General features: G+C 68.3%; 15 protein-coding genes and 1 long non-coding RNA gene across 29 annotated transcripts; 10 read left to right on the plus strand and 6 right to left on the minus strand.

Annotated features, from left to right (window-relative positions):
* Positions 1–11588: 11588 nt before the first annotated feature.
* On the minus strand, positions 11589–22465 carry DCAF11 (DDB1 and CUL4 associated factor 11). Its single transcript, XM_087735001.1, has 15 exons — positions 22453–22465; positions 22170–22359; positions 21097–21200; positions 20541–20665; positions 19751–19815; positions 19542–19642; positions 19285–19431; positions 18302–18356; positions 17854–17980; positions 16906–17091; positions 15448–15601; positions 14457–14609; positions 13572–13678; positions 12039–12168; positions 11589–11755 (listed from the first exon to the last, which is right to left on the minus strand). The coding sequence occupies exons 1-15, from the start codon at positions 22463–22465 to the stop codon at positions 11589–11591; spliced, it is 1824 nt and encodes a 607-aa protein (XP_087591127.1).
* Positions 22466–23051: 586 nt separating this feature from the next.
* On the minus strand, positions 23052–40751 carry PCK2 (phosphoenolpyruvate carboxykinase 2, mitochondrial). The gene is made up of 10 exons (XM_087734965.1): positions 40567–40751; positions 39295–39534; positions 38171–38358; positions 36303–36506; positions 36030–36217; positions 32960–33122; positions 31127–31345; positions 30923–31060; positions 30740–30835; positions 23052–25491 (listed from the first exon to the last, which is right to left on the minus strand). Exons 1-10 carry the CDS (start codon positions 40593–40595, stop codon positions 25034–25036), a joined length of 1923 nt encoding a protein of 640 aa, XP_087591091.1. The 5' UTR covers positions 40596–40751; the 3' UTR covers positions 23052–25033.
* Positions 40752–48207: 7456 nt separating this feature from the next.
* Positions 48208–67931, plus strand: LOC104021694 (myosin-6). Its single transcript, XM_087734959.1, has 41 exons — positions 48208–48217; positions 48787–48823; positions 49438–49630; positions 50588–50731; positions 51629–51785; positions 51923–51950; positions 52207–52318; positions 53208–53300; positions 53376–53439; positions 53559–53657; positions 53801–53904; positions 54460–54598; positions 54679–54797; positions 54887–55036; positions 56448–56618; positions 56749–57058; positions 57153–57226; positions 57333–57420; positions 57493–57610; positions 57692–57815; positions 57927–58063; positions 58149–58275; positions 58354–58482; positions 58573–58815; positions 60058–60234; positions 60329–60474; positions 60557–60647; positions 61414–61803; positions 61881–62007; positions 62090–62208; positions 62663–62859; positions 63165–63348; positions 63427–63592; positions 63677–63801; positions 63882–64190; positions 64312–64515; positions 64637–64762; positions 64834–65109; positions 66608–66703; positions 67593–67727; positions 67812–67931. The coding sequence occupies exons 3-41, from the start codon at positions 49439–49441 to the stop codon at positions 67830–67832; spliced, it is 5811 nt and encodes a 1936-aa protein (XP_087591085.1). The 5' UTR covers positions 48208–48217; positions 48787–48823; position 49438; the 3' UTR covers positions 67833–67931.
* Positions 67932–68306: 375 nt separating this feature from the next.
* On the minus strand, positions 68307–73721 carry LOC148051912 (CKLF-like MARVEL transmembrane domain-containing protein 5). Its single transcript, XM_087734989.1, has 6 exons — positions 72550–73721; positions 71508–71599; positions 69415–69567; positions 68676–68771; positions 68510–68594; positions 68307–68431 (listed from the first exon to the last, which is right to left on the minus strand). Exons 1-6 carry the CDS (start codon positions 72593–72595, stop codon positions 68409–68411), a joined length of 495 nt encoding a protein of 164 aa, XP_087591115.1. The 5' UTR covers positions 72596–73721; the 3' UTR covers positions 68307–68408.
* A 141-nt stretch (positions 73722–73862) lies between these two features.
* PABPN1 (poly(A) binding protein nuclear 1) lies at positions 73863–77279 on the minus strand. 2 transcript variants are annotated; one of them, XM_087734988.1, is made up of 7 exons: positions 77123–77278; positions 75729–75843; positions 75552–75619; positions 75311–75417; positions 75140–75227; positions 74914–75062; positions 73863–74134 (listed from the first exon to the last, which is right to left on the minus strand). In XM_087734988.1, the coding sequence occupies exons 2-7, from the start codon at positions 75808–75810 to the stop codon at positions 74095–74097; spliced, it is 534 nt and encodes a 177-aa protein (XP_087591114.1). In that variant the 5' UTR covers positions 75811–75843; positions 77123–77278; the 3' UTR covers positions 73863–74094. The 2 variants fall into 2 exon arrangements, with proteins under 2 accessions (XP_087591114.1, XP_087591113.1); XM_087734987.1 differs by lacking the exon at positions 73863–74134 and adding an exon at positions 74154–74454 and having other exon boundaries at positions 77123–77279.
* A 2383-nt stretch (positions 77280–79662) lies between these two features.
* On the plus strand, positions 79663–86609 carry LOC148051913 (large neutral amino acids transporter small subunit 2-like). Of its 2 annotated transcripts, none has more exons than XM_087734973.1 (12): positions 79663–79895; positions 79987–80315; positions 80733–80937; positions 81032–81183; positions 81883–82008; positions 83610–83763; positions 83854–83977; positions 84057–84160; positions 84689–84785; positions 84880–85029; positions 85805–85982; positions 86064–86609. In XM_087734973.1, the coding sequence occupies exons 2-12, from the start codon at positions 80162–80164 to the stop codon at positions 86216–86218; spliced, it is 1599 nt and encodes a 532-aa protein (XP_087591099.1). In that variant the 5' UTR covers positions 79663–79895; positions 79987–80161; the 3' UTR covers positions 86219–86609. The 2 variants fall into 2 exon arrangements, with proteins under 2 accessions (XP_087591099.1, XP_087591098.1); XM_087734972.1 differs by having other exon boundaries at positions 79664–79895; positions 80156–80315; positions 86064–86608.
* A 1703-nt stretch (positions 86610–88312) lies between these two features.
* LOC148051914 (uncharacterized) lies at positions 88313–108542 on the plus strand. The gene is made up of 14 exons (XM_087735002.1): positions 88313–88445; positions 90333–90427; positions 90548–90642; positions 92506–92540; positions 100911–100956; positions 101611–101735; positions 101940–102157; positions 102859–103070; positions 103677–103813; positions 104161–104268; positions 105357–105464; positions 106397–106780; positions 107172–107272; positions 108109–108542. The coding sequence occupies exons 1-14, from the start codon at positions 88313–88315 to the stop codon at positions 108427–108429; spliced, it is 2118 nt and encodes a 705-aa protein (XP_087591128.1). The 3' UTR covers positions 108430–108542.
* Positions 108543–109925: 1383 nt separating this feature from the next.
* NGDN (neuroguidin) lies at positions 109926–113002 on the plus strand. Of its 3 annotated transcripts, none has more exons than XM_087734984.1 (10): positions 109926–110114; positions 110194–110265; positions 110864–110950; positions 111038–111122; positions 111214–111269; positions 111362–111464; positions 111549–111705; positions 112371–112518; positions 112608–112671; positions 112756–113002. In XM_087734984.1, the coding sequence occupies exons 1-10, from the start codon at positions 110064–110066 to the stop codon at positions 112773–112775; spliced, it is 843 nt and encodes a 280-aa protein (XP_087591110.1). In that variant the 5' UTR covers positions 109926–110063; the 3' UTR covers positions 112776–113002. The 3 variants fall into 3 exon arrangements, with proteins under 3 accessions (XP_087591110.1, XP_087591111.1, XP_087591109.1); XM_087734983.1 differs by having other exon boundaries at positions 109933–110114; positions 110813–110950; XM_087734985.1 differs by lacking the exon at positions 110864–110950.
* A 3756-nt stretch (positions 113003–116758) lies between these two features.
* Positions 116759–118305, plus strand: LOC148051916 (uncharacterized). Its single transcript, XR_015699430.1, has 2 exons — positions 116759–117473; positions 118152–118305. It is a non-coding gene; the product is annotated as an uncharacterized LOC148051916 (long non-coding RNA).
* Positions 118306–119164: 859 nt separating this feature from the next.
* On the minus strand, positions 119165–122295 carry LOC148051917 (dehydrogenase/reductase SDR family member 4-like). Of its 2 annotated transcripts, XM_087735024.1 has the most exons (8): positions 122128–122295; positions 121385–121562; positions 120668–120769; positions 120518–120588; positions 120345–120396; positions 119860–119994; positions 119434–119489; positions 119165–119327 (listed from the first exon to the last, which is right to left on the minus strand). In XM_087735024.1, the coding sequence occupies exons 1-8, from the start codon at positions 122244–122246 to the stop codon at positions 119213–119215; spliced, it is 828 nt and encodes a 275-aa protein (XP_087591150.1). In that variant the 5' UTR covers positions 122247–122295; the 3' UTR covers positions 119165–119212. The 2 variants fall into 2 exon arrangements, with proteins under 2 accessions (XP_087591150.1, XP_087591151.1); XM_087735025.1 differs by lacking the exon at positions 119860–119994.
* A 1080-nt stretch (positions 122296–123375) lies between these two features.
* On the plus strand, positions 123376–149548 carry CARMIL3 (capping protein regulator and myosin 1 linker 3). Its single transcript, XM_087735003.1, has 33 exons — positions 123376–123528; positions 123732–123826; positions 125308–125358; positions 126192–126251; positions 127243–127364; positions 128909–128988; positions 129352–129422; positions 130197–130270; positions 130713–130788; positions 131604–131692; positions 131920–132011; positions 132705–132791; positions 133805–133914; positions 134573–134650; positions 134738–134814; positions 135852–135956; positions 136056–136125; positions 136230–136311; positions 136425–136521; positions 138324–138378; positions 138476–138648; positions 138736–138804; positions 139687–139780; positions 139892–139990; positions 140688–140810; positions 141729–141842; positions 144253–144437; positions 145944–146031; positions 146779–146880; positions 147909–147972; positions 148057–148159; positions 148454–148509; positions 149511–149548. Exons 1-33 carry the CDS (start codon positions 123489–123491, stop codon positions 149546–149548), a joined length of 2919 nt encoding a protein of 972 aa, XP_087591129.1. The 5' UTR covers positions 123376–123488.
* A 173-nt stretch (positions 149549–149721) lies between these two features.
* PSMB5 (proteasome 20S subunit beta 5) lies at positions 149722–160569 on the plus strand. 2 transcript variants are annotated; one of them, XM_087734976.1, is made up of 10 exons: positions 151337–151451; positions 152448–152500; positions 152627–152701; positions 152769–152884; positions 153296–153344; positions 153423–153451; positions 153542–153588; positions 154774–155099; positions 157066–157372; positions 160261–160569. In XM_087734976.1, the coding sequence occupies exons 1-10, from the start codon at positions 151352–151354 to the stop codon at positions 160551–160553; spliced, it is 1395 nt and encodes a 464-aa protein (XP_087591102.1). In that variant the 5' UTR covers positions 151337–151351; the 3' UTR covers positions 160554–160569. The 2 variants fall into 2 exon arrangements, with proteins under 2 accessions (XP_087591103.1, XP_087591102.1); XM_087734977.1 differs by lacking the exons at positions 151337–151451; positions 160261–160569 and adding exons at positions 149722–149788; positions 149903–150310 and having other exon boundaries at positions 152448–152701; positions 153423–153588; positions 157066–157217.
* Positions 160570–160825: 256 nt separating this feature from the next.
* PRMT5 (protein arginine methyltransferase 5) lies at positions 160826–183712 on the plus strand. Of its 2 annotated transcripts, XM_087734967.1 has the most exons (24): positions 160826–160847; positions 161902–161957; positions 162055–162197; positions 163236–163340; positions 163447–163533; positions 165873–166100; positions 166187–166317; positions 166977–167045; positions 168593–168711; positions 170105–170190; positions 170591–170725; positions 173973–174082; positions 174841–174890; positions 174988–175151; positions 175857–176018; positions 176225–176302; positions 176387–176445; positions 177237–177359; positions 179180–179355; positions 180401–180510; positions 181840–181933; positions 182154–182270; positions 182710–182774; positions 183528–183712. In XM_087734967.1, exons 2-24 carry the CDS (start codon positions 161912–161914, stop codon positions 183678–183680), a joined length of 2610 nt encoding a protein of 869 aa, XP_087591093.1. In that variant the 5' UTR covers positions 160826–160847; positions 161902–161911; the 3' UTR covers positions 183681–183712. The 2 variants fall into 2 exon arrangements, with proteins under 2 accessions (XP_087591093.1, XP_087591092.1); XM_087734966.1 differs by lacking the exons at positions 160826–160847; positions 161902–161957; positions 162055–162197; ... (3 more) ...; positions 166187–166317; positions 166977–167045 and adding an exon at positions 168376–168520.
* Positions 183713–184720: 1008 nt separating this feature from the next.
* RBM23 (RNA binding motif protein 23) lies at positions 184721–193956 on the plus strand. Of its 6 annotated transcripts, none has more exons than XM_087735026.1 (15): positions 184721–184874; positions 185102–185176; positions 185854–185901; positions 186005–186066; positions 186199–186252; positions 186355–186495; positions 187807–187860; positions 187990–188107; positions 189528–189680; positions 190613–190750; positions 191880–191945; positions 192048–192243; positions 192680–192772; positions 193319–193403; positions 193824–193956. In XM_087735026.1, the coding sequence occupies exons 1-15, from the start codon at positions 184839–184841 to the stop codon at positions 193825–193827; spliced, it is 1323 nt and encodes a 440-aa protein (XP_087591152.1). In that variant the 5' UTR covers positions 184721–184838; the 3' UTR covers positions 193828–193956. The 6 variants fall into 6 exon arrangements, with proteins under 6 accessions (XP_087591152.1, XP_087591155.1, XP_087591154.1 ...); XM_087735029.1 differs by having other exon boundaries at positions 186202–186252; XM_087735028.1 differs by having other exon boundaries at positions 186008–186066.
* A 126-nt stretch (positions 193957–194082) lies between these two features.
* Positions 194083–196761, minus strand: LOC148051922 (GTP-binding protein REM 2-like). 2 transcript variants are annotated; one of them, XR_015699427.1, is made up of 3 exons: positions 196691–196761; positions 195816–195987; positions 194083–195016 (listed from the first exon to the last, which is right to left on the minus strand). XR_015699427.1 is itself a non-coding variant. In XM_087735032.1 (2 exons), exons 1-2 carry the CDS (start codon positions 196012–196014, stop codon positions 194718–194720), a joined length of 498 nt encoding a protein of 165 aa, XP_087591158.1. In that variant the 5' UTR covers positions 196015–196100; the 3' UTR covers positions 194083–194717. The 2 variants fall into 2 exon arrangements, 1 of the variants encoding a protein (XP_087591158.1); XM_087735032.1 differs by lacking the exon at positions 196691–196761 and having other exon boundaries at positions 195816–196100.
* A 2797-nt stretch (positions 196762–199558) lies between these two features.
* Positions 199559–208967, plus strand: MMP14 (matrix metallopeptidase 14). The gene is made up of 10 exons (XM_087735009.1): positions 199559–199684; positions 201698–201846; positions 203329–203451; positions 203574–203881; positions 204802–204963; positions 205043–205200; positions 205374–205512; positions 206427–206577; positions 207599–207714; positions 208587–208967. Exons 1-10 carry the CDS (start codon positions 199601–199603, stop codon positions 208937–208939), a joined length of 1743 nt encoding a protein of 580 aa, XP_087591135.1. The 5' UTR covers positions 199559–199600; the 3' UTR covers positions 208940–208967.
* The last annotated feature ends 1030 nt before the right edge of the window (positions 208968–209997 follow it).

Here is a 209997-nt window from a genome sequence, read left to right on the forward strand (position 1 = left end):
GCGTGGACGGACGGAGAGGAGGGGGAGGTTCCTCCTCATCCTTGGGGGCAGCACCCATGGGACACGGAGGGCGAGCCAGAGGGGTGGGGCCGGGGACTCATGGGTGGGCGGGCGGACGGAGGGGCGTGGCCGGGTGGCGGGAACCCCCGGGAGCTGAGTGGCTGGAGGGGGCGGATGGTGGACCCCCATCCTGAGGCCACCCCCCCCTCCCCCTTCCACCCCCCCCCCCTCCGGGGTGGGGGAGGGGGTCCTATGGGTGGGGAGCAGGGGGGGGTGGTGATGGTTGGGGGGTGGGGGGTGGTTGAGGGGGTGGTTGGATGGTTGTTGGGTGGTTGGATGGTTGGTTAGGTGGTTGGTTAGGTGGGTGGTTGGGTGGTTGGTTAGGTGGTTGTTTGGGTGGTTGGTTAGGTGGTTGGTTGGGTGGTTGGATGGTTGGTTGGGTGGTTGGTTAGGTGGTTGGTTGGGTGGTTGGTTAGGTGGTTGTTTGGGTGGTTGGGTGGTTGGGTGGTTGGATGGTTGGTTGGGTGGTTGGTTAGGTGGTTGGTTGGGTGGTTGGTTCCATGGTTGCTTGGTTGGTTAGGTGGTTGGTTGGGTGGTTGGATGGTTGTTTGGTTGGGGGGGTGGGTAGGTGGTTCGGTGGTTGATTGGTTAGTTGGGTGGTTGGTTAGGTGGTTGGTTGGGTGGTTCAGTAGTTGCTTGGTTGGTTGTGTGGTTGGTTGGATGGTTGGGTGGTTGGGTGGGTGGTTGGTTGGATGGTTGGTTGGATGGTTGGATGGCTGGTTGGTTGGTTGGTTCGGTGGTTGGATGGGTGGTTAGGTGGTTGGGTGGTTGGTTAGGTGGTTGTTTGGGTGGTTGGATGGTTGCTTGGGTGGTTCAGTGGTTGGCTGGGTCTTTGTGTGGTTGGTTGGATGGTTGGTTGGATGGTTGTTCAGTTGAGTGGTTGGTTGGTTGGGTGGTTGTTTGATTGGTTCGGTGGTTGGATGGTTGATTGGTTGGGTGGTTGGTTGGGTGGTTGATTGGTCGGAAGGTTGGTTGGGTGGTTGGATGGTTGGGTGGGTGGGTGGTTGATTGGCGGGTGGAAGCCCCGGCCGGCCCAAGGGCGGGGCAGCAGAGGGCAGCGAGGCAGCGGGCAGAGGCGCAGGCAGCTGCCGGCCGCTGACCCTCTCCCTCCTCCCCCCAGAGGTCAGCCTGCCCGAGGACTTCTGCCACGCCGACCCCGAGAAGTCCAACGGGCCCTGGGACACCATCGCCGTCTTCATCACCCTCTTCCTCCTCAGCGTCTGCTACAGCGCCACCGTCACCCTCTTCAAGGTGGGGGGGGCGGGGGGGGAGGACCCATGGCGGGGTTGGGTGGACGGATGGATGGACAGGTAGATGGACAACCAGATGGATGGGTGGTGGGATGGATGGCCAACCGGCCGGACAACCAGATGGATGGAGAACTAGAGGGAGGGGTCGATGGACACCTAGATGGACAGGTAGATGGACAACTTGACGGACAACCAGACGGACAGGTAGACGGACGGATGGATGGACACCTAGATGGACAACCAGATGGATGGAGGGGTAGATGGACACCAAGATGGACAGGTCGATGGACGGATGGTGGGACGGATGGATGGACAGACAACCAGATGGACAGGTAGATGGACAACCAGACGGACAGGTAGATGGACAACTTGACGGACAACCAGACGGACAGGTAGACGGACAACCAGATGGACGGAGAAGTAGATGGAGGGGTAGACGGACACTGAGATGGACAGGTAGATGGACGGATGGTGGGACGGACGGACGGATGGATGGACAGATGGATGGATGGACGGACGGATGGACAACCAGACGGAGGGGTAGATGGACAACTTGACGGACAACCAGACGGACAGGTAGACGGACGGATGGATGGACACCTAGATGGACAACCAGATGGATGGAGGGGTAGATGGACACCAAGGTGGACAGGTAGACGGACGGATGGTGGGACGGATGGATGGACGGACGGACGGATGGATGGATGGACGGATGGACGGACGGACAACCAGACGGAGGGGCGGATGGCCGGATGGCCACCTAGCTGGCCAAGCAGACGGGTGGGCGGTGGGCCGGCCGGCCGGACAGATGGCCACCTCGAGGGGCAGGCAGACGGACAGCTGCCTGGCTGGGGGGGGGGGGGAGGGGCTGGGCCACCGCACCCGACCGCGTCCCCTCCCCCCCGCAGGTGAAGTGGCTCCTCTCCACCGTCATCCAGCTCAAGCAGGGCCCCGCCCCCGGCTACAAGAACGTCATCCAGGGCGTGGTCTAGGGGGGGGGAGGGGCGTGTGCCCACCCACCCCCCCCCCCTCAATCCCCGAGGTGACGCGGGGCCACCTCCCCCATCGGCTGCTTGCACTGAGCGATAGGGAACCCCCCCCCGGGGGTGGGGGAGGGGGCGGGGGGGGGGAGGGGCGCGGGGGGGGCGCGCACGGGGAGGAGAACGGGGTGCACGGAGAGGGCGTTGCATGGGTGCACGGGTGCACGGAGAGGAAGACGGGGTGCAGGCGTGCACGGAGAGGGCGTTGCATGGGTGCACGGGTGCACAGCAAGGAAGACGGGGTGCAGGCGTGCACGGAGAGGGCGTTGCATGGGTGCACGGGTGCACGGAGAGGAAAATGGGGTGCAGGCGTGCACGGAGAGGGTGTTGCATGGGTGCACGGGTGCACGGAGAAGAAAGCGGGGTGCACGGAGAGGGCGTTGCATGGGTGCACGGGTGCACAGCAAGGAAAATGGGGTGCAGGCGTGCACGGAGAGGGCGTTGCATGGGTGCACGGGTGCACAGAGAAGAAAGCGGGGTGCACGGAGAGGGCGTTGCACGGGTGCACGGGTGCACAGCGAGGAAGACGGGGTGCAGGCGTGCACGGAGAGGGCGTTGCATGGGTGCACGGGTGCTCAGTGAGGAAGACGGGGTGCAGGCGTGCACGGAGAGGGCGTTGCATGGGTGCAAGGGTGCATAGAGAAGAAAGCGGGGTGCACGGAGAGGGCGTTGCATGGGTGCACAGAGAAGAAAGCGGGGTGCACGGGTGCACGGAGAGGGCGTTGCATGGGTGCACGGGTGCACAGCGAGGAAGACGGGGTGCAGGCGTGCACGGAGAGGGCGTTGCATGGGTGCACGGGTGCTCAGTGAGGAAGACGGGGTGCAGGCGTGCACGGAGAGGGCGTTGCATGGGTGCACGGGTGCACGGAGAGGAAAATGGGGTGCAGGCGTGCACGGAGAGGGTGTTGCATGGGTGCAAGGGTGCACGGCGAGGAAAATGGGGTGCAGGCGTGCACGGAGAGAAAACCCGGGTGCCCGACGCGGCCGCCGCCTGGGTGCTCCCCTCCCCCGCGCCGGCAGATGTTTCCTGCCCCTCCCCCCACCCCACCCCCCCACCCCAGGGGACGCGGAGGCGGGTGTCGCGCCTTAAGATAGCACCCAGGGGTGGGTGGCACCCCCAGCTGGGGGGGGGGGGGGAGGGGTGGGAATTGGGGGGTGCCCACGACGCCCGGGGTAGCGGCTGCCAGGAGGGGAGGGGCCACCAGGGCAACCGGGGGGGATGGGAGGAGAGGGGGAGGGGACAAGTCTGCAGGACAACCTGGGGGGGGAGGGGGACTGGCCACCGGGTCTACCCAGGGGAGGGGACGGCCACCAGGTCTACCCAGGGCAACTGGCCACCAGGTCTACAGGGCAACTGGCCACCAGGTCTACCCAAGGGGAGGGGGGCACCCAAGGGGAGGGGACGGCCACCAGGTCTACCCAGGGCAACCGGCCACCAGGTCTACCCAAGGGTAGGGGGGCACCCAAGGGGATAAAATGGCCACCAGGTCTACCCAAGGGGAGGGGGGCACCCAAGGGGAGGGGACGGCCACCAGGTCTACCCAGGGCAACTGGCCACCAGGTCTACAGGGCAACTGGCCACCAGGGCTACCCAAGGGGAGGGGGGGGCACCCAAGGGGAGGGGACAGCCACCAGGTCTACCCAGGGCAACCGGCCACCAGGTCTACCCAAGGGTAGGGGGGCACCCAAGGGGATAAAATGGCCACCAGGTCTACCCGGGGCAACTGGCCACCAGGTCTACCCAAGGGGAGGGGGGCACCCAAGGGGAGGGGACGGCCACCAGGTCTACAGGGCAACTGGCCACCAGGTCTACAGGGCAACTGGCCACCAGGTCTACCCAAGGGGAGGGGGGCACCCAAGGGGAGGGGACGGCCACCAGGTCTACAGGGCAACTGGCCACCAGGTCTACCCGGGGGCGGAGAGGGAGGGGCTGTCACCTTTTTTTCTTTCCCCCCCCCCCGAAACCCCACAGATTCAGAGCAAAAACCCCCGCCGTCCGACCAACGTTTGCATCCGCGCAACCGCCCTTGGCCTTTGCCTTGGCCCAGTTATAGGCCCCAAAATCCCCTTTTTCCGCCCCATTTCCGTCACCCAACCCCTCCGCTTCCCGCCGCCCCGCTGTGAAAAAACACCACCCCCACCCCCCCCAAAAAAAAAAAAATAATCGCTATTTTCGCTTCGTTTACCCCAAAGTTTTCGAGTTTCTGCGTCCTCGAAGGCCGCCGGGACGAAAATCGCCGGTTTACGGCAAAAAGGGAAGGCGGTTTTGGTTGTTTTCTTTTTTTTTTGTTTTTGTGGCGAGCGCTGCTGCTTTTGAGGGGGAAAAGCTCCATTTTACGGCAAAACCACCTCGGTTTGTGGCAACAACAAAAAAAAAATCCCACCCCAAGAGCCACCCGTTTGGGTTAAAAATGCTCGTTTTAAGGCAAAATAAATGTTCGGTTCGAGGCAAAAGCTCCCTCGTTTTGCGGCAAAAAAAAAAAAAAAAAAAAGCGTCGTTGGTTTGAGGTAAAAAAACCGCATTTTGTGGTTGAAAAGCCCTCGGTTTAGGGCAAAAAAAAAGGGGGGGAGCTTCGTTTTATGGGGGGAAAAAACCCGCATTTGGGGGGAAAATCCCCTCAGTTTACGCGGGGGAAAAAAAAACCACGTTTTATGGCCCCCAAAACACCCAAATTTATGGCAAAAAATAAAAAATTAGGGGAAAAAAACTCATTTAAGGGGAAAAAAAACCCTTATTTAAGGGGAAAAAATCCCTAATTTTATGGAGCGGGGGGATTTGTGGCAAAAAAAATCCAATTTTATGGCAAAAAAGCCCTCATTTAGGGAAAAAAGCGACCAACCAAACCAAAAAGCGACAAAAAAAAACCCATTTTAAGGTAAAAAACCCTTCATTTTCGGGCAAAAAAAATCCCGTTTTATGAGGAAAAAACCCTTCATTTTAGGGGGAAAAAAAAGAACTTTTTAGCGCAAAAAAAATACCCAATTGTGTGGCAAAAAAAATCCTCATTTTAAGGCAAAAAAAATTCCTCATTTTAAGGCAAAAAAAATTCCTCATTTTAAGGCAAAAAAAATTCCTCATTTTAAGGCAAAAAAAAAATCCTCATTTTAAGGCCAAAGAAAATCCACATTTTAGGGGGGAAAAAAGTCATTTTGCGGCAAAAAAAGCCCTCATTTTAAGGTAAAAAACCCCTCATTTTATGGTTAAAAAAACCTTATTTTAAGGTTAAAAAACCCCTTCGTTTTATGGCCAAAAAAACTGATTTTAGGGGGGGAAAAAAAAAGGTCATTTAAGGGAAAAAAAAACCTCTTATTTTATGGAAAAAATTCAATTTATGGCAAAAAACCACCCAATTTTATGGCAAAACCCCCTCATTTTATGGGAAAAAAAGCCCCAAACATGGGTAAAAGAAGCATTTGGGGGGCAAAAAAAAGGATTTGGGGGGGCAAAAAAAGCATTTTATGACACCTCCCCCCCATTTTAAGGCAGTAAAAGTCCCACATTTTATAGGGGAAAAAAACCACCTTATTTTATGGCGAAATAAACCCTTTTTATGGGGAAAATCCCTCATTTTCTGGCCAAAAAAACCCCCTCGTTTTAAGGTAAAAAATCCCTCATTTTCTGGCCAAAAAAAAAGGGCAAAAGAAGGATTTTATGGCAGGAAAAGGAGCGTTTTACGGCAAAAAAACACCCCCATTTTATGGTAAAAACCCGTAATTTTATGGTTAAAACCCCTCATTTTAAGGCAAAAGAAAAAAACCATTTTCAGGTTAAAAAACCTGATTTTTACGGTAAAAAAGCCCTCGTTTTAAGACAAAAAAAACACCCTGATTTTATGAACAAAAAAGGCCTCATTTTAAGGCAAACCCCCTCATTTTATAGCAAAAAAATTCCTCATTTTACGGCCAAAAAAATCCTCGTTTTAAGGCAAAACCCCTCATTTTATAGCAAAAAAAATCCTCATTTTACGGCCAAAAAAATCCTCATTTTACGGCCAAAAAAATCCTCATTTTCACAGCCCTTCCCCCCCCCATTTTATGGGGGAAAATCCCCCATTTTCAGGCAAAAGAAGCGGTTTAGGTGCAAAAAAAAGAGCATTTTACGGCACGAAAAGAAGCATTTTATGGCCAAACCACACATTTTAGCCCCAAATCCACGCATTTTACGGCAAAAATAGACATTTTTACGGCAAAAATACGCATTTTACAGCAAAAATGCACATTTTTTACAGCAAAAATACAAATTTTACGGCAAAAATACACATTTTACAGCAAACCCACACATTTTATGGGGAAAAACCCCCACGGTTTCTTCCTTTATCATCATTTTAACCCCCCAAAAATCCCTTTTTTCCCCCAAATCCGGCGTTTTCCCGCACAAAAAAAAAACATTTCCACCCCAAACTCCCTTTTTTTCATGATTTTTGCCCAAAATCTCGAAATTCAGCACAAAATCTCCCCTTGTCACCGCAAAAACTTGCCTTTTTTGGAGAAATCCGACCAGAATTCACAAATTGTGACTTTTTTACCCCCAAATCCTCGCATTTTCGCCCCCAAAATCTTTAAATTTTGGTCCAGAAAAAGAAAGTCTTGGCTTTTGTGCCCCCAAAATCTTGACTTTTGCACCCAAAAACCTTTATTTTCCGGCTCCAAAATCCTGAAATCTGGGCTCAAAAATCTTCACTTTGCTGCTCCAAAAAATCTGGAATTTTGCGCTCAAAAAATCTTGATTTTTCCGTCCCCAAAATCCTGGCTTTTGCAGGCAAAAAAAATCTTCAATTTCGCGCTCCAAAATCTGCACTTTTCTGCCCCAAAAAAACCCGCGATTTTTGCGCTCCAAAAATCTTCGCTTTTTCACCCCCGAAATCTTGGGGTTTGCGTTCAAAACTCTGGAATTTCGCGCGCCAAAACCTGGAATTTCGCGCGCCAAAACCTGGAATTTCGCGCGCCAAAACCTGGAATTTCGCGCGCCAAAATCTGGAATTTCGCGCTCCAAAAAAATCTTGATTTTCGCGGCCCCCCCAAACTGTCGCTTTTGCACCCAAAAAAGCTTCGCTTTCCCCTCCAAACCCCTTCGTTTCCAGGCTCAAAAATCCTCGTTTCGGGGCAAAAATCGCCTCTTTTCCAAAAAATCGCCGTTTCCACCTATTAAAAATCCCCGATTTTGGGGCGAAAATCCCCGATTTGCCGCTTTTCGCCCCGAAACGGCCGGTTCTCGCGCTATTTTTACGCGACCCCCCCCCCCTTTCCGCCCCGTTCCGCGCCGCCGCTCGAGCGCGGCCCCAAAACTTGCGGTTTTCGCCCCAATTTGACCCCCAACGGGCGGATTTGACCCCAAAATCGGCCGGGGGGGGGGAGGTCAACGGGGTCGCCCACCCTCCTCAGCCCGCCCCCCCCCCCCTACATCTCTCACCTGATTGGCCACCGCCCTCAGCGCCGGGACCTCCCCTTTGCCTTCCCCTGATTGGCCGGGACTTCAATGACTTCAAATCACCCCAAAAAAAGGGGGAGGGGAAACCCCGTTTCCAGCCCGATTTGCCCCAAAATGGCGCCTCCTGGAGGTTCTTGAGGTTCCTGGAGGACACTTGAGGTTCTCCTGGAGGTCTAGAACCTCCCCCGCCGCCTGGGCCCCGCCCCCAAACCCCATCATGACCCCTCCCCCCATGGACGCATGGACCTTCTGGCCACTTGAGGTTCTCCTGGATTTGGGGTTCTCCTGGATTTTGGGTTCTCCTGGATTCTTGGGTTCTCCTGGACTTTGGGGTTCTCCTGGAGGTCTAGAACCTCCCCCACCGCCTGGGCCCCGCCCCCAAACCCCATCATGACCCCTCCCCCCATGGACGCATGGACCTTCTGGCCACTTGAGGTTCTCCAGGACACTTGAGGTTCTCCTGGACTTTGGGGTTCTCCTGGATTCTTGGGTTCTCCTGGACTTTGGGGTTCTCCTGGAGGTCTAGAACCTCCCCCGCCGCCTGGGTCCCCCCCCCCCCCCAGACCCCATCATGACCCCTCCCCCCATGGACGCATGGACCTTCTGGCCACTTGAGGTTCTCCTGGATTTGGGGTTCTCCTGGACTTTGGGGTTCTCCTGGACTTTGGGGTTCTCCTGGAGGTCTAGAACCTCCCCCGCCGCCTGGGTCCCCTCCCGGCCACCTTCAAGGCGCTGGAAGTCCCAACCCCGGTGGCCCAGGAGACCACGGGTAGCGATACCAGAAGCGATAGGTGATGACCCAAGCGGCCCAACCCAAGGCGGCACCGGCGGCGTTGCGCGGCCAATCGTGGCGGTAGGCCAAGGTGACGGCCAATAGGATCTGCCAGGCCACCACCAAGGCCACGTTGAGGAGGAAGAGGAGGGAGAGGGCGGTGCCGGGGCGCCGGGCGCCTTCCTCCAGGCCGTCGTCATCCTCCTTCCACCCGGGTTGGGACCACTGAGGGGGGTGGGTTCCAGCGGGGGACGGTGACCTCATGGGGGACGGTGACCTCACGGGGGACGATGACCTCATGGGGGATGGTGACCTCATGGGGGACGATGACCTCATGGGGGACGGTGACCTCATGGGGGATGGTGGCTCCATGGACGGTGGTGACCTCATGGGGGATGATGACCTCATGGGTGGCGGCGGCTCCATGGACGGTGGTGACCTCATGGGGGACGATGACCTCATGGGGGATGGTGGCTCCATGGACGGTGATGACCTCATGGGGGACGATGACCTCATGGGTGGCGGCGGCTCCATGGACGGTGGTGACCTCATGGGGGACGGTGGCCACCTGGACCAGGACGGCGGCCACCTGGAGCCCTGGGGCCGCCCAGCGGCCGGGCTCTCCCCGAAGACCAATGAGAGGCCTCGTAACACCCAACGCCAAATCGCCTGGGTCCTCCCGGGGGCGGGGACCTCCCACCCCCCCCGGCCGGGACCTTCGGAGGTCGCCCACCCAGGGCGCCAAGGGCCTTCGGGGCTCTCCCAGCCGGGTCCCTCGTGGCCCCACCCCATTGGCTGAGCTCCTCCGTGGCCCCACCCCATTGGCTGAGCTCCTCCGTGGCTCTCCCACCCCATTGGCTGAGCTCCTCCGTGGCTCTCCCACCCCATCCGTTGAGGTTCCTCATGGCCCCACCTCGGCCCTTGAGGGTCCTCATGGCCCCACCCCATTGGCTGGCCTCCTCCGTGGCCCCACCCCATTGGCTGACCTCCTCCGTGGCCCCACCCCATTGGCTGACCTCCTCCATGGCTCCCCCACCCTGGATGGCCGGTTCCTTCATGGCCCCACCCCATCCGTTGAGGTTCTCCATGGCCCCACCCCGTTGGTTGACGTTCTCCGCGGCCCCACCCCATTGGTGGAGCTCCTCCACGGCCCTCCCCCCCCAACCATTGAGCTCCTTCCCCCTTCCAGCCCATTCGCTGAGCTCCTTCTCGGCTCCACCCCCTCCGCCGAGCTCCTTCCCGCCCCCTTCTCCTCCTCCCGGGCAGGTAGAGGATCCGCCCCAAGGCCCCGGCTTCTTCGGCCAATCCCAAGCCGCAATGAACCAAGGCGAAGGCCTGGGGGGAGGCCCCGAACCCCTCCCACCGGTGCCCCTCGGCCCGGCAGCTCCGTGGGTCGCCGTGGGGCAGGAGGAGGAGCCCCCCGGCCGCCGGCCTGCTGCAACGCCCGGTGGCGGCTTCCACGGCGGCGAAGAAGCGGGGGGCGGAGCGAGCCAGGGCCACGCCCACCAGCCAACGCCCCACGGCGCGGAGAAGGGCGCCGCCCCCCGGCCGGGCCAGGGGCCAGGAGGCCACCGAGAGGGCGGCCAGCAGCAAGGTGGTCCAACCGCCGGCCGAGGCCACCAGGCGCCGGGGGGGGAGGGGGGGGGGGCGGGGAGGGAGGGGTGTGGGGCAGGGCGGGTGCCTGCCCCATAGCCACCCCCATCCCCCCCCAGCCCCACAACCATCCCCAGCCCCATAAGCCCCCAGCCCCACAGCTCCCCCCAGCCCCATAGATTCCCCCAGCCCCGCAACCCCCCCAGCCCCACAGCCACCCCCCAGCCCTATAACCATGCCCCAGCCCCATAACCCTCCCAGCCCCATAGCCACCCCCAGCCCCATAGATTGCCCCAGCCCCATAGATTCCCCCAGCCCCATAACCCTCCCAGCCCCACAACCACCCCCAGCCCCACAGCTCCCCCCAGCCCCATAGATTCCCCCAGCCCCACAACCACCCCCAGCCCCACAGCTGCCCCACAGCCCCCCCAGCCCCATAGATTCCCCCAGCCCCACAGCTCCCCCCAGCCCCATAGATCCCCCCAGCCCCACAACCGCCCCCAGCCCCACAGCTCCCCCCCAGCCCCATAGATCCCCCCCAGCCCCACAGCTCCCCCCAGCCCCATAGATCCCCCCCAGCCCCACAGCCCCCCCAGCCCCATAGATCCCCCCAGCCCCACAGCTCCTCCCCAGCCCCACAGCCACCCCCAGCCCCACAGCTCCCCCCAGCCCCATAGATTCCCCCAGCCCCACAGCTCCCCCCAGCCCCATAGATCCCCCCAGCCCCACAGCCCCCCCAGCCCCATAGATCCCCCCGCCCCACAGCTCCTCCCCAGCCCCACAGCTCCCCCCAGCCCCATAGATCCCCCCCAGCCCCACAGCTCCCCCCAGCCCCATAGATTCCCCCAGCCCCACAGCTCGCCCCCAGCCCCATAGATCCCCCCAGCCCCACAACCCCCCCAGCCCCACAGCTGCCCCCCAGCCCCGTAGATCCCCCCAGCCCCACAGCTCCCCCCAGCCCCACAGCTCCCCCCAGCCCCATAGATTCCCCCAGCCCCACAGCTCCCCCCAGCCCCACAGCTCCCCCCCAGCCCCACAGCCCCCCAGCCCCACAAACCCCCCAGCCCCACAGCTCCCCCCAGCCCCACAGCTCGCCCACAGCCCCACAGCCCCCCCAGCCCCATAGATTCCCCCAGCCCCACAGCTCCCCCCAGCCCCATAGATTCCCCCAGCCCCACAGCTCCCCCCAGCCCCATAGATTCCCCCAGCCCCACAGCTCCCCCCCAGCCCCATAGATCCCCCCCAGCCCCACAGCTCCTCCCCAGCCCCACAGCTCCCCCCAGCCCCATAGATCTCCCCCAGCCCCACAACCCCCCCAGCCCCACAGATCCCCCCAGCCCCACAACCCCCCAGCCCCACAGCTGCCCCCCAGCCCCATAGATCCCCCCCAGCCCCACAACCCCCCCCAGCCCCACAGCTGCCCCCCAGCTGCCCCCCAGCCCCACTCACGCCTCCAGCAGGTTGTGGGGCGAGGCCAGCAGGCTGTGGGGGTCGGCCCGGGCCCTCAGGAGGGGTCCCAGCCCCACAAGTACGGCCAAGGTCAAGGCGTGGGCCCGGGGAAAGGCCGGCGAGGCCAGGACGGCGGCCGCCCCACGGCTGAGGGCCTGGACGGCTGCCCCACACCACCCCATGGCCGCCCCACAGCGGCCGCCCCACGGCCTGCTGGGATGGGCGGCCTGGTCCGGGGTGGGGGGTGGGGGGGGGGGGGGGGTGGGGGACGGACACAAGGACACGGAGAGGACGTTGGGGGGGGGGGGGGAATGAGGGGGGACGCGGACGGACGGACGGACACGGCAGATGTGGGGCTGGGAGCTGTGGGGCAGGGAGGAGGCCTCTCCCCCCCCCCCCCCCCCCCAAAAACAGCCCCGGGGCGGCACTTGTGGGCCTCGGTTTACTGGGGGCAGCGGCGGAGACGCCGGGGGGCTCCGGCCCCGGGGGCGGGGGGAGGGGGGCCCCCCCCGCCTCCCCTCCCCCATCCTCCTCCTGCGGCTCCCGGTAATCCCAGAGGCAGACGCTGCCGTCCCACTGCGGGGGAGGGGAGGGGGGGGGGGGGAGGGGTCAGGCGGCCCCATAGCGGCGTCCGGCCCCATAGGGACCCCCCCCCGGCCCCATAGGGAACCCCCAGCCCCATAGGGACCCATAGGGACCCCCCGGCCCCATAGAGACCCCCCAGCCCCATAGGGAACCCCCGGCCCCATAGGGACCCATAGGGACCCCCCGGCCCCATAGGGACCCCCCCAGCCCCATAGGGAACCCCCGGCCCCATAGGGACCCATAGGGACCCCCCGGCCCCATAGGGACCCCCCAGCCCCATAGGGAACCCCCAGCCCCATAGGGACCCATAGGGACCCCCCGGCCCCATAGAGACCTCCCAGCCCCATAGAGACCTCCCAGCCCCATAGGGACCCCCTGGCCCCATAGGGACCCCCAGCCCCATAGGGAACCCCCGGCCCCATAGGGACCCATAGGGACCCCCCCAGCCCCATAGGGAACCCCCAGCCCCATAGGGACCCATAGAGACCCCCCAGCCCCATAGGGACCCCCCTGGACCCATAGGGAACCCCCAGCCCCATAGGGAACCCCCAGCCCCATAGGGACCCATAGGGACCCCCCGGCCCCATAGGGACCCCCCAGCCCCATAGGGAACCCCCGGCCCCATAGGGACCCATAGGGACCCCCCGGCCCCATAGGGACCCCCCAGCCCCATAGAGACCTCCCAGCCCCATAGGGACCCCCCTGGCCCCATAGGGACCCCCCAGCCCCATAGGGAACCCCCGGCCCCATAGGGACCCATAGGGACCCCCCAGCCCCATAGGGAACCCCCAGCCCCATAGGGACCCATAGAGACCCCCCAGCCCCATAGGGACCCCCTGGACCCATAGGGAACCCCCAGCCCCATAGGGAACCCCCAGCCCCATAGGGACCCATAGGGACCCCCCGGCCCCATAGGGACCCCCCAGCCCCATAGGGAACCCCCGGCCCCATAGGGACCCATAGGGACCCCCCGGCCCCATAGGGACCCCCCCAGCCCCATAGGGAACCCCCAGCCCCATAGGGACCCATAGGGACCCCCCGGCCCCATAGAGACCCCCCTGGCCCCATAGAGACCTCCCAGCCCCATAGGGACCCCCCTGGCCCCATAGGGACCCCCCAGCCCCATAGGGAACCCCCGGCCCCATAGGGACCCATAGGGACCCCCCTGGCCCCATAGGGACCCCCCAGCCCCATAGGGAACCCCCGGCCCCATAGGGACCCATAGGGACCCCCCTGGCCCCATAGGGACCCCCCCAGCCCCATAGGGACCCCCCAGCCCCATAGGGACCCATAGGGACCCGCCGGCCCCACAGCAACACCCCCAGCCCCATAGCGACCCCCCCTCGGCCCCGCCCCGCCCCCCCAGGCCCCGCCCCGCCCCAAGCCCCGCCCACCGAGGCGCTGGCCAGCCTCCCGCCGTGGGGGTGCCAGCTGACGTCGCGCACGCAGGCCCCGTGATTGGTCAGCCGCCGCACCGCCCGCCCAGTCAGCACCTCGTACACTGCCGGGGGGGGGGGGGGGGCTCAGGCCACGCCCACACGCCCCCTCAAGCCACGCCCACCGCCGAAAACCCAGCCCCCAAGCCCCGCCTCCACACACGGCCTCGCCCCCACGCCCGTAGCCACGCCCCCCTTTCAAGCAACGGCCCCACCGACCACACCCCCCCGACCGCAGGCCACGCCCACAACCATGCCCCCACCCCCAAATCACGCCCCATCTCTCCAGCCACGCCCCCAACCGTGCCCCATCCACACGCCACGCCCACCACCACGCCCTCACATCTCTAGCCACGCCCCCAACCACGCCCCCAACCACACCCCAACCCCCAACCACGCCCCCAACCACGCCCCCCACCCTCCAGCCACGCCCTCAACCACACGTCACGTCCCCAACCACACCCCCACCCTGCAGCCACGCCCCCAACCACACGCCACGCCCACAACCGCGCCCTCACGTCTCTAGCCACGCCCCCAACCACTCCCCAACCACGCCCCCAACCCAAACACGCCCCCAGCCACGCCCCCACCCTCCAGCCACACCCCCAACCACACATCACGCCCCCAACCCCGCCCCCCACCCTCCAGCTACACCCCTAACCACACGCCACGCCCACAGCCACGCCCTCACGTCTCTAGCCACGCCCCCTCGTCGCATGCCGCGCCCCCCACGCCCCCGACCCCCCCCTCCCCAGACCACACCCCCGCCCCCCCAGGCCGCTCCCTCCCCAGGCCCCTCCCGCCCCCAGGCCCCGCCCCCAGCCCCAGGCCCCGCCCCCTGACCTATCAGGGCTCCCGAGGCGCACCCCGCCCCCAGGAAGAGGCCGCCGCCCCCGCGGGGCGGGGAGAGGCGGGCGCGGAGGAGGGAGCGCAGCACCGCGTGGCCCCGGAAGGTGACCAATGAGCTGTCGCCGGGCAGCGGTGACGTCACCGTGGCTGCGATTGGGGGGGGGGAGGGGGGGGAGGGAGGACACGCCCACCGTCACCGTGGCGACCGCGGGGGGGCGACCCCTTCCCCCCAGACCCCACCCCCGTCCCCACGGACACACCCCGTTCCTCAAGCCCCTCCCCTTCCCCATAGCCCCACGCCCTCCCCAAGCCGCACCCCCTTCCCCAAGCCCCACCCCCTCCCCATAGCCCCGCCCCTTTCCTTAGAACCCCACCCCTTCCCCAGCCCCCACCCCCTCCCCATAGCCCCGCCCCTTTCCTTAGAACCCCACCCCTTCCCCAAGCCCCACCCCCTTCCCCATAGCCCCACCCCTTCCCCAAGCCCCACCCCCTTCCCCATAGCCCCACGCCCTTCCCCAAGCCCCACCCCCCTTCCCCACCCCTTCCCCAAGCCCCGCCCCTTTCCTTAGACCCCCACCCCTTCCCCAACCCCCACCCCCTTCCCCATAGCCCCACCCCTTCCCCAAGCCCCACCCCCTTCCCCATAGCCCCGCCCCTTTCCTTAGACCCCCACCCCTTCCCCAACCCCCACCCCCTTCCCCATAGCCACGCCCCTTTCCTTAGACCCCCACCCCCTTCCCCAAGCCCCACCCCCTTCCCCATAGCCCCGCCCCTTTCCTTAGACCCCCACCCCTTCCCCAACCCCCACCCCCTTCCCCATAGCCCCACGCCCTCCCCAAGCCCCACCCCCCATCCCCATAGCCCCGCCCCTTTCCTTAGACCCCCACCCCTTCCCCAACCCCCACCCCCTTCCCCAACCCCCACCCCCCCATAACCCCCCCCCGCCCTGACCCCGCCCTCCCCCCCCGAGGCCCCGCCCCCTCACCGCGCCGCGGCGCCCGCTGCCAGCGATAGTCCCAGCTCTGGCGGGCGACGGCGCGGCGCGCAGCCGCCAGCCCCCCCGCCCCCGCCGGGCGCCGCAGGTCCCAGAGCTTGGCCGTCTGGTCCTTGGAGTTGGTCACCAGGTAGCGCCCGTCCCCCTGGGGGCAAAGGGCAAGGGGCGGGGCCTGAGGCCACGCCCCCGGCGGCGCCGGGGCTTCCGGAGAGCAGCCCAGTTCCACCCGGCCCGCCGTGACCCCAGCCCGGTCGACCTCAGGGCCTTCCCAGTTGACCCTGCGTCCATCCCAGTTCATCCCAGTTGACCCTACGTCCATCCCAGTTCATCCCAGTTGACCCCAGTTGACCCTACGTCCATCCCAGTTCATCCCAGTTGACCCTACGTCCATCCCAGTTGACCCTACGTCCATCCCAGTTGATCCCAGTTGACCCTGCGTCCATCCCAGTGGCTCCCAGTTGACCCTGCGTCCATCCCAGTTGACCCTACATCCATCCCAGTTGATCCCAGTTGACCCTGCATCCATCCCAGTGGCTCCCAGTTGACCCTACGTCCATCCCAGTTCATCCCAGTTGACCCTACGTCCATCCCAGTGGCTCCCAGTTGCTCCCAGTTGACCCTATGTCCATCCCAGTCCCTCCCAGTCCCTCCCCAGTGCCCCATAGCCCCTCCCAACCCCTCCCAGTCCCCTCCCAGTGCCCCCCAGCCCCTCCCAGTCCCTCCCTAGTGCCCCATAGCCCCCCCGCCCCTCCCAGTCCCCCCAGTACCCCCCAACCCCTCCCAGTGCCCTCCAGTCCCCTCCCAGTGCCCCCCAGTCCCATCCAGTGCCCCTCAGTCCCCTCCCAGTGCCGCCCAGTCCCTCCCAGTCCCCTCCCAGTCCCCCAGTCCCCTCCCAGTCCCCCCCAGTCCCCTCCCAGTGCCCCCAGTCCCTCCCAGTGCCCTCCCAGTGCCCCCCAGTCCCCTCCCAGTGACCCCCAGTCCCTCCCAGTCCCTCCCAGTGCCCCCCAGTGCCTCCTAGTCCCCTCCCAGTCCCTCCCAGTCCCCCCCAGTCCCCTCCCAGTCCCCTCCCAGTGCCCCCCAGTCCCCTCCCAGTGCCCCCAGTGCCTCCTAGTCCCTCCCAGTGCCCCTCAGTCCCTCCCAGTCCCTCCCAGTGCCCCCCAGTGCCTCCCAGTCCCCTCCCAGTCCCTCCCCCGTGCCCCACATCCCCTCCCCCCCCCCTCCCAGTCCCTCCCAGTCCCCCCCAGTCCCCTCCCAGTCCCCTCCCAGTGCCCCCCAGTCCCTCCCAGTCCCTCCCAGTGCCCCCCAGTGCCTCCCAGTCCCCTCCCAGTCCCTCCCCAGTGCCCCATATCCCCTCCCAGCCCCCTCCCAGTCCCCCCCAGCGCCCTCCAGTCCCCTCCCAGGCTCTCCCAGTGCCCCCCAGTCCCCTCCCAGTGCCCCCCAGCGCCCCACCCTGGGGTGCAGGAAGGTGATGCCGTCGCGGTGGCCGGCCAGCAGGCTGACGGGGCGGGGCCGCCCCTCCCCCAGGCACCGGCGGTCCCAGGCGCGGCAGACGCCGTCGTCGCCCCCCGACAGCAGCAGCTGCCCCGCCCCCTCCCCCAGCGCCACCGCGTTGACGTCGTCCTCGTGGGCCTCCACCTGGGGGGGGGGGGGGCAAGGTCAAGGTCAAGGTCAAGGTCACGCCGGGGCACGGGGGGGGGGGTGCTCGGACCCATAGGGTGACCTTGGCACCCATGGGGTGACCTTGACCCCATAGGGTGACCTTGACCTCTACAGGGCGACCTTGAGCCCCATAGGTTGACCTTGACCTCTATAGGGTGGCCTTGAGCCCCATAGGGTGACCTTGACCTCTATAGGGTGGCCTTGACCTCTATAGGGTGACCTTGACCCCCATAGAATGGCCTTGACCTCTATAGGGTGACCTTGACCTCTATAGGGCGCCCTTGACCCCCGATAGCTTGACCTTGATCTCTATAGGGTGGCCTTGACCTCTATAGGGTGACCTTGACCTCTATAGGGTGACCTTTACCTCCATAGGGTGACCTTGACCCCGCATAGGTTGACCTTGACCTCTATAGGGTGGCCTTGACCTCTATAGGGTGACCTTGAGCCCCATAGGTTGACCTTGACCTTTACAGGGTGGCCTTGACCTCTAGAGGGTGACCTTGACCTCTATAGGGTGACCTTGACCTCTAGAGGGTGACCTTGACCTCTATAGGTTGGCCTCGACCTCCATAGGGTGACCTTGACCCCCCCCAGTGTGACCTTGACCTCTCTCGGGTGCCCTTGACCCCCATAGGTTGACCTTGACCCCCACAGGTTGACCTTAACCCCGCCCCCCCCGCCCCCATAGGCCCGCCCCCGCCCCAGGCCACGCCCCCCGGGGTGGGCGGGGCTGACCCGTAGGACGCGCCGTTGGACCTCCCGGTCGTAGAGGTAGAGGCAGCCGTCGTTGGCCCCGCCCACCACCTCCCGCCCGTCCGGCCCCACGGCCAATGAGAAGACGGCGAAGCGACGCTCTTCCGGCCTGGGGGGGGGGGGGAGGGGAATCAGTGACCCCGCCCCATCGCCCCGCCCCATCGCCCCGCCCATGACCCCCTGAGCCCCATTGCCCCGCCCAACCCAACTCATAGCCCCGCCCATGACCCCCTGAGCCCCATAGCCCCGCCCACCCTGCTCATAGCCCCGCCTCCCTGTCCCATAGCCCCGCCCATGACTCCTTGAGCCCATTAGCCCCGCCCACCCCGCCCCATAGACCCGCCCATGACCCCATAGACCCCCCCATGACCCCCACCCTGCCCCATAGCCCCGCCCCACAGCCCCGCCCACCCCCGGCCCCACCCCCTACCGCAGGTCGAGGGCGGTGTGGTTGTCCCCGTCCCCGTAGATGTCATAGACGTGGACTGGGCGGGGCCGGAAGGGGAGGGGCATCGTTAGACCACGCCCTCCTTTTCTCGGCCACGCCCCCGGCCCCTTCCCTATACCTAAATGATGCCCAATAGAGGCGCTGGGAGGGGCACAGGCTCTGCCCGAACCCCTTAGGCTCCACCCCTACGGCGTGACCACGCCCCCAAGGGTATTGCCACGCCCCCAGGGCCTGGACACGCCCCCAGCCCTTAAGCCACACCCCCTGGCCCCCTCCCTATGCCTAAATGCCACAGAATAGGGGCAACGGAGGCGCTATGCTCTGCCCCCACCCCCTTAGGCTCCACCCCAATTGCGTGACCACGCCCCCCAGGGCCTGGCCACGCCCCCCAGGACCCCGCCCTATACCTAAGCGATGCAGAATAGGGGCAACGGAGGGGCTATGCTCCGCCCCCACTCCCTCAGGCTCCACTCCTACGGTAGGGACACGCCCCCAAGGGTATTGCCACGCCCCCCAGGGCCTGGCCACGCCCCCAGGACCCCTCTCCCTACCTAAATGCTGCAGAATAGGGGCAACGGAGGGGCTATGCTCCGCCCCCACTCCCTCAGGCTCCACTCCTACGGTAGGGACACGCCCCCAAGGGTATTGCCACGCCCCCCAGGGCCTGGCCACGCCCCCAGGACCCCTCTCCCTACCTAAATGCTGCAGAATAGAGGCAATGGAGGGGCTATGCCCTGCCCCCACCCCCTCAGGCTCCACCCCAATAGCGTGACCACGCCCCCCAGGGCCTGGCCACGCCCCCAGGACCCCTCCCCATACCTAAATGCTGCAGAATAGAGGCAATGGAGGGGCTATGCCCTGCCCCCACCCCCTCAGGCTCCACCCCAATAGCGTGACCACGCCCCGCAGGGGGTCTGACCACGCCCCTCCCCCGGGTCCAGGCCACGCCCCTCCCCCCCACTCACTGTAGTCGGACCAGCTGCAATAGAGGCACTGGGCGGCGTCGGGGGTGAAGACGAGGTCGAGGATGCTCCAGCCGACGTCGCGGGCGCGGGAGGCGCGGAAGAGGCGCAGCCCCTCCCCCCGGCACTCGTAGAGCCGCAGGGTCTGGTCTGTGGGGGGGGGGGGGGGGGGAGGGGGAGGGGTGAATCCGCATCCCCTCCCCCCCAACCCCCAGCCCCATAGATATGGGGGGGGGGGGGCCGTGCCCCATAGCGCGCACCTTGGCAGGCGGAGGCGAAGAGGGAGCCGTCGTCGGAGAAGACGCCGCAGAAGGCTTTCTGGGGGTAGGCGTCGGTGAAGGCGACGTGATTGGGCAGGAAACTGGGGAAGGGGGCGGAGACAGCAAAGTAGGAGGGGCTGAGCCCCCTAGAGTTTTCCCGCCCCCCCCCCCCCCCGCCGGTAGCTCCCAGGAAGGTTACTGGTACTTACTGGGAGCCCAGGCGGGTTTTTTCGCCCGGGGAGAAGCTGCCGTGGCGGCACCGGCCCCACTCGCGCTGGGGGGGGGGGGGGGGGGAGAGGGGACCCGCGGGGGTCGGGACCCATAGGGGGCCCCCCCCCGCCCCATAGGGACCCCTCGGCCCCATAGGGGCCCTCCCGGACCCATAGCGGCCCCCTGGCCCCATAAGGGTCCCCCCAGCCCCATAGGGACCCCTCGGCCCCATAGGGGCCCTCCCGGACCCATAGCGGCACCCCAGCCCCATAGCAACCCCCCAGCCCCATAGGGACCCCCTGGCCCCATAGGAGCCCCCCAGCCCCATAGGGACCCCCTGGCCCCATAGGAGCCCCCCAGCCCCATAGGGACCCCCTGGCCCCATAGGAGCCCTCCCGGACCCATAGGAGCCCTCCCGGACCCATAGCAACACCCCAGCCCCATAGGAGCCCTCCCGGACCCATAGCGGCCCCCTGGCCCCATAGGGGTCCCCCCAGCCCCATAGCAACCCCCCAGCCCCATAGGGACCCCCCGGCCCCATAGGAGCCCTCCCGGACCCATAGGAGCCCTCCCGGACCCATAGCAACACCCCAGCCCCATAGCGGCCCCCTGGCCCCATAGGAGCCCCCCAGCCCCATAGGGACCCCCCCAGCCCCATAGGGGGCCCCCAGCCCCATAGGAGCCCTCCCGGACCCATAGCGACCTCCCCAGCCCCATAGCGGCCCCCTGGCCCCATAGACACCTCCTCCAGCCCCATAGCGGCCCCCCAGCCCCACGCCTGCCCCACACCTGCCGCAGGAGGCGGGGCAAATTCTCCTCGGTGGGGCAGGGCCCCGCCCCCCGCCCCCCCACCCATTCCAGCTGCGACCGCAACTCGTGGCTGTCCAGGACCCGCGTGTCCGGAGGGGGCGGGGCTTGGCGGGGGGGGGGGGTCACATGGTCAGTGGGGGAGGGGCCAACCCACCCCCTCCCCCCCCCCGGCAGCTGGGACCCCCAAATCCCCCCCGTTTCCCCCCAAAAAGGGGTCCCCCTCCCCCACCCAAAGGTGCCCCTCCCCCACACAAGATGCCCCTCCCCCTCCCAGATGCCCCTCCCCCAAAGGTGCTGCTCCCCCACCCAAGATGCCCCTCCCCCACCCAAAGATGCCCCTCCCCGATGCCCCTCCCCCACCCAAAGGTGCCCCTCCCCCACCCAAAGGTGCCCCTCCCCGATGCCCCTCCCCCACCCAAAGGTGCCCCTCCCCCTCCCAAATGCCCCTCCCTCCCCCGATGCCCCTCCCCCACCCAAGATGCCCCTCCCCCACCCAAAGGTGCCCCGCCTCCCCGGCCCCCCTCCCCCACCCTACCGGGGGGGGGGCCCGGGCCCCCCCCTCCCCCATCCCAAGGTTCCTCATCCGAATCGGGGGGGGCCCCCCGGCCCCTCCCCCCCCGCGCCGGCCCCGATTGGTTCCTGGGGGGGGGAGGGGGGGGAGGGGAACAGCAGGGGGCGCCCTTGGGGTTGGGGGAGGGGCGGCCACACCCTAAAACCCCCCCCCTCCCCCCTAGAGGGGCCCCTGGCCCCACAGGGCGCCCCACAGCCCCCCCAAGGGACCCCCCGTCGCCCCCTATAGGGCCCCCCCTCCCCTATAGGGTCCCCCCTCCCCTATAGGGCCCCCCCAAACCCCCATAGGGCCCCCCCCAACCCCCTATAGGCCCCCCCTCCCCTATAGGGCCCCCCAATCCCCCATAAGGCCCCCCATCCCCCATAGGGCCCCCCAATCCCCTATAGGGCCCCCCCTCCCCTATAGGGCCCCCCAATCCCCCATAAGGCCCCCCAATCTCCTATAGGACCCCCCAAACCCCTATAGGGACCCCCCATCCCCCATAGGGCCCCCATCCCCTATAGGGCCCCCCAATCCCCCATAGGGCCCCCCCTCCTCTATAGGGCCCCCAATCTCCTATAGGACCCCCCAAACCCCTATAGGGACCCCCATCCCCTATAGGGCCCCCATCCCCTATAGGGCCCCCCAATCCCCCATAGGGCCCCCCCTCCTCTATAGGACCCCCCAATCTCCTATAGGGCCCCCAAACCCCTATAGGCCCCCCCATCCCCTATAGGGCCCCCCTCCCCTATAGGGCCCCCCAAAGCCCTATAGGAACCCCCAATCCCCCATAGGGCCCCCCCAATCCCCTATAGGGCCCCCCCATAGCCCCCCCCCATCCCTTATAGGGCCCCCCAGTTCCCCATAGGGGACCCCCCCCCAGGGCCCCCCACCCCCTATAGGCACCCCTATAGACCCCCCAGACCCTATAGAGCCCCTCCAAAACCCCCAGCCCCCCCAGCCCCATAGGGGGGCCCCTCCCCCCCATAGCCCCACCCCCTATAGGGCCCCCTATAGCCCCGCCCCCCCCCCGCCCCGCCCCCGCCGGCCCCCGTTACCTGCGCAGGAGGAAGGCCAGGACCTGGGCCAGGTCGACGTCTTCCTCCCCCTCCCCCTCCTCCTCCTCCTCCTCCTCCTCCTCCTCCTCCTCCTCCTCCTCGGGGCCCCCCCGGGGCGGGGGGCGCCCCCTCCCCCTCCCCCCGCCCCTCCCCCGCGCTGCTGCTGTGGGAGCCCATCCCCCCCCCACACCTGCGGGGGGGGGGGGGGGGGGGGGGGGAGGCGTCAGGGAGCCCCCTGTTGCCATGGCAACCGCCCTGGGACGCCCCCCCCCCCCCCCCCCACCCCCCGTAGCCATAGCAACGGGCTGGGGACCCCTCCCCCCCACCCCACCCCCCGTCCCCATGGCAACGGGCCCGGGACCCCCCTGTCCCCCGCCCCGCCGCGCTCCAGCCAATCAGAGGCCGAGGAGCGACGCGACCCCCCCCCCCCCCCTCCCCAGCCCCCACCAATCCGGAGCCCCCTCCTTACCCCCCTGCCCGGCGCTGGCCAATCAGGAGCGGCGCGCGGCGGCGCTGCGCCCCCCCCCTCCCCCTCCCGGCGGCCGCTTGTTTACGTCCGCCGCGCGCCGGAAGGGGCGGGGCCCCGCGGGGGGGGGGAGGGGCGGGGCGAGCACTGATTGGACGTGGCGCCTGCCGCTGGGGGAGGGGCAATAAACGGCGTCTCTGATTGGCTGGTGAGAGCGGTGGGGGGTGGCGGGCGCCTGCTGATTGGCTGGAGGGGGTGGCCACGCCCACGCGGCCTTGAAGCCGGCGCGGGCGGCCAATGAGCGCCCGAAGAGCCTCGGGGCGGGGCCCGGGCCCTCCCCCGTGACCTTTGACCCCCGCCCCGCCCCCCCCGCCGTGACCCCTGACCCCCCCCAATGACGACACGTGACCCCCACGTCCCATCCGAGCCCCCCCCAAGGGGCTCTTTTATTGGTCCATCCTGGTCCCGCCCCCCGCAAGGCACGTGGGCAAGGCCCCACCCACCGGGGGGCGGGAGCCAATAGGAGCAGAGGGCATGAGGTCAGCAGCCAATGAGGACGTCGGAAGGCAGCCGCCGGCGTCGGCCAATGGGAGGCGTCGGTCACCAGTCAATGAGGGGATTGGCCAAGGGGGGGGGGGGGGCGGGTGGGCAATGGGGGAAGGGGTGGGGCAAGGGGCGTGGCCACGGGCCAAGGGGCGTGGCCGTTGGTCAACGGGGCGTGGCCAACTGGAAGAGGTCGCTCAAGTGGAAGAGGTTGGCCAAGGAGGGCGGGGTCCCGTGGTCAAGGGGGCGGGGCCATTGGCCAAGAGGCCACCAATGGGAGGCGTCGGCCCCGGGCTCCCGGTGGCCCAATCGGGGGAGACGGTGGCCACGGGGCGTCGACAAAGACCACGGTGGCCACCAGAGAAGATGGTGGCCACCAGGCCGTGGTGGTGGCTACCAGGTGGTGGTGGTGGCCACCAGGTTGCAATGGTGGCCACCAGGTCGCGGTGGTGGCCACCAGGTCCTGAGGGAGGTGGCCACGAGGTTGGGATGGTGGCCACTGACGGGTGAGGGAGGTGGCCACCAGGTCGTGCTGGTGGCCACCAGGTGCCGATAGTGATGGCGGCCACTGGCTCGCGAGGGAGGTGGCCACTCCGCTGCGATGGCCAACCAGCGAAGGCGGTGGCCACCAGCCCGCGGTGGCTGGTGGACGCAGCTGATGGCCACCAGGTGCCGGTGGTCAAAATGGCCACCAAAGGCCCCAAAATGGCCACCAAAGAGCCCGAGACAGCCACCAAGGCCCCAAGATGGCCACCAAAGGGCTAGAGATGGCCACCAAAGGCCTCGAGACGGCTATCAAAGGCCTGAGACGGCCACCAAAGGCCCCAAGGTGGCCACCAAAGGCCTCAAGACGGGCAACAAAGGGCTGAGATGGCCACGAAGGCCCTGAGATGGCCACCAAAGCCCCGAGATGGCCACCAAGCGCCTGAGATGGCCACCAAAGCCACAAGAAGGCCACCAAAACCCCAGGATGGCCACCAAAGGCCCCGAGACAGGCAACAAAGGGCTGAGATAGCCACCAAAGGGCCTGAGGTGGCCAACAAAGGGCTGAGATGGCCACCAAAGGCCCCGAGACGGCCACCAAAGCACTGAGAAGGCCACCAAAGGCCTCAAGATGGGCAACAAAGGGCTGAGATGGCCACCAAAGGCCCTGAGATGGCCACCAAAGAGCCCGAGACGGCCACCAAAGGCCTCAAGATGGGCAACAAAGGCCTGAGATGGCCACCAAAGCCCCGAGATGGGCAACAAAGGGCTGAGATGGCCACCAAAGGCCCCGAGACGGCCACCAAAGAGCCCGAGATGGCCGCCAAAGGCCCCGAGACGGCCACCAAGGCGCCAAGATGGCCACCAAAGGCCCTGAGACGGCCACCAAAGGCCTCAAGATGGGCAACAAAGGCCTGAGATGGCCACCAAAGCCCCGAGAAGCCCAGCAAAGTCCCCGAGATGGCCACCAAAGTCCCCGAGACGGCCACCAAAGAGCCCGAGATGGCCACCAAAGAGCCCGAGACGGCCACCAAAGGCCTCAAGATGGGCAACAAAGGCCTGAGATGGCCACCAAAGGCCCCGAGATGGCCACCAAAGGCCCCGAGATGGGCAATAAAGGGCTGAGATGGCCACCAAAGGCCCCGAGACGGCCACCAAGGCGCCAAGATGGCCACCAAAGGCCCTGAGACGGCCACCAAAGGCCCCGAGACGGCCACCAAGGCGCCAAGATGGCCACCAAAGGCCCTGAGACGGCCACCAAAGAGCCCGAGACGGCCACCAAAGGCCCCGAGATGGCCACCAAAGGCCCCGAGATGGGCAATAAAGGGCTGAGATGGCCACCAAAGGCCCCGAGACGGCCACCGGAAGGCCCTCACATCTTCTTGACCCGTTCCTCCAAGGCCTCCAGCTCCCCCATCACCTCCTTGGGCAAGTCGCGGCCGAAATTCTCCTCGTAGTAGCCCCGCAGCTCCCGGACCTCCTCCTCCCAGAAGGCTTTGCGGAGGGGGAAGAGGGCGGAGTAGGCCACGCCCGGCAACCCCCGCAGATCCAGGGCCTCCTCCCGCGGCACCAAGCCCACCGGGGTGGGGACGGCGGTCTCCTCCCCGGCCACCCGGCCGCAGATCCAGGCCAGGACGCGGGCGTTGTGGCCGAAGCCCGGCCAGAGGAAGGCGCCGGTGACGGGGTGGCGGAGGAACCAATTGACGTGGAAGATGCGGGGGAGGCGGGCCCCCCGCCGCTCGCCGATGGCCAACCAGTGGGCCAGGTACTGGCCGGCGTTGTAGCCGAAGAAGGGGCGCATGGCGAAGGGGTCGTGCATCAGGCGGCGGCCTGCGGGGGGGGGGGGGGGCGGGGCGGGACGGGGTTATGGGGGACTGGGGGGTGGTGGGAGGTGGTTATGGGGCACTGGGAGGTGGTGGAAGGTGGTTATGGGGCACTGGGGGCACTGGGAGGTGGTTATGGGGCACTGGGAGGTGGTGGGAGGTGGTTATGGGGCACTGGGGGCACTGGGAGGTGGTTATGGGGCACTGGGAGATGGTTATGGGGCACTGGGAGGTGGTGGGAGGTGGTTATGGGGCGGTGGGAGGTGGTGGGAGGTGGTTATGGGGTGGTGGGACATGGTTATAGGGCACTGGGAGGTGGTGGGAGGTGGTTATGGGGCACTGGGGGCACTGGGAGGTGGTTATGGGGCACTGGGAGGTGGTTATGGGGCACTGGGAGGTGGTGGAAGGTGGTTATGGGGCACTGGGGGCACTGGGAGGTGGTTATGGGGCACTGGGAGGTGGTGGGAGGTGGTTATGGGGCACTGGGAGGTGGTGGGAGGTGGTTATGGGGCACTGGGGGCACTGGGAGGTGGTTATGGGGCACTGGGAGGTGGTGGGAGGTGGTTATGGGGCACTGGGGGCACTGGGAGGTGGTTATGGGGCACTGGGAGATGGTTATGGGGCACTGGGAGGTGGTGGGAGGTGGTTATGGGGCGGTGGGAGGTGGTGGGAGGTGGTTATGGGGTGGTGGGACATGGTTATGGGGCACTGGGAGGTGGTTATGGGGCACTGGGAGGTGGTGGGAGGTGGTTATGGGGCACTGGGAGGTGGTGGGAGGTGGTTATGGGGCACTGGGGGCACTGGGAGGTGGTTATGGGGCACTGGGAGGTGGTGGGAGGTGGTTATGGGGTGGTGGGAGGTGGTGGGAGGTGGTTATGGGGTGGTGGGACATGGTTATGGGGCACTGGGAGGTGGTTATGGGGCACTGGGAGGTGGTGGGAGGTGGTTATGGGGCACTGGGGGCACTGGGAGGTGGTTATGGGGCACTGGGAGGTGGTTATGGGGCACTGGGAGGTGGTGGGAGGTGGTTATGGGGCACTGGGGGCACTGGGAGGTGGTTATGGGGCACTGGGAGATGGTTATGGGGCACTGGGAGGTGGTGGGAGGTGGTTATGGGGCGGTGGGAGGTGGTGGGAGGTGGTTATGGGGTGGTGGGACATGGTTATGGGGCACTGGGAGGTGGTTATGGGGCACTGGGAGGTGGTGGGAGGTGGTTATGGGGGCACTGGGGGCATTGGGAGGTGGTTATGGGGCACTGGGGGCACTGGGAGGTGGTTATGGGGCACTGGGAGATGGTTATGGGGCACTGGGAAGTGGTGGGAGGTGGTTATGGGGCACTGGGAGATGGTTATGGGGCACTGGGAGGTGGTGGGAGGTGGTTATGGGGCACTGGGGGCACTGGGAGGTGGTTATGGGGCACTGGGAGGTGATTATGGGGCACTGGGAGGTGGTGGGAGGTGGTTATGGGGTGGTGGGACATGGTTATGGGGCACTGGGGAGGTGGTTATGGGCCACTGGCAGGTGGTGGGAGGTGGTTATGGGGCACTGGGAGGTGGTGGGAGGTGGTTATGGGGCACTGGGGGCACTGGGAGGTGGTTATGGGGCACTGGGAAGTGGTTATGGGGCACTGGGAAGTGGTGGGAGGTGGTTATGGGGCGCTGGGAGATGGTTATGGGGCACAGGGAGGTGGTGGGAGGTGGTTATGGGGCACTGGGAGGTGGTGGGAGGTGGTTATGGGGCACTGGGAGGTGGTGGGAGGTGGTTATGGGGTGGTGGGACATGGTTATGGGGCACTGGGAGGTGGTTATGGGCCACTGGGAGGTGGTGGAGGTGGTTATGGGGCACTGGGAGGTGGTGGGAGGTGGTTATGGGGCACTGGGGGCACTGGGAGGTGGTTATGGGGCACTGGGACGTGGTAGGACGTGGTTACGGGGTGGTGGGAAGTGGTGGGAGGTGGTTATGGGGTGGTGGGACATGGTTATGGGGCACTGGGAGGTGGTTATGGGGCACTGGGGGCACTGGGAGGTGGTTATGGGGCACTGGGAGGTGGTGGGAGGTGGTTATGGGGCACTGGGAGGTGGTGGGAGGTGGTTATGGGGCACTGGGAGGTGGTGGGAGGTGGTTATGGGGTGGTGGGAGGTGGTGGGGAGGTGGTTATGGGGTGGTGGGACATGGTTATGGGGCACTGGGAGGTGGTTATGGGGCACTGGGAGGTGGTGGGAGGTGGTTATGGGGCACTGGGGGCATTGGGAGGTGGTTATGGGGCACTGGGGGCACTGGGAGGTGGTTATGGGGCACTGGGAGATGGTTATGGGGCACTGGGAAGTGGTGGGAGGTGGTTATGGGGCACTGGGAGATGGTTATGGGGCACTGGGAGGTGGTGGGAGGTGGTTATGGGGCACTGGGGCAACTGGGAGGTGGTTATGGGGCACTGGGAGGTGATTATGGGGCACTGGGAGGTGGTGGGAGGTGGTTATGGGGTGGTGGGACATGGTTATGGGGCACTGGGAGGTGGTTATGGGGCACTGGGAGGTGGTGGGAGGTGGTTATGGGGCACTGGGGGCATTGGGAGGTGGTTATGGGGCACTGGGGGCACTGGGAGGTGGTTATGGGGCACTGGGAAGTGGTTATGGGGCACTGGGAAGTGGTGGGAGGTGGTTATGGGGCACTGGGAGATGGTTATGGGGCACTGGGAGGTGGTGGGAGGTGGTTATGGGGCACTGGGAGGTGGTGGGAGGTGGTTATGGGGCACTGGGAGGTGGTGGGAGGTGGTTATGGGGTGGTGGGACATGGTTATGGGGCACTGGGAGGTGGTTATGGGCCACTGGGAGGTGGTGGGAGGTGGTTATGGGGCACTGGGAGGTGGTGGGAGGTGGTTAGGGGGCCGTGGGGGCATTGGGAGGTGGTTATGGGGCACTGGGGGCACTGGGAGGTGGTTATGGGGCACTGGGAAGTGGTTATGGGGCACTGGGAAGTGGTGGGAGGTGGTTATGGGGCACTGGGAGATGGTTATGGGGCACTGGGAGGTGGTGGGAGGTGGTTATGGGGCACTGGGACGTGGTAGGACGTGGTTACGGGGTGGTGGGAAGTGGTGGGAGGTGGTTATGGGGTGGTGGGACATGGTTATGGGGCACTGGGAGGTGGTTATGGGGCACTGGGGGCACTGGGAGGTGGTTATGGGGCACTGGGAGGTGGTGGGAGGAGGTTATGGGGCACTGGGAGGTGGTGGGAGGTGGTTATGGGGTGGTGGGACATGGTTATGGGGCACTGGGAGGTGGTTATGGGGCACTGGGAGGTGGTGGGAGGTGGTTATGGGGCACTGGGAGGTGGTTATGGGGCACTGGGAGGTGGTGGGAGGTGGTTATGGGGCACTGGGGGCACTGGGAGGTGGTTATGGGGCACTGGGAGGTGGTGGGACGTGGTTACGGGGTGGTTGGACGCGGTTATGGGGCACTGGGGGCGGTGGGACGCGGTTACGGGGCACCGGGACGTGGTTGTGGGTGGTGGGACGTGGTAGGACGTGGTTACGGGGTGGTGGGACGCGGTTATGGGGCACTGGGAGGTGGTGGGAGGTGGTTATGGGACACTGGGACGCGGTTATGGGGCACTGGGGGCGGTGGGACGCGGTTACGGGGCACCGGGACGTGGTTGTGGGTGGTGGGACGTGGTAGGACGCGGTTATGGGGTGGTGGGACGCGGTTACGGGGTGGTGGGATGCGGTTATGGGGCACTGGGGGCGGTGGGACGCGGTTATGGGGCACTGGGACGTGGTTGTGGGTGGTGGGACGTGGTAGGACGTGGTTACGGGGTGGTGGGACGCGGTTATGGGGCACTGGGGGCGGTGGGGCGTGGTTACGGGGCACCGGGACGTGGTTGTGGGTGGTGGGACGTGGTAGGACGCGGTTAGGGGGTGGTGGGACGCGGTTATGGGGCACTGGGAGGTGGTGGGAGGTGGTTATGGGACACTGGGATGCGGTTATGGGGCACTGGGGGCGGTGGGACGCGGTTACGGGGCACCGGGACGTGGTTGTGGGTGGTGGGACGTGGTAGGACGCGGTTACGGGGTGGTGGGACGTGGTTACGGGGCACCGGGACGTGGTTGTGGGTGGTGGGACGTGGTAGGACGTGGTTACGGGGTGGTGGGACGCGGTTATGGGGCACTGGGAGGTGGTGGGAGGTGGTTATGGGACACTGGGACGCGGTTATGGGGCACTGGGGGCGGTGGGACGCGGTTACGGGGCACCGGGACGTGGTTGTGGGTGGTGGGACGTGGTAGGACGCGGTTATGGGGTGGTGGGACGCGGTTACGGGGTGGTGGGATGCGGTTATGGGGCACTGGGGGCGGTGGGACGCGGTTATGGGGCACTGGGACGTGGTTGTGGGTGGTGGGACGTGGTAGGACGTGGTTACGGGGTGGTGGGACGCGGTTATGGGGCACTGGGGGCGGTGGGGCGTGGTTACGGGGCACCGGGACGTGGTTGTGGGTGGTGGGACGTGGTAGGACGCGGTTAGGGGGTGGTGGGACGCGGTTATGGGGCACTGGGAGGTGGTGGGAGGTGGTTATGGGACACTGGGATGCGGTTATGGGGCACTGGGGGCGGTGGGACGCGGTTACGGGGCACCGGGACGTGGTTGTGGGTGGTGGGACGTGGTAGGACGCGGTTAGGGGGTGGTGGGACGCGGTTAGGGGGCACTGGGAGGTGGTGGGAGGTGGTTATGGGACACTGGGATGCGGTTATGGGGCACTGGGAGGTGGTGGGAGGTGGTTATGGGACACTGGGACGCGGTTATGGGGCACTGGGGGCGGTGGGACGCGGTTACGGGGCACCGGGACGTGGTTGTGGGTGGTGGGACGTGGTAGGACGCGGTTACGGGGTGGTGGGACGTGGTTACGGGGCACCGGGACGTGGTTGTGGGTGGTGGGACGTGGTAGGACGCGGTTAGGGGGTGGTGGGACGCGGTTATGGGGCACTGGGAGGTGGTGGGAGGTGGTTATGGGACACTGGGACGCGGTTATGGGGCACTGGGGGCGGTGGGACGCGGTTACGGGGCACCGGGACGTGGTTGGACGCGGTTACGGGGTGGTGGGACGTGGTTACGGGGCACCGGGACGTGGTTGTGGGTGGTGGGACGTGGTAGGACGCGGTTAGGGGGTGGTGGGACGCGGTTACGGGGCGGGGTGTGGTTAGGGGGCGGCGGGGCGCGGTTAGGGGGCGGTTGGGGGGCGGCGGGGCGCGGCGGTAGGCGGGGCTGACCGGTGTGCTCGGCGGCGGCGGTGGCCTCGCTCCTCATGGCGCTCCCCACGAAGACGCCGTGGCGCCAGTTGAAGGCCTCGTAGACCAAGGGCACCCCTACGGCGAGACCCCGCCCCCCCGCTGTGGGAGCCGGCCCGATCCCCCCGGGCGAGGGGGCGGGGCGGGGCAGGGGCGCGGCCTCACCTTCGGGTCTCCGCCCTCCGAAGACGATGGCGTCGATGGGCACGCCCTCGGGGTCCTCCCACGCCGGGTCGATGATGGGGCATTGGCTCGCGGGGGCGCAGAAGCGGGAGTTGGGGTGGGCGCAAGGCCGAGGGTCACCTGGGAGGGGGAGGGGGGTGAGGGGAGGAGCGGGCGGGGCGGGGGGGGGGGGGGGGCGGGGCTTACCGGGCGCCCAGGGTTGGCCCAACCAGGAGGTGAGGGCGGTGCCGGGGGGCAGGGGTTGGTCGATGCCCTCCCAGTAGACGCCGCCGTCGCTGGTCTGGCCGACGTTGGTGAAGATGGTGTTGCGGCGGATGGTCAGCATGGCGTTGGGGTTGGTGCGCGCCGAGGTGCCCGGGGCCACCCCGAAGAAGCCGCACTCGGGGTTGATGGCGCGGAGGCGGCCTGGGGGAGGAGGGAGGGGGGACAGCGGGGCGGTCACGGGGCCACCGGGGCCAGCAGAACCCGAGGGTCATGGGGCCACCAGGGCCAGGAGAACCCAAGGGTCACGGGGCCACCAGGGACATGGGATATGGGGCCACCATGGCCAGGAGAACCCAAGAGTCATGAGGCCACCAGGGACATGGGACATGGGGCCACCATGGCCAGGAGAACCCAAGAGACCTGGGGCCACCATGGCCAGGAGAACCCAAGAGTCATGGGGCCACCAAGACCAGAAGAACCCAAGGGTCCTGGGGCCACCATGGCCAGGAGAACCCAAGAGACCTGGGGCCACCATGGCCAGGAGAACCCAAGAGACCTGGGGCCACCATGGCCAGGAGAACCCAAGAGTCATGGGGCCACCAAGACCAGAAGAACCCAAGGGTCCTGGGGCCACCAGGGCCAGGAGAACCCAAGGGTCCTGTGGCCACCAAGACCAGGAGAACCCAAGAGTCACAGGGCCACCGCAGCCAGGAGAACCCAAGAGACCTGGGGCCACCAAGACCAGGAGAACCCAAGGGTCCTGGGGCCACCAGGGCCGTGGGACATGGGGCCACCATGGCCAGGAGAACCCAAGGGTCCTGTGGCCACCAAGACCAGAAGAACCCAAGGGTCCTGGGGCCACCATGGCCAGGAGAACCCAAGAGTCATGGGGCCACCAGGGCCAGCAGAACCCAAGGGTCCTGGGGCCACCAGGACATGGGGCCACCATGGCCAGGAGAACCCAAGAGACCTGGGGCCACCAGGGCCAGGAGAACCCAAAGGTCACGGGGCCACCAAGACCAGGAGAACCCAAGGGTCCTGGGGCCACCAGGGCCATGGGACATGGGGCCACCATGGCCAGGAGAACCCAAGGGTCCTGTGGCCACCAAGACCAGGAGAACCCAAGGGTCCTGGGGCCACCAGGACATGGGGCCACCATGGCCAGGAGAACCCAAGAGACCTGGGGCCACCAGGGCCGGGAGAACCCAAGGGTCCTGGGGCCACCAGGGCCATGGGACATGGGGCCACCATGGCCAGGAGAACCCAAGAGTCTTGGGGCCACCAGGGACATGGGACATGGGGCCACCAGGGCCAGGAGAACCCAAGGGTCCTGTGGCCACCAAGACCAGGAGAACCCAAGGGTCCTGGGGCCACCAGGACATGGGGCCACCATGGCCAGGAGAACCCAAGAGACCTGGGGCCACCAGGGCCGGGAGAACCCAAGGGTCCTGGGGCCACCAGGGCCATGGGACATGGGGCCACCATGGCCAGGAGAACCCAAGAGTCTTGGGGCCACCAGGGACATGGGACATGGGGCCACCAGGGCCAGGAGAACCCAAGGGTCCTGTGGCCACCAAGACCAGGAGAACCCAAGGGTCCTGGGGCCACCAGGGCCATGGGACATGGGGCCACCATGGCCAGGAGAACCCAAGAGTCATGGGGCCACCGAGACCAGAAGAACCCAAGAGTCACAAGGCCACCGTGGCCAGGAGAACCCAACCAACCAGGCGAAGCCACCTCGGACGCACCCATTCAAAAGCCACCCCCCCCCCCCAAAAAAACGTAAAAGCAACCCGGCGGCCGGGGCGGGGTCACCTTCGGCGTCGAACTTCATCCAGGCGATGTCATCGCCGACGCAGTGGACGCGCCAGCCGGGCAGCGCCGGCGTCATCATGGCCAGGTTGGTTTTGCCGCAGGCGCTGGGGAAGGCGGCCGCCAGGTAGCGCTTCCGGCCCGCCGGGTCCGTCACCCCCAGGATCTGGGGCGGGGGGCGGGGTTAGGGGGGCACCCCGAAACCCCCCCAGCCCCCCCAAAGCCTCCGAGGGCCCCCAAGACCCCTCGAGACCCCCCCCCCAAACCCCCCAAGACCCCCCCAAGACCCCTCGAGACCCCCCAAAACTCCCTCTATAGCCCCTCCAGGACCCCCAAAACCCTTCCAGACCCCCCCCCCCCCCAGACCCCCAAAAACCCTTTGAGAGCCCCCCAAAACCCTTCGAGGGCCCCCAAAGCCCTTCAAGACCCCTCAAGACCCCCCCCCCCCAGACCCCTCGAGACCCCCCCAAAACCCCCCCAGACCCCTCAAGACCCCCCAAAACCCTTCAAGACCCCTCGAGACCCCCCCAGACCCTTCAAGACCCCCCCAAAAACCCTCAAGACCCCTCAAAACCCTTCGAGACCCCCCAAAACCCTTCGAGACCCCTCGAGACCCCCCAGACCCCTCAAGACCCTTCAAGACCCCCCCAAGACCCCTTGAGACCCCTCAAGACCCCCCAAGACCCCCCAAGACCCCTTGAGACCCCCCAAAACCCTTCAAGACCCTCCAAAACCCCCCAAGACCCCTCAAGACCCCCCCAAGACCCCTCGAGACCCCCCAAGACCCCTTGAGACCCCTTGAGACCCCCCAAAACCCTTCAAGACCCTCCAAAACCCCCCAAAACCCCTCGAGACCCCCCAAGACCCCTCAAGACCCCCCCCAAGACCCCCGAGACCCCTCAAGACCCCTTGAGACCCCCCAAGACCCCTCGAGACCCCCCAAGACCCCTCGAGACCCCCCAAAACCCTTCAAGACCCCCCAAAACCCCCCAAAACCCCTCGAGACCCCCCAAGACCCCTCAAGACCCCCCCAAGACCCCCGAGACCCCTTAAAGACCCCTTGAGACCCCTTGAGACCTCCCCAAGACCCCCCCAAGACTCCCCAAAACCCTTCAAGACCCCTCAAGTCCCCCCAAGACCCCTCAAGACCCCCCCCAAGACCCCTCGAGACCCCTCAAGACCCCTTGAGACCCCCCCAAGACCCCTTGAGACCCGTTGAGACCCCTCAAGACCCCCCCCAAGACCCCCCGAGACCCCTCAAGACCCCTTGAGACCCCCCAAGACCCCTTGAGACCCGTTGAGACCCCTCAAGACCCCCCAAGACCCCTTGAGACCCCCCCAAGACCCCTCGAGACCCCCCAAGACCCCTCAAGACCCCCCCAAGACCCCCGAGACCCCTCAAGACCCCTTGAGACCCCCCCAAGACCCCCTGAGACCCGTTGAGACCCCTCAAGACCCCCCCCCCAGACCCCTCGAGACCCCCCCAAAACCCCCCAGACCCCTCAAGACCCCCCAAAACCCTTCAAGACCCCTCGAGACCCCCCCAGACCCTTCAAGACCCCCCAAAAACCCTCAAGACCCCCCAAAACCCTTCGAGACCCCCCAAAACCCTTCGAGACCCCTCGAGACCCCCCAGACCCCTCAAGACCCTTCAAGACCCCCCCAAGACCCCTTGAGACCCCTCAAGACCCCCCAAGACCCCCCAAGACCCCTTGAGACCCCCCCAAAACCCTTCAAGACCCTCCAAAACCCCCCCAAGACCCCTTGAGACCCCCCCAAGACCCCTCGAGACCCCCCAAGACCCCTTGAGACCCCTTGAGACCCCCCAAAACCCTTCAAGACCCTCCAAAACCCCCCCAAAACCCCTCGAGACCCCCCAAGACCCCTCAAGACCCCCCCCAAGACCCCCCGAGACCCCTCAAGACCCCTTGAGACCCCCCAAGACCCCTCGAGACCCCCCAAGACCCCTCGAGACCCCTTGAGACCCCCCCAAAACCCTTCAAGACCCCCCAAAACCCCCCAAAACCCCTCGAGACCCCCCAAGACCCCTCAAGACCCCCCCCCCAAGACCCCCCGAGACCCCTTAAAGACCCCTTGAGACCCCTTGAGACCTCCCCAAGACCCCCCCAAGACTCCCCAAAACCCTTCAAGACCCCTCAAGTCCCCCCCAAGACCCCTCAAGACCCCCCCCAAGACCCCTCGAGACCCCTCAAGACCCCTTGAGACCCCCCAAGACCCCTTGAGACCCGTTGAGACCCCTCAAGACCCCCCCAAGACCCCCCGAGACCCCTCAAGACCCCTTGAGACCCCCCCAAGACCCCTTGAGACCCGTTGAGACCCCTCAAGACCCCCCAAGACCCCTTGAGACCCCCCAAGACCCCTCGAGACCCCCCCAAGACCCCTCAAGACCCCCCCCCAAGACCCCCGAGACCCCTCAAGACCCCTTGAGACCCCCCCAAGACCCCCTGAGACCCGTTGAGACCCCTCAAGACCCCCCCAAGACCCCTCGAGACCCCCCAAGACCCCTCGAGACCCCCCCAAGACCCCCCAAGACCCCTCGAGACCCCCCCCAGACCCTTCAAGACCCCTTGAGACCCCTCAAGACCTCCCCAAGACCCCCCAAGACCCTCCAAAACCCTTCAAGACCCCTCAAGACCCCCCCAAGACCCCTCGAGACCCCCCAAGACCCCTCAAGACCCCCCAAGACCCCCCCAAGACCCCTCGAGACCCCCCAAAGACCCCTCGAGACCCCCCCCAAGACCCCTCGAGACCCCCCCAAGACCCCCGAGACCCCTTAAAGACCCCTTGAGACCCCTTGAGACCTCCCCAAGACCCCCCCAAGACTCCCCAAAACCCTTCAAGACCCCTCAAGTCCCCCCCAAGACCCCTCAAGACCCCCCCAAGACCCCCCGAGACCCCTCAAGACCCCTTGAGACCCCCCCAAGACCCCTTGAGACCCGTTGAGACCCCTCGAGACCCCCCCAAGACCCCTCGAGACCCCCCCCCAAAGACCCCTCGAGACCCCCCCCCCCAAGCCCCCTTCGGACGCCCCCAGGCCCCCCCCGTGGCCCACCAGCATGTGCTCGGCCAGCCAGCCCTCGTCGCGCGCCAGGCGGGAGGCGATGCGCAGGGCGAAGCACTTCTTGCCCAGGAGGGAGTTGCCGCCGTAGCCGCTGCCGAAGGAGACGATGCGGCGCCGGTCGGGGAGGTGGGCGACCAGGGTGCGGTCGGGGTCGCAAGGCCATTGGTTGACCAGGGGCTCTGCGGGGGAGAAAGGGGTTAAAAGGGTGGGGAGGGGGCGGGGTTTTGTGGGGTTTTTTTTTTGGGGGGGGGGGGCGGGGCTTACCGCGGAGGGGGAGGGGTCGGCCGACGGAGTGGAGGCAGCGGACGAAGTCGTCGCGGGCGAGGGCGGGGAGGACGGGGGCGCCCACCCGCGTCATCAGGCGCATGGAGGCGGCGACGTAGGCGGAGTCGGTCAGCTGGAGGCCGGCCTTGGCCAGCGGGGAGCCCAGCGGGCCCATGCTGAAGGGGATGGCGTACATCGTCCGGCCTGCGGGGGCGGGGAAGGCGTGGGGGGAGGGGGGGTCGGTGGGGGGTAGCGAGTGGGGGGTACCGACCTGGGGGGTACCGACCTGGGGGGGGGATGAACAGGGTATCGATTGGGGGGTATTGACCTGGGGGGTATTAACGGGGTATCGATTTGGGGGGTATCGATTTGGGGGGTATTGACCTGGGGGGTATCGACCTGGGGGTATTAACGGGGGTATCGATTTGGGGGGTATCGACCTGGGGGTATTAATGGGGTATCGATTTGGGGGGTATCGATTTGGGGGGTATTGACCTGGGGGGTATTAACGGGGTATCGATTTGGGGGGTACTAACGGGGTATCAATTTGGGGGGTATCGACCTGGGGGTATTAACGGGGTATCGATTTGGGGGGTACTAACGGGGTATCGATTTGGGGGGTATCGATTTGGGGGGTATTGACCTGGGGGGTATTAACGGGGTATCGATTTGGGGGTATCGATTTGGGGGTATTGACCTGGGGGTATTAATGGGGTATCGATTTGGGGGGTATCGATTTGGGGGTATTGACCTGGGGGGTATTAACGGGGTATCGATTTGGGGGGTATCGATTTGGGGGGTATTGACCTGGGGGTATTAACGGGGTATCAATTTGGGGGGTATCGACCTGGGGGTATTAACGGGGTATCGATTTGGGGGTACTAACGGGGTATCGATTTGGGGGGTATCGATTTGGGGGGTATTGACCTGGGGGGTATTAACGGGGTATCGATTTGGGGGGTACCGATTTGGGGGGTACTAACGGGGTATCGATTTGGGGGGTATTGACTGGGGTACTGATTTGGGGGTATTGATTTGGGGGTATTAACAGGGTATCGATTTGGGGGGTATCGATTTGGGGGGTATCAATTTGGGGGGTACTGATTTGGGGGTATTACTGGGGTACCGATTTGGGGTATTGATTTGGGGTATTGATTTGGGGGTATTAACAGGGTATCGATTTGGGGGGTACCGATTTGGGGGGTACTAACGGGGTATCGATTTGGGGGGTATCGACCTGGGGGGTATTAACGGGGTATCAATTTGGGGGGTATCGATTTGGGGGGGACCAAAGTGGGGGTATTAATGGGGTATTGATTTGGGGGGTATCAATTGGGGGTATTAATGGGGTACTGGTTTGGGGGTATTAATGGGGTATCAATTTGGGGTATCAATGGGGTATCAATTCAGGGGGTATCGATTCGGGGTGTCGATTCGGGGGTATTAACGGGGTATCGATTGGGGGGTATCAATGGGGTATCAATTCAGGGGGTATCGATTCGGGGGGTATCGATTCGGGGGGGGGGTGTTACCGGGGGTATCGATTCGGGGGGTATCGATTCGGGGGGGGGTGTTACCGGGGGTATCGATTCGGGGGTATCGATTCGGAGGGGGTGTTACCGGGGGTATCGATTCGGGGGTATCGATTCGGGGGGGGTGTTACCGGGGGTATCGATTCGGGGGGTATCGATTCGGAGGGGGTGTTACCGGGGGTATCGATTTGGGGGGGGTGTTACCGGGGGTATCGATTCGGGGGTACGAATGGGGGTGTCAACTTGGGGGTATCGACGGGGGGGTATTCCCGAGGGTATCGATTTGGGGGTGTTAATTTTTGGGGGGTTGGACGTTGTGGTTCGGGGGCCCCTCACCCTCCATGCAGCCGGGGAAGCGCTCCTGCACCGCCCGCTCCAGCGCGGCGGGGCTCATCCAGTTGCCCAACTGTCGGGGTCCCCCCCCGGGGGGTGGGGGGGGGACGGCGTCCCGCTCCCGCTCCGTCACCAGCACCGTCCGGCTCTCCACCCGCGCCACGTCCCGCGGGTCCGTCCGCGCCAGCCAGCTGCGAACGGGGGGGGGGGCCATCACCTCCGGGGACCCCCGAAAGGACCGGGGACCCCCCCATCAGCCCAGGACCCCCCCAAAAGGGACCCAGGACCCCCCCAAAAGGGATCAGGTGCCCGGGGTGGGACCCCCCATCACCCCAGGACCCCCCAAAAAGGGACCGGGGACCCCCAAGGACCCCCCCAAAAGGACCCAGGTGCCCGGGGGGGGACCCCCCATCACCCCAGGACCCCCCAAAAGGGACCGGGGACCCCCAAGGACCCCCCAAAAGGACCCAGGTGCCCGGGGGGCCCCCCATCCCCCCGGGACCCCCCCAAACGGGACCGGGACCCCCCAGGACCCCCCCAAAAGGGACCCGGGACCCCCCCCCCCCAAAAGGACCAGGGACCCCCCCCCCCCAAAAGGACCCAGGTGCCTGGGGGGGACCCCCATCACCCCAGGACCCCCCCAAAAGGACCAGGGACCCCCAAGGACCCCCCAAAAGGACCAGGGACCCCCCGGACCCCCCCAAAAGGACCCAGGATCCCCCCAAAGGGACCCAGGTGCCTGGGTGGGGACCCCCCATCACCCCAGGACCCCCCAAAGGGACCCGGGACCCCCCCCAAAAGGACCAGGAGCCCCCCAAAAGGACCCAGGTGCCCGGGGGGACCCCCATCACCCCAGGACCCCCACCCCCAATATCACCCCTACCCCCCAAAACTGGGCCCAACCCCCCCCCCTTAAAAATAAAGAGTGGGGGCACTTCGGGGGGGGGGGGGGGCTTTTGGGGACCCCCCTCACCCCAGAGGGGACGCAGGCGTCGGCGTAACCCCCCCACCCCAAATCGCCCCGTCCCGGTGTTGGCCACCAACTTGCCCCCCCCCCCCCCCCCAAAAAGCCACGGGAAGAAGGGGGGGGAGGGGTAAATGGGGGGGGGGGGGGGGTCCCCGCTTACCAGTTGTCGTATTTGGGGAGGGGGTGGAGGACCCCCTCGGCCTGCAGGCGCGCCAGGAGGGCGGCCCCCTCCTCGGGGGAGCCGTCGCAGAGGTGGAGGGCGCGGGGGCGGCAGAGGCGGACCCCCTCCTCCACGAAAGGGGGGGGGGGGGGGGGGAGGGCCCCCAGCCCCTCCCCCAGCTCCGGGCTCAGCCCCCCCCCGCTCAGGCCCCGCCGGGGGGAGGGGAGGCGGGGGGCCCACCTGGGGGGGGGGGAGAAGGAGGAGGAGGGGGGGGGGGGTTGCACAATGCCCCCCCCCCCCCCCAACCTGGACCTTGGCCTGCCCCAGGGCATGCTGGGAAGGTGCCCCCCCCCCCCCCCAGGGTGATGCAGGGGGCAAAGGGCGCCGTGGCTGGCCCAACCCCCCCCCCCAGGGGACCCAGGCATCCGGGTGCCCCACAGCCCCCCCAAGTAGCCCCAGGTTGCCCCATAGTAGCCCCACAGCCCCCCAGGTAGCCTCAGGCTGACCCACAGTAGCCCCACAGCCCCCCCAAGTAGCCCCAGGTTGCCCCATAGTAGCCCCACAGCCCCCCAAGTAGCCCCAGGTTGCCCCATAGTAGCCCCAGACTGCCCCATAGTAGCCCCACAGCCCTCCCAAGTAGCCCCATAACCCCCCCACAGCCCCCCCAATAGCCCCACAGCCCCCCCAAGTAGCCCCAGGTTGCCCCACAGCCCCCCCAAGTAGCCCCAGGTTGCCCCATAGTAGCCCCAGACTGCCCCATAGTAGCCCCACAGCCCCCCAGGTAGCCTCAGGCTGACCCACAGTAGCCCCACAGCCCCCCCAAGTAGCCCCAGGTTGCCCCATAGTAGCCCCACAGCCCCCCAAGTAGCCTCAGGCTGACCCACAGTAGCCCCATAGCCCCCCAAGTAGCCCCAGGCTGCCCCACAGCTCCCCCCAAGTAGCCCTACAGCCCTCCCAAGTAGCCCCATAACCCCCCCACAGCCCCCCAAGTAGCCCCATAGCCCCCCCAAGTAGCCCCACAGCCCCCCCAAGTAGCCCCAGGCTGCCCCACAGCCCCCCCAAGTAGCCCTACAGCCCCCCCAAGTAGCCCCATAGCCCCAGGCTGCCCCACAGCCCCCCACAGCCCCCCAAGTAGCCCCATAGCCCCCCCAAGTAGCCCCAGGCTGCCCCACAGCCCCCCCCCAAGTAGCCCCACAGCCCCCCCAAGTAGCCCCACAGCCCCCCCAGGTAGCCCCAGGCTGCCCCACAGCCCCCCCCAGTACCCCCACTCACCCCCCCAGTCCCCCAATGGCCTTCTGCATCCCCGCCGCCGCTCGCCGTCACCCTGGGGTCCCCCCCGCCAGGGGACGCCCCTTATACCCCCAACTTGGGGGGGGGGAGGGGGGGGCAAACAGGTCCCTGCGTCCGGGGGGGGCGTGGTTGGGGGGGGGCAAAGCCCCGCCCCCTCCCCCCCCCCCCCCCCCCCCCCGCCGGGGGGGGGATGATGTAACACGCCGCCGGCCTTGCTCCGCTTGGCCCCGCCCCTTTGTTTGTGTAGGGTCGCCGGGAAGGGGGGGGGGGGGGAGGGGGGGGGTCACCCAAATCCCCCCCCCCCCGTGGGAATTTGGGGGGGGTCCCTGAGGGCTGGGACAACCCCCCCCCCCCGGTATTTGGGGGGGCTTATGGGACCCCCCCCCAATAATTAGGGGGTCCCTAAGGGCTGGGACCCCCCCAAATACTTGAGGGGGGGGGGGCCATGGCTTATGGGACCCCCCCAAATATTGGGGTGGGGGTCCCTAAGGGCTGGGGCCCCCCCAGGGGTATTTGGGGGGGGGGGGGGGGCCCCATGGCTTAGGGGACCCCCCAAATTTGGGGGTGGGGGCCCCTAAGGGCTGGGACCCCCCCAAATACTTGAGGGGGGGGGGACCATGGCTTATGGGACCCCCCCCAATAATTAGGGGGTCCCTAAGGGCTGGGACCCCCCCCCAAATACCCCTGGGGGGGTCCCCATGGCTTATGGGACCCCCCCCAATAATTAGGGGGTCCCTAAGGGCTGGGACCCCCCCCCCAAATACCCCTGGGGGGGTCCCCATGGCTTATGGGACCCCCACCCTAATAATTAGGGGGTCCCTAAGGGTTGGGACCCCCCCAAATACTTGAGGGGGGGGGGGCCATGGCTTATGGGACCCCCCCAAATATTGGGGTGGGGGTCCCTAAGGGCTGGGACCCCCCCCCAAATACCCCTGGGGGGGTCCCCATGGCTTATGGGACCCCCCAAATATTGGGGTGGGGGTCCCTAAGGGCTGAGACCCCCCCCCTATAAATGCCTTTGGGGGGGGTCCCCATGGCTTATGGCCCCCCCCCCGAAGATGAATGGGGATCCCCCCCCCCAAAACCGGGGCGCACCCTGAGGTAAAACCCCCCCCCCCCCCCCCCCCTTTAAAAATAAAGGAAATAAATGGTAAGAAAACCCCGTTTCGAGGCGTTTTTACCTCATCCCGCCGCCGCCCCCCGCCGTCCCGGGCCCGGGCGCCGCAGCTCCGCCGGCGGCCGCCGCCATTTTCCTTCCGGCTCCCAGGGGGCGCAAACCTCCCCCCCCCCCCCCGCAGCGGGGCCGGTTAATTACCGGGAAGCGGAGGTAATTAACGGCACAGGGCCTTCATTAATTAATTGGGGGGTTAATTAATTGGGGGGGGTTAATTAGGAGCGGGAAACGGTGCTTCCCCCCCCCCCCCCCCCCCCCCCCACACACACTCTATGGCGGCGGCGGCGCGGTAATGGCGGCCGCCCCCTCAGGGCGACAAAATGGCGGGCAGGCGGCGCGCCTGCGCGGGCCGCCCTTAATTAGCGGCGATTAATATTAATTAGCGCCACAAAAAGTCACTTTCTGTGTGGATATTAACGAAAAATCGGCGAATGTTAATGAGGACCGGCGAATATTAATGAGGACCGGCGAATATTAATGAGCCTCGCTGACCCTATGTGGGCGCTGCGGGCCGTTAATGCCCCCTTCTTCATTAATAATTAATAATAATTCAATAATATTAACGAAGTTTGGGTATGAAGTGGGTTAACGCCATTAATATTAATGAGCTAAGGGCTTGACAGGCGTTAACGAGCACTGACTGCTGTCTACTCAACCCTATTAACGATTATTAATGGCTATCAGCTATTAAGGCATATTAATGATCATTAATGGTTATCGCTAGCGCCTGTTGGCTCTTAATTAATGGCGTGGCGCCTAATTAGCATTGTAATTAGGCATCATTAATAGTAACGAGGCCCGGGGAACTCCGGCGAGCGGCGTCGGCGCGACTGAGTCGCAACGGCCCATAGCGAGGGCGATAAAATTAATTAACGTAGGAGTAATTAATACTCACAGTAACAAATAATTATCTTTGTTAACGACGCTAATAGTTGCCGCCTTTGGGGGATTTCTCTTAATGATTTAATTGTGATAATTAGGGGTTGCTCGTTTGGGAATTTCGGCCCTTTCGGGGGCGATTTGGGGCTTTAATGGGGATATTAATAATATTAATAATAATAATTTCTCTGGGTTTAGGGGTTTTTCACAATTTCCCTCATTTGGAGGGGGGTTTGACCCCTTTTGGGGGGGGAAATTTGGGAAAATCCGGGGAAAAGAGAGGGAATTTGGGGCGAAGTCAAGAGAATCGGGGGGAAATAGGAAATTTGGGGGGGAAATTTGGGGAAAACTAGGGAAATTTGGGGGAAATCAGGGAAATTTGGGGGAAATCAGGGAAATTTGGGGGAAATCGGGGGGAAACAGGAAAAGTTGGGGGAAATTAGGGGAAACTGGGGGAAATTAGTAAAATTTGGGGAAGAGCAGGAAAATTGAGGGAAAAACTAGTAAAATTTGGGGGAAATGAGGGAAATTTGGGGGAAATAAGACAAGTAAGGGGAAAATTTGGGGGAATAAAGGGAAAATTAGGGGGAATTCAGGAAAAAATCAGGATAATTGGGGAACTAAGGGGAAGAGAGAGGAAATCGGGGCGAATTCGGGAGAATTTGGGGGAAATAAGAGAAGTTGGGGGAAATGGGGGGAAATTGGGGGGAATTAAGGGGAAAATTTGGGGAAATAAGGGGAAACGCAGAGAAAATTTGGGGGGAATCAGGAAAATTTTGAGAAATCGGGGGAAAACGGGAGGAGTTGGGGGAAAACTAGGGGAGAGAGCGGGGGAAATGGAGGGGAAAAGCAGGAAAATAAGGGGGAAACAGAGGCAATTTGGGGGGAAATCAGGAAAAACTGGGGAAAATAAAAAGAGGAAGGCAAAAATTAGGGCAAATATGGGGGAAATTAAGGGGGAAAGCAGGAAAATCTGGGGGAAATAGGGGAAATAAGGGGAAAACAGAAGAAATTCGGGGGAAATTGGGAAAAATCAGGAGAAATCGGGGGAAAATAGGAAAAAGTAGGGGGAAACTAGGGGAAATTGAGGGAAAATTAGCAAAAATTAGTAGAATTTGGGGAAGTTAGGGGAAAACCAGAGGAAATTTGGGGGAAATCAGGAAAACTTGGGGAAAACAAGAAATGTTGGGGGGGGAATTAGGGGAAATATGGGGGGAAATTAGGAGGGATTAAGGGAAAAATCAGGAAAATTGGGGGAAATAAGGAGAAACCTGAGGAAATTTCCAGAAAATTTGGGGAAATCAGGGGAAAACAGGGGAAATTTGGGGCAAAACCAGGAAAACTTGGGGGAAATAAGGCGAGTTATGGGAAAATTAGGGGAAATGGGGGGGGGGGGGGGGAAATTAGGGGAAAGCAGAGGAAATTTGGGGGAAATCAGGAAAATTTGGGGGAAACAAGAAAATTTGGGGGAAATTAGGGGAAATGGGGGGGATTTAAGGGGAAATGCAGGAAAAATTGGGGAAATAAGGGGGAAAACAGAGGAAATTTGGGACAAAACCAGGAAAACTTGGGGGAAATAAGAAAAGTTACGGGAAAATTAGGGGAAATAGGGGGAAACAGAGGAAATTTGGGGGAAATCAGGAAAATTTGGGGAAAACAAGAACATTGAGGGGGACATAATGGGAAACGGGGGGAAATTTGGGGGAAATCAGGAAAATTTGGGGGAAACAAGAAAACTGAGGGGGAAATTGGGGAAATAGGGGGAAAATTTGAGGGAAATCGGGAAAATTGGGGGAAAACAAGAAGATTTCGGGGGAAATTAGGGGAAATAGGGGGGAAATGAGGGGGATTTAAGGGGAAATGCAGGAAAATTGGGGGAAACACGGGGGCGAAGAGGGGACTGGGGGGGAACTGGGGGCCGAAGCAGGGGAATTGGGGGGCACCCCCACCCAGGGGGGGGGGCCACGGTGCCCCCGGCCCCACGGGCGTCACGAGCCGATCGGGTGTCGGGGGGGGGGAGGGGGGATCCCAAAAATATCCCGGGGGGGGGGGGGTGGGGGTGGGGGTCCCCACCTGTCCTTTGTCTGTCCGGCCCCTCCCCCGCCCCGGGCGCGCCTGTCGGCTTGCCTCATCCATCCCATAATAGACCCGGGGGGGGGGGCTATAGGGGGCCCCTATAGGGCAGGGGTGGGTGTCCTATGGGGCTGGGGGTGTCCTATAGGGGTTCTATAGGGGGAGATGGGGGGCCCTATGGGGCTGGGGGGGTCCTATAGGGCTGGGAGGGGGTCCTATAGGGGGTCTATAGGGCTGGGGGGTCCTATAGGGCTGAGGGGAGCTATAGGGGTCCTACGGGGGGAAATATGGGGGCCCTATGGGGCTGGGGGGGTCCTATAGGGCTGGGAGTGGGTCCTATAGGGATTCTATAGGGCTGGGGGGAGCTATAGGGGGAAATAGGGGGGCCTATGGGGCTGGGAGTGGGTCCTATAGGGGTTCTATAGGGCTCAGGGGGGTCCTATGGGGCTGGGGGGAGGTATAGGGGTCCTATGGAGGAAGATACAGGGGTTCTATAGGGCAGGGGGTTCCTATTGGGCTGGGGGGGCTATAGGGGTTCTATAGGGATTCTATAGGGCTCAGGGGGTCCTATGGGGCTGGGGGGGTCCTATTGGGCTGGGGGGCTATAGGGGTCCTATAGGGGTTCTATAGGGCTCAGGGGGTCCTATGGGGCTGGGGGGCTATAGGGGTCCTATAGGGGTTCTATAGGGCTCAGGGGGGTCCTATGGCGCTGGGGGGTCCTATGGGGCGGGGGGGCCCTATAGGTCCATAGGGGATCACCAGGACCCTATGGGACGGGGGGGGGGGGAGGGCCCTATAGATCCATAGGGGCCCGTCCGTCCGTCCGTCCGTCTGTCCGCACCCCCACCCCACCCCCCCCCGCGGTGACGTGAATGGGGGGGGGAATGGGGGGGATATAATGGGGGACCCCCGGACGGCGCCCGCAGACCCAGGGGCAGGTGGGGCAGGGGGCACTGGGAGCACTGGGAGGGACTGGGAGGGTCTAGGGGGGAACTGGGAGGGACTGGGAGGGACTGGGAGGGTCTACGGGGTCCCATAGGGGCTCTATCAGCATCCATAGGGGCTCTATGGGGCCCCATAGGGTCTCCATCGGCATCTATAGGGGCTCTATGGGGATCTATGGGGCTCCATAGGGGCTCTGTGGGGTCTCTATAGGCCTCCATAGGGGCTCTATGGGGATCTATGGGGCTCTATGGGATCTATGGGGACCTAAGGGATCTCTATGGGCCTCCATAGGGGCTCTATGGGGCTCTATGGGGCCCCGTAGGGTCTCCATGGGGCTCTATGGGGCCCCATAGGGGCTCAATCGGCATCTATAGGGGATCTATGGGGCCCCGTAGGGGCTCTATGGGGCTCTACGGGGATCTATGGGGCCCCAGAGGGGCTCAATCAGCATCCATAGGGGATCTATGGGGCCCCGTAGGGGCTCTATGGGGTCTCTATAGGCCTCCATAGGGGCTCTACGGGGCTCTATGGGGCTCCATAGGGGTTCTATGGGGATCTATGGGGCTCTATGGGATCTATGGGGCCTCAGAGGGGCTCTATGGGGATCTATGGGGCCCTATGGGGATCTATGGGGCTCCATAGGGGCTCTATGGGGATCTATGGGGCCCTATGGGATCTATGGGGCTCCATAGGGGCTCTATGGGGATCTATGGGGCCCTATGGGATCTATGGGGCTCCATAGGGGCTCTATGGGGATCTATGGGGCTCTATGGAATCTATGGGGCCCCATAGGGGCTCCGGGCTCCGTGGGGCTCCATGGGGGCTCGAGGGGGCCCTATAGGGCAGAGGAGGGGGATCCGTGGGGCACAATGGGGGGGGGGCGCGCCTCCACACCCCACCCCCCCCACCCCCGCCCGCGGGAATCTGTCACCTGGCGGGGACACTTGTCACCTCCCCGCGGACAAAGTGGACGCCGTGTTCGGGGACGGCCGCCAGCTCCCCCCTCCCCCCCCCCCCGCCCCACAGCCGGCCCCACGGCGCCGAGACAACGACCCCCGCCCGCCCCCCGCGTCCCGATATAGAGCTGGCAGGGACGGGCTGTCACCAGCCGCCGGTGACGGGGACGCTGGCCAGGGGCCGGCCCCATAGATCCCCCCCACGGAGGGACCGGCCCCATAGATCCCCCCACGGAGGGACCGGGCCCCATAGATCCCCCCACGGAGGGACCGGCCCCATAGATCCCCCATGGAGGGACCGGGCCCCATAGATCCCCCATGGAGGGACTGGGCCCCATAGATCCCCCCCATGGAGGGGCCGGGCCCCATAGATCCCCCATGGAGGGACTGGGCCCCATAGATCCCCCCCACGGAGGGACCGGGCCCCATAGATCCCCCATGGAGGGACCGGGCCCCATAGATCCCCCCACGGAGGGACCGGGCCCCATAGATCCCCCATGGAGGGACTGGGCCCCATAGATCCCCCCACGGAGGGACCGGGCCCCATAGATCCCCCATGGAGGGACCGGGCCCCATAGATCCCCCCACGGAGGGACCGGGCCCCATAGATCCCCCATGGAGGGACCGGGCCCCATAGATCCCCCCACGGAGGGACCGGGCCCCATAGATCCCCCATGGAGGGACTGGGCCCCATAGATCCCCCCCACGGAGGGACCGGGCCCCATAGATCCCCCATGGAGGGACTGGGCCCCATAGATCCCCCCCATGGAGGGGCCGGGCCCCATAGATCCCCCATGGAGGGACCGGCCCCATAGATCCCCCCATGGAGGGACCGGGCCCCATAGATCCCCCCACGGAGGGACCGGGCCCCATAGATCCCCCATGGAGGGACCGGGCCCCATAGATCCCCCCACGGAGGGACCGGGCCCCATAGATCCCCCCCACGGAGGGACCGGGCCCCATAGATCCCCCATGGAGGGACCGGGCCCCATAGATCCCCCCCACGGAGGGACCGGGCCCCATAGATCCCCCATGGAGGGACCGGGCCCCATAGATCCCCCCCATGGAGGGACCGGGCCCCATAGATCCCCCCACGGAGGGACCGGCCCCATAGATCCCCCACGGAGGGACCGGGCCCCATAGATCCCCCCCACGGAGGGACCGGCCCCATAGATCCCCCCCATGGAGGGGCCGGGCCCCATAGATCCCCCATGGAGGGGCCGGGCCCCATAGATCCCCCCCATGGAGGGACCGGCCCCATAGATCCCCCCACGGAGGGACCGGCCCCATAGATCCCCCCCACGGAGGGGCCGGGCCCCATAGATCCCCCACGGGGTCCGGGCATCCCTTGCTCTGCCCCACAGCTCTGCCCCACAGCTCTGCCCCACAGACCCCGCTGGGGGGTGGGTGTGTGGGGCCCGGACCCCTGGGTCCCCGGAGAGACGCCGTGGGGCTGGGGAAGGGGGGGCTGCCCCCTCCCCCTCCCTTATCAGCCGCCCCCTCCCCAGGAATGCTCCTCCCCCCCCCGCCCCACGGCGCCCTATAAAGGCCGTGGGGCTGCGGGGCCGCTGTAGGTGCCGGCGTGGGGCAGAGAGAGAGAGAGAGGGTGGGGGGCACGGGGGGGATGTGGGGGGCAGAGGGGGGCTATGGGGCGCACAGGGGGGCTATGGGGGCTATGGGGCACAGGGGGGTCTATAGGGTGCACAGGGGGGCTATAGGGTGCACAGGGGGGCTATGGGGGCTATGGGGCGCACGGGGGGCTATGGGGCACGGGGGGGGCTATGGGGTGTACAAGGGGGTCTATAGGGTGCACAGGGGGCTATGGGGGCTATGGGGTGCACGGGGGGGCTATGGGGCACGGGGGGGCTATGGGGTGTACAAGGGGGTCTATAGGGTGCACAGGGGGGCTATGGGGGCTATGGGGTGCACGGGGGGCTATGGGGCACGGGGGGGCTATGGGGCACAGGGGGGTCTATAGGGTGTACAGGGGGGCTATGGGGGCTATGGGGCGCACGGGGGGGCTATGGGGCACGGGGGGGGCTATGGGGTGTACAAGGGGGTCTATAGGGTGCACAGGGGGCTATAGGGTCTATAGGGCGCACGGGGGGGCTATGGGGGCTATGGGGCACAGGGATCTATGGGGCGCAGCCTCACCCTCCCCGCCGCCCCCCCCAGCTCCCTCCATCTTACCTGCCAGACCCACGGACTCCAGGTGAGGGGGGGCGGCGCCGTGGGGCAGCCGTGGGGCTGGGCGCTTCGGGGGGAGCCCTATAGGGGCCGCGCGGCGCTGGGGGGGGAGGGGGGGGGCCCTGCACGGCCATAGGGGGCCCTGAGGCGCTATGGGGGGCCCTGCGTGGGGGTATACGTTGCTATGGGGGGCCCTGCGGCGCTATAGGGCCCCACCCACGGCTATGGGGTCCCACAGACACCTATAGGACCCACAGATGGCTCTAGGGCCCACCCACAGCTATAGGGCCCCACCCACGGCTATAGGGCGCTATGCATGCCTATAGGGCCCCACCCACGGCTATAGGGCCCCACCCACAGCTATAGGGCCCCACCCACGGCTATAGGCCCCACCCACAGCTCTAGGGCCCCACCCACGGCTATAGGGCCCTATGCATGCCTATAGGGCCCCACCCACGGCTCTAGGCCCCACCCACAGCTATAGGGCCCCACCCACGGCTATAGGGCCCCACCCACAGCTCTAGGCCCCACCCACGGCTCTAGGCCCCACCCACGGCTCTGGGGCCCCAGGCCGGGCCATGGGGGCCCCCGCGGGCCCCTCGTGCCCCAGAGGTGACGGGGGGCCCTGCCGTGGGGCAGGATGGCGGAGGCGGCGCTGGGGGCGGCGGCCCCGTACCTGCGGCAGGGGGAGCGGGAGCGGCTGGCGGCGCAGACCCGGCCCTTCGACCCCCGCAGCGAGTGCTTCGTCCCCCACCCCCGGCAGGAGTTCGTCCGGGGGCGGGTGGTGGGGCGCCAGGGGGGGGAGGTCACCGTCCAGACCGAGCTCGGAGAGGTGGGGGGCGGGGCGGGGCGGGGCGGGGGGGGAGGGTCGATGGGGGAAGGGGGGGGAAGTTGGGGGGGGGGGGCAAGGGGGGAGGGGGCAACCCGGCCCATAGAGGGTGGCCCCCGACCCATGGGGAGACCTCCCGACCCACAGGGGGCGCCCTTCGGGGCGCTGGAGAAGCCCCAGACCCGTGGGAGACCCCCCCCCCAACCCATGGGAGACCCCCACCCATGGGAGACCCCGCCCAACCCATGGGAGACGCCCCCAACCCACGAGGAACCCCCAACCCATTGAAGACCCCCAACCCATGGGAGACCCCGCCCAACCCATGGGAGACCCCACCCAACCCATGGGAGACCCCGCCCAACCCATTGAAGACCCCCAACCCATGGGAGACCCCCCCAACCCACGAGGAACCCCCCACCCATTGAAGACCCCCACCCATGGGAGACCCCCCCCACCCATGGGAGACACCCCCACCCATGGGAGACCCCCAACCCATGGGAGACACCCCCACCCATGGGAGACCCCCAACCCATTGAAGACCCCCACCCATGGGAGACCCCCCCACCCATGGGAGACCCCCCCAACCCACCGAAGACCCCCCACCCATGGGAGACCCCCAACCCACTGAAGACCCCCAACCCATTGAAGACCCCAACCCATGGGAGACGCCCCCACCCATGGGAGACACCCCCACCCATGGGAGACCCCCAACCCATTGAAGACCCCCACCCATGGGAGACCCCCCCACCCATGGGAGACCCCCCCCAACCCACCGAAGACCCCCCCACCCATGGGAGACCCCCAACCCACTGAAGACCCCCAACCCATTGAAGACCCCCAACCCATTGAAGACCCCCACCCATGGGAGACCCCCCCACCCATGGGAGACCCCCACCCCACTGAAGACCCCCAACCCGTGGGGCGCCCCCAACGCCCCCCTCTGTCCCCTCCCCCCCCCAGACCGTGACAGTGAAGGAGGCCGACGTCCACCAGCAGAACCCCCCCAAGTTCGACAAGATCGAGGACATGGCCATGCTGACCTTCCTCCACGAGCCCGCCGTCCTCTACAACCTCAAGGAGCGCTACGCCGCCTGGATGATCTACGTGAGCCTTCCCATGAGCCCCTGGGGCAGCCTGGAACTGGGCGGGGCCTGCCCCACGGCCTGTGGGCTGCAGGGAAGCTGGTGACCCTTCCCGAAAGCCCTTGGGCTACCGAGAACGGGATGGGCCTTCCAGAGAGTCTAGGGGGCACCTAGAACCTGGTGGGGCTTCCCCAGGGACACTGGGGCCACCGAGAACCTGGGGTCCCTCCTCCAGGCCCCTGGGCCACCCAGAGCCAGGATGTCCCAGCCCTGGACCCCGCGGGCCACCAGGACCCAAGATGTCCCCTCCCCAGCCCCCTTGGGCCACCCACACCCAAGATGGCCCCTCCCCAGCCCCCTTGGGCCACCCAGAGCCAGGATGTCCCAGCCCTGGACCCCGCGGGCCACCCACACCCAAGATGTCCCAGCCCCGGACCCCTTGGGCCACCCACACCCAAGATGGCCCAGCCCTGGACCCCTTGGGCCACCAGGACCCAAGATGGCCCCTCCCCAGCCCCCTTGGGCCACCCAGAGCCAGGATGTCCCAGCCCCAGCCCCCTTGGGCCACCCACACCCAAGATGGCCCAGCCCCGGACCCCTTGGGCCACCCACACCCAAGATGGCCCCTCCCCAGCCCCCTTGGGCCACCCACACCCAAGATGGCCCCTCCCCAGCCCCCTTGGGCCACCCAGAGCCAGGATGTCCCAGCCCTGGACCCCTCGGGCCACCCACACCCAAGATGTCCCAGCCCCGGACCCCTTGGGCCACCCACACCCAAGATGTCCCCTCCCCAGCCCCCTTGGGCCACCCACACCCAAGATGTCCCAGCCCTGGACCCCTCGGGCCACCCACACCCAAGATGGCCCCTCCGGTGGGGCGGGGCCTGACGCTCCTGCCCCCGCCCCCCCCCCCCCCCCAGACCTACTCGGGGCTCTTCTGCGTGACGGTCAACCCCTACAAGTGGTTGCCCGTCTACGACGCCGAGGTGGTGGCCGCCTACCGGGGCAAGAAGCGGAGCGAAGCCCCGCCCCACATCTTCTCCATCTCCGACAACGCCTACCAGAACATGCTGACGGGTAGGGACCTCCTTCGGTGACCTCATAACCGCGGCCCCGCCCCTTTTTTGGGTGCCGGGGTGGGTGACGTGGGGCAGGCGTGGGGCGCGGCCGCGGTGGGCTTCGGAACCTCACGCCTGTCCTCCTCGCCCCACCAGATCGGGAGAACCAGTCCATCCTCATCACGTGAGTGACCTCATCCCTAAACAGCACCGTAGCCCCGCCCGCCGCCAAAGCCCTCCCACTTTTTTTTGCATAGCCCCTCCCCTCCGTAAAGCCACGCCCACCGGCACGACCAACCCCTTTCTCACCACCCGGACTGGTCTGTGGAGGCCCATAGCCCATCTCCTGCAAGCCCCACCCCCTTCCCAGCGAGGCCCCGCCCCTAGCACCACAGCCCCACCCCCAGCACCCAAGCCTCGCTCTCATTGGCTGCCCCCAGCGGAGAATCCGGGGCGGGGAAGACGGTGAACACCAAGCGGGTCATCCAGTACTTCGCCAGCATCGCCGCCATCGGCGACCGCGGCAAGAAGGAGACGGGGACCCCGGGCAAGGTGAGGGCACGGGGCGGGGACAGCGGGGTGTCCACCCACCCGCCCGCCCACCCAAACACCCACCCAAACACCCAAACGCCCAACCACCCAACCACCCAAACGCCCAACCACCCACCCACCCAACCACCCACCCAACCACCCACCCACCCAACCACCCAACCACCCACCCAACCACCCAACCACCCAAACACCCAAACACCCAAACGCCCAACCACCCACCCACCCAACCACCCACCCAAACACCCAACCACCCAACCACCCAAACGCCCAACCAACCACCCAACCGCCCACCCACCCACCCATCCAGTCACCCAACCAACCAACAACCACCCAACCACCCAAACACCCACCCAAACACCCAAACACCCAACCACCCAACCACCCAAACGCCCACCCAACCACCCACCCAACCACCCACCCAACCACCCACCCAACCACCCAACCACCCAAACACCCAAACACCCAACCAACCACCCACCCAACCACCCACCCAAACACCCACCCAACCACCCACCCAAACACCCACCTAACCAACCACCCACCCACCCAACCACCCACCCAACCACCCACCTAACCAACCACCCAACCGCCCACCCACCCACCCACCCACCCATCCAGTCACCCAACCAACAACCACCCAACCACCCAACCGCCCAACCACCCACCCAACCGCCCAAGGAACCACCCTAACACCCACCCACCCACCCAGTCACCCAACCAACCAACAACCACCCAACCATCCAACCACCGAACCACCTAACCACCCACCCACTTTAACCCTCCCCCCACCCCCGCAGCCCCTCCGGGACCTCTGTGACCACTCCCCCCGGCCCCGCCCCCCCCGCCCTCCCCCACCCCTCCCCCCGTGACAGCCCCTCCCCCCCCCCAGGGCACCCTGGAGGACCAAATCATCCAGGCCAACCCCGCCTTGGAGGCCTTCGGCAACGCCAAGACCGTCCGCAACGACAACTCCTCCCGCTTCGTGAGCGCCGGGGGGGGCGGGGCCGGGGGCGGGGCCGGTGAGGTCACCCCTACCTCACGCCGCTGCTCTTCCCAGGGGAAGTTCATCCGCATCCACTTCGGGGCCACCGGGAAGCTGGCGTCGGCCGACATCGAGACCTGTGAGCGGAGGGAGGGAGGGAGGACGGGCCCTTGGCCGTCACCCATTGGCCCTCGCCCGGCCGTCCGTCAGCCCCTCCGTCCCCGCCCCCCCCCCAACCTCCCCTCCCCCTCCTCCCAGACCTCCTGGAGAAGTCCCGCGTCATCTTCCAGCTGAAGGCCGAGAGGAACTACCACATCTTCTACCAGATCCTCTCCCACAAGAAGCCGGAGCTGCTGGGTGAGCCGGGCCCCGCGCTTGGGCCTCGCGTCTTCTCCTCCCTCCCCTCCCCCCCCCCTCCCCTCCCCCCTCCTCCTCCTCCTCCCCCTTCGGCCGCCGGCAAGGCTCAGGTTTTGTCTCCGCCCTCGGCCCCCGCGGCGCAGAGATGCTCCTCGTCACCAACAACCCCTACGACTACGGCTACGTCTCCCAAGGAGAGGTGACCGTGGCCTCCATCGACGACGCGGAAGAGCTGCTGGCAACCGACGTAAGCGGTGGGGCGGGGGCGGAGGAGGCCCGGGAGGGGCGGAGGGAGGAGTCCATGGGGGGAGGGAGGAGACCATGGGGGGAGGGAGGAGACCACGGGGGGATGGAGAAGTCCTCAGAAGGATGGAGGAGACCATGAGGGGATGGAGGAGACCATGGGGGGAGGGAGGAGACCATGGGGGGAGGGAGGAGACCACGGGGGGATGGAGAAGTCCTCAGAAGGATGAAGGAGACCTCAGAAGGATGGAGGAGACCATGAGGGGATGGAGGAGACCATGGGGGGAGGGAGGAGACCATGGGGGGATGGAGAAGTCCTCAGAAGGATGGAAGAGACCATGGGGGGATGGAGGAGACCATGGGGGGATGGAGGAGCCCTCAGAAGGGTGGCTGGATGAGTCCACGGGTGGACGACAAGTCCTCCAATGGACGGATGAAGGCATGGATGGAGGAGGCCCCAGACGGACGGACAGCCTGAAGATCGGGAAGGGCAGGGGGAGACGCAGGCGGGGGCCGGCCACGCCCTCAGCTCGGTCCTCTCCAACCCCCCCTCCCCCAGCGCGCTTTCGACGTCCTGGGCTTCACCGGCGAGGAGAAGGCCGGCGTCTACAAGCTGACGGGCGCCATCATGCACTTCGGCAACATGAAGTTCAAGCAGAAGCAGCGGGAGGAGCAGGCGGAGCCGGACGGCACCGAAGGCGGGTGGGGGAGGGGCGGGGGGCGGGGACTAGGCCCTGGTGGGACCTGACCGCCCGTCTCTCTCCTCGGCGCGTTGCAGATGCCGACAAGTCGGCCTACCTGATGGGGCTGAACTCGGCCGATCTCCTCAAGGGGCTGTGCCACCCCCGGGTGAAGGTGGGCAACGAGTACGTCACCAAGGGGCAGAACGTCCAGCAGGTGAGGAGGAACGGCCCCGCCCCCGCCCCGAGGAGGGCGCCGACAGCCCCCCCCCCCACCGGCGGGCCCTCCCCTCCCCCCCCCTCCAGGTGTACTACTCCATCGGGGCCCTGGCCAAGGCCGTCTACGAGAAGATGTTCAACTGGATGGTGGTGAGGATCAACAACTCGCTGGAGACCAAGCAGCCGCGGCAGTACTTCATCGGCGTGCTGGACATCGCCGGCTTCGAGATCTTCGACGTGAGGCCTGCTCGACCCCGTTGTGTTGACCCCGTCGGGTGTTGAGTTGACCCCGTCGAGTGTTGAGTCGACCCCGTTGTGTCGACGCCCTGAGTGTTGAGTTGACCCTGTCGAGTGCTGAGTCGACCCCGTTGAGTGTTGAGTTGACCCCATTCTGTTGACGCCCGAGTGTTGAGTTGACCCTGTTGTGTTGACGCCCGAGTGTTGAGTTGACCCTGTCGAGTGCTGAGTCGACCCCGTTGAGTGTTGAGTTGACCCCATCGAGTGTTAAATTGACCCCGTTCTGTTGACACCCGAGTGTTGAGTCGACCCCGTTGAGTGTTGAGTTGACCCCATCGAGTGTTGAGTCGACCCCGTTGAGTTGACCCCATCGAGTGCTGAGTTGACCCCATCAAGTCTTGAGTTGACCCCGTCGAGTGTTGAGTTGACCCCGTTCTGTTGACGCCCAAGTGTTGAGTTGACCCTGTTGTGTTGACGCCCGAGTGTTGAGTTGACCCCGTCGAGTTGACCCTGTCGAGTGTTGAGTCGACCCCGTTGTGTTGACGCCCGAGTGCTGAGTTGACCCTGTCGAGTGTTGAGTTGACCCCATTGAGTCGACCCCGTTGAGTGTTGAGTCGACCCCGTTGTGTTGACGCCCGAGTGTTGAGTTGACCCCGTCGAGTTGACCCCCGAGTGCTGAGTTGACCCTGTCGAGTGTTGAGTCGACCCTGTTGTGTTGACGCCCGAGTGTTAAGTTGACCCTGTCGAGTGTTAAGTTGACCCCGTTCTGTTGACGCCCGAGTGTTGAGTTGACCCCGTTGAGTGTTGAGTCGACCCCGTTGTGTTGACGCCCGAGTGTTGAGTTGACCCTGTCGAGTGCTGAGTCGACCCCGTCGTGTGTTGAGTTGACCCCATCGAGTGTTAAGTTGACCCCGTTCTGTTGACGCCCGAGTGTTGAGTCGACCCCGTCGAGTTGACCCTGTCAAGTGCTGGGTTGACCCTGTTGCGTTGACCCCGTCGAGTGTTGAGTCAACCCCGTTCTGTTGACGCCCGAGTGTTGAGTTGACCCTGTCGAGTTGACCCCGTCGAGTTGACCCCGTCGATACCATTGGATGTTGAGTTGACCCCATGGGGTGCTCAGTTGACCCCGTTGACCCCAGGGGGTGTCGTGTTGACCCCGTTGCCTGTTCGGTTGACCCGGTTGATCACACCGAGCACCGCGTTGACCCCGTTGGGTGTTCCGTTGACCCCCTTGATGCCATTGGACGTTACGTTGACCCCGTTGGGTCTCAGGTTGACCCCGTCGGGTGCTCAGTTGACCCCGTCGGGTGCTCAGTTGACCCCGTTGACCCCATTGGCCGTTACCTCGACCCCACCGGGTGCTGAGATGACTCCCTTGACCCCATTGGCCGTCCCCTCTCGCCCCGCCCAGTTCAACAGCTTCGAGCAGCTCTGCATCAACTTCACCAACGAGAAGCTGCAGCAGTTCTTCAACCACCACATGTTCGTGCTGGAGCAGGAGGAGTACAAGAAGGAGGGCATCGAGTGGGAGTTCATCGACTTCGGCATGGACCTGCAGGCCTGCATCGACCTCATCGAGAAGGTACCGCCTCCCCCGGGGCCTGCGGGGGCCTGCGGGGGCTCCTGGAGGAGGAGCCGCCCCAGCGGGAGGGCCCCAAAGGCGACCGCTTGCCGGGTGTCCTCCCCGGCCAACGCGGGCTCCTCCTCCCCAGCCCATGGGGATCATGTCCATCCTGGAGGAGGAGTGCATGTTCCCCAAGGCCTCGGACATGACCTTCAAGGCCAAGCTCTACGACAACCACCTGGGCAAGTCGGCCAACTTTGGGAAGCCGCGCAACGTCAAGGGCAAGCCGGAGGCCCACTTCGCCCTCGTCCACTACGCCGGCACGGTGGACTACAACATCCTGGGGTGGCTGGAGAAGAACAAGGACCCCCTCAACGAGACGGTGGTGGGGCTCTACCAGAAATCGGCCCTCAAGCTCTTGGCCAACCTCTTCGCCAGCTACGCCGGGGCAGACGCCGGTGGGCGGGCGGGCGCTTGGCCGAGGGAGGGGGGGGTGGGCGGGGAAGGCCCTCGCCCGCAGGAGGCCTCACCCCCCCCCCCCCTCCTCCCCAGGCGCTGACGGAGGCAAGGGGAAAGGAGGCAAGAAGAAAGGCTCCTCCTTCCAGACCGTCTCGGCCCTGCACCGGGTGAGGCACCTACGGAGCGGACCCGCCCTGGGGCAGAGGGAGGACACCCCCGGCTCCGCCCCTGCTGGCCCATTGGTCAGCCTCTTCTCCCCTCCCTCCTCCCCAGGAGAACCTCAACAAGCTGATGGCCAACCTCAAGACCACCCACCCCCACTTCGTCCGCTGCCTCATCCCCAACGAGCGGAAGGCGCCGGGTGAGGAAAGGGCGGGGACGGGGGCTGGGGCTGGTGGGCGTGGCTCGTGGCTGACCCCACCCCCCCCCCCAGGCGTGATGGACAACCCCCTGGTGATGCACCAGCTCCGCTGCAACGGGGTGCTGGAGGGCATCCGCATCTGCCGCAAGGGCTTCCCCAACCGCGTCCTCTACGGGGACTTCCGCCAGCGGTAGGGACGCGGGGCGGGGGGCGCGGGGCGGGGCGGGACCACCCCCCACCGGGGCTGACCTTGGGGTGGCCCGGCCCCCAGGTACCGCCTCCTGAACCCCGCCGCCATCCCCGAGGGACAGTTCATCGACAGCCGCAAGGGCGCCGAGAAGCTCCTGGGCTCCCTCGACATCGACCGCAACCAGTACAAGTTCGGGCACACCAAGGCGAGGGCGCGCGGGCTCCCAGCATCCCCGCGGGCCCACCGTCCCCCCCCCCGTCTCTGCAGCCCCGCCCCTCCCTCCCATCTCTCCTCACCCGCCTCCTTCCTCCCCCAGGTCTTCTTCAAGGCGGGGCTGCTGGGGCTGCTGGAGGAGATGCGGGACGAGCGCCTCTCCCGCATCATCACCCGCATCCAGGCGCAGGCCCGGGGTCAGCTGATGCGCATCGAGTTCAAGAAGATCCTGGAGCGGCGGTGAGGAGGGGGCGGGGTCTTGCTCCCCGGGGGGAGGGGCCTCCGGCGGCGAGGCGGGGTGGCAGCGTCCCTGTCCCCGCGGTAGGGACGCGCTGCTGGTCATCCAGTGGAACGTCCGGGCCTTCATGGGGGTGAAGAACTGGCCCTGGATGAAGCTCTACTTCAAGATCAAGCCCCTGCTGAAGAGCGCCGAGACGGAGAAGGAGATGCAGGTGGGCGGGGGCGACGACCGAGGCCGGGGGCGGGCGGGGCGGCGAGGATCGGCCGCCGCTATTGGTCTCCTGGCGCAGACGATGAAGGAGGAGTTTGGGCGGCTGAAGGAGGCCCTGGAGAAGTCGGAGGCCCGGCGGAAGGAGCTGGAGGAGAAGATGGTCTCGCTGCTGCAGGAGAAGAACGACCTTCAGCTCCAAGTGCAGGCCGTGAGTGAGAGCGGCCCCCCGGAACCGCGGCGCGGGGGAGGCCGCCGCCCGCCCCGGGGACGCCCCGCCTCACCCGCCGCCCCGCCGCAGGAGCAGGACAACCTCACCGACGCCGAGGAGCGCTGCGACCAGCTGATCAAGAACAAGATCCAGCTGGAGGCCAAGGTGAAGGAGCTGACGGAGCGGCTGGAGGAGGAGGAGGAGATGAACGCCGAGCTGACGGCCAAGAAGAGGAAGCTGGAGGACGAGGGCTCGGAGCTGAAGAAGGACATCGACGACCTGGAGCTGACCCTGGCCAAGGTGGAGAAGGAGAAACACGCCACCGAGAACAAGGTGAGGGCGGGGAGAGGCCTTGACCCCAAGCCGATTGACTCAAGCCAACGTGGACAGGTTCTGAGGAGACCCGGGATTGGTTGGGTTGGGTTGGGTCACCAAGACCCAAGGTTGGTTGGGCTGGGTGGAGGAGAGCCAGGGTTGGTTGGTCTGAGGAGACCCAAGGTTGGTTGGGGTGGGTGGAGGAGACCCAAGGTTGGTTGGGGTGGGTCACCAAGACCCAAGGTTGGTTGGGCTGGGTGGAGGAGACCCAGGGTTGGTTGGTCTGAGGAGACCCAAGGTTGGTTGGGGTGGGTGGAGGAGACCCAAGGTTGGTTGGGTTGAGGAGACCCGGGGTTGGTTGGGTCGGGTCACCAAGACCCAAGGTTGGTTGGGGTGGGTGGAGGAGACCCAGGGTTGGTTGGTCTGAGGAGACCCAAGGTTGGTTGGGTTGGGTCACCAAGACCCAAGGTTGGTTGGGTTGGGTCACCAAGACCCAAGGTTGGTTGGGGTGGGTGGAGGAGACCCAAGGTTGGTTGGGTGGAGGAGACCCAAGGTTGGTTGGGTTGGGTCACCAAGACCCAAGGTTGGTTGGGCTGGGTGGAGGAGAGCCAGGGTTGGTTGGTCTGAGGAGACCCAAGGTTGGTTGGGGTGGGTGGAGGAGACCCAAGGTTGGTTGGGTTGAGGAGACCCGGGGTTGGTTGGGTCGGGTCACCAAGACCTTATGCTGGTTGGGTTGGGTCTCCCAGACCCAAGGTTGGTTGGGTTGGGTCACCAAGACCCAAGGTTGGTTGGGGTGGGTGGAGGAGACCCAAGGTTGGTTGGGTGGAGGAGACCCAAGGTTGGTTGGGTTGGGTCACCAAGACCCAAGGTTGGTTGGGCTGGGTGGAGGAGAGCCAGGGTTGGTTGGTCTGAGGAGACCCAAGGTTGGTTGGGGTGGGTGGAGGAGACCCAAGGTTGGTTGGGTTGGGTCACCAAGACCCAAGGTTGGTTGGGTTGGGTCACCAAGACCCAAGGTTGGTTGGGTTGGGTCACCAAGACCCAAGGTTGGTTGGGGTGGGTGGAGGAGACCCAAGGTTGGTTGGGTCTCCAAGACCTTATGCTGGTTGGGTTGGGTCTCCCAGACCCAAGGTTGGTTGCGTCACCAAGACCCGAGGCTGCTTGGGTTCTCCTGCATCTCCTGACCCAGGCCCAGCTCAACCTAGAGCAAGAACAACCTCCTCTCTCTCACTGGCAGCCGGCCTGATGCTTCTCCTCCCGCAGGTGAAGAACCTGACGGAGGAGATGGCCGGGCTGGACGAGACCATCGCCAAGCTGACGAAGGAGAAGAAGGCCCTGCAAGAAGCTCACCAGCAAACGCTGGACGACCTGCAGGCGGAGGAAGACAAGGTCAACGCCTTGAGCAAGGCCAAAGTCAAGCTGGAACAGCAGGCGGACGACGTGAGTCCTGGAGCGGGTCCCGCGGGGGTGACGGTCCTGCCGGGGCGGGCGTTCGGGGGGCTGACTGACGGGGGCGTCTCCGCCTCGCTGCCAGCTGGAGAGCTCGCTGGAGCAGGAGAAGAAGATCCGGATGGACCTGGAACGGGCCAAGAGGAAGCTGGAAGGCGACCTGAAGCTGACCCAGGAGAACATCATGGACCTGGAGAACGACAAGCAGCAGCTGGAGGAGAAGCTCAAGAAGTGAGGCTGGACCTCCCTCCCCGCCCCGAGCCGGGCCGGGGGCGCGGGCAGGGCCCTCAGCGCTCTCCGCCTTCCTCTGCAGGAAGGAGTTTGAGATCCACCAGCAGACCAGCAAGATGGAGGACGAGCAGGCGCTGGCTCTGCAGCTCCAGAAGAAGCTGAAGGAGCTGCAGGTGAGGGAGCTCGGCTCCACCTGGCTGGGTTGGGTTGAAGAGTCTCCCGTCGGTTGGGTTGGGTTGAAGAGTCTCCAGTCGGTTGGGTTGGGTTGAGTTGGGTTGAAGAGTCTCCAGTCGGTTGGGTTGGGTTGAGTTGGGTTGAAGAGTCTCCAGTCGGTTGGGTTGGGTTGAGTTGGGTTGAAGAGTCTCCAGTCGGTTGGGTTGGGTTGAGTTGGGTTGAAGAGTCTCCAGTCGGTTGGGTTGAGTTGAGTTGAAGAGTCTCCAGTCGGTTGGGTTGGGTTGAGTTGGGTTGAAGAGTCTCCAGCTGGTTGGGTTGAGTTGAGTTGAAGAGTCTCCAGTCGGTTGGGTTGGGTTGAGTTGAGTTGAAGAGTCTCCAGCTGGTTGGGTTGGGTCAAAGAGTCTCCAGTTGGTTGGGTTGGGTTGCGTTGAGTTGAAGAGTCTCCAGCTGGTTGGGTTGGGTTGAGTTGAAGAGTCTCCAGTCAGTTGGGTTGCGTTGAGTTGAAGAGTCTCCAGCTGGTTGGGTTGGGTCGAAGAGTCTCCAGTTGGTTGAGTTGTTGAAGAGTCTCCAGTTGGTTGAGTTGAGTTGAAGAGTCTCCAGTCGGTTGAGTTGAGTTGAAGAGTCTCCAGTCGGTTGGGTTGACTTGAGTTGGGTTGAAGAGTCTCCAGTCAGTTGGGTTGAAGAGTCTCCAGTCGGTTGGGTCGGGTCGAGCGGATGGGTGGGCGGAGCCAAGCCCGCCGACGGCGCCCCGCCCCCGGCGCACAGGCGCGGATCGAGGAGCTGGAGGAGGAGCTGGAGGCGGAGCGGACGGGCAGGGCCAAGGTGGAGAAGCTGCGCTCGGAGCTGTCGCGGGAGCTGGAGGAGATCAGCGAGCGGCTGGAGGAGGCGGGCGGCGCCACCTCGGTGCAGATCGAGCTCAACAAGAAGCGGGAGGCGGAGTTCCAGAAGATGCGGCGGGACCTGGAGGAGGCCACGCTGCAGCACGAGGCCACGGCCGCCGCGCTGCGCAAGAAGCACGCCGACAGCGTGGCCGAGCTCGGCGAGCAGATCGACAGCCTGCAGCGCGTCAGGCAGAAGCTGGAGAAGGAGAAGAGCGAGCTCAAGCTGGAGCTGGACGACCTCGGCTCCAACATGGAGCAGCTGCTCAAGGCCAAGGTAGGAGGAGGCCGAGGCGGCCATCTTGGCTCCGCCGCGGCCGTCGGCCTCCTCCTTCATCCCTTCCCTCCTCCAAGGTGGGCGTGGAGAAGGTCTCCCGCAGCCTGGAGGACCAGGCGGCCGAGCAGCGGGCGAAGCTGGAGGAGACCCAACGAGTCCTCACTGACACCAGCACCCAGCGGGCCAAGCTCCAGGCCGAGAACGGTGGGAGCCCTGACCCACGGCAGCCCCCGCCCCACCCCTTCAGCCCCCGCCCCACCCCTGAAGCCCTCCCCTCCCCCTGCAGGAGAGCTGTCCCGCCAGCTGGAGGAGAAGGAGGCCCTCATCTCCCAGCTCACCAGGGGCAAGCAGTCGTACACCCAGCAGCTGGAGGACCTCAAGAGGCAGCTGGAGGAGGAGATGAAGGTGAAGTCCGTGGGGCGGCCGGGAAGATCACGGAGGTCGGGGGTCTCCAGGAGGGCCACAAGACGAGGTCTCCTTCGCCCTCGTGGTGGTAGCACCAAAGGGGAGTCAGGTGCAGGCTGGTTGGGTTGGGTGGTCCCATCTCACGGCGGTCCCGTCTCACGGTGGTCCCGTCTCACGGCGGTCCCATCTCACGGCGGTCCCGTCTCACGGCGGTCCCGTCTCACGGCGGTCCCAGCCCAAGGGCGGTCGAGCTGGGTTGCGTTGGCCCAACGGGTTGGGCTGAGCGGGTCAGGTGGGGGCGGCTGGGTCGGTCCGCGGGCGGTTGGGCGGCGTCGAGAGGTTGGGTTGGTCTACAGGAGGCTGGGAGGAGAAACACCGCCGCTTCCGGGGTGGGAGGACCTCGGTAGAGCTCAAGGTGCCGCGGTCGCCACGGTCCCACCTTCTCCTCGCCCAGGCCAAGAACGCGCTGGCCCACGCCCTCCAGTCGGCCCAGCACGACTGCGACCTGCTGCGGGAGCAGTACGAGGAGGAGACGGAGGCCAAGGCCGAGCTCCAGCGGTCGCTCTCCAAGGCCAACTCCGAGGTGGCGCAGTGGAGGACCAAGTACGAGACGGACGCCATCCAGCGCACCGAGGAGCTGGAGGAGGCCAAGTGAGTCGTCTCCCCGCGGGGGAAGGTCCACGCCCTGCCCGAGGGCAACCTCGACGGGGTCCGGGACCGGAGAAGCTCTGGGCCGGTGAGGGCGGACCTCGGAGGAGGCCCACCCCGCGGGCGATCCCTATGGGGCAGGGGAGAGCGGACAAGCTGTAGAAGGCTCCGGAGCAGGGAGAGGGACCTGGAGGCGGCCGAGGAGATGCAGAGCCGAGCCGTGGCCTGCCTCGGGGTGGAGAAGCTGGCGTTGGCCCTCTTGGTCCGCGGGCCACCACGTTGGGCGGCTTGGTTGTCTCCCGGGGCAGGAAGAAGCTGGCCCAGCGGCTGCAGGAGGCCGAGGAGGCGGTGGAGGCGGTCAACGCCAAGTGCTCCTCCCTGGAGAAGAGCAAGCACCGGCTGCAGAACGAGATCGAGGACCTGATGGCGGACGTGGAGCGGTCGAACGCCGCCGCCGCCGCCCTGGACAAGAAGCAGAGGAACTTCGACAAGGTGGGGGGACGCGGCGGGCGGCGGGGCGGCGGGAGACGGGGACAGGCGGAGACGCGGTGACGGCTCGCCCGGCCCCAGGTGGTGGCGGAGTGGAAGCAGAAGTTCGAGGAGGCGCAGACGGAGCTGGAGGCGTCGCAGAAGGAGGCCAGGTCCCTCAGCACCGAGCTCTTCAAGCTGAAGAACGCCTACGAGGAGTCGCTCGAGCACCTGGAGACCCTCAAGAGGGAGAACAAGAACCTCCGAGGTGAGACCGCCGCCGCCCCCCCCCCGCCCCCCGCGTGGCTCTCCGCCACCTCCCGCGTGACGCGAGGGGATCTCGCCCGCGCAGAGGAGATCTCGGAGCTCACGGAGCAGCTGGGCGCCAGCCACAAGACCATCCACGAGCTGGAGAAGGTCCGCAAGCAGCTGGACGCCGAGAAGCTGGAGCTCCAGGCCGCGCTGGAGGAGGCGGAGGTGAGGCGAGGCGCGGCCCCGCCTTCTCCCGCTCCCCTCCGCGGCCCCCAACGTCCCCGCTCTCCCCCCCCCCCCCCCAGGCCTCGCTGGAGCACGAGGAGGGGAAGATCTTGAGGGCCCAGCTGGAGTTCAGCCAGCTGAAGGCGGACCACGAGCGCAAGCTGGCCGAGAAGGAGGAGGAGCTGGAGCAGGCCAAGCGCAACCACCTGCGGGCGGCGGACTCGCTGCAGACCTCGCTGGACGCCGAGACCCGCAGCCGCAACGAGGCCCTGAGGCTGAAGAAGAAGATGGAGGGCGACCTCAACGAGATGGAGATCCAGCTGGGCCACGCCAACCGCCTCGCCGCCGAGGCCCAGAAGCAAGTCAAGACCCTGCAGGGCTGCCTCAAGGTACCCCTGGGAGGCGGGGCCCGGGAGGAGCCGAGGGGCGGCCGGGCCCAGCGCCCCGCGCCGGCGCTCGGGCGGACTCCGCCCCGCCGGCCCCGCTCACCGCCGCCGCCGCGCCTCGCAGGACACCCAGCTGCAGCTGGACGACGCCCTGCGGGCCAGCGAGGACCTGAAGGAGAACGTCGCCCTCGCGGAGAGGAGGAGCGGCCTCCTGCAGGCGGAGCTGGAGGAGCTCCGGGCGGCGGCGGAGCAGACGGAGAGGGCGCGGAAGGTGGCCGAGCAGGAGCTGATCGAGGCCAGCGAGAGGGTCCAGCTCCTCCACTCCCAGGTGAGAGCTCGGCTCCTCTCCTCCGCCAGGAGGCCCTGGACGCCTCCGGAGAGGCGGGGCTGAAGGAGGAGGGGGCGGCGGCCCCGCGGCCACCTCCCCACCGCCCCTCCTCCGCCTCCAGAACACCAGCCTCATCAACCAGAAGAAGAAGCTGGAGGGCGACATGGCCCAGCTGCAGGCGGAGGTGGAGGAGGCCGCCCAGGAGTGCGGGAACGCCGAGGAGAAGGCCAAGAAGGCCATCGCCGACGTGAGTGCCGCGGCGGGACCGGCCCCCGGGAGGCGGCGGCCCGCACCCTGAGGGCTTCTCTCCTCGGGCAGGCGGCCATGATGGCGGAGGAGCTGAAGAAGGAGCAGGACACCAGCGCCCACCTGGAGCGGATGAAGAAGAACATGGAGCAGACCATCAAGGACCTGCAGCTGCGGCTGGACGAGGCCGAGCAGTTGGCCCTCAAGGGGGGCAAGAAGCAGCTGCAGAAGCTGGAGGCCCGCGGGAGGGAGCTGGAGAACGAGCTGGAGGCCGAGCAGAAGCGCAACGCCGAGAGCGTCAAGGGCCTCCGCAAGTCCGAGCGGCGCGTCAAGGAGCTCGTCTACCAGGTGGGGCCACCCCAGCCCGGCCGCTCGTCCTCCAGAGCCGTGGCGTCCCCTAGAAGTCGGCGGAGTCGGTGGCCGCAGGGGCAGGGATGACCTAGAACATCGCCCGCTGCCGCCTCTGTAGCCGTGGCGCTGGAACAGGGTTGATCTGGTGGCCACAGGGGCAAGAGCGACCCACAGGGTTGACCTGGTGGCCATAGGGACGTGGGTCACCGAGAAGGTTGACCTGGTGGCCATAGGAACATGGTTGACCCAGAAGGTTGATCTGATGGTTGTAGGGACACAGGTGACCCAGAAGGTTGACCTGGTGGCCACAGGGACACGGATGACCGAGAAGGTTGACCTGGTGGCCACAGGGGCAAGAGCGACCCACAGGGTTGACCTGATGGCCATAGGGACGTGGGTCACCAAGAAGGTTGACCCGGTGGCCACAGGGACACAGGTGACCCAGAAGGTTGACCTGATGGCCATAGGGACATGGATGACCGAGAAAGTTGACCTGGTGGCCATAGGGACACAGGTGACCCAGAAGGCTGACCTGGTGGCCACAGGGGCAAGAGTGACCCACAGGGTTGACCTGATGGCCATAGGGACGTGTGGGTCACCAAGAAGGTTGAGCTGGTGGCCACAGGGACACGGATGACCGAGAAGGTTGACCTGGTGGCCACAGGGGCAAAGCGACCCACAGGGTTGACCTGATGGCCATAGGGACGTGGGTCACCAAGAAGGTTGACCTGGTGGCCACAGGGACACAGGTGACCCAGAAGGTTGAGCTGGTGGCCACAGGGACACGGTTCACCGAGAAGGTTGACCTGGTGGCCACAGGGACATGGGTGACCGAGAAAGTTGACCTGGTGGCCATAGGGCACAGGTGACCCAGAAGGCTGACCTGGTGGCCACAGGGGCAAGAGTGACCCACAGGGTTGACCTGATGGCCATAGAGACGTGGGTCACCAAGAAGGTTGACCTGGTGGCCACAGGGACACAGGTGACCCAGAAGGTTGACCTGGTGGCCACAGGAACATGGATGACCGAGAAAGTTGACCTGGTGGCCATAGGAACACAGGTGACCCAGAAGGCTGACCTGGTGGCCACAGGGGCAAGAGTGACCCACAGGGTTGACCTGATGGCCATAGGGACGTGTGGGTCACCAAGAAGGTTGACCTGGTGGCCACAGGTGACCCAGAAGGTTGAGCTGGTGGCCACAGGGACACGGTTCACCAAGGCTGACCTGGTGGCCACAGGGACACGGATGACCCAGAGCGTCACCCGTTGCTTCCATACCCGCAGAGAGACAGGGCACAGGAGACCTAGGTCTCACCCACTGCCATAGGGTGACCTAGAACGCGATCGACCCGGTGGCCATGGGAGAAGCTAGACCACAGCTCAGCCTCCGCGCCCAGGAGGTCTCCAGGCAGGGAAACTGAGGCGCAGCGAGGGCCCAGGAGAGCTGCTCGTGCCCCGGGGCCAGTCTCCAGCCCCGTCTCTCTCCTCCCCGCAGACGGAGGAGGACAAGAAGAACCTGCTGAGGCTGCAGGAGCTGGTGGACAAGCTGCAGCTGAAGGTCAAGGCCTACAAGCGGCAGGCGGAGGAGGCGGTGGGTGCCCGGAGAGGGTGGGCGGAGCAACGGGAGGGAGGGGGGGTGGGACGGACGGAGGGGGGGTGGGACACGTGGGAGAGAAGATGGACGGGCGGATGGTGGACACGTGGGAGAGAAGATGGACGGATGGGTGGTGGGACGGATGTAAGAGAAGATGGACGGACGGGTGGTGGGACGGACGTAAGAGAAGATGGACGGACGGGTGGTGGGACGGATGGAAGAGAAGATGGACGGACGGATGGTGGACACGTGGGAGAGAAGATGGACGGACGGGTGGTGGACATGTGGGAGAGAAGATGGACGGACGGGTGGTGGGACAGACGTGAGAGAAGATGGACGGACGGGTGGTGGGACAGACGTAAGAGAAGATGGACGGACGGGTGGTGGACACGTGGGAGAGAAGATGGACGGATGGGTGGTGGGACGGACGTAAGAGAAGATGGACGGACGGGTGGTGGGACGGACGTAAGAGAAGATGGACGGACGGGTGGTGGGACGGATGGAAGAGAAGATGGACGGACGGATGGTGGACACGTGGGAGAGAAGATGGACGGACGGGTGGTGGGACAGACGTAAGAGAAGATGGACGGACGGGTGGTGGGACAGACGTAAGAGAAGATGGACGGACGGGTGGTGGGACAGACGTGAGAGAAGATGGACGGACGGGTGGTGGGACAGACGTGAGAGAAGATGGACAGACGGGTGGTGGGACGGACGTAAGAGAAGATGGACGGACGGATGGTGGACACGTGGGAGAGAAGATGGACGGGCGGGTGGGAGGGCTGGAAGAGGACGGATGGGCGGATGGACGGACAGACGGCGGGGTGGGAGGCGGGCCATCTGCCTGTGGGGCAGCCCCACGGACGCCCCCCCCCGCCCCCCCCAGGAGGAACAGGCCAGCACCAACCTGGCCAAGTTCCGCAAGGCGCAGCACGAGCTGGAGGAGGCGGAGGAGCGCGCCGACATCGCCGAGTCCCAGGTCAACAAGCTGCGGGCCAAGAGCCGCGACATCGGGGCCAAGGTGGGACCTCCCCCCGCCCCACGGCCGCCCCACGGCCGCCCCACGGCCGCCCCCTCGCCCCCTCCATCTTGTCTCCCACCCCAGAAGCTGCACGACGAGGAGTGACCCCGCCGCCGCCACGAGCGACCCCGCCGCCACCACGAGCGACCCCGCCACCGCCACGAGCGACCCCGCCGCCGCCACGAGTGACACCACCACCACCACCACGAGCGACCCCACCGCCACCACGAGTGACACCGCCGCCGCCACGAGCGACCCCGCCGCCGCCACGAGTGACACCACCGCCGCCACGAGCGACCCCACCACCACCACGAGCGACACCGCCGCCACCACGAGCGACCCCGCCGCCGCCACGAGCGACACCACCGCCGCCACGAGCGACCCCGCCGCCGCCCTCCCCCGCCCCGGACGGGCCCCTAACGACCTACAAGTGGTTTCATTAATTAACGAAGACGGGAAGAAGCCGGGCGTCCGGGAGCGGGGGTGGGGGACGCAGCGTCTCCTCGCCCACCCCACCCCACCCCACCCCACCCCACCCCACCCCACCAAAACACGACCGCAGAGAAGCATCAGAAGTTGTTTAAATGGCGCCCAAACCTGGGGGGGGGGGGTTATGGGGCGGGGCTCTGGGACCAGGGAATTATGGGACATGAGTTTGGGGCGGGGGGGAGGGGGATCCAATCAGGTGGAGTCCATGTCGGGGTCTGGAAGAGAAGGAGAAGGGGGTTGGAGAAGGTGGCGGAGGAGGGGCCGCCCCCCACCCCAGGGACCCCGGAACTCACCCCGTCCCACCGCCGGGGCCGCCGCGGCGCGGTAGGCGACGAAGGCGTCGAAGGCGAAGAGGAAGGCGAGGATGAGGCTGAAGGTCTGGGGAGGAGTGGGCGGGGCTTGGTCAGGCAGGGGGTGGGGCATGGGGTGGGGGCGGGGCTTGGGGGGGGTGTTACTCACAAAGGTGGTGGCGGCCAAGGCGTCCCGGGAGGTGGCCAGGGCCACCAGGGCCACGACGAGGAAGATGATGGTCCCGCTGACGGCCCGGAGGAGGTCCTGGAGGGGGGACACCATGGGGGACGCTATGGTGGGACAACACCGTGGAGGGGACACCACGGGGACGTGAGGGGGGACACCGTGGTGGCCACCAAGGGAACAACACCGTGGGGGAACACCAGGAGATACCGAGGTGGACGTGGAGGGGACAACACCGGGGGGGGGGACACCAGGAGACGCTGAGGTGGTCACCGGGGGGACACCACCATGGAGGAACACCAGGAGATACCAAGGTGGCCACCAAGGGGCCGACGCTATGGTGGGCCACCAGGAGATACCAAGGTGGCCACCAAGGGGACAGCACCATGAGGGGGCCACCAGGAGATACCAAGGTGGCCACCAAGGGGCCAGCGCTATGGCGGGCCACCAGCAGACACCAAGGTGGCCATCAAGGGGACAGCGCCATGAGGGGGCCACCAGGAGATACCAAGGTGGCCACCAAGGGGCCAGCGCCATGAGGGGGCCACCAGGAGATACCAAGGTGGCCACCAAGGGGCCAGCGCTATGGCGGGCCACCAGGAGATACCAAGGTGGCCACCAAGGGGACAGCGCCACGAGGGGGCCACCAGCAGACGCCAAGGCGGACACGGAGGGGACGCCGGGGGGGGGGGACAACGCGTGGGGCGGCCGCGGGGCCACCTACCAGGCAGGGCCCGTAGCCGTGGGGCAGGCGGGGGGGGTCCCGCAGCAGCCGCCCCCCCAGGGCGGCCGCCCCGCCCAGGGCCTGCAGCAGCGCCGGGGCCAGCGTGGGGGGCGCGGGGGGAGCCAGCAGCGCCACAACCGCCCCACACAGCACCTGGGGGGCACGGGAGGGGGGACGTGGGGGGCACGGCAGCCCCACAGCGCCCCGTGGAGCCTCTATAGAGCCCCACGGCGCCCCATAGCGCCCCTATAGAGCCCCACAGCGCCCCATAGCACCCCATGGAGCCCCATAGCACTCCTATAGAGCCCCACAGTGCCCCATAGCACCCACAGCACCCCTACAGAGCCCCACAGCGCCCCATGGAGCCCCATAGTGCCCCTATAGAGCCCCACAGCACCCCATAGTGCCCCATAGTGCCCCTATAGAGCCCCACAGCACCCCTACAGAGCCCCACAGCACCCCATAGCACCCCTATGGAGCCCCATAGCGCCCCTATAGAGCCCCACAGCACCCCATGGAGCCCCATAGCGCCCCTATAGAGCCCCACAGCACCCACAGCACCCCTATAGAGCCCCACAGCGCCCCATAGCACCCCTATAGAGCCCTGTAGCGCCCCATAGCACCCCTATAGAGCCCCACAGCGCCCCATAGTGCCCCTATAGAGCCCCACAGCACCCCTACAGAGCCCCACAGCACCCCATAGCAACCCTATGGAGCCCCATAGCGCCCCTATAGAGCCCCACAGCGCCCCATAGTGCCCCATAGTGCCCCTATAGAGCCCCACAGCACCCCTACAGAGCCCCACAGCACCCCATAGCACCCCTATGGAGCCCCATAGCGCCCCTATAGAGCCCCACAGCGCCCCATAGTGCCCCATAGTGCCCCTATAGAGCCCCACAGCACCCCTACAGAGCCCCACAGCACCCCATAGCACCCCTATGGAGCCCCATAGCGCCCCTATAGAGCCCCACAGCGCCCCATAGCGCCCCTATAGAGCCCCACAGCACCCCATGGAGCCCCATAGCGCCCCTATAGAGCCCCACAGCACCCACAGCACCCCTATAGAGCCCCACAGCGCCCCATAGCACCCCTATAGAGCCCTGTAGCGCCCCATAGCACCCCTATAGAGCCCCACAGCGCCCCATAGTGCCCCATAGTGCCCCTATAGAGCCCCACAGCACCCCTACAGAGCCCCACAGCACCCCATAGCACCCCTATGGAGCCCCATAGCGCCCCTATAGAGCCCCACAGCGCCCCATAGCGCCCCTATAGAGCCCCACAGCACCCCATGGAGCCCCATAGCGCCCCTATAGAGCCCCACAGCACCCACAGCACCCCTATAGAGCCCCACAGCGCCCCATAGCACCCCTATAGAGCCCTGTAGCGCCCCATAGCACCCCTATAGAGCCCCACAGCGCCCCATAGTGCCCCTATAGAGCCCCACAGCACCCCTACAGAGCCCCACAGCACCCCATAGCAACCCTATGGAGCCCCATAGTGCCCCTATAGAGCCCCACAGCACCCCTATGGAGCCCCATAGCGCCCCTATAGAGCCCCACAGCGCCCCATAGTGCACCTATAGAGCCCCACAGCACCCCATAGCACCCCTATGGAGCCCCATAGCGCCCCTATAGAGCCCCACAGCACCCCTATAGAGCCCCACAGCGCCCCATAGCACCCCTATAGAGCCCTGTAGCGCCCCATAGCACACCTATAGAGCCCTACAGCGCTGCGTAGGGGCCTATGGCACCCCATAGAGCCCCACAGCACACCTATAGAGACCCATAGAGCCCCACAGCGCCCCATAGCACCCACAGCACCCCTATAGAGCCCCACAGCGCCCCATAGCACACCCATAGAGCCCCACAGTGCCCCTATAGAGCCCCACAGCGCCCCATAGCACACCCATAGAGCCCCACAGGGGCCTATGGCACCCCTATAGAGCCCCACAGTGCCCCATAGGACCCACAGCGCCCCATGGGGGCCTATGGCACCCCTATAGAGCCCAACGGTGCCCCATCGCACCCCTATAGAGCCCCCCAGCGCCCCTACAGCGCCCCACAGCCCCCCAGTTCCTCCCAGTTCCCCCCTACCAGCTGGGCCGCCAGCAGCAGCCCCTTTGGGGTGCGCAGGACCCCCAAGTCGAAGGCCCCGGGTGGCTCCTGCTGCCCCATAGCGGGGGGACCTGGGGGGCGGGGACCCACGTGGGTGTTGTGCCCCCCACCCCCACCGTGACAGGCGGCGCCGGGACAGGGGACAAAGGGACATTGTGCAGGGACTGGGGGGGGAGCGGGAGGGGCGGGGGGGTACTGGGAGCTGCTGGGGGGGGTACTGGGAGGCACTGGGGGGTGACTGTGGTATACTGGGAATGACTGGGGAGCACTGGGAGTGATTGGGATTGACCGGGAGGCACTGGGGGGGTGACTGGGGAGCACTGGGAGTGATTGGGATTGACCGGGAGGCACTGGGGGGGTGACTGGGGCACACTGGGAGTGACTGGGGAGCACTGGGAGTGATTGGGATTGACCGGGAGGCACTTGGGGGGTGACTGGGGCACACTGGGAATGACTGGGGAGCACTGGGAGTGATTGGGATTGACTGGGAGGCACTGGGGGGTGACTGTAGCACACCGGGAGTGACTGGGATTGACTGGGAGAGTGACTGTGACACACTGGGAGCAACTGGGGAGCACTGGGAGCTACTAGAAGGCACTGGGGGCAACTGGGATTGACTGGGAGGCACTGGGGGGGGGGGGGTGACTGGGGGGCACTGGGAAGTGCCTGGGGGCAACTGGGATTGACTGGGGAGCATCTGGGAGATGGTGGGAGGCACTGGGGAGTGACTGGGAGGTGATTGGGAAGCACTGCGGGCAACTGGGATGGACTGGGGAGCACTGGGAGACAGTAGGAGGCACTGGGGAGCAACTGGGACACACTGGGGGGGTGACTGGGGAGCACTGGGAGGCAACTAGGACACACTGGGAAGTGTCTGGGGAGGGTGACAGAGAGCGACTGGGAACCACCCGGGAGGTGCTGGGAGTGACTGGGGGGGGGTTACTGGGAGCAACTGGGAGGTGCTGGGACCACCACCACCACCCACAACACCCCCCCCCACCCGCCCTGGAGGCCGCGGTACCACAGGGAGGGCGGCTGCTGCCGGGAGGACCTCGGCTTCTCCTCATCTCCGCTTGGAGGACCAAGGTGTCGTCCGCCTGTCCTGGAGGACCATCACCTTCTGCCTGCCCTGGAGGACCTCAGGTCTGCCTGTCCTGGAGGACCGTCACCTTCTGCCTGCCCTGGAGGACCTCGGGTGTGCCTGTCCTGGAGGACTGTCACCTTCTGCCTGCCCTGGAGGACCTCCTTGGAGGACTACTCTCCACCCGAGGACTCACGAACCTTCTGCCTGTCCTGGAGGACCTTCTCTCCACCGTGGAGGACTGAGTCACCTTCTGCCTGTGCTGGACAACCTCATCTCCACCTTCTGCCTGCCCTGGAAGACTGGTCCAGGCTTGAACTGTTTGCCTTCTGCCTGGCCTGGAGGACCTCAGCCTGCCTTCAATGACTTCTGCCTGTCCTGGAGGACTTTCTCTCCGCCTCAGAGAACCAAGTCACCTTCTGCCTGTCTTGGAGGACCGAGTCACCTCCTGCCTGTCCTGGAGGACCGAATCACCTTCTGCCTGGCCTGGAGGACCTCAGCCTGCCTTCAATGACTTCTGCCTGTCCTGGAGGACTTTCTCTCTACCTCAGAGAACCAAGTCACCTCCTGCCTGTCCTGGAGGACCGAGTCACCTTCTGCCTGTCTTGGAGGACCACGGTGGAGGACCGAGTCACCTTCTGCCTGTCTTGGAGGACCACCGTGGAGGACCGAGTCATCTTCTGCCTGGCCTGAAGGACCTCAGCCTGCCTTTAACGAGTCCTGCCTGTCCTGGAGGACTTTCTCTCCACCTCAGAGAACCAAGTCACCTTCTGCCTGTCTTGGAGGACTGAGTTATCTCCTGCCTGGCCTGGAGGACCAAGTCACCTTCTGCCTGTCTTGTCTGCCTGTCCTGGAGGACTTTCTCTCCACCTCAGAGGACCAAGTCACCTTCTGCCTGTCCTGGAGATCCTCACTCCCGCCTTGGAGCACCGCGACCTTCTGCCTGTCCCGGAGAACCTCACCTCCACCTGTTCTTCTGCCTGTCCTGGAGGACCAGGTTATCTTCTACCTGTCCTGAAGGACCACCGTGGAGGACCGAGTCACCTCTTGCCTCTCCTGGAGGACCTCGGTCCCACCGCGGGAGGACTGAGCCACCGCCGTGAACCCCGTGTCCCCCCGCCCCCGCCGTGGGTCCCACCCCCCCCACCCCCGCCGTGGGTCACAGCACAGACACACCTCGTCCCCCCGGGGCCACTTTATTACCCCCCTCCCCAAAAAAAAACACCACCCCACAGCGCAGGGGCCCCCCCCCAGACCCCGCCCTCCCCCCGGCGACGTCCGGCCCTGCCCGGCCCCTCCGGCTCCGCCACCTGCAACGATAAACACACTCAAATCTTATGGGGAGGGGGGGAAAGAAAGGGGGAGGAGGGGAAAGAAAGGGGGCGTGCGGGGGAGGGGCCACGCGGGGCGGCACCCCCCCTCCCCCCCACGGCCCCCGCCCCACGGCGGCGGCGTCCGGCTGCGGCGGTTCGGGGGAGCCCCGGACTAATAGGGGGAGTACCATGAGGTGGCTCTGGCCCGGCCCCTGTGGAAACGGGGGGGAAGGGGTTAGGGGGGGGGGGAAGAGCGTGGCCGTTCTGGAGGACCTCGGGTGGCTTGGGGGACCGAGGGACCCTCGGACCACCAGGGACGCACCAAGGTACCCCCTTCTTCAGCCCACCCCGGAGGACCAAAGCGCCATCAGCCCACCTTGGAGGATCTCGGGTACCTCGGAGGACCAAGGCATCCCCAGCTCAGACCACCCTGGAGGACCCGAGTCTTCCTCGGAGGACCAAGGTACCCTCAGACCACCTCGGAGGACCAAGGTACCCCCCTCTCAGACTGTTCTGGATGACCTCAGACTTCCTTGGAGAGCCAAAGTACCCTCAGCCCACCCTGGAAGACCTTGGGTGCCTTGGAGGACCAAAGTACCCCCAGCTCAAACCACGCCGGAGAACTTTGAGTCTTCCTCGGAGGACCAAAGCACCATCAACGCACCCTGGAGAACCAACAACCTGTCCCGGAGGACCCCTCAACCAATGGCAAAGGACCTTGGTAAAACACCCAACAACCCTCCGTTCACCCTGGAGGACCTCACTCCACCTTGGAGGACTCAGGTAACCACCAGCCCACCCTGGAGAACCCCACCATGTCCTGGAGGACCCAGGAACCCTCAACCTGTCTTGAACAACCCCAACCCCAACCCAGGTACCTTCGTCCTACCTTGGAGAACCCTCATCCCACCTTGGACGACCCCCAGATACCCCCAACCACCTCCTGGAGGACCCCAACCCCCCTCAGCCCACCTTGGGAGGCCCCACCCACCTGTAGGCACGCCCGCGAGGCCGACTGTAGCCGCTGTAGAAGCGGGCACGGGTCGCGCTGTAACCGCCGCCGCGGCCCCGGTAACGGGTGCGGGGAAAACCCCGGTCCGTCGTGCTGATGCCGGGTCGGTTGGTTCGTTTGGGGATCACCTTGATGAAGCGAAGAGGGGTGTGAATGGCACAGGCGAGGTGTCACCGCGCCGGTAACAGCCGCCCCGCGGCCTCACCTTAATTTGCCGCCCGCGGAAGAGAGACTCGTCAAGCGCCATCGACGTCCGCACCGACTCCTTGTCGGAGAACTCGATGTAGGCGAACCTGGGGAGCGGGGACAGGGTGGGTGTGGCGGGACGCGGGGGTGACACGGGGGCGTCCCGTCACGCTGTTGTCACCCGACTCACCCCTTGGGGTGGCCGCTGTACTTGTCGCAGAGGATGGTGACGCGGTTGACGGAGCCGCAGCCGTGGAAATGGGCCTCCAGCTCTTCCGCCGTGGCCCCGTAGTCCACCTGGGGGGGATACAAGCATTTGGGGGGGGGGGCTGGAGGGGGCGGGGCCCGGACGCCTGTGTCCCCCACACCCCCTGGGTGTCCCCTACACCCGCCTCGTGTCACCCACACCCCTCAGCGTCCCCGTCACTCACGTTGCCCACGTAGATGGAGCGAGCGTCCGCCTCCATTTTCTCCTCCAGGGACATGATGACCGGGCCGGCTGCGGGTGACGGGTGTTGGGGTGACAGGAAAGGTCAGGGGGGGACCCCGACCCCCGGGGGTGACGACCCCGACACCGCGAGGGACCCCGGCGCCCGGGGGGGCCTCACCGTTGCCCGGCGGGGGGCTCATGTTCATCTGTTTCTCCACTTCGTTCTGCAGCTCTTTGAGTTTTTCCGCCTCTTCCTCCATCTCCCGCACCCGGGCCTTGATGGCCTCCAGCTCCTGGGGGGGGGGTCAAAGGTCAGGGGTCAAGGGGTGGACCCCACCCCCTCCCCGTGACCCCGAACTCCCCCCGTCACCCCACATGACCAAGGACCCCCGCCATCGCCCCCAAATCCATTGTCCCACGTGACCCTAAACCCCCGCAGACACCCCCGAATCCACTGCTCCACGTGACCAAGCCCCCCCACATGACCAAAGCCCCCCCCACGTGACCAAGAACCCCCCCACTTATCACCTCTAGATCCCCTACCCCACGTGACCCTGAAACCCCCCATCACCCCCACACCCACCCCCCACATGACCAAGGACCCCCCAAATCCACCCCCCACGTGACCAGGGACCCCCCACGCGACCAAAGACCCCCTCAACCCCCCCCAAATCCACCCCCCACATGACCAAGGACCCCTCACGTGACCAAGGACCCCCCAAATCCACCCCCACATGACCAAGCACCCCCCATGTGACCAAGGACCCCCAAATCCACCACCCACGTGACCAAGGACCCCCCCCATCACCCCCAGGCCCCCTCAACCCCCCCCCCAAATCCACCCCCCACGTGACCAAAGACCCCCCCATCCACCCCCCACGTGACCAAAGACCCCCCCAATCCACCCCCCACGTGACCAAAGACCCCCCACGTGACCAAAGATCCCCTCAACCCCCCCCCACATAACCAAGGACCCCCCACGTGACCAAGGACCCCCCCAAATCCAACCCCCACGTGACCAAGGACCCCCCACGTGACCAAAGACCCCCGAATCCATCCCTCATGTGACCAAAGACCCCCCATCACCCCCCAAATCCACCCCCACGTGACCAAGGACCCCCCAAATCCACCCCCCACGTGACCAAGAACCCCCCAGGTGACCAAAGACCCCCAAATCCATCCCTCACGTGACCAAAGACCCCCCATCACCCCCAGGCCCCCTCACCCCCCCAATCCACCCCCCACGTGACCAAAGACCCCCCCAAATCCACCCCCCACGTGACCAAGGGCCCCCCAAATCCACCCCCCACGTGACCAAGGGCCCCCCACGTGACCAAAGACCCCCCAACCCCCCCACATAACCAAGGACCCCCCAAATCCACCCCCCACGTGACCAAGGGCCCCCCACGTGACCAAAGACCCCCAAATCCATCCCTCACGTGACCAAAGACTCCCCCATCACGCCCTCACCCCCCCAAGTGACCAAAGACCCCCCCCATCCACCCCCCACGTGACCAAGGGCCCCTCCACGTGACCAAGGACCCCCTCCCCCCACATCCCCCCACCCCTCACCGGGTCCTCGATGGCGGAATCCCCCGGGTCTCCGTCCCCCAACCCCGCTTCCTCCTCCAACTCCTCGGCGGCTTCGTGAGGCGGATGCGGAGCGGCGGCAGCGGCGGCGGCGGCGGCGGCAACACCCGAAGCTCCCCCGGCCCCGCTACCCCCCGGGCCGCCACCCCCCAACGCTGCTGCCGCCCCCCCCCCCCCCTCCTCCTCCTCCTCCTCCCCGGCCTCCCCCGCTCCTCCCGCGGGTCCCCGCTTCGCCTAACCCCGCCACCGCCGTCTCCTCCTGCCCCGCCGCCGTTCCCAACCCGTTCCCGTAAGTCGTTCCCCCTTCTCCGGAACCGCTACCGGAGGATCCGGACCCGCTGCCGGTTCCTCCGCTCGCTGCCGTTGTTGCCGTTGTTGTCGTTGTTGCCGCCGCCGCCGCCGCCGCCTCAGCCCCGCGTTGCCCCGCGCCGCCGCCCCGCAGAGCCGCCATGGCCGCCCCGGAGCCCGCCCGCCCGCTCTGAGGGAACGCGCATGCGTCAGGCGCCGCCGGGAGGGGAGAGAGCGGGCGCCGGCCAATGGGAGCGCCGCGGGGGGGCGGGGATAAGGGGGCGGCGGCCAATGGCGGGGCGAGGGGCGGGGCTTGCCCTTAAAGGCGCCGCCGTCCCCCTCCCTTCCCCCTCCGGCGGCCGCTTTAAAAAAACAAAAAACAAAAAACAAAAAAAAAAAAAACCACCAAACAAAAAACCCGTTTTCCCCTTTTTTTCACCCATTCCCAACCCCGCTTTTCCTCGTCAGCTCCCCCGCTTGCCCCGTTCCCGCCCATCCGAACGCGCTCGCGACCCCCCTGCCTCCCGTTTATAACGGGAGCCCCCGCCGCTGAACCGCCGCGCTTCTCCCCCCCCCCCCCCCCCGCCCCCGTCAATCACCTCCACAGGGCCGCTCCCTCCCTTAATTAAGTTAATTAAGGCGTTAATTAGCTAATTAACCCCACCCCCAGCGCGCGGGGGGGGGTGGGAAGGCTCCCTATTGATTAAGGGGCGGGGGGATTAATTAGGGGGGTTCATTAGCGCGGGGGGGGTTCATTAGCGGGGGGGGGGGGTTAATGAGGGACGCGCCGCTTCACCAACCGCGAGGTGGAAGTCGCCGGGTTAATTAATAACGCGTTATTAATCGCGCCGGGTTAATTAATAACGCGTTAATAGGCACGCGGGGGGGTTAATTAGTGAGCTATTAGCGGGGGGGGTAATTAATGGGGCGTTAATTAAGGGCGGGAAGCGGCGGCGCGCGTGCGCGGGGCGGGAAAAGGGCGGGAAGCGGCGTCGCGCGGCGGGGGAGGCGGCTGAGGAGAAAATGGCGGGAAGGGAGGTGGAAACGGGGGGGGGGGGGATTGGGGAAAAATGAGGGAAATTGGGAAAAATGAGGGAAATTGGGAAAAAGTGGGGGAAGCGAAGGATAAAGGAGGGGTTTGGGGGGTTTTGAGGGGATTTGGGGGGGTTGAGGGGGGAAAAGGGGGATTTGAGGGGGAAAATGAGGGGAAATGGGGGGGTTTGAGGGGAGTTTTGAGGAGAAATGGGGGCTTTTGCGGGGGGATTTGAGGAGAGATGGGGGTTTGAGGGGGAATATGAGGAGAAATGGGGGTGTTTGAGGGGTGATAGAGGGGAAAAATGGGGGAATATGAGGAGAAATGGGGGTTTTGAGGGGTGACAGAGAGGAAAAATGGGGGAATATGAGGAGAAATGGGGGTTTTGAGGGGTGACAGAGAGGAAAAATGGGGGAATATGAGGGGAAAAATGGGGGAATATGAGGAGAAATGGGGGTTTTGAGGGGTGATAGAGGGGAAAAATGTGGGAATATGAGGGGAAATGGGGGTTTTGAGGGGTGATAGAGGGAAAAATGGGGGAATATGAGGAGAAATGGGGGTTTTGAGGGGTGATAGAGGGGAAAAATGGGGGAATATGAGGAGAAATGGGGGTTTTGAGGGGTGATAGAGGGAAAAATGGGGGAATATGAGGGGAAAAATGGGGGAATATGAGGAGAAATGGGGGTTTTGAGGGGTGATAGAGGGAAAAATGGGGGAATATGAGGAGAAATGGGGGTTTTGAGGGGTGACAGAGAGGAAAAATGTGGGAATATGAGGAGAAATGGGGGTTTTGAGGGGTGATAGAGAGGAAAAATGGGGGAATATGAGGGGAAAAATGGGGGAATATGAGGAGAAATGGGGGTTTTGAGGGGTGATAGAGGGGAAAAATGGGGGAATATGAGGGGAAATGGGGGTTTTGAGGGGTGACAGAGGGAATGGAGGGGGAAATGAGGGTAAATAGGGGTGTTTAAGGGGGCATATGGGGGAATTTGAGGGGAAATTGGGGGGTTTGAGGGGTGCTGGAGGGGGAATTTGAGGGGAAACGGGGGAGTTCAAGGGGGAATTTGAGGGAAAAGGGGGGAATTCGGGGGGTGAGGGGAAATCGGGACGTTTGAGGGGAAATATGGGGGGAAATGGAGGGGCGCGAGGGGGGATTGGGGGACACGAGGGGTCTCGGGGGGGGGGGGGGGAATGGGGCGAATCTGGGGCATTTTGGGGCTCCCCATGGGCGCAGGCAGCTTTGGGAGGGGGGGGGGTGCAGGCAGGAGAGAGCTCCTCACGTGACTGAGCCCCCCCCTCTTCCTTCCTCCTCCTCCTCCTCCTTCACCTGGGGGGGAAAGTCCGCTCCCCGTTATCAGCGTCTCGGCCGGAGAGGGGAGACCGAAGGTCGTCGGCAAGGAGAAAGGGGGGAGACACGCTTCGCTCGCCCGCCAGGTATTTTTAGGGGGGTCCCACCCCAATAACCCCCTTTTTTAGCCATCAGCCCCCCCTAAATCCCTTCTTTTCCCTCCAAAAAAACCCCCAGGAGACCCCCACCCCCCCCATTCCACGAGGGAGCGGCGCCGCTGAGGGAGAACCGCCCCCCTGCGCCGCCGTCAGGAAGAGGGGAGCCAATAAACAACACCCCCCCTCCCCCCAACACCACCACCACCACCCCCCCCCAAAAAAAACAAACAACCAAACAACACCCCCAGGCCGCCATGACGGAGGGTACCCGGCAACGGGGTCCCCCCTCGGAGAAAGGGGACCCCCCCGAGAAAGAAGATGGAGGAGGAGGAGGGGACGATGGCGGCGGCGGCGGCGTGGCCTTGAAGAAGGAGATCGGGCTGCTCAGCGCCTGCGGCATCATCGTGGGTGAGTTTGGGGGGGGGCCCGCACCCCCCTGACGTCCCCCGTGTCCCCCGAATCCACACCCCCCCCCCCCCCAGGCTGCGAACAGCCGCTGATGTCCCCCCGATGTCCCCCGGGGCAGGATTTCCCCCCAAAACACCCATCCGGGGGGGGGGGGGGGATTCCCCCCCCCTCGACACCCGTAAGGGGGCTGTTTGGGGGTCCCCCCTTCGCCTTTTGGGGTGGGGCAACAGTCGGCGGGGTCACAGCCCCGCGGGACCCCCCGAACGCCCCCCGCCCCGAGAGGCGCGGGGCGCCCCCACGCCCGTGCGGGAACTCCGACCGGCCGTTGGGTGCGTGGGGGGGGGGGGGGGGGGGAGTGACGCCCCGCGACGTCACCGGCTGACGTCGTTGGGGGGGCGTGATGATGTCACCCGGCAGGCAACATCATCGGCTCGGGGATCTTCGTCTCCCCCAAGGGGGTGTTGGAGAACTCGGGCTGCGTGGGGTTGGCCCTGCTGGTGTGGGGGGCGACGGGGGCGGTGACGGCGGTGGGGGCCCTCTGCTACGCCGAGCTGGGCGTCACCATCCCGCGCTCCGGCGGTGACTACGCCTACGTCAAGGAGATCTTCGGGGGGCTGGCGGGGTGAGTCCGCGGCGGGGGAGGGGGGGCCGGATCCGCGGGGCGGGGGGCCGGCGGGGCAGGGAGCGGTGACGGTTCGCACCCCCCCCCGGGGCAGGTTTCTGCGGCTGTGGATCGCGGTGTTGGTCATCTACCCCACCAACCAGGCCGTCATCGCCCTCACCTTCGCCAACTACGTCCTTCACCCGCTCTTCCCCACCTGCCAAGCTCCCGAGCCCGGGCTGCGCCTCCTGGCCGCCGCCTGTCTGCGTGAGTAACCCCTGACGATGCCTGTACCTCCGCCTGTATGTCGGGGGGTGGGGGGGAGCGCCTGCCTACAGGCGGATGGGCATGTGGTGAGCGCCCACCTACAGGTAGACGGGCCGAGGGCGAGCTCCTGCCTACAGGCAGATGAGCTCCCGCCTACAGGCGGACGGGCACGTGGTGAGCTCCTGCCTACAGGCAGACTGGCACAGAGCGAGCTCCTGCCTGTTGCCTGTACACGGTGAGCTCCCGCTTACAGGCGGACGGGCACGTGGTGAGCTCCCGCCTACAGGCGGACAAGGGCCCGCCTGTTGCCTATGTGTGGTCACTGCCTGCCTACAGGCAGACAGGCACAGGGCGAGGTCCTGCCTACAGGCGGACGAGCTCCTGCCTACAGGCAGACTGGCACAGAGCGAGCTCCTGCCTGTTGCCTGTACACGGTGAGCTCCTGCTTACAGGCGGACAAGCGCCCGCCTGTTGCCTATACGTGGTCGCCGCCTGCCTACAGGCAGACGGGCACAGAGTGAGCGCCCAACTACAGGCGGACAGAGCGAGCTCCTGCCCGCCGCCGGCTGACACCGGGGGGGGGGGGTTGTTCCCCGCCGCCGCCTGTTGTTTGGGGGCTCCAGGGGGTGCCCCCCGCCGCCATTTTGTGTCCCCCCCGCCGCCATTTTGTGTGTGTGTGTGTGTCCCCCCCGTCCCCAGTGCTGCTGACATGGGTGAACTGCGCCAGCGTCCGCTGGGCCACCCGGGTGCAGGACGTCTTCACCGCCGGCAAGCTCCTGGCCCTCGCCCTCATCATCGGCACCGGCCTCTTCCAGATCTGCAAGGGTCAGCGCAACACCCCCCGCAACACCCCCCGCAACACCCCCCCCAACCCCCCGTGTCACCCCTTCCCCCCCCCAACCGCGGTCCGCCTGCCCCTCCGCACCCCCTCTAATTACCCCTACGGCCCCTCCCGCCTGCTCTAATTACCCCTAAGCCCCCCCCCCCCCTTATTGCCCCCCTAATTGCCCCCAGCCCTAATTACCCCCAGGGCCCCTCTAATTGCCCCCAGCTGCCCCATGTTCCTCCTAATTGCCCCTAGGGCCCCTCTAATTACCCCTAACACCCCTCCCACCCCCTAATTACCCCCAGGGCCCCCTAATTACCCCTCAGCCCCCCTCTGTTTACCCCTAAGCCCCCCCCACCCCCCCCTAATTACCCCCAGCTCCCCCCTAATTACCCCCAGGGCCCCTTTAATTACCCCTCTGCCCCCCCTATTTACCCTTAACCGCCCCCAATCACCCCCAACCCCCTTTTAATTACCCCCAGCTGCCCCACACTCCTCCTAATTACCCCTATGGCCCCTCCCACCCCCCTAATTACCCCCAGCCCCCCCCCCAACTGCCTAATTACCCCTAGTGCCCCCCTAATTGCCCCCAGCCCTAATTACCCCCAGGGCCCCTCTAATTACCCCCAGCTGCCCCACACTCCTCCTAATTGCCCCTAGGGCCCCTCTAATTACCCCAAGACCCCTCCCACCCCCCTAATTACTCCCAGCCCCCCTTAATTACCCCCCACACCCCCTCTATTTACCCCTAAGCCACCCCACCCCCCTCTAATTACCCCCAGCCCCCCCTTAATTACCCCTCAGCCCCCCAACTCCCCCCACCCCCCCCTAATTACCCCCAGGGCCCCCTAATTACCCCAACCCCCTCTAATCACCCCCAACCCCCCTCTAATTACCCCCAGCCCCCCTTAATTACCCCTCAGCCCCCCAACTCCCCCCACCCCCCTCTAATTACCCCCAGGGCCCCTCTAATTACCCCCAGGGCCCCCTTAATTATCCTCAGCCCCTGTAATCACCCCCAGCTCCCCCCTAATCACCCCCAGCTCCCCCCTAATCACCCCCACCCCCCTTAATTACCCCCCAGCCCCCCCAACTCCCCCCGACCCCCCTTAATTACCCCTCAGCCCCCCTTAATTGCCCCTCAGCCCCCCTAATTACCTCCAGGGCCCCCCTAATTACCCCACCCCCCTCTAATTACCCCTCAGCCCCCCTAATTACCTCCAGGGCCCCCCTAATTACCCCACCCCCCTCTAATTACCCCTCAGCCCCCCTAATTACCTCCAGGGCCCCCTCTAATCACCCCCAGCCCCCCTCTAATCACCCCCAGCCCCCCTTAATTACCCCTCAGCCCCCCCAACTCCCCCCAGGGCCCCCCTAATTACCCCTCAGCCCCCCAACTCCCCCCCACCCCCCTCTAATTACCCCCAGCCCCCCTTAATTACCCCTCAGCCCCCCAACTCCCCCCCACCCCCCTCTAATCACCCCCAGCCCCCCTTAATTACCCCTCAGCCCCTCTCATCACCCCCACCCCCCTCTAATCACCCCCAGCCCCCCTCCCGCCCCCCCCCGTGCCCCCCTGACCCCCCCTTGCCCCCCCCAGGCGAGTACTTCTGGCTGACCCCCTCCCAGTCCTTCTCCTTCTGGCAGCCGCCGACGGTGGGGGGGGTGGCGCTGGCCTTCCTCCAGGGCTCCTTCGCCTACGGCGGCTGGAACTTCCTCAACTACGTCACCGAGGAGCTGGTGGATCCCTACCGGTGAGGTTTGGGGGGGGACGGACGGGACTGGGGGGGTTGGGGGGGTTCCTCACCCCTCTGTGCGTCGTCCCGTCCACCCCTCCCCCGCAGGAACCTGCCCCGGGCCATCTTCATCTCCATCCCCCTCGTCACCTTCGTCTACGTCTTCGCTAACGTGGCGTACGTCACCGCCATGTCGCCCCAGGAGCTGCTGGACTCCAACGCCGTCGCCGTGGTGAGTGGCGGGGCGGCGCCCCACCCCCACCCCCCCCGGGGCCGCGCCCTATTTAGCCCCGCCCCTTCCTCCCCCGCAGACCTTCGGGGAGAAGGTGCTGGGCGTCATGGCCTGGGTGATGCCGCTCGCCGTCGCCCTCTCCACCTTCGGCGGGGTCAACGGGTCCCTCTTCACCTGCTCGCGGTGAGTGGACACGCCCCCCCCCCGGGGCGTGATGTCACGGCCACGCCCCCGGGTGATGTCACGTGGCCACACCCCCTCGGGGTGTTGTTGTCCCCTCCCCCCCCCCCCCCACCATCCCCTTACTTACCCCTGGGGACCCTGCTCCTGGCTCCGCCCCCTTTGTGACCACGCCCACTGGGAGGGGTTGCGTGGTCAGGCCACGCCCCCCGGGAATAATGGAGTGGCCACACCCCAGGGGCTCCACCCCCCCTCTGGGCGTGGCCTGTAGCTGGCCCTGCCCCTTTAAAGAACCACAGCCCTGGGGTGGTGGGTGGCCACGCCCCATTCTTGAGGCCACTCCCCCTTCTTGGCCCCGCCCCTTCATGGAGCCACACCCACCCGGGCATGACAGGGCCTGGTCCTGCCCCCTCCCAAAGCCCCACCCCTCCCTGAAGCCACGCCCCCCCACCTCCTGGGGCTCACCCCCCTCCCCAGCCCCGCCCCTTCTAGCCCCACCCCCCTCTGACGTCACCGCCCCGCCCCTCGCAGGCTGTTCTACGCGGGGGCGCGCGAGGGGCACCTGCCGGCGCTGCTGGCCATGATCCACGTGGAGCGGCTCACGCCCATCCCCGCCCTCCTCGTCACCGTGAGTGGGCGGGGCTCGGGTGGGGTGGGGCCCTGGGGTGGGGCGGGGCCAGCCCGGGAGCCCCCGCCCACCCCTCCTGGCCGCGCCCCTTCAGTGCATCTCCACCCTGCTGATGCTGGTGACGGGGGACATCTACACCCTCATCAACTACGTCGGCTTCGTCAACTACCTGTGGTACGGCGTCACCGTCGCCGGGCTGGTGGTGCTGCGGTGGCGGCAGCCGCACCGGCCACGCCCCATCCGGGTGAGCCACGCCCCCGCCGGCACCCGCGCCCCGGGGGGGCCCCGTGTCACCCCTCAGTCCTCGTCAGTCCTCCCGGGGCGGAGTTCCGTCACCCCAACTCCTCCCAGCGTGTCCTCTTGTCACTCGGAGTCGCCTTGGGTCCTCCTGGGGTGTCCCCTTGTCACCTTGACTCCTCCTCGGGGTGTCCCCTTGTCACCCTGAGCCCTCCCGGGGGTGTCCCCTTGTCACCTTGACTCCTCCTGGGGTGTCCCTCTGTCCTCCCGGGGTGTCCCCTTGTCACCTTGACTCCTCCCGGGGTGTCCCCTTGTCACCCTGAGCCCTCCCGGGGTGTCCCCTTGTCACCTTGACTCCTCCTGGGGGTTTCCCTTGTCACCCTGAGCCCTCCTGTGTCCTCTTCGGGTGTCCCCTTGTCACCCTGAGCCCTCCCAGGGTGTCCCCTTGTCACCTTGACTCCTCCTGGGGGTTTCCCTTGTCACCCTGAGCCCTCCTGTGTCCTCCTCGGGTGTTCCCTTGTCCCCCTGACTCCTCCCGGGGTGTCCCCTTGTCACCCTGAGCCCTCCCGGGGTGTCCCCTTGTCACCCCAAGTCCTCCTGTGTCCTCTTTGGGTGTTCCCTTGTCACCCTGACTCCTCCTGGGGTGTCCCTCTGTCCTCCCGGGGTGTCCCCTTGTCCCCTTGACTCCTCCCGGGGTGTCCCCTTGTCACCCTGAGCCCTCCCGGGATCTCCCCCCCCCCCCGCCCCCGTCGTCACCCGCATCCCCGCCCTGTCACCCGCAGGTCAGCCTGTTGTTCCCGGTGTTGTACCTCCTCTTCTGGGCCGCCCTCCTCCTCTTCTCCCTCTGGTCGGAGCCCCTGGTCTGCGGCATCGGGCTGGGCATCATGGCCACCGGCGCCCCCCTCTACTTCCTGGGGGTGCGGGGGGGGCCCCGCCCCCCGGCCCTGCGCCGCGCCGTGGGTCAGTGGGGGGCGGCGGCGGTACGGGTGTTACGCTGCGGGGGTTGGGGGGCGGCCGTGGGTCACCGCCCGTCTCCCGCAGACGCCCTGACGCGCTTCGGGCAGCGCCTGTGCGTGGTGGTCTACCCCCTCTCCGGCGACGAGGCCGCCGCGACCCACGGCGACGCCGCGACCCACGGCGACGCCGCGACCCACGGCGAGCAGCAGCGGCCCCTCACCTCCCGGCCCCACGACTGAGCCCCGGGGGGGGGGGGGAGGGGCCCGCCTCCCCTCCCCCGACACGCGGTGCCTTAACCCCCATCCCCCCCCTCCCCCCAGCCCCACGGGCGCGCGGCCGCCCCACGGGCGGAGGAGGGGCGGGGCCGGGCCTGGTTGGGGGCGGGGCTTCCCCGGGAGCCACGCCCCCGCCGCCCCCCAAGCTCAGGTCTCCCCAGGTAAGACCCTGCCCATCTCCCCACAGATCCCCGCCCCCTCGGGGGGGGGGGTGTCACGTGATGTGGCCCCCCCCCCCCTTTGTTTTGTTGGTTGTTGTAGGTCCTACGTAAACGCGGGGGCGGGGGGAGGGGGAGGGGCGGCGGTTGTTGTAGGTCCGATGTAAATAAAGGCCCCTGCAGCGAAGGCGTGGGGCTGAGTTCGTCCGGGGGCGGGGCAACGTGGGTTGGGGGGAGGGGTGGGGTGTTTCTGTAGGCCCTACAGAAACGGGGGGGGGGGGGGGGGGGTCTGACGTCCGCGAAGCCGTTTGTGTAGGTCCTACGTAAACAACGACGGAGCTCGGGTGTAAACAAAGGCATTTGTGTAGGTCCTACGTAAACAACCACCAAGAGCTGATGTAAACAAAGCCGTTTGTGTAGGTCCTACGTAAACAAACGCGTTTTGGGGGAGATTTTACCTAAACAAACCCGTTTTGGGGGGTCCCGGGTGCTCTGATTCCTGTAGGTCCTACCAAAACGGAGCCGTTTGTGTAGGTCCTACGTAAACAACCACCGAGAGCTGATGTAAACAAAGCCGTTTGTGTAGGTCCTACGTAAACAAACGCGTTCTGGGGGGAGTTTGGGGCAATAAAGCCCGTTTTTGGGGTCCCGTGCACGCTAATTCCTGTAGGTCCTACCGAAACGAAGCCGTTTGTGTAGGTCCTACGTAAACAACGACGGAGCTCGGGTGTAAACAAAGGCATTTCTGTAGGTCCTACGTAAACAAACGCGTTCTGGGGGAGATTTTACCTAAACAAACCCGTTTTGGGGGGTCCCGGGTGCTCTGATTCCTGTAGGTCCTACCAAAACGGAGCCATTTTTGTAGGTCCTACGTAAACAACCACCGAGAGCTGATGTAAACAAAGCCGTTTACTGTAGGTCCTACGTAAACAAACGCGTTCTGGGGGGAGTTTGGGGCAATAAAGCCCGTTTTTGGGGTCCCGTGTACGCTAATTCCTGTAGGTCCTACCGAAACGGAGCCGTTTGTGTAGGTCCTACGTAAACAACGACGGAGCTCGGGTGTAAACAAAGGCATTTCTGTAGGTCCTACGTAAACAAACGCGTTCTGGGGGAGATTTTACCTAAACAAACCCGTTTTGGGGGGTCCCGGGTGCTCTGATTCCTGTAGGTCCTACCAAAACGGAGCCGTTTGTGTAGGTCCTACGTAAACAACGACGGAGCTCAGGTGTAAACAAAGCCGTTTGTGTAGGTCCTACGTAAACAAACGCGTTCTGGGGGGAGTTTGGGGCAATAAAGCCCGTTTCTGGGGTCCCGTGCACGCTAATTCCTGTAGGTCCTACCAAAACGGAGCCGTTTGTGTAGGTCCTACGTAAACAAATGCGTTTTGGGGCAATAAAGCCCATTTTTGGGGGTCCCGTGCACGCTAATTCCTGTAGGTCCTACCGAAACGACGCCATTTTGGGGGGGGGGTGTTACGTCACCAAGCCCAATCCCGTGGCTCTTACGTCAACAAACGCCTTTCCGGGGTGGGGGGTGGTGTGTCTTACGTCAACAAAGAGGTTTGAGGACGTCCTACGTCATCAAAACAGACACCTCCCCCTTCCCCCCCCCCCCCCTCCCAGTCCTCACCGCGGTCCGCGCGTTCCCCTCCTCCGGAGAGAGCCGAACGCCTCCGGGTCGGGGAGGCGGGAAGAGCCGAAGGGGAGGCGGGAAGAGCCGAAGCGCTTCCGGAAAGAGCCGAAGGGAGGCGGAAGGAGCCGAAGCGTCACGGAAAGAGCCGAAGCGGCGGCGGAGGGAGCCGAAGCGTTTCCGGAAGTTGCCGAAGCGTTCGGCGGAAGGAGCCGAAGCGCCAGGGACGGGGCGGGCGCTGTTGAGGAGCGGTTGAGCGGCGCCACACAAGATGGCGGACGGGGAGGAGGTGACTCTGGACGGGCGGCCGCTCCATCTGCTCCGCGTCGCCGACCTGAAGGCGGCCCTGGAGCAACGCGGCCTGGCCAAGAGCGGACAGAAAAGCGCCCTCATCAAGCGGCTACGCGGGGTGAGGGCGGCCGGGCGGCGGCGGGGAGGGAGCCGAGGAGACGGGGGAAGATTGGGGGGGGGGAAGGCGGTTACCGGCGGCGCATGCGCCATCGCCCCGTTTCCCCCCTTCCCCCCCGCCCCCCCCCCGCCCCGGTTTCCCGCCAACGGCTGAGGGGAGGCGGGCGCATGCGCGGAGCGCGATCGCGGCGGAGGGGGGGGGAGCGAGGGGGGGGGGAGACCCCCGGAGCTGAGGGGTTTGAGGTAAAAGTGGGGGGGTTTGGGGGGGGTGGGGAAAAATCCGGTTTTGGGGGGAGTTTGTGAGGGGATTTGGGGTGAAAATCCGTTTTCTGAGCAGTTTGTGGGGGGATTTGAGGTAAAAGTTGGGGTTTGGGGGCGTTTGTGAGGGGATTTGGGGTAAAAATCCATTTTTTGGGGAGTTTGTGAGGGGATTTGGGGTGAAAGTTGGGGTTTTGGAGAGTTTGTGAGGGGATTTGGGGTAAAAATCCATTTTTGTGGAGTTTCGGGGGGATTTGAGGTAAAAAATCGTGGTTTGGGGGAGTTTGAGGGGGGTGTGAGGGGATTTGGGGAAAAAGTCACGTTTTGGGAGTGTTTGTGAGGGGATTTGGGGTAAAAATTGGGGGTTTGGGGTGTTTGTGAGGGGATTTGGGGTCAAAAACTGCATTTTGGGGGCGCTCGTGAGGGGATTTGGGGTGAAAATCCATTTTTTGGGGAGTTTGTGAGGGGATTTGAGGTAAAAGCCGGGGTTTTGGAGAGTTTGTGAGAGGATTTTGGGTAAAAATCTGTTTTCTGGGGAGTTTGTGGGAGGAGTGGGGGTAAAAATTGCGGTTTAGGAGAGTTTGGGGGGGATTGAGGTAAAAGTCGGGGTTTGGGGGCATTTGTGAGGGGATTTGGGGTGAAAATCCATTTTTCGGGGAGTTTGTGAGGGGATTTGAGGTAAAAGTTGGGGTTTTAGAGAGTTTGGGGGGGGATTTGAGGTAAAAATCCGTTTTCTGGGGAGTTTGTGAGGGGGTTTGTGGTGAAAATCGCGGGTTTGGAGAGTTTGTGAGGGGATTTGAGGTAAAAATCCATTTTCTGAGCAGTTTGTGGGGGGATTTGAGGTAAAAGTTGGGGTTTGGGGGCATTTGTGAGGGGATTTGGGGTGAAAATCCATTTTTCGGGGAGTTTGTGAGGGGATTTGGGGTGAAAGTTGGGGTTTTGGAGAGTTTGTGGGGGGATTTGAGGTAAAAATCCGTTTTCTGGGGAGTTTGTGAGGGGGTTTGGGGTGAAAAAGCGCATTTTGGGGGCGCTCGTGGGGGGATTTGGGGTGAAAAATGGCTTTTTGGGGGCCTTTGTGAGGGGATTTGGGGTGAAAAAGCGCATTTTGGGGGCGCTCGTGAGGGGGTTTTGGGTTTTTTTGGGGGGGGGTCTGAGGGGATTTGGGGTTTTTTGGGGGGGGTCTGAGGGGATTTGGGGTTTTTTGGGGGGGGGGTCTGAGGGGATTTTGGGTTTTTTGGGGGGGTCTGAGGGGATTTGGGGGGTTTTTGGGGGGATTTGCGAGGTTTTGGGGGCTCTGAGGGAGTTTGTTTTTTGGGGGGGGGTTGGGGGGTTCTGGGGGGGGGGGGGGGTTGGGGTGACTCGGAGGGTTTGGGGGGGTGTTTTTTTTGGGGGGGGGGGGGCTTTGGGGGTGACGGCGCTGCCCCCGCAGGCGCTGATGCTGGAGAACCTCCAGAAGCACTCGACCCCCACGCCACCTTCCAGCCCAACTCCCAGGTGAGGGAGACCCCCCCCCCCCCTTCCTCCTCCTCCTCCTCCTCCTCCTCCTCCCCTCCCCCCTCCCCTCCCCCCAGAGCACCCCAAAACCGCCCCGATTCCCCCCAAACCCAGATGGGGGAGGAGATGAGCCAGAACAGCTTCATCAAGCAGTACCTGGAGAAGCAGCAGGAGCTGCTGCAGCAGCGGCTGGAGCGGGAGGCGCGGGAGGCGGCCGAGCTGGAAGGTGAGGTCGCGGGGAGCCCCCCCCCCCCCCCCAACCCCCAAATCCGCCGGGTTTCACCCCAAAACCTTTGTTTGTGCGTGTGTGTGTGTGTGTGTGTGTGTGCGCATCCCCCCTCCGCAGCCTCGGGGAGGAGCGGCCCCGCGCCCCAGCGCCCCGAGGACTCGGACGAAGAAGGGGGTCGGAGGCCGGAGCGTCGCGGCGGCCGCCTCCGCCAGGTAAAGGACGCGGGGGGGCGGGGGGGGGTGGTCGCCCGAAGCCCCGCCCCTCCCCCACATTTCGGACCCCCCCCCACCCCCCACCCCCATTTTAAAGCCCGTTTTGGGGTCCGTTGGCGCCGTTTTCGGGGCGTTTTATGATGGGGGGGGGGGAGGTTTTGGGGTCCCCTCCCCCATTTTGGGGTCCCCTCCCCCATTTTGGGGCGGTTCCCCCCCATTTTGGGGCGGTTCCCCCCCATTTCGGGGGGGCCCTTTCATTCCCGGGGGGGGGGGGGGGGGCCCTCCCCGTTTTGGGGCCGTTTCCCCCATTTTTGGGGTTCCCCCCCCCTCTCTCTTTGGGGCCCCCTCCCCCTTTTCGGGGGGGGCGGGCCCCGCCCCTGACCCCGCCCCTCCCCGCAGGCCACGCCCCCCGAGGGCGGTGCGGAGGGGCCCCCCCGCGGGCGCCGGGGGGGGGGGCGGCCCCCCCTGAAGCCGGGGGAGGAGGAGGAAGAGGAGGGGGAGGAAGAGGAGGAGGAGGAGGAAGAGGAGGAGGAGGAAGAGGAGGAGGAGGAGGAGGGGGAGGAGCCCCCCAAGCCGCAGGAGGGGGAGCCCCCGGCCCCCCCCCCGCCCGAGGAGGGCGGGGCTAAGGGGGGGGGCCCCGCCCCGCCGGCCCCGCCCGCCCCCCCCCCCCCCCCCCCCCCCCTGCCGGGGGGGGCCCCGCCCCCGCCCCCCGCGGGAGGGGGAGCCCCCCCGCCCCTGCTGACCAAGGAGACGCCCCCCCCCTCCCCCGGGGGGCGGGGCCGCCCCTCCCCCCGCTCCTCCTCCCCCGCCTCCTCCTCCTCCTCCTCGCCGCCGCCCTCCCCCTCCTCCCGCCGCAGCTCCCCCTCCCCCTCCCCGCCGGCCTCGCCCGCCAGCAGCGCCGGCAGCAGGAAGGTGAGCGCCCCCCGGGGGCACTGGGGGCACTGGGGCGGACTGGGGGCGCCTGCACCCAACTGGGAGCCAACGGGGGGGATACTGGGAGCGCCTAGACCCAACTGGGGGCGCCTAGACCCAACTGGGACCCAACTGGGAGCACCTAGACCCAACTGGGACCCAACTGGGAGCACCTAGACCCAACTGGGACCCAACTGGGGGCACCTAGACCCAACTGGGACCCAACTGGGAGCACCTAGACCCAACTGGGGGCACCTAGACCCAACTGGGACCCAACTGGGAGCACCTAGACCCAACTGGGGGGGTACTGGGAGCGCCTAGAGCCAACTGGGAGCCAACTGGGGGTGCCTAGACCCAACTGGGGGCACCTAGACCCAACTGGGAGCGCCTAGACCCAACTGGGACCCAACTGGGAGCACCTAGACCCAACTGGGACCCAACTGGGAGCACCTAGACCCAACTGGGACCCAACTGGGAGCACCTAGACTCAACTGGGGGGATACTGGGAGCACCTAGACCCAACTGGGACCCAACTGGGAGCACCTAGACCCAACTGGGGGGGTACTGGGGGCGCCTAGACCCAACTGGGACCCAACTGGGAGCACCTAGACCCAACTGGGACCCAACTGGGGGGATACTGGGAGCACCTAGACCCAACTGGGAGCGCCTAGAGCCAACTGGGACCCAACTGGGGGGATACTGGGAGCACCTAGACCCAACTGGGAGCGCCTAGAGCCAACTGGGAGCCAACTGGGAGACCCCAAACCCAACTGGGAGGTTCCGAAACCCAACTGGGAGACCTCGGAGCCAACTGGGAGACCCCAAACCCAACTGGGACCCAACTGGGAGACCCCTTTTGGTCCCCCGGTCCGAACTGGGAAGCTCCCAGTCCAAACTGGGAGGCTCCCAGTGCCAACTGGGCGCCCCCCCGACCGCTGCCTCCCCCCGCAGGGCGGCGCCGAGGGTCCCCCGAGCCAGCCCCCGCGGTGAGTGGGGCTATAGGGGGCTATAGGGGGGCTATAGGGGGCGGGGGGGGCCCTATGGGGGACATAGGGTGTCTATAGGGGATGGGGGGGCCCTATGGGGGGCTATAGGGTGTCTATAGGGGATGGGGGGGGCTATAGGGTGTCTGTAGGGAACGGGGGGCCTATGGGGGACATAGGGTGTCTATAGGGGATGGCGGGTCCCTCGGCGTGCTCTGTAGGGGATGGGGGGGCCCTATGGGGGGACATAGGGTGTCTATAGGGGTTCGGGGGGGCTATAGGGTGTCTGTAGGGAACGGGGGGGCCTATGACGGACATAGGGTGTCTATAGGGGATGGAGGGCTATGGGGTGTCTATAGGGAACAGGGGGGCCCTATGGGGGGCTATAGGGTGTCTATAGGGGATGGGGGGTCCCTCGGCGCACTCTATAGGTGATGGGGGGGGGCTCTATGGGGGGCATAGGGTGTCTATAGGGAATGGGGGGGCTATAGGGTGTCTGTAGGGAACGGGGGGCCTATGGGGGACATAGGGTGTCTATAGGGAACAGGGGGGGCCTATGGCAGACATAGGGTGTCTATAGGGGATGGCGGGGCCCTCGGCGTGCTCTATAGGGGATGGAGGGGCCCTATGGGGGGACATAGGGTGTCTATAGGGGATGGGGGGGGGCTGTAGGGTGTCTATAGGGGATGGGGGGCCCTATGGGGGATATAGGGTGTCTGTAGGGGACGGGGGGGCGTATGGGGGATATAGGGTGTCTATAGGGGATGGGGGGGCTATGGGGGAGCTATAGGGTGTCTATAGGGGACGGGGGGCCCTATGGGGGACATAGGGTGTCTATAGGTGATGGGGGGCCCTATGGGGGGCTATAGGGTGTCTATAGGGGACAGGGGGGCCCTATGGGGGACATAGGGTGTCTATAGGTGATGGGGGGCCCTATGGGGGGCTATAGGGTGTCTATAGGGGATGGGGGGGCTATAGGGTGTCTGTAGGGATCGGGGGGCCTATGGGGGACATAGGGTGTCTATAGGGGATGGCGGGTCCCTCGGCGTGCTCTGTAGGGGATGGGGGGCCCTATGGGGGGATATAGGGTGTCTATAGGGGTTCGGGGGGGCTATAGGGTGTCTGTAGGTGACGGGGGGCCCTATGGGGGACATAGGGTGTCTATAGGGGATAGGGGGGCTGTGGGGGAGGCTATAGGGTGTCTGTAGGGGATGGGGGCCCCTATGGGGGACATAGAATGTCTATAGGTGCCAGGGGGGCCCTATGGCTTCTATAGGGGATGGGGGTCCCTGGGTGTGCTCTATAGGGGATGGGGGGCCTATGGGGGACATAGGGTGTCTATAGGGGATGGGGGAGTCCTGGGTGTGCTCTGTAGGTGTTGGGGGGGCTCTATAGGGGATATAGGGGGCTCCGTAGGTGATGGGGGGCCCTGGGGGGTGGTGTATGGGGGTCTATAGGGGACGGGGGGGGTCCTGGGGGACTCTGTGGGAGGATGTATGGGGTCTGTAGGTGAGGGGGGGCCCTATGGGTGGATATATGGTGTCTATAGGTGTCGGGGGGTCCCTGGGGGGGTCTGTGGGTGAACGTATGGTGCCTATAGGTGATGGGGGATGGGATGTATGGCATCTATAGGTGATGGGGGTCTCGGGGGGGATGTACAGTACCTATAGGCGATGGGGGATGTCTGGGGGGGATGTATGGTGTCTGTAAGTGAACGGGGGGGTCTCTGTGGGGGGATGTACGGTATCTATAGGTGATGGGGTCGCTGTGTGGGGATGTATGGTGTCTATAGGTGGTGGGGGGGTCTCGGGGGGATGTGTGGTATCTATAGGGGATGGGGGGGTCGCTGTGGGGGGACATACGGTGTCTATAGGCGATGGAGGGTCTCTGTGGTAACTATAGGTGATGGGCCTCGGGGGGGATGTACGGCGTCTATAGGGGACGGGGGTCGCTGTAGGGGATGTACGGTATCTATAAGTGAGCGGGGGGGATGGATGGCATCTATGGGGGACGGGGGATTACTGTGGGGGGATATATGGTATCTATAGGGGACGGGGGTTGCTGTGGGGGGATGTATGGCATCTATAGGTGATGGGGTGTTGCTGTGGGGGATGTACGGCGTCTATAGGTGACGGGGGGTGTCTGTGGGGGGATGTACGGCGTCTATAAGTGAATGGGGGGGATGGATGGCATCTATAGGGGACGGGGTGTTGCTGTGGGGGGATGTACGGTATCTATAGGTGATGGGGGTCTCTGTGGGGGGATGTATGGTGTCTATAGGTGACGGGGGGTCTCTGTGGGGGGATGTACGGTGTCTATAGGTGACGGGGGTCTCTGTGGGGGGATGTACGGCGTCTATAGGGGACGGGGTGTTGCTGTGTGGGGATATATGGTATCTATAGGTGATGGGGGGGTCTCTGGGGGGATGTACGGTGTCTATAGGTGACGGGGGGTCTCTGTGGGGGGATGCATGGTGTCTATAGGGGATGGGGTGTCACTGGGGGGGGATGTATGGCGTCTATAGGTGAGGTGGTGTTGCTGTGCGGGGATATATGGTATCTATAGGTGATGGGGGGGTCTCTGTGGGGATGTACGGCGTCTATAAGTGACGGGGGTCGCTGTGGGGATGTATGGTGTCTATAGGGGAGGGGGGTCTCTGGGGGGGATGTACGGTGTCTATAGGGGACGGGGGGTCTCTGGGGGGGGATGTACAGTGTCTATAGGGGATGGGGTGTTGCTGTGGGGGGATGTATGGTATCTATAGGGGACGGGGTGTTGCTGTGGGGGGATGTATGGTGTCTATAGGTGACGGGGGGTCTCTGTGGGGGGATGTACAGTGTCTATAGGGGACGGGGGGGTCTCTGTGGGGGGATGTACGGTGTCTATAGGGGACGGGGTGTTGCTGTGGGGGGATGTACGGTATCTATAGGTGACGGGGGGTCTCTGTGGGGGGATGTATGGTATCTATAGGGGATGGGGGGGTCTCTGGGGGGGGATGTATGGTATCTATAGGTGACGGGGGGTCTCTGTGGGGGGATGTATGGTATCTATAGGTGACGGGGGGTCTCTGGGGGGGGATGTATGGTATCTATAGGGGATGGGGGGGTCTCTGGGGCGGGATGCATGGCGTCTATAGGTGATGGGGGTCTCTGTGGGGGGATGTACGGTATCTATAGGTGACGGGGGGTCTCGGGGGCTCTGTGCGGTGCCCATAGGGGGTGCCTATAGGGGAGGGGGTGGCGGGGCCGCGGCCCCTCCCCCCCCCCCGCCCCTCCCCCCGCCGCGGGGGCTGCCGGGTAAGCGGCAAGATGGCCGCCCCGCCCGCCCGCGGCTGCCCCGCACAATAGAGAGGGGGGGGACGCCCCCGGCCGCCCGCCAGGAGGGGTGAGGGGGGGGGATCTATGGGGCGGGGGGGGATCTATGGGGCTGGGGGGGAGCTGTGGGGCGGGGGGGATCTATGGGGCTGGGGGGGTTGTGGGGCTGGGGGGGATCTATGGGGCTGGGGGGGAGCTGTGGGGCGGGGGGGATCTGTGGGGCTGGGGGGAGCTGTGGGGCTGGGGGGAGCTGTGGGGCTGGGGGGAGCTGTGGGGCTGGGGGTGGTTGTGGGGCTGGGGGAGGTTGTGGGGCGGGGGGGCTGTGGGGCTGGGGGGCTTCTATAGGGCTTAGATCTGTGGGGCTGGGGGGGCTGTATGGGGGGCTCTATGGGGCGGGGGGATCTATAGGGCTGGGGGGGCTGTATAGAGGGGTTCTATGGGGCTGGGGGGATCTGTGGGGCTGGGGGGGCTCTATGGGGCTGGGGAGGTTCTATAGGGCTGGGAGCTATGGGGCTGGGGGGGCTCTATGGGGCTGGGGGGGCTGTGTAGGGGGAGTCTATGGGGCAGGGGGGATCTATGGGGCTGGGGGGTGTCTGCGTGTCTGTATAGGGGGGCTCTGTGGGGCTGGGGGGATCTATAGGGGGAGCCTATGGGGCTGGGGGGGCTGGGGGGTCTCGTGTGGGGCTGGGGGCTCTAGGGCGGGGGGCAGCTATAGGGGGAATCTATGGGGCTGTATAGGGGGCGGCTGTGGGGCTGGGGGCTCTGTGGGGCCAGGACCCTTCTGGGGGGGACCCCCCCAAGTGTGGGGCAGCCGGGGGGGCGTCTGTGGGGCAGGGCCCCCCCTGTTCAGAGCTGCCATGGGGCAGGGCCCCCCCCCTGCTGTGGGGCCCAGCCCCCGCTGTGGGGCCGGCCCCACTGATCCCCTCCCCCCCGCCCCTCCCCCAGCGAGGAGCCCATGGAGCCGGGACCCCCCCCGCGGCGGGGGGCTCCCCCCAGCGCCCCCCGAGCGCCCCCGGGCCCCTGGGGTACCCGGGGGGGGGGGGGGCCCGCCCCCCAAGGGGGGGGCGGGGTGGGGGGGGGTGGGGGTGGGGCCCCTTCCCTCCTGCGCCCCCCCGCAGCCTCTGCCCCACGGCGGCCGCGGGCGACCCCCAGGCTCACTTGGGGGGCGCCCCCCCCCCCCCCTTCCATCCGCTTGGGGGGCGCCCCATAGCGGCAGGGCCCCTCTCCCCCTCCCCCCCTTCACTTGGGGGGCACCCGGCGGCGGGGGCGGGGGTGGTTAACGAGGCCGTCAGGGGGCCGCCCCTCCCCCCCCCCCCCCCGCCCCCCCCCGCCACACTCACTTGGGGGCGCCCCACGGCGGCACCTCCGGGACCCACATCTCACTTGGGGGGCGCCCCACGCCGCCGTCAGCCCCCATCCCCCCCCCCCCCCCACACACCCCCTTGGGGGGCGCCCCACGCCGCCGTGGGTCCCCCAGCCCCCCCGCCTCCACTTGGGGGGCGCCCCACGCCGCCGTGGGTCCCCCAGCCCCCCCGCCTCCACTTGGGGGGCGCCCCACGCCGCCGTGGGTCCCCCAGCCCCCCCGCCTCCACTTGGGGGGCGCCCCGGGCCCCCCGGACCCCCCAAACGTCTCTCTTTTGGGCACCCAGCGCTGGCCTAAAGGACCCCCGGGACCCCCACCTCCCCCGCGGGGGGGGCACCCAGCGCCACCCCACGGAGCTCCCGGACCCCCAACGTCTCACTTGGGGGGCGCCCACCACCCCACGGATCTCCCGGACCCCCAACACCTCACTTGGGGGGCGCCCGAACCCGCTTGAAGGAGCCTGCGGGACCCCCAGCGGCCCACTTATGGGGCACCCGACACCCCACTTATGGGGCACCCGACACCCCACTTATGGGGCGCCCCACGGCCGGAGAACATCTGAGACCCCCAAGATCCCACTTATGGGGCACCCAGCGTCCCGCTTATGGGGCGCCCCACGGCCAGAGGAGCTCGGGGACCCCCAACACCCCACTTATGGGGCGCCCCACGGCCGAAGAACCTCTGGGACCCCCAAGATCCCACTTATGGGGCACCCGACACCCCACTTATGGGGCGCCCCACGGCCGGAGAACATCTGAGACCCCCAAGTTCCCACTTATGGGGCGCCCCACGGCCGAAGAACCTCTGGGACCCCCAAGATCCCACTTATGGGGCACCCAACACCCCACTTATGGGGCGCCCCACGGCTGAAGAACCTCTGGGACCCCCAAGATCCCACTTATGGGGCGCCCCACGGCTGGAGAACATCTGGGACCCCCAAGATCCCACTTATGGGGCACCCAACACCCCACTTGTGGGGCGCCCCACGGCTGAAGAACCTCTGGGACCCCCCGACGTCCAACTTGGGGGGCGCCCCACGGCTGGAGAACATCTGGGACCCCCAAGATCCCACTTATGGGGCACCCGACACCCCACTTAGGGGGCGCCCCACGGCTGAAGAACGTCTGAGACCCCCAACACCCCACTTGTGGGGCGCCCCACGGCCGGAGGAGCTCGGGGACCCCCCCCACCTCACTTAGGGGGCGCCTGGCGTCCGCAGGACTTTGAGGCCCCCCCACTTGGGGGGCGCCCCACACCTCGAGGACCCCCGTGACCCCCAAGTCCCCTCTGGGGGCAACCAAGAGCTGCTCAAGGACCCCTGGGGCCACCGAGTTTCCCCCGGGGGCAACCAACATCGGCTCAGGGACCCCCAAGCGTCGCCGGGGGGCAACCACCATCTCAAGGACCCCTGGGGCCACCGAGTCTCCTCTGGGGCCACCAAGTTTCTCCTGGGGGCAACCGGTATCAGCTGAAGGACCCCCAAGTCTCCCCTGGGGGCTACCAACATCATCTCGAGGACCCTCTGAGGCCACCAAGTCTCCCCCAGGGACAACCAACATCGGCTCAGGGACCCCCAAGCGTCACCGGGGGGCAACCAACGTCTCAAGGACCCCTGGGGCCACCGAGTCTCCCCCGGGGGCAACCGATATTGGCTGAAGGACCCCCAAGTCTCCCCTGGGGGCTACCAACATCATCTCGAGGACCCTCTGAGGCCACCAAGTCTCCCCTGGGGGCAACCAAGAGCTGCTCAAAGAGCCCCGCGACCCGCAAGTCTCCCCTGGGGGCTACCAACGTCTGCTCGAGGACCCTCTGGGGCCACCAAGTCTCCCCCAGGGGCAACCAACATCGGCTCAGGGACCCCCAAGCGTCACCGGGGGGCAACCAACGTCTCAAGGACCCTCTGGGGCCACCAAGTCTCCCCCAGGGGCAACCAACATCGGCTCAGGGACCCCCAAGCGTCACCGGGGGGCAACCAACGTCTCAAGGACCCTCTGGGGCCACCAAGTCTCCCCCGGGGGCAACCAAGATCTTCTCCAGGACCCCCAAGTCTCCCCTGGGGGCTACCAGCGTCTGCTCGAGGACCCCTGGGGCCACCGAGTCTCCCCTGGGGGCAACCAATGTCGGCTCAGGGACCCCCAAGTCTCCCCTGGGGGCTACCAACATCATCTCGAGGACCCTCTGGGGCCACCAAGTCTCCCCTGGGGGCAACCGATATTGGCTGAAGGACCCCCAAGTCTCCCCTGGGGGCTACCAACATCATCTCGAGGACCCTCTGAGGCCACCAAGTCTCCCCTGGGGGCAACCAACATTGGCTCAGGGACCCCCAAGTGTCGCCAGGGGGCAACCAACGTCTCAAGGACCCCTGGGGCCACCGAGTCTCCCCTGGGGCCACCAAGTTTCTGCTGGGGGCAACCAACATCAGCTCAGGGACCCCCGGGACCCCCAAGTGTCGCCAGGGGGCAACCAACTCCAGCCGGGGACCTGCGGGACCCCCAAAAGCTCACTTATGGGGCAGCCCCACGGACTGCAGGGACCCCCAAAACCCCATGTGGGCCACCCCACGGACCGCCGCGACCCCCACCCCCACTTAGGGGGCAGCCCCACGGATCGCCAGGACCCCCCGCATCACTTGGGGGGCAGCCCCACGGACTGCAGGGACCCTCACCCCCACTTGGGGGGCAGCCCCACGGATCTCCGGGACCCCCCAGAACCTCACTTATGGGGCAGCCCCACGGACCGCCGCGACCCCCGCATCACTTGGGGGGCAGCCCCACGGACCTTTGGGACCCCCACCTCCACTTAGGGGGCAGCCCCATGGAACTCCAGGACTCCCACATCACTTGGGGGGCAGCCCCACGGACCTCTGGGACCCCCCGAATCACTTGGGGGGCAGCCCCACGGACTGCAGGGACCCCCACCTCCACTTATGGGGCAGCCCCACGGACTGCAGGAACCCCCACCTCCACTTAGGGGGCAGCCCCATGGAACTCCGGGACCCCCACCTCCACTTAGGGGGCAGCCCCATGGAACTCCGGGACCCCCACCTCCACTTAGGGGGCAGCCCCACGGATCTCCGGGACCCCCCAGAACCTCACTTATGGGGCAGCCCCACGGACCGCCGCGACCCCCGCATCACTTGGGGGGCAGCCCCACGGAGCTCCGGGACCCCCCGAATCACTTGGGGGGCAGCCCCACGGACTGCAGGGACCCTCACCCCCACTTGGGGGGCAGCCCCACGGATCTCCGCGACCCCCACCCCCGCTTATGGGGCAGCCCCACGGACCTCTGAGAAGCGCCCCCCCCCCCCCCCCCCCCAAAGCCTCTTGGGGGGCAGCCCCACGGATCAGCAGGACCCCCACCCCCCACTCTGTGGGGCACCCCATGGACTGCAGGGACCCCACCCCCACTTGGGGGGCAGCCCCACGGATCTCCAGGACCCCCCCACCCCCACTTGGGGGGCAGCCCCACGGATCCGCCACCACCCCCACTTGGGGGGCAGCCCCACAACCCCCCACCCCCACCCCCACCCCCCCCCCCCCCAGCGCCATGGGGCAGCCCCACGGGGTGGGGGGAGGGGGGCTGGGTCAGGAGGGGGCGGAGCCCGGCCCCGCCCCCCGGTGCTGACGTGGGCCCCCCCTCCCCCCTCCCCGGGGGTCTCTCCCCCCTCCCCCCCGGCCCCTCCCCCTCTCTCCCCAGAGCCCCGCCCAGCCCAAGGCCCTCAAGAGGAAGATCGCTGTCCTCTGTGAGTGGGGGCGGGGCTTGGGGGGCGGGGCCGGGGGGAGGGGCTTGGGGGTGGGGAAGGGGCTTAGGAGTGGGGGGGAGGGGGTGAAAGTGGGGGCGGGGCTCGGGAGGAGGGAGGGGGCTGAGAGTGGAGGGGGTGGGGCTAAGGCGGGGCTTGTGGGGGGTTTTGTGTTATGGGGCGGGGCTTAGGAAGGGGCGGGGCTTGTGTCTTTTCTGGGGCGTGGTTAAATCGCGGGCGGGCGGGGCCCGGGCCTCTGGGGCGTTGAAAGGGGGTGGGCGGGGCTTGGGGTGAGGGAGGGGCTTAGGAGGGGGGAGGGGTGAAAGGGGGCGGGGCTCGGGAGGAGGGAGGGGGCTGAGAGTGGAGGGGGTGGGGCTAAGGCGGGGCTTGGGGGGGCTTAGGAAGGGGCGGGGCTTATGTCTTTTCTGGGGCGTGGTTAAATCGCGGGTGGGCGGGGCCCGGGCCTCTGGGGCGTTGAAAGGGGGTGGGCGGGGCTTGGGGCGAGGGAGGGGCGTGGGGGCGGGGCTTGGGACGAGGTGGGGCCTTCGGGGTGGGGGGGTGGGGAAGGGGGCCCGGCTTGGGGGGGGGGGGGGGCTTGGGGGGGTGGGGCGTGTCGCGGCGTGTCCCCGCCCCCCTGCCGAGCCCCCCCCCCCGCAGCGGCCACCAAGGCCCCGGAGCCCGAGGGGGGGGGAGGGGCCGGGGGCCGCAAGCGGCGCTGGGGGTCCAGCACGGCCAGCGGCCCCAAGCGCCCCTCCATCAGCATCACCACCGACTCCCTGCGGGTGAGCCCCGCCCCCCGCCCCGCCCCCCGCCCCGCCCCCTCCGTCACCATCGCCACCCGCCCCCCGCGGGTGAGCCCCGCCCCCTCCTCTCCCCCCCCCCATTCCCACCCCCCAATTCCCCTCGGGGCCGCTCCCCTCCCCCCTCCGTTGGGGGAGGGGCGCCCCCCGCGCGCGCTGACGGCGCCCCTCCCCCCCCCCCCGCAGAGCCTGATCCCCGAGATGAAGGCGGGGGGCGGGGGCGGGGCGGAGGCGGTGGGGGGGCTGCACGCGGAGGAGGGGCCGATGGAGGAGGAGGAGGCGGCGGGGGGCGGGGGGGGGGCCGGGGAGCGGGGGCAGGGGCCGGGGCCGCCCCTCCCCTCCGCCTCCCCTCCCCCACCCACCCCCACCACCCCCCGCTGAAGATCTGCCGCACCGTCACCCAGGTGGGAGCGCCCCTCCCCCCACCGACCCCGACCCCTCCCCCGCTCCGTTGGCCCGCCCCCCACTTCTCTGACCCCTCCCCCCACGGACCCTGGCACCTCCCCCCACCCCCCGACCCCTCCCCCACCCATCTGGCCCCTCCTGTAACCCCTCCCCCACCCCCCGACCCCTCCCCCACCCATCTGGCCCCTCCTGTAACCCCTCCCCCACCCCCCCCCTGACCCCTCCCCCACCCATCTGGCCCCTCCTGTAACCCCTCCCCCACCCCCACTGACCCCTCCCCCACCCATCTGGCCCCTCCTGTAACCCCTCCCCCACCCCCCTGACCCCTCCCCCACCCATCTGGCCCCTCCTGTAACCCCTCCCCCACCCCCCGACCCCTCCCCCACCCATCTGGCCCCTCCTGTAACCCCTCCCCCACCCCCACTGACCCCTCCCCCACCCATCTGGCCCCTCCTGTAACCCCTCCCCCACCCCACTGACCCCTCCCCCCACATGCCCCGAACCCCCCCGGCCCCTCCCCCCACCCCCGACCCCTCCCCCACCCCATTGGCCCCTCCCCCACCTCACTGAGCCCTCCCCCCGCTTACCTCCCCCCTCCCCCACTCCTCTGACCCCTCCCCCCACTGACTCCGACCCCTCCCCCCCACCCCCCTGACCCCTCCCCCGGCCCCTCCCCCCTGACCCCGCCCACTGCCCGCAGGTGGTGCCGGGGGAGGGGCAGGCGAACGGGCAGGAGGAGGAGGAGGAGGAGGAGGAAGGCGGGGGGGGGAGGGGAAGGGGGGGCGGGGAGGAGGAGCGGGCGCAGCCCCTCCCCCCGGCGGCGGCCCCGCCCCTGCCGCCGCCACCGCCCTCCCCCCGCCCCGGCCGAGGGGGCCCAGCCCCTCCCCCCCGGCGAGCAGGAGGGGAAGAGAGGTGAGGGGGGGGCACTGGGAGGGACTGGGAGGGGATTTGGGGGGACTGGGAGGGAACTGGGAGGGACTGGGGGGCACTGGGAGGGAACTGGGGGGCACTGGGAGGAACTGGGATGGACTGGGGGGGAACTGGGAGGGACTGGGGGGCACTGGGAGGGAACTGGGGGGCACTGGGAAGAACTGGGATGGACTGGGGGTGAACTGGGGGGCACTGGGAGGGAACTGGGGGGCACTGGGAGGGACTGCGGGGGAACTGGGAGGGACTGGGGGGCGCTGGGAGGGACTGGGAGGAGATTTGGGGGGACTGGAATGGACTGAGAGGGAACTGGGATAGACTGGGAGAGAACTGGGGGGATTTGGGGTGACGGGGATGAACTGGGGGGGTTGGGGGGACTGGGAGGGGATTAGGGGGAACTGGGATGGACTGGGGGCCCGGGGGGGTTGGGGGGACTGGGACATACTGGGAGGGACTGGGGGACGGGGAGTGAACTGGGATGGACGGGGACGTACTGGGGGGGCAGTGGGGGGCACTGGGGGGGTCACCGGTCCGTACTGGTCCATACTGGTCCCCGCTGGGAGTGACGCAGCGGCTGCCCCCTCCCCCCAGGCGAGGCCCCGCGGCGGGGGATGGGCGCCCAGCCCCGCCCCCTCGGGCTCTGCCTCCCCATCGACGACCCCGTGCGGGCCGCGCCCCGCCCCTCCCCCCGCGCCCGCCCCTCCCCCATCGTCCACCTCTGCAACCTGGTGAGGCCCCGCCCCCGCCCGGGGGGAGGGGGGGAGGGGCCGGGAAATGCACTTGGGGGGCAGGTGTGGGGCAGGGAAATGCACTTGGGGGGCAGGGAAATGCACTTGGGGGGCAGGTGTGGGGCTGGAAAATGCACTTGGGGGGCTGGGAAATCCACTTGGGGGGCTGGGAAATGCACTTGGGGGGCAGGGAAATGCACTTGGGGGGCAGGTGTGGGGCTGGAAAATGCACTTGGGGGGCTGGGAAATGCCCTTGGGGGGCTGGGAAATCCACTTGGGGGGCTGGGAAATGCACTTGGGGGGCAGGTGTGGGGCTGCCCCCCAGCTGCCCCACGGCCGCCCCCCAGGTGCGCCCCTTCACGCTGGGGCAGCTGAAGGAGCTGCTGGGGCGGACGGGGCGGCTGCGGGAGGAGGGCTTCTGGATCGACAAGATCAAGTCCCACTGCTACGTCACGGTGGGTGGGGCGCCGTGGGGCGGCTGTGGGGCGCCGTGGGTCCCTATGGGGCGCCGTGGGGCGGCGGGGAGGGACGGGTGGGGGAGGTCCCGTCAACTTCTGTGGGTGCTATGGGGCGCTGTGGGGCGCTGTGGGGCGGCTATGGGGTGCCGTGGGGTGCTGTGGGGTGCTGTGGGGCGGCTATGGGGCGCCGTGGGGCGCCGTGGGTCCCTATGGGGCGCCGTGGGGCGGCGGGGAGGGACGGGTGGGGGAGGTCCCGTCAACTTCTGTGGGTGCTGTGGGGCGCTATGGGGTGCTGTGGGGTGGCTATGGGGCGCTGTGGGGCGCTGTGGGGCGCCGTGGGGCGGCAGGGAGGACGGGTGGGGGAGGTCCCGTCAACTTCTGTGGGTGCTGTGGGGCGCCGTGGGGCACTGTGGGGCGCTATGGGGTGCTGTGGGGCGCCGTGGGGTGCTGTGGGGCGGCTATGGGGCGCCGTGGGGCGCCGTGGGTCCCTATGGGGCGCCGTGGGGTGGCGGGGAGGGACGGGTGGGGGAGGTCCCGTCAACTTCTGTGGGTGCTATGGGGCGCTGTGGGGCGCTGTGGGGCGGCTATGGGGTGCCGTGGGGTGCTGTGGGGTGCTGTGGGGCGGCTATGGGGCGCCGTGGGGCGCCGTGGGTCCCTATGGGGCGCCGTGGGGCGGCGGGGAGGGACGGGTGGGGGAGGTCCCGTCAACTTCTGTGGGTGCTATGGGGCGCTGTGGGGCGCCGTGGGGCGGCTGTGGGGCGCTGTGGGGCGCCGTGGGGCGGCAGGGAGGACGGGTGGGGGGAGGTCCCGTCAACTTCTGTGGGTGCTGTGGGGCGCCGTGGGGCACTGTGGGGCGCTATGGGGTGCTGTGGGGCGCCGTGGGGTGCTGTGGGGCAGCAGGGAGGGACGGGTGGGGGAGGTCCCGTCAACTTCTGTGGGTGCTGTGGGGCGCCGTGGGGTGCTGTGGGGCGGCTATGGGGCGCTGTGGGGCGCTGTGGGGCGCCGTGGGGTGCTGTGGGGTGCTGTGGGGCGGCTATGGGGCGCCGTGGGGCGGGCGCTGACTGGGCCCCGCTCTGCCCCCCAAGTACGCCTCGGTGGAGGAGGCGGTGGCCACCCGCAACGCCCTGCACGGGGTCAAGTGGCCCCAGTCCAACCCCAAGGTGCTGGCGGCCGACTTCGCCGAGCAGGAGGAGGTGCCGGGGGCTGGGGGGGGCGGGGGGGGTCTGGGGGTCACTTGGGGGTCGGGGGTCAGTTGGGGGTCGGGGGTCACTTGGGGGTCGGGGGGGTCACTTGGGGGTTGGGATCACTTGTGGGTCTGAGCAGTTCACTTGTGGGTTGGGGGTCACTTGGGGGTCAGCGGTCACTTGTGGGTCACGGGGTCACTTGGGGGTCGGGGGGTCACTTGGGGGTCGGGGGTCACTTGTGGGTCTGGGCAGTTCAGTTGGGGGTCAGGGGGCCCACTTGTGGGTCGGCGGTCAGTTGGGGGTTGGGGGTCAGTTGGGGGTCGGGGGTCACTTGTGGGTCGGGGGTCACTTGTGGGTTGGGATCACTTGTGGGTCTGGGCAGTTCACTTGGGGGTCGGGGGTCACTTGTGGGTCGGGGGTCACTTGGGGGTCAGGGGTCACTTGTGGGTCGGGGGTCAGTTGGGGGTCAGGGGGTCACTTGGGGGTCAGGGGGGTCACTTGTGGGTCAGACTCACTTGTGGGTCTGGGCAGTTCACTTGTGGGTTGGGGGTCACTTGGGGGTCAGCGGTCACTTGTGGGTCACGGGGTCACTTGGGGGTCAGGGGGTCACTTGGGGGTCGGGGGTCACTTGGGGGTCTGGGGGTCACTTGGGGGTCACGGGGTCACTTGTGGGTCAGGGGCCACTTGGGGGTCAGGGGTCACTTGGGGGTCTGGGGGTCACTTGGGGGTCAGGGGGTCACTTGGGGGTCGGGGGTCACTTGGGGGTCAGGGGTCACTTGGGGGTCCGGGGGTCACTTGGGGGTCAGGGGGTTCAGTTGTGGGTCTGGGCAGTTCACTTGTGGGTCGGGGTCACCGGGGGGTCAGGGGTCACGGGGGGTCAGGGGTCACGGGGGGTCAGGGGTCACCGGGGGGGTCTCTGACGCGCGGGTGCCGCCCCACAGCTGGATTTCCACCGGGGGCTGCTGGCGGAGCGGGCGGCGGGGGGGGGGGGGGGGGGGGCGGGGCGGGGCTACGGGGCGGGGGCGGGGCGGGGGGCGGGGCGGGAGGCGGAGCGGGCGCAGCGGGCGGAGCGGGAGCGGGAGATGGAGCGGCGGGAGCGGACGCGGGGGGAGCGCGAGTGGGGCCGCGGCAAGGGGCCCCCCCGCTCCCCCAGCCCCTCCCCCCCGGCCCCGCCCCCGGCCCCGCCCCCTCCCCCGCCGCCGCCGGCCCCCCGCCGCCGCGCGGCCCCGGCCACGCCCCCCGCGAGCCCCGCCCCCGCCACCGCCCCCCCGACAAGGAGCGGCCCGGGGGGCGGGGCTGCCGCGAGGCGCGGCCCGACAAGAAAGGTAACGGGGGGGGGGGGCGGGGGGGGCGTGGCCGGGGGGGGGGGCCACGAGTGGGTGTGGCTGTGAGGCTGGGGGCGGGGCCGGGGGGCCGGGGGCGGGGTTATGGGGCAGCTGTGGGGCTGGGGGCGGGGCTGTGGGGCTGGGGGCAGGGTTATGGGGCAGGGCTCTGGGGCGGGGGTGTGGTTATGGGTGCGGCTACGGGGCTAGGGGCGGGGCCGTGGGGCTGGGGGCGGGGCTATGGGGTAGCTCTGGGTGTGGCTGTAGGGCTGGGGGCAGGGCTACGGGGCGGGGGCGGGGCTATGGGTGTGGCTACGGGGCTGGGGCAGGGCTGCGGGGCCGGGGGCGGGGCCGGGGGCGGGCCCTCAGCGCCGCCCGCCCCCTGGCCCAATAGAAAAGCCCCCCGAGGAGCCGCCCGCCAAGCTATTGGACGACCTCTTCCGCAAGACCAAGGCGGCTCCCTGCATCTATTGGCTGCCGCTGACCGACACCCAGGTGGGCGGGGCCGGGACCGCGGTGGGCGGGGAGACCCCCCTCGCCCCGCCCCCAGCCCCATCGCTGCCCCATAAGCACATCTCCAGCCCCACGGCCCTGCCCCCGCCCCGCCCGTAACCCCACCCCCAGCCCCACCCCAACGCCGTAGCCCCGCCCCCAGACCTATAACCACCTCCCAGACCCCAGACACGCCCCATAGCCCCGCCCCAGCCCCAAAGCCACGCCCCCAGTCCCATAGCCCCGCCCACAGCCCTGCACCCCACAGCCCTGTCTATAGCCACACCCACAGCCCCATTGCCCTGCCCCATAGCCCCGCCCCCAGCCCCATTGCCCTGCCCCAGCCCCATAGCCCCGCCCCATAGCCCCGCCCCCGCCCCATAGCCCAGCCCCATAGCCACGCCCCCAGCCCCATAGCCACGCCCCAGCCCCATAGCCCCGCCCCAGCCCCATAGCCACGCCCCCAGCCCCATAGCCACGCCCCAGCCCCGTAGCCCCGCCCAGAGCCCTGCATCCCATAGCCCTGTCTGTAGCCACACCCCCAGTCCCATTGCCCTGCCCCATAGCCACGCCCCAGCCCCATAGCCACGCCCGTAGCCACACCCCCAGCCCCATAGTTCTGCCCGTAGCCACACCCCCAGCCCCACCGCTGCCCCCGAGCCCCGCCCCCAGCCCCGTAGCCCCGCCCCCAGCCCCGTAGCCCCGCCCCCAGCCCCGTAGCCCCTCCTGTAACCCTATCCCGAGCCCCGTAACCGCGCCCCCAGCCCCCCCGCCCCAGCCCCCCCGCCCCGCCCCCCCCGGGCCCCGCCCCCCGGCCCCGCCCTGACCCCGCCCCGCAGTTCGTGCAGAAGCAGGCGGAGCGGGCGGCGCGGGCGCGGGAGCGGGAGCGGCGCCGCAAGGAGCAGGAGGAGGAGGAGCAGCGCCAGCAGCAGCAGCAGCAGCAGCAGCAGCAGCGGGGGGGGGGCGGGGCCGGGGGCGGGGCCTCGTCCGGCCCCGCCCCTTCCTCCCGCGACAAGCGCGGCGGCCCCGCCCCGCCCGCGGCGGCCTCCTCCTCCTCCTCCTCGTCGCGCGACCCCCACCGCGAGCACCGGCGCGGCGGCGAGAAGCGGCGCAGCCGGAGCCGCAGCACCCCCCTGCGCGACCGCGGCGGCCGACGCTGACCACGCCCTTCCGGGAAATGCCCCCGCTTCCGGGAAACGCCCCCCCCCCCCTCCGCTTCCGGGAGGCGCCATTTTGAGGGGGGTCCGGGCCGGGGGGGGGGGGTGGGGGAGGGAGGAGGGAGCTGAGGAATAAAATGGCCGCCGGCCGCGGCCCCCACCGAGCCCCGCCCCCTCCCTGCGGCCCCGCCCCCTCCCTGCGGCCGCGTTTGGGGCTTTTTGGGCGGCTTTCGGGGGTTTTCGAGGGTGGGGGAGGGGATGGGGGGGGGCGTGGCTCCTCCCGGCCGCCAGGGGGCGCCCGCCGCTCGCCTCCCCGCGGGCGGCTTCCCGCCCCTTTGCGCCGTTCTCGCCCCCATTGGTCGATGCGGTCGGTGCCGCGCTCCGATTGGCCCGCCCGCCTGCTCCTCACCGCTTCCCGCCCGGCCCATCGGGGGCGGGACCAGCACCGCCCTCCTCACCCTCCCATTGGCCAACGCCGTCAGCGCCGCGCTCTGATTGGCCCGCCCGCCTCCTCCTCACCGATTCCCGCCCAGCTGTGCAGGGGCGGGACCAGCACCGCCCTCCTCGCCCTCCCATTGGCCAATGCCGCCACCTCCGCGCTCCGATTGGCCCGCCCGCTTTCTCCTCAGCTCTTCCCGCCCGGCCCGTCGGGGGCGGGACCAGCAACAACCTCCTCGCCCTCCCATTGGCCAACGCGGTCAGCCCCGCGCTCCGATTGGCCTGCCCGCCTGCTCCTCACCGCTTCCCGCCCAACGGCGGGGGGGGCGGGACCAGCACCGCCCTCCTCGCACTCCTATTGGCCAGTGTAGTCGGCACCGCGCTGCGATTGGGCCGCCCGCTTTCTCCTCACCGCTTCCCGCCTCGCCGCGCGGGGGCGGGACGAGCACCTCCCTCCTCGCCCTCCCATTGGCCAGCGCGTCCTGCGCCGCGCTCCGATTGGCTCCCCTGCCTTCTCTTCACTGCTTCCCGCCCAGCCCATCGGGGCGGGACTTGCGCTGCCGTCCTCGCCCTCCCATTGGCCAGCGCGTCCAGCGCCGCGCTCCGATTGGCCCGCCCGCCTGCTCCTCACCGCTTCCCGCCCAACGGCGGGGGGGGCGGGACCAGCACCGCCCTCCTCGCACTCCTATTGGCCACTGCGGTCAGCGCCGCGCTCCGATTGGCCCGCCTGCTTTCTCTCCAGCTCTTCCCGCCCAACGGCGGGGGGGGCGGGACCAGCACCGCCCTCCTCGCCCTCCCATTGGCCAATGCCGCCACCTCCGCGCTCCGATTGGCCCGCCCGCTTTCTCCTCAGCCCTTCCCGCCCAGCGGCGCAGGGGCGGGACCCCTGCGGCTCTCCTCGCCCTCCCATTGGTCGCGGCCGCTAGCTCCGCGCTCCGATTGGCCCGCCCGCCTGCTCCTCATCGCTTCCCGCCCGGCCCATCGGGGGCGGGGCCAGCACCGCCCTCCTCGCCCTCCCATTGGCCAGTGTAGTCGGCACCGCGCTGCGATTGGCCCGCCCGGTTTCTCCTCACCGCTTCCCGCCTCGCCGCGCGGGGGCGGGACCAGCACCTCCCTCCTCGCCCTCCCATTGGCCAGCGCGTCCAGCGCCGCGCTCCGATTGGCTCCTGCCTCCTTCCCCTCAGCCTTTCCCTCACGCAATGGCGGCGGCGGCGGAGGCCGTGGCGCTGCTGCGGGCGCTGCGGGAGCAGGTGGGGGGGTCCCGTCCGTCCCCCGTCCCCCCCCGGGACCCCCCCAAACCCCTCCGTGACCCCCGGCTCCCTCCTTCAGGTGGCGGCGGTGACCGAGCACGGGCGGGGGCTGCTGCGGCGGGTCCGCGCCGGGCGGCTCCGCACCGAGAAGGTACCGGAGCTGGGGGGGGGGGGATTGGGGGGGAGGGGGGCAGGGGCCATGTGGGGAGATATAGGGGTCCTGGGGGGGACTTGGGGGTCCGGGGGGACTGGGGGGTCTGGGGGGGGGGGTCTTAAGAGGGACATGGGATCCCGGGGGGGGGGATTTGGGGGTCTTAGGGGGGTCCCGGGAGGGATTGGGGGGCCGGGGGGGGGATTTGGGGGTCGGGGGGGAATTTGGGGGTCCGGGGGGGTCTTAAGGGGGTCCCGGGGGGATTGGGGGGTCTTAAGGGGGACATGGGAGCCCTGGGGGGGGGATTTGGGGGTCGGGGGGGATTGGGGGGTCTGGGGGGTCTGAAGGGGGACATGGGGGTCCGGGGGGGATTGGGGGGTCCCGGGGGGTCTTAGGGGGGGACTTGTGGGTCCTGGGGGGGGCCCTGGGGGGGGGGGTGGGGGGGTGTTAGGGGAGATATGGGGGTGGGGGTGGGGGGCACTTGGGGGTCGCGGGGGACACGTGGGCCCCCCGGCCCCGCCCCCGCCCCCCCCCCCCCCCCCCCCAGGGCCCCTCGCTGCTGGAGCTGCGGGCGCAGGCGCTGCTGCTCTACCTGCAGGACCTGGGGCTGCTGCTGGGGGCCAAGGCGCGGGGCGGGGCCCTGGGGGCGCTGCCCGCCCTCCCCCGCCTGCTGGAGACCCGCGTGGTGAGGGGCGGGGCCTGGGGACGGGGGGGCGGGGCCGCACGGGGGGGGCGTGGTCACAGCCGGCCCTACCCCCCCCCCCCCCCCCAGGTGCTGGAGAAGCTCCGCCCCCTGGAGCAGCGCCTCAAGTATTGGCTGGAGAAGCTGCTGCGGGCGGCCGCCGCGGGCGGGAGCGGTGAGGGCGTGGCCAGGGCGGGGCCCCTCCCCTTTTTTTCTCCCGCCCCCGCCGTGATTGACACCCGCCCGTCACACCCACCCCCCCACAGGAGACGCCGGCCCCTTGCGGTTCCGCCCCGACCCCGCCAACATGGCGGCGGCGCAGGTGAGGGCGCGGCGCCGCGCTTCCCCGCCCGCTGCCCCCCGGCGGGGGGCGTGGCTGGCGCTTGGCTGACACCCCCCCCCCCCCCCCCGCAGGAGGAAGAGGAGGAGGAGGATGAAGAAGGAGGCGGAGTCAAAGCGGCGGGGCAGGGCGGTGGGCGGAGATACGTCCCGCCCCGCCTGGTGCCCGTCCAATACGGTGAGAGCCCGGCCCCGCCCCCCCCCCCCCGGGGCGCCCTGCCCCGCCCTGCCCCGCCCCCCTGACGCGCTCCCCTCCCCCCAGAGGAGGCGGGGCGCGGCCGGGAGGAGCGGGCGCGGGCGGCGGCGCGGCGGCGGGCGCTGAGCAGCGCCCTCCTGCGGGAGCTGCGGGAGGAGCTGGGGGAGGGGCCCCAGGAGCTGGGGGGCGGGGCCGGCGCCACGCCCCGCCACGCCCTCCTCAGGTACTGGGGGGGGGGGGCGGAGGGCACTTGTGGGGCTGGGGGGGCACTTGGGGGGCACTTGGGGGGCAGGAGACAGAGTCGGGGGGGCACTTGGGGGGGCACTTGGGGGGCAGGAGGGGGGCGGGGGGCACTTGGAGGGCACTTGTGGGGCAGGAGGGGGCACTTGGGGGGCAGGACACAGTCTGGGGGGGCACTTGTGGGGCGGGGGGGCACTTGGGGGGGCAGGAGGGGGGGCACTTGGGGGGCAGGAGGGGGGCTGGGGGGCACTTGGGGGGCAGGAGGCAGAGTCTGGGGGGCACTTGTGGGGCTGGGGGGCGCTTGTGGGGCTGGGGGGGCACTTGTGGGGCACTTGTGGGGCTGGGGGGCACTTGTGGGGCACTTGTGGGGCAGGAGCGGCACTTGTGGGGCTGGGGGGCACTTGGGGGGCACTTGTGGGGCACTTGTGGGGCAGGAGCGGCACTTGTGGGGCTGGGGGGGCACTTGGGGGGCTGGGGGGGCACTTGGGGGGCACTTGGGGGGCAGGAGGGGGTACTTGGGGGGCACTTGTGGGGCTGCGGGGGCACTTGGGGGGCAGGACACAGAGTCTGGGGGGGCACTTGGGGGGCGGGGGGGCACTTGTGGGGCAGGGGGGCACTTGTGGGGCGGGGCTGAGCCGCGGGGCGCAGGCGGCGCTACGAGGAGGCCATGCTGGTGCGGCTGGGCGAGAGCCGGCGGGAGCGGGCGTGGCGGCGGCGGGCGGCGGCGGGGGGCGGCGGCCTGGAGGCCATCACCCACTTCGGCGACGTCAGCGCCCTGCTGGAGCCGGCCAATCAGGTGGGGCGGCGGGGAGGGGCGGGGCGGGGCGGGGCCGCGCCTCCTCCGCCCCCTGACCCCGCCCCTGTTTCCCCCCCCCTCCCCCGCAGGAGGCGCCGCCCCCCGCGAAGAAGAAGAAGAAGAGGCCGAAGGGCAGGAAGGGGCGGAGCAAAGGTGAGGGGGCGGGGCCGGGGTGGGGGCGGGGTGTGGGGGGGGCGGGGCCTCCCCTGACGCCTCTCTTCCCGCCCCCCCCCCCAGGTTTCCGCCGCCGGCGCTGAGCCCCCCAGGACAGAGCCCCGCCCCCGCCCCACCCTGGCGGCCAATGGGGCGCGGGGGAGCCCCGGGAGGGCCAATGGGAGCCCGGAGCGGGAGGGCGGCGGCGCGGCGGCGGGCGGTGACGTCGCGGCGGCGCTCAGCGGGGTCGGGGCCGCCTGCGGGGCGGCCAATGGGAGCGCGTCTGTGCTGGGGGCGCTCGGTGACGTCATCACGTTGGTTTCGGAGGCGCTCGGCGAGGTCGCGTCTGTCTGTGGGGCGCGCGATGACATCACCGCGCCGGGCCGGGTGGCACTCGGCGGGGTCAGGGCCGCCTTTGGGGCGCATGATGACATCACCGCGTCGGGCCGGGTGGCGCTCAATGGGGGCGGGGCCGCCTTTGGGGCGCACGATGACATCACCGCGTCGGGCTGGGTGGTGCTCGGCGGGGTCGGGGCCGCCATCGCGGCACTCGGTGAGGTCACGGCCATTTTTGGGGGCGCTCGATGACATCATTGCGTCAGGCCGAGAGGCGCTCAATGGGGGCAGGGCTACCCTTGGGGCGGGGCGCTCGATGACATCACCGCGCCGGGCCGGGTGGCGCTCGACGGGGTCGGGGCCGCCTTTGGGGCACGCGATGACATCACTGCGCCGGGCCGGGAGGCGCTCAATGGGGGCGGGGCTGCCTTTGGGGCGGGGCGCTTGATGACATCACCGCATCGGGCCGGGAGGCGCTCGACGGGGGCGGGGCCACCGTCGTGGCACTCGGTGAGGTCACAGCCATTTTTGGGGGTACTCGATGACATCATTGCGTCAGGCCAGGAGGCGCTCAATGGGGGCGGGGCTGCCCTTGGGGCGGGGCGCTCAATGACATCACCGCGTCGGGCCGGGTGGCGCTCGATGGGGTCAGGGCTGCCTTTGGGGTGCGCGATGACATCATCGCGTCGGGCCGGGAGGCGCTCGGCGGGGTCGGGGCCGCCATCGCGGCACTCGATGAGGTCGCGGGCACCGTTGGGGCGCTCAATGACATCACGGCGCCGGGCGGGGCGCCCGATGAGGTCACACCCGGGTTGGGCGCGCCTGGTGATGTCATCGCGTTCCCCTCGGAGCCGCTCGACAGGGTCGGGGCCGCCTTTGCGGCGCCCAGTGATGTCACTGCCGCCAGTGACGTCACGGGGGGGGGGTGGAGCCTCAGAGGGGCGGGGCTGAGGGGGTCAACGGTGACACCACCAGTGCGCCCAGTACGTCCCAGTGCCTCCCAGTAACCCCCGGTGCCCCGGTGGGTGACAGTTCCCTCCCAGTCCCCTCCCAGTACGTCCCAGTGCCTCCCAGTTCTCTCCCAGTACACACCAGTACATCCCAGTTCCCTCCCAGTGCCCCCCGTTTCCTCCCAGTGCGTCCCAGTGGTCCCCAGTACATCCCAGTGCTTCCCAGTACGTCCCAGTGGCTCCCATTATGTTCCAGTGCCCTCCCAGCATGTTCCAGTGCATCCCAGTGCCCCCCAGTTCCCTCCCAGTGCCTCCCAGTTCCCTCCCAGTGTTCCCAGTGTCTCCCAGTTCCATCCCAGTATGGACCAGTACATCCCAGTTCCATCCCAGTACACCCCAGTACCTCCCAGTTCCCTCCCAGTGGCCCCCAGTATGTCCCAGTGCCTCCCAGTACATCCCAGTGGTCCTGAGTGCTTCCCAGTTCCCTCCCAGTGCTTCCCAGTGGCCTCCATTACATCACAGTGCATCCCAGTTTCCTCCCAGTGCTTCCCAGTTCTTTCCCAGTGCTGCCCAGTATATTCCAGTGCATCCCAATGGTCCCCAGTTCCTCCCAGTTTCTTTCCAGTGCCTCCCAGTTCCCTCCCAGTGCCACCCAGTATGTCCCAGTGCGTATCAGTGGGCCCCAGTACATCCCAGTGCCTCCCAGTTCCCTCAATGCATCCCAGTGCCTCCCAGTGGCCCCCATTATATCCCAGTGCCACCCAGTTCCCTCCCAGTACGTCCCAGTGCGTGCCAGTTCCCTCCCAGTGCCTCCCAGTTCCCTCCCAGTGCTTCCCAGTACGTCCCTGTGGCCCCCACTATGTCCCAGTGCCTCCCAGTTCCCTCCCAGTCCCCCCAGTTCCCTCCCAGTGCCACCCAGTCCCCTCCCAGTACATCCCAGTGTGTGCCAGTTCCCTCCCAGTGCCTCCCAGTTCCCTCCCAGTGCTTCCCAGTACGTCCCTGTGGCCCCCACTATGTCCCAGTGCCTCCCAGTTCCCTCCCAGTGCCACCCAGTCCCCTCCCAGTACGTCCCAGTGCGTGCCAGTTCCCTCCCAGTACGTCCCAGTGCGTGCCAGTTCCCTCCCAGTGCCTCCCAGTTCCCTCCCAGTGCTTCCCAGTACATCCCTGTGGCTCCTACTATGTCCCAGTGCCTCCCAGTTCCCTCCCAGTCCCCCCAGTTCCCTCCCAGTGCCACCCAGTCCCCTCCCAGTACATCCCAGTGCCTCCCAGTTCCCCCCCAGTGCCTCCCAGTTCCCTCCCAGTGCTTCCCAGTACGTCCCTGTGGCCCCCACTATGTCCCAGTGCCTCCCAGTTCCCTCCCAGTATCCCCCAGTCCCGCCGCGAAGCGCCTCCCCCGCCCCCACTCCAGTACCCACAATCCCCCGCGGCCCCGCCCCCAATCCCATCATGCCCCGGGACGGCCCCTCCCCCACCGCCATTCGCCCCTCCCCCCCCCCCCCCGCCGCCCATTCCCCACCCCCGGGGGGCTCCGCGTCGCCATGGAAACCGCCCTCCCCGGGCTGCCAGGTGCCGCGGGGGGGGATGGGATACTGGGGGGCACTGGGGGGCACTGGGGGGTCTATGGGGCACTGGGGGGGCACTGGGGGCTCTGGGGGGCACTGGGGGACACTGGGGGGCACTGGGGGGTCTATGGGGCACTGGGGGGCACTGGGGGGGTCTGGGGGGCACTGGGGGGCTCTATGGGGCACTGGGGGCTCTGGGGGGCACTGGGGGACACTGGGGGGCACTGGGGGGTCTATGGGGCACTGGGGGGCACTGGGGGGTCTGGGGGCACTGGGGGGCTCTATGGGGCACTGGGGGCTCTGGGGGGCACTGGGGGACACTGGAGGGCACTGGGGGGTCTATGGGGCACTGGGGGGCACTGGGGGGCTCTATGGGGCACTGGGGGCTCTGGGGGACACTGGGGGGCTCTATGAGGCACTGGGGGGCACTGGGGGCTCTGGGATGGGGCACTGGGGGGCACTGGGGCTCTATGGGGCGCTGCTGGGGGTCCCTCTGGGGGTGCCGGCCCCCCCCCCACCCCGACCCCCACATCCCCCCCTCCCCCCAGCCCCCTCCCCCAGCCCCATCGAGGTGGAGGTCAAGTTCGCCGTGGGGCCGGGGACGGAGGCGGCGCTGGCGGCCCTGGGCGCCGTGGGGCTGCCCCACACCCCCCCCTTCCGCGACTGCTACTTCGACGGCGCCGGGGCCCCCCTGGGCCGAGCCGACGTCTGGCTGCGGCACCGCCAGGGCCAGGGCTGGCAGCTCAAGCTGCCCCACGGCGACCCACACCCGCCCCACGGCGACCCACAACTGACCCACGGCGACCTGCATCCGCCCCACGGCGACCCACAACTGACCCACGGCGACCTGCATCCGCCCCACGGCGACCCACAACTGACCCACGGCGACCTGCATCCGCCCCACGGCGACCTGCAGCCGCCCCATGGCGACCCACATCCGCCCCACGGCGACCTGCATCCGCCCCACGGCGACCCACATCCGCCCCACGGCGACCTGCATCCGCCCCACGGCGACCCGCACCCGCCCCATGGCGACCCGCATCCGCCCCACGGCGACCTGCAGCCGCCCCATGGCGACCCACAACTGACCCACAGCGACCCACAACTGACCCACGGTGACCTGCATCCGCCCCACGGCGACCCACAACTGACCCACGGCGACCCACAACTGACCCACGGCGACCCACACCCGCCCCACGGCGACCCGCACCCGCCCCACGGCGACCCGCATCCGCCCCACGGCGACCCACAACTGACCCACGGCGACCTGCATCCGCCCCACGGCGACCCACAACTGACCCACGGCGACCCACAACTGACCCACGGCGACCTGCATCCGCCCCACGGCGACCCACAACTGCCCCACGGCGACCCGCAGCCGCCCCATGGCGACCCACAACTGACCCACAGCGACCCACAACTGACCCACGGTGACCTGCATCCGCCCCACGGCGACCCACAGCTGACCCACGGTGACCCACACCCACCACGTGGCGACCTACATCCGCCCCACGGCAACCGGCAGCCGCCCCACGGCGACCCGCAGCCGCCCCACGGCGACCTGCATCCGCCTCGTGGTGACCCACCCCCGCCCCCCGGCGCCCCCCCCCCCCCACCCCCCACCCCCGGCGCCCCCCGCCCCCCGGCGCCGCCACGGCGTACCGGGAGGTGTGGGGCGACGCGGGGGTCCTGCGGGAGCTCTCCCGCCTCCTGGGGGCCCCGCCGGCGCCGTGGGGCAGCGTGGGGGAGGCCCTGGCCCCGCTGGGGCTGCGCCCCACGGCCTCCTTCGTCACCCGCCGGCGCAGCGCCCGGCTCGGGGGGCTGCGGGTGGAGCTGGATGAGGCCGATTTCGGGTACGGGGTGGGGGAGGTGGAGGAGGAGGTGGGGGGGGAGGGGGGACCCCAGGAGGTGGCGGGCGCCCGGAGGCGCGTGGAGGGGCTCTGCAGGGCCCTGGGTGAGTGGGGGAGGGGCGCGGGGGGGGGGTTGGGGGGGGCATTCGGGGGTGGGGGGGTCATGGGGGTTGGGGGGGGTCATGGGGCCGTGGGGGTCATCAGGGTCACGGGGGCTATTGGGGTCGTGGGGGTCATGGGGGTTGGGGGGGTCATGGGGACGTAGGGGTCATCAGGGTCACGGGGGTCATGAGGATGTGGGGGTCATGGGGGTCATGGGGGTCGTGGGGGTCATGGGGGTTGGGGGGGTCATCAGGGTCACGGGGGTCATGGGGATGTGGGGGTCATGGGGGTCATTGGGGTCGTGGGGGTCATGGGGGTTGGGGGGGTCATGGGGACGTAGGGGTCATCAGGGTCACGGGGGTCATTGGGGTCGGGGGGTCATGGGGGTTGGGGGGGCCATGGGGGTCATTGGGGTCATGGGGGTCGTGGGGGTCATGGGGGTTGGGGGGGTCATTGGGGTCACGGGGGTCATGGGGATGTGGGGGTCATGGGGGTCATCAGGGTCACGGGGGTCATGGGGATGTGGGGGTCATGGGGGTCATTGGGGTCGTGGGGGTTGGGGGTCACGGGGGGAGATGGGGGTCGTGGGCACCCCCCGCCCCCGCCCCTGACCCCAACGTCTTTCTTCTCCCCCGTGACCCCGCCGACCCCGGTGACCCCGTGACCCCGGTGACCCCCAGGGGCGGAGCCTCAACGCCGCGTCCCCGGGAAACTCAGCGTCTTCCTGGCCCGGCACCGCCCCCGTTACTACAGGCTGCTGCGGGAAGCGGGGAGGCTGGAGGGGCTGGAGGGGCTGGAGGGGGAGGAGCCCCAATAAACCCCGCCCACACCCCGCCCACGCCTCCCGCCTCACGCCGCCGCCCCCCCCCCCCCCTTTCCCCGGGGGGCGCGCCCGCAAGATGGCCGCCCGTCGCGTCCCGGGGGGGGGGGGGGGGGGGCCCCAAGATGGCCGTCCACGCGGTGGGCATCGTTCTGGTGAGCCAAGATGGCCGCCCGGCCCCCCCCCACCCCCCAAGTTGCCCGCCCCCATGGAGGCCGCCATGTTGGTGACCCAAAATGGCCACCCGATCCCCGAGATGGCCCCCCCCCTCCCCCCGATGGAGGCCGCCATCTTGGCGCCCCAAGGTGGCCACCCCGTCCCCCGCGGCGGCCACCCCATCCCCAAGATGGCCGCCCCCGCGGCGGCGGCCGCCATGTTGGAGCCCCGAGGCGCGGCGCTGCCAGGGCTGGGCTTTATTGGGGCCCCGAAACGACGGCCCCGGGGGGGGGGGGGGGCTGAGCCCCCTATAGACACCCCCTATAGACCCCGGGTCCCCTATAGACCCCAGTGTCCCCTATAGACCCCCCCATAGCCCCCCCGTCCCCTATAGACCCCCCGAATCTCCCCTATAGACCCCAGTGTCCCCTATAGACCCCCCTATAGCCCCCCGTCCCCTATAGACACCCCCTATAGACCCCCCGTCCCCTATAGACCCCCCGAATCTCCCCTATAGACCCCAGTGTCCCCTATAGACCCCCCCATAGCCCCCCGTCCCCTATAGACACCCCCTATAGACCCCCCGTCCCCTATAGACACCCCCCATAGCCCCCCATGTCCCCTATACACCCCCCTGAATCTCCCCTATAGACCCCAGTGTCCCCTATAGACCCCCCCATAGCCCCCCGTCCCCTATAGACACCCCCTATAGCCCCCCCGTCCCCTATAGACCCCCCTATAGCCCCCGCGCTCCCTATGGGCCGCCTATAGGCGGGAGGGGGCCCCTCCCCCCACCACCAGGGTCTCCCCGACCACGTAGGCGGCGGCGGGGGAGCAGAGGAAGGTCACGACCTCGGCCACCTCCGATGGCGTCCCCAGCCTGGGGGGGTGGGGGTGGGGTGGGGTCAAAGGTCACGGGGTCACCGGGGGTCGCCTACGGCGACCCCGCGACCTTTCACCCCCCCCCCCCCCAGCCCAGCCCCCACCTCTCGATGCCCATGGCCGACATCACCCGCTCCCGCGTCGCCTCGTCCTCCCACAGCTGCCAGGGAAGGGGCGTGGTCACGGCCACGCCCAGCCACGCCCTGCCGGGCCCCACCCACCCCAAGCCACGCCCCGCCGGCCCCAGCCCCACCCCCGCCCTCCGTCAGCCCCTTGAGGTGGTGCCCACCTCCGGGCCCCGCCCGCCGAGGCCACGCCCACCCAGCCCCCCCCGCCCACACCCAATCGAGGCCCCACCCCCCGGAGGCTCCACCCCCGCGCCCGAGCCCCGCCCTCCCCCCGGCTCCGCCCGCCGCCAGGCAACGCCCCCACCCGTTGAGGCCCACCAGGCGGTCGCGCCACGCCCCCGCCCCGCCCGTGGGCTCCACCCCCTCAGGCCCCGCCCCCCCCGGGGCCCGCCCCTCCCTCACAGCGGCGCTGAAGCGGGTCCGGATGAGGCCGGGGGCGACGGCGTTGATGCGGACGCGGCGGGGGCGGAGCTCGGGCGCCAGGGCCTTCACCAGCCCCAGCAGCGCCGCCTTGCTGACGCTGTAGGGCCCCAGCGCCTGGCCCCGCCCACCGCCCCGCCCTCCGTCAGCGGGGGGGCGGGGCCCCACCGCCCCGCCCAGCGCCCATCCCGTCAAGCGCCTCCCAGCACCCCATCGCGCCGTGCCCCTCCCCCAATCCCGCCGTGCCCCTCCCCCATCCCACCGTGCCCCTCCCCCAATCCCCGTGCCCCTCCCCAATCCCACCATGCCCCTCCCCCATCGCACCGTGCCCCTCCCCCATGCCACCGTGCCCCTCCCGCAATCCCCATGCCCCTCCCCCATCGCACCGCGCCCCTCCCCAATCCCCAGGCCCCTCCCCCAATCCCACCGTGCCCCTCCCCCATCCCGCCGTGCCCCTCCCCCCTCACCGGGAAGGGCAGGTACCCGGCCACCGACGACACCAAGACGATGGCCCCGCCCCTGCGCCGCCACGGTGGGGGAGGAGCGTGAGGCCGGGGGGGGGGCGGGGGGGCGCGTCCAACCCGACCACGCCCCCCGCCTTCCTCAGACCACGCCCCCCTCCAAAGCCCCGCCCCCTCACCCCCTCTTCTCCATGTGGGGCACCACCAGCTTGATCAACATGGCCGCCGCCGTCACGTTGACCTGGAAGACCTGAGGGGGGGGGGCGGGGTTAGGGGGGCGTGGCGTGGCCGGGGGGCGTGGCGGGCGTGGCCGGGTGGGCGTGGCCGACCTTCTCCCAGACGGCCTCGTCGGCGTCGAGGGTGGGGCCGAGGGCGGGGCTGGCGGCGGCGTTGGAGACCAGGATGTCGATGGCGCCGTAGGTCTCCAGGGCCTGGGGGGTGGGGCGGGGGGGTGGGGCGGGGGGCGGGGCCTGGGGGTCCGGGGGGGGCCCGGCCCCACAACTGCGCCCCACAACCGCAGGGAGGCCCCCCCGGAACACGGGGCCCCATAGCGCCCCATAGCACCCCATCGCGCCCTATAGCGCCCCACAGCCCCATAGCGCCCCATAGCGCCCCATCGCGCCCCACAGCCCCATAGCGCCCCATAGCACCCCATCGCGCCCTATAGCGCCCCACAGCCCCATAGCGCCCCATAGCGCCCCATAGCGCCCCACAGCCCCATAGCGCCCCATAGCACCCCATCGCGCCCTATAGCGCCCCACAGCCCCATAGCGCCCCATAGCACCACACAGCCCCATAGCACCCCATAGCACCCTATAGCGCCCCACAGCCCCATAGCGCCACACAGCCCCATAGCGCCCCATTGCACCCCACAGCCCCCCCGGCCCCATAGCGCCCCATAACCCCCCCGGCCCCATGGGAGCCCAGCGCCCCATAGCGCCCCACAGCCCCCACAGCCCCACGGCGCCCCATAACCCCCACGGCCCCATTGCGCCCCCCGGCCCCATGGGAGCCCAGCGCCCCATTGCGCCCCCCCAGCCCCTCACCTTCTGGACGAGGCCCTGGCGGCTGTGGGGCTGCCCCACATGGCAGACGACCCCGCTGACCTCCAGCCCCCGGGCCCGCAGCTGCCCCACGGCGGCCTCCACGTGTGGGGCGCGGCGGGAGCTCAGCACCACCCGCGCCCCCGCCCCCGCCAGCGCCTCCGCCACCGCCAGCCCGATCCTGGGGGGCGGGGGGGTGAGGGGGGGCTGGGGGGAGATCTATGGGGGGGCTATGGGGCTGGGGGGGCTATGGGGGGGCTATGGGGAGATCTATGGGGCTGGGGGGGCTATGGGGGGGTCTATAGGGAGATCTATGGGGCTGGGGGGGCTATGGGGGGGTCTATAGGGAGATCTATGGGGCTGGGGGGGCTATGGGGGGTCTATAGGGGGATCTATGGGGCTGGGGGGGCTATGGGGGGTCTATAGGGGGATCTATGGGGCTGGGGGGGCTATGGGGGCTGTGGGGAGCTGTGGGGGGCTGTGGGGCTGGGGGTGGGGGGCTATGGGGGGCTATGGGGGGTCTGTAGGGAGATCTATAGGGAGATCTATGGGGCTGTGGGGGGTTATGGGGAGATCTATAGGGAGATCTATGGGGCTGGGGGTGGGGGGCTATGGGGCTATAGGGCTGGGGGGGCTATGGGGGGGCTATGGGTCGCCGTGGGGGGCTGTGGGTCGCCATGGCTCCCGGGGGCTGTGGGTCGCTATGGGTCGCCGTGGGTCGCCGTGGGTCGCCGTGGGTCACTCACCCCTGGGTGGCGGCCGTCACCAAGGCCACCTTCCCCGCCAGCGGCCCCTGGGCCGCCCGCGTCCCCATGGCCGCCCCGCGCAGGCCGCGGCCCCCCGCCCGCCCCACGGCGCCCCACATCTGCCCCACGGCCTGCGCCCGGGGCGCTGGGAGGCACTGGGAGGGCTGGTGGGAGGGACGGGGGGGGGAGTCAGGGGGGACTGGGGGGCACTGGGGGGGGTGCGAAGGGGTACTGGGAGGTACCGGGGAGGACTGGGAGGGGACTGGGGGGGCACTGGGAGCAATGGGGGGCTACTGGGCGGTACTGGGAGGGACTGGTGGGCACTGAGGGGGTACGAGGGGGGTACTGGGAGGGACTGGGGGGTGCAAAGGGGTACTAGGAGGGACTGGGGAGTACTGGGAGGGGACTGGGAGGGACTGGGGGGGCACTGGGGGGCTACTGGGAGGGACTGGGGGGTGCGAAGGGGTACTAGGAGGGACTGGGGAGTACTGGGAGGGGACTGGGAGGGACTGGGGGGGCACTGGGGCGGCACTGGGTGGGCACTGGGGGGTACTGGGAGCACTGGGGGGCTACTGGGAGGGACTGGGGGGGTACTAGGGGGTACTGGGAGGGACTGGGGGTGCGAAGGGGTACTAGGAGGGACTGGGGAGTACTGGGAGGGGACTGGGGGGGCACTGGGGGGTACTAGGAGGGTACTGGGAGGGACTGGGGGGGTTCTGGGAGGGGACATGGGGGAATGGGAGGCACTGGGAGGCACTGGGAGGGGGTACTGGGAGCACTGAGGGGCTACTGGGAGGGACTGGTGGGCACTGGGGGGGTACTAAGGGGGTACTGGGAGGGACTGGGGGGCTATTAGGGGGTACTGGGAGGTAGTGGGGGGGTGCTAGGGGGTACTGGGAGGGTACTAGGAGAGTACTGGGTAGTACTGGGAGGTTGCTGGGGTACTGGGAGGGGCTGGGGGGGCTACTGGGGGTACTGGGAGGTGCTGACTCCTCTCGGGCCCCTTCGGGTGGGTTCGGCTCCGCTCGGGCGGGCTCGGCCCGGACCCCTGTTCGGCTCCGTTCGGCTCCGCTCGGCTCCGCTCGGGCGGGCTCGGCCCCGACCCGGGTTCGGCTCCGTTCGGCTCCGTTCGGCTCCTCTCGGTCCCGGCCCCGGGTTCGGATCCCGTTCGGCTCCCGACCCGAACGCGTTCGGCTCCGCTCGGCTCCCTTCGGCTCCGCTCGGGCGGGCTCGGCCCCGGCCCCGGGTTCGGATCCCGTTCGGCTCCGCTCGGCTCCGGACCCGGGTTCGGATCCCGTTCGGCTCCCGACCCGAACGCGTTCGGCTCCTCTCGGCTCCGCTCGGCTCCGCTCGGCCCCACCATGGCCCGGCCGGCGGGGGACGTGCCCCGGGAGCTGCAAGGTACCCTATAGCGTCCCCTATAGCCCCCCTATAGCCCCCCCACCCCCCCGGGGGCTGCCCCCCTCTATCTCCCCATAGCCCCCCCACCCCCCCCCGCATAGGACCCCCCATGGAGTCCCCTACAGCGGCCCCTATAGCAGCCCCTATAGAGCCCCTATAGAGCCCCTATAGAGCCCCTATATAACGCCCCCCCCCCTCCCCAGAGAGCATCCGGAGGGTCCTGGGGCGGCCCCGCATCCACCTGCTGCTGCCGGCCCGCCTGGAGAGCCAGCCCCGGCGGCTGGAGGAGAGGGTGCTGGTGGGCACTGGGGGGGACTGGGAGGGACTGGGAGGGGGAGGGGGGGGCATTGGGAGGGACTGGGAGGGGGAGGGGGGGCACTGGGAGGCACTGGGGGGGGCGTGGGGGCACTGGGAGGGACTGGGAGGGGGGGCACTGGGAGGGACTGGGAGGGGACTGGGAGGGGTAGGGGGGCACTGGGAGGCACTGGGAGGGGGAGGGGGGCACTGGGAGGCACTGGGGGGAGTGGGGGCACTGGGAGGGGACTGGGAGGGACTGGGAGGGGAAGGGGGGGCACTGGGAGGGGTAGGGGGGGCACTGGGAGGCACTAGGGGGGAGTGGGGGCACTGGGAGGGGACTGGGAGGGGGAGTGGGAGGCACTGGGATGCACTGGGAGGAGGGACTGGGAGGGGGAGGGGGGCACTGGGAGGCACTGGGGGGGAGTGGGGGCACTGGGAGGGGACTGGGAGGGGGAGTGGGAGGCACTGGGATGCACTGGGAGGGACTGGGAGGGACTGGGAGGGGGAGGGGGGCACTGGGAGGGGACTGGGAGGGGGAGTGGGAGGCACTGGGATGCACTGGGAGGCATTGGGAGGGGGAATTGGGGCACTGGGAGAGGGGCTGGGGGCACTTGCAGGGCACTGGGAGGGACTGGGAGGGGCCCTGGGAAGGGGAGTGGGAGCACTGGGAGGGACTGGGAGGGGGAGTGGGAGGACTGGGGGCTACTGGGAGCAACTGGGAGAGGGGCTGGGGGCACTTGCAGGGCACTGGGAGGCACTGGGAGGGGGATTGGGGGCACTGGGAGGGACTGGGAGGCACTGGGAGGAGGGACTGGGAGTTCTGGGAGGGGGAGTGGGGGCACTGGGGGGCACTGGGAGGGACTGGGAGGGGGAGTGGGGGCACTGGGAGGGGGGAATAGGGGCACTGGGAGGCACTGGGGAGCACTGGGAGGGGGAGTGGGGGCCATTGGGGGGCACTGGAAGGGGACTGGGGGCACTGGGAGGCACTGGGAGGGGGAATGGGGGCACTGGGAGGGACTGGGAGGGGGAGTGGGGGCACTGGGGGCAACTGGGAGGCACTGGGGGGAACGGGGGCACTGGGAGGGGGAGTGGGGGGCACTGGGGGGCACTGGAAGGACACTGGGGGCACTGGGAGGGGGATTAAGGGCACTGGGGGGCACTGGAAGGGGACTGGGAGGCTCTGGGAGGGACGGGGAGGCACTGGGAGGGGAATGGGGGTTCTGGGAGGGGGAGTGGGGACACTGGGAGGGACTGGGAGGCACTGGGAGGAGGATTAGGGGCACTGGGAGGGGGATTGGGGACACTGGGGGGCACTGGAAGGGGACTGGGAGGCACTGGGAGGGGGATTGGGGACACTGGGGGGCACTGGGAGGGGGAGTGTGGCCACTGGGAGGGATCTGGGGGTGACTGGGAGCACTGGGAGGGCAGCGGGGGGCGGGACTGGTGGGACTGGTGGGACTGGTGGGACTGGTCCCTCCCCAGGTCCTCACCGCCTGGCGCCTCCACCTCTTCGGCACCAAGCTGCCCCCCAAGGTACCCTCGCACGGGGGCTCGCACGAGGCCTTGCACGAGGGTCTGCCCTTGCACGAGCCCTTGCACAAGCCTATGCCCTTGCACGAGCCCTTGCACGAGGGTCTGCCCTTGCACGAGCCCTTGCACACGCCCTTGCACGAGGGTCTGCCCTTGCACGAGGCCTCGCACGAGCCCTTGCACGAGCCCATGCCCTTGCACGAGCCCTTGCACGAGGGTCGGCCCTTGCACGAGCCCTCGCACGAGCCCTCGCACGAGCCCTTGCACGAGCCCTTGCACGAGCCCATGCCCTTGCACGAGCCCTTGCACGAGGGTCTGCCCTTGCACGAGGCCTCGCACGAGCCCTTGCACGAGCCCATGCCCTCGCACGAGCCCAAGCCCTTGCACGAGCCCTTGCACGAGCCCTCGCACGAGCCCGAGCCCTTGCACGAGCCCTTGCACGAGCCCATGCCCTTGCACGAGCCCTTGCACGAGCCCTTGCACGAGGGTCTGCCCTTGCACGAGCCCTTGCACGAGCCCTTGCACGAGCCCATGCCCTTGCACGAGCCCTTGCACGAGCCCTTGCACGAGGGTCTGCCCTTGCACGAGCACTCGCACGAGCCCAAGCCCTTGCACGAGCCCTTGCACGAGCCCTCGCACGAGCCCTTGCACGAGGCCTTGCACAAGCCTATGCCCTTGCACGAGCCCTTGCACGAGCCCTTGCACGAGGGTCTGCCCTTGCACGAGCCCTCGCACGAGCCCAAGCCCCTGCACGAGCCCTTGCACGAGGCCTCGCACGAGGCCCCCCCGCACGCCCCCCGCACGCCCCTCGCACGAGGGTGACGGGTCTCTCGCAGGCCTCGAGCTCCTTCAACGTGCTGGAGATCCGCTCCATCAGCGCCCCCAGCCCCACCCAGGTACCCACCAGTACGGACCAGTACGGACCAGTCCCCTCCCAGTATGGCCCAGTCCCCTCCCAGTACGGACCAGTCCCCTCCCAGTATGGCCCGGTCCCCCCAGTTACCCCCCTGGTAACCTCCAAGGCTCCCCCAGTGCCTCCCAGTATGTCCCAGTAACCCCCAGGGCCTCTCCCAGTCCCCTCCCAGTATATCCCAGTGCCCCCCCCAGCCCCTCCCAGCGCTATTTAGCCCCCCCAGCCCCCCCGGTGCCCGCCCAGTATATCCCAGTGCCTCCCAGTCTCCCCCCAGCCCCTCCCAGTGCCAGCCCCTCCCCTCCTAGCGCCTCCCAGTATACCCCAGTGCCTCCCAGTCTCCCCCTAGCCCCTCCCAGTCCCCTCCCCGGCCCCACCCAGTGCCTCCCAGTATACCCCAGGGCCTCCCAGTCTCCCCCAGCCCCTCCCAGTGCCAGCCCCTCCCCTCCTAGCGCCTCCCAGTATACCCCAGTGCTTCCCAGTCTCCCCCCAGCCCCTCCCAGTCCCTCCCCGGCCCCTCCCAGTGCCTCCCAGTATACCCCAGGGCCTCCCAGTCTCCCCCTAGCCCCTCCCAGTCCCCTCCCCGGCCCCACTCAGTGCCTCCCAGTATACCCCAGGGCCTCCCAGTCTCCCCCCAGCCCCTCCCAGTCCCTCCCCGGCCCCTCCCAGTGCCTCCCAGTATACCCCAGTGCCTCCCAGTCTCCCCCTAGCCCCTCCCAGTCCCCTCCCCGGCCCCACCCAGTGCCTCCCAGTCTCCCCCAGGGCCTCCCAGTCTCCCCCCAGCCCCCCCCCGTCCCTCCCCGCCCCCTCCCAGTGCCTCCCAGTATACCCCAGTCCCCCCCTGGCCCCTCCCAGTATATCCCAGTGTGCCCCTAGCCACCCCCCGCGCCATTTAGCCCCCTGCAGCTCCCTCTCAGCCCCCTCCCGGTGCCCCCCAGCCCCTTCCCAGTGCCTCCCAGTAGCCCCAGTTCCGGCAGGTGCGGGTGGAGACGGAGCGGGGCCCCTTCCCCTTCGCCTTCGCCAGCCCCGAGGCCGCCGCCCGCCTGACCCGGGCCCTGGGGGCCGCGCTGGGGAGGGCCCTGCCCAGCGCCCCCCCGCCGTGAGTGCACTGGGAGGCACTGGGAGGGACTGGGAGGGGCTGGGAGGGGGCTGGGGGGGATTGGGAGGCACCGGGAGGGGGGGTGGGGGTGCCAGGGGAGCTGGGGGGGGCCCTAGGAGGGACTGGGAGGGCACTGGGAGGGACTGGGAGGGCACTGGGTTATACTGGTATATACTGGGAGGGGCTGGGAGGGGGCTGGGGGGATTGGGAGGCACCGGGAGGGGGGTGGGGGTGCCAGGGGAGCTGGGGGGGGGCCCTGGGAGGGCACTGGGAGGGACTGGGAGGGCACTGGGTTATACTGGTATATACTGGGAGGGGCTGGGAGGGGGCTGGGGGGGATTGGGAGGCACCGGGAGGGGGGTGGGGGTGCCAGGGGAGCTGGGGGGGCCCTGGGAGGGCACTGGGAGGGACTGGGAGGGCACTGGGTTATACTGGTATATACTGGGAGGGGCTGGGAGGGGGCTGGTGGGGATTGGGAGGCACCGGGAGGGGGGGTGGGGGTGCCTGGGGAGCTGGGGGGGGCCCTAGGAGGGACTGGGAGGGACTGGGAGGGCACTGGGAGGGACTGGGAGGGCACTGGGTTATACTGGTATATACTGGGAGGGGCTGGGAGGGGGCTGGGGGGATTGGGAGGCACCGGGAGGGGGGTGGGGGTGCCAGGGGAGCTGGGGGGGGGCCCTAGGAGGGACTGGGAGGGACTGGGAGGGCACTGGGAGGGACTGGGAGGGCACTGGGTTATACTGGTATATACTGGGAGGGGCTGGGAGGGGGCTGGGGGGATTGGGAGGCACCGGGGGGGGGTGGGGGTGCCAGGGGAGCTGGGGGGTCTCTAGGAGGGACTGGGAGGGCACTGGGATTACTGGGAGGCACTGGGGCTGCTGTGGGTGGCACTGGGGGATATTGGGATGGCACTGGGGGGCACTGGGGGTTACTGGGAGGCACTGGGGAATACTGGGGGGTGCTGTGGGTGGCACTGGGGGGTTACTGGGGGAGCACTGGGGGATACTGGGATGGCAGTAGGAGGCACTGGGGGATACTGGGGGGCACTGGGGGTGCTGTGGGTGGCACTGGGGGAGACTGGGGGGCACTGGGGGTGCTGTGGGTGGTACTGGGGGGGCACTGGGGGGTACTGGGAGGCAGTGGGGGTGCTGTGGGTGGTATTGGGGGACACTGGGGGTTACTGGGAGGCACTGGGGAATACTGGGGGGTGCTGTGGGTGGCACTGGGGGGTTACTGGGGGGGCACTGGGGGATACTGGGATGGCAGTAGGGGGCACTGGGGGGTACTGGGGGGCACTGGGGGTGCTGGGGGTGGGTCTGGGGGGTACTGGGAGGCACTGGGGGTGCTGTGGGTGGTACTGGGGGGGCACTGGGGGTTACTGGGAGGCACTGGGGGTGCTGTGGGTGGTACTGGGGGACACTGGGGGTTACTGGGAGGCCCTGGGAGATACTGGGAGGCACTGGGTGGTGCTGTGGGTGGCACTGGGGGATACTGGGACAGACTGGGAGGGGTAGCTGGGGACCGCCCGGCCCCGCCCCCTCCAGGTGGCCCCGCCCCTCGGAGCCCCCCCAGGACACCTCCCCCACCTCGGAAAGCTCCGCCTCCACCGGCCACAGCGTCTGTGGTGAGGGGGCGTGGCCGGGGAGGGGGCGTGGCCAGCGAAAGGGTGTGGTGTTGGGAGTGGGCGGGCTTTGAGCGGTGGGCGTGGTCACACGACGGGGGCGTGGCCGATGGGGGCCGGCCTGGAGGCGGGGCTTTGTGGGAAGGGGGCGGTTTTTTTTTTTTGGAATGGGCGTGGTTACGCGGGTAAGGCGTGGTCAACGGGTGGGCGTGGTCATCAGGGGAGATGAGGGTTTATGTGGGTGGGCGAGGCCCGGGTGGGGTGTGGGTGGGCGAGGCCCGGGTGGGGTGTGGGTGGGCGTGGCCTCGGTGGGCGTGGCCAGGCGTGACCCCGCCCCCCTCCCCCCGGGGTGGGGGGGCGTGGCAGGGGGCTTCTCGGAGACCTACGCGGCGCTGTGCGACTACAACGGGGTCAGCTGCCGGGAGGAGGTGCAGTGGGTGCGTGCGGGGTCCGGGGGGGTCCCGGGGGGGTCCTGGGGGTCCCTGGGGGCCTTTGGGGGTCCTGGGGGGGGGTTGGGGGTTCCTGGAGCGTCCTAGGGGGCTTTGAGGGGCTTTGGGGGTCCCTGAGGGGCTTTGGGGGGTCCTGGGGGGGTTGGGGGTTCCTGGAGTGTCCTAGGGGGTCCCTGAGGGGCTTTGGGGGGTCCCTGGGGGTCCCTGAGGGGCTTTGGGGGGTCCTGGGGGGTTGGGGGGTCCTGGAGTGTCCTAGGGTGGCTTTGAGGGGCTTTGGGGGGTCCCTGAGGGGCTTTGGGGGGTCCCTGGGGGCCTTTGGGGGTCCTGGGGGGGGTTGGGGGTTCCTGGAGCGTCCTAGGGTGGCTTTGAGGGGCTTTGGGGGGTCCCTGAGGGGCTTTGGGGGGTCCTGGGGGGGGGTTGGGGGTTCCTGGAGCGTCCTAGGGGGCTTTGGGGGGTCCTGGGGGTCCCTGGGGGGCTTTGGGGGGTCCTGGGGGGGTCCTTGAGGGGCTTTGGGGGATCCCTGAGGGGCTTAGGGGCATCCTGGGCGTCCCTGAGGGGTCCCTGGGGTCTTTGGGGGTCCCGGGGGGCTCTGGGGGTCCTGGGGGTCCCGGGGGGCTTTGGGGGGGTCCCTGAGGAGGGTCGGGGGGTCTCTGGGGGGTCCCTGAGGGGCTTTGGGGCTCCCTGGGTGTTTCTGGGGGGGTCCCTGGGGGCTGGGGGGGGGGGGGTCCCCGGGCAGCATCGGGGTCCCCCCAACCCCCCCAGGACGTGGACACCATCTACCACGCCGAGGAGAACCGGGAGTTCAACCTCCTCGACTTCAGCCACCTCGACAGCAGGTGAGGGACCCCCGGGACCCCCCCAAACCCCCCGGGACCCCCCCAAACCCACCCAGGGACCCCCAAACCCCCCAGGACCCCCCCAAACCCACCCAGGGACCCCCAAACCCCCTGGGACCCCTCCGGGACCCCCAGATCCCACCCAGGGACCCCCCAAATCCCACCCAGGGACCCCCCAAATCCTGCCCAGGACCCCCCAGGGACCCCCAAACCCACCCAGAGACCCCCAAACCCCCCCCCCGGGACCCCCTAAATCCTGCCCAGGGACCCCCCAAAACCCCACCCTGGGACCCCAAACCCCACCCTGGGACCCCCCAAACCCCTTGGCCCCCCCGACCCCAAAACCTTCTCCAGCCCCCGCCCCCCCCCGGGACCCCAACCCCCCTCCAGGGACCCCCCCCAATTTTTCGGGGTGTCCGTGTCCCCCCCAATTTGCCGGCAGGGACCTGGCGCTGGCGGTGTCGGCGCTGGCCTACAACCGCTGGTTCCGGGGGCTCTCCTGCCGCGACCTCCGCCTGGTGCGTACCCCCCAACACCCCCCGGTACCCCCCAACACCCCCCTGGTACCCCCAACACCCCCCTGCACCCCCAAACCCCCCTGGTACCCCCCAACCCACCGGTACCCTCCAACCCCTCCCGGTACCCCCCAACCCCCGGTGCTCCCCAACACCCCCCGCGGTACCCCCCAACCCCCCCGGTACCCCTCAACCCACCGGTACCCCGCAACACCCCCCCGGTACCCCCAAACCCCCCGGTACTCCCCAACCCCCGCCCTGCACCCCCAAACCCCCCTGGTACCCCCCAACACCCCCCTGGTACCCCCAACCCCCCCGGTACCCCACAACCCCCCTGCACCCCCAACACCCCCTGGTACCCCCAAACCTCCCAGTACCCCCAACACCCCCCGGTACCCCCCAACCCCCCTGGTACCCCCCAACGCCCCTGTTACCCCCCAACCCCCCCGTACACCCCCAACCCCTGGTACCCCCCAAATCCCCCCTGCACCCCCAACCCACCGGTACCCCCAACACCCCCTGGTACCCCCTAACCTCCGCTTGGGGGGGGGGCACCCCAGGTCTGGGGGCTCCTCCCCCCCCATTTTGGGGGTCCCCTGTAACCCTTCCCCCCTCCCCCCAACCCCCATTTTGGGGGTCCCCATCCCCCCCCCCCATTTAACCCCCTTCCCCACCCCCTCTTCCCCCTCCCTTCCGTTTCGGGGCATCCCCCCCCCCCCCCCCTAAATTTCAAGGGCTCCCCCAAATTTTGGGGGGGGTCTGATTCTGGGGGTGTCCTCCCTCCCCCCCCCCCCCCCTAATTTCGGGGTGCCCCCCAGGGGGGGGAGGTGGTGGAGCAGGTCCTGCACGCCGTCAGCCGCTCGCCCAGCCTGGAGGAGCTGGTCCTGGACAACGCGGGGTTAAAGGCGTAAGTGGGGGGGGGGGGGGTGTCCCCCAAAATGGGGGGGGGTGTCCCCAAAATTTGGGGTCCCCCCAATAACTTGGGGGGGGGGTCGCCGAAAAATTTAGGGGGCTTTAAATTTGAGGCTGCCCCCTAAAAAAATGGCGGGGAAAAGGGGTGGGGGGAGGGGGGTGCAAGGGGGTCCCCCAAAAGCGGGGTGATTTTGGGGTCCCCCCCCCCCCCGTTTTCCGCAGGGATTTCGCCCCCCGGCTGGCGGCGGCGCTGGGGGAGCACCCGGCCCCCCTGCGCAGCCTGGTCCTGGCCCGCGGCCCCGTCGACGACCGAGGTGGGACCCCCAAAACCTGGGACCCCCCAACCCCCCCTTGCGCCCCCAAACCCCCCTTTGCACCCCCCCCCAACCCCCCCCTTGCGCCCCCAACCCCCCCTTTTGCACCCCCCCAACCCCCCCCTTGCACCCCCCAACCCCCCCTTGCACCCCAAACCCCCCTTTTGCCCCCAAACCCCCCCTTGCACCCCCCAACCCCCCTTGCGCCCCCCAACCCCCCCCCTGCGCCCCAAATCCCGCCCCCTGCGCCCCAAATCCCGCCCCCTGCGCCCCAAATCCCCCCTGCGCCCCCAAACCCCCCTTTGCACCCCCAACCCCCCCTTGCACCCCAACCCCCCCTTTTGCCCCCAAACCCCCCCTTTTGCCCCCAAACCCCCCTTGCGCCCCCAAACCCCCCTTTGCACCCCCAAATCCCCCCCCTTGCACCCCCAAATCCCCCCCTTGCGCCCCAAATCCCCCCCTTGCACCCCCCAACCCCCCTTTTGCCCCCAAATCCCCCCCCTTGCGCCCCCAACCCCCCTGCGCCCCAAATCCCCCCTTTGCACCCGAAACCCCCCCTTGCGCCCCCAAACCCCCCTTTGCACCCCCAAACCCCCCAGTTCCCCCCTTTGCACCCCCCAACCCCCCAGTTCCCCCCTTTGCACCCCCAAACCCCCCAGCCCCCCCCCCAAAAGACCCCCCTTGTCCCCCCAGGGCGGGCGGCGCTGAGTCAGCGGTTCCTGCTGCTCCCGGGGGGGCTGCAACGCCTCAGCCCCCCCCACGCCGGCCTCGGCCCCCGAGGTTTGGGGGGACCCCCCCCCCCCCGCACCCCAATACCCCCCCCCCGCACCCCCAATTGCCCCTGGGGCTGAGCTGGGGGGGCTATGGGGGGGGTTGGGGGGGCTGTGGGGGGTTATTGAGGGCTATGGGGGATATAGGGGGGCTGGGGGGGGGTTGGGGTCCCTGGGGGGGGCTGGGGGTCTCCGGGGGGTTTTGGGGTCCCCCCCCCAAGCTGTGGGGGCCCCCCCAGGGCTTTGGGGGGGCTACGGGGGGGTCTATGGGGTCTACGGGGTGCCTATAGGGTTTGTTGGGTTCCTATAGGGTTTGTTGGGTGCCTATAGGGTTTGTTGGGGCCCTATGGGGTCTGGGGGTCCCCGGGGGGGTTTTGGGGTCCCCCCCCAAGCTGTGGGTGCCCCCCCAGCGCTTTGGGGTGGGCTACGGGGGGGTCTGGGGGGGCTACGGGGGGTCTATGGGGTCCATGGGGTTCCTATAGGGTTTGTTGGGTGTCTACAGGGTTTGTTGGGTGTCTACAGGGTTTGTTGGGGCCCTATGGGGTCTGGGGGTCCCCGGGGGGGTTTTGGGGTCCCCCCCCAAGCTGTGGGTGCCCCCCAGGGCTTTGGGGGGGCTACAGAGGGTCTGGGGGGGCTACGGAGGGTCTATGGGGTCCATGGGGTGTCTATGGCATCTGTTGGGTTCCTATAGGGTTTGTTGGGTGTCTACAGGGTTTGTTGGGGCCCTATGGGGTCTGGGGGTCCCCGGGGGGGTCTGGGGGTCCCCGGGGGGGTTTTGGGGTCCCCCCCCAAGCTGTGGGTGCCCCCCCAGGGCTTTGGGGGGGCTACGGGGGGGTCTATGGGGTCTACGGGGTGCCTATAGGGTTTGTTGGGTTCCTATAGGGTTTGTTGGGTTCCTATAGGGTTTGTTGGGTGCCTATAGGGTTTGTTGGGGCCTTATGGGGTCTGGGGGTCCCCGGGGGGGTCTGGGGGTCCCCGGGGGGGTTTTGGGGTCCCCCCCCCAAGCTGTGGGTGCCCCCCCAGGGCTGTGGGCGCTGAGCCGGGCGCTGGGCTCCAACCCCGCTTTCCGCAGCCGCCTCCAGCACCTCGACCTCAGCCGCAACCCGGGGCTGCTGGGGGCCCCCGACGGCGCCGTAGGGCTGGGGGGGCACGGGGGGGCACGGGGGGGCACTGGGGGGCTCTGGGGGTCACTGGGGGGACTGGGAGGCCACTGGGGGTCACTGGGGGGCACTGGGGGCTCTGGGGGACTGGGAGGCCTCTGGGGGCCTCTGGGGGGCTCTGGGGGGCTCTGGGGGTCACTGGGGGGACTGGGAGGCCACTGGGGGTCACTGGGGGGCACTGGGGGCTCTGGGGGGACTGGGAGGCCTCTGGGGGGCTCTGGGGGTCACTGGGGGGACTGGGAGGCCACTGGGGGTCACTGGGGGGCACTGGGGGTCACTGGGGGGACTGGGGGGCCACTGGGGGCTCTGGGGGGACTGGGAGGCCTCTGGGGGGCTCTGGGGGCCACTGGGGGGCTCTGGAGGCCACTGGGGGGCTCTGGGGGTCACTGGGGGGACTGGGGGCTCTGGGGGGCTCTGGGGGGCTCGGGGGGTCACTGGGGGGACTGGGGGGGCACTGGGGGGCACTGGGGGGCACTGGGGGGCGGAGGGCTTATTGGGGTGCCATGGGGCGGGCTGGGGGCTGGGGGGGCTATGGGGGGGCTACGGGGCTGGTTGGGGGGCTGGAGGGGCTGCCATGGGGCTCTGTGGGGCGCGGGGGGGGGTCAGGCTCTGCCCCCCAACCCCCCCCCAGGGTCTCTACTCCTTCCTGGCCCAACCCAACGCCCTCCTGCACCTCGACCTGGCCTCCACCGACTGCGCCGTCGACGTGGTGAGGGGCGCGGGGGGAGGGGGGGTGTGGGGCCGGGGGGGGCCGCCGTGGGGCCGCCGTGGGGCTGATGGACCCCACCCCCCCCAGCTCTTCGGGGCGCTGCTCCACGGCTGCTGCCCGCGACTCAGCTACCTCAACGTGGCCAGGAACACCTTCTCCCACCGGTGAGCTCCTGCCCCACAGGTTGGGGGGCCCCAGCCCCACGGCGGGGGGTGCCCGGGGCGGGGGAGGGGGGTCTTGGGTGGCTGAGGACCCCGTTGGGCGACCAAGGACCCCCTCGGCTGATCGAGGAGCCCATTGGGTGGTCAAAGACCCCGTTGGGTGATCTAGAACGTCATTGGCTGGTCGAGCACCCCGTTGAGCGTTGGAGCTCCCCATTGGCTGGTCGAGCACCCCGTTGGCCAGTCAGGAGGTCCGTTGGGTGATCTGGACTGTCATTGGCTGGCTGAGCGACCCGTTGGGTGATCTGGACTGTCATTGGCTGGCTGAGCGGCCCGTTGGGTGATCTGGACTGTCATTGGCTGGTTGAGCGGCCCGTTGGGTGATCTGGACTGTCATTGGCTGGTTGAGCGGCCCGTTGGGTGATCTGGACTGTCATTGGCTGGTTGAGCGGCCCGTTGGGTGATCTGGACTGTCATTGGCTGGTTGAGCGGCCCGTTGGGTGATCTGGACTGTCATTGGCTGGCTGAGCGACCCGTTGGGTGATCTGGACTGTCATTGGCTGGTTGAGCGGCCCGTTGGGTGATCTGGACTGTCATTGGCTGGTTGAGCGACCCGTTGGGTGATCTGGACTGTCATTGGCTGGCTGAGCGACCCGTTGGGTGATCTGGACTGTCATTGGCTGGTTGAGCGGCCCGTTGGGTGTTGGAGCATCCTGTTGAGCGCTGGAGCTCTCCATTGGCCAGTCAGGAGGTCCATTGGGTGATCTGCAATCTCATTGGGTGGTCGAGCACCGTGTTGGGTAGTGGAGCACCCCATTGGCTGGTCAAGGACCCCGTGGGCCAGCCCGAGACCCCATTGGCCGGCTGAGGACCCCGTTGGGCGACCAAGAACCCCGTTGGGCGTTCAAGGACCGGCCCCCCACCCCCATTGGGTTTTGGACCGCCCCATTGGGCGGCAGAAGGCCCCTGTCGGGTGGTGGACCACTCCATTGGCCGCAGGGTGGGTGGGGCTGATGTAGCCCCGCCCCCCCAACCCCCAGGAAGGCCCGGGAGGCCCCGCCCACCCTGCGGCAGTTCTTCTGCAGCGCCTTCGCCTTGGCCCACGTCAGCCTGGCCGGCGTGCGGGTGCCCCCGGACGCCCTCAGGTGAGTCCCGCCCCCTTGGGGGTGGGGACCCACCACCTTATAAGGAGAAGGGGGTGTGGCTTGTTGGGAAGGCCCCGCCCTTAACCCCGCCCTCCCCAGGTCTCTCTTCCAGGGCTTGGCCGCCAACACCCACCTGAGCGACCTCCACTTGGACCTGAGTGGCTGCGAGGTGGGGGCGGAGGGGCGGGGTCTCAAAAGGGGAGGGGCCTCTCCCCCGGGTGGGGGGAGGGGAGGGGCCCCGCCCACCCCCTCGCCCCGCGGCCATCTTTCCAGCTCCGCTCGCCGGGGGCCCGGGTGCTGCGGGAGCTGCTGGGGGGCGTCAGCGCCGTGGGCAGCCTGGACCTCTCCGACAACGGTGAGGTGGGCTCCCCCCCTCCCCCGTCACCTCAGGGGCTGGGGGCGGGGCCTGGGACCCCACCCCCCCCACCCGGCCCCTCCCATTGGTCCGTTGCTTGCCCCCGGGTTCAGGTTTTGACGCCGATTTGCTGACGCTGGTGCCGGTCCTGGGGAAGAACAAGGCTCTGAAGCACCTCTGGCTGGGCAAGAACTTCAACGTCAAGGCCCGGTGGGTTGGGTTGGGTCCATGGGGGCCCACCAAGACCCTGCTGGCCAAGGTTGGGTCCATGGGGGCCCACCAAGACCCTGCTGGCCAAGGTTGGGTCCATGGTGGCCCGCCAAGACCCTGCTGGCCAAGGTTGTGGCCATGGGAGCCCACCAAGACCCTGCTGGCCAAGGTTGTGGCCATGGGAGGCCAGCAAGACCCTGCTGGCCAAGGTTGTGGCCATGGTGGCCCAGCAAGACCCTGCTGGCCAAGGTTGTGGCCATGGGAGCCCAGCAAGACCCTGCTGGCCAAGGTTGGGTCCATGGGAGCCCACCAAGACCCTGCTGGCCAAGGTTGTGGCCATGGGAGCCCAGCAAGACCCTGCTGGCCAAGGTTGGGTCCATGGTGGCCCACCAAGACCCTGCTGGCCAAGGTTGGGTCCATGGGGGCCCACCAAGACCCTGCTGGCCAAGGTTGTGGCCATGGGAGGCCAGCAAGACCCTGCTGGCCAAGGTTGTGGCCATGGGAGCCCACCAAGACCCTGCTGGCCAAGGTTGGGTCCATGGGAGCCCAGCAAGACCCTGCTGGCCAAGGTTGGGTCCATGGGAGCCCACCAAGACCCTGCTGGCCAAGGTTGTGGCCGTGGGGGCCCAGCAAGACCCTGCTGGCCAAGGTTGTGGCCATGGGAGCCCAGCAAGACCCTGCTGGCCAAGGCCGTGGCCGTGGGGGCCCAGCAAGACCCTGCTGGCCAAGGCCGTGGCCGTGGGGGCCCAGCAAGACCCTGCTGGCCAAGGTTGTGGCCATGGTGGCCCAGCAAGACCCTGCTGGCCAAGGTTGGGTCCATGGGAGCCCAGCAAGACCCTGCTGGCCAAGGTTGTGGCCGTGGGGGCCCAGCAAGACCCTGCTGGCCAAGGTTGTGGCCATGGGAGCCCAGCAAGACCCTGCTGGCCAAGGCCGTGGCCGTGGGGGCCCAGCAAGACCCTGCTGGCCAAGGCCGTGGCCGTGGGGGCCCAGCAAGACCCTGCTGGCCAAGGCCGTGGCCGTGGGGGCCCAGCAAGACCCTGCTGGCCAAGGTTGGGTCCATGGGAGCCCAGCAAGACCCTGCTGGCCAAGGTTGTGGCCATGGTGGCCCAGCAAGACCCTGCTGGCCAAGGTTGGGTCCATGGGAGCCCAGCAAGACCCTGCTGGCCAAGGTTGTGGCCATGGGAGCCCAGCAAGACCCTGCTGGCCAAGGTTGTGGCCATGGTGGCCCAGCAAGACCCTGCTGGCCAAGGTTGGGTCCATGGGAGCCCAGCAAGACCCTGCTGGCCAAGGCCGTGGCCGTGGGGGCCCAGCAAGACCCTGCTGGCCAAGGCCGTGGCCGTGGGGGCCCAGCAAGACCCTGCTGGCCAAGGTTGTGGCCATGGGAGCCCAGCAAGACCCTGCTGGCCAAGGTTGTGGCCGTGGGGGCCCAGCAAGACCCTGCTGGCCAAGGTTGGGTCCATGGGAGCCCAGCAAGACCCTGCTGGCCAAGGCCGTGGCCGTGGGGGCCCAGCAAGACCCTGCTGGCCAAGGCCGTGGCCGTGGGGGCCCAGCAAGACCCTGCTGGCCAAGGCCGTGGCCGTGGGGGCCCAGCAAGACCCTGCTGGCCAAGGTTGGGTCCATGGGAGCCCAGCAAGACCCTGCTGGCCAAGGTTGTGGCCATGGTGGCCCAGCAAGACCCTGCTGGCCAAGGTTGGGTCCATGGGAGCCCAGCAAGACCCTGCTGGCCAAGGTTGTGGCCGTGGGGGCCCAGCTTGCCCCCCGGCAGCCCCAGAAGAAGGCGGCCCCCTCTCTCCCCCGCCTAGGACGCTGGAGGAGATCCTCCAGAAGCTGGTGCAGATGATCCAGGAGGAGGACTGCGTGAGTGGCCGCCGGGGCTGGCTCTCACGGGGGGACCACCCCCCCTCCGTGGGTCCCCCACGGCACCTCCCCTCCCGCCCCGCCCCTTTCCCACAAGTCCCTGCAGTCGCTCTCGGTGGCCGACTCCCGCCTGAAGGCCCGGACCAGCATCCTGGTGAACGCCCTGGGCAGCAACGCCTGCCTGGCCAAGGTGGACCTCAGCGGGAACCTGATGGAGGACGTGGGCGCCAAGATGCTGGCCAAGGCCCTGCAGATCAACAGCGCCCTCCGGTGGGTGGGGTCCCCGGGGGGGGGGGGGGGAGGGGGTCCTCGGTCGCCCCCCGCCCCCGCCTCACCCCCTCCCCCTCTCGGCGGCAGGAGCCTCACCTGGGACAGGAACAACACGACGGCGGTGGGGTTCCAGGACATCGCCCGGGCCATGCAGAGGTGGGGGGCGGGGCTTCTGGTGGCGGGGGGGGGGGGTGTGGATCTAGACCGGCCAACCGGGGGACCGCTGGATCTAGACCGGCCAACCGGCTCTAGGTGCGCCAACCGGATCCCCGGGCAGGTCAGCTGGGGTTTGGACTGGTTCTAGACTGGGAAAGCGGATGGAACCGTGGCCACCCAGTCTAGATGGGTCGATGGGGCGGAGGTGGGGCGACCACTGTGGATCAGCTGACCCGGTCCAGGCTGGCCAGCTGGTTCTGGATAGGTCAACCCGTTCTAGGTGGGCCAGCTGGGCCTTCGGGGACCTACCGCTTGGTTCTAGACTGGGCAACCGCCCCTAGACCAGTCAACCCCTTCCAGACAGGTCAATGGGTTCCTGACCAGTCAACCGGTTCTAGACTGGCCAACCCCCCGTAGACCAGTCAACCTGTTCCAGACCGGTCAATGGGTTCCCGACCAGTCAACCGGTTCTAGACTGGGCAACCACCGCTAGACCAGTCAACCTGTTCCAGACCGGTCAATGGGTTCCCGACCAGTCAACCGGTTCTAGACTGGGCAACCACCGCTAGACCAGTCAACCTGTTCCAGACCGGTCAATGGGTTCCCGACCAGTCAACCGGTTCTAGACTGGGTAACCACCGCTAGACCAGTCAACCTGTTCCAGACCGGTCAATGGGTTCCCAACCAGTCAACCGGTTCTAGACTGGGCAACCACCGCTAGACCAGTCAACCTGTCTCCAGCCATCTCAATGGGTTCCTGACCAGTCAACCAGTTCCCAACTGGTCAAACCCTCTCCCGGCGGGGTGACGGCCTCGAGCGGCGGCCGTGGGGACCCCCGGGGACCCCGCCCCCTCACCCCCCCCCCGTCCCCTCCCCCACAGCAACTACACCTTGACCTTCATGGCCCTGCCCCTCAGCGACCTGACGGCCGCCTACCGCAGCGCCCCGGAGAAGACCGACGCCGTTTGGCAGAAGGTGGGGGGGGGGGGGTGGGGTGACCCGGGGGGGGGGGCGGGGGGTCCCGGTGGGGGGGAGGGGTCTCGACTACCTCCTTGTCCCCGTGTCCCCCCTCCCCCGCCCCGGCAGATCCAGTGGTGCCTCCTGCGCAACGGCCGCGGCCCCAAGGCGCCGCCGGATCCGGCGCTGCGGCTGCACCGCGGCATCGCCACCAGCACGGCCGAGCAAGTAAACCTGCCGCGGGGGGGCGGGGGGGCAGTTATGGGGCGGGGGGGGGCAGTTATGGGGCTGGGGGGCAGTTATGGGGCTGGGGGGGCAGTTATGGGGCTGGGGGGAGCCTGGGGGGCGGCGGGAGGATGCTCAAGGGGGTGGCCAGAAGGATGCCGGGGCGGTTGCCGTGGCGATGAGGTGGTTACTGGGGCGGTTGCCGGGGCGATGGGGTGGTTGCTAGGAGGGATGGGGCGGTTGGTGGGGCAGTTGCCGGGGCGATGGGGCGGTTGCCAGGGCGATGGGGCGGTTGTTGGGGCGGTTGCCGGGGCAATGGGGCGGTTGCCGGGGCGATGGGGCGGTTGGCAGGGCGGTTGCTAGGAGGGATGGCGGGGCGGTTGCCAGGGCGATGGGGCGGTTGCCGGGGTGATGGGGCGGTTGCCGGGGCGGTTGCTAGGGGGGATGCTGGGGCGGTGGCCGCGGCGGCGGGGCGGTGGCCGTGACGCGGGGCGGTTGCCGCGGCGGCGGGGCGGTTGCCAGGGGGATGCTGGGGCGGTTGCCGGGGCGGCGGGGCGGTTGCCGGGGGGATGCTGGGGCGGTTGCCGGGGCGGCGGGGCGGTTGCCGGGGGGATGCTGGGGCGGTTGCCGGGGCGGTTGCCGGGGGGATGCTGGGGCGGTGGCCGTGACGCAGGGCGGTGGCCGTGACGCGGGGGCGCAGGCGCTGTGCCGGCTGAGCGGGCGGGTGCAGGCGGCGGCGCGGGGGCTGCGGGGGCGCCCGGGGGCGCGGCGGGAGCTGGCCCAGGCCCGGGAGCTGCTGCGGGAGGCCAGGAACGCCCGGGCGGTGAGCGCACCCCCGCACCCCCGGGACCCCCCGATCCCCCCCGTACCCCCAGATACCCCCGGGACCCCCAAATACCCCCGGGACCCCCAAATACCCCCCGGTGCCCCCAAATACCCCCCGGTACCCCCAGATACCCCCCGGTACCCCCAGATACCCCCTGGGACCCCCAAATACCCCCGGGACCCCCAAATACCCCCCGGTACCCCCAGATACCCCCCGGTACCCCCAGATACCCCCTGGGACCCCCAAATACCCCCCGGGACCCCCAAATACCCCCCGGTACCCCCAAATACCCCCCTGGGACACCCAAATACCCCCGGGACCCCCAAATACCCCCCGGGACCCCCAAATACCCCCCTGGGACACCCAAATACCCCCGGGACCCCCAAATACCCCCCGGTACCCCTAAATACCCCCCGGGACACCCAAATACCCCCCAGTACCCCCAAATACCCCCCCGGACACCCAAATACCCCCGGGACCCCCAAATACCCCCCGGGTACCCCCAAATACCCCCCCAGCACCCCCAAATACCCCCCGGTACCCCTAAATACCCCCCGGTACCCCCAAATACCCCCCTGGGACACCCAAATACCCCCGGGACCCCCAAATACCCCCCGGTACCCCTAAATACCCCCGGTACCCCCAAATACCCCCCCAGCACCCCCAAACACCCCCCGTACCCCCACATACCCTCCCTGGTACCCCTAAATACCCCCGGGTACCCCCAAATACCCCCCAGCACCCCCAAATACCCCCCAGCACCCCTAAATACCCCCCGGTACCCCCAAATACCCCCCCACACCCCCAAATACCCCCCAGCACCCCCAATCCCCCCCATCCCCCCTCACCCCGTGACCCCCTGACCCCCCGTGACCCCCTGACCCCCGTGACCCCCCGTGACCCCGCTGCCCCCAGCTGTTCCCCAGCCTGGCGGCGCTGGGGCAGGCGGTGGCGGGGGATGGGCCGGTCCGGCACCTCCTGGAGTCGGTGGCCGGGGACGTGGCCAAGGCCGTGGACAAGGAGCTGCAGGTGGGAGCCCCAGACTGGGAGGCACTGGGAGGCACTGGGAGGCACTGGGGTCCCATCTGGGAGCGACTGGGAGCGACTAGGAGGGAATGGGAGGCACTGGAGGGGACTGGGAGCCCAACTGGGAGGGACTGGGAGGCAATGGGAGGCACTGGGGGGGACTGGGATACCGACTGGGTGCAACTGGGAGGGACTGGGAGGCACTGGGGGGGACTGAGAGCCCAACTGGGAGCGACTGGGAGGCACTGGGGGGGACTGGGATCCCATCTGGGAACGACTGGGAGGGACTAGGAGGGATTGGGAGGCACTGGAGGGGACTGGGAGCCCAACTGGGAGGCACTGGGAGGCACTGGGGGGACTGGGAGCCCAACTGGGAGGGACTGGGAGGCACTGGGAGAGACTGGGGGCCACTGAGAGCCAAACTGGGAGGCACTGGGAGGCACTGGGGGGACTGGGATACCGATTGGGTGCAACTGGGAGGCACTGGGGGGGACTGGGAGGGACTGGGAGGCAATGGGAGGCACTGGAGGGGACTGGGAGCCCAACTGAGAGGGACTGGGAGGCAATGGGAGGGACTAGGGGACACTGAGAGCCCAACTGGGAGGGACTGGGAGTCACTGGGGGGGACTGGGATCCCATCTGGGAGCGACTGGGAGCGACTAGGAGGGATTGGGAGGCACTGGGAGGCACTGGGGGGGACTGGGAGCCCAACTGGGAGGGACTGGGCGGCACTGGGGGGGACTGGGATCCCATCTGGGAGCGACTGGGAGCGACTAGGAGGGATTGGGAGGCACTGGGAGGCACTGGGGGGGACTGGGAGCCCAACTGGGAGGGACTGGGAGGCACTGGGGGGGACTGGGAGCCCAACTGGGAGCGGCTGGGAGGCACTGGGAGGCACTGGGGGGGACTAGGAGGCAATGGGAGGGACTGGGGGGCACTGAGAGCCCAACTGGGAGGGGAGACCCCATACTGGGATGCTGCCCCCCCATACTGGGTTGGGGACCCCTGTACTGGGAGGAGGAACCCCATACTGGGATGCTGCCCCCCCCTACTGGGATGCTACCCCTCATAGTGGGATGCTGAGACCCATACTGGGTTGGGGCCCCCCATACTGGGATGTTGACCCCATACTGGGCTGCTGAACCCCATACTGGGACGTTGACCCCATACTGGGTTGGGGACCGCCATACTGGGATGTTGACCCCATACTGGGTTGGGGCCCTCCATACTGGGATGCTGCCCCCCATACTGGGATGCTGCCCCCCATACTGGGACGTTGACCCCATACTGGGCTGGGGCCCCCCATACTGGGATGTTGACCCCATACTGGGTTGGGGACCGCCATACTGGGATGTTGACCCCGTACTGGGATGCTGCCCCCCATACTGGGATGCTGCCCCCCATACTGGGACGTTGACCCCATACTGGGCTGGGGCCCCCCATACTGGGATGTTGACCCCATACTGGGTTGGGGACCCCCATATTGGGATGTTGACCCCATACTGGGTTGGGGACTGCCATACTGGGATGCTGCCCCCCATACTGGGACGTTGACCCCATACTGGGTTGGGGACCCCCATACTGGGATGTTGACCCCATACTGGGATGCTGCCCCCCATACTGGGATGCTGCCCCCCATACTGGGACGTTGACCCCATACTGGGTTGGGGACCCCCATACTGGGATGTTGACCCCATACTGGGATGCTGCCCCCCATACTGGGATGCTGCCCCCCATACTGGGACGTTGACCCCATACTGGGCTGGGGCCCCCCATACTGGGATGTTGACCCCATACTGGGTTGGGGACCCCCATATTGGGATGTTGACCCCATACTGGGTTGGGGACTGCCATACTGGGATGCTGCCCCCCATACTGGGACGTTGACCCCATACTGGGTTGGGGACCCCCATACTGGGATGTTGACCCCATACTGGGATGCTGCCCCCCATACTGGGATGCTGCCCCCATACTGGGACGTTGACCCCATACTGGGTTGGGGACCCCCATACTGGGATGTTGACCCCATACTGGGATGCTGCCCCCCATACTGGGATGCTGCCCCCCATACTGGGACGTTGACCCCATACTGGGCTGGGGCCCCCCATACTGGGATGTTGACCCCATACTGGGTTGGGGACCCCCATATTGGGATGTTGACCCCATACTGGGTTGGGGACTGCCATACTGGGATGCTGCCCCCCATACTGGGACGTTGACCCCATACTGGGTTGGGGACCCCCATACTGGGATGTTGACCCCATACTGGGATGCTGCCCCCCATACTGGGATGCTGCCCCCCATACTGGGACGTTGACCCCATACTGGGCTGGGGCCCCCCATACGGGGCTGCTGCCCCCCCAAACTGGGAGAAGGGCCCCCGCACTGGGCCGCTGACCCCGTACTGGTGCAGGTGGTGCTGGAGGCGCTGGTGGGGCGGGCGGCCCAGCTCTGCCCGCGGGCGCTGGGGGCGGCGGAGGGGCGCTGGGGGGGGCGGGGGGTGCGGGGGGCCGCGGCCCAGCGCCTCCTGCCCCCCCCCGGCCTGGCCCGCGGGGCGCTGCTGGAGCAGGCGGGGCAGCGCATCCGCCACCAGCTGGGGTGAGCGGGGCACTGGGGGGCACTGGGATGGGACTGGGAGGCACTGGGAGGGGGGCTGGGGGGACTGGGATAGGACTGGGAGGCACTGGGGGTAACTGGGAAGGGACTGGGAGGCACTGGGTGGGACTGGGAGGGACTGGGGGTAACTGGGAGGGGACTGGGAGGCACTGGGAGAGGACTAGGAGGGACTGGGGGTAACTGGGAGGGGACTGGGAGGCACTGGGCGGGACTGGGAGGCACTGGGAGGGACTGGAGGTAACTGGCAGGGACTGGGAGGTACTGGGAGGGGGGCTGGGGGGACTGGGATAGGACTGGGAGGCACTGGGGGTAACTGGGAAGGGACTGGGAGGCACTGGGTGGGACTGGGAGGGACTGGGGGTAACTGGGAGGGGACTGGGAGGCACTGGGAGAGGACTAGGAGGGACTGGGGGTAACTGGGAGGGGACTGGGAGGCACTGGGTGGGACTGGGAGGCACTGGGAGGGACTGGAGGTAACTGGGAGGGACTGGGAGGTACTGGGAGGGGGGCTGGGTGGACTGGGATAGGACTGGGAGGCACTGGGGGTAACTGGGAAGGGACTGGGAGGCACTGGGTGGGACTGGGGGTAACTGGGAGGGGACTGGGAGGCACTGGGAGAGGACTAGGAGGGACTGGGGGTAACTGGGAGGGGACTGGGAGGCACTGGGTGGGACTGGGAGGCACTGGGAGGGACTGGAGGTAACTGGGAGGGACTGGGAGGTACTGGGAGGGGGGCTGGGTGGACTGGGATAGGACTGGGAGGCACTGGGGGTAAGTGGGAGGGGGTGGGATGGGACTGGGAGGGGACTGGGAGGGGCTGGGGGTAACTGGGAGGGGACTGGGAGGCACTGGGTGGGACTGGGAGGGGACTGGGGGTCACTGGGAGGGGACTGGGAGGGACTGGGTGTAACTGGGAAGGACTGGGAGGGACTGGGAGGCACTGGGTGGGACTGGGAAGCACTGGAAGGGACTGGGAGGCACTGGGAGGGACTGGGAAGCACTGGAAGGGACTGGGAGGCACTGGGAGGGACTCAGAGGCTCTGGGAGGGGGACTGGGGGGCACTGGGAGGGGACTGGGAGGGACTAGGAAGGCACTGGGAGGGACTGGGAGGGGACTGGGAGGCTCTGGGAAGGGATTGGGAGGCACTGGGAGGGACTCGGAGGCACTGGGATGGGACTGGGGGTAACTGGGAGGGACTGGGAGGCACTGAGATAGGACTGGAGGTAACTGGGAGGGACTGGGGGACACTGGGGAGCACTGGAAGGGACTGGGGGGCACTGGGAGGGGACTGGGAGGGACCGGAAGGCGGACTGGGGGTAAATGGGAGGGACTGGGGGCACTGGGAGGGGATTGGGATGGGACTTGGAGGGACTGGGGGGCACTGGGAAGGACTGGGAAGGTGATTGCGGGGACTGGGAGGGACTGGGGGGGCAGCGCGGGAAAGGCCTGGGCCATACTGGTCTCTACTGGGCGCGCTGGTGCGGCAGGGAGGTGACGCTGGCGGTGGTGACCTTCCTGACCAACGCGGTGGTGGAGGAGCTGCTGCGGGAGCTGCGCCGCGTCCACCGCGCCCTGGTCGGCACCCCCAAACCGCGGGGGGACCCCCAAACCCCCGGGTGGGACCCCAAAACTCCCGTGGGACCCCCAAACCCCCGGGTGGGACCCCCAAATCCATCCAGAACCCCCAAATCCTTGGGTGGGACCCCAAAACCCCTTGGTGGGACCCCAAAATCCCTTGGTGGGACCCCCAAATCCACCCAGGAACCCCCAAACCCCCGGGTGGGACCCCAAAAACCCGTGGTGGGACCCCCAAATCCACCCAGGAACCCCCAAACCCCCGGGTGGGACCCCAAAATCCCTTGGTGGGACCCCCAGAACTCCCGTGGGACCCCAAAATCCCTTAATGAGACCCCAAAAACCCGTGGTGGGACCCCCAAATCCACCCAGGAACCCCCAAATCCCCGGGTGGGACCCCAAAACTCCTTGGTGGGACCCCCAAATCCCCTATGGGACCCCCAAATCCACCCGAGAACCCCCAAAACCCCCGGGTGGGACCCCAAAAACCCATGGTGGGACCCCAAAACTCCCGTGGGACCCCAAAACCCCCGGGTAGGACCCCAAAATCCCTTGGTGGGACCCCCAAATCCACCCAGGAACCCCCAAATCCCCGGGTGGGACCCCAAAATCCCTTGGTGGGACCCCCAGAACTCCCGTGGGACCCCCAACTCCACCCGGGACGCCCCAAATCCCCGGGTGGGACCCCAAAACCCCCCTCAGCGCCCCAAAAACTCCTTGGGGTCGTCCCCCCCCCCCCCCCCCCAGGCCCAGCACATGGCCGGGACCCCGGAGGAATCGGGGGGTCCCCCCCCCCCGCCGCAGGGGGACCCCCTCAACAGCACCGACGAGGAGCTGGGCACCGCCATCGTAAGGGGGGGGGGGGGCACCCCAAAATTGGGGTGGGGGGACCCCAGATTGGGGAAAGGGGGGGGGGGACACACCCCAAAACATGGTGGGGTTGGCCCCAAAATATGGGGGTGACCTCCCCAAAAGGGGGTTTGGGGGGGTCCCCATGGTTTTGGGGGGTCCCTGGGGTTTGGGGGGGGGGGTCAAGGGGATTTGGGGGGGACCAAGGGGGTTTTGGGGGGTCCCTGGGGGTTTGGGGGGACCAAGGGGATTTGGGGGGACCAAGGGGTTTGGGGGGGGTCCCCATGGTTTTGGGGGGGGTCCCTGGGGGTTTGGGGGGGTCGAGGGGGTTTTGGGGGGGTCCTACGGGTTTTGGGGGGTCCCTGGGGTTTGGGGGGGGTCAAGGGGGTTTTGGGGGGGGGGGTCCCTGGGGGTTTGTGGGGGTCCTACGGGTTTTGGGGGGTCATTGGGGGTTTTGGGGGGTCTCTGGGGGTTTGGGGGGACCAAGGGGATTTGAGGGGGGTCCCTGGGGGTTTGGGGGGGACCAAGGGGATTTGGGGGGGACCAAGGGGGTTTTGGGGGGGTCTCTGAGGGTTTGGGGGGACCAAGGGGATTTGAGGGGGGTCCCTGGGGGTTTGGGGGGACCAAGAGGTTTGGGGGGGATCCCCATGGTTTTGGGGGGTCGAGGGGGTTTTGGGGGGGTCCTACGGGTTTTGGGGGGTCCCTGGGGGTTTGGGGGGACCAGGGGGATTTGGGGGTCCCTGGGGGTTTTGGGGGGTCCCTGGGGGTTTGGGGGGACCAAGGGGATTTGGGGGGACCAAGGGGTTTGGGGGGGTCCCCATGGTTTTGGGGGGGGTCCCTGGGGGTTTGGGGGGTCGAGGGGGTTTTGGGGGGGTCCTACGGGTTTTGGGGGGGTCCCTGGGGGTTTGTGGGGGTCCTACGGGTTTTGGGGGGTCATTGGGGGTTTTGGGGGGTCCCTGGGGGTTTGGGGGTCCCTGGGGTGACACGGCCGGGGGTCGTTTCGGGGTGTCGCCCCCCCCCCCCCCCAGGACACGCTGGCCCTGCAGCGGCCGAAGCGCTGCCGCCGCATCCGCCCCGCCTCCGCCTTCCTGGGTGAGGCCCCGCCCCCCCGTGACCCCTGTGACCCCGTGACCCGCCCTTGACCCCATGACCCCCTGTGACACATCCCCCCCCCAGGTCACGCCGAGGGCCCCCGCGGCCGGGGCTCGCCCTCCCCCCCAGCAGCCCCGAGGGGGCCCCGCCCCACTGCGCCGAGCCACGCCCCCTGCTCCACCCACCGGTGAGTAGCCACGCCCCCGATCCATAGCCCCGCCCACAACCCCATAGCCCCGCCCACAAACCGAATAGCCGCGGCCTTATGGCCCATGTGCTGGCCACGCCCCCTACACGCATAGCCCCGCCCAAGACCCCAAAGCCCCTCCCACCCGACCCAAGACCCCGCCCACACCCTCATGGCTCTGTCCCATCCTCACAGCCCCGCCCACAGCTTCATGGCCACACCCCTTAGCCTTTAGCCCCGCCCACTGCCTCCCCCTTCCCCTCCTCTTAAAGGCCCCACGCCCCCTTTCCGCAGGGCCCCCCCCCGGAGGAGGGGCTGGAGGAGCCCCGCCCCCACAGGGTGCTGCCCCGGTGAGGGGGACTGGGGGCACTGGGGGGGAACTGGGAGGGACTGGGGGGCAACTGGGGGGTCCTGGGTGGGATTGGGGGGGAAACAGGGGGGGACTGGGGGGATTTGGGGGGTCCTGGGGGGGGAACTGGGGGGGATTGGAGGTACTGGGGGGGAACTGGGGGGACTGGGAGGTATTGGGGGGTCCTGGGAGGGAACTGGGGGGGATTGGCTGGGACTGGGGGGTCCGGGGGTCCTGGGGGGATTGGGTGGAACTGGGGGGGACTGGGGGTGACGGGGGCTCCCCCCCCAGGCCGCCCCCCGTGCCCCCCCTGCCCCCCCAGCGCCGCCGGGGCCCCCCCCGCAGCCGGCGGGACCCCCCCCCGCCCGGGGACCCCGAGCCCAGTGACCCCCCCGCTGGCACTCAGGTACGGGGCGGGAACTGGGAGGCACTGGGGGGCCACTGGGAGCGACTGGGGGGCGACTGGGAGCAACTGGGGGAACTGGGGGGCTACTGGGAGCAACTGGGAGGCCACTGGGAGGAACTGGGAGGCCACTGGGAGGAACTAGGGGCCTCCTGGGGGCGACTGGGTGTCCCTGGGTGGAAATGGGGGGCTACTGGGAGCAACAGGGGGGGGTACTGGGAGGAACTGGGTGCCCCTGGGTGGAACTAGGGGGCTACTGGGAGCAACTGGGAGGCCACTGGGAGGAACTGGGGGACTCCTGGGGGCGACTGGGTGTCCCTGGGTGGAACTGGGGGGCTACTGGGAGCAACTGGGGGGCCACTGGGAGGAACTGGGGGGCTCCAGGGGGCGACCGCGTGCCCCTGGGTGGAACTGGGGGGCTACTGGGAGCAACTGGGGGAACTCGGGGGCTACCGGGAGCAACTGGGAGGCCACTGGGAGGAACTGGGGGGCTCCGTGCCCCCCCCATTTCGCCCAAGGGGCGTGGCTAAAGCCGAGGGGGCGTGGCTTGGCCCGCGGGGCCGGTGTGGCCACGCCCCCTTTAACCCCTCCCTCCCCAGGAGTGTGGCGGCAGCCCGGGCTGCGAGGAGGCGGGTGAGGACCCCCCCCCTCCCCCCCCCCCCCAACCCCCCGCCGTGGGGCCGCGACCCCCCCCCCCCCCGGGGGCAGGGGGTCCCCCGACCCCCCCATCCCCGCCGCCCCCAAAACCCCCGCTTTTCCCCCCAAAACCGCCCCCTCAAACCACCCCCCCCCCCCCCCCCGCAGCCCCCCCGGCAGCGCCGGCCCCAGGGCGATGGAGGGGGCGGGGCTTCCCTCCCCGCAGGACCCGCCCCTGCAGGTGAGTGGGCGGGGCGAGGCAGCGGGCCCCGCCCTGCCCACCCCGTAAAAGGGGTGGGCGGGGCCAGGTGCCGAATCCCCGCCCCTCCCCTCCCATGCTGCGTGGTGTCTCCAGGCCCCGCCCAGTGGTGAGGAAGAGGGCGTGGCCAAGCCGGAGGCTCCGCCCACTGCTCCTACAGGTGGGGGGGCCCCCCCCCGTTGCAGGGCATTGGGATACGGGGGGGGCCTCCAGGGGCATTATGGGATGCTGGAGGACTGTGGGTGGGTCCTCCAGGGGCATTATGGGATGCTGGAGGACTTACAGGGTCCTCCAAGGGCATTGTGGGAGGCTGGAGGACTGTGGGTGGGTCCTCCAGGGGCATTATGGGATGCTGGAGGACTCCCCCCCCCCCCCGCCCCGCCCCGCCTCCAGCAGGGACCTCAGAGGGGAGCCGCCGGCCGGCCCCCCCCAAACCCAAGCGGACGCGCCGCGCCCAGTCCTGCGACAAGATGGAGGCCGAGGCGGGCGAAGGAGGAGGAGGAGGTGAGGCCAGGCGGCGCTGGGGGGGGGGGCGGGGGGGGGGGGCACCTCCCCCCCCCCCCCGACCGCCCCCCTCTCCCCACAGGCACCTGACGGAGGCCCCGCCCCCTCCCCGCCTCCCCCCGGCGGCTGCTAATAAAGATTGAAGCCCTGGAGAGCTCGTTCATGGCGCCCGGCGCGGGGAGACAGGGCCCGGGAGCCGCGGCGCCGTCCCTTTAAGCGCTGGCCCCGCCCCCTTTCTAACCCGCCCCCTCAGACTCCCGCCCCTTTTGGCGATGGCTCCGCCCCCTCCTCAACCCTTTAAGTGGTGGCCCCACCCCTTCTAGCAGTCGCTCCGCCCCCTCAGGCTTCCCTCTCTTTAGTGGTGGCTCCACCCCCCTCCTGCTCTTTTTAGCAGTGGCTCCGCCCCCTCTACCGGTCACCCCGCCCCCTCATCAGCTCTTTTAGCAGACGCTCTGCCCTCTCTCGGCAGAGGCTCCGCCCCCTCCCCGCCTCTCTCGGCAGAGGCTCCGCCCCCTCTCCGCCTCTCTTGGCAGAGGCTCCGCCCCCTCACAGTCCCTTTCAGCGGCGGCTCCGCCCCCCTCGCTCTTCCCGCCCTTTTTAACGGCCGCGCGTCTCCCCCTTCCCCTCAGCCTTCCCGCCCTTTTTAACGGCCGCGCGTCTCCCCCTTCCCCTCAGCCTTCCCGCCCTTTTTAACGGCCGCGCGTCTCCCCCTTCCCCTCAGCCTTCCCGCCCTTTTTAACGGCCGCTCCCCTCAGGCCTTCCCGCCCTTTTTAACGGCCGCGCGTCTCCCCCTTCCCCTCAGCCTTCCCGCCCTTTTTAACGGCCGCGCGTCTCCCCCTTCCCCTCAGCCTTCCCGCCCTTTTTAACGGCCGCTCCCCTCAGCCTTCCCCCCCCATTCCCTCACAGCGCGAAGGGGTCCCGGCGGGGAAAGGGAGGAGAAGGGGCGGCGGCGGCGGCGGCGGCGGCGGGGGAGGGGGGGGGGGGAAAGCCCCGGGCCGGCGGCTGCTCTGCCCGGCCGGGCCCCGCGCTCCCCGCGGCGGCATGGACTGGTTCCACTGCAACCGCTGCTTCCGGCAGGAGGGAGCCCGCTTCGCCGTCACCAGCTGCGGGCACGTCCTCTGCGCGGCCTGCGGGGGCGCAGGTAGGGGCCCGGCCAGGAGGAGGGGCCGCGGCTTCCAGCCGCAAAGGGGCCCGGGGGGGGGGGGTCCCCCTCGCTTTATAGCCGCAAAATGACAGAAAAAAGGGATCCCCCTCGCTTTATAGCCATAAAATGACGGAAAAAAGGGATCCCCCTCGCTTTATATCCATAAAATGACGGAAAAAAGGGATCCCCCTCGCTTTATAGCCATAAAATGACGGAAAAAAGGGATCCCCCTCGCTTTATAGCCATAAAATGACGGAAAAGAGGGATCCCCCTCGCTTTATAGCCATAAAATGACAGAAAGAAAGGATCCCCTTCACCTTATATCCATAAAACATTGGAATAGAGGGATTCCCCATCCCTTTATATCCATAAAATGCCAGGAAAAAAGGGATCCTCCTCACATTATATCCATAAAATGGGGGAAAGTAGGCACCCCCCGCACTTTATGGCCATAAAATGACAGAAAAAAGGGATCCCCCTCCCGTTATATCCCTAAAATATTGGGATGTTTGCCTCCTCCTCACATGATATCTATAAAATATTGGGATATTTACCCCGCCGCACCTTATATCTATAAAATATTGGGATACTTGCCTGCCCTCGCCTTATATCCTTAAAATATTGGGATATTTGTCCCTCCCTCGCCTTATATCTATAAAATATTGGGATATTTGTCCCTCCCTCGCCTTATATCTATAAAATATTGGGATATTTGTCCCTCCCTCGCCTTATATCTATAAAATATTGGGGTATTTGTCCCTCCCTCGCCTTATATCTATAAAATATTGGGGTATTTGTCCCTCCCTCGCCTTATATCTATAAAATATTGGGATATTTGTCCCTCCCTCGCCTTATATCTATAAAATATTGGGATATTTGTCCCTCCCTCGCCTTGTGTCTATAAAATATTGGGGTATTTGTCCCTCCCTCGCCTTATATCTATAAAATCTTGGTATTTTGGGGCAGATACTCACCTCCTTTTCCTCCCCCCAGGTCCCTGCCCTGTCTGCGCCGCCGGCTGCCGCTACCTCCCCATCTCCCCTCAGGCGAGTCCTCCTCCTCCTCCTCCTCCTCCTCCTCCTCCTCCGCCGCCGCCGCCGCCGCCGCCGCCGCCGCCGCCATTTTGCGCCTTCCTCCTCCTCATCCCCCGCCGCCGCCTTCCCTCCCCGCAGATGCGCCCGCAGGAGAAGCTTTTCTTCAGGAGCCCGGCCGACATCGCCCTCAAGCGCTTGGCCCGCGTGGCCCAGGTGAGGAGGAGGATGGAGGATGGAGGAGGAAGATGGAGGCTCTCCTCACGCCCGTCCCGCCCCGCAGGCCTGGCGCTTCCAGCGGGCGCAGTCCCGCCTGCTGCTGGCTTCCCGCGAGGAGGACGCGCGGCGCGCCCGGGCGGCGCTGGAGGAGGCGCGACGGGTCCTGCGGGAGAGGGATCGGTGAGGCGCCTTGTGAGGGGCCTCCTTCCCCGCGGCCGCCATCTTGTGAGGAGCCTCCTTCCCCATGGCTGCCATCTTGGGGGGCTCCTCCTTCCCCATGGCCGCCATCTTGTTGAGGTCCACATCATGGCCGCCATCTTGGGGGTACACCCTTCCCCATGCCTGCCATCTTGGTGAGGTCCACATCATGGCCGCCATCTTGGGGGGCGGTCCTCCTTCCCCATGGCCACCATGTTGGTTGTGCCCACATCACGGCCGCCATCTTGGTAGGGTCCATCCCCTCCCCACAGCCGCCATCTTGGTGGGGTCCACGCCACCCTACACCACCACAGCCACACGGCCGCCATCTTGGGGAGGTCTGTCCCCCCTTGCCCGCCATGCTGGGTGTCCCCCCTCCCCCCCCCCACACAGGGAGCTGGAAGCGCTGCGGCGGGAGAACGGGGAGCTGCGCCGCGCTCAGGTGGGCCCCCCGCCCCCCACCCCCCACCCCATCCCCCTCCCCCTCCCCGCGCTGACCCCCTCTTCCCTCCCCCCGCAGCTCTCCCCCGGCTGGCGCGGGGGCAGCAGGTGAGACACCCCCACCCCCCCACCCCGCCGCCACCCCGGCGTTTTGGGGGCGCGGCGACAACGGCGGCACCCCGGTGTTTGCCCGCGCAGGAGCACCACGCCCCGGCCCGTCGGCGTCACCTCCCCGGCGCAGACAGGTAGGGCCCCCCCTCCCCCCTCCCAACACCCCGGGGCTCCCCTCCCCCCCCTCGCCGCCCCCCCCCCCTCCCGATGGCTGCCTCCCTTCCAGTCACCCCCCAGCCCCGCCGGCAGCTCAGCGGCCAAGTGGTGAGGTAAGGGGGGAAGGGGGGGGGGGGGGATCCCAAATCTGGGGCGAGAACCCCCGAATTGGGGGCGCTTCCCCCCGCCCCAAAATCGCTCACCCCCCCCCCCCCCCCCCGCAGCCGCTCGGCCCCCCTCCTGGCAGGTGAGCGCCCCCCTCCCCCCACAGCGGCCGCCACGTTGGGCGTGGCGCCCCCTCCCCTCCCCCCACAGCCGTTACCCAGCGGGCTTTGCGGCCCCCCCCAGGTGGGCGGCGCCCCCCGCAGGCCCCTGACCCCCCTGGCCGCCGGCGCCGGTGAGAGACCCCAAAACCGCCCCGTTTTCCCCCAGATCCTGCCTGCCCCCCCCCCCCCGCCCCTGAGCTGCTCAGCTCCGCCCCAGCCCCAGGAAACCACGCCCTTTCCCTGGCCCTGCCCCTCGGCCCCAGGAAACCCTGCCCCTTCCCGCCCTGGCCCCGCCCCCAGCCCCAGAAACCCCACCCTTTCCCTGGCCCTGCCCCCAGCCCAAGAAAACCCTGCCCCTTACATGGCCCCCCCTTGGCTCCCTAGCCCCGCCCCCTTGGCTCCCTAGCCCCGCCCCCTTGGCTCCCTAGCCCCACCCCTTCACTCCCTAGCCCCGCCTCCAGCCCCTCCCATCAGCCCACCCAGCCCCCGCCCCCTATCCTAGCCCCGCCCCCTCAATGCCACCCCTTGCCCCACCCCACCCCCTGCCCTGATCCCGCCCCTTGCCCTAACCCTGCCCTGTAGCCCTGCCCCCTCACCCCAACCCCGCCCCTCGCCCTAACCCCTCCCCCTGCCCTGACCCCGCCCCTCGCCCTAACCCCGCCCCCCTGTCCTAACCTCGCCCCCACGGCCCCGCCCCTCTGTCCTAGCCCCGCCCTGACCCTGCCCTAGCCCCGCCCCTCACCCCGCCCCCGCCCCGCAGCCCCGCCTCCCGCCCCCGCCCAGCGGCGGCCCCACAGGTGAGCACGGGGGGGGGGGGGGGGGCGGGGGCGGCGGGGGTCTCCCCGCGGGTCCCGGGGGTCCGGATCCCCTCACCCGCCGCCCCCCCCCTCGCCCCAGGGCCACCCCGCCGCCGCTCCGGTCGCCCTGGGCCACCCCGCCGCTGCCCGCCGCCATCTTCCCCGGGGAGACCCCGCCCCCCCGCTACTGACGTCGCCGGAAGCGCCGCCATTTTGCGGCGGGGCCGGCGTTCCAAGATGGCGCTGGCCGATCTCCTCCGCTCCGCCGAGGTCCCCGCGCCTCCCCCGGCCTTGCCGCTCCTCGCCGCTCCCCGGGACGGGCCCGGTCCGCCCCCGGGCCTCGCCGCCCCGCCGCTGGGCGCCGAGGGCCCGCTCCCCGGGCCCGGCCTCCGCCTGCTGCACGGCACCACCACGCTGGCCTTCAAGGTGGGGCGGGGGGGCGGGACTCGGGCCCCGCTGCGGGGCCTGGGGGGTCCCCGGACCCCCCATGGGGGCTCCTATAGGGGTGGCACGGCTCTATAGGGACCCCAGACCCCCCATGGGGGCTCCTGTAGGGGTGGCACGGCTCTATAGGGACCCCAGACCCCCCATGGGGGCTCCTATAGGGGTGGCACGGCTCTATAGGGTCCCCAGACCCCCCATGGGGGCTCCTGTAGGGGTGGCACGGCTCTATAGGGTCCCCAGACCCCCCATGGGGGCTCCTATAGGGGTGGCACGGCTCTATAGGGACCCCAGACCCCCCATGGGGGCTCCTATAGGGGTGGCACGGCTCTATAGGGACCCCAGACCCCCCATGGGGGCTCCTGTAGGGGTGGCACGGCTCTATAGGGACCCCAGACCCCCCATGGGGGCTCCTATAGGGGTGGCACGGCTCTATAGGGTCCCCAGACCCCCCATGGGGGCTCCTGTAGGGGTGGCACGGCTCTATAGGGTCCCCAGACCCCCCATGGGGGCTCCTATAGGCGTGGCACGGCTCTATAGGGACCCCAGACCCCCCATGGGGGCTCCTGTAGGGGTGGCACGGCTCTATAGGGACCCCAGACCCCCCATGGGGGCTCCTATAGGGGTGGCACGGCTCTATAGGGACCCCAGACCCCCCATGGGGGCTCCTATAGGGGTGGCACGGCTCTATAGGGTCCCCAGACCCCCCATGGGGGCTCCTGTAGGGGTGGCACGGCTCTATAGGGTCCCCAGACCCCCCATGGGGGCTCCTATAGGCGTGGCACGGCTCTATAGGGACCCCAGACCCCCCATGGGGGCTCCTGTAGGGGTGGCACGGCTCTATAGGGACCCCAGACCCCCCATGGGGGCTCCTATAGGGGTGGCACGGCTCTATAGGGACCCCAGACCCCCCATGGGGGCTCCTGTAGGGGTGGCACGGCTCTATAGGGTCCCCAGACCCCCCATGGGGGCTCCTATAGGGGTGGCACAGCTCTATAGGGACCCTAGAGACCCCCGGGGGGGGGGCTGGTCTCTCCCTATAGGGACCCCAGATCCCCTATGGAAGCTCCTATGGGGCTGACGCTGCTCTATGGGGGACCCAGTGGCCCCAGGGAGGGACCCCGTAGCCCCAAGGGGGGACCCAGTGGCCCCACAGCCCCAGGGGGGGACCCCATAGCCCCATAGAGGGATCCAGTGGCCCCAGGGGGGGATCCAGTGGCCCCACAGAGAGACCCTATAGCCCCGGGGGGGGACCCTGTAGCCCCACAGAGGGCCCCAGTGGCCCCATAGCCCTGGGGGGGGACCCCATAGCCCCAGGGGGGGAACCAGTGGCCCCACAGAGGGACCCTATAGCCCCAGGGGGGGACCCCAATAGCCCCACAGAGGGCCCCAGTGGCCCCATAGCCCCAGGGGGGGACCCCGTAGCCCCACAGAGGGATCCAGGGGCCCCAGGGGGGCACCCCGTAGCCCCACAGAGGGACCCCATAGCCCCAGGGAGGGACCCCATAGCCCCAAGGGGGGACCCAGTGGCCCCACAGAGGGACCCTATAGCCCCAGGGGGGGATCCCGTAGCCCCAGGGGGGGACCCCAATAGCCCCACAGAGGGCCCCAGTGGCCCCATAGCCCCAGGGGGGGATCCCATAGCCCCACAGAGAGACCTCGTGGCCCCAGGGAGGGACCCCGTAGCCCCAGGGGGGGACCCCGTAGCCCCAGGGAGGGACCCCATAGCCCCACGGGGGGACCCCGTAGCCCCACAGAGGGCCCCAGTGGCCCCATAGCCCCAGGGGGGGACCCCGTAGCCCCACAGAAGGACCCAGTGGCCCCAGGAGGGCACCCCGTAGCCCCAGGGAGGGACCCCCTAGCCCCATAGAGGCACCCGGTGGCCCCCGAGCCCCCGTGGTGGCCCCCCCACCCACCCCTGTGTCGTCATCCCCCCCCCCCCCCCCCGCAGTTCGAGCAGGGCGTGATGGTGGCCGTGGACTCGCGGGCCACGGCGGGCTCCTACATCGACTCGCAGACGGTGCAGAAGGTGATCGAGATCAACCCCTCCCTGCTGGGCACCATGGCCGGCGGCGCCGCCGACTGCGGCTTCTGGCAGCGCCTGCTGGCCCGGCAGTGCCGCGTCTACGAGCTGCGCAACAAGGAGCCCATCTCGGTGGCCGCCGCCTCCAAGCTGCTGGCCAACATGGTCTACCAGTACAAGGGGATGGGGCTGAGCATGGGCACCATGATCTGCGGCTGGGACAAGAGGGGGCCAGGTCAGGCGCGGGGTTGGCGGCCGCGGCGGGGTTGGTGGCCGCGGGGCAAGGGCGGGTGGCCACGGGGTATGGGCTCGGGGGGCTGGTGGCCACGGGGCTTGAGGTTTGTGGGGTTGGCGGCCACGAGGCAAGGGCTGGGGGCTTGAGGTTTGTGGGGCTGGTGGCCACGGGGTATGGGCTCGGGGGGCTGGTGGCCACAGGGCTTGAGGTTTTTGGGGTTGGTGGCCATGAGGCAAGGGGTGGTGGCCACAGTGGGGCTGGTGGCCACAGGGTATGGGCTTGGGGGGCTGGTGGCCACAGGGCTTGAGGTTTGTGGGGTTGGTGGCCACGAGGCAAGGGCTGGGGGCTTGAGGTTTGTGGGGCTGGTGGCCACGGGGTATGGGCTCGGGGGGCTGGTGGCCATGGGGCTTGAGGTTTGTGGGGTTGGTGGCCACGAGGCAAGGGCTGGGGGCTTGAGGTTTGTGGGGTTGGTGGCCACAGGGCAAGGGCTGGTGGCCACAGTGGGGCTGGTGGCCACGGGGTATGGGCTCGGGGCTTGAGGTTTGTGGGGCTGGTGGCCACGGGGTATGGGCTCGGGGGGCTGGTGGCCACAGGGCTTGAGGTTTGTGGGGTTGGTGGCCACGAGGCAAGGGGTGGTGGCCACAGTGGGGCTGGTGGCCACAGGGTATGGGCTCGGGGGGCTGGTGGCCACGGGGCTTGAGGTTTTTGGGGTTGGTGGTCACGAGGCAAGGGCTGGGGGCTTGAGGTTTGTGGGGTTGGTGGCCACAGGGCAAGGGCTGGTGGCCACAGTGGGGCTGGTGGCCACGGGGTATGGGCTCGGGGCTTGAGGTTTGTGGGGCTGGTGGCCACGGGGTATGGGCTCGGGGGGCTGGTGGCCACAGGGCTTGAGGTTTTTGGGGTTGGTGGCCATGAGGCAAGGGCTGGTGGCCACAGTGGGGCTGGTGGCCACGGGGTATGGGCTCGGGGGGCTGGTGGCCGCAGGGCTTGAGGTTTGTGGGGTTGGTGGCCGCGGGGCAAGGGCTGGGGGCTTGAGGTTTGTGGGGCTGGTGGCCGCGGGATATGGGCTCGGGGGGCTGGTGGCCACAGGGTTTGAGGTTTGTGGGGTTGGTGGCCACGAGGCAAGGCCTGGGGGCTTGAGGTTTGTGGGGTTGGTGGCCACAGGGCAAGGGCTGGTGGCCACAGTGGGGCTGGTGGCCACGGGGTATGGGCTTGGGGCTTGAGGTTTGTGGGGCTGGTGGCCACGGGGTATGGGCTCGGGGGGCTGGTGGCCACGGGGCTTGAGGTTTGTGGGGTTGGTGGCCACGAGGCAAGGGCTGGTGGCCACAGTGGGGCTGGTGGCCACGGGGTATGGGCTCGGGGGGCTGGTGGCTGCAGGGCTTGAGGTTTGTGGGGTTGGTGGCCGCGGGGCAAGGGCTGGGGGCTTGAGGTTTGTGGGGTTGGTGGCCGCGGGGTAAAGGCTCGGGGCTTGAGGTTTGTGGGGTTGGTGGCCACGGGGCAAGGGCTGGTGGCCACAGTGGGGCTGGTGGCCACAGGGTATGGGCTCGGGGGGCTGGCGGCCACGGGGCTTGAGGTTTGTGGGGTTGGTGGCCGCGGGGCAAGGGCTTGGGGCTTCAGGTTTGTGGGGCTGGTGGCCGCGGGATATGGGCTCGGGGGGCTGGTGGCCACAGGGCTTGAGGTTTTTGGGGTTGGTGGCCACGAGGCAAGGGCTGGTGGCCACAGTGGGGCTGGTGGCCACGGGGTATGGGCTCGGGGGGCTGGTGGCCGCAGGGCTTGAGGTTTGTGGGGTTGGTGGCCACGAGGCAAGGGCTGGGGGCTTGAGGTTTGTGGGGTTGGTGGCCACAGGGCAAGGGCTGGTGGCCACAGTGGGGCTGGTGGCCACGGGGTATGGGCTCGGGGCTTGAGGTTTGTGGGGCTGGTGGCCACGGGGTATGGGCTCGGGGGGCTGGTGGCCACAGGGCTTGAGGTTTGTGGGGTTGGTGGCCACGAGGCAAGGGGTGGTGGCCACAGTGGGGCTGGTGGCCACGGGGTATGGGCTCGGGGGGCTGGTGGCCACAGGGCTTGAGGTTTGTGGGGTTGGTGGCCACGAGGCAAGGGGTGGTGGCCACAGTGGGGCTGGTGGCCATGGGGTATGGGCTCGGGGGGCTGGTGGCCGCAGGGCTTGAGGTTTGTGGGGTTGGTGGCCACGGGGCAAGGGCTGGGGGCTTGAGGTTGTGGGGTTGGTGGCCACGGGGCAAGGGCTGGTGGCTACAGTGGGGCTGGTGGCCACGGGGTATGGGCTCGGGGCTTGAGGTTTGTGGGGCTGGTGGCCACGGGGCAAGGGCTCGGGGCTTGTGGGGCTGGTGGCCACGGGGCAAGGGCTGGGGGCTTGAGGTTTGTGGGGCTGGTGGCCACGGGGTATGGGCTCGGGGGACTGGTGGCCACAGGGCTTGAGGTTCGTGGGGTTGGTGGCCGCAAGGCAAGGGCGGGTGGCCACATTGGGGCTGGTGGCCACGGGGTATGGGCTCGGGGGGCTGGTGGCCACAGGGCTTGAGGTTTTTGGGGCTGGTAGCCATGGGGCAAGGGCTGGGGGCTTGAGGTTTGTGGGGTTGGTGGCCATGGGGTATGGGCTCGGGGCTCATGGGGTTGGTGGCCATGGGTGGGGGTCTCTTCTCGGGTTGACAGGCCCGGCGGCCACCAAAAGGACCTGGCGGCCACCAGGTGATGCCGGCGGCCACCAAAAGGACCTGGCGGCCACCGGGCGATGCCGGCGGCCACCAGGTCGCTCCGGCAGCGCCTCCCCCGCCGCCCCGGCGGCGGCCACGCAGGGGACGCGGGCTCCCACCGGCCCTCCGGGGCAGCGCGGGCGGCCACGGTGGCCCCCGCTGAGGTTGCCCGCTTGCCCCCCGCAGGGCTGTACTACGTGGACAGCGAGGGGACGCGGGTGCCGGGCCGCGCCTTCGCCGTGGGCTCGGGCTCCACCTACGCCTACGGGGTGCTGGACCGCGGGCTGCGGCGGGGGCTGACGGCGGAGGCGGCCGGCGAGTTGGCCCGCCGGGCCATCTACCAGGCGGCCCACCGCGACGCCTACTCGGGGGGCCGGGTCACCGTCTACCACGTGGGGCCGGGCGGCTGGCGCCGCGTCTCCAGCGACAACGTGGCCGAGCTGCAGGAGCGCTACGCCGCCGAGGAGGCCCCCGCCTGAGGGGCTGGGGGGGGGGGGGGGAGGGGAAACGAGTGAAAAAACGCCGGGTTTGGGCAAATCGCGGCTGGGAATTGGTGGTTTTTTGGCGCGGCGGCCGTCGGTAGGCTCCAGCGTGAACGGGGGCGGGGGGAGAGTGGTTTGCGCACACCGCGCATGCGCGCGGTTTTCCCGCCCGTCCCGCCCCCCCTCGCCGCCTATTGGGTGCCCGCTCCTTCCCGCCGCGCTCCCATTGGTCAGCGGCCCGAGGGGGGGGGGAGGGTGGGCGGGGCAGGTGGCGGCTGTCCGGCGCGGCGGGTACGATCGTGAGGGGGGGAGAGGCGGGCCGGGTTTTGGGGTGAGAAAAGGGGGTTTTGGGGGCGATCGTGAGGGGGAAGTGGGGCGGGGGGGGGCGAGCGGGCCGCGGGGGTGGGGGGGAGAGCTTTTGGGGTGAGAAGAGGGGGTTTTGGGGGGATTATGAGGGGAAAGTGGGGCGGGGGGGGGGAGGACAGGCTTGGGGGGGGGGGCTGTGAGGAGAAAATAGGGTTCGGGGGTCAGGTTTTGGGGTGAGAAGAGGGGTTTTTGGGGGGTTCTGAGGAGAAAATAGGGCTTGAGGGGGGCGATGGGGTTTGGGGTGGGGGGGAGGCAGGTTTTTGGGGTGAGAAGAGGGGTTTTTGGGGGGGGTCTGAGGTAAAAATAGGGCTTGAGGGGGGGCTGTGGGGGGACGGGACGGGCTGTGGGGGTGGGGGGGTCAGGTTTTGGGGTGAGAAGAGGGTTTTTTGGGGGGGTTATGAGGGGAAAAGAGGTTTGGGGGGCACTTTGGGGGGGTCCCTGAGGGCAGAGGGGTTTGGGGGGTTATGAGGGGCAGAGGGGGTTTGGGGGGGTCCCTGAGGGAGCAGGGCTTTGGGGGGGCACTTTGGGGGGTCCCTGGGGGCAGGGGGGTTGGGGGGCACTTTGGGGGGGTCCCTGAGGAGCAGAGGGGTTTGGGGGGTCCCTGGGGGCAGGGGGGTGGGGGGGCACTTTGGGGGGGTTATGAGGGGCAGAGGGGATTGGGGGGTCCCTGGGGGCAGGGGGTTGGGGGGGGCACTTTGGGGGGGGTCCCTGAGGGGCAGAGGGGTTTGGGGGGGCACTTTGGGGGGTCCATGAGGGGCAGAGGGGTTTGGGGGGTCCCTGGGGGCAGGGGGGTTGGGGGGGGGGCACTTTGGGGGGGGTCCCTGAGGGGCAGAGGGGTTTGGGGGGGCACTTTGGGGGGTCCATGAGGGGCAGAGGGGTTTGGGGGGGTCCCTGGGGGCAGGGGGGTTGGGGGGCACTTTGGGGGGCGCGGGCTCGTTTCGGGGTCAGGGCGGGTGAGGGCTGCCTGTCCCCCGCGCAGGGGGGCCGCCATGGCGCTGGACGCGGGGTCGCCCGAGGCCGAGGTGCTGCTGCCCGGTGAGAGGGGGGGGGGGGGTCCGGGGTGGGGGGGGCTACCGCGGGGGCTACCGCGGGGGCTACCGCGGTGGCTAACGCGGGCGCTGCCGCCCCCCAGGGGAGGAGCCCCCCCTGCCCCCCAGCGGGGCCACCCCCCAGGAGCTGCGGGCCCACCCCGGCCTGGCCCGGCTGCTGCAGGGGCTGGGCTGCGCCCTGGGCTCCGAGGGGCTCAGCCCTGCCCTGGGGAGGGAGCTGCGGCAGGTGGGGGCGCGCGGGGGGACACGGGGGGGTGTGGGGGGACACGGGGGGATGTGGGGACATGGGGGGGACATGGGGACGGGGGGACGCGGGGGGACGGGGGGACACGGGGGGACGTGGGGACACGGGGGGGACATGGGGACGGGGGACGCGGGGGGACGTGGGGACACAGGGGGACATGGGGACACGGGGGGGACATGGGGACGGGGGGACACGGGGGGACGTGGGGACACAGGGGGACGTGGGGACACAGGGGGGACATGGGGACGGGGGGACGCGGGGGACGTGGGGACACGGGGGGATGTGGGGACACGGGGGGGACATGGGGACGGGGGGACACGGGGAGACGTGGGGGGACGTGGGGACGGGGGGACACGTGGGGACAGGGGGACACTGGGGGATGTGGGGGGACACTGGGGGATGTGGGGACACAGGGGGGACGGGGGGACACGGGGGGACGTGGGGACATGGGGGGACATGGGGGGGGACATGGGGGGACATGGGGACACGAGGGGATGTGGGGACACGGGATGTGGGGACACGGGGGGACATGGGGACATGGGGACACGGGGGGGACATGGGGGGACATGGGGGGGGACATGGGGGGACATGGGGACACGAGGGGATGTGGGGACACGGGATGTGGGGACACGGGGGGACATGGGGACATGGGGACACGGGGGGGACATGGGGGGACATGGGGGGGACACTGGGGGACGTGGGGACACGGGGGGGACGTGGGGGGACACTGGGGGACGTGGGGGCATGGGGGGACAGACGGGGACGTGGGGACACGGGGAGGTGGGTGATGGGGAGGTTTGGGGGGGTCTTGGGGGACACGGGGGGGGGACGTGGGGGGACGGGCAGACCCGGGGGGCCTGGGGACATGGGGACAGGGAGATGCGGGGGGACGGGGGGCACGGGGGTGGGTGCTGGGGGGCTTGGGGGACACGGGGGGGGGGGACGCGGGGGGGGGTCTTGGGGGGCAGGAGGGGGACGGGGGGGGGGGATTTGGGGGCGCTGAGGGCGGGGCGTGCGCAGGCGGAGGCGGGGCTGGCGCTGCGGCGAGGGGCCTGGCTGCGCTGGGAGAGCCTCTGGCGGGGGCTGCAGGAGCTGCGGCGGGACCCCCGGGGCCTGCGCCCCCCGGTGAGTGCCCGACCCAGACCCCCAGCCCCGGGGGGGGGCGGCCCCGGGGCCTGCTGGGAAGGGGGGGGTGCCCCGGGGCATGCTGGGACGCCTGCCCCCTCCCCAGGTCCTCCGGGAGCTGGAGCAAGCCCTGGCCTTGGCTGAGCTGCGCCGCGGGGCCCCCGCCTTCGCCACGCCGCTGCCGGACCCCCAGGTGAGACCCCAGCCCCCCAAACCACCCAGCGCCCCCAAATCCCCCCCAAACCCACCCCAATCCCTCCCAGACCACCTCAGATCCCCCCAAATTCCCCCCAACCGCTCCAATCCCCCTGCGAATCCCCCCAAAGCCACCCCAATCCCCCCCACCTCAACTCCACCCCAAACCCCTCAAAATCCCCCCAAATCCCCTCAAATCTACCCAGAACCCCCAAATTCCCCTCAATTCCTGCCAAATCCCCCCAAACTCCCCCAGAATCCCCCCAAATCTGCTCCAAATCCCCTCAAATCCCCCCAAACTCCCCCAAATGCCCCCCAAATCCCCCCAGAGCCCCCAAACCCACCCCAAATCCCCCAAACCACCCCAAATCCCCCTCACGCCCCCCAAATCCCCTCAAATGCCCCCAAACTCCCCCAAATTCCCCCCAAATCCCCCCAAACTTCCCCCAATCCCCCCAAATCCCCCCAAACTCCCCCCAAATCCCCCCAAATTCCACCAGACCCCCCCAAATTCCCCCCAAATCCCCTCAAATCCCCCCAAACTCCCCCAAATTCCCCCCAAACCCACCCTAAACTCCCCCAAATCCCCCCAAATCTCCCCCCAATCCCCCTCACACACCCCAAATCCCTCTAAATCCTTTCCAGTCCCCCCAGAGCCCCCCTAAATCCCCTCAAATCCCCCCAAACTCCCCCAAATTCCTCCCAAATCCCCTCAAATCCATCCCAAATCCCCCCAGACCCCCCAAATTCCACCCAAGTCCCCTCAAATGCCCCCAAACTCCCCCAAATTCCCCCCAAATCCCCCCAAACTTCCCCCAATACCCCCCAATCCCACCCAATCTCCCCCAAATCCCCCCAAACTCCCCCCAAATCCCCCCAAATTCCACCAGACCCCCCAAATTCCCCCCAAATCCCCTCAAATCCCCCCAAACTCCCCCAAATTCCCCCCAAATTCCACCCAAATCCCCCCAAATCCCCCCAAATCCCCCCAAATTCCCCCCAAATCCCCTCAAATCCCCCCAAACTCCCCCAAATTCCCCCAAATCCCCCCAAATCCCCCCAAATTCCCCCCAAATCCCCTCAAATCCCCCAAACTCCCCCACATTCCCCCCAAATCCCCCCAAATCCCCCCAAATTCCCCCCAAATCCCCCCAGACCCCCCAAATTCCCCCCAAATCCCCTCAAATCCCCCCAAACTCCCCCAAATTCCCCCCAAATTCCACCCAAATCCCCCCAAATCCCCCCAAATCCCCCCAAATTCCCCCCAAATCCCCTCAAATCCCCCCAAACTCCCCCAAATTCCCCCCAAATCCCCCCAAATCCCCCCAAATTCCCCCCAAATCCCCTCAAATCCCCCAAACTCCCCCACATTCCCCCCAAATCCCCCCAAATCCCCCCAAATTCCCCCCAAATCCCCCCAGACCCCCCCAAATTCCCCCAAATCCCCTCAAATCCCCCCAAACTCCCCCAAATTCCCCCCAAATTCCACCCAAATCCCCCCAAATCCCCCCAAATCCCCCCAAATTCCCCCCAAATCCCCTCAAATCCCCCCAAACTCCCCCAAATTCCCCCCAAATCCCCCCAAATCCCCCCAAATTCCCCCCAAATCCCCTCAAATCCCCCAAACTCCCCCACATTCCCCCCAAATCCCCCCAAATCCCCCAAATTCCCCCCAAATCCCCCCAGACCCCCCAAATCCCCCCAAATCCCCTCAAATCCCCCCAAACTTCCCCCAATCCCCCCAATCTCCCCCAAATCCCCCCAAACTCCCCCAAATTCTTCCCAAATCCCCTCAAATCCACCCCAAATCCCCCCAGACCCCCCAAATTCCCCCTAAATCCCCCCAAATCCCCCCAAATTCCCCCAGACCCCCCCAAATTCCCCCTAAATCCCCCCAAATCCCCTCAAATCCCCCCAGACTCCCCCAAATTCTTCCCAAATCCCCCCAAACTCCCCCACATTCCCCCCAAATTCCCCCAAATTCCCCCCAAATCCCCTCAAATCCCCCCAGACCCCCCCAAATTCCCCCCAAATCCCCTCAAATCCCCCCAAACTCCCCCAAATTCCCCCCAAATTCCCCCCAAATCCCCCCAGACCCCCCAAATTCCCCCCAAATCCCCTCAAATCCCCCCAAATCCCCCCAAATCCCCCCAAATTCCCCCCAAATCCCCCCAAATCCCCTCAAATCCCCCCAAACTTCCCCCAATCCCCCCAATCTCCCCCAAATCCCCCCAAACTCCCCCAAACTCCTCCCAGACCCCCCCCCCCCCCCAACCCCCCCAATCCCCCCCAAAAGGGGCCCCGGCGCTCAGCGCCCCCCCCCCCCCGCCCCCGCAGGATCCGTCCCCGCTCCGCCCCCTCCTGCTGGCGGCGCTGGAGCGGCGCCTGGCCGAGAGGGCGGAGGAGCTGAGCGGCTACTACGGGGGCTCCCCCGCCGCCCCCCGCCCGCCCCCCGCCGCCACCGCCCGGGCTCTGGCCGCCGAGGGCCGCCGGCTTCACCGCGCCCGCCGCCGCCGCCGCCGCCTCGGCCAGCTGCTGGCGCGCCAGCGCCGCGCCTACCCCCAGGTAGGGGGGAGGGGAGGGGGGGGGGTCTGGGGGTGGGGGGGTGGGGGGGTTGGGGGCGCAGGGGTGACCCCGTCTCCCCCCCGCAGGCGCTGGGGCGCTGCGCGGCGCTGCTGGGGCGCCTGGCCGGCGAGCGCGGCGCCGGGGCCTGGGCGGAGCTGGACCGGCACCACGCCGGCTACCTGGAGGCCAAGGGGGCCACCATGTTGCTGAAGATCCGGTGGGTGAGGCCGGGGACCCCCCCGTTAGCCCCCCGTTAGCCCCTCGTTAGCCCCCCGTTAGCCTCTCATTAGCCTCCCCGTCGTTAGCCCCCCGTTAGCCCCCCGTTAGCCCCTCGTTAGCCCCCCCTTTGTTAGCCCCTCGTTAGCCCTTCGTTAGCATCTCCTTCGTTAGCCCCCCGTTAGCCTCCCCCTGTTAGCCTCCCGTTAGCCCCCCGTTAGCCTCCCCGTCGTTAGCCCCCCGTTAGCCCCCCGTTAGCGCCTCGTTAGCCTCCCCTTCGTTAGCCCCTTCCTTAACCCCTAATTAGCCCCCTCCTTAGCCTGTCCTTCGTTAGCCCCCTTGCTAGCCTCTCTCTCATTAGCCTCCCCTTCGTTAGCCTTATTAGCCCCTCGTTAGCCCCTCATTAGCCTCCCCTTTCTTAGCCTCTCGTTAGCCCCTTCGTTAGCCCGTTAGCCCCTCGTTAGCCTCCTCTGCTTAGCCATTCCTTCGTTAGCCCCTCATTAGCCCCTCGTTAGTCCCTTCGCTAGCCCCTCATTAGCCTCCCCTTCCGTAGCCCCTCGTTAGCCCCTCGTTAGCCCCTTCGTTAGCCCCTCCTTAACGGGGGGGGGAGGGGCGGCGGGGCGCTAATTAACCCCCGCTCGTTAACTCCCCCGCGGCCAGGCTGGAGGAGCTGGCGCTGCTGCGGGACACCTACCCCCCCGCCACGGTGGAGGCGCACCGCCGCATCAGGTGGGTGCGCGGGGCGGGGCCGCCGCGTCGCCGCCCCCTCGCGCCACGCCTCACACCCCACCCCCACCCCCCCCCCCCGTCTCGCGGCGCAGGGCGGGGCTGGAGGCGGCGGCGGGGCGAGCGGCTGGGGAGGCGGCGCGGGCGCGGGCGGCGCTGGAGGCCTTCGCGGGGCTGGGCCCCGCCTTCGCCCGCCTGGCGGGGGAGTACGGGCGGCTGCGGGAGCGGCTGCGGCACCGGCGCTGGGCCCTGCGGCAGCTCCACCGCCGCGGCGATGACGACGGCGACGGCGACGGCGCGGCGGCGCCCCAATAAAGAGCCCTGCACCCCCCTTCCCGCCGTCCTCCGTGTCCGGGGGGGGGAGGGGGCGGGGCCTGCGGGGTGATGGACAGGGGTGCGGGGTGAGGGAGGGGTGATCGACAGGCGGCGCGGCTCACTGATAGGTGCGGAGGGTGAAGGGGGCGGGACCAGGCAGCTCGCAGGGGGGTGATTGACGGGCAGCGCGGCTCGGTGATAGGCATAGGGCGGTGTGGGCGGGGCATTGGGATGATTGACAGGTGGCACAGCTCACTGATAGGTCGCTAGGGTGGCATGGCTGGGGCGCAGAGATGATTGACAGGCGGCGCGGCTCACTGATAGGTGCAGAGGGTGAAGGGGGCGGGACCAGGCAGCTCGCAGGGGGGTGATTGACGGGCAGCGCGGCTCGGTGATAGGCATAGGGCGGTGTGGGCGGGGCATTGGGATGATTGACAGGTGGCACAGCTCACTGATAGGTCGCTAGGGTGGCATGGCTGGGGCGCAGAGATGATTGACAGGCGGCGCGGCTCACTGATAGGTGCAGAGGGTGAAGGGGGCGGGACCAGGCACCTCGCAGGGGGGTGATTGACGGGCAGCGCGGCTCGGTGATAGGCATAGGGCGGTGTGGGCGGGGCACAGCTCTGTGATAGGCGCACAGGGTGGCATAGGCGGGGCACGGGGGTGATTGATTGACAGGCATTTTCGCGGTGTGGGCGGGACGCGGGGATGATTGACAGGCAGCGCGGTTCAGTGTTGGGCGCGCAGGGCGGTGTGGGCGGGACCAGGCAGCTCACGGGGTGGGGGGGGGGCGGGGGCTGTGATTGACAGGCGGCGCTGCTCGCTGATAGGCGCACAGAGCCGCGCGGACGGGTCACGGGGGTGGAGGGGGGGGATGATTGACAGGCGGCGCGGCGCGCCGATAGGCGGCGGGGGCGGAGCCAAGCGCGGCGGGAGCCCGCCGCCCTGATTGACGGGCGGGCCGTCGTCGCCGATTGGCGCGGGGGCGTCGTCGTCGTCGTCGATTGGCGGCGATTGGCGGCGGGCGGGGCGGCGGGCGGGGCGCGGACAGCGATGGCGGCGGCGGGGCCGGGGGCGGCGGGCGCTGCCCGCGTCTCCAGCGGGCGGGAGCTGAGCTGCGTCCCGGAGGTGGCCGGGGCGCTGGGGGCGGTGGCCCGGCAGGGGTGAGTGGCCCCCGACCCCTGACCCCCGACCCTCCCGACCCCTGACCCCTGACCCCTGACCTCTCCCCTCAGGTTCGACTTCCTGTGCCTGCCGCTCTTCCACCCGCGGCACCGGCGGGAGTTCGGCCTGGAGCCGGCGCGGGGCCGCCCGGGGCCTCAGACCCGCTCCGACCTCCTGCTCTCCGGCCGCGGTGAGCCCGGGGCTGCGGGGGGACCCCTCTTATAGCGCCCCGGGACCCCTTATAGCGCTAAGGGACCCCCTATGGCGCCCTGGGACCCCCTTATGGAGCCCTGGGACCCCCCTATGGCGCCCCGGGACCCCCCCTATGGCGCCCCGGGACCCCCCCTATGGCGCCCTGGGACCCCCCTATGGCGCCCTGGGACCCCTTATGGCGCCCTGGGACCCCCTTATGGCGCCCTGGGACCCCCTTATGGAGCCCTGGGACCCCCCTATGGCGCCCTGGGACCCCTTATAGCGCTAAGGGACCCCCTTATAGAGCCCTGGGACGCCTTATAGAGCCCCGGGACCCCCCCTATGGTGCCCTGGGACCCCTTATAGAGTCCTAGGACCCCCCTATGGCGCCCTGGGACCCCTTATAGCGCTAAGGGACCCCCTTATGGCGCCCTGGGACCCCCTTATGGCGCCCTGGGACCCCCTATGGCGCCCTGGGACCCCCTTATGGAGCCCTGGGACCCCCCTATGGCGCCCCGGGACCCCCCCTATGGCGCCCCGGGACCCCCCCTATGGCGCCCTGGGACCCCTTATAGCGCCAAGGGACCCCCTTATAGAGCCCTGGGACCCCTTATAGAGCCCCGGGACCCCCCTATGGCGCCCTGGGACCCCTTATAGAGCCCTAGAACCCCCCTATAGCGCCCCGGGACCCCCTATAGCGCCCCGGGACCCCCCTATGGCGCCCCGGGACCCCCCCTATGGCGCCCTGGGACCCCCTATGGCGCCCTGGGACCCCTTATAGCGCTAAGGGACCCCCTTATGGAGCCCTGGGACCCCCTATGGCGCCCCGGGACCCCTTATAGCGCCAAGGGACCCCCTTATAGAGCCCTGGGACGCCTTATAGAGCCCCGGGACCCCCCCTATGGTGCCCTGGGACCCCTTATAGAGTCCTAGGACCCCCCTATGGCGCCCTGGGACCCCCTTTATAGCGCCCTGGGACCCCCTATAGCGCCCTGGGACCCCCTATAGCACCCTGGGACCCCTTATAGAGCCCTGGGACCCCCTATAGCGCCATTGGGCCCCTAAAGAGAGAAGTGGGGCACTGTGGGACGCTGTATAGCACCCTATAGACCCCCTATAGTGCCCTATAGCCCCCCAAAGAGGGAAGTGGGGCGCCCTGGGAACCCCCCGGGCTATAGGCCCCCCCCCCCCGGGCATAGCCCCCCCCCCCCGGGCTATAGGCCCCCCCCCCCGGGCATAGCCCCCCCCGGCTATAGGCCCCCCCCCCGGGCTATAGGCCCCCCCCCCGGCTATAGGCCCCCCCCCCGGCTATAGGCCCCCCCCCCGGCTATAGGCCCCCCCCCCCGGCTATAGGCCCCCCCCCCGGCTATAGGCCCCCTAACGCCCCCCAGACTGGAACACCCTGATCGTGGGGAAGCTCTCGCCCTGGATCCGCCCCGATTCCCCGCTGGAGCACGTGCGCAGGAACTCGGAGGCCGTGAGTGGGGGCTGGGGGGTCCATGGGGGGGGGGGGGGCTGGGGGGTCCCTGGGGGGGGGTGGGGGGGCTGGGGGGGGCTGGGGTGGGTTTTGGGGGGTCCCTGGGGGGGGGGGGGGGGGGCTGGGGGGGGGCTTGGGGGGTCCCTGGGGGGGGGGGGGGGGGGGGGCTTGGGGGGGGGGCATGGAGGGGCTGTGGGGGGCTTGGGGGGTCCCTGGGGGGGTTGGGGGGCTGGGGCGGGTTTTGGGGGTCCCTGGGGGGGGTTGGGGGGCTGGGGTGGGTTTTGGGGGTCCCTGGGGAGGGTTGGGGGGGGGTTGGGGGGTCCCTGGGGGATCTGGGGGGCTGTGGAGGGTTTTGGGGGTCCCTGGGGGGTCTGACCCCCCCCTCCCCCCTCCCCCCCAGGCCATGCTGCAGGAGCTGAATTTCGGGGCGTACCTGGGGCTCCCCGCCTTCCTCCTGCCCCTGGCGCAGGCGGAGAACCCCAACCTGGCGCGGGTGCTCTGCGCCCACCTCCACACCGGCCACCACAGCGCCATGGTGGGGCTACTGGGGGCACTGGGAGAGGGGCTGGGGGCGCTGGGAGGGCACTGGGGGGCACTGGGAGAGGGGCTGGGGGCGCTGGGGGGCACTGGGAGAGGGGCTGGGGGCGCTGGGAGGGCACTGGGGGGCACTGGGAGAGGGGCTGGGGGCGCTGGGGGGCACTGGGAGAGGGGCTGGGGGCGCTGGGAGGGCACTGGGGGGCACTGGGAGAGGGGCTGGGGGCGCTGGGGGGCACTGGGAGAGGGGCTGGGGGCGCTGGGAGGGCACTGGGGGGCACTGGGAGAGGGGCTGGGGGCGCTGGGGGGCACTGGGAGAGGGGCTGGGGGCGCTGGGAGGGCACTGGGGGGCACTGGGAGAGGGGCTGGGGGCGCTGGGGGGCACTGGGAGAGGGGCTGGGGGCACTGGGAGGGCACTGGGGGGCACTGGGAGAGGGGCTGGGGGCGCTGGGGGGCACTGGGAGAGGGGCTGGGGGAGCTGGGAGGCACTGGGAGAGGGGCTGGGGGCGCTGGGAGGGCACTGGGGGGCACTGGGAGAGGGGCTGGGGGCGCTGGGGGGCACTGGGAGAGGGGCTGGGGGCGCTGGGAGGGCACTGGGGGGCACTGGGAGAGGGGCTGGGGGCGCTGGGGGGCACTGGGAGAGGGGCTGGGGGCGCTGGGAGGGCACTGGGGGGCACTGGGAGAGGGGCTGGGGGCGCTGGGGGGCACTGGGAGAGGGGCTGGGGGCGCTGGGAGGGCACTGGGGGGCACTGGGAGAGGGGCTGGGGGCGCTGGGGGGCACTGGGAGAGGGGCTGGGGGAGCTGGGAGGCACTGGGAGAGGGGCTGGGGGCGCTGGGAGGGCACTGGGGGGCACTGGGAGAGGGGCTGGGGGCGCTGGGGGGCACTGGGAGAGGGGCTGGGGGCGCTGGGAGGCACTGGGAGAGGGGCTGGGGGCGCTGGGAGGGCACTGGGGGGCACTGGGAGAGGGGCTGGGGGCGCTGGGGGGCACTGGGAGAGGGGCTGGGGGCGCTGGGAGGGCACTGGGGGGCACTGGGAGAGGGGCTGGGGGCGCTGGGGGGCACTGGGAGAGGGGCTGGGGGAGCTGGGAGGCACTGGGAGAGGGGCTGGGGGCGCTGGGAGGGCACTGGGGGGCACTGGGAGAGGGGCTGGGGGCGCTGGGGGGCACTGGGAGAGGGGCTGGGGGCGCTGGGAGGGCACTGGGGGGCACTGGGAGAGGGGCTGGGGGCGCTGGGGGGCACTGGGAGAGGGGCTGGGGGCGCTGGGAGGGCACTGGGGGGCACTGGGAGAGGGGCTGGGGGCGCTGGGGGGCACTGGGAGAGGGGCTGGGGGCGCTGGGAGGGCACTGGGGGGCACTGGGAGAGGGGCTGGGGGCGCTGGGGGGCACTGGGAGAGGGGCTGGGGGAGCTGGGAGGCACTGGGAGAGGGGCTGGGGGCGCTGGGAGGGCACTGGGGGGCACTGGGAGAGGGGCTGGGGGCGCTGGGGGGCACTGGGAGAGGGGCTGGGGGCGCTGGGAGGGCACTGGGGGGCACTGGGAGAGGGGCTGGGGGCGCTGGGAGGCACTGGGAGGGGGAGTGAGGGCACTGGGAGGCACTGGGGGCACTGGGAGAGGGGCTGGGGGAGCTGGGAGGGCACTGGGGGGCTCTGGGAGAGGGGCTGGGGGCACTTGCAGGGCACTGGGGGGCACTGGGAGGCACTGGGAGAGGGGCTGGGGGCACTTGCAGGGCACTGGGGGGCACTGGGAGGTACTGGGAGGCACTGGGATGTGGGCTGGGGGCACTGGGAGTGCTGGGAGGGCATTTGGAAACTGTGTAGAGTTTCTGGGGGCCATTAGACTTTAACTGGGAGGCACTGGGAGGCCTTGAGGGCTTACTGGGAGGTTTTAAGCAGCTACTGGGAGTTACTGGGCGAGCCTGTAAAGTTTGTGGGGGCCATCCGGGTTTAACTGGGAGGCACTGGGAGGATTTAAGGGCTTACGGGGGGGGTGAGTGGGGGGTGCTGGGGGGCACTGGGAGGATGTAAGGGCTTACTGGGAGTTACTGGGCGAGCCTGTAAAGTTTGTGGGGGCCATCTGGGTTTAACTGGGAGGCACTGGGAGCATTTAAGGGCTTACTGGGGGGTGACTGGGGGGCACTGGGGTGACTGGGGGGCACTGGGAGGATGTAAGGGCTTACTGGGAGTTACTGGGCGAGCCTGTAAAGTTTGTGGGGGCCATCCGGGTTTAACTGGGAGGCACTGGGAGGATTTAAGGGCTTACGGGGGGGCACTGGGAGGTGACTGGGGGGCACTGGGGTGACTGGGGGGCACTGGGAGGATGTAAGGGCTTACTGGGAGTTACTGGGCGAGCCTGTAAAGTTTGTGGGGGCCATCCGGGTTTAACTGGGAGGCACTGGGAGGATTTAAGGGCTTACGGGGGGCACTGGGAGGTGACTGGGGGCACTGGGGTGACGGGGGGGCACTGGGAGGATGTAAGGGCTTACTGGGAGTTACTGGGCGAGCCTGTAAAGTTTGTGGGGGCCATCCGGGTTTAACTGGGAGGCACTGGGAGCATTTAAGGGCTTACGGGGAGGCACTGGGGGGTGACTGGGGGGCACTGGGGTGACTGGGGGGCACTGGGAGGATGTAAGGGCTTACTGGGAGTTACTGGGCGAGCCTGTAAAGTTTGTGGGGGCCATCCGGGTTTAACTGGGAGGCACTGGGAGGATTTAAGGGCTTACGGGGGGCACTGGGGGGTGAGTGGGGGGCACTGGGGTGACTGGGGGGCACTGGGAGGATGTAAGGGCTTACTGGGAGTTACTGGGCGAGCCTGTAAAGTTTGTGGGGGCCATCCGGGTTTAACTGGGAGGCACTGGGAGGATTTAAGGGCTTACGGGGGGGCACTGGGGGGTGAGTGGGGGGCACTGGGGTGACTGGGGGGCACTGGGAGGATGTAAGGGCTTACTGGGAGTTACTGGGCGAGCCTGTAAAGTTTGTGGGGGCCATCCGGGTTTAACTGGGAGGCACTGGGAGGATTTAAGGGCTTACGGGGGGGCACTGGGGGGTGACTGGGGGGCACTGGGGTGACTGGGGGGCACTGGGAGGATGTAAGGGCTTACTGGGAGTTACTGGGCGAGCCCGTAAAGTTTGTGGGGGCCATCCGGGTTTAACTGGGAGGCACTGGGAGGATTTAAGGGCTTACGGGGGGGCACTGGGGGGTGACTGGGGGGCACTGGGGGGCACTGGTCTGACTGGGGTGACTGGTCCCCGCAGTTCTGGGTGCGGGTGCCGCTGCTGGCCCCCGAGGACTCGCGGGACGACCTCATCGGCAACGAGGCCGCGGCCGGGCCCGAGGGGGCCAGCGAGGAGAGGACCTGGCAGTGGTGGGGGCCGGGGGGGATTTGGGGGGGGCCCGGGGGGGTTGGGGGGTCCTAAGGGGGATTTGGGGGGTGGGGGGGTCCTGGGGGGGGGGATTTGGGGTCTGGGCGGGGGGGTTGGGGGGGATTTGGGGGTATGGGGGGGGGTTGGGGGGAAATTGGGGGGGGGGTCCTGGGGGGGATTTGGGGAGTTCGGGGGGGATTTGGAGTTTTGGGGGTCCTGGGGGATTTGGGGAGGATTTGGGGAGGATTCGGGGGGGATTTGGGGATTTGGGGTGGGGGGTTTGTGGGGGGATTTGGGGAGGTTTCGGGGGGGGGGGATTGGGGTTTTTTGGGGGGATTTGGGGGGGTTTGGGGGGGGGCTTTGGGGGGTGGGGGGTTGCTGGCGGGATTTGGGGGGTTTCGGGGGGGGGCTTTGGGGGGGGTTTGGGGGGGGGCTTTGGGGGGTGGGGGGTTGCTGGGGGGGTTTGGGGGGATTTGGGGGGTTTCGGGGGGCTTTGGGGTGTGGGGGGTTGCTGGGGGGATTTGGGGGGGTTTGGGGAGGTTTCGGGGGGGATTTGGGGAGGGTTTGGGGGATTTGGGGGGGGTTTGGGGGGGGGCTTTGGGGTGGGGGGGTTGCTGGGGGGTTTGGGGGGATTTGTGGAGGATTTGGGGGGGTTTGGGGGGATTTGGGGGGTTTCGGGGGGGCTTTGGGGTGGGGGGGGGGTTGCTGGGGGGATTGGGGGGGTTTGGGGTGACCCCGCCGCCCCCTCCCCCCCCCGCAGGTGGCACAACTTCCGCACCCTCTGCGACTACAACAAGAGAGTGGGGGTCGGTGAGTGCGCGGGCGGGGCCGGTGGGGGGGGGGGCGTGGTCCGCGAGGGTGTGGCCGCGGGGCGTGGCCTGGCGCTGACCCCGCCCCCTCGCCCCAGCCCTGGAGGTGGGGGCCGACCTGCCCTCGGGGGCGGCCATCGACCGGTGGCTGGGGGAGCCGGTGAAGGCGGCCATCCTCCCCACCAGCGTCTTCCTCACCAACAAGAAGGGCTTCCCCGTCCTCTCCCGCCTCCACCAGCGCCTCGTCTTCCGCCTCCTCAAGGTTGGGGGGGATTTGGGGGTCCCGGAGGGATTGGGGGGGGCTTGGGGGTCCCTGGGGGGCTTGGAGGTCCCTGGGGGGCGATTTGGGGGGTCCCGGAGGGATTGGGGGGGGTTGGGGGTCCCTGGGGGGCTTGGAGGTCCCTGGGGGGGGATTTGGGGGTCCCGGAGGGATTGGGGGGGCTTAGGGGTCCCTGGGGGGGGGGATTTGGGGGGTCCCGGAGGGATTGGGGGGGCTTGGGGGTCCCTGGGGGGCTTGGAGGTCCCTGGGGGGATTTGGGGGGTCCCGGAGGGATTGGGGGGGCTTGGGGGTCCCTGGGGGGCTTGGAGGTCCCTGGGGGGGATTTGGGGGGTCCCGGAGGGATTGGGGGGCTTGGGGGTCCCTGGGGGGATTGGGGGTCCCTGTGGGGGGATTTGGGGGGTCCCGGAGGGATTTGGGGGGGTTGGGGGGTCCCTGGGGGGGTTTTGGGGGGTCCCGGAGGGATTTGGGGGGGTTGGGGGGTCCCTAGGGGGTCCCTGGGGGAGGGTTGGGGGGCTGTGGGGGGGATTGGGGGGTTTTGGGGGGTCCCGGAGGGATTTGGGGGCTTTTGTGGGTCCTTGGGGGTCCCTGGGGGGGATTGGGGGGTCCTGGAGGGATTTGGGGGGGGTTTGGGGGATCCCTAGGGGGTCCCTGGGGGGGGTTTGGGGGTCCCTGACCCCCGTCCCCCAGCTGGAGGTGCAGGTGGTGGTGTGGGGCGCCCCCCGGCACGGGGGGAAGCCGCTGGGCTCCTACCTGCAGTACCTGGAGCACCTGGGCCAGCACCGGCCGCCCCCCTCCGCCTACGAGCTCTTCGCCCGGGGCTACGAGGACTACCTGCAGTCCCCCCTCCAGGTGGGCGGGGCTTCGCGGGGGGGGCGGGGCTTTCCGAGGGGCGGGGCTTCGCGGTGGGCGGGGCTTTCCGAGGGGCAGAGGGGGGGAGGGGGTGTGGCTTGCGTGGGAGCCGGGTGGGAATGGGGGGGAGCTCTGGGGGTTGAGCGAAAGGGGCGGGGTTTGGGGGGAAAGGGGCGTGGCCCTCAGTGGCTCCACCCACCCCCCAGCCCTTGATGGACAACCTGGAGTCGCAGACGTACGAGGTGTTCGAGAAGGACCCAATCAAATACTCCCAGTACCAGCAGGTGGGCGGGGCTTGGGGGTGGGTGGGGTGGGGCCGCCCTCTGGCTCCACCCACCCTCCTCATTAGCATTCGCCCCGCCCCCTAGGCCATCTATAAGTGCCTGCTGGATCGGGTCCCCGAGGAGGAGAAGGACACCAACGTCCAGTGAGTCACCCCACGGCCCTATAGGGCGCCCCACAGCCCTATAGGGCGCCCCACATCCCTATAGGGCACCCCACGGCCCTATAGGGCGCCCCACATCCCTATAGGGCGCCCCACAGCCCTACGGGGCGCCCCACGGCCCTATAGGGTGCCCCACAGCCCTGTAGAGCATTCTATATCCCTATAGGCTGCCCCACGGGGTGCCCCACAGCCCTATAGAAAGCAGCCCATGGCCCCTATGGGGCGCTTCATAGCCCTATGGGGTGCCCCACGGCCCTGTAGGGTGCCCTATGGCCCTATGGGGCACCCCACATCCCGATGGGGCGCTCCACAGCCCTATAGGATGCCCCACAGCCCTGTGGGGCGCTCCGTATCCCTATGGGGCGCCCCACGGCCCTATGGGGCGCCCCACATCCCTATAGAGTGCCCCACAGCCCCATAGGGCGCCCCACAGCCCCATAGGGCGCCCCACGGCCCTATAGGGTGCCCCACAGCCCTATAGGGCACCCCACATCCCTATAGGGCGCCCCACGACCCTATAGAGTGCCCCACAGCCCCATAGGGCGCCCCACGGCCCTATAGGGCACCCCACAGCCCTATAGGGTGCCCCACAGCCCTACGGGGTGCCCCACGGCCCTATAGAGCACCCCACGGCCCTATGGGCCGCCCCGTATCCCTGTGGGGCACCCCACGGCGCTATGGGGCACCCCACGGCCCTATAGGCCACCCCGTATCCCTGTGGGGCACCCCACGGCGCTATGGGGCGCCCCACTGAGGCCCCCCCCGCCCCCCAGGGTGGTGATGGTGCTGGGGGCCGGGCGGGGGCCGCTGGTGAACGCCACGCTGCGGGCGGCGCGGCAGGCGGCGCGGCGCGTCCGCGTCTACGCCGTGGAGAAGAACCCCAACGCCGTCGTCACGTGAGTCGCCCCGTAACCGCCCCCCGCGCCCCGTAGCTGCCCTATAGACGCTCTATAGGTCTGCCCCCCCCCCCCCCCAGACCCCACAGCTCCCCAAAACCCCACGCCACCGGGACGGGGCGACCCCTATAGCGCCGTAGGGGACCCTATAGCCCCACCCCCCAACCCCCTATAGCGCCGTAGGGAATCCTATAGCCCCCCCGAACCCCCTGTAACGCCGTAGGGGGCCCTATCGTCCCCCCAACCCCCTATAGCGCCGTAGGGGGCCCTATAGCCCTCCCCCAACCCCCTATAGCGCCGTAGGGGGCCCTATAGCCCCCCCCCCAACCCCCTATATCGCCATAGGGGGCCCTATAGCCCCACCCCCCAACCCCCTATAGCGCCGTAGGGAATCCTATAGCCCCCCCAACCCCCTATAGCGCCGTAGGGGGCCCTATAGCCCCCCCAACCCCCTATAGCATTGTAGGGGGCCCTGTCATCCCCCCAACCCCCTATAGCGCCGTAGGGAATCCTATAGCCCCCCAACCCCCTATAGCGCCGTAGGGGGCCCTATCGCCCCCAACCCCCTATAGCGCCGTAGGGGGCCCTATCGCCCCCAACCCCCTATAGCGCCATAGGGAGCCTTATAACCCCCCCAACCCCCTATAGCGCCGTAGGGGGCCCTATAGCCCCCCAACCCCCTATAGCGCCATACGGCCCCATAGGTCAGCTCGCCACCCCCCCGGACCCCACAGCTCCCTGAACCCTGATACCGCCGGGGGGTAGCGACCCTATAGCCCCCCGTAATCCTCTGGTTTATCCTTCCCATCCCCTATGGACCCCATAGGTTCTCAGTCTGCAATGATGCCGTGACCGCAGGCTGCCCCATAGCGCCCCAAACCCCCCCCCCATCACCCTTCAGCCCCCCTATAGACCCCATAAGACCCCAATCTCCATCCCCACGGGGATGCCGCGGCCCTATAGCACCCTATAGCACCCCAAAACCCCCTCCCTCGCTCTCCAACCCCCCCCGGACCCCATAGCCCCCCCATAGCCCCCCTATAGCCCCCCAAACCCCCCCATAGACCCCATAACTCCCCCATGTCCATCCCTATGGTGACACCGTGACCCCATAGCCCCCATGGACCCCATAGCCCCCCTATAGCCCCCCAAACCCCCCCATAGACCCCATAACTCCCCCATGTCCGTCCCTACGGTGACACTGTGACCCCATAGCCCCCCCGTAGCCCCCCCATAGCCCCCCCATGGACCCCATAGCCCCCCCATAGCCCCCTATAGCCCCCCATGGACCCCCAAACCCCCCCATAGACCCCATAACTCCCCCATGTCCGTCCCTATGGTGACGCCGTGACCCCGTAGACCCCCTGTAGACCCCCCATAGCCCCCCATAGCCCCCATAGCCCCCTCATGGACCCCATAGCCCCCATAGCCCCCCCATGGACCCCATAGCCCCCCATAGCCCCCCTGGACCCCATAGCCCCCCTGGACCCCATAACTCCCCCATGTCCATCCCTACGGTGACGCCGTGACCCCATAGACCCCCCATAGCCCCCTCATAGCCCCCATAGCCCCCATAGCCCCCCATGGACCCCATAGCCCCCCCATAGCCCCCATAGCCCCCTCATGGACCCCATAGCTCCCCCATAGCCCCCCATAGCCCCCCTGGACCCCGTAACTCCCCCATCCCCATCCCTACGGTGACGCCGTGACCCCATAGCCCCCCCATACCCCCCCATACCCCCCATACCCCCCCCTGGACCCCCTAACTCCCCCATCCCCATCCCTGCGGTGACCCCCAGCACCCCGGTCTCCGCCCCCAGGCTGGAGAGCTGGCAGTACGAGGAGTGGGGGGCGCAGGTGACGGTGGTGCCGCGGGACATGCGGGAGTGGCGGGCGCCCGAGGGGGCCGACCTGGTGGTGTCCGAGCTGCTGGGCTCCTTCGCCGACAACGAGCTCTCACCCGAGTGCCTGGATGGGGCCCAGCACTGCCTCAAGGGTGGGCGGGGAGAGGGGTCTGGGGGGCGGGGAGAGGGATTGGGGGGCGGGGAGAGGGGTCTGGGGGGCGGGGAGAGGGGTCTGGGGGGCGGGGAGAGGGGTCTGGGGGGCGGGGAGAGGGATTGGGGGGCGGGGAGAGGGATTGGGGGGCGGGGAGAGGGGTCTGGGGGGCGGGGAGAGGGGTCTGGGGGGCGGGGAGAGGGGTCTGGGGGGCGGGGAGAGGGATCTGGGGGAGGGGAGAGGGATTTGGGGGGCGGGGAGAGGGGTCTGGGGGGCGGGGAGAGGGATCTGGGGGGCGGGGAGAGGGATCTGGGGGAGGGGAGAGGGATTTGGGGGGCGGGGAGAGGGATCTGGGGGGCGGGGAGAGGGATCTGGGGGAGGGGAGAGGGATCTGGGGGAGGGGAGAGGGATCTGGGGGGCGGGGAGTGGGATTTGGGGGCGGGGAGAGGGATTTGGGGGAGGGGAGTGGGATCTGGGGGAGGGGAGCGGGATCTGGGGGAGGGGAGAGGGATCTGGGGGAGGGGAGCGGGGTCTGGGGGCGGGGAGCGGGGTCTGGGGGAGGGGAGCGGGATTTGGGGGAGGGGAGTGGGATGTGGGGGGCGGGGAGCGGGATTTGGGGGGCTCTGGGGCTGGGATTGGGATGTGGGGGGCTTTGGGAATGGGCTTTGGGGGGCTGGGAGTGGGATTTGGGGGGCCGTGGGGCTGGGATCGGGATTTGGGGGGCCGTGGGGCTGGGATTCGGGGTGGTTGGGGGGCCGTGGGGCTGGGGTCGGGATTTGGGGGGGCCGTGGGGCTGGGATTCGGGGTGGGGGGGGCCGTGGGGCTGGGGTCGGGATTTGGGGGGGCCGTGGGGCTGGGATTCGGGGTGGTGGGGGGCCGTGGGGCTGGGATCGGGATTTGGGGGGGCCGTGGGGCTGGGATTCGGGGTGGTGGGGGGCCGTGGGGCTGGGATCGGGATTTGGGGGGGCCGTGGGGCTGGGATTCGGGGTGGGGGGGGGCCGTGGGGCTGGGGTCGGGGCCGTGGGGCTGACGGCCGTGCCCCACAGCGGACGGGGTGAGCATCCCCTGCTCCTACACCTCCTTCCTGGCCCCCATCTCCTCCTCCAAGCTCTACAACGAGGTGCGGGCCTGCCGCGAGCGCGACCGCGACCCCGAGGTAGGGGCGCTTGGGGGGCGGCCGTGGGGCTGGGGCGGCGGTGGGGGCAAGGCGGGGGGCTGGGGGCAAGGTTGGGGCTCTTGGGGCAGGTTGGGGGTCGTGGGGTGGCCGTGGGGCAGGTTGGGGGTCTTGGGGTGGCCATGGGGCAAATTGGGGGTCTTGGGGTGGCCATGGGGGAGGTGGGGGGTCTTGGGGTGGCCATGGGGCAAATTAGGGGTCTTGGGGTGGCCATGGGGCAAATTGGGGGTCATGGGGTGGCCATGGGGCAGGTTGGGGGTCTGGGGGTGGCCATGGGGCAAATTAGGGGTCTTGGGGTGGCCATGGGGCAAATTGGGGGTCGTGGGGTGGCCATGGGTCAGGTTGGGGGTCTTGGGGTGGCCATGGGGCAAATTAGGGGTCTTGGGGTGGCCATGGGGCAAATTGGGGGTCGTGGGGTGGCCATGGGTCAGGTTGGGGGTCTTGGGGTGGCCATGGGGCAAATTGGGGGTCATGGGGTGGCCATGGGGCAGGTTGGGGGTCTTGGGGCGGCCATGGGGCAAATTGGGGGTCGTAGGGTGGCCATGGGGCAGGTTGGGGGTCTTGGGGCGGCTATGGGGCAACGTTGGGGGCCGTGGGGCAAGCTGGGGGTCTTGGGGTGGCCATGGGGCAAATTGGGGGTCGTGGGGTGGCCATGGGGCAGGTTGGGGGTCTGGGGGTGGCCATGGGGCAAATTGGGGGTCATGGGGTGGCCATGGGGCAGGTTGGGGGTCTGGGGGTGGCCATGGGGCAAATTAGGGGTCTTGGGGTGGCCATGGGGCAAATTGGGGGTCATGGGGTGGCCATGGGTCAGGTTGGGGGTCTTGGGGTGGCCATGGGGCAAATTAGGGGTCTTGGGGTGGCCATGGGGCAAATTGGAGGTCGTGGGGTGGCCATGGGTCAGGTTGGGGGTCTTGGGGCGGCCGTGGGGCAACGTTGGGGGCCATGGGGCAAGCTGGCGGTCTTGGGGTGGCCATGGGGCAGGTTGGGGGTCATGGGGTGGCCGTGGGGCAACGTTGGGGGCCGTGGGGCGGCCGTGGGTAGGTTGTGGGGCGGTGGGGCAGGTTGGGGGGCGGTGGGGGGCGGCCGTGGGGCAGGTTGGGGGGCGGGTTGGGGGGCGGCCGTGGGGCGGCCGTGGGGCAGGTTGGGGGGCTGTGGGCGGGTTGGGGGGCGGTGGGGGGCGGCCGTGGGGCAGGTTGGGGGGCTGTGGGCAGGTTGGGGGGCGGTGGGGGGCAGGTTGGGGGGCGGTGGGGGGCAGGTTGGGGGGCGGTGGGGGGCGGCCGTGGGGCGCGGCGGCGCTGAGCCTCCCCGCAGGCGCAGTTCGAGATGCCCTACGTCGTGCGGCTCCACAACTTCCACCAGCTGGCCCCGCCCCAGCCCTGCTTCTCCTTCCAGCACCCCAAGCCAGGTGAGGGGGCGGGGCCTCGGCGGCCACGCCCGCACCGGTGATGTCATCGCCCCCACGGCGGGGCGGGACCTCGGCGGCCGCGCCCGCGGCGGGGCGGGATCGCCGCCGCCGCGGTCCCGCTCGGCCGCTCTCGGTGTCGCTGGAGGGGTGATGTCATGGGGGGGAGGGCGTGATGGCAGGGAGGGGCGTGGCCGGCGCTGACCCCGCCCCTCCCCCCCAGACCCCACCCAGGACAACAGCCGCTACCGCCGCCTGTCCTTCCGCGTGGAGGTGAACACCGTCCTCCACGGCTTCGCCGGCTACTTCGAGACCGCGCTCTACGGTGACATCACCCTCAGTAAGGGCGGGGCCGAGAGGGGGCGGGGCCGAGAGGGGGCGGGGCCAAGGGCGGGGGGGGCGGCGGGGGTCAACCTGGCCAACGGGGGGGGGGGGGGGGAGGGTCAACGGGGCCGAGGGGGCGGAGCCGCGGGGGCGTCGGCGGTCAACGGCGTTGGGTTGGTGTCAACGTTGGGGGGAGTGGGCGGGGTTTGGGGGCAAAGGGGCGGGGGCGGGGTCGAGCGGGCGGAGCCAGGGGCCAATGGGAAGAGTTGTGGGCCGGCGGGGTCCGAAGTGGGCGGGGTCTGTGGGACAGTGGGGTGGGGCCAGCGGGAGCTATGGGGTGGGGCGAGGGGTCGGAGGGCGGGGCTTGGCCAATCAGGGAGGGCAGGAGGACGCAGGGGTGGGGCTTGGGGGGAGGGGGTGTGGTCAGAGGGGTCAGCGGGGTCGTGACCCCGCAGGTATCCGCCCCGAGACGCACTCCCCGGGGATGTTCTCCTGGTTCCCCATCTTCTTCCCCATCAAGGTGAGGGCCCGCGGCGGCCATCTTGGGGCGGCGGCCATCTTGGGGCGGCCGCCATCTCGGGGCGGCCGTTTGGGGCTTGGCAGGAGGGTCGGCCATCTTGGGTTCGGGTAGAGCTTGCCTACCTCGGGTTGGCCGTCTTGGGTTTGGGTTGAGGTTGGCCATTGGTGGTTGGCAGGAGGGTGGCCATCTTGGGCTTGGGCAGAGCTTTGTCATCTCGGGTCGGCCATCTTGGGCTCGGGTAGAGGTCGGCCATTCTGGGTCGGCCATCTTGGGTTTGGGCGGAGGTTGGCCACCTTGGGTTGACCACGTTGGGCTTGGCGGGAGGGTTGACCACCTTAGGTCGGCCATCTTGGGTTGGCCATCGTGGGCGTGGGGGGAGGGTCGGCCATCTTGGGTTGGCCATCGTGGGCTTGGGGGGAGGGTTGGCCATCGTGGGCGTGGGGGGAGGGTGGCCATCTTGGGTTGACCATTGTGGGCATGGGGGGATGGTGGCCATCTTGGGCTTGGGTAGAGCTTTGTCATCTTGGGTTGGCCATTCTGGGCGTGGGGGGAGGGTGGCCATCTTGGGTTGGCCATCGTGGGCTTGGGTAGAGCTTTGTCATCTTGGGTTGGCCATCGTGGGCGTGGGGGGAGGGTCGGCCATCTTGGGTTGGCCATCGTGGGTCGTCCACCTTGCGTTTGGCGGAACGTGGGGCGTCTTGCTGTCGGCGGCCATCTTGCTCACCCCATTTCCCCCCCCCCCCCCCCCCACAGCAGCCGCTGGCGGTGCGGGCGGGCGAGGAGGTGGCGGTGGCCTTCTGGCGCTGCGCCACGCCCAAGAAGGTGTGGTACGAGTGGGCGGTGACCGCCCCCGCCTGCTCCGCCCTCCACAACCCCACCGGCCGCTCCTACACCATCGGCCTCTGACCGCCGCCGCCCCAATAAAGGCCTTGACTCCACTCCTCAGCCTCCTGGTGGCCATGTTGGGGGGGGGGGGGGGGGGGGAGTATCGCGGCGGCCATGGCGGGGGGGAGGGCGGCCATCTTCCCGCCTCCCCCCCCCCCGGGTGACCTCCTAACGCGGTTGGGGGGGGTTGCAGCGGGGGGTTCGCACCCCGCGGGGGCCGCTGGAGCCGTTCGGGTTGCGGGGGGGGGGTGGGGGGGGTGGGGGGAGCGGGGCAGCGGCCGTTTCGCCCCCCCCCGAACCCAGCCGCCATCTCGGGGCAGGCTGCCCCCGGCCCGACTAGGCCGCGTTTCCAGGGCGACGGCGCAAGGGAGGGGCGGGGCCGCCGCGTTTCCACGGCGACGGCGCAAAGGGGCGGGGTTAAGGGGGGGGTTGAGCGCGCTCGGCTCCGCCCGCCCACCGCCCAGCGGCCAATCAGCCCCGCCGCCCTTCCCAGCCAATCGAATGGCCGGCGGTCCGCCCCGCCTCCTATCCCCGCTTCGGGCCAATCAGCGAAAGCGCCGCTTGGTGTCCCACCCCCACCCCCCCCGCGCTCCGCGCCGTCAGCCAATGGGAGGGAGGGGAAGGCGGGCGCGGCGGCCAATGGGCGAGCGGCGAGGGCGGGGCGCGGGGAAGGAGGAGGGAGGGGAAGGGGGGGGAAGGTTCTGGAGGCCGCCGCCATCTTAGCGCCGCGTCCGGGCCGCCGCCGCCGCCGCCGCCAGCCCAGGGGGGGCCGGTAAGCGCCGGAGGTGGCGGGGGGGGACACACGTCACACTGCGCGGTGATGGCGTCATCGCCGGGGAGCTGGGGGGGGAGGGGAGAGCGGCGGGGAAGGTTTGGGGGGGGGGGGGCGAAGCGGCGGCGGAGGGAGCGGGGGGAGAGTGCGCATGCGCGGGGCTCGGCGGCGAGGGGCGTGGTTTATCCGGCGGGGGGCGTGGCTTGAGAGGGAGTGGGCGTGGCTTGCGGGGCGGGGGGGGCGCTCGCCTTTTTTGGTGTGAATTAGGGGAGGTTTGGGAGCTCGGGGGGGGGGGGTGGGGGTGTGTGACCTCATCGTCGCGCCTGTGACGTCATCGTCGCGCCTGTGACCTCATCGCCCGCAGGAAGGGGCCCCGGAGCCGCGCGGGCCCCCCCCCCGGCCCCGAGATGGAGGCGGGGGGCTCGAACCCGCTGCAGGACCCGGTGAGCCCGGGCGGGGGGGGGGGGGGCACCCAGGGCATTGTGGGTAATTGGGGGGGCACCCAGGGCATTGTGGGTAATGGGGGGGGCACCCAGGGCATTGTGGGTAATGGGGGGGGGCATGGGGGGGGGGCACGCCGGGGGTCCGGTCTGTGTCCGTCTGTCCGTCTCCCCCCCCCCCGCACACACGTCACGTGTCACGCACCCCCCCCCCCCCCGCGGCGGCGCAGACGGACGCCATGACGTCGGACGACTTCGACATCGTCATCGAGGCCATGCTGGAGGCGCCCTACAAGAAGGAGGAGGTGGGGGGGGGGGGGGTCTGGGGTCCTTGGAGGGGGGTCGGGGCCCTCTCAGAGGGGCTGGGCGTCACCTGAAGGCGTTTTGGGGTGACTTCACAGGGTTGAGGGTGGCCCAGAAGGGGCTGGGGCCCCCTAAAGGGGGGGTGGGGGCGACTTGAAGTGGTTTCGGGGGGAGCGAAAGGGCTTTGGGGTGAGGTTAAGGGGCGCGGGGGAGGGGGGGGGTTCTGACGCGGGCCGGGGGCCCCTAAAAGGAGTTTGGGGGGAGCCGGGGGGGGTTGGGGGGCCTTCTAAGGGGTTTGGGGGTTACTTGGGGGCGGGGGGATCTGAAGGGGTTTGGGGTGACGCGGAGAGGTTTTTGGGGTGACCTCGAGGGGTTTTGGAGTCACCCGGCGGGGGCTGGGGGTCTTTGAAAAGGGGCCGGGGTTCTTTAAGGGGGTTTTGGGGGGACCTAAAAGGGGTTTGGGGGGGCCCAGGAGGGGGTGGGGGTCACTTAAGGGCCTTCAGGAGCCACTTAAAGCGGGGGTGGGGTGACCCAAATGGGTTTGGGGTCACTTACAGGGGTTTGGCGCCAGCTAAAGGGGCTTTAGCAGCCCCTGAAGCGACTTTTGGGGGGCTTTGGGCTCTTTTGGGGGGGATTTCGGGGCGCTGACGCGCGTCCCCGTCCCCCCCCCCCTCTCCAGGCGCAGCCCGGCCCCTCCAAGGTGCAGACGGAGACCCCCGCGGCGCAGGTGAGGCTGGGGGGGGGGGGGAGGGGGCGCTCGGGGGGCCGGGGGAGGGGGGATCGTTTTTGGGGGGGGTCTCACCCGTGCCGGTGTCGTGTCCCCCCCTCAGCAGCCGGCGGAGGAGACGAACAAAGAGGCCAAGAAGGAGAGCGGGAGCAGCAGCGGGAGCAGGTCCGAGGGGTCTGGGGGGGCGGTGAGGGACTGGGGGGGCTAACGGGGGTTTTTGGGGGGACCAGAGGCTGGTTGGGGTGCTGGGGGGGGGGGATTCGGGGGTCCCCGTCCCCCCGTGCCGCCCCCGTACAGCAGCAGGAAGAAGAGGAGCCGGAGCCGGAGCCGGAGCCGTGACCACAGACACAGGTGGGGCGATTTGGGGGGAGGGTTGGGGGTCCCACAGGGGTTTTGGGGTGACCCTGTGACACCCCACACCCCCCCCCCACCACCACCACCACCACGCAACAGCCGGAGCCGGGACCGGGACAGGGACCGCCGTCGGCGCAGCCGGAGCCGGGATCGCCGCAGCCGTCACCGCAGCCGCAGCCGGGAGCGCCGGCGGGGAAGCCGCTCCCGCAGCCGGGAACGCCGGAGGGAAGAGCGATCCCGGTACCCGTTCACCCCCAAAATCCCCCCGAATCCCCCAAAATCCCCCCGAATCCCCCCAAACACCCCAACCCCTCCCCAAATCCCCCTAAATATCACCCACATCCCCCCCAACGCCCCAGGATCCTCTCCCAATCCTCCCCAAATTCCCTTAAATCCCCCCAAAATCCCCCAAATCCCCCTCAGTTCCCCCAAAGGCCCCCAAATCCCCTTGAAATCTCCTCAAACGCTTCTTAAAACCCCCCAAAATCCCCCCAAATCCTTCTTAAATCCCCGCAAAAGGGCTGTAAATCCCCGCCGTCCCCCCAAATTCTTTCGAATCCGCCCCAAACACTCTGAAATTGTCCCCAAATCCCCCCAAAATTGCTCTTAATCCCCCTAAAATTCCCCTAAATCCTCCTGGAATCCCCCCGAAGCCCCCCAAAATCCCCCTCAATGCCCCCAAAGAACCCCAAATTCCCCTGAAATCTCTCCGCATGCTCTATAAGATGCCTCCAAACACCCCAAAATCCTCCGCAAATCGCCCCGAAATTGCCCTAAATCTACCGAAGCCCCCCAGAATCCCCCCCAGGCCCCTAAACGTCTCTGAAATCTCCATAAATGCTTGCTGCGTCTCGCCAAATCCTTTCTAAATCCCCCCCAAAATTGTCTTACATCACTCTAAAACCCCCTTCATTCCCCTGAAAATCCCCCAAAGCCCCCCAAAATTCCCCCAGAGACCCCCAAAGCCCCCCAAACTCTCCTCAGATCCCCCCGAAATGTCCCCAAATGCTTTCCAAATCCCCCCAAAACACCCCAGGACCCCCCAAATCCTTCCTAAATCCCCCCCACGTTGCCCTAAATCCCCCAAATTCCCCCCAGAATCCCCCCAAAATTCCGCTCGGTGCCCCCAGAGCCCCCCAACCCCCAAAACACCCCAGGACCCCCCAAATCCTTCCTAAATCCCCCGAACTCCCCCCAAAATTCCGCTCGGTGCCCCCAGCGCCCCCCAACCCCCCCCAAAACACCCCAGGACCCCCCAAATCCTTCCTAAATCCCCCGAACTCCCCCCAAAATTCCGCTCGGTGCCCCCAGTGCCCCCCAACCCCCCAAAACACCCCAGGACCCCCCAAATCCTTCCTAAACCCCCCCACGTTGCCCTAAATCCCTCAAACTCCCCCCAAGCTCCCCCCAAATTCCCCTCCCTGCCCCCAAAGCCCACCAACCCCCCGAAATCTCCCCTAATCCTCTCCGAAGCCCCCCGAGCCCCCCCAAAATCTGCCTAAAGCCCCCCAGCTCCCCCCCCCGCCGCGGTGACCCCCTCCTCCCCTCCAGGCGCCGCTTCGGCCACAGCAAGAGCCCGCTCTACCGGGAGAAGAGCCCCGTGCGGTGAGTGGGGGCCGCGGCGGCGGCGGCGGCGGGGGGGGGGGGGACGGGGACGGGACCCGGGGCCGCGGCGGGGAGAGGTGACGTCCGCGCGTGTTGCGTGTCCCTCCCCCCCCTTCCCCTGGTCCCCAGGGAGCCCCTGGGCAGCCTCAGCCCCGAGGAGCGGGACGCCCGCACCGTCTTCTGCATGCAGCTGGCCGCCCGCATCCGGCCCCGCGACCTGGAGGACTTCTTCTCCGCCGTCGGCAAGGTAAAGGGACGCCTCGTCCTCCCCCTCCCGGCGCCGCTCCCCTTCCCGGCGCCTCCGGCCGGCTCCCGCGTGTCCCGTGTGTCCCCCCCCCCCCCCTTCCACCGTGCCGCCGGCCTCTTCCCGATGCCACCAGAGCTTTTTTGGGGCTCCCGTCGCCGTGGCGGCGCCGCCCCCGTCGCCTGCCTTTCCCCAACGCCGCGGTTGTTTTCACGGAGCCGCCGTTTTTGGGGGGCCGCCGGCATTTCTACGGGGCCACCGTCATCTCCGTAGTTGCCACCGTCGTTTCCGTAGTTGCCGCCAGCATCTTCACGGTTGCCACCGTCATCTTCGTGGTTGCCGCCATCATTTCCGTAGTTGCCACCGTCATTTCCGTAGTTGCCAGCATCATTTCCATAGTTGCCACCGTCATCTTCATGGTTGTCACTATCATTTCCATAGTTGCCACCATCATTTCTGTAGTTGCCACCATCATTTCCGTGGTTGCCACCATCATTTCCGTAGTTGCCAGCATCATTTCCGTAGTTGCCACCGTCATCTCCATGGTTGCCGCCATCATTTCCGTAGTTGCCACCGTCATTTCCATAGTTGCCACCGTCATCTTCATGGTTGCCGCCATCATTTCCATAGTTGCCACCGTCATCTTCATGGTTGCCACCCATCATTTCCGTAGTTGCCAGCATCATTTCCGTAGTTGCCACCGTCATCTTCATCGTTGCCACCATCATTTCTGTAGTTGCCACTGTCATCTTCATAGTTGCCACCCATCATTTCCGTAGTTGCCAGCATCATTTCCGTAGTTGCCACCGTCATCTTCATCGTTGCCACCATCATTTCTGTAGTTGCCACTGTCATCTTCATAGTTGCCACCCATCATTTCCGTAGTTGCCACCGTCATCTTCATGGTTGCCACCATCATTTCCGTAGTTGCCGCCATCATTTCCGTAGTTGCCACCGTCATCTCCATGGTTGCCGCCATCATTTCCGTAGTTGCCACCGTCATCTTCATGGTTGCCACCCATCATTTCCGTAGTTGCCGCCGTCATTTCCGTAGTTGCCACCGTCATCTCCACGGTTGCCGCCATCATCTTCGTGGTTGCCACCATCATTTCCACGCGGCCACCATCGTTTCCGTGGTGCCGCCATCATCTCTGTGGTTGCCACCCTTGTTTCCACGGTTGCCGCCACTGTATCCGTGGGGCCGCCGTCGCGTCCGTGGTGGCACCATCCTCTTCCTGGTGCCGCCACCATCTTCACGGAGCCACCGCATCTCGACGGTGCCGCCGCCACCGCCCCCGTGACGCCACCCCCCGCCCTGCCTCCTTCCCCGCGGCGCCACCAGCCCTCCCGCGTCCCTTCGGGCGGTGCCACCGCCGCGTCCGCGCTCCCACCGCCCCCCTCCGTGTGTCCGTCCCCCCCCCAGGTGCGGGACGTGCGCATCATCTCGGACCGCAACTCGCGGCGCTCCAAGGGCATCGCTTACGTCGAGTTCTGCGAGATCCAGTCGGTCCCCTTGGCCATCGGCCTGACCGGCCAGCGTCTCCTCGGCGTCCCCATCATCGTCCAGGCCTCCCAGGTGGGCCGGGGGGGGGGGGGTCCTCGGTGGGGTGACGGGGGGGGGGGGGGGGGGGGCTGGGGGGTCTTTGAGGGGATGGGAAGCTCTCCAAGGGGCGGGGGGGGCTGTGGGGCTGGAGGGGTTCTTGAGGGGTTCTGGTGGTCTTTGGGGGGGGTTGTGTTGGCTTTGGGGGGTTCTTGGGGGCTTTGGGGGGTTCTGGTGGTCTTTGGGGGGTTGTGTTGGGCTTGGGGGTTCTTGGGGGCTTTGGGGGGTTCTGGTGGTCTTTGGGGGGTTGTGTTGGGTTTGGGGGGTTCTTAGGGGGTTTGGGGGGTTTCTGTTGGGTTTGGGGGGTTCTTGGGGGCTTTGGGGGGTTCTGCTGGTCTTTGGGGGGGTTGTGTTGGGTTTGGGGGGTTCTTGGGGGCTTTGGGGGGTTTCTGTTGGGTTTGGGGGTTTCTGTTGGGTTTTTGGGGGTTTGTGTTGGGTTTTGGGGGGTTTCTGTTGGGTTTGGGGGGTTTCTGTTGGGTTTTTGGGGGTTCTTGGGGGCTTTGGGGGGTTTCTGTTGGGTTTGGGGGGTTTCTGTTGGGTTTGGGGGGTTCTTGGGGGCTTTGGGGGGTTTCTGTTGGGTTTGGGGGTTCTTGTGGGGCTTTGGGGGGTTTCTGTTGGGTTTTTGGGGGTTTGTGTTGGGTTTGGGGGGTTTTGGGGGGGACTCTTGGGTTTGGGGGGATCTCGTGGGGTTTGGGGGGGCTCTTGTGGGCCTTGGGGGGCCCTTGTGGGGCTTGGGGCTCTTGTGGGGCATGGTTCCCGTGGACTCAAGCGGAGCTGGGGTTCCCCTGGATTTTGGGGGGAGCACCCGAGGGTTGAGGGTGTCCCACGGAGGAGGGGGGTCCAGGGGGGAGCTCTGGGGGTCCCCAAGGGCCCCCCCTCACCCCCCCACGTCCCCGTCCCCCCCCCAGGCGGAGAAGAACCGGCTGGCGGCCATGGCCAACAACCTGCAGAAGGGCAGCGGGGGCCCCATGCGCCTCTACGTGGGCTCCCTCCACTGCAACATCACCAAGGAGATGCTGCGCGGCATCTTCGAGCCCTTCGGCAAGGTGGGCCGGGGGCCGCGGTTGGGGGGCCAGGGGGCCGCGGTTGGGTCGCAGGGACGGGGTTGGGGGGACACAGTTGGGTGATGGGGCCAGGTTGGGGGGCCATAGGGACACAGTTGGGTCATGGGGACACAGTTAGGGGGATGTGGGGACACGGTTGGGTCACGGGGATGGGGTTGGATGGACATAGGGACGCGGTTGGGTCACGGGGACACAGTTGGGGGGACCTGGGGACGCGGTTGGGTCATGGGGACACAGCTGGGGGGACGTGGGGACACAGCTGGGTCGTGGGGATGGGGACACGGGACACGTGGGGACACGGTTGGGTGATGGAGATGGCATTGGGTGGAGATGGGGCCATGGTCGGGGCGTGGGCATGGGGTTGGGTGGACATGGGGACACCGTTGGGTCATGGGGACGGAGTTGGGGACACGTGGGGCCATGGTTGGGTCATGGGCATGGGGTTGGGTGGACATGGGGACACCGTTGGGTCATGGGGACGGAGTTGGGGACACGTGGGGCCATGGTTGGGTCATGGGCATGGGGTTGGGTGGACATGGGGACACCGTTGGGTCATGGGGACGGAGTTGGGGACACGTGGGGCCGTGGTTGGGTCATGGGCATGGGGTTGGGTGGACATGGGGACACCATTGGGTCATGGGGACGCAGTTGGGGACACGTGGGGCCATGGTTGGGTCATGGGCATGGGGTTGGGTGGACATGGGGACACCGTTCGGTCATGGGGACATAGTTGGGGACACGTGGGGCCATGGTTGGGTCATGGGGACGGAGTTTGGGACACGTGGGGCCATGGTTGGGTCATGGGGACACAGTTGGGGACACGTGGGGCCATGGTTGGGTCATGGGCATGGGGTTGGGTGGACATGGGGACACCGTTCGGTCTTGGGGACCCGTGGGGACATGGTTGGGCCATGGGGATGGGGTTGGGGACAGTAGGGACACGGTTGGGTCCAGAAGGGGGTTGGGTGGACATGGGGACGCGGTTGGGTCACGGGGACGGGTCTGGGGGGACGTGGGGGCCTCGGTGACGCCTTGGGGCCACCCGCGAGGGCCCCAGGGCCCCGTTTTGGGCCCCGCCTCGACCGCGCTGCCCCTCCCGCCCCGTCCCCAGATCGACAGCATCGTCCTGATGCGGGACCCCGACACCGGCCAGTCCAAGGGCTACGGCTTCATCACGGTGAGCCCCTCCCGCCCCGCGCGTCCCCCCCGCCGCGTCCCCGCCGCCGCCGCCGCCCCCGTGACCCCCCTCTGTCCCCTCCCCCACCCCCACCCCACCCAGTTCGCAGAGGCCGAGTGCGCCCGGCGGGCGCTGGAGCAGCTCAACGGCTTCGAGCTGGCCGGCCGCCCCATGCGCGTGGGGCAGGTGACCGAGCGCCTGGACGGCACCACCGACATCACCTTCCCCGAGGGCAGCGAGGACGTCGAGCTGGTGGGGGCCACCGGCCGTCTCCAGCTCATGGCCAAGCTGGCCGAAGGTGGGGGGCGCCTTAGGAGGCATCTGGGGGGGGCTTCAGGAGGTAGTTATGGGTCTGGGGGGGCTTCAGAAGGCATCAGGGGGGCTTCGGGAGGTAGTTATGGGTCTGGGGGGCTTCAGGAGGCATCAGGGGGGCTTCGGGAGGTAGTTATGGGTCTGGGGGGGCTTCAGGAGGCATCAGGGGGGCTTCGGGAGGTAGTTATGGGTCTGGGGGGGCTTCAGGAGGCATCTGGGGGAGCTTCAGGAGGTAGTTATGGGTCTGAGGGGGCTTCAGGAGGCATCTGGGGGGGCTTCGGGAGGTAGTTATGGGTCTGGGGGGGCTTCAGGAGGCATCTGGGGGGCATTAGGGGGCAGTTACGGGGCTGGGGGGGCTGTCGGTGTTCGGGGGGCCCCGTGGCCGGCCCTGCCCCACGCCGTGCCCCCCTCCTGCCCCCCAGGTTCGGGGCTGCAGCTGCCCAGCACGGCCCAGGCCGCCCTCCAGCTCAACGGGGCCCTGCCCCTGGGGGCCCTCAACCCTGCCGCCCTCACCGGTACGGGGCCGGGGGGCTTTAGGGGGGCTGGGGGGGGCCCTGGGGGGTTTGGGGGGCTGGGGGGGGGGCCCTGGGGGTCTCGGGGAGGGGTTTTGGGGGTCCCTGGGGGGTTTGGGGAGGGCCCTTGGGGGCTGGGGAGAGTCCCTGGGGGGTTTGGGGGTCCCTGGGGGGGTTTGGGGGGCTGGGGGAGGTCCCTGGGGGTCCCTTGGGGGTTTTGGGGGTCCCTGGGGGGGTTGGGGGGGCTGGGGGGGGGTCCCTGGGGGTCCCTTGGGGGTTTTGGGGGTCCCTGGGGGGTTTGGGGAGGGCCCTTGGGGGCTGGGGAGAGTCCCTGGGGGGTTTGGGGGTCCCTGGGGGGGGGTTAGGGGTCTGGGGGGGCCCTGGGGCCTCTCTTGGGGGCTTTGGGGGTCCCTGGGGGGGGGGGGTTAGGGGTCTGGGGGGGCCCTGGGGGGTCTATAGGGGTCCCCGGGGGGGTCGGGGGGTTCTGTGGGTCCCGTCCCCCCCCCCCCCGCCATGGGGCAGCCCCCCAAGCTCCTCTGCGCCCCCCAGCCCTGAGCCCGGCGCTGAACCTGGCCTCCCAGACGCTGGCCTCCCAGTGCCTGCAGCTCTCGGGGCTCTTCACCCCCCAGACCATGTGAGGGGGCGGGGCCTGGGGAGGGGGCGGGGCCTGGGAGGAGGGGCGGGGCCTGGGGCAAAGTGGGGGGGGGGGGGGGCTGGGCTGGGCGCCACCCTGCACGGTGGAAGGGGGGGGGGGGTGGGGGGGTGTGGCCGGGGGTGGGGCGTGGTCTGGGGTGGGTGGGGCCGGGGAGGGGGCGGGGCCGGGGGCGAAGGTGGGGGGGGGGCCTGGGCTGGGCGCCACCCTGCACGGTGGAGGGGTGGGATGGGTGGTGGGGGCGTGGCCTTGGTGGGGGGGTGTGGTTTGGGGAGGGGGCGGAGCCTGGTGCCACCCCCTGCCTCCACAGCAGGGGTCGGGGGGGGGGGGGGGCGCGGCTTGGGTTAAGGGGGCGGGGATTGGCGATGGGGGCGTGGTCTGACCTCTCCTCCCCTCCTGCAGGTAACATGGCCCCGCCCCCCTCCCGCCAGGCCCCGCCCCCCAGCCCTGCTGTCTCCGCCCCCTGGCGGGGCGTTGGGGCGGGGCGGGGGGCGGGCCTGCGGCGCCCCGCCCCCTCCACCCCCCCCCCCCCCCCGGGTTTTTGGGGTTTTTTTTTTTTGTTTTTTTTTTTGTTTTTTTTTTCGTTTTTCGTTCTCTTTCTGGGTTCAGATTTGCGTTGGCTTCGTTTCTTTATCGGACTCGAAATAAAAAAGAAAAAACACAGGAAACGGCCCCAAAAACACCCCACCCCCACCCCCACCCCCCACCCCCCCCGAGGAAGCAGGCGCCGGTTGCCAGGCAACGGGGAAGCTTTATTGAGGCCACGCCCCCTTCCAAGATGGCCGCCGGGGGCGCGGGAAGCGGGGGGGGGCGGGGCGTGTCATGCAGGTTGCCGCCCCTTTAAGAGGAGCTCTTAAAGGGGCAGCGTCGCGGCGGACATTCGGCTGCCGGTGGCTTGTGGGGGGGGCGGGGCCTGGGGAGAGGGCGTGGCTCCCGAAAGGGGCGGGGCCATGCAAAGCAGCGGTGGGGCCCACCCCGCCCCGAGGGAGCAGGGGGTCTTCAAAGGGCGGTGGTGGCCCCGTCTTAAAGGGGCAAGGCCGCTCTTAAAGGGGCAAGGCCGCTCTTAAAGGGGTAATGCCAGTCTTAAAGGGGTAATGCCTGTCTTAAAGGGGCATCACCGCTTTTAAAGGGGCAATGGCACTCTTCATGGGGTCATGCCGGTCTTGAAGGGGCAACAGGTCTCTTAAAGGGGCGACGGTCTTCAAGGGGCAAGGGCAGACGTGCAAGGCGATGCCAAGGGGCGGCCCCACCCCGCCCTTAAAGGGGCCACGCCTCCCCCTTAAAGGGCCAGCGGGCTCAGAGGGCGGAGAGGTCGCTGCAGGACTTGGAGCGCTGTCGGGCCAGGGGCACGAGGCCGGCGAAGAAGCGCTTGGCCCGGCCGGTGAGGCTGCGTCGGCGTCGGGGGACGCCGCCTTCCTCTTCCTCGCCTCCCTCCTCCTCCTCCTCTTCGTCGTCCGGGCGGCGGGCGCGGAGGCGGCGGCGGTGGAGCCGGGCCTGGCGGACGGCGGCCTGGAAGAGCTCCTCGGTGCGATGGCGGAGGGCGGCCGAGGTCTCCACGTGTTGGCAGCCCAGCACGGCCGCCAGCCCCCGCGTCTCTGGGGGGGGGGGACGGGCGGGGAAACGGACATGGGGGGGTGGTGGGGGGTCTGGGGGTCCCATGGTGGGGACACGGGGGTCCTAGGGGTCCCAGAAGGGGACATGAGGGGTCCTGGGGGTCCCGTAAGGGGCATGGGGGGGTCCCATAGGGGGTCCCATGGGGGTCCGGGGGGGGTCCTCTGGGTCCCACAGGGGGACATGGGGGTCCCAGGGAGGTCTGGGGGTCCCATAAGGTGCACGGGGGGGGGGTGGACGGGACACATTGGGGTCCTGGGGGTCCCAGAAGGGGCATAGGGGGTCCCTGGGGGGTCCTGGGGGGCCCAGAAGGGGTCATGGGGGGGTTGGGGGGTCCCAGAAGGGGCATAGGGGGTCCTGGGGGACCCAGAAGGGGACATGGGGGGGCTTGGGGGTCCCAGAAGGGGACATGGGGGGGGGGGGTTGGGGGGTCCCAGACGGGGACATGGGGGGGGGGGTTGGGGGGTCCCAGACGGGGCATAGGGGTCCTGGGGGACCCAGAAGGGGACATGGGGGGGTTGGGGGGTCCCAGACGGGGCATAGGGGGTCCCTGGGGGTCTTGGGGGTCTCAGAAGGGACACGGGGGTCCTGGGGTATCCCATGGGGGTCCCGTAAGGGGCACAGGGGGTCCCACTGGGGGGATATGGGGGGGGTCCTATGGGGGGCCCCAGAAGGGGCATAGGGGGTCCCATGGGGGGACATGGGGGTCCGGGGGGGGTCCCGGGGAGGTCCTATGGGTCCCACGGGGGGGGGTCCCGGGGGGGGTGGGGGGGGGGGTCTCACCGCGGGGGGTGACCTGGCGGGCGCGGGCCAGGTCGCTCTTGTTGGCGACGAGGATGAGGGGGGCCGGGGGGGTCCCCGCTCGCAGCCCCCGGGCGGCCGGGCCCAGGCGGGCGAAGGAGCCGCGGTCGCTGACGGCGAAGACCAGCAGCAGCGCGTCCGCCCCGGCCGCCGCCTGCGGCCACGCCCCCTTCGTTTGCATGGCCACGCCCCCCCCCGGCCACCGCCCGGCCCCGCCCTCTCTGCACAGCACCGCCCCTCCCTTGCAGAAGCGCCCCCGCCCCGTGCTCCATTTGCGTGGCCACGCCCCCTCCGCTCATATCGCCACGCCCCCCCCCGCCGCCGCCGCCCGGCCCCGCCCTCTCTGCACAGCACCGCCCCTCCCTTGAAGAAGCGCCCCCCCCGTGCTTCATTTGCGTGGCCACGCCCCCTCCTCCGCCCGGCCCCGCCCCCCTTGCAGAATGCCTCGTTTGCCTAGCCACGCCCCGCAAAGAGGCCATGCCCCTCGCTCATTTGCATGCCAGGCCCCTCCCGTCGCCACGCTCCCCTCATTTGCATGCAAAACGCCCCCCGCCCCGCCCCCCCGCCCCCCTAGAGCGGCCCCGAAGCCTCGCCCTCATTGGCAGGGAGAGAAGCACCTCATTTGCATACCTAGCGCCGCCCTCATTTGCATGCCAAGCCCCCGCCCCCCTCGTTTCCACCTACAAAAGCTCCGCCCCCCCACCCTCATTTGCATGACAGGCGGGGGCGCGCGCTCTCATTTGCATACCCAGCGCCCCCCCCGGCTCATTTGCATCCTGCCGCTGCCGCCCGCCCCCGCACCGCCCCCCACCTCATTTGCATGCGTTAGCATAATTAGCCCCGCCCCCTCCCCCCACCTGCTCGTCGCCGTCGTAGAGCAGCAGCGCGGCCCCCGCCCCGTCCACGTGCAGCCGCCGCTCGCGGGGGGCTCTGGGGGGGGGGCGGGAGGGGGGGGCTGGGACCCCCCTCCCCCCAAGGACCCCCCAACCCCCCCAGGGACGCCCCCCCCCATCCAAGGGACCCCCCAACCCCCCCACCCATCCCTTGGGGACCCCCCAAAACCCCTTATAGCCCCCCCACCCCCTTCTGGGACCCCCCACCCCCCCCCAAATCGTGCAGGGACCCCCCCCCCAAAAACCCTCATAGCCCCCAAATCCCCTTCGACCCCCCCAATCACTCGGGGCCCCCCCCAAACCCCCTCAGCCCCCCCCCCCCCCCCCCAAATCGTGCAGGGGACCCCAAATCCGGGGGGGCCCCCCCCCACCCCCTGGGGGGGTCCCCCCCGACTCACCGGGCCCCTCGCGGTGCGGGGGGGGTCCCGGGGGTGGGGCCAGGCGAAGGCGCGGGCCAGGCTGCTCTTGCCCACCCCGGGGGGGCCCAGCAGGACGGCGCGGAGGGGGGGGACCCGGCGGGGGGGGCCCCTCCCCCGGGGCGGGGGGCAGCGGGGGGGCGGGGGCCCCGGCGGGGGGGGCGGCCGGATCCATTGGGGGAGGGGGGCTGCGGGGGGGGGGGGGGAGTGATGGAGACACACCCCCCCCCCTCGGGCTCCAGTATGGACCAGTGAGCTCCAGTATACCCCCAGTGACCCCCCAGTGACCCCCAGTATGTCCCAGTGCCCCCCAGTTCCTTCCCAGTGCCTCCCAGTGCCCCCCACTGACCCCCCCACTGACCCCCCAGTTCCTTCCCAGTACACCCCAGTACCTCCAGTCCCCCCAGTGCCTCCCAGTGACCCCCAGTACATCCCACTGCCCCCCAGTTCCTTCCCAGTCCCCCCAGTGACCCTCCCACTGCCCCCCAGTTCCTTCCCAGTACACCCCAGTACCTCCAGTCCCCCCCAGTGCCCTCCAGTGCCCCCCAGTGACCCCCCCAGTGACCTCCAGTTCCTTCCCAGTCCCTCCCAGTACCTCCAGTCCCCCCCAGTGCCTCCCAGTGACCCCCAGTGGCCCCCCCCAGCCCCCTCCCACTGCCTCCCCCGTGCCTCCCCGTCCCTCCCCTGCCCCCACAGCATACCCCATTACCTCACAGTACTATCCCAGACCCCCCCCAGTACAGCCCACTCCCCTCCAGCCCCCCCAGTTTATTCCGGTCTGCCCCCCCAGTCCATCCCAGTCCTTCCCAGTCCTTCCCAGTCCCATCCCATTCCCATCCCAGTCCCTTCCAGTCCTGTCCCAGTCCATCCCAGTCCCATCCCAGTCCATCCCAGTCCTGTCCCAGTCCATCCCAGTCCCATCCCAGTCCATCCCAGTCCCATCCAGTCCATCCCAGTCCTGTCCCAGTCCATCCCAGTCCCATCCCAGTCCATCCCAGTCCCATCCAGTCCATCCCAGTCCTGTCCCAGTCCATCCCAGTCCCGTCCCAGTCCCTCCCAGCGCCACCTGCGGGACGGATCCGGCTCTGCCCGCGTCCGCGCGGCTCCCCGCAGCCAAGCCCCGCCCCCTGTCTCCGCCCACGCACACGTCACTCCCCCGAGAAGGGGTGGGGCCACTCCAGGACCCGCCCCCCGCCCTCTTAAAGGGGCAAGGGGGGGGGTCTTTCCCCTTTAAACCGTTAATGTAGGGGGGAAAAGGGGAGGGGCTTGACTGATGGGGGCGTGGTCTGGGGAAGAAGGGCCTGGTTTGGCCCCGCCCCAAGGGAGGCTCAGTGCCCTGCACAGGCCCTAAATGCCCCATAGGGACCCCAAACACCCTATAGGGACCCCAAACACCCCATGGGGACCCCTAAATACCCCCATAGATACCCCAAACACCCTATAGGGACCCCTAAATACCCCTAACACCCTATAGGGACCCCTAAATACCCCTATAGATACCCCAAACACCCCATGGGGACCCCTAAATACCCCCATAGATACCCCAAACACCCTATATGGACCCCTAAATACCCCTAACACCCTATAGGGACCCCTAAATACCCCTATAGATACCCCAAACACCCCATGGGGACCCCTAAATACCCTTATAGATACCCCAAACACCCTATATGGACCCCTAAATACCCCTAACACCCTATAGGGACCCCTAAATACCCCTATAGATACCCCAAGTACCCCATGGGGACCCCTAAATACCCCCATAGATACCCCAAACACCCTATAGGGACCCCTAAATACCCCTATAGATACCCCAAACACCCCATGGGGACCCCTAAATACCCCATAGGGACCCCCAGTACCCCCCTGTGATCCCTAAATACCCCATAGGGGACCCCAGTACCCCTCAGGGACCCCCCAAACACCCTATAGATACCCCCAATACCCCTATAGATGCCCCAAACACCCCATCGGGCCCCCCCATACCCCTATAGGTACCGGGACGCCCGGGTCCCTTGAGGACACCGCGGGCTGTGGGTCATTTTTGGGGGGGGGGTGGGGGGGGGGGTGTCGGGTGTCCCCCCACCCCCCACCCCCCCGGCTGATGACGTCAGAGCCGCCGGACGCTGACTCAGCGGGGGAAGATGCTGAGTTTGGGATGGGGGGGATGGAGCCACATCCTGCCCCTCCCCCCTCCCAGCCCATATCCCCCCCCCCCCCCGGCCCATCCCCCTCCCCCCCGCGTGACCCCCCTCCCCCCGTGGGGGGCACCCGAGCGCCCCCTAGCGGCCGCAGGGGGGTACAGCCCCCCGTTACCCCTCCCCCGCCCCGGTTACCCCTCCCCCCCCCCGTTATCCCGCCCCCCCCTATATTTAAGCCCCCCCCCGGCGCCGCCCCCCGGTGCCTTCCCCCCGCCGCCGCCCCAGCGAGCCCAGAGCGGCCCCGACCGCCCGCCGCCATGTCCCCGGCCCCGCTGCTGCTGGGGCTCCTCCTGGGGACCCTGCCGCCCCCCGCCGCCCCCCAGCCCCGCTTCAGCCCCGAGGTGAGACCCCCCCCCTCCCCCCCCCTCCCATCCCCCCCAAATCCCCCATCCCGCCCCAATCCAGCCGGGATGCTCCCCCCCCCCCCCCCCCTCCGGCGTCGCATCCCTCCGGGCGGACCCGGGGGTCCGGGGGGGCCCCTCCGGGGGGAGCCGGGGGTCGGGGGGTCCCCGGGGGTCTGGGGGTCCCCTCCGTGGGGATTCAAGGGTCCGGGGGTCCCCAAGGGTCTGGGGGTCCCCTCCGTGGGGGTCCAGAGGGTCCGGGAGGGTCCCCAGGGGTCCGGGGGTCCCCTCCGTGGGGATGCAGGGGTCTGGGGGGGTCCCCAAGGGTCCGGGGGTCCCCTCCGTGGGGATTCAAGGGTCCGGGGGGGTCCCCAGGGGTCCGGGGGTCCCCTCCGTGGGGATGCAGGGGTCTGGGGGGGTCCCCAAGGGTCTGGGGGTCCCCTCCGTGGGGGTGCAGGGGGGTCCCCAAGGGTCTGGGGGTCCCCTCCATATGGGGGTCCAGAGGGTCCGGGAGGGTCCCCAAACACCTGGGGGTCCCCTCCATGGGGATGCAGGGGTCTGGGGGGGTCCCCAAGGGTCTGGGGGTCCCCTCCGTGGGGATTCAAGGGTCCGGGGGGGTCCCCAGGGGTCCGGGGGTCCCCTCCGTGGGGATGCAGGGGTCTGGGGGGGTCCCCAAGGGTCTGGGGGTCCCCTCCATATGGGGGTCCAGAGGGTCCGGGAGGGTCCCCAAACACCTGGGGGTCCCCTCCATGGGGATGCAGGGGTCTGGGGGGGTCCCCAAGGGTCCGGGGGTCCCCTCCATGGGGATTCAAGGGTCCGGGGGGGGCCCCCAGGGGTCCGGGGGTCCCCTCCGTGGGGGTGCAGGGGGGTCCCCAAGGGTCTGGGGGTCCCCCCCGTGGGGAGCCGGGGTCCCCTGGGTGGGCGGGGGGGGGTGCGGGGGGGTCCCCCCGAGGGGACCCCGGCGCCCGGGGCTGTTTTTCCCGCTCCCTCCCACACTCCTCCGCTGCCAACTTTCCCATTCCTTTGTTCCCGCTCCCCCCAGCTCCTCCCCGGCCACGTTTCCCCCCTCGCTCCTTCCTCTTCCTCCCCTTTTTGCCTCTTTCGGCCTTTTTTTTATCCCCCCCACCCCCCAACCCCCCCCTCCCCCGTTTTCCCATTTTTTTCCCTCCGGCACTTCCGCTTTTTCTGCATTTTTTTCCCTCAAAACACAGCGCGGGGGGGGGGGGGGGGGGGAAGGTGGCTGGGACGGCTCTGTCCGTCTGTCTGCCTGCCTCCGCTCCGTCCGTCTGTCCATCCGCCCCTCTGAAAGGCCATCCGTCCGTCTGTTCCCCCCCCCCCCCTTTCCATCTGGTCACCGTCCGTCCCACCCCCCTTCCATCCATCTGTCCGGCTTGTCCACCCTCCGTCCATCTGTCCGTCCGTGCGTCCATCCGGCCCTCCGTCCAAGCGTCCCCCCATCTGTCCGTCCGTGTGTCCACCTCTCCGGCCATCTGGCCCTCCACCCAAGCGTCCGTCTGTCCGGCCGTCTCTCCATCCATGCGTCCGTCCATCTGTCGGCCCCCACCTCTGTCCGTCCCGCCTCGCTCTCCCTCCCGCGCCGTCTGCCTGTCCCACCATCAACCCGTCCGTCCATCTGTCCTCCCCTCTCCCATCCCCCCCCCCTTCCCTCTGTCCAACTTTCCGTCCTTCCTTCTGCCAAACCGCCTCCCTCCCCCGCTCCCCACCCCCCCCCCCCCGGCCCGGGGGGGCCCGGGCGTCCGGGACAGGGAAAACCCAGAAATCACGGGACACGGGAGGACAGACGGACGACGGGGAGGTGTGCGTGGGGGGGGGAGTGGGGGGGTGACCGCAGGACAGACGGACGCGGGCCCAGAATAACCCCGCGGGGGCCGGTAATTGCTGGGTGCTAATTTGGGTGCGGGGGAGGGTTTGGGGGGGGACGCTGCCCCTGTGGGTCCCGTGTCCCCGTCCCCCCCCCCTCCCCCCCTTCCCATCTGCCCTTCCTCCACCCAGGCGTGGCTGCAGCAATATGGCTACCTGCCCCCCGGGGACCTGCGGACCCACACGCAACGCTCGCCCCAGTCCCTCTCGGCCGCCCTGGCCGCCATGCAGCGCTTCTACGGCCTCACCGTCACCGGCGTCGCCGACGCCGCCACCCTCAGGTGGGGCCCGGGGTGGGGGCTGGCCCTCCCGGCAGCCTCGGCGGCGGCTGGGGCGGCAGTTGGGTTGTGGGTCCTCCAGGAGCCGCCAGTGACTGTTGGGTTGTTGGTCCTCCAAGCGTCCCCAACGGTAGCTGGGTTGTTGGTCCTCCAAGCGTCCCCAACGGTAGCTGGGTTGTTGGTCCTCCAAGCGTCCCCAACGGTAGCTGGGTTGTTGGTCCTCCAAACGTCCCCAACCGTAGTTGGGTTGTTGGTCCTCCAAACGTCCCCAACTGTAGTTGGGTTGTTGGTCCTCCAAACGTCCCCAACGATAGCTGGGTTGTTGGTCCTCCAAGCGTCCCCAACGGTAGCTGGGTTGTTGGTCCTCCAAGCGTCCCCAACGGTAGCTGGGTTGTTGGTCCTCCAAGCGTCCCCAGCGGTAGCTGGGTTGTTGGTCCTCCAAGCGTCCCCAACGGTAGCTGGGTTGTTGGTCCTCCAAGCGTCCCCAACGGTAGCTGGGTTGTTGGTCCTCCAAGCGTCCCCAACGGTAGCTGGGTTGTTGGTCCTCCAAGCGTCCCCAACGATAGCTGGGTTGTTGGTCCTCCAAGCGTCCCCAGCGGTAGCTGGGTTGTTGGTCCTCCAAGCGTCCCCAGCGGTAGCTGGGTTGTTGGTCCTCCAAGCGTCCCCAGCGGTAGCTGGGTTGTTGGTCCTCCAAGCGTCCCCAGCGGTAGCTGGGTTGTTGGTCCTCCAAGCGTCCCCAGCGGTAGCTGGGTTGTTGGTCCTCCAAGCGTCCCCAGCGGTAGCTGGGTTGTTGGTCCTCCAAGCGTCCCCAGCGGTAGCTGGGTTGTTGGTCCTCCAAGCGTCCCCAGCGGTAGCTGGGTTGTTGGTCCTCCAAGCGTCCCCAACGGTAGCTGGGTTGTTGGTCCTCCAAGCGTCCCCAGCGGTAGCTGGGTTGTTGGTCCTCCAAGCATCCCCAGCGGTAGCTGGGTTGTTGGTCCTCCAAACGTCCCCAACGGTAGCTGGGTTGTTGGTCCTCCAAGCATCTCAAAGAGAGCCAGGCTGTTGGTCTGCCAACCACCACCCATGGCAGCGAGGCTGGAGGCCCTCCAGGCATCATCAGTGATCAGTGGTTGTAGGTCCTCCAAAGGCCACCAACAAAAGCCAAGGCGTTGGTCCTCCAGGTGCCACCGATGCTCGTTGGCCTGTCATCGACGAAATTCAGGTCGTCAGTCCTCTAGACGTCATCAGCAGTTGGGTTGTTGATCCGCCAAACGTTGTCAGCGGCGGTTGGGTTGTAGGTCCGCCAGCCGTCACCAGCGGCGGTTGGGTTGTAGGTCCCCCAGCCGTCATCGGCAATAGCTCATGTTGGGTTGTGGGTCCAATCGTCATTGGTAGTTGGCTTGTAGGTCCTCCGCCCACCGCCAAGGCCCTTTGGGGGGGGGGGGGGGTGTCCCTTTGAGGTCCCCCGACCCCCCCTGACGTACGCCGCTCCCCGCAATCCCATAGGGCCATGCGTCGCCCCCGCTGCGGTGTCCCTGACAAGTTCGGGGCAGAAATCAAGGCCAACGTGCGGCGCCGGCGCTACGCCATCCAGGGCATGAAGTGGGAGCACCAGGAGATCACCTTCTGGTAAGGAGGCGGTGGACGGGGGGTGGCTGGGAAGACCGGGAACATCCGGCGAGGCCGTGGCGGCGGTGGCGGCGCTGACGGCTGTGTCTGTCGGGGGGGGTGGGGGGTGTCTTCTCCTCCAGCATCCAGAACTACACCCCCAAGGTGGGGGAGGCCGGGACGTTCGGGGCTATCCGTCGGGCGTTCGGCGTGTGGGCGGCCGCCACCCCGCTGCGGTTCCGGGAGGTGCCCTACGGGGACGTGCGGCAGGGCCGGGCGCCCCAGGCGGACATCATGATCTTCTTCGCCGAGGGTTTCCACGGGGACAGCACCCCCTTCGACGGAGAAGGCGGCTTCCTGGCCCACGCCTACTTCCCCGGGCCCCACATCGGTGGAGACACCCACTTCGACGGCGCCGAGCCCTGGACCGCCCGCAACGATGACCTCAGTGGTGAGCGGCGACGAGGGGGGTGGCCTCAACCTAAGCACAGATTGGCCTCGGACCAGGCGGGGAGCGGGACCCAATTTAGGGCCATCCTTGACCCAGTCGTGGCCATGGCGGTGTCCTCGACCCAATCTGTGGCCATCCTCGACCCAGTCATGGCCATGGCAGTGTCCTTGACCCAATCGGTGGCCATCCTCGACCCAGTCGTGGCCATGGCGGTGTCCTCGACCCAATCGGTGGCCATCCTCGACCCAGTCGTGGCCATGGCGGTGTCCTCGACCCAATCGGTGGCCATTCTCGACCCAGTCGTGGCCATGGCGGTGTCCTCGACCCAATCGGTGGCCATCCTCGACCCAGTCGTGGCCATGGCGGTGTCCTCGACCCAATCGGTGGCCATCCTCGACCCAGTCGTGGCCATGGCGGTGTCCTCGACCCAATCGGTGGCCATTCCCGACCCAGTCGTGGCCATGGCGGTGTCCTCGACCCAATCTGTGGCCATCCTCGACCCAGTCATGGCCATGGCAGTGTCCTTGACCCAATCGGTGGCCATCCTCGACCCAGTCGTGGCCATGGCGGTGTCCTCGACCCAATCGGTGGCCATTCTCGACCCAGTCGTGGCCATGGCGGTGTCCTCGACCCAATCGGTGGCCATTCCCGACCCAGTCGTGGCCATGGCGGTGTCCTCGACCCAATCGGTGGCCATTCTCGACCCAGTCGTGGCCATGGCGGTGTCCTCGACCCAATCGGTGGCCATTCTCGACCCAGTCGTGGCCATGGCGGTGTCCTGACCCAATTTAGAGCCATCCTTGGCCCGACCGTGATCGTCTTGGGGCTACCAGGTCCTCCTCCTTCCCATCATGCCCACCCTCACCCCAATCCCCTCCGCCCCCCGCCCCCTTGACCCCCCCTTGTCTCCTCCGCCCCAGGGAACGACCTCTTCCTGGTGGCCGTCCATGAGCTGGGCCACGCGCTGGGGCTGGAGCACTCCAGCGACCCGTCGGCCATCATGGCCCCCTTCTACCAATGGATGGACACCGAAGCCTTCGTCCTCCCCGACGATGACCGCCGTGGCATCCAGCAGCTCTACGGTTTGGCCCCCCCGCCCGAGCCCCTCTGCCCCCCGCCCCCTGTCCCCCCGCCCCCAGCGCTGATGATGTCCCCCCGCAGGGACGGGGACGGGTCCCAGCTGGCCGCCCGCCGGACCCCGTACCACCCCCCGGCCCCGCAGCCCCGACCGACCCCCCGGGCCCCCCTACGGCCCCCGGATCTGCGACGGGAACTTCGACACCATCGCCATGCTCCGCGGGGAGATGTTTGTCTTCAAGGTGGGGACGTGGGGACGGAGGTGGGGACGTGGGGATGGGGAGAAGGAGATGGGCGCGGGGACGTGGGCACCGGGATGGGGACACGGGGATGGGGAGAAGGACTCGGGGACCGGGACGGTGGTGGAGATGTCACCAGAGGAGCCACCGGCGTGACGCGGGTGTCCCGGGGGCAGGAGCGGTGGTTCTGGCGCGTGCGGGACCGGCGGGTGATGGACGGGTACCCGCTGCCCATCGGGCACTTCTGGGTGGGGCTGCCCGCCAACATCAACACCGCCTACGAGAGGAAGGACGGCAAGTTCGTCTTCTTCAAAGGTACGGGGCAGGGCGGGGACGCCACCGGCCCGGGGACACGGGGATGGAGGTGGGGACACGGGGATGGGGACCCACCTCCATGTTGAGGTGGAGATGGGGGCATGGGGATGGGGACACGGGGATGGAGGTGGGGACACGGGGATGGGGACCCACCTCCATGTTGAGGTGGAGATGGGGACGTGGGGATGGGGACACGGGGATGGAGGTGGGGACACGGGGATGGAGATGGGGATGTGGGGATGGGGACCCACCTCCATGTTGAGGTGGAGATGGGGGCATGGGGATGGGGACACGGGGATGGAGATGGGGACGTGGGGATGGGGACCCACCTCCATGTTGAGGTGGAGATGGGGACGTGGGGATGGGGACACGGGGATGGAGGTGGGGGCATGGGGATGGGGACCCACCTCCATGTTGAGGTGGAGATGGGGACGTGGGGATGGGGACACGGGGATGGAGGTGGGGACACGGGGATGGAGATGGGGACGTGGGGATGGGGACCCACCTCCATGTTGAGGTGGAGATGGGGACGTGGGGATGGGGACACGGGGATGGAGGTGGGGACAGGGGGATGGAGATGGGGATGTGGGGATGGGGACCCACCTCCATGTTGAGGTGGAGATGGGGGCATGGGGATGGGGACACGGGGATGGAGATGGGGACGTGGGGATGGGGACCCACCTCCATGTTGAGGTGGAGATGGGGACGTGGGGATGGGGACACGGGGATGGAGGTGGGGGCATGGGGATGGGGACACGGGGATGGAGATGGGGATGTGGGGATGGGGACCCACCTCCATGTTGAGGTGGAGATGGGGACCCGGGGGCGGAGGCGGGGACATGGGGATGGGGCTGAGGGCGCGGCCATCCCCTGTGGGGCCGGGGAGGTGACCCTGTCCCCACGCCCCCGCCCAGGGGACAAGCACTGGGTGTTCGACGAGGCGGTGCTGGAGCCGGGGTACCCCCGGGCGCTGCGGGACCTGGGCCGGGGGGTCCCCACCGACCGCCTGGACGCTGCCCTGCTCTGGCTGCCCAGCGGCAAGACCTACTTCTTCCGGGGAAACAAGTGGGTGGCACCTCCTGGAGCCTTTGGGGACCTCCTGGGACCTTTGGGGACCTCCTGGGATCTTCCGGGACCTCTTGGGACCTTCTGGGATCTTCTGAGAGCCTTGGGGACCTTCTGGGACCACCTTGGCACCTCTGTCACCTCCTCTCACCTCTCTGGCACCTCTTGGCACATCCAGGGACCTCCTGGGATCTTCTGGGACCTTTGGGGACCTCTTGGGATTTCCAGGGACCTCCTGGGATCTTTGGGGACCTTCTGAGACCTCCTGGGACACCTTGGGATCTCTTGGGAGCTCTTGGGACTTTCTGGGATTTTCTGGGGCCTTTTGGCACCTCCTGGGACCTCTTGGAGCTGTCTCCTCACCTCTCTGTCACCTGCTGGCACCTCTTGGGACCTTCTGAGACCTTCTGGGATCTTCTTGTCACCTCCCTGGCACTCCTGTCACCTCCCCTCACCCCTCTGACACCTGCTGGTACCGCTTGGGACCTTCTTGTCACCTCTGTCACCTCCTCTCACGTCCCTGCCACCTCTTGGGACATTCTGGGACCTCCTCGTCACCTCCACGGGCCCTCTCCCTGTCCTTGTCCCCATCCCCTGTCCCCACGGTGATGTCCTCGTCCCTATGGCCATGGCGATGTCCCCACGCCCATGGTGACGTCCCCATGGCCGTCCCCATGTCCACCACGATGTCCCCATGCCCAGGGTGACGTCCCCATGTCCACCACGATGTCCCCATGCCCAGGGTGACGTCCCCATGCCCACTACGATGTCCCCACACCCATGGTGATGCCCCCACGCCCACCATGATGTCCCCACGCCCATGGTGATGTCCCCACGCCCATGGTGATGTCCCCATGGCCATCCCCACGCCCACCATGATGTCCCCACGGCCATGCTGACGTCCCCACACCCACCATGGTGTCCCCACGCCCATGCTGACGTCCCCATGGCCGTCCCCACGCCCACCATGATGTCCCCACGGCCATGGTGACGTCCCCCGCCCACGACGGTGTCCCCCCAGGTACTACCGCTTCAACGAGGACAGCCGCTCGGTGGACCCCGACTACCCCAAAGGCATCGAGGTCTGGGGGGGGATCCCCGAGGCCCCCCGCGGCGCCTTCATGGGCCCCGACGATGGTGAGGGGCGCGGGGGCGGGGGGCGGGGGCGGGGGGAGGGTCATGGGGGGGGGGGGAGGGTCATGGGCGGGGCGGGGGGACGGCGCGGGGTCCTAACTGGTGTCTCTTCTCCCCCTGTCCCCTGTGTCCCCCGTCTCCCCAAATCCCCCCCGTCCCCACAATGTCCCCCAACGTCCTCCTCCCCCCGGTGTCCCCAATGTCCCCCCGTGTCCCCCATCACCCCCGTGTCCCCCGATGTCCCCATGTCCCTGATGTCCCCGTGTCCCCCCATGTCCCCCGATGTCCCCATGTCCCCCAATGTCCCTGTGTCCCCCGTCCCCCCGATGTCCCCATGTCCTCGATGTCCCCCCATGTCCCCCCATGTCCCCATGTCCCCCAATGCCCCCGTGTCTCCCCATGTCCCCCAATGTCCCCATGTCCCCCCATGTCCCCCAATGTCCCCCTGTCCCCCAATGTCCCCCTGTCCCCCGATGTCCCCATGTGCCTGTGTCCCCCAATGTCCCCTGATGTCCCCCCATGTCCCCCGATGTCCCCCCATGTCCCCGTGTCCCCCCATGTCCCCCCATGTCCCCCGATGTCCCCCGATGTCCCCGATGTCCCCCGATGTCCCCGTGTCCCCCGATGTCCCCCCATGTTCCCCTGTCCCCCAATGTCCCCCTGTCCCCCGATGTCCCCATGTGCCTGTGTCCCCCAATGTCCCCCGATGTCCCCCCATGTCCCCGTGTCTCCCCATGTCCCCCGATGTCCCCGTGTCCCCCGATGTCCCCCCATGTCCCCATGTCCCCCCATGTCCCCGTGTCCCCCGATGTCCCCTGATGTCCCCGTGTCCCCCGATGTCCCCGTGTCCCCCCCCCTCCCCCGCCCCCCCCCAGCCTTCACCTACTTCTACAAGGGGAACCGCTACTGGAAGTTCGACAACCAGCAGCTGCGGGTGGCCCCCGGGTACCCCAAGTCGGTGCTGCGGGACTGGCTGGGCTGCGGCGGGGAGGCCGACGGGGGGGGCCCGGCCCCCGCCCCGCCCCCCTCCCCTCCCCCCGCGCCGGGGGACGGCGGGGACACCGAGGTCATCGTCATCGAGGTGGGGGCGGGGGCGGGGGCGGTGGCCGCCCCCCTGGCGCTGCTGGGGGCGGCGGGGGCGCTGGCGGCCGGGGCCCTGCTCTGCCGCCGCCGCGGGGCCCCCAAGCGCCTGCTGCGCTGCCAGCGCTCCCTGCTGCCCCGCGTCTAGCCACGCCCACCGCCCCGCCCCCCGGACACGCCCCCCGCCGCGGGGGGACACGCCCCCCCCCCCCGCGCCCCGCCCCGCCCCGCCCGACGGGCCCCGGCCTCGGCGGGGAGGCCCCGCCCAGGGGGAGGACACGCCCAGCGGGGAGGGCGGCTGGGGAGCCCTGCCCACGGGAGGCCGCGCCCCCTCCGGAGCCACGCCCGCAGGGACGCCCCGCCCACCAGCCCCCCCAGCTGCTCCTCTCCCTCCCCCGCTACGCCCCCTGGGTGTGGCCCCGCCCCCCGCCCCCCCCCCCGCGCGATGTGGGTGGCGCTGGGCGTGGCCGCGCCCCCTCCCCCTCCTCCTCATGGTGCTCTGGGCGGGGCCGCGCCCCAGCCCCGCCCCTCTCGGTGGGGGAGGGGGGGGTCGTGACCCTTGACCTGGCTGGGAAAGGTCAGCGGTAGGCCCCGCCCCTCCCTCCCCCCCCCCCCCGCGGTGACGCCCTTCCCCGGCCAGCCAATCCCCGTGAGAGGGGCGGGGTCCATCCGCGGAGCGGAGGCCCGCGATTGGCCGGCGGCAGGGGCGGGGCGGCTGGACGCCAAAGCAAGGGGGGGCGGGGCCGCGGCGAGGGCGGGGCGGGGCTACGCGGGGCGGGGGCGGGGCTACGCCAAGAGGGGGCGGGGCCCGGTGTACAGCGGGGGGGGCGCCGCGGGGGGTTTTTTTTTACCGATTTGGGGGTTTTTGGGGGGCCTGGGGGGGGCGCGACCCCCCCGTCCTGCGGGCCGGGAGGGGGGAGGGGCGGCCGGGCCCCCCGGGGGGAGGGGCGGGGTAATAATTAATAATTAATTAATAATAATTAATAAAAGAACGCCCGGAGGAGAGGGGGCGGGGCGCCGGCGCCGGCTGGTTTGTACTGGGAGCGGCGGGGGGGGGGACGGGACACGGACTGGGAGGACTGGGAAGGCAAATGGGGGTTACTGGGAGGACTGGGAGGGGATTGGGGGCTGCTGGGAGGACTGGGAAGGCAAATGGGGGTTACTGGGAGGACTGGGAGGGGATTGGGGGCTGCTGGGAGGACTGGG

The sequence above is a fragment of the Nipponia nippon genome, unplaced genomic scaffold (assembly GCF_047370975.1).
Source record: "Nipponia nippon isolate SJK-2023a ecotype South Korea unplaced genomic scaffold, ASM4737097v1 scaffold_51, whole genome shotgun sequence".
Taxonomy (NCBI): Eukaryota; Metazoa; Chordata; class Aves; order Pelecaniformes; family Threskiornithidae; genus Nipponia; species Nipponia nippon.

Coding starts and splice junctions, on each gene's coding strand:
- LOC148051913 (XM_087734973.1), top strand. CDS start 80,162: ATGACGGAGGGTACCCGGCAACGGGGTCCCCCCTCGGAGAAAGGGGAC. Junction 83,764..83,853: donor GAGCTGGTGGATCCCTACCG/GTGAGGTTTGGG, acceptor CCTCCCCCGCAG/GAACCTGCCCCGGGCCATCT. Junction 85,030..85,804: donor ACCGGCCACGCCCCATCCGG/GTGAGCCACGCC, acceptor TGTCACCCGCAG/GTCAGCCTGTTGTTCCCGGT.
- PSMB5 (XM_087734976.1), top strand. CDS start 151,352: ATGGACTGGTTCCACTGCAACCGCTGCTTCCGGCAGGAGGGAGCCCGC. Junction 152,501..152,626: donor ACCTCCCCATCTCCCCTCAG/GCGAGTCCTCCT, acceptor CCCTCCCCGCAG/ATGCGCCCGCAGGAGAAGCT. Junction 152,702..152,768: donor GCTTGGCCCGCGTGGCCCAG/GTGAGGAGGAGG, acceptor CCCGCCCCGCAG/GCCTGGCGCTTCCAGCGGGC.
- CARMIL3 (XM_087735003.1), top strand. CDS start 123,489: ATGGCCCGGCCGGCGGGGGACGTGCCCCGGGAGCTGCAAG. Junction 130,789..131,603: donor CCTGCCGCGACCTCCGCCTG/GTGCGTACCCCC, acceptor GGTGCCCCCCAG/GGGGGGGAGGTGGTGGAGCA. Junction 134,815..135,851: donor AGGAACACCTTCTCCCACCG/GTGAGCTCCTGC, acceptor CCCAACCCCCAG/GAAGGCCCGGGAGGCCCCGC.
- RBM23 (XM_087735026.1), top strand. CDS start 184,839: ATGGAGGCGGGGGGCTCGAACCCGCTGCAGGACCCG. Junction 184,875..185,101: donor CGAACCCGCTGCAGGACCCG/GTGAGCCCGGGC, acceptor GCGGCGGCGCAG/ACGGACGCCATGACGTCGGA. Junction 189,681..190,612: donor TCATCGTCCAGGCCTCCCAG/GTGGGCCGGGGG, acceptor TCCCCCCCCCAG/GCGGAGAAGAACCGGCTGGC.
- LOC148051922 (XM_087735032.1), bottom strand. CDS start 196,014: ATGCAAACGAAGGGGGCGTGGCCGCAGGCGGCGGCCGGGGCGGACGCG. Junction 195,017..195,815: donor CCGCCAGGTCACCCCCCGCG/GTGAGACCCCCC, acceptor CCCCCCCCCCAG/AGACGCGGGGGCTGGCGGCC.
- MMP14 (XM_087735009.1), top strand. CDS start 199,601: ATGTCCCCGGCCCCGCTGCTGCTGGGGCTCCTCCTGGGGACCCTGCCG. Junction 205,201..205,373: donor GGGAGATGTTTGTCTTCAAG/GTGGGGACGTGG, acceptor TCCCGGGGGCAG/GAGCGGTGGTTCTGGCGCGT. Junction 205,513..206,426: donor CAAGTTCGTCTTCTTCAAAG/GTACGGGGCAGG, acceptor GCCCCCGCCCAG/GGGACAAGCACTGGGTGTTC.
- LOC104021694 (XM_087734959.1), top strand. CDS start 49,439: ATGGCGGAGGCGGCGCTGGGGGCGGCGGCCCCGTACCTGCGGCAGGGG. Junction 53,658..53,800: donor CAAGAAGCCGGAGCTGCTGG/GTGAGCCGGGCC, acceptor CCCGCGGCGCAG/AGATGCTCCTCGTCACCAAC. Junction 60,235..60,328: donor TGGAACAGCAGGCGGACGAC/GTGAGTCCTGGA, acceptor CCTCGCTGCCAG/CTGGAGAGCTCGCTGGAGCA.
- LOC148051912 (XM_087734989.1), bottom strand. CDS start 72,595: ATGAGGAGAAGCCGAGGTCCTCCCGGCAGCAGCCGCCCTCCCTGTG. Junction 68,772..69,414: donor ACGGCTACGGGCCCTGCCTG/GTAGGTGGCCCC, acceptor TCCCCCCTCCAG/GACCTCCTCCGGGCCGTCAG. Junction 68,595..68,675: donor CCTTGGCCGCCACCACCTTT/GTGAGTAACACC, acceptor ACTCCTCCCCAG/ACCTTCAGCCTCATCCTCGC.
- PCK2 (XM_087734965.1), bottom strand. CDS start 40,595: ATGCAGAAGGCCATTGGGGGACTGGGGGG. Junction 39,535..40,566: donor GCCATTGGGGGACTGGGGGG/GTGAGTGGGGGT, acceptor CCCCCCCCCCAG/GTGGGCCCCCCGCCTCCCCT. Junction 36,507..38,170: donor CTTCCCCGGCTGCATGGAGG/GTGAGGGGCCCC, acceptor CCGCCCCCGCAG/GCCGGACGATGTACGCCATC.
- DCAF11 (XM_087735001.1), bottom strand. Junction 21,201..22,169: donor CTGGCCTTCCTCCTGCGCAG/GTAACGGGGGCC, acceptor TCCCCCCCCCAG/GAACCAATCGGGGCCGGCGC. Junction 13,679..14,456: donor CGCCTCGGGAGCCCTGATAG/GTCAGGGGGCGG, acceptor CCCCCCCGGCAG/TGTACGAGGTGCTGACTGGG.
- LOC148051917 (XM_087735024.1), bottom strand. CDS start 122,246: ATGTGGGGCGCCGTGGGGCGGGCGGGGGGCCGCGGCCTGCGCGGGGCG. Junction 120,770..121,384: donor GCCAGGGCCTCGTCCAGAAG/GTGAGGGGCTGG, acceptor CCCACCCCCCAG/GCCCTGGAGACCTACGGCGC. Junction 120,397..120,517: donor CCCCACATGGAGAAGAGGGG/GTGAGGGGGCGG, acceptor GTGGCGGCGCAG/GGGCGGGGCCATCGTCTTGG.
- LOC148051914 (XM_087735002.1), top strand. CDS start 88,313: ATGGCGGACGGGGAGGAGGTGACTCTGGACGGGCGGCCGCTCCATCTG. Junction 90,428..90,547: donor GGAGGCGGCCGAGCTGGAAG/GTGAGGTCGCGG, acceptor CCCCCTCCGCAG/CCTCGGGGAGGAGCGGCCCC. Junction 102,158..102,858: donor TCTGCCGCACCGTCACCCAG/GTGGGAGCGCCC, acceptor CACTGCCCGCAG/GTGGTGCCGGGGGAGGGGCA.
- PABPN1 (XM_087734987.1), bottom strand. CDS start 75,810: ATGGAGGAAGAGGCGGAAAAACTCAAAGAGCTGCAGAACGAAGTGGAG. Junction 75,620..75,728: donor GAGCCCCCCGCCGGGCAACG/GTGAGGCCCCCC, acceptor CGTCACCCGCAG/CCGGCCCGGTCATCATGTCC. Junction 75,228..75,310: donor TACAGCGGCCACCCCAAGGG/GTGAGTCGGGTG, acceptor CCCGCTCCCCAG/GTTCGCCTACATCGAGTTCT.
- PRMT5 (XM_087734967.1), top strand. CDS start 161,912: ATGGCGCTGGACGCGGGGTCGCCCGAGGCCGAGGTGCTGCTGCCCG. Junction 166,101..166,186: donor AGCGCCGCGCCTACCCCCAG/GTAGGGGGGAGG, acceptor TCCCCCCCGCAG/GCGCTGGGGCGCTGCGCGGC. Junction 180,511..181,839: donor AGCGCGACCGCGACCCCGAG/GTAGGGGCGCTT, acceptor GCCTCCCCGCAG/GCGCAGTTCGAGATGCCCTA.
- NGDN (XM_087734983.1), top strand. CDS start 110,064: ATGGCGGCGGCGGCGGAGGCCGTGGCGCTGCTGCGGGCGCTGCGGGAG. Junction 111,123..111,213: donor GGCCGCCGCGGGCGGGAGCG/GTGAGGGCGTGG, acceptor ACCCCCCCACAG/GAGACGCCGGCCCCTTGCGG. Junction 111,465..111,548: donor CCTGGTGCCCGTCCAATACG/GTGAGAGCCCGG, acceptor CCCTCCCCCCAG/AGGAGGCGGGGCGCGGCCGG.